At 43.8% G+C, this 286,566-nt stretch overlaps 4 protein-coding genes, 2 non-coding genes and 1 pseudogene across 14 annotated transcripts; 2 read left to right on the forward strand and 5 right to left on the reverse strand.

Moving 5' to 3' along the window:
* Nucleotides 1-23,352: 23,352 nt before the first annotated feature.
* Nucleotides 23,353-60,911, forward strand: LOC149322983 (PDZ domain-containing protein 4-like). Of its 3 annotated transcripts, none has more exons than XM_089485816.1 (8): nt 23,353-23,734; nt 42,355-42,626; nt 45,008-45,098; nt 47,258-47,356; nt 51,431-51,493; nt 51,587-51,688; nt 54,079-54,189; nt 57,116-60,911. In XM_089485816.1, the coding sequence occupies exons 1-8, from the start codon at nt 23,675-23,677 to the stop codon at nt 58,448-58,450; spliced, it is 2,133 nt and encodes a 710-aa protein (XP_089341942.1). In that variant the 5' UTR covers nt 23,353-23,674; the 3' UTR covers nt 58,451-60,911. The 3 variants fall into 3 exon arrangements, with proteins under 3 accessions (XP_089341942.1, XP_089341952.1, XP_089341957.1); XM_089485826.1 differs by having other exon boundaries at nt 47,258-47,335; XM_089485831.1 differs by lacking the exon at nt 47,258-47,356.
* A 1,561-nt stretch (nt 60,912-62,472) lies between these two features.
* On the reverse strand, nt 62,473-68,958 carry LOC149322984 (translocon-associated protein subunit delta-like). The gene is made up of 6 exons (XM_089485832.1): nt 68,871-68,958; nt 66,873-66,991; nt 66,300-66,374; nt 65,336-65,425; nt 64,276-64,341; nt 62,473-62,605 (listed from the first exon to the last, which is right to left on the reverse strand). The coding sequence occupies exons 1-6, from the start codon at nt 68,929-68,931 to the stop codon at nt 62,501-62,503; spliced, it is 516 nt and encodes a 171-aa protein (XP_089341958.1). The 5' UTR covers nt 68,932-68,958; the 3' UTR covers nt 62,473-62,500.
* Nucleotides 65,530-65,666, reverse strand: LOC149322985 (small nucleolar RNA SNORA42/SNORA80 family). The gene has a single exon (XR_016279591.1). It is a non-coding gene; the product is annotated as a small nucleolar RNA SNORA42/SNORA80 family (small nucleolar RNA).
* On the reverse strand, nt 66,616-66,752 carry LOC149322986 (small nucleolar RNA SNORA42/SNORA80 family). Its single transcript, XR_016279590.1, has one exon. It is a non-coding gene; the product is annotated as a small nucleolar RNA SNORA42/SNORA80 family (small nucleolar RNA).
* A 28,187-nt stretch (nt 68,959-97,145) lies between the features above and the next one.
* LOC149322987 (filamin-A) lies at nt 97,146-206,030 on the reverse strand. Of its 4 annotated transcripts, XM_089485800.1 has the most exons (49): nt 205,945-206,030; nt 204,009-204,110; nt 184,300-184,769; nt 170,325-170,573; nt 169,204-169,301; nt 168,547-168,694; nt 167,139-167,257; nt 166,326-166,403; nt 166,073-166,235; nt 161,402-161,602; nt 160,742-160,879; nt 157,090-157,216; nt 155,693-155,829; nt 154,510-154,703; nt 153,384-153,497; nt 152,972-153,115; nt 151,354-151,477; nt 148,460-148,620; nt 148,275-148,365; nt 146,667-146,836; nt 145,397-145,514; nt 143,708-143,970; nt 139,888-140,485; nt 137,911-138,084; nt 136,860-137,022; nt 135,468-135,628; nt 134,324-134,494; nt 134,115-134,238; nt 133,532-133,688; nt 131,974-132,163; nt 131,695-131,718; nt 127,769-128,016; nt 123,749-123,856; nt 121,519-121,609; nt 117,205-117,345; nt 116,945-117,073; nt 115,341-115,514; nt 115,090-115,251; nt 114,748-114,951; nt 112,930-113,082; nt 110,066-110,188; nt 108,246-108,512; nt 106,640-106,777; nt 104,772-104,887; nt 103,975-104,107; nt 100,899-101,075; nt 100,580-100,798; nt 99,252-99,440; nt 97,146-97,996 (listed from the first exon to the last, which is right to left on the reverse strand). In XM_089485800.1, the coding sequence occupies exons 3-49, from the start codon at nt 184,700-184,702 to the stop codon at nt 97,809-97,811; spliced, it is 7,962 nt and encodes a 2,653-aa protein (XP_089341926.1). In that variant the 5' UTR covers nt 184,703-184,769; nt 204,009-204,110; nt 205,945-206,030; the 3' UTR covers nt 97,146-97,808. The 4 variants fall into 4 exon arrangements, with proteins under 4 accessions (XP_089341926.1, XP_089341927.1, XP_089341928.1 ...); XM_089485801.1 differs by lacking the exon at nt 131,695-131,718; XM_089485802.1 differs by lacking the exon at nt 123,749-123,856.
* Nucleotides 206,031-239,223: 33,193 nt separating this feature from the next.
* Nucleotides 239,224-285,794, reverse strand: HAUS7 (HAUS augmin like complex subunit 7). Of its 4 annotated transcripts, XM_089485856.1 has the most exons (11): nt 275,864-276,261; nt 275,558-275,669; nt 261,485-261,600; nt 258,799-258,866; nt 249,288-249,349; nt 248,399-248,514; nt 246,970-247,128; nt 243,281-243,377; nt 242,000-242,227; nt 239,985-240,096; nt 239,224-239,459 (listed from the first exon to the last, which is right to left on the reverse strand). In XM_089485856.1, the coding sequence occupies exons 2-11, from the start codon at nt 275,585-275,587 to the stop codon at nt 239,392-239,394; spliced, it is 1,056 nt and encodes a 351-aa protein (XP_089341982.1). In that variant the 5' UTR covers nt 275,588-275,669; nt 275,864-276,261; the 3' UTR covers nt 239,224-239,391. The 4 variants fall into 4 exon arrangements, with proteins under 4 accessions (XP_089341982.1, XP_089341973.1, XP_089341965.1 ...); XM_089485847.1 differs by lacking the exons at nt 275,558-275,669; nt 275,864-276,261 and adding an exon at nt 285,731-285,794; XM_089485839.1 differs by lacking the exons at nt 275,558-275,669; nt 275,864-276,261 and adding an exon at nt 268,387-268,535.
* LOC149322989 (uncharacterized) lies at nt 244,363-245,362 on the forward strand (annotated as a pseudogene).
* Nucleotides 285,795-286,566: the final 772 nt, after the last annotated feature.

Genomic DNA, 286,566 nt, shown 5'->3' on the forward strand with positions numbered 1-286,566 from the left:
AGAGTTGAAACAGTTAAGTAGTTCTATGGATGGCCTGCAGGGGGCAGTTGGGTACCGCGCTGTTACTCCAGCCTTCTGCCTGGTACCAAAGCCTCTTGCTGAGATGCTGCAGACTTGAGATCAGTCAAGTCTACCGTGTGAAATTACCTGGTCCAGTTCTAGAAGCTACTGTGGTATTTCATTTTATAGCCTACCTATGTTTTGCTTGGATATCCAAAGCAGATGGCGGTGTTCATCTGTCCAAATTGAGGAACCAGTTGTTTCTTAGAGGTATGCAATTGGGTGTGTGGGTGTGTGGGTGAGAGAGAGAGGACTGTTTTAGCCAGCCTGGTTTGGGATAGGACTAAGCAGATGCTTGCCCCTTATCCATGGGACATAGTGTGGGGAAGGGGGGGGGGAGAAAGGAGGAGTATGGTGATCACCAATGGCACTCTTCTGGTGAAGGATAAGCACCTGGAACTGTCCATGCAGGTCAGGCACCCAGGGAAGTGAATAAGGGTGCTGTCCTTGGGGCTGGCCCAAGGATCTTGCCCACCACAGAAGTTGTGTGGCTTGGAGGCTGGATCCACTGCTAGGTTTTCCAGCAGTTGGTCAGCTAGGGAGCAAGCCAGCTTTTGGATTCTAATCAGGACTCAGATGTTTTGCCCATGGGAAGCTGTGGAGGAGGTCTAGGAGCGACCAGCTTCCTCAGATGGTCTTGCATTAGGTTGCTCCCCCACTTCGGTTGCATTTTTCAAGAAACAGGTTTAAATAGGTAACAGTTTAAATAAAGTTGCCCATATTTCATCCCAAGTTCTGTGTGTGTATCTTCTAGTTAGCACTGGCTTGGGATTCTGGGAGCTGTAGTCACACACTCTCAGCTTCAGAGGATGGCAATGGCAAGCCCCCTCTGAAGAAACATGCCAAGAAAACCCTGTGATATGTTCTCCTTACGGTCGCCATAAGTAAAAAATGACTTGGAGGCACACACAAACAACAGCGTCCAAAACGTAATCTTTTGAAGGGGTTACTCACACTATGAAATAACTTGGTGTGGAAACTGTAACAAAAAAGTGAGTGTGAATGACCCCGAAGATTTTGGTAGGTTGCAGTTACTCACTGATGGGGGAAAGATGGCCTGTAGGTGCTCACAGCCAGTGTGATGTAGTTTGAGAGTTGGACTACAACTCTGGAGACTAGGGCTCAGAGACACAGTCATGTTACTCTGGAATGTCAGTATGCAAAGGGATCTTCTAGCACCTTTGAGACTAACTGAGCCCAAGATGTTGTAGCATAAGCATGCAAGACCAGGGTTAAAATCCCTGCTCAATCATGGAAACCTACAGGGTGACCTTGGGCAAGTCAGACTCTTTCAGTGGCAGGGAAGGCAATGGGCAACCTCTTCTGAACAAATCTTGCCAATAACCCCCCCCCTGCCCCCAGAGGAATGGCACAAGTTAAAAATGACCTAAAAGCATACCAGAACAATGTATGCACAGAGCTATTGCTTTGTATATTCAAAAGTATTAGAGTGATTACTTCATAGGTCTTTATTTAACTTGGGTTATCAGGAATTGGTTCCCCATTGAAAAAGGGGTCAGGCAAGGCTGCATACAATCACCCTGTTTATTCAATCACAATGCAGAAAATATCAGATGGAGAGCAGGCTTAGACTCAGAGGCAGGAACCCCGAAGATTAGAGGAACATCAACAACCTAAGATACACAGATGACACAAAAATACTAGCAGAAACCAACAAAGACCTGGAGCAGCCACTGAAGAAGGTAAAGGAGGAAAGTTCCATGGCAGGCTTACCATTGAGTATGAAGAAAACAAAAATAATGACTATGGATGATTTACAAGAACTATATCCTGGATAACGAGAAAAATGAAATAATCAAAGAATTCCTATAGCCAAGATAAAATATTGACCAGGATAATGACTGTAGTCAATAAATTATAAGACTAGGATTGGGAAGGGCAACTATGAAAGAACTGGACAAGATCCTACCTAGGTCATTGTATTTCCCCATCACATGATAGGTGGACAGTGAAGAAAGCCAATAGAAAGAAAATCAACTCATCTGAAATGTAGCACTAGAGAAGAGGGCTGAGGATACCATAGACGGCCAAATAGACAAATTATTGGGTTCTAGAGCAGATCAAGCCTGAACTTTCCCTGGAAGACAGGATGACTAAACTGAGGCTGTTGTACCTTGGTCACATCATGAGAAAGCATGAATCATTATAAAAAAAAATGATGCCAATAGAATGAGTAGAAGACCACATACCAAATGGTTAGATTCAGTCAAAGAGGCCACAGGCCTGAGCCTGGAAGACCTGAGCAGAGAGGTTGAATACAGGAGGTCTTGGAGATGTCTCATCCACAAAGTCAAGGTTGACTCAAGGGCAGTTAACCACTGCAAAGCAAGAGATGGGGACATATGCCAATAAAATCAGGCCACACTCCTAAAAATTGTTACATTAGGCCTCTCCTTCAATAGCCATGAGATGCGAGAGACAAAGATAGTAAAACAAAGGCAATAAAGCTTTGCTCCTCCATTTGAAAATACAAAGCACCCCCTTGAAAACAAAGGCCTCCTTTTATCTAGTGTGGCCGTCCATCATCCATCCTGCACACAACTCAGCCTGAGCAAAACAACCAAGCATGTGAAAGGGCTAACTTTCCAGAATGTCTGCAGCTTCCTTCAGGTTCCTTCATTCTCTCAGAAGGGCTAACCCATAACATTTTGCTGCTTGAAGTAAAGGACAAGATGGAGTCCCTTCCACATTCAGAAGTGAGCTGGACTGGCAGTTCAATCTTGGTTCCACATTGGCACTACTACAGTGTGCTTTCAATAAGACCAAAGACCTTTTATCACCTTACGTACGTTCAATATAATGATGTTTGTTATTTCTAAATTGTGCTAAGACACTAATTGTCAACAACCACTTAAAGTAGGGAATGCTATTTGTACTTTTGGCATTTTAATTCTCTCCAACTCAGTTATTACATTCTCCACCCATTAACCCCTCCCCTCAAAAAACCCCACAATCATGAATACACTCATCTGCCAGCTAGTACTCAATGTGTTTGACAAAGGGACTATTAAAGTCCATTAAAGCTTATGCCAAACAAAATGTGCTAATTTTTACAGGGCCACAAAACTCTTTGTTCTTTCAGGCAGAGGCATGGCATGTGTTTGCCAGCAGAGGGAAATAGACATAATGACCAAGGCAATCAGCTAGGGGATCACTTGTGCTCTGCCTTCTCCTGCCCCACTTCTCCTAAAGGTCTCTGCCCAACAGTAGAGCCAGTCCTGGTCTCTACTGCACAAAAGACCTCGTGGTTCATTCCTCAGGTACAAATGGCACTACCCCTGGAGATTATCACACAGGGACAGAACGCTCCCATCCTTACCTTGTCCTATTGGCACGATCGCGTGAAGATTATCAGATGACGTCTGTCCTTATCCCCATCCTTCAGTCGTTCTTATCACGTGATAAGATTATCAAGTGACATCACGCTTATCCCGTCACTGAAGTGGCATGGCCCTATGACTTTGTATTAATGGAAACTCCTGTTAATACAATAACATATGCCACTGACAGGAGAAGGATAGGATGAGCGCAGACACGATAAGGACTGGGTAAGGATGGGAGTGATCCCTTCTTACCTGGTGTGATAATCTCAACTGTGGCCCATCATAAGGTGAAACAACAGATGGGTCTGATATCCTCATGGACAAAGGATGCTGGCTTAGTGCATTCAGCCCCTGGCACCCAACGTGCTCTGTCTCCTGTTGATATCACACTGTCCTTGGTCTATGTGATTTGCCTGGGACTGGCAAAAGCCTAGTGCTAGCTGGCCAATCCATCTGTCTGGCTTTGCACAGTGAACATGCTATGTGTTATGGGGTGCAGCCTAGGGCATGGAGAAAGCACCCTTCATTTTCCAGAATGCTTCCCAATACAGCAAGCCATGGCAGTCCTTTTAAAATCATTGGAATGCACCCAAATGCAGTCCAAGAAGTGAACACCACTGTCTTTTGCAGTATCAGGAAGAGAAAGGTTGTCAGCAAAGGCTGGAAAAGCTTGTCTTGTCTTGTCTTTGGTTGTTATGTGCCTTCAAGTTGACTCAACTTACAGCAGCCCTATCATAGGGTCCTCTTGTCACAACTTCTTCAGAGGAGGTTTTCCATTGCCTTCCTCTGAAGCCAAGAGAATCTGACTCAACCAGTGGGCTTCCATGGCAGAGCAGGGATCTAAACCCTGGTCTCCCAGAGTCCTTGGCTGAACTGCATCACAGAAACAATGCAGTTTGGCACCGCTTTATCTGCCATGGCCCCATGCTATGGAATTCTGAGATTTGTAGTTTGTTGTGGCATCATAGCTCTCTGACAGACAAGGTTACATATCTCACAAAACTACAAATCCTAGAATTCCATAGCATTGAGCCAGGGCAGTTAAAGTGGTGCCAAACAGCATTATTTCTGCAGTGCAGACTCAGCCTTAGGCCAACTATGCTGGCATAGAGAACCACTCAGTGCCCATATTGTTTGGTGAACTGTTTCAAAACAGTTCATAATTTTTCCATTCTCTGGATTTCTGTAGGCTGGTTAGCCAGCATCCTTAGCCAGCAGGTGCCTAAAAGACATGCCTGTAAGCTATTTCACTCCCAAGCATTCAACATAGAGCCATTACTCCCACACCCCTTATATCAGGACAGGGGAAAGAGTGGCTCTCCTTGTGCTCTTGGACTCCAGTTCCCATCTGCCCCAGCCAGCTAGGAACAGCAGTTCGTCAGCAACAGACACCATTTAAAACAGGGTTAAATTGCTTTTATTGTGCACTGTCTGAGATGCCATGATTAAAAAAACAGGAAATTATTAATACCTCTGAGTGGCCACTGACTGCCTACTATTGAAGTTTGTAGAGACTACCCTTCTGCCCTTTGTTGCTGCTCTCTGTATGATTATCTTTCCTTTAACTAAGGCTGCTGCTACACTGCAAAAATAAAGCCATGAGGTCTCTGGCAGGGAAGGCTAAATACAGTGAGCCCTTGCTATCTGCTGGGGTTTGCTTCCAAGATAACCCCCCTCCCCCCGTGGATAGCAAAATTTGTGGATGCTCAAGTCCCATTAAATACAACGGCATAGTCAAATGTTGTCCCTTATATAAAACGGCAAAATCAAAGTTTGCTTATTGGAATTTAAAAAAAAATTCCAAGCTGTGGCTGTTTGAATCTTTGGTTGAAAATTCAGTGGATATGTAGGGCCAACTGTATCCCACAAAACTACAGATCCGAGAATTCCATAGCACTGAGTCATGGTAGCTAAAGTGGTGTCAAAACTGCTTTATTTCTGCAGGGTGGCAGCAGCCATAGTGGCCAAAAATGCAAAACAAAGAAACAGGAATTGCCCATCTTCTTCTTGTATTCTGAGGCTCACCGGAAAAGGGAATGGGCATTTTCAGCTCACGAGGGAATGAGAATTACTATAACAACCCCTTACCTTACAGAGCTTAATAACAGGGCACAGCGAAGGACTCCAAGAACAAAAAAATCACCAGTCAGAGAATAAACTGACCTCTTTTTGATCTACCTAAGCACATCTGCTTTGTTTTGTAGAGATGAAGGCAATCCTGCTACTTACCCAGAGTGTGGTGGTAGGGATGGCACTCTATTCATTTATTTGCAGATTTCTAAACCACCTTCAAAGACTTAAAACTCACACAAGGGGAAGAGCAAACAAACAGAAAACACATATCCACAAAGACCTCCACAAGTAATATTACTAGCAAGACTTCAGAAAAGCAAATCATAAAATGAAAATCAACATTTTGGAAGTCCCCTAAGTATTTTTAATGGCTCGTTATATCTCTGTATGAACTCCATAGTGTGTGTTTGTGTGAATCCCACAAATAAGGATTCTACTGCTAAGAATGTTCTCCTGATACTCACCAATCTGACATGTCTTAATCAAGATGCTTCACTTCTGGTTCTGATCTATGTTTTCTAGATGTTCTAGATGTTTTAGCTATTTTATTGAATTAATAATAATGTCAGTGTTTTATTGATTGTATTTTATATTTGTACTGTGTTAATTTGTTGATGTAATCCCGCCTTGATCTGCAGGGAGAGGCAGGAAAATACAAATACAAATTATTGTTGTTGTTGTTGTTATTGTTATTAAAGACAGCAGGCCTCCCAGGCACCGTTTTCTAACAGATAATTGAAAAATTACATTTTTGGATTGCAACAGAATGTCCCACCGTGCTAGATGGGAAATTCTGTGAGGTATATCCATGCAAGCTCTGATCTCAGACAGGCTCATAAATGTGCACTTAGTCTTTTAGGTACTGCAATTCTCCTCTGAACAAATCTTGCCAAGAAAACCCCATGATAGGTTTCTTGAAAGCATGCAGCAAAAATCAAACTCTGTAGGGAAACTATGGACTGGATTATAGCTAAAATACCTCAGGGTCCAGATCTGTACTATGTGAGAATCAGTAAGAGAGGCAGGGGACCGTTAGAGTTAGCAAACATTGTAGGACTATAGTAATTGCTAGTTTGAATGTTTGGTGACTTCCTGTTTGTTTGTTTTTACATACCCACTCCTTTCCTGAATCATTCTAGCCTGCAGCCATTTTCTCTTCTTTCTCTTTCTTGTCCATGTATTTGTACTTGTAACAAGTATAAGTAAAGCTACATTACCGTATATATTTTAAATAGGAAATTGAGATTTTTCTTTTCTTTTCTGTGTTATGATTCTATGATTCTACATTATACCCTGTATGTGGATGTGTGGGCGTGAGACTGGTTGTTGTTCAGCTTCTGCTTTGCCAAATGGTTACTCTAAAATTCTAAATGGAACATCCAGCATTATCTTCCACATTTGCCAACAGTGATATGGGGTACTCCAAAGTTTATTTTGTTGTGCATGTGCATATTAACTTCAGTTTCTTACTTACATGGACACCCTATAGGCCTTGCTATTCAAGAACAGAACAATACACAACATGCAAATCACCTCCTCTCAACCAACGGTATATACACCCCACTCTCTTCCATTCCAGAATTCTCTGAAGATGCCAGCCACAGATGCTGGTGAAACGTCAGGAATAAACTCTTCTAGAACACGGACGCATAGCGTGAAAAACCCACAAAAAACTTCTGTTTCTTAGGCTACACCTACTCTGCAGAATTAATGCAGTTTTACACCACTTTAACTGCCATGGCTCAATGCTATGGAATTCTGAGAACTGTAGTTTTGTGACATATTCAGCGTTTTCTGTCCAAGAGCTTTGGTATCACACAAACTCCAAATCCTAGGATTCCATAGGGTGGAGCCATGGCTGTTAAAGCAATGTCAAACTGCATTAATTCTGCAGTGTGGCAGCAGCCTTACTCAGCTTACTTACTTGAGCTTGAATTCTTTCAATGTCTGTGTAAAATAAGGAACTGGGAACTATCAACCAATTTCAGTACGGGGTTTAGGGCAGCAAATTGTCTAGGACCCATCTAGATATCAGTTGCTATCTGTATGAATCAATACTCTCAGTTGCTGGGAAGACTGTGTGTCCATCCACATTACAAGGTTAAAATACTATAGTTGCACTTTAACTACCAGGGTTCCATACTGTGGAATCCTAGGATTTGGAGTTTAGGGAGAGTCCTTTACAATTCTCAGCCAGGAAGCTCCTCTAGTGCTTCTGACCCAACTACAAGTTCCAGGACTCCAGAGGATGAACAGTTAAATGTAAATGCAGAAAACATTGTAAAATGCAGAAAACATTGTAAAAATACCAGGTTTAATCTCAGAAGAATGAAGATAGGAGGGAGGAACATCAACAATAAGATATGCAGATGACACTGTAATACTAGTGGAAAACACCACAGACTTGGAACAACTAATAAGGAAGGTCAAAGAATAAAGTGCATGGGAAGGGTTACTGCTGAACGTAAAGAAAACAAAAATGAAAACCATGGATCTATATAAATTCAACCTAGACAACAAGGAAATCGAAATAGTCAAGGCTTTCCCATATCTTGGATTAAACACTGATCAAAACAGATACTGATGTCAAGAAATCAGAAGAAGACTAGGAATGGGAAAGGCAACCATGGAAGAACTAGAAAAGATGCTAAAGTGCAAAGATATACAACTGAGCACTAAAGTTAGAATCATCCAAGCCATTGTAATTCCCATCACCTGTACAGATGTGAGAGCTGCACAATAGAAGGAAAATCAACTTATTTGAGAGGTGATGCTTGAAAAGAGTGCTGAGGATACTGGGGATGATCAAGAAGACAAACAAATGGGTTCTAGAGCAAATCAAACATGAATTCTCACTGGAAGCCAGGATGACTAAATTGAAGCTGTTGTACATTGACTACATCATGAGGAAAAATGAGTAATTAGAAAAAAAGAGTGATGCTATGAAACAGGGGTCGGCAACCTCCGGCCCGCGGGCCGGATGCGGCCCGCGGAGGCCTGGCGGCCGGCCCCTGCCTCCCCTTGCCGCCCCCGTCGCGGCGTTTCGCCGCTCTGGGCGCCGCGATTTTGGGCGGCAAAATGGCGGCGAAGTCTCGCGCGACCTCCCTCGAGGTCGCGCGAGACTTCGCCGCCATTTTAGCTGAAAAAATGGCGGCGCCCAGAGCGGCCTCTGGGGCTATGGGCGCCGCCATTTTTTCACCCAAAATGGCGGCGAAATCTCGCGCGACCTTGGGGAGGTCGCGCGAGACTTCGCCGCCATTTTGCCGCCCAAAATGGCGGCGCCCAGAGCGGCGAAAAGCCGCGATGGGCAGCGGCGGCGGCAGCGGCGGCGGGCCTTTGAGAGGCCCGCTGCCGTCCCTGGGGCCCTCCAGCAGGGCTCCGAAGGCGGCAGTGGGCCTCTGGGAGGCCCGCTGCCGTCCCTGGGGCCCTCCAGGAGGGCTCCGAGGGCGGCAGGGGGCCTCTGGGGGACCCTTTGCCGTCCTTGGGGCCCTCCAGGAGGGCTCCGAGGGCGGCAGGGGGCCTCTGGGAGGCCCGGTGCTGTCGCTGGGGCCCTCCAGGAGGGCTCCGAGGGCGACAGGGGGCCTCTGGGGGACCCTTTGCCGTCCCTGGGGCCCTCCAGCAGGGCTCCGAGGGCGGCAGGGGGCCTCTGGGGGACCCTTTGCCGTCCCTGGGGCCATCCAGGAGGGCTCCGAGGGCAGCAGGGGGCCTCTGGGGGGCCCGCTGCCGTCCCTGGGGCCCTCCAGGAGGGCTCCGAGGGTGGCAGGGGGCCTCTGGGAGACCCTTTGCTGTCCCTGGGGCCCTCCAGGAGGGCTCCGAGGGCGGCAGGGGGCCTCTGGGGGACGCTTTGCCGTCCTCGGGGCCCTCCAGGAGGGCTCCGAGGGCGGCAGGGGGCCTCTGGGGGGCTTGCTGCCGTCCCTGGGGCCCTCCAGGAGGGCTCCGAGGGCGGCAGGGGGCCTCTGGGGGGCCCTTTGCCATCCCTGGGGCCCTCCAGTAGGGCTCCGAGGGCGGCAGGTCGCCTCTGGGGGGCCCTTTGCCATCCCTGGGGCCCTCCAGGAGGGCTCCGAGGGACGGCAGGGGGCCTCTGGGAGGCCCGGTGCTGTCGCTGGGGCCCTCCAGGAGGGCTCCGAGGGACGGCAGGGGGCCTCTGGGAGGCCCGGTGCTGTCGCTGGGGCCCTCCAGGGGGCCCTCCAGCGCTGGTGGCCCCCACCAGCTTTTTTGCTGGTCTCTGACGGGGCCTGGGGCCCCGTCAGGGGCCAGCAAAGGTGGGGAGGCCTGGCCCCTGGAGGGTGGAAGCTCCGCCCCCGGTACGCAGCCCCACCCGGAGGGTGGAAGCTCCACCCCCGGCACACGGCCCCGCCCCGGAGGGTGGAAGCTCCACCCCCCGCATGTGGCCCCGCCCCGGAGGTTTGAAGCTCCACCCCCGGCTTCGGCCCCCCAGTCGCCTGAGGGACACCAACCCGGCCCCCGGCTCAAAAAGGTTGCCTACCCCTGCTATGAAATGTAGAGGGTTGTAGAAAAAGAGGAAGACCACACATCAGATGGATGGACTCAATCAGGGAGGTCGCAAGCCTGAAAATTGCAGGACCTAAGAGAGAGGTGAAGGACAGGGAGGGCTTGGAGATGTCTCACTCACAGGGTCACCATGAGTTGGGGTTGACTCAAGGACAGTTAACAAGATCGAATGATGGGTCATGTTTGTATAGTGTGAAATGACCCTGTTTCGGCATCAGCCTGATCCTCTTCAACTCCAATTCAGCACATTTGGACAACAAGCAGGTTGGGGAAGGCTGCCTGGAATATTCAGAAGCCATGCATGGAGAGGGATGGAGTCAACCTCTAAGGCTATTGTAGAAGAGATTCAACTAATATGAGAATTAAAGTCTTTAAAATCCAAACAAAACCAAACAACATTCAAGCCAAGTGCAAGCCCCATCTCTTTCCTTACACAGCTCCGGGGCTAAACAGCAGCATAGCAGAAGTTGACAGCCCAGAGATGCTCGAAATCGCTGCTTCAGCGATTTGCTCATCATTATCCGGATCTGCTTCCAACAGCATATTTTTTCAGTTTCAAAACTTGTTTTAAAAAAAACAACACCAACACAAAACAACAGAACACAGATGCTACTAAGCAATTTTTAGGACTCAGATCCACAGCAGGGCATAATTTGAATTTCTTAGGATAACCCTGAGCCTGCATCACATCTCCCAAAGCAATCCAAAGGAAATGCATTGCTAGTCACCTTGCCCACATGGTCCTTCCTTGCCTCCTCTCAAAATGTGTAAACATTTTCTCTTTTCTGATGATGCATTTTCTTGGCTATGTTGGTGTGTGTGATGCATAGGTAGCCATAGGTTGAAAACAGCATAAACAAAACAAACTAACAATTTCTACCAGATCCAATCTCCATGCACCAGGACTTTTAAGCAGACTTTCAAGTTTTAAAACACTGACTTTGGCCTGCAGTCTTTCCCTGCTTACCCTCCTAGGTGAATCCTGGAACAAATAATTTAAATGGGTTGGTGATGATCTTTTCAAGCCAAGACTGTATAGCCATCTCTTGGATGATACTCTGGATAAGTGGTTCAGAAACTGTGGGGTATGGCAGTCACTCAAGGGGGACAGGAGATTTGGAGGTCCTCCCCTCCTCCTCTTCCCAAACTTTTTCTGTCCTGGAGAAGACAAAGGCAAGGCAGTTTTCTCATTCTGCCTCAGATACATAAATTCACACACCATCTCGCATACAAATTCTGTCTTTCTCTCTCACACATACACACACACTCTTCATCTCTTATTTACATATATACAAGAGAATGGATGTTTCTGTGTGACTTTGTGTGTGAGATAAATGAGAATATGTGACAGTGAAAGAAAGAATGAAAAAGCATGACTGTGTACATATTGGTGAGCATTGGTGTATGGGAGTGTGCCTGCGTATGAGACAATATCTGTAAACTTTACATGTTTATTGAGTTAGTTATAGAATTTATTTAAGTTAAACTGTTCTAATTTGAATGACATTTCCCTATAAAAAGTTAAAATATGAATATACATGAACGTGCAAATAAAAATATGCACACTAAACATCATATTTTTATTCATATACTACATTTGGCAGGGTGCATGTGCAACGTCCACATTAGATGTAAAGGGGGTCACAAGTAAAAATTTGAGAACCACTCTCTAGCTCCATATTTCTCACATCAAGCAAAAGAACTAGAAAGCCCACAGGGCCACCTGCAACCCTATGATGCTATGACACTGGGGCTAATTTCAGCCTTAAAGAGAGATTAAAGTGCATTTAAAGCATCATGCAAATAAAGCGAAAATGGCGAGTAATTGCTCAAATGGCTATCACACGCAATTGTGCAAATAAAGTGATATCAGAAATGCATTGTTGCTGAAATTCCAAAAGTAAAAAGATGTGTGTTAATGCTTCTTTGTCACCACTTTAATGGCGGGTTTTGTGTGAAGTTGTGTGAAATTGTTTTGCATAATTACGTGATTTTTCCAGGATATTCACGGGATAAACTCCCAATCTCCTTTGTGTGATAAATTCCCTATTAAGATTTATACCACACTTACTCAGAAGTAAGTTCCACTGATGCCATCCCCTCCCAGGTCAATGTGTTTAGGATTACAATCTCAGTTCATGGTTTCTTTGCTACGGTCAACACACATATAGCATAGGAAACCCACAAAGATCTTTCTAAGTTTTAAAATTGAAAGACTGCTTAGAAGACCCCAGTGCATGGGGTTTAGGTCTGGTGGAAATTGTTTGTGTGTTTTGTCTGTGCTGTCTCCAGGATTGCAACCTATGCATTAGCCCTGCCCAAGAAAATGGGTCTCCAAGAAAGAATTCTGAGGTTTGTAGCCTAGTGAGCTATTTAGCCTTCTCCGTCAGAGAGCTCTGGTGCCAAAACAAACTACAAATCCCAGAATTTCATAAGATGGGACTGTGACAGTTAAAGCAGTGTCAAACTGCATTAATTCTGCAATGTGGCAGCAATCTTAGTCCCCAACTAGAGTAGACCTCATGGAATCAATGGAGTTTACTTACATGTTGACTCGCCATTCAACAGTTGATGGGGAGGCAGTAGTCGAGAATAGTCAGCAGAATCCAAGTCTTAGCTGTGTATTTTACAATATCAACATGGAGTATCTAGTATTGGCTTTTCCTCATGTACTATATAAATGGTTGGTTTCCCCGTTACTGTACCTATGATGAAAAGGGCATTTGTACAGCCAAATATTAAAAAATGTTTTCTCTAACAGTGTATTCATCTTCATGCTGTAGAAATGCTGTATGTGTTCAATAAAAATGACAACCAAAGGAACAATTGCGATAGTCAATAAATATTTCTGGTATTAGATACTGTATACTTAAGAGCCTCAGGGATATATACACACATCTTTGAGAAATGGACATGGATATTTTTTTAACACAAGCGAAGATACCAGGAAAAATGGTTCTTGGGTGAACATTTATTAAACTAATGTGTGTGTAGTACCTATCACCAGTAAAATTATCTAACAGGCAGTTCTGTTTTCATGGTATTGGAGAAAAAGTGAAGGCTGGCACTTTTCTACATATATGATGGATATTTCCAGTTCAAGACTGTAAAGAAGGAACCATGAAGTTTATGGAGCAAATCATATCTACAGAGAAACCACTCAGTCATTGATGTCATGGAAATCACTTAAACATAGCCATCTCAACAGAATTATCATGGCAATACAATCTATATGCACTTACCTGTGAGTAAGTACTACTGTATTTAGGGAAACTTACTTCTGAGTGGACAGATATTGAGTTTTATCATTAAATTCTGTTGTGGTTGCAAAAACGGCAATAGCCTGATATTGGCAAACTGTCACTGGCCCTTTTGTTAAAATAGGACCATAAAACGTTTGTGGGAAGTTTCTAACATAATTAACCTGACATAATACATCTGCACAAGACAAGGGAATCAATTGATAGATAATTTTAATTGGAAATTCATTGGCTGCTACTTGTTTATCACTGGGGATAATATAATAGAGAGATGGCAAGAGACATCCTCTCAATAATTCAAGTCAAACGTGGGATGAAAATTTAAATAAAATTAGTGCATTTCAATTAACCAACAATTTATAGTTATTTGTAATTCACTCACCAAATAAATGCAGCACAATAGCATTTTTTTTTCTTGCTGGAGTGCAAAAGGTGATGTTTTTCTTGACACATTAATGCTATCTTGTTACACTTTTGTTTCTGGGAGGAAAATAATTCCACCTATTTTATCGTACGTTTATTGAATTTCTATGAAGGAACAAGAAACTGATTATGTGCAACCAGCTTCTTATAAGGTTGGGCCTGATCTGTAGCAGAATCTGAGAGAGGAAGAAGTACATTGGGCCTTTGGTATCTGCTGTGGTTTGGCTCGAGGATCCCTGAGGACACCAAAATCCATGGATGCTCAAGTCCCGTTATATACAGTCAGATCAAACATTGATCAGAATGGTGACTGCAGTCAAGAGATCAAAAGAAGACTAGGAATGGGAAGGGGAGCAATGAAAGAACTAGATAAGATCCTAAAGAGTAAAGACATACAACTGAGCACCAAAGTCAGAATTGCAGAAGCCATTATATTCATCATGTATGGATAAGAGACCAGGACAGTAAAAAAAAAAAAACCCACACAAAACACAAAAAATCAGATAAGAAAAAAAAATAAATTCATTTGAGATGGAGAAGAGTGCTGAGGATACTGTGGACAGCCAAAAAGACAAACAAATGGGTCCTTGAACAAATCAAACCAGAACTCTCCCTGGAAGCCAAGATGAAGAAACTGAGCCTGTCACACTTTGGCCAGATCATAAGAAGGCATGAATCATTGGAAAAGACGATAATGTTAAGAAAGGCTGAAAAGAGTAGAAAGAGAGGAAGACCACACACCAGACAGTTAGATTCAATTAGGGAGGTTATGAATATGAATCTACAAGATTTAAGTAGAGCACCGGAGGACAGGAGACTTGGTGTTGTCTCATCCACAGGGTCATCATGGGTTGGGACCAACTCAAGGGCTGTTAACAACAACAACAACAACAACAACAACAACAACAACAGCAGCAGCAACAGAAGCAAAGTAAAATGGGGTCCCTTATATAAAATGGCAAAATCAAGCTTTGCTTTTTGGAATTTAAAAAATAATAATAGTTGAATCCAGATGCAGAATCTGTGGGTATGGAAGGCACACTGTACTTCACTGAACAGACTGCAAGGGGAGTGGGAAATCCCTGGTATATGTATGTGTGTATGCACATATAGGGATGCATGAGTTTCACTCACCTATGCATTTCTTACCTATTCAACCACCCTTGATGGTTTAAATGCCAGCTAGTTGTGGCTGGTGGCTCTCATGTCCTTGGGGAGGTGAATCTGCTCAGGGCTTTGATGTGAACTTTAAAGGCCCTGTTTTGGGAGTAGATTTCAGCACCATGGGTACCTTCTTTAAGCTGAGGATGCAGTGACTCAGATGCTGACTCTGCTGATTGAAAGATCGGCAGGTCAGCAGTTTGAAGCCTGGGCGCTTCATGATGGGGTGAGTTTCCATCACTAGCCCCAGCTTCTGCCAACCTAGCAGTTCTAAAGCATGCAAATGCAAGTAGATAAATAGGTACCACTTCTCAGTGGGAAGGTAACAGCATTCGGTGAAGTCATGCTGACTCCATGGCCATCAGAGCAGTCCTTGGACAATGCTGGCTCTTCGGCTTAAAAAGGGAGATGAGCACCACCCTCTGCAGTCGGTTACAACTAGACATTCATGTCAAGGGACTACCTTTACCTTTTAAAGCCAGAGAGGGTACACTGCTACCCCTGATACAGCCACCCACTCTCATCCATGGCCAGCCAAAACCATTTCCTCTGCTTGAAGCACAGGTGAAGAAGGTGGTGCCTCCTGCATCCCATGTGCATAATCTGTCTAGGCTAGATATTACATGAAAGGTGGCCATGAGACTGGAACCTTCACTGAAGGCAGCTGATCTTCCAAGGCAATGGAAGATCACTGGATTCAACAAGAATAATGAGGAAGGTGATATTCTTCTCCTGCCTCCCCTCTAGCACTGCCCTTTAAGACAACTACTTCATGGACTACTTACAGCCCTACCACCAACATCCAATTTACACAGCACTGATGGGGCAGATCTTCATTAAAAGACACAAGTCTGCTGTCACCAGGTGTCCCATGGATGGGAACATGCAGTTCTCCCAGTGACGTTGGACTACAGCTCCTATCATCAGCACTGGCTAAGACGTCTGGCAATTACAGCCCAACAATACCCAATAGGCTACATGTTCCCCACACCTACTACAAATCAAGTGAGTAAACCTGGTTGCCTTGTCAACAGAGCATAGGACTGTACCCTCCCTTCTCCTCCAGACTACAGCTTCTGAATTCCCCAGGTCACTGGGGGACTCTGGAAAGTGCAGTCTAAAGGAGTAATGCTTCTCTTTTGGAAGCATTGCAAGGATATGGTCATGAGTCTTGCACAGATGGTCAGGACCTGAAGGACATTTATCTCTGGATTAGTCTTCCCTGGCTGTCTCTCCAGAAGCTCACAGTGAATAGCTCAGCAGGGAAGGAAGTTAGGTGTGTGTGTGTGTGTGTGTGTGTGTGTGAGAGAGAGAGAGAGAGAGAGAGAGAGAGAGAGAGAGAGAGAGAGAGAGAGAGAGAGAGAGAGAGATTAGCTTTGTTCTCCTGGCAGGCAAAATGTCTGCAGTAACAGCATGGAGTCTGTTTTCCATCTCTGATCTCTTGACCTAAGATTGAACATGCTCCGCACACATGCACAAACCAGCATGTTATATCCACCAAGCAGGAGGGGAAAAAACTATCCTAGCAATGGCAATCAGAGGAGATTGTTTTGATATGGCTGGAGCAAAAACTTTCCTCCTTTCTCTTCTTTTCCTCCCATTCCAATGGGGTAGGAGTTGTGAAGCCACGTAGAAGGAAGAACTTGAATGGATTTAATGACATCCATCAGAGCTGTAACAAAACAGAGAGATTTTTGGCTGGATCAGTGTCTGTTGGTGTATGTTGTGTAGACTTTAAAGTTACACAGAGCTCTTCTCCAGACAGAATGGAAAGGCTGCCAGTCCTCGGGAAGAGAAAGGACAAAGTGATTTATTGACACAAATATTTTCAGCTTTTTGCCAGAGTATAGTCCAGCCCCAAACCATTTCTCATTTTTAAAGCATGCACGTCAGTTGATTAAAGATCTGTCTGGTCTTTAGCCAATGAATTAAGTGGTTTCAGCCTGTATCATTTACATATTGAGATGTGTTAGAAGAGTTTTTAAAGGATGCGGAAATGTGACATTTCCACTTCGTTATAAACACTTAACATAAAGCAAAGATTCAGGTGTATTCAAAACAGGATTTTGTTAAGGAGAAGGCTGCAACTTTATGTGGGATACTAATGGGTGCTCAGAGTAGTCTTATAATGTGCAAAGCAGCCCAGACAGATCAGATCTGACTTCTCAAGTTGTTTTCAAAGCTAACTCCTTTCCCTCCTCTGCAAGAGATTATGGAGCCAAAATTGGGAAAGCATTACATCTTAAAAGCAGTTCAAAACAAACAACCCCCCTAAGCATTACCACTCACTGTTTAGAAAAAGATTTTTAAGACAAAGGAATCATTCAAAAAACAACATGAAGACAACATCTGTATTTCATGTTCAGCTACATCTCTGTCTTGAGGAACAGAAATTCTGCATGCAAGTCTGTGCAAGGAATGCTGTTTTGCATATACACATTAAATCTAACTGATGCATCCTGATACATGGGAGTCTCATTAATGCATTTACACCGTAGAAATAATGCAGTTTGACACCAGTTTAAGTGTTGTGGCTCCAACCTATTAAAACCTGGGGTTTATAGTTTTATAAGGTTTTTCATCTTCACTGCAAGAAAAGAGTGCTGGTGCTTCACAAAAATACAAATCCCAGGATTCTGTAGAATGGAGCCATGGAAGTTAGAGAGGTGTCAAAGTGCATCCAACACTCAAACCATCATACCATGCTGACTTTCTGGACTACAGTACAGTATATTAAATGCTCACCAAGCACCAATGACAGGCAACCTGTGCATAGATAACATACACACTGAAGGGCTCAAAAGGTGTGTGTGTTACACTTTTTCTGGGCCCTGTCTTGCATAAGGAGCCCACACATAGAAATGGTTCCCATCCCATTTTGAGAGCAGCAGTGGAGGCTGATGTCAGTAGGGTGGTGAATACGCTTTGGGTTTCAGTCCAAACTTAAAGGATCTATCTAAGGTGGGGAACCTTCTCCCACAAATAGATCCAGCACATTGATGGTTCTGCTACATTTCAAACAGAGGAGGCTCAGTCCCCACACAAACACACCTGGAAGCCACAAATTGCTGTCACATTTTCATGACAGCCATCCCCCATAACTGTCTTGCACCCAAGAGCTCTTGTCAACATACCCACAATATGAGGCAGATGCTTGCTGTCATCAACAAGTTCTCCTTCAGAGATATCTGGATTCAGCACTGGGAATGTGTCTAGGGAGACAAAAATATTCACACTGAGGTGAAAGCGCTGGGAAAAGGAATTCCCACACAAACAGCTGCATGTTTCATAACCCCATTACTTCCCTAGACTGGCTGCTCTTTCTCCTGCTGTTCATCAACCTTGGCCTGTCATAATGAATCAAAGAATCAATTTACCTCCCGACTCTCTCCATGCCTGGAATCATTTATGAGATGTCGTGGGGACCCTGAGGCAAGGACCGCCGTAACAAAAGGCCCCCCTTTCTCTTCACTTATACCCTCTAATCCCAGAACTGGGAATGTGGGATGGGTGGAGTGTGTCTCTGGTGGGGTGGGGAGAAGAATCCCAGAGCTTGTCTTTGACCCACTGGAGCACTGGATCACACAAATAGTCTGTCTGAACTCATCCACCGCTCTGCTTTAACAGTGGTCAGTCAGGTGAGAGGCAGCTCAAAAGCAAGATGAGATGATCACTGTCACCACCCTTGTTATTTGACCACCTCTTCTTTGCAATAGAAGATGCTTCTACATGTGACGCTTCTATATGGGAAAACTATTTAGTTAATAGGTGTTTTACCTATGAGGTTGCCTGTCCCTAACAGTTGCAAACATGAACACTTATGTGAAGTCAAAGGTTTTCATGGCTGGCATCCTTAGTTTTTTCTGGGTTTTTCAGACTATGTGGCCATGTTGCAGAAGAGTTTATTCCTGATGTTTTGCCAGCATCTGTGGTTGGCATCTTCATTCTCTGAAGATGCCAGCCACAGATGCTGGCAAAACATCAGGAATAAACTCTTCTACAACATGGCTACATAGCTTGAAAAACCCAGAAAAAACTATGAAGACTTACTTCCATCTCACAAAGGGTGAAGACCTATGAGATCTCAGAAGAAGTACCAATTTTGTATTTGAATGGAATTCAAATTTTATCTCATGGACTTTGGAAGGCTTTGTTCCCAGTGCCACATAGCCAGGAGAAGGTGGTACCGGCTTGCATAGATATATCTCCAAGGAACACCAAAACCACCTAAGAAAATGGAGGCCTATGACTTATATCATCATTTTATATTTTTTTCTTCTTCTGCATAATTCTTAACATCTTTTCCTGATGAAAAAGCCAGTGGAGCTTAGAAAGTTTGCAACAGGTATTTTGTGCATTTTAGTTGGTCAATTGAAGGTATCACTCTTTTGTGGATTTTGGATGTTACTGTACCTTGCTACATGACCAACACAGCTACCCCTGCATATATGCCCAGCTCTACTGTGAAGCAGAATGTAGATTCTGCTTCAGCGGAGGATGCTAGGGGGGTGGCAGAGACCTCCTTTCTTCCACTGCTTCCTAAGTTTGCCAGATGCCCTTGAGTACAGTAAAGGAAATTATTCCATCACTGGCACTGAAGTAAAACTGAAGTACCAGTCAAATTTGCTTTTGTGCATGATGTGCGTGTGTGTGTGCGCGCGCACGCACGCATGCCATTCATATCATTTTGTCCTTTCCCTCAGGCAGCAAAATATATTGGGCTGCCCATACTCAAGCTAGTGTTTAATGAATTATGAGGAAGTAATTTAACTTTGTGGCAGGTTCTTTGAAAGGACTGAGTGAAGAAAAATCACTCCTGAATCAAGGGAGAAATGAGTAAATATTGATGGACGAGAGAAGGCAGTGACAGAAGAGGAATAAAGCAAAGAGTGATTGGTAAGCAGTGGACCTCTCTGACTACTTGTTTTCTCCTGCTCTCTTTTCACTGGTTCTTGTTAATCTCTCAGCTTCCTTCCCATATTCCACTACTCACAGAATCATAGAGTTGGAAGAGACCCCAAGGGCCATCCACTCCAATGCCCTGACATGCAGGAAGACACAATCAAAGCATACCTGACAGATGGCCATCCAGCCTCTGTTTAAAGATCTCCAAAGAGGGAGGTCCACCACTCTCTGAGGCAGCATGCATCACTGTCGAACAGCTCTTACTGTCAGGAAGTTCTTCCTAACGTAGTTGGAATCCATTGCTCCGTGTCCTAGTCTCTGGAGCAGGAAACAAGCTTGCTCCCTCCTCAATATGACATCCTGTCAAATAGTTAAACATGGCTATTATATTACCTCTTGACCTTCTCTTCCACAGGCTGAACATACCCAGCTCCCCAAGTTACTCCTCATAAGGCATGGTTCCCAGCGCTTTTACGATTTTGATTGCCCTCCACTGGATACGCTCCAGAATATCAACATCCTTCTTGAACTGTGGCGACAAGAACTGGACACAATATTCTAAGTGAGGTCTCACCGAAGTAGAATAAAATGGTAGTATTCCTTCCCTTGATCTAGACCTCTGGATTTAAAACATGCCACTTTCGTGCTTTCTACAGCATCTGGAATACTACTGAAGCTGGCTGACTCTTTTCAGATAGTAGGCTGGTAGCAGTCAACACCCAGAATCCTCTGGTGTGTTTTACACTGGGAGATCTCAGCACCAGTGGTGGATGGCAGCTCTCAGGGCAATAGGGCAATGAATCAGATTTTAGAGGAGTTATCCAAGGTTCTGAATCTATATAGGACTAGGCTCCATGAAAGCCTGGTTGTAAAACCAGAGAATGGATTTGTTGTCCCACTGATGTGGTAACCATCAACTGCCATTGTCCAGTACCTCCTTGTGCAATGGCAGCAGAAGGACACCCAGGCTCAGCTTTGGCCCCCTGAGCAAAATAGCTGTTCAGTGACTTTGGGGGGGTGCACCAGGAATTTGTCTGACTTGCATCTGTCACCCTCCCAGACCTCCAGGCTAAGTACCTTGGCAGAGATTTATGCTTCAGTCTACAGCTAGATCTCAGCTGAAGTTACAGCAGTAGTAACAGGGTTAGTACATTACTATTTGTATGTTTGGTTGTTAAGAACTATCAAGTCAACTTGGACTATCGAGAGACCCCCCAAGTTATCAACAGCCTTGCTTGGGTCTTGCAAACCCAGGGCCATGGCTTCTTTGTTTGAGTCTATCCATCTGTAAGGCAGTTTTGCTCTTTTCCTAGTGCCTTCTACCTTGTTATGTGCCTTGAAGTTATTTCCAACTTATGGCGACTCTAAAGCAGGGTTTTCTGGGCAAGTTTCTTCAAATCAGGTTTTCCATGGCCATCCTCTGAGGCTGAGAGAATGTGACTTGCCCAATGTTACCCAGTTGGTTTCATTGCTGAGCTGGGGTTCAAACCCTGGTCTCTAGTGTCTTAGTCCAATGCTCAAACCCCTACACCACACTGGCTCTCTTACCTTTTACCTTACCAAGCCTAATGCTACGGAGAGCTAAAACATGTACTTATTACTAGCAGAAGCAGGAGTTGAAAAGGTGTGCTTAGCCACAGCAAATACATATTTCTGTTTTAAAAAGCTACATCAAACTAGCATGGCCTGCTACCCAGGGAGTAACAAGGCATGGGCTGAGTGGATGAAGGGAGGAGACAGAAGATAGAACCCAGGTGACAACGATTGATGCTCAGCCCTAACCTACCTGTCCGTGCCTACTTGTTACTCCTCAGTTCTTCATTTCTGTCTGTCTCATGTCCATCTAATGAGAACTAGCATGGTGTAGTGGTTTGAGTGTTGGACTGGCACACTGGGAGACCAGGTTCAAATCCCCACTGAGCCATGATGATTTAATGATGGTGATGATGGTGGGTGATCAAACTGTCTCAGCTGTAGAGGGAACTGCAAGAAACTCCAGTGAAGAAACTCCTGCCCTAGGGTTGCAGCATGGCACAGTGGTTTGAGGAAGACTCTGAAGACCAGGGTTCAAACCCAAACCCACATGGAAACCTTTGCCAAATCACATTGTCTCAGCCTCAGGGAAAGGGAATGGCAAACCTCCTTTGAACAAACCTTGTCAACACAATGCCTTAGTACCATCATATGTTGGAAATGACTTGAAGGCACACAACAACAACAACAACAACAACAACAACAACAACAAGGGTCACCATAAGTCACAAATGACAACAACAATGTTCATTGATTGTGTGAAATAATGAGAGCAATCTTGACATGACTACTGGGTGACCTTGGGCACGTCACACTCTCTCAGCCTCAGCAGATGGCAATGGCCAACCCCATCTGAAGAAACTTGCTAAGAAAACCCCATGATCGGTTCAACTTGGAGCACACAACATCAACAAGATGGGTGGCTTGGAGGAACCACGATGTCTCTAGTTGAACACAGACAGACTCCCCAGGAAGCCATGTCCTGGAATGTGGGTGGGCACTGGAAGGAAATATGGGTTCAAGGGAGAAGACACACACACACAGATGTCTAAGGTGGTCTAAGGTGGGCCAGTGTCCTTCACCTGGTGGTGGTCAGAAAGAAAACCGGACCCAGGGGCTGATCCCTCCAAGGGAAACCAAGCCAGTCATAGAATCATGGAAGAGACTCCAGGTGCCATCCATTCCAACCCCATTCTGCCATGCAGGAAGACACAATCAAAGCACTCCTGACAGATGGCCATCCAGCCTCTACTTAAAAACCTCCAAAGAAGGAGACTCCACAAAGGCAGTGTCTACAACTGTCAAACAGCTCCTACTATCAGGAAGTTCCTCCTAAAGTTGAAGTGGAATCTCTTTTCCTGTAGTTTGCATCTATTGCTCTGGGTTCTAGTCTCTGGAGCTTCAGAAAACAAGCTTACTTTATCTTTAATATGATGTCCCTTCAAAGATTTAAACATGGTTATCATATCGCCCCTTGACCTCCTCTTCTCCAGGCTAAACATACCCAGCTCCCTAAGTCTGTCCTCAGAGGGCATGGTTATCAGACCCTCCACATTTTGGTCACCCTCCTCTGGATCTGCTGATGGTGTGTGTGTGTGTGGGGAGAGCATAGATGATGATGATGATGATGATGATGATGATGATGATGATGATGGGGATGGTGGTGATGTTGATGGTGCTGTTGATGGTGCTGTTGATGATGGTAGTGGGGATGGTGGTGGTGATGCTGAGGCTGATGTTGTTGGTGGTGATGATGATGATGGTGATGCTGCCGATGGTCGTGGTCATGGTGTTGTTGTTGTTGTTGATGATGATGATGATGATAATGATGGTGGTGATGGTGATGTGGATGCTGATGCTGATGATGGTGTTGTTGTTGTTGTTGATGATGATGGTGATGATGATGGTGGTGGTGGTGGTGCTGGTGGTGGTTTTATTTACTTCTCTCCCGCCTTTCTCCCAATACAGGGACTCATGGCACCCAGAGCCCCCTTCCCGAAGTCATCCATATTGATCAAGCACCAAGCCCCCTCCTCTCCTCTCCTCCTTCCCTCCCTCCTTTTGGCGAGAAGAAGGAGGGAGTGAGCCAGACCAGACGGCAGACGAGTGAGCCTTTCTCCGCAGCCGGCCGCCCTGTCCCTCCCTCCCCCTTGAAAAGAGGGGGACCCCAACCTTGATCCCCCAAAGGCCAGGGGAGACCTCTCTACCCCCTACCATGCCCCCCGGGGGCTGAATGGGGGCCAGCGACCGGAGGGCACCGCCACCCTCCCTGCCCAGCAGGGGCCCTATGCCAGGGGGGTGGGGGGGGCCGGGAGGGCTGGCATCGACCCGCCCCCCCACCTGCCCGATCCCCATGAGTTGAGCCTTCTCCCCCAACAGAGCCTCCCAGACAGACCCCTCGCCATGGGATGTAACATGTGTGTGGTGGAGAAACCCGAAGAGCAATACCGGGTCATGCTGCAGGTAAGGGAGCGAGGGGGGGATCTATGGGGAGGGGGACCCCAAGAGGAATCTGGGGGTGGGGGCTGTTCAGGGAATTGATGGAGGTTGTGGGGATGAAAGGGGGTGGGATAGGGTGCAATAGGGTCACTTGGGGACAAGGGAGGGTTTATAGAATCCCAGTCCTTCAACTGGGGTGACTGGGAGTGAACTGGACCTCCCTGGGACCTGCAAAAGGATAGTTGGGGTGCAAAGGCAGGCTAGGAGTTGGGGGGCTGTGGAGGAAGGAAAGGGCAATCGTGACCCCCTCCAACCATCCCTGATCCCCCCATTCTTCCCCAACAGCCCCCCATCTTCCAGCCTGTTTTGCACCCCAAATATCCTTTTGCAGGTGCCAAGGACCTACTTCATTCCCAGTCACTAAAGAAACACCGTTTGCTTTGTGTCTTCCTGGAGCAGAGAGGTGTCAGGCTGTGTTTTTTTAAGGGGGGGTCACTTCGGGACAAGGAAGGGGTTAAAAGGTCCCAGTCCCTGAAATGGGATGACTGGGAGTGAATTGGATCTCTCTGGCACCTGCAAAAGGATATGTGGGGTGCAAGGAAGGCTAGAAGATGGGGGGGGGGGCAAGAATCAAGAATGATGGGAGGGGGGGCCATGACACAATGAGGGGGCACACCATTTGCTTTGTGTCTTCCTAGAGCAAAGAGGTGTGTGTGTGTGTGTGGGGGGGGGGTGATGGCACTTGGGGGGGGTGTCGATGCTGCAATGGGGGAAGGGAGCAGGTACTGGGGATGGGGAGGTTGCCTGGCAACTGGACTCCCCCCTCTTTTCCCCATAGTAATAGCCTGAAATGATGGGGAGGGGTCTTATGGAAAAGGGGGAAAATATAGTTTGGGAGAAAGAGGAATGAGCAGCCCAATTGGGGATAAGATGGGATGGAGGCAGAGGTATCTAGTGGGTCTGACCCTCACATTAGACAGGTGAATAGTCTTCCCTTTCCTTCCACACATCCAACCTCATTCAGATGCTTTTTCCCTCATTTCATTCATCTCCCTTCTTCCCTGCCTATTTAGGTGGCCCTTTTTGTCTAGATCTCCATCAATCCATCCATCCAGGGCTCATTCATTCTTGCTTTGCTCTCCTTCCCTCTCTTCTATTTTCTGTTCTAGGTCTCTTTCTACCCTTTTCTCTCAGATCACAGGTACAAAGGCACACCTAGCTTTCCTAGCAAAACCAGGCAAAAACAGCCAGGGACTGAAATAAAAGGGAGAAGAGCTCAGGGGTTTGAAATAATGATGCTGGGCAGAGGGCTTAGAGGGGGATCAGGTACAACAATTGGCTTTCCATGGCGCACAGATGTGGAAATGTGCTTCATATGTGCACAGGGAGTGTGTGTGTGTGTGTATAGGGCTGACTCTGCAATAGGATATATTTCTGGGAGCTGTCAAAGGTGCTTTATGTGGCTGTGTGATTATATACACAAGGAGGCACTAGTCTGGGGGATTTTTTTTGTCTGTGTGTACATTGCGCGGCTTACTCAGCCTCCTGCTTGTGTAGCCTTCCACAGTCTTGTTGGTGCAATAAAGGGGCTGTCCCTTTTTTCTTTTGTTTTGCTTTTGAAATCTCTGAATGGCTCTACTTCATATATATGTATAGGTACAGTCTGGATGGCAAAGAAGCCTGCCCCATAACATGAGAATCGTCCTTCATTTCTGGGGATATGCCTCCGTCAGTATGCTCTAGAGATGCTCATAATAGTTCCACATATGAATGCACCCTTCTCCCCAAACACTAAACTCTCTCTCTCTCTCACACACATATACACACTCATGCAACTGATGGTATTTGCATACTAATGCCTCCTTTCCTTGAACTCTGTGACCAGGGATTTAGCACAGAGGAGCTTGTTGCATTGACCATGAATTTGGAATTTGGAAGTGCCTCTTCTTCAGTTGGCCTTCCAACTTTCTCCTTCTTTTGTGCCATGTCAGAGAACTGCCTTCTTTCTCTTCAGCCACTCTTTTTAGATTTAGCTGGGGTATTTACAAGAAGCTGCCTTGAGGGGCTCCTTTTGTAAGCTCCCTTCCAATTGCTATTAGTGGAAACCGGCTTTCCTGCTAATAAAGCCATTATTTTGCTCTGCCAATTGTTTCATTATAAATGGATTATTTTACAGACGGGGCCAAGAGAAGTGTCTAGTAACTGGGTGTGACGAATTTAGCTCTGAAAGGTACTTATTGTCCAACTCAGATACCCCTGGGTCCTTTCCACCTTTGTTTCTTTCTAACTACAGTGGGCCCTTTGGATCCGCTGGGGTTTGGTTCCAGGACCTCCTATAGATACTAAAATCTCTGAATGCTCAAGTCTCATTATATACAATGGGGTAGTACAAGGGTATCCCTTATATAAAATGGCCAAGTCAAGGTTTGCTTTTGGAAATGTATATTTGCTTGAATATTTTCAAGCCGTGGATGGTTCATCCATGGATAATGAACCCATGGATACAGAAGACCAACTGTATCACTAGTGTCTCTGTCTGTCACTATCATAAATTGGAAGGCCTGTAAACAGCCAGGTGAGATGAGCAAAGGGGATTTTGCTTTAATCTATTTTCCCCTCCACAAGCAGAAACCCTACCTGTCAAACAGTTGTCACCTCATCCCCCACCCACCCACCATGCACTCCCACCATGTGTGGATTGAGAAGGCATGAAGAACCATGTCTATCCCTGTTGTCTTGCTTTGCCTTGCCCCATCCTATCTCTTGGTTACACTAGAAAGGGACCAAGATCAGGAGGAACTTGCTGACGGTAAGGGCTGTTTGACAGTGGAACATACTTCTTCCTTGGAGTGCAGTGGAGTCTCCTTTCTTGGAGGTCTTTAAGCAGAGGCTGGATGGCCATCTGTCTGGGATGCTTTGATTTGGATTTCCTGCATGGCAGGGGGTTGGACTGGATGGCCCTTGTAGTCTCTTCCAACTCTACAATTCTGTGATTCTAAGATGACAAGATTTTGATAAATATGCAGTGACCAGGATTGCTAGGCTTGTATAAACATGGTTCTTGTTGTGTGCCTGCAAGTCATTTCCAACATATGGTGACCGTAAGGGTCACATAGCTTGGGCTTTTCTTCACAAGATTGGTTCAGAGGTTTCTGTCATTGTGCTCCTCTGAGGCTGGGTGAGTGTGGCTTGTCCAGGGTCACCCAGTAGGTTTCCATACCCAAACTGGGATTCAAACCTTGTTCCCTGAGACTTATACCACTATACCACACTGGCTCTCAAATATATGTATGCTCTGTTTAAATGGGTTTGGAAGTATGTTAATAGTATGGTTGAGTCTCCCTTATCTGAACTGTTTGGGACCTGAGGTGTTTTGGATTTTGGGTTTTTAAAAAAATTGGAATATCTGGTTTGTGTATACATCATAATGAGATATCTTGGAGAAGGGACCCAAGTTTAATAATTAATTTTTCTTTTGTATGTATATACTTTATACACATAACCTGAAGGTAATTTTATACAATAATTTCAGTATTTTTGTGCATGAAACAAAGTTTGCTGAACCATCGGAAAGCAAAGGCGCTGCTAACTCAGCCACTCATGATAAAAAGCTTTGGCTTTTGGAGCATTTTGGATTTTGGAATTCCGGATAAGGAAGATCAATCTGTGTACATTTCATTTCTTCCAAGCTAAACATAGTCCTAAATCCATTTACTAGTTCCCACCCAGAGTAGATTGGCTGAGTCAGTAGGATTTACACAAGTTTAGGCTTACTAGTTAGTAAAGTGGTTTAACTGAACCAATTTCAATCTACAATCACAAACATTTATAGGCAGTGTCTGTGGTTTCATTATATCTTTCATATTTAATATGCTTATGTATTGGTCAAAAACAAAAAGATTATCAGAACAACCAAACTCTATGGATGGGTACATGCTTACATGTGCAGACTGAGTAAAACTTTGATTTCCACTTGGCTTCATTTCCTATAGTTTGCCCACGCTTTTGAAAACACAGGAAACCAAGAGACAAATGCAGAAATGTGCTGAGTGGACACATTTCTACTTCATTAAACAAGCACATCATAGAAAGTTGAAGAAGACATCTTTGTTTTCCCTCCTGGCCCCGACAAACGTCCAGAGACAACAAATAACATGTTTAATTAAAATCCAAGTAACAAGTTCTGAGATACAATATTGGTATTAAATTGTGAATTAATAATAGTCTGATCTTAAGGGCTGTTTTCCCTCATTATTATTTTAATGGTTCCATTCTGCCTGTAGTAGCAGATGTCATACTGGATGGCACAGTTTCTCACAGACATATTATTTATCACGCACACATTAAGAACCACTGGATGATCACCAATTAACATAGTCAAGGATAGACCCAAGAACTCAGCTGTGAAACATTTGTGTTATGAGGAAATTATAATTTGAGGTGGCATGGATCAGTTTGCACTACCCTCTCCTCTCAGTGTGTGACTAGGCAATGTTAACAATATATTGTAGTTTATATTGTGTATATAAAACACACAAATGCTTAAGAGTCATTATGTTTGCCTTGTGAGCAAAGTGTCTGTTTTACAGATGAAAGACAGATGGAAAGGTTGTGAGTGACTTATTCAGATGAATCTGAAACAGAGGTCATTCAGGTTTATACGCAAAATTCATATGCTCTGTTCTAAGGAGAAATTTTGTGTATGTGCCTTCAATTTGCCTGTTGATTTATGGCGATCACATGCATTTCGGAGGGTTTTCTTAGGCAAAGAATACTCAGGAGGTGGTTTTGCCAGTTCGTTCCTCTCTAGTATAGCCTACAGCACCTGGTATTCCTTGGCAGTCTCCTATCCCACTATGGTTGACCCTTGTTAACTTCTAACGTCAGCCACATCTGGTCCCTTTAGGGTATGTAGGTATCTGAGAGGAGGCCAGTTGTTGTTGTTGCATGCCTTTAATAAGTTGTTTCCAATTTATGGCGACCTTAAGACAAACCTACTATGGGGTTTTCTTGGCAAAATTTGGCAAAGTCACCCAGTGGGTGTTGTGGCCAAACTCAGAATTGAACCTTGGTCTCCAGGGTCACAATCCAACACTCAAACCACTATGCTATGCTAGCTCTACCACCTTCTTATTTCCCAGCCTGGGAGCTGGTAATTGTTCCTGCAAAGTTTATAGCTTGCTTACTTTTGAAGTGTAAAATAGGCATGGGGCTAGTTGCTAAGGGAGGTATGTATGTTTCTTCCTGGATTGACTCACCTTTACGCGTTTCTCACATCACCAAGTGGGGATCTGACAGGTATGGCTGACCAATCGTAGACCGAATGCTACAGACTGAGCATTCATGACTTTTTGGATGAAGTCGGTTCATATATTCAGCCAGTGAAGTCATCAAGCACTGAGTAAGGAAATGATGAAAAATCAAGGGATGGAAAAATGGCCTTGTTTTTCTCTTCTTTTTACAAAAATCATTTTGTGAATGGCCTCTGCTTTTATATTTGCATTAAAGGAGTCAAGGAATAGAATTTTGATCTCTTGTTGCTTCCCAATTGAGACAATATCCTGGCTAGCATAACTCCACATGTGCAACTGTTCATATGTAATGTGTTGTAATTTGCTGTTGACTAACTAAATGCCATTGCTGTGGCACGTTTTAGACTCCAGCTCTCATAATTCCAGACCGTTAGTCAATTTGGCTTCTAGGATCTGAAGTTTGAAACAAATGGAGGACCAAGGGTTGGGAACCACTGCTTTAGTCCAAAGACTGCCTGATACATACCTTGGGAATCTTTAAACCATACTGAAACAAGACAGTCTTTTCACATCTCCTGCCCCTAGATCAAGGCCCCGTTCACACTATACAGTTTTAGTACTTTGATACCACTTTAATTGCCCCAACTTTGTCCTATGGAATGAAGAGATTTGTATTTTTATGAGTTATTTAAAAGCTTCAGCCAGAGAGCTCTAGTAACTCACCAAACTACAAATTCCAGGATTCTGTAGGATGCAACCATAGCAGTTAAAATGGCACTAAAATGCTATATTTGTACAATGTGAAAGGGCATTACGTTTTACCAATTTACTTACATTTTCAAGGGTCCATGCTATCCTGTAGCATTAAAAAACCCCTCAGAATCTTATGACACCTTGAATACTAGCAAGTTTTATTGGGCATAAGCTTTTGTGAATGGCAACCCACTTGAGTGTGCTAAAATGGGCTGCAGTCCACAAAAGCCTATGCCAAATAGTGGGTTAATTTTTGAGGTACACTTTATTTATTTATTTATTTATTTAAGCACTCATAGCCACCAACTCCAAATTTTGTTGTTGTCGTTGATAGGCAAAACCTTTTACTTAATTCTGAAAATTAAGTAAATTTGTCTTGTCATTAGCAAATGGTTGTTCAGATCAGTGGCTGAGTTCAAACAAAACAATATGTCAGGTTGTGGTTTGTTGTGTCAAAACTTGTCCCAGTAACCCAGGGGTGAGAATTGTGTGGTCCTCCAGATGTTGTTGTACCACAACACCCACAAGGCCTAGCCAAGTCAGCCAATGGTGAGAAATGCTGGGACTTGCAGTCCAACAACATCTGGAGACCCAGATGATTCTAACTCCTGTTGGGTTTTTGGCTTACATACTCTGACATGTTTAAATCATGACTAGTAACTGTGTTGAAATCTAGAACTGTGGCTCATCCCCAGGATGTTTTCCCAGCTGCGCAACCTGAAACAGCACCTGACAAAATGGGCACAGCTAACTTAAATGGCTTAGCATGATACACATGGACATATTTATGTATGATAGAAATTGGGGACACAGGTCAAGGATGCTCCCTTCATACTTGCATGACTTTCCCAAAGGTATAACAACCAGCTGCTGTTTGAAGCAGAATGTCAGACTTGATGCACTTTTGGTCTGATCCGCAAAACAATTTTTACATTTCTTTATGGGTTTCTGCAGTAGTATGATGAAGGCTCAGATCAGTTCATCACCTCTGTCCTGATTTCAGAAAGTTCACTTGGACACATTCTGAGTACCTTTGAGGAAGAAGTGTATGTGTCGTGTAAATTTGCAACTAGATGGCTGGGGTGGTTTATTTTCCAAGGAGGATGTGTGTGGGAGTACTCATAACTTAACATATCATGAGCACTGTATTTAGAGTGTTTGATTGAGAATGTTACAGAGTGGCTCTTCAAGGTTTTTGCAAAGGAGATAATGATAGAGAAAGTGTCTGATACTTGGTTCTCTAAGAGGTACAGCTGGATGCATACCTCACACCAAAATTTGCAATGGAGAGCAACTGCACACACAAGCCAGACACTAAACTAGCTACAAAAAATATAACAACCATTCAGAATAAAAAGTTATGTATCTTATCAATGCTAGACACAATGACAGACTGACCAATTATAGAATAACCCCTTTTTTGTATCACACAAACATAGATAGGTAGATATGGCTCACACCATATAGTCGGCCCTTCCCTTATGCAGGGAACCATTCCGGACACACACACACACACACACACCGTGTAAGGGAAATACCACGTATGCTCAAGCACCATTGAAAACAATGGGGCTTGTGCATGTGGCATGCATGCCATTACCTCTTCCGGCATGGGGTTTCAGCATAAGCTGAAAGCTGCATATGGCACACCTGTGTATGATGTGGGCGCACTGTAATAACTTTTTGGACATACTATCGGTCCAGACAACAGCATGTCTACAAAGTCAGAGCTTCTACAGCTAGTAACATTTCACAGGTCTTATTTGTGTCCAAGGGTATAGTTCTACACATCAGCCACATTCACAGTTAACACACAAATAAATGTCTGCGCACATATCCTAAATGCACCAGATCCCACCTGATCTTTGAAATTAAGCAGGATCAGCCCTAATTAGTACTTGGACTGGGAACCACCAAGGAATACAGGGGCAATTGGCTATATTTGAGAGGAAGGAACTAGCAAAACCTTGCCTAAGAAAACCTAATGAAATTTATGAAGTCCAATCGACAGGCCACTTGGACACACATGGACAGACCCTGCACTATCCCCCCCCCCCTTGCCATTCTCTCTGCTGCAGTGGGACTGGGCCGTGCATTCTAACACCAGTTTCTGGACAGAGATTCTTATAGAAATGGGAGGGAGGCAGAGGTTTGGGTGAATTATATGCAGGAGAAAAGGATCTCAGGGAGGTTTATTGAATAGGGATGTAGATTGGGGTGGGAGGGGAGGGGGGCCTGGAGAGTTGCTTGGGAAAGATGAAGAAGAAAAGAAGCACAAAGGAAAGCTGTGGGGAACCATCTGCTGAAGGCCTGAGGCTGGCTCTCATTCCAGACCTGCCTGCAGGAATGTGATTAGCATTTGTTATAAATTCCTACAGGGCCTTCGCAAGGCAGAGAACATCCTCCCCATACCCACCCCCAAGCACCAGTTGAGGGGGCTACCTGCCAGCTTTTGCAATAGGCAGCCTCATTTCTCTGTTCTTTAGCTCTTCTGATAACCCCCAGCCATTCACCTACCCACAAATACCCTGCCCCTAATCTATTTGATTTTATTTTCCATCCCAGAGCTCTTCCCATTCCACCTCGGGTGGATTTCCAGCTTAGTGATCCTGCTCTCAGTTCAAATGGGCAGCCCATCCGCTGGTTGCTCCCTTTCAAAATGGAAAGGGGAATAGGAACAAATGAATGATACCCCAGACTTGGAGGAGAGGAAGTGGGGAGGAGGTTTGTTCTGCTTTTGATCCCCATTCCCCATATTTCCCTCTTGCCCAGCTGCAGATGCCTGTATCAATCACTCTAGTTTCCATGGTAACTGCAGCTGCAATGATGGGGGGGAAGAGAGAGAGACACACACACATATACACACACAAGACGCACACAAGGCTGATCAGCAAAAAGGCAAGGCAATGCACAGACTCACTCTGCGCAGGATACAGGGGTGCTCAGCACAATGACGCACCCACAGGTGCGTCAACCCATGACGCATACCAAGAACGGCTTGGTGTGTCGTTCCTTCAATAACTTTACATGTGTGTACATGTGTGTGAGAGAGTGTGTGGTGCAACACAGCGATGGCGTGCATAATGAGGGGTGTGCCATCGTGGGCTCTCTGCAAGACAGAATGGGCCCCACTCCAGCATTTAGGAAAGCTGCCATGGCTTGGATGATGGTACAGGAGAGACACAAAAGAGAAGGCCATTTCAGATACTGGCTAGCCCTTGAGCATCCTGAGTCACTTTAAATCCTCCCAGGATGACCTGATGTCATAACCGCAAAGGAGGACAAGGCGCTGCAAAATGTAAGCAAAATTTAGGACATTATTAAATAAAAACTAAAACACTCATAACAATATAAATTCATGCTTCTTAGTCATACTCAAATTGGAGGACATTTTGGAGTTCCTCCCAGACAGAAGGCTGAAATATAGGCCGTGTCCTGGAAAAGAAAGAGACCTGGTCACCCTGCCCCATCCACTTCCCAAAGAGGCTCCCATTTGCAAAGGGGACACTATAAAACAGGGATGAAATCCATTTGTGAATGAGGAGGAAAAGGCATATTTCACAGACTTTATGAACTGGGCACGCTGAGACACTGGCACAAGCGAAGGTGAATGGCACTAACAGAGTTGACATTTGGTGTATCTCACCCCACCCTGGTATTTTATTGTGCGATTGACTGTGTGACAGATAGAAATGCAACCTAAGTTTCAATTAACCCTGAACAAAATTGCTGGACCTGCTGAATTTCTTCCTGTCTCACCTCTGTTAAAGGCACAGGAATCCACCCCCCAGGAAAAGTTTAAAAATCGGCAACAGATATGGTACCTACAAGCATACTTGATCACACTTGGAATTTCTCCAATTCAGGCCACAGATATTCATGAGCTAAAAGAACTTGGGCCACATAATCAGTTTTCCTGAAAGGATAATCCTTTACTCTCTCTGGTTTCTAATTTCCTTAAGTGTTCAGTGGGGTGAATCGGCTGCTCCAGCAAGGTTAAAGGCAAGGATCGAACTGCTGAATAAAACCAAGGGCTCTAGACTACCTCTTTCCGGTGATAATCCAAACAATGGCTAGAGAAGCTATAGGGGCAGTACAGACGGATACAACTGATCAGAGAGAGAAAGGATATAAATCCACTAAAGCACCCTGGCCTTCTCTGCCTGCTTAGTAATGGAGATTGCTGCCTTGGGGGATAATAATAACCTTGCGATAACTTCTGATGCCATCCCTGTATAAACAAGCTCCTCATCTAATTTACCTTCTCTGTTGTCATGGATGTTTTAAAAACATGATCAGTTATCCTGGAACAATCTCTCTGGAGCTTCCCACAGGCCCTGGACTGGTTTACATGGTCATGAGGTGACTCAAATTTGAAGTGAAGTGGTGCTAAGAAGCTACTGATCTCCACAAGATCAGAGCCTTATGGCTCTTGGCTTTTTCATTCTGGAACACTGGGGTTATGTTTTTAAAAACCAGCGAGAGGCTCGTCCTGATTTATCTATCATGTAAACAGAGATGGGCAACTGCTAGGGCCAAATTAAACAATGCAAGGAGTGGGCAGCAAGCTATTCAAAGGAGCAGTGCTGCTCTTGGAAATTTCCAAAAGAGCCAATTCATTTGTTCTTACAGTCAGGAAAAAAAGTGGTCTGGAGAGTTTGGACTGGCCAAAGATCCCAAAAATAGCTTTGGGGAGACGCATGCAGAGCCAATGCTGGATTTTGCCAACCGCTGATATAAACCATGGACAATCAGAAAGCTTCTGGATCATTTCAGAGGTGGGTAACCAGTGGTTCTCCAGATGTTGTTGCACACCCAGCTCCCATAAGAACAGGCAGCATGGCCAGAGGTCAGGGATGATGGGAGCTGGAGTCCAAGAACATCTGGAAAGCCACAAGTTGCCCACCTGTGCTGGATGTATCCAATCAGAGTGTTCTGGACACCACGCTGGTAACTGCTGTTCCCCACATGAGCTGAGAGGACACTACTAATGGACACCCAACTCTCACTTGAAATGGCATATTGCAAGCAGGGAAAGGAAAAAGCAAGCCTAGAACACATGCTAAATGCAAAAGGCCCCAGTTTCACTCCCTGATATCTACAGGCAAGACTGGAAAAGACTGCTATCTGAAGTCTTGGAGAAACACTGGCAGTTGTATAGACAATACTAACCTCTGTAGACAAATTATCTGAGTCAGCCACTGCTGGCTTCCATGTTGGTGAAGCATTGACTCTGCTACGGGTTTCAGTTTCTGGGTTTTTGTAGGAATTGTGAAGGCACTATCCCAAGGGTTCAACACCTTGGATAACTCCTTTAAAGTCAGACTAGCAGTTGGAGTAGCCTCAGTGCCCAGCAAGCATGGCAGCTGCTGCCAGCTGCTTCCTCTGTTCTTATGAGTCATTAAACCAAATGAAATTCACAGCCCATGTATTGTGACCATTCAAATATTAAGTCCTTCTTCCTTGCTTGTCTTCTGCATTTCCAGTAGCAGTTAAATCTGTATGTTTTATTAATGGGCTATGTGTGTACAAACAAGTCAGAATAAAGCTGCTTTGGGTCACTTTGGACGTATGCTGTTTAAATGATTCATGTGTCTTTTGAGGCCAGAAGCTGCACCAAAGCCATGCTCCAGTCCTAAGGACTGGAGCACAGCTTCTGGCCTCTTAAGACGTGGGTGTCATTTAAACCACATATCTCCAAAGTGACCGAAGCAGCTTTATTTTGGCCTGTCTGTACGGGCCCTTAGCAAGTGAAGTTTAAGGGTTTGAGTGGTTAGGAGAGTTAGAAATGGTTTGAATTAGCTAGGAGATAAAGGTGTGAGAGAAGGAGAAATGTATTTAAATGTATTAAATAAGTAATTTGTTGTGTTAAATTCAAACTTAATAATAAATATTATTTTTATATTCTTGTTTTTAGCCTCTGGGAATTCTTATATAGTAGAAAACTTGGGTTCACACATGGTATCTATGGTGGCAGTAGCTAATAAAGAGAGATGGAGTCTGGTGGGAATAGTAGATGAATCCTATCTCACACAGGAACCCTGAGGGCATCTGAGAGGTCCCCCCAGTTGATGGTCATGGCAGTGGGACCAGAGAACGTCCTTACAATTGGTGGCAGAGGTGGGGAAAAGAGAAAACCCTCAAATTTGGTGGCAGTGGGTGAGACTACTGGAAGTCTTGACATTTGGTGGCAGTGGAGGTATAACTAGAACTTGAAATATGGCTACTAGGCCATATACAGCTTTGTGGTTGACTTGAGCAGGGAGGTCAACATCCAGTGACTCAGAAAAGGGGGGGGGGGGGGGTTAGGATAAAGATACATTGATCAAGTGTTTCCTAGAAGTGTGTGGAGCTATTTCAGCTGGGGGAAGACTGTGATGGGAAAGTGTGGTCATTGTTGTATGCCTTCAAGTCATTTCCGACTTATTGTGACGCTAAAGTGAACCTATCATGGGTTTGCTTGGCAAGATTTTTTCAGAGTCCATCCCTGCCAAAGCAGGACAGTTAGGATGTGACATTGAAGATCCTGATTCTGTCCCCTCTCTTCATCCAGGTGTGTAGGGGACTGTGGTGAGCAATGGAACAGGGCCAGAACAGGGGCTAAAGCAAGAGTCCATAACTGCAGAGGCTCTGTGGGCACTGGCCATGGGAGCACTATTAGTGCTCTGCACCAAATGTCCACTGAAACAGAAATGGCCAGAAATTTACTACTAGTTATGAAAAATGGAGGTGGTGGTGTTTTGTGTTGTTTTGAAGTTTAAGCACTGGGGGAGACACTGAAACCAATTTGGGCTGCTCTAGGAATGTACAGGAGATGCACTTCAATGCATTATTTTAAACTGTTTTAAGAATTACATGGTTTAGCCTTTTAAAATTACTCTTACTGTTTTAAACTGTTCTAAATTTATCTTATTCTATGCCACCCCAAGATTCTTGGATATAGGATGGGGCAGAAATATTTTAATAAATACAATAAGCAGAACTGGGCAGTGAAAGGAGTCTAGAAGGGCGAAGGGATGCATGCAAAGGCAGCTTTGGAAGGTGCATGTGGCCTAGTTCCACACTTTTCCTGCCTCCAGTCTAAAGTTGCAGACAAAAAGTAAGGCAATAATATCCTTGTTTTGTGGGAGTCAATGCTAAATTGGTTGATCCAGGGGCAAATAGACTTGGGCATACAGTACTCAATTTCACAGGGACAGTCCAATTACTCTTCTGCCATCCAACCTTTTCAGCCGCTTTTAAAACATCCTGGTTTCTCTCTCCTTCCACTTCCCCCCTTTTTCTTTTTCTTTCTTCAGTTGCTGCAAGCTGGGTCCAAACTGTGAAAGTAGTTTGCATTCAATGAACTCATCAAGGAGCAGGCAGTCTTGCTCTTCACAGTAGACTCAGGCAAAAGCAAACAGATGCAGCCTTTCCTAGCTTACTCATTAAAAACTTCCTCATTAATAACTTTGCCATTTTGCCAACACTCTGTGAAATGTTGGTGGTAGGCTCATACCCAACCCCAGCAGTCCTAGGATTGACCTGCTAATAGAATAGACAAACAGGACAAACATAACCCAAGATAATCAAGAAGAAATTATGTCCAAAAATTAAAATAGCAATCTGATTTATTAAGCAGGCAATCCATGAAAGTTTACACCAAATAAAACTCTACTGTCCATTAAAGTGACACATTGCTGTGGTTTTTACTGCAACAGTTTAGCGTGACTATTCCATTACACATTTAAAGAGGTTATTTCTGTGTTCAGGTCCAGCAAACTGGAATAATTTCATTCCTAAAATGGCAATGCTGATATCAGATCTTAAATTAGACACAGGATCTTTGCCAGAGGAAATACTGGCAGCCCTAGGCATGAGCAGTAGGGCTGTCATAATTTCTGGCAGGGCTCCTGTGCCTTTAACAACTGCATGATAGGCAAAAATCCATCAAGCTTAAAACTGACCATTGTTTGGCACAGAAATAGAGTAGCCTGGATAATAGACCCAACCATACAATAGGGAAAGAAAACAGTTGTGCCTGTTATAAATCAGCTGTGCCCAGGGTTAATTGTAGAATTGGAGTGCATGGTTTGTATCATTTATAGAGCAATAGTATAGCCATCTTGTTGACATATAAAGAGTTTCTTTCAGTTTTTGAGTTAAAGGGTATTAAACCGGATGACACCCCACTGCAGAATAAAGGCTTACCCCTTCACTAAGAACTGAGCTTTGTTGTGATGATAAAATTGGATGATTCTGCAGATACAATGCCATGCTTCTTGTTGGTGGTGGTGGTGGTGAGGAGATTAAAATGTTTATATTTCAGCTAGTCATTTGGTTCATAACATTTATGGACTGTCCACATTTTATGAGTTCTGTCCAGAATAAGTGGACATTCCCAATATGCATGTCATATTTTTGTCTTTGCTAAGTTTCAGTTCTTGGAGAAAGATGGGATATAAATGAAATGCATGCATACAGACATAGAGCGAGGAAATGACAAAACCAGGAGAGTGGCACCAAAATGTCAAAGAATGTGAAAAAGAGAAATTATTTCCCAAGAGTACCAATATGAAATTTTTTGCTACGCAATGCATTTTGGAAAGGAAAGGTCCTTCTGCAGATGGTAACCTTATATGTTCAGATTCTGAAAGCAAGCCACAATAGCTTACAGAAACATTGCATCATGTGTGCATGCAATATACCTTTTCGGGAGGTTGGTCCATTCTTATATTGCCATAAGCTAGAGAGCACTTTCATGTAATTTTGCCAGACAGGTAAATTTCTCTGGGCTCAAGCCAAAATAGTGCATAAGCCTAAATGAGGAAAGTAACTTTTTTTTTGGGGGGGGGGGGGAATCCCAAACTGGAATTTCTGATGACCTTTCCAGGAACTCGAGTTAATGCTCAGTATAAAAAGTAACATTGGAGGGGAGACAATAAAGCCACAAGGCACTTCTTCCTCCCCCTGAAAGTAAAATAATTAAGACACTGTTGTTACTATCCCTTTCGTCTCAGTGCATTTACAGTAAGCCCCATGACATCCTATCTGTTTAGCCTCACTGAAGCAGTGAATAGCTGGACCATTCATAATTTGTCATTTTAAAGAGAAGCTGAGTGGGGGCAGGCCTCCTGATAAGCTTGGATTGGCTGCTCATCAGATTTGCACGAACTGTAAAGACTACATAGATGGAATGCTGTACTGAAGTCCCATCATCACTAGCTGGAAGCAAAAGTTGCTGGAAAGCAGGGACGTAGCCAAGGGTGTGTGTGTGTGTTCTTGGGGTCCGGAACCCCCCTTCCATTAGAAAAATGAATGGTGTGTGCTGCTGCACTGCCGCACCCAAGCCCCATTATAATGGTGGCACTTAGTCTGGACCCCCCCCCCCTTCCTAAAATCCTAGCTACGTCCCTGTGGAAAGGGATGAAGTATGACTGGGATGCTTTAACTTCAGTCGAGGTTGTTTGAGGAGTTGCATTCAGCATTGGACCAACACTTTTTTTTTTTTGCCTGAGGCAGAACACCAAATGGCAGTTCCACTGCATCACCCCTTCCCAGGCACACTAATGTCCCATGCTGGTCAAGTTACAGTACTTTGGCCCATGAGATAGAAAATCCAACAGAAACCTTTCCTTGGTACAGTGGGCCCTTAGTGTACATTGGGATTTGATTCCAGGACCACCACCACCCTGTGGATACCAAAATCCGTAGATGCTCAAGTCCTGTTAAATACTATAATGGTGTCCTTTATATTAAATGGGAAAATCCAGGTTTGCTTTTTGGATTTTTTTTTATTTGGGAGGAGGGCAATATTTTCAAGCTGTGGATAGTGGCATCCATGGATGCAGAATCAATGTATACGAAGGGCCAACCGTAGTTGTAAAATAGCAACAACACATAACAATTCGCTCCTTTTTCAAGACACACATATTTATCTGTTATAGACCTTGACTTTAGCATTAGTTCTAACTAGAGAAAAACCATAGAATCGGTGGGATTTGCCAATGTGTTGATTCACCTTTCTGCAGTACAGATAGTACATTCAGTGGATGTCCTTTAGCTGGGACTAAACAATAGGATCCAGCCCCAAAGTAGCACTTGAAGACAGGGAGAGCTGTTAAAAAGGATGAGTGTGAGGTTGCTTTTTGATTGCACAGGTTTTTTGCTCATAATGACTGAAGTTGAAGTAGGGAAACAAGAGCTGTTGAAGAGGCAGAACCCAGTACATATTGGTGTTATCAACCTTTGCATGCTTATACTCACTAGCAGAGTGCATGTCACTCTCTAGAAGTTTAGGCACAGCATGTTTATGATAACTTCATGTGTGTCTCTGTGTGTGTGTGTGTGCTTGTTCAAATCCACTCTTTTCCTGCATAGGAAGTAGTAGTCTTCCTTTGTTCTCTGGGGTCTCATCTGCCCTCACATCTCTTTGTATCATCCTCTCCTTCCCTGCCTGTCTTCCATGAAGCATGTGTGATAAGAGCCTCTCTATATGAGATGCTCTAACTCTCTTGGTACCATGTAGTACTCTTTCTTTTCTTATCTTTCTTGAAGACAATGAACCTGTGTGGACTACGCACAAGTATCTATGAGTAAACACCTAAATAACCTAAATGCACCAGATCCCATCTGATCTTGGAAGTTAAACAGGGTCAGATCTGGTTAGTATTTGAATGGGAGACTGTCAATGAATACCAGGTGCTATAGAGTATATTTCAGAGGAAGGAACTGGCAAAGTCACCTCTGAATGTTCCTTGCCTAAGAAAGCACTGTGAAATGCATGGTTTCAGCACGAAGGCAACTTGAAGGCATATACACAGACCTATTAATAAAACTGCTTTTATATATCTTATAAAGAAGACTAAGTTTAGTATCTTTTTCTGCTAGATTTTGTGTGGGTGGTGGAGTGGGCTAGTGAACTATTCAGCTCCTGCCTAGCACATTAGTTACTCTGAGAGATCTATTATCATATCCCATATTCCCAAAAATATGTCCATACTTTCTCTATCTCCCTATGGCAAGGATGGGTACACTCCAGAGCAGACGTGCGTGCACATGCACACACACACACCTTTTGGGCTCTCTTGAGAGCTCTGAGGGGTTCACTGTGATGATGTGCATATCATTTGAAGTGACTGGAAGTAAAGTTGCATCACTCCCAGTTGCTTCTATGACCTCTAGGATAGAGGTGGGATCTGTGTGTTTCATACGGGGGTGGGCAAAATAGCATTTTAAATGGAGCAGAAGGTACTGCACAGTATGGTCCCTGTATCTGTGGGACTTATATCTGTGGTTCAGTGATCCATGTGTGTAACAATAAGTACTCTAAGCATTTTCTAGGTCTTCCAGCACAATTCTATGGTATGCTTCTAGTGCAGTGGTTCCCAACCTGTGGGTCGGGACCCCTTTGGGGGGGTCAAACGACCATTTCACAGGGGTCGCCTAAGACCATTGGAAAACATATTTGCATGCAGCAATGAAAATAATTGTATGGTTGGGGGTCACCACAACATGAGGAATTGTATTAAAGGGTCACAGCATTAGAAAGGTTGGGAACCACTGTTCTAGTGGAAGTTGACTATAGAGCTGTGCTGGAGGAACTAAAAATGTCAAGAGGTGTTCTCTCTCCAGGAATCTCTACGTTATCCAGCACAACTCTATGATCAACATCCATGGGAGGTCATTCATTTCATTAGAGTATGCTATTATCCATGGTTTCATGTTTCCATAGTAAGCCCAGGAACATATCCTCCCATGGATGCAGGGGTTGTACTTTCGAGTCCCAAAAGTGATTTGAGGAAGAATTTTGAAAAATTGAGTGTGGGTGGTGCTGGCAACTGTAATGGGAAATTGGGGGTCTCAAGGAACCACTAAAGAATCACATACAGCTCACAGGCTGCAGACACTTGTCTCTACAGAGATCAGGGAACCACTCAGGGCTAGATTAAGACACACTAAGGGCCTAACTTTGTTGTTCTTATTTGGCATCAAGTTGACTTTGATTTATGGTGACCCTATGAATGAAAGACCTACAGAAACCTTGGCTATCATCTGCCCTGCTCAGGTCTTGCAAACTTGGGTCATGGCTGAATCAATCTGCCTGTAGCATGGTCTCCCTCTTTTTCTACTGCCTTCCATTTTGTCAAGTGTTATCCTTTCCAACAAGTCATGTCTGATATGTCCAAAGTACAACAGCCTCTATTTAGTAATTTTAGCTTCTAGTGAGAGTTCAGGCCTGATTTATTCAAGGAACCATTCATTTGTCTTTTTAGCAGTCCATGGTATAGACTTCTCCAGCACTGCCTTTCAGAGGAGCTGATTTTCTTCCTCTCAGCTTTCACAGACATACGGAGAAATCAGAAGCCACGGTGTGTCAACCTTAAGAGGCCTTATACAGCATTGTCAGAAATGTTTATTCTGTAAAACTTTAAATTCATCATTTTGTAAAATTAGGAGCTACCTCATAATTTGAGGATTTAAGGTGGAAATTATGTAGCTTGTCTCAGCTCAAGTGTGACAATATCTGAGGAGGGTTTGGTCACTCTCAGTAGATTAAGTGAAAGAAAAAAAGTAGAGGACTGTGAATTTATAAGAAATCTTCTTCTTCTCTTTCTCTCGTTCTGTTTCCCTTCACCTGCCATCCATGGCCATCTACAGGTGAATGGTCGGGAGCTGTCCCGTCTCTCACAGGAGCAGACCCTTGAAGCCCTGAGATGTTCTAAGGAGCCTCTGGTCATCCAGGTGCTACGCCGCAGTCCCCGCAGCCGGGGTGGTGGTGGTGAAGGACCCATCCCACAAGGGGATCCCACCACTCTGGTGGACAGTGGAACACAGACAGACATCACCTTTGAACACCTACTGGGCCTAGGAAGGATGCGGCCACCAAGTCCTCCAGCTGTGACATTGGAACCCTATGGGCTGTCAGATCTGTGAGTATTCCCTTGGGGACCAATTTCTCCTCTGTCCTTTGCTCCTGGTGTCCTTTAATTCTATCCCTATAGCCCACACCCTAATACTCTATACTCTTAGATTTGCCAACTAGCCATTATTGTTGTAATTTGCCATCAAGTGGACTTCAACCTATGGTTTCCCTATGAATGAGAGGCCTCCAAGAGGTCTGCTTTGGTTTTGAAAACTCAGGGCCATGGCTTCCTTGATTGACTCTAAACACCTGTAATGTGGCCTTCCTCTTTTCCTGCTGCCTTCCATTTTACCAAATATTATTGTCTTTTCTCAATGAATCTGCTTTGATTGAGAGTTCCTGCATGGCAGGGGGTTGGACTGGATGGCCCTTGTGGTCTGTTCCAACTCTTGGAAGTTTATCGCACCGGGGATAAAACTGCCCTGATGCGTTACAATGAGCATGCGCGGAGGCACACACGGAGCATGATAGGAACCCGATGGGGCCCAGAACGCTAGTTTACCACACAGGGGATGCTGCCACTGCCGAGCATTCCCATCGCGTTCCCATTGGGCTCCAGGGGACGCTATTTCGGGGAACTGTTTCAAAGCATCCCCAGAAATGGCATCCCCTGGAGCCCAATGGGAATGCGATGGGAACGCTTGGCGGCAGCAGCAGCGTTCCCTGTATGGTAAACTAGCATTCTGGACCCCATCGGGTTTCCATCACGCTCCGTGCGCATCCCCCGCGTGCCCGTTGTAACGCATCGGGGAACGTTTTATCCCTGGTGCGATAAACTACTTGAATTCCATGATTATATGAATCATATTGTCTTGTGATATGTCCAAAGTATGACAGCCTCAGTTTAAGTCATCCTGGCTTGCAGTGGGAGTTCAGTCTTGATTTGTCATTATAGAGGTGCATTTGACAATGGTCCTCTAAGGAGCCTGCAGTGACATATATATTTTTCTTTTTTAAATTAAAAATATATTTTCAAATAATGATGTAGAAACAACAGTTAAATAAAAAGGAAAAATACACATAAGATATACACAATATACATAAAAATATACAATATAATTATACATAGTGACAAAAATGCAAATAATAAAACAAGAGGATAGAAAGGGGGAAATAGAGAAACAAGAAGGGAAAAAGGAAAAGAAATAAAGAAAAAAGGGAAACAGAAAAAAGGAAGAAAAGGAAAATAAAGAAGTACAGTATAAACAATTCAATACTTATTAACAACTCATACCCCACCACCCAAGTGTATTATAAGACGTCCCATTCATCTGTATTGCAGTTCTTATATACATACCATATTACTCTTTTTAAAAAATAATTATCCTATCCATTCTATTACTTTTTTTCTTCTAAAAAATATGAATAATATTTACAAACTAAAATTTGATATTACTATGCCTCCTCCTAAACCTTTAGCATAATCCATAAAGGTTTCCAAATTCCTAAGAAATCATTTTTGCCATTGCCTTCAACAAGATTAGCCTGTTTCGCTAATTCAGTGAAGTCCATCACTTTTCCCAGCCATTCTGAGATATTCGGAGTCTCATTGTTTTCCCAATATTTAGCACAAATTAGTGATTTATGCTAAATGGTGATTTTTCCCCCCCTGACTGGCTGTTTTATCCTGCACTGGGATACATGGCAGGGGCTGAGTAGGCAAAATGACTCCAGACACTGCAACAACAAGGAAGCAGCAGCAAAAACTGCCTTAGCCAGGAGACTCTGCCAAATCTGAAAGCTGCTCAAGATCTCTCATGGCACTTTCCCTTGACAACAGAGATGGTTTTCGCTGCCATCCCTCCCACCGCCACCATACACCGCTGCAAAAACTACTTTACCCCAGCTGTGGCAGAGTAAAGCTCCAAAAGGATTCCAGCCCCTGTGTACTCCCAAATGTCTATGCTAGTGCCTCATTTGCACTGCAGAAACAATCCAGTTTGACTCCACTTTAACTGCTCTGGCTCAATGCGATAAAATTCTGAGATCTATAGATGGTTGTGGCACCAGAGCTTTCTACAAATCCCAGGATTCCATAGCACTGAGCCCAGGCAGTTAAACTGCTTTCAAACCAAATTATTTCTGTAGTGCAGATGCAGCTTGAGTCACTTTCCTGAGTATCATGCCAGATAAATACTAATTGCTATTGCTTCCTTGAATTTGATTTTCCTAGACTAGACTAGAGAGGGTGAGGTTGTGTCAGATAAACATCTTTCACCCCCCTGAGTTCCATGACAGACCAATGGCTTAAGCTGCAGATGTGTACTTTCACTATTACACTAGTGTCTTAGTGAATTCATGAAGACAGAGCCCTGAGTGTCTCTTAAGGGCTGATTGGTAGCAAAAGCATGCTTCACCTAATAATCTTGTGTCTTCTGTTGTGCCCAGCCCCCCAATTGGACATGAATATTATGACCCTGTGGAATTCATGGAAGGAGGTGCTCCAGAGACTGAACGAGCAGAAGAGCTGGAGTATGAGGTGAGAATGTGATGGAGCTGGATCCAAACCTTTACCATTTTGCTATCCAGAGGCCAGGGAACTGGGCTAAGCCCTACTATTAGGTAAAAGAAAGAAGACAATATAGCGTGATAAAATTCTGGGTGCCATGAATGGGCAGAATGTGGCTCAGTTATTTAATAATATTGTGCTTTTGCCACACATTAAGCTATCAGGACTGAGGTGCAGAGAGCTGAAAGGTCAGGCACTGGTCAGGATACCAAAGCTGGCAACGAGCCCACTGCTCTGATGACATTTTGTTTTGCACAGAGCAACCAAACAGGTCAGAAGCCACATAAAAGAAGGTCCAATTAGCACACTTTCCGCTAAGCATACTTTGTCCCAAGGTTCTCAAAATCCGCAGCATGTAGTTGACTAAAAAGAGAGCAAGTGTGATGTAGTGGTTTGAGTATTGGACAATGCCTCTGGAGACCAAGATCCTGATTCCTGATCAGCTATGGGCAAGTCACATCCTCTCAGAGGAAGGCAAAGACATATCCCCTCTGAACAAATCTTACCAAGAAAACCCAGTGAAAGGCTTGCCTTAGGGGCACCATAAGTTGGCGATGACTTGAAGGCACACAACAACATTGGCCAAATGTCTGGAAATGACTCAGGTAGCCTTGCAAAGCAACAGCTAATGCAGTAGGTTTTTAACAAACAACATAAAGTGCATACCATCCAAATGTCTCAGTTTGATAGGGACAGTCCCAATCAATCCTCTCTTGTCTCACTTTTTCAGTTGCCCCTAAAATATCCCAGTTTTTCTCTCCTCCTTGCAGTTCCTGCAAACAGAGTTTAGAGAGCAAAAGTAGTTTGTACTCCAACAGGGAGAGAAATTGGGGAGGAATCCTTCCCAATAGTTTCAGGCAAAAAGCAAATTGCTACAGCCTCTCCTAGCTTGTGTGTTTTTCCTCATTGGTAGGTTTTGCCATCTTGACTACAGTCAGATGTTGCTTAGCCACATGTGTCCCAGTTTTTATCTGTGAAATGTTGGAGGGTATGAAAGTGTTTACACCTGCCCACCCACCACCAATAAGTCGTAAGTTAATAACCCAAACAGACAGGCCAAAATAAAGCTGCTTCGGGTCACTTTGGAGGTATGCTGTTTAAATGATGCATGCATCCTAGGAGGCCGGAAGGTGTGCCTAAGCCACACTCCAGTCCTAAAGACTGGAGTGCAGCTTTGGTGCAGCTTCTGGCCTCTTAAGATGTGTGTGTCATTTAAACAGCATACTTCCTAAAGAGTGATAAGCCAAGGAGTATCAGAACAAATAACTTTTGCACAATAACATTCCAAGCTCAGATTTTGGTCATCCATTGCAACCGTTTCCAGAAGGGTAGCTATATTAGTCTGTTGCAGCTAAACAAACAAACAAGAGATTCTGCATTAACATTTGCTGATATCTCTATGGATATTTGTTTCCTTTTAATAATACCTTACTATGTTGATGTTCCATTCCATGCTATTCTTTCTTGTCCAAATCACACTGCAGAAATAATCCAGCTTGACACTGCTTTTATTGCCTTGGCTCAAAAATAAAGCAGAGGTTCCCAACCTTTGGTCTTCTAGATGTTTTGGACTTCAGCTCCCATAATTTCTCCCTGTTAGCCAAATTGACTGGGGCTTCTGGAAGTCTAAAACAAATGGAGGACTAAAGGTTGGGAAACAGTGGTCTAAAGCAACCAGGAAAATGTTTTAGTTGTGAATTTCTCATCTGGGGTGACATGGTAAAAGCTGTTAAAACTTCCACCATATCTAAGGCACAACTTAGGGAGAAATCCCTCCTTCCAGATTCCCATGGGTTATAGTCCAAAAAGGTAACTTTAACAGGCTCCAAAGGGAGGGGGGAGGGCCAGCGTGGCATAGTGGTTTGAGTGTAGGACGACGATGAGATCAGGGTTCAAATCTTTACTCAGCCATGGAAACCCACTGGGTAGCCTCAATCAAATCACTCAGCCTCTGGATGGCAGTGGCAAAATTCCTCTGAGAAAATCTTCCCAAGAAAACCCCATGGGTCGCCTTAGGGTCCCCATAAGTTGGAAATGACTTGAAGGCATACAGCAACAAAGGGAGGGTTGGTGATGGGTCATGGTGACAGTAAGTGTGACCTTTGTCTGGTGCTTTCTCTGTCCCACAGGAGGTGGAGCTGTACAAATCCAGTCACCGGGACAAGCTGGGCCTGATGGTTTGTTACCGAACTGATGATGAGGACGATGTAGGCATCTACGTTGGAGAGGTGGGGGAGGGGGCAGCTCTTGGTGGGGTGCAATATGTGTGGCCTGGAGAGGCCAAGGTAGGCAAGTGGGGCAGGGGGGTTGGAAAGGGGAAGCTGCATGTTGGGACTCAAGCTTTACATGCCAGGGAGAACCCACTCCCTTGTTCTTCTGTTGCTTTTGGGTGGGGGGTAGTGAGTTACATACCAGCTTCATTTGCACATGTTCCTGGGATATTCTGGCCAAGCTAAAGAGTGAGCAGAGGAGACTTCTGAGATTCTGGGTGTGGGATTACCAAAAAGTAATTTTCTCAAAGGGGATGGCTGGATAGATATTACAGCCAGCCCTCCATATCCACAGATTATATATATGCCACTGTATTTGATGGGACTTGAGTGTCCACAGATTTTGGTATCTGCAGGGAGCCCCAAAACCAAACCCCAGTGGATACCAAGGGCCAACTGTACTGCAGAGGCTGTGGAACCTCAGAAAATGTCAAGAAGAAGGAAGTGTGTTCTGGTGCTTTCTTAAACTGGGGAAGTAAGACTTGAGAGAAGCATCTAGACAGAGGAAGACAGAAATGGAGGTTTCTTTAGCCATAAAAACAGCAGATTCTGGTGAGAGGAAGGATTTCCTTAGGGACCGAAATGAGTTAGGGAAAGGGAGGTTATATTAAATTCTTACTCTCACCATCCTTAATAGTCAGAATCCTCCTCAGTCTCCACTAGAGAGATGCTGTTTACATTTTCAAAATGTAAAAATTAATTGCAGTCACATAATTAACATCACTTTTAGCTTAAGAGCAAACCAGGGTTCCATAAGTATTGCCTTTGAATATAACTCCAGGAGCTACACTCATAATTCCAGTATGATGAGCTTAAAATGAATATAAAGCATGTTTCAAATGTCTTTGGAAACATTGCAGTGGCATCTCTTGTGTACCAAGCCTCCCAGCATTCTGGAATTTATAGTTATTGAGGAAAAAAGTAGGAAGCAGGGAATTCATGCACAAAGCACCAGGTCATCAGCCCAGAAAACAGAGGCAGCCTGTGAAACCTAGAGGGCTCTGTGCCTGCCTGAAGATATTAATTTAGGACTGTTTGGCCAATTATGATGCTTCCCCAGACTATTCAGTGCATTTTGGGAAGGAGCTCTTTTGTAACTGATGGAATTGTTTTTCTGGTGGTGCGACTCCAGTGAGTTTTCAAAGCAGGCATGGGATTTGCAAAGACCTCATCTTCAGGATTTGCAAGACATGCTCTTTTATCACATTTTAATCCAATGCCTCCTCCAGGAGCAGGAATTCACCATTTTATAATTACAGTAACCATGCAAGGTTGTTTACAGTGACAAAGAGTGATTCGCCAAAGAGCACCCACTGAGCATCATGGCTGTTGAGTGGGGATTTGGGACATTATCACACAAGGCTTCTATTGTGAGACTAAAGCAAAACAGTAGCATTATCGGGCGGTATTCACCGCATGACATTGTCTTCATCCCATTGCTGGTGGGCACTTCAGTCATTTCTGACACACTGATGGGGAAAACTTGTCAATGACTCCCAATAGCACTGCTATCCAGGTAGTCCCCCACATATGATAATCTCTTCCACTTCAGAAACAGAAGAGACAACAGTCACATGGCATGAGGGGCTGCCTTCTCCTTCTCTTCCCCTCTCTTTGCACTCCCCCTCGCTATTCCCAAGCAGACTGAGCAATGCCTTTCATTTCTCTTTTGCTGTCATCCACCACCGATCTCTCCTTTCCTCCCCCCATCTACCATCCCATCTCTTCTTCCCACTCATCCTCCACTGCCCAATCTCTCTTCCCCTGCCTTGCCAGATTGATCTGCACACCCTAAATAGGACAATACTGGAGAGTAAGCAGAATCAGGACAATATGGATACCGGTGCACATATGGTGTTGAAGCGAAGGTGTGATAACGATTGCTTCAATATGCTTCTGTGTGCTTCAGAAACACAATTGTTGTACTGTAGAAGTCTCGTGTGATAATCTTCCTCGACCCAGGTCTCCCTAGCCTGGTACACGAACCATTACACCAAATGACACTGAAAGCCACCCTCAGAATATATACCAACTACGTATTAGGGAGAAAACCCCAGTGACAAGGGGAAAAAAGAGGTTTCCCCTACAGTTTCAGATCTCATCTGGTGTGGCCCTGATCACACCAGATGAGATCTAGTACTACAGAGCAGGAGACACATAACAAAGAAGGTCCTTACATCATTCATCCAGATCAGCGGTTCTCAACCTTGGGTTGTGACCCCTTTGGGGCGGTCAAACGACCCTTTCACAGGGGTCACCTAGGACCATTGGAAAACACATATTTCCAATGGTCTTAGGAACCAAGATGAAAATAATTTTATGGTTGGGGGTTAGCACAACATGAGGAACTGTATTAAAGGGTCACGGCATTAGGAAGGTTGAGAGCCACTGATCATCTAGATCTTAGGACATAGTGTGCAGAGCAGAGCCCAGCTTGCCTTGAACTGATGCAGAGTTAGATTCTGGTGTGTGCTAGTATTAGGGCAGCCACACTAGTTAGTATCTAGAATGTGCCTACACTACACCGTTATAGCACTTTGATGCCAGCTTACCGGTAACTGCTGTCACTCCATGCTGTGGCATTCTAGTGCTGTAGTTTGGTGAGGTGCTTTGAATTCTCTGCTATAGGACTCAAGTTTAGGAAGGCAGGACTACAATTCTCCACACAAGGACTCTCAGTGCAGATATAGCTCAGTTAATGAAGTAAATGGGTTCCTGAGTATTACGTCTTTAACAAAAGATTCACCAGACAGAAGTGTAACATGGAAAGAATTGAGACTTTTCTGCACGACAGAAAAGAAGAGCAGTCTTAACATGTTTCAGCAAAAATATTACTCAACACTAACCATATACACCAGTGAAATGCAGCAAGCAGGTCAGATAAGCCTTGCACAAGTAATCAAAAACATTTTGAATCTTCCAAAGATCACACAAAGGACTCTTCCAGAATGGATCCATGGATGACTTTTTTTCTCAGCTGACGTTACTTTTCTTATGATTTCCATTTTGGTGGTCAAACTTCTAGAGCTATGCTTTTTTTCACATGCTGGCAAAGCAGACTTATCCGCTCTCACCTTTTCTCTGTGTTTTGTTGTTCATGCATGCTCTGTAAGGGATTCTGGAGATAACTGCTCTTTACACAGGCACACACATCACAGTAGGATCAGCCAAAGCAGTGCTATTCAAATTGGTGGTCCCTGAAGCTGGTCCCTGAACCATCAGAAAGAATTGTAGCCAATGGGCACAAATATAGTGCCAGTCCCTGACACGCTGAGGATAAAATAATTGCTAGTCCCTCACATCCGATAGCCTTAGAAGCAGTAAACTAGAGTATAAACCCACTTTGCAAGCTCAACCTTTATTGCTTTCATTGCTGCTGAAATATTTCCCAGTTTATAGATAGAGAGCCAGTGTGGTGTAGTGGTTTGAGTGTAGGACTAGGATTCTGAAGATTGGGATTCGATCCCCTGCTCTGCCATGGAAACATGCTGAGTGATCTTGGGTATGTCACACCCTCTCAGCCATAGAAAACCCTGTGAAAGGGTCGGCTTAGGGTTGCCATAAAACAGAAACAATTTGAGAAATGCAATGGCAAATATAAAGGAAGAGGAAGAAAAGGGGCTGGATGGGCAAAAAAAGACTTTGTAAAAAGGAGCTTCACTGTCAGAGGTTTTGGTAACTGAGATAGGCTTTTTCTAATCAAACAAATCCCAAGGGTCCCTTGGATGGATTCACAGCAATTCTGGTGGTATCAAACTGATATATATACTGTAGTGTAGATCCAGTCTAGATTTTATAAGAGGTTCCTGCTCTTATACTTTACAGGTCTTCATTCTATAAAGTAAACTTTGGATAGTCCTTGAAGCATAGGATTGTTCTCTGTAGAGTAGGACACACAGCCACCTAGTAAGGTGTGTGTTGGCACCTTGCCCATCATTCAAAGGTTAGGAGATTCTAACCGTAACAAGAAAAACTGCAAAACAAAATTCTTAGTCTGTTCTCCTGATGCTAATTTGACTTTTCTTACCCCAGGTTAACCCTAACAGTATTGCTGCCAAGGATGGTCGGATCAGGGAAGGAGATCGCATTGTCCAGGTAAATGATGGGTGGTCGCGGCAGTGGTTGCAGGGCAAGTTGAGGGAGGGAGGATGTTGTTTACCATGAATGTAATATTTCCCCCATTTCTAGATTAATGGCATGGAGGTACAAAACCGGGAGGAGGCTGTAGCAATTCTCACACAGGAGGAGAGGACAAACATTTCTCTGCTGCTGGCTAGACCTGAAACTGAGGTGAGAGGCATTTAGATACACCACACATGTGAAGAAGAACAGGGAAGGGCTGATGCTCAGCAGTAACATGGTTTAGTCCCTGGTCTCTCCAGTTATGTCTAACAAAGGACTCAGTCAGACAGGCCAAAATAAAGCTGCTTCAGGTCACTTTAGAGGTGTGTCATTTAAATGACACATGCATCTTAAGAGGCCAGGAGCTGCACCAAACTGCGATCCAGTCCTTAGGGCCCAAAGTCTCTTGTCAGACACCCCAGAGAGCTGCTACTGGACAGTGTGGGAAACCTGTGACCTCCAAAATGTTGCTGCCCTGTAACTTTTCCTATGGTTGCCAGTTCAGAATCATTCCAGACTCTGAGATTTCCAGCCCCAAACCTGTGACCTAGGGATGTGCCCTGGTGATGTCATTAATCATTACGCATTAAGTATCAACCACAGTTGTTCACAACTAGTCACTCAAACACACAAGTAGAACATATTTTCCTATTTGTAAATTAAGAGAGAAATCTTATCTAAAAGGGCTGCTTCCAAATCAAGGTGAAATAAGGGGATTACACCTTCTCATTGATTTAAGAAGACAGAATAAGTAAACATTTAACCTAGGCTACTTGTTTCTAGTCACACGATGGATACAAAGCAGAGTGAAGTGTGAGCCCTTCTATCCCTGAGAGGGAAGCAGCAAGCTAACTAAGTAAATACATTAAAAATCCATCAGTGATACTTTTATTGGTCAATTGAAATGCACAATATACTTGTTGCAAGATTTCAAAACTCCATGGGCTTCTTCATCAGGGAAGATGTTACAAATCGAACAGGAATCTACAGTCCTCCCTCTGTTCTTAGTCTTCAGACTCACGTCCTTTGCTTATGCGTGAGGGACAACTGAGGGAGAATGAATGGGGTACACACCTGCATGTGCCCGCTCCTATATTCAAGCCAACGGTGCTTGAATATAGGTGAAACTCTGCTTTTGCAAGGGGGTCCGGAATGAATCCCCTATGATAAAGGAGAGGTGATTGTGCAGCAACAAACGAAGCCTTGCAAATTGCAGCAAGCTGTCCTTCTACATGCTAAACTGTAGATTTGCACACAGTCCTATCCTCTTGACAAAAACAGACCCCAGCAAAATTCGAGAACTGGCACCCTTGTCTCTTACCTGAAGACGAGCCATTAACAACGAAGACTCAGGGCCAGGCCCTGAGATCTAGCAACCCCTAAACTTTTATTATCCCTTACTGTTAGCTAAAGATGTTGGGGGTTGCTGTCTAACAGCATCTCAAGGGCCACAAGTTGGCCGTCCTGTGGTGTGAACAGTATTGAGTTTGATAATGGGTGCAGAAACTGTAACTGGAGGCTTTACAGAAACCCACCCCAAACCTGTTTCTGAGACCATTCCTAATGAATAATCTGGCTATGGGTACTTCTAGTTGGAGGGCTCTTAGCAATAGACATGGAGTAACTATTCGGTCTTTCTCACTCCTTACTACATCTTCTGTGGTTAAAAAAATAAATAAATTATGGGGAAACTTTCTTCTATGTTCCAATTTTTTTTAAAAATGTGCTTGAGCCACAGTGGTACTCAATAAAATACAGAAGACTCCCCTTGTTTCCAGAGTAGCAATAGTACAATAGTACTTCTGTGATTGTGATTCATTCAATCACATAAGCGTGCTAAGTATATTGCAATATTATGTTTTGTTTCTGAAATTTTGATTTTACAAAATTGTGAATTAAGTGCGAAATTATGCAGTGCTATATCAGAGTGCTTCCATGATCCTCTATAACAAATGTACCACAGGTTATCCTCAGGTTAACACTGCAGTGTGGTAATCTCCTGGGAGGTTACACGTGTATTCCATCACAGAGGTACACCAATTTTAAATGTGAGTAAGATCTCTGTGTGATCTGGAATCCACTGATTTAATTAATGCGCGTTGATTAATAGATGGTTAGACGGGTAGGAGATAAGAATGAAAAGTTCCAGCTCAACAAAGTAACCCGTGGTGAAAATTGGAAATGCCTTTTTTAAAGAAAACCATTTGCGCTATAGTGTAAAATCGATAGCTATCCAGATGGAATAAAATGGGTCCAAGTGCTTTGGCCTACTTGAGTAATTTCCATTATTTGTATTTGGACATTTTGGGGTTTTCTGCAGCTCATGCAATTGTCCATCCAGCAGTGACCATGCTGGCTAGGGGATACTGGGTACTTTAGGGCAAAAATAACATTTTCCAGGATCTTCTATGATTTCAAGCAGCTGTCAATCAGTACAGGGTAGTGTGGGGAATACCAGGATTTGTGGAGACTGAGGTTATCTGGATGTAAACATGAAGAAATTCTAGCTTTTAGGCAGTAACATCTTTGGCCATTGCCAATTCTCTTCACTCTTCCAGTTGTCCAAGCGCTGGAAGGATAGTGACCGTGACGATCTTCTAGATGACTTTGGCTCAGACCATGAAGCTGGAACAAAACCCCAGCGGCTTCTTTCACCACCAAGCCAGCAGGTATGTGGTGTAGAGGAGAAAAGTGAGGAGTCAGTGGTACTGTTACCTGACAGGATTGATTTATGGTGGAACCATGTAACGCATAGGGCATAGAACAGCCTCACACACCGGGGTGGCTGTGAGGATCTCTCAAGCACCTGCCACCAAATTGAGAGTAATCCCATCTCTGCCACCAAATGTGGGGATCTCAGTTTATATACCACTGCTGCTTACACCAAATGTAGGGTTTCCACCCTTTATCCCACCACTGTATACAAGAAGTGTGGGGATACTCTTAAGATAATCACAGTAGTGCTATCAGCGGTACGGATTCATCTCAGACAATTCCATCACTGTGGCCAAATGTGGGGGGTCTTTCCACACAACTCACCAAACATGAAGACTTCCAGGGTTCATTCCAAACACTCAGTGGGACGGCTTTCCCTGATCCTCACCTCTGCCACATGGAAGGCCTTCTTCATGTCACCCTTATGTGACACCAATTACAGGAGAAATCTAAATGCCCTCAAGATTCATATGAGGATTTATTCTACTTTTATCCTCAACAGTACATCACCCTTCTACCTTCAATGCAGACACTTTGTCCCAAACCCACTTTTCAGATTGATAGTGATTCTGGAGGTCAAAACTGTATAAAAACTAATACAAAACTTCATTTGCAGAACTTTGCACCCAGTTCTAAGCACTACAGTTCAAAAAGGATGTTGACAACTGGACCGTGTCCAAAAGAGGGTGACCAAAATGGTGGAAGGTGTGGAAATCATGCCTTTGAGTAGTGACTTTGGGAGCTGGGAATGTTAGCCTGGAGAAAAGAAGATTAAGAGGTGATATGATAGCCCTGTTTAAATACAGTATTTGAAGAGATGTCATATTGCGGAATGAGCAAGCTTGTTTTCTGCTGCTCCAGAGAGTAGGACACAGAACAATGGATTCAAACGACAGGAAAAGAGATTCTACTTAAAATACTAGGAAGAACTTCCTGATGGTAAAAGCTGTTTGACAGTGCAAGATGTTCTCTCTGAGTGTGGTAGTGTCTCCTTCGGAGATCTTTAAAACAGAGGCTGGATGGCCATCTGCTGGGGGTGCTTTGATTGTGAGTTCCTGCATGGCAGAATGGGGTTGGACTGGTTGGCCCTTGGGGTCTCTTATGATTCTATTTATATATAAAATTTGAAATACCACACTCCCGATTCTCAAGCTAAATCAGACCTTTACCAGTCACTCAGCTCAAACTCCTCACGCTAACCCCTCTCAAATATGTTTCTTCTCAAACCACAGCGGACTCCACTCAAACTCTGCCATTCATGAACTGTCCCATGCAAGTCTCCTCAAACATTCCTCCAACCAGCATCCACTTCAACACTCCATTCTCTCCCTGCAATCAACTGCTACATCCCTCATACTCGCACAATAAATCAAGCAACATTTTAATATACAAATCCATGACACCACAGTACCCTCCAAGTATGTTAGGCATTATGATTGTATCAAACGGATAAGAACAGAGGAAACAGCCATAGCACAATCAAGGTTTGCTTTTTGGAATGTATATATATTTTTAAATATTTTTAAGCTATGGATGGCTGATTCCATGGATAAGGGCCAACTGTATTTACCACTTTCTCCCATCATGGGATCCAAATGTGTGCATTGCTCCAAGGAAGCTTGGAGCTCCAATTACCTGGCAGCAGCTCTCCACAATTTCAGATAGGTTTTTTACAGCCTTACCTGGGGATTTCAGGGACTGCACTCTGCACTGAGCTACAGTCATTTCTACTGCAGACCAGAATGGATCCAACCATTTTAGCATTTTAATGTGGATTACTGTGTTCATGGTAGTGCTAAAATTTACTTCTGACTTGCATTTCAAATGCTTACAGTGTGATACTGATCCTTGGCTTGCACTTGGGGTGAAAGCAAGCTGCTGATCAGTTCACTCCGAATTTGGTAATAATCTTCTGTGAGCAAGTGAGGCTGACAAATCCCTCTTCTTATGCATCTAAGCTGCTCACTTGCATGTCTTACCTTACATGCTACAAAAAAAGATTGCTGGATCATTAGCAGTAAATTTGCAAAGATTTCTGAACCCCTGCTATCTAACAAATGTACAAAGAACTCCAAGCCCCCATCCACCCCACCTCAATAATAGGTTGGTTAGATTATATAGTCAGGTATAGATGGGTATGTTTTGAGTCAGCCTAGTGTATGGAAATCACAGGGAACTGGCTCAGCCATTATTTTGCACTAGCAAAAAACAAAACATAGATCCGGTAAGCTTAAGGCCTGCCTGCATCTGCACTTAGCCAGTAACTGACACATTCAAGAAAAAATCTCTTCAGTTTTTCTGTTAACACAACACAAGGGGCTACAACAGGGATGACGAACTTTCTAGCATGGGTGTGTATGTGCAACTGTGGGCTTTCTGGAATGCACCAATGACCACACATCCCTTCATTTTCTTGACACTGAATCTGTAGCAACTGTAAGGCGCTACAACATCGTTGTGCCTCAGAGGCCTGAAAGACAAACATAAAAATAAAGCCCCCTTAAAGCCATAATAAAGTAAGAACTGGAAGAATGATACCATGATTTCTGCAGTAATGGGAAGCAGTGGAGGCTTGGTTAGAGGATTCTTGGGAGGGGAATGCCTAATCAGAAAAAAACTCTGACTAAGCTTCTGTAGCTGTTCATATCTTAGAAGTGGGAGCTAAATTTTTTTTGGCTCAAATCAGTCATGGAGTGGAGCCAGTGAGCACTTGTCATTCAGCCTCACCCAGTTCCAAATCGGTTCTCTGTAAAGGTTCAGTTGCCAAGCACGAGTCTTAAGGTTGGGAACCAAGGTGCAAGTAGGAAATTCCGGGCCAAAAGCCTAGGCAGAAGATGCTATTCTTTTCTCTGAAAGCTGCCTTCTTCTTCCTCTCTCTAGAATGAGCCTCAACAGGAAAAGCCTGCTGTGGATCCTGCCACTCCTTTGACTAACAGCCAGGAGTTGGATAGTGGCGTCGGCCGCACGGATGAAAGCACACGCAACGAGGAGAGCTCGGAGCATGACCTCCTAGGAGATGAAGCACCCAGTGCTGCCAACACACCAGGGACCCTGCGCAAGTTTGGGCCCAGCCTACAGCCCCGTGAGTTCCATTACAGTATGGACTCACTGCTGGCAGGGGAGCCCCCGAGCGCCATGGCTACAGACATGATGCCAGGGCTCACTGACGAAGAGTACGAACGCTACCGAGAGCTGCTAGAGCTGAAGTGCCACCTGGAGAATGGCAATGACCCAGGCTTGGTGAGCGCAGCACTGGACGTCAACCGCAACGAGGTGGCTCTGCTAGAGGAAGAGCTCCGCCACCTGGAGTTTAAGTGCCGGAACATCCTGCGGGCCCAGAAGATGCAGCAGCTCCGGGAGCGCTGCATGAAGGCCTGGCTGCTTGAAGAGGAAGGATTGTACACCTTGGAAGGGGAACCCAAGAAACATGAGCTGTCTGACATCACTGAGCTGCCAGAACGCTCCGACAAGGACAGCACCAGTGCCTACAACACTGGGGAGAGTTGCCGAAGCACCCCTTTGCTGGAGAGCCCCTTGCGTCGCTTGGCTGAGCCCCCTAACCTCAACCGGACTGCTCCTCCTTCTCCACCACAGCCCAAATTCCGTCGGGAAGAGCGGGTACGGCGCAGCCCCAAGGCAGCCGGGGAAGGCAGCCCCTATCTGAGCCGGAGGCAGCGGGAAGAACCACCGGCTCCCATCAGCCCCATGAGCCTAGCCAGCATATGTAAAGACTCTCTCGGGGGCAAAGCAGAGCCCCGCATGGAGTGGAAAGTGAAGGTGCGCAGTGATGGCACTCGCTACGTGGCCAAAAGACCAGTGAGGGACCGGCTGCTCAAAGCCAGGGCTATGAAGATCCGGGAAGAACGCAGTGGCATGACCACAGATGATGATGCTGTCAGCGAGATGAAGATGGGGCGCTACTGGAGCAAAGAGGAACGGAAGCAGCACTTGATCCGGGCCCGGGAGCAACGGAAGCGCCGCGAGTTCATGATGCAGAGCCGGCTGGACTGTTTGAGGGAACGGGAAGGCAGCGAAGCCCGGGGGGTGTCTAGCGAGGTCAACATCTTAGCCTTGAGTCACCGCAAAACCATGAAGAAACGGAGTCGGCGCATCCTGGACAACTGGATTACCATCCAAGAGATGCTGGCCCACGGCACCCGCTCGGCTGATGGACGCAGGGTTTACAACCCATTACTGTCTGTCACCACTGTTTGAGTGCACAGGAAGGGAACAGAGAACCACAGTGGGGTTTTCTCCCACACCCCATGGTGTGTGCTGGCGAATGAAAACCAAGACAGGATAAACCATTCTTCCGTTACCAGGATGGTTATTCTTATTTTTTTAAACACACCAGGGAAACATCGTATTACTACCACCTGAGCACTGTGGGGCTTAGAAGGGCCCACCTCTCTGAACCAAAAATTTAGAGTGGAACAGTAAGCCCAGCATCCCTTCCTGCCTTAAGAATTGAGGGATAAGTAGAGGGATCCCTTCCCCCAAGCTTGCAACCCTCAGGAGCTTGCTGTGGGACAAGGTCTGTTCCTCCTGATGGTCAAATAATCTGTTTGAGAGGTGATTGCGCAAGGCATCTAAGCCCACCTGTTGCTTCTGGAAAAAGCTTTTGCTGGCTTCACCCCTGCCAACCACATTCTGAAGCACAAGGAACCAGCTGTGGTCTACATAAGAATGTGCAGAGCACAAGGAAAGCAAAGAGGAGGCTCATCCCGTACAGGTCAAGAAGACTTGTGAAGATCTCTCCCCTCCCATCCAACCCAAGTTGAGATGTTGTGACCTCTTTCTTTCCTCTTTTTCTTTCTCTCTTTTTCTCCTTCTCCTTTCTCTTTTGTGGTTGTGGCTCTCAATTTCGTTTCATTTCTCTATTTCAAGCTGGAAGTCTGGGCCCTGGAGGCTCATCTCACAAGTGACCGTTCCCTTCCTGCATTTTCTACCATCTGATTGCTCCTGTCCTGACTTCAGGGGGAGGAACATTAGCTTAGACTAAGGAGCAGATAGCTTGTGTTAAAACCTGTATCCCAAGGCTGAACTTGCATTGTTAAAATAAAAAGAAAATTGTTCTTTTTAGTCATTGCAAAACATCCTCATAAAAATCAGTTTCCTGGGGCTTTATTTCTCAGGTGGAACAGTGCTGGGCATCTGAGAATAACAACCCATTGGCATAACATAGCCCTGCTATAAACACACACCTTGAGTCAATAACACGCTGAGGGTAAATTAAACAAACAATATTCCTTTGGGAAGATAGACACACAACAATGACAGTTGAAGAAACAAAATTAGTTGCACTTCATAACCATACACTGAGCAAGTCACCTTCATGAGGTCTAGCAGCATGACCTCAGGATTTCAGAAGTATCAGCTAATAAATAAGTGCATTTGCACTGTTTTCTCAACTTCCACATAAGGAAGAACCCATAATACCTAACGGTACGGTTGACAGCAAGAGCAGACTAGTTCCAGAGGTTGAGGGACTCCATTAGACCTCTGTGGAAACTCAGGGGCTGGTAATGCCCCTAGTCTAAATATTTGTGCCCAAAAATTGGCCCCAAAATCCCAGGTTGACTTATTTATAGGTCAGTATGATAATGTGATAGCAGCTCTTTCAGATTTCTCCATGCAGTGGAAGATAGTCTCTCTTGCTGCGTGGACACACACGGACACACACACACACACACACACACACACAGACTGAAGGAGCCTCCATATTTTACCCTCGACTTATCCATGGGTCATGGCAAAATCCATAATTTTGGCTCCAAAACCTGCCCTTGACTTATACATGAGGTCGACTTATAGTTGAGTATATACTGTACTTTTTTGGCCCCTAGCGGATGCAAAAGACATTTTCTGCAAATAATTTTCAGGGGTTGGTGGGAGACATAAAAAATGGGTTTGGCTACCTCCATGCAACCCACTCTCCCCAGTTGTTTTACATGCACTAATCAGTCATAACCTAGATCAGTGGTCCCCAAACTGTGCCCTTTAAGAGACTTTGGACTTCATCTCCCAGAAACCTCAGCCATGTTGGCCAATAGCCTGGGATTCTGGGAGCTGAAGTCCAAAATCCCTTAAAGAGCACAGTTTGGGGAACCAACTGGTGTAGATGAAACAAAGGTTTACAGCTCAGTGTTTTAAGGCAGTTGAAATTAGAACTTCAATGTCATTTTTAAAAGCAGCTAGTGTACATCACAATTTTCACAAATCTGAAAGTTATAATACAAACACCATGAACATCGTGGTCTGTTATTCCACTGCAGCAAGAACCAGCCAAATGATTCAGTCTTATTTTGTATGATGATCTAGTAACATATAACAAAAATATGGTTCCATTCCTGTTTTGGAGAGATTATGTATAGGCATCATTTATCCTTACTACAGCTCTATAATACATCAATCAGTTTAATTATCCTCACCCTTCCCATAAACTCTACAAGCATAAAGGGGGAAGACTCTTGCATTCGTAGCTTTCTGAAATCTCCAAGCTTTCTTGGAAAGAATCCATGCTATAGCCTACAGGAAAAGAAAAGAACTCCCCCCTCATCCCTGGTACCACAACCAATGGTATCATAGGGCAAAGGGTCCACAGTATGAATTTGCTATTTACTTTCAAGGCTTGGTAGCACATAAGTGGGAATGAATGTCCCTTCGATTGGCTACAGCAGCAATCAGATATGCATGTCAAATCTGACATCATATAGTGCAATACACACTGCTGATGGCTTGTGCTCACTGCAACCAGCAGACATGATTGCAGGCTATTTTGGCACACTTTATAAAAAGCCCATTGCTCACAAGGAGAATGAAAATGTGCTTCCTTTTTAGTACCACACACTCGCTACTTGCTTGCTTGCTTGCCCTCATCTTTACTCTAACAAGCTCATGGTGTCTCTTTTCCTCCCTGCTTTATCACCGCAACAGCCCTGTGAAGTAAATCTAAATTAGACTTCAATGATGAGGTTCAGTACTCCCTTGTAGAAACTGCAGAGGCCCAGAAACCCTACCAAATTGTAATAAAGGCAGGACCCCACTTATTTCTCCTAGATGAGGCAGGACAAAGCAACATTAGCAACCACCCATGTCCCAGAAATCTCACACATCTAGGGGAAAGCAAAGACTAATGGTGAACAGAGCAGCTGAGCAACACTAACTCCATCATGTTGAGCAGGTCATGCAGAAAACTATTCTGGGTGTCAGGGAAGGTCAAGCTCTCTTCAAGCAGAGAAACAGCACCAATGAGATAGCTCTGGCTCCTTTGCTCTAGCGAAGTGTAAACAGGAAGCCATCCCTAACTGATTCTATGGCGTCTCAGGATCACAGTGAGTGTTATATTCAAGTCAGAGATGCTTTCTCCACAGCCTTTTGTGGCTGGCTCCCCCTCTCTGTTTAATCCCGCATTAATGTGACTTTAGAGCAATGGTGTAATCTCACCCCCACTGCTCTGGCTCACACCAGGAGCCTGTCATTAGGGGGATAAGGATATTGCTGCACCCAGAGACAGGCTGCTTAACAGGATTAAGGCAAAGGAAAATGGGCCCAAAGCTCAGAAGTGGGGAAGTGGCTGCCATCATAGCCTTATCCCTACCACTAAGCTGGCCTCTGAAGACACTGTAGAGCTTCTTCCTTCAGCGCAGGAAACTCAAGTACAGAATGCTCTGGTTCAGTCCAGGAATCCACTATCATTTTATAACAGGCATTTAAACTCCCTGACATCCTCAAAAAGTTCATTTTATAGGCAAGCAAGATGGAGTTACCTAAAAACTCTAAAGGCACTAGATCCTGTCTGATTTTAGAAACTAAGCAGAGTCAAGCCTGATTAGTACTTGGATGGGAAAACGCCAAGGAACATAATTGCTGTAGACTACATTCAGAAGAAGGCAGTGGCAAACTATCTCTCAATATTCCTTGCCCAAGAAAACCCTATGAAATTCATGGTGTCACCTGAAGTCAACAGCCCACTTGGAGGCATATACTTTAAGGTACTGAACAAACACTTCCTACCTGAATTCTAACAGGCTGTTCTGAGCAGTGACACCAGTTTTCATACACATTCCTGTACTTTTTCATTGCTCTGTTCCCTACTAAAATAATGCATGGTGGACCTTCAAGACTTGCCAGCCAGCTACATTTCTGAAGTGATACCAGGAGTAGCTGGTATGGACCCAGTGTAGCCAAGAAACCTTTACCCTACCACTGAAAGAACAGACAGAGAAAACAGCAAGGTTGGCATGAAGGGTTTACTGAAATGACTTATGCTTGGATGTGGCTCTTGGCAGTGAAGGCCATGTAATATACTAGGAGACCAATGAAGGCTGCCAGCACCTCAGTGGAAACCCATGGTCCACTCCAGGCACCCTGAAATGGGAGAAGAAAGAACAGAAACAGGTTGGTCATAGAACTTTGTATGTTTAAAGAGAGGTACAAAATGCTATGTAGCTGAATTACCAACATTACTCTACTTCTGACTCTTCTCTAAATTCCAAAGGAAGAACACACTACAGCACCTACAAAGATGAGGTGTACAGCATGACCCACATATCCATGGGGGGTATATTCCTGGACGCAAAATGATGGATACTTGCAAGCCCTACTGAAATTAATGACTTTTAATGGAAGCATACTATAGAATTTTGCTCAGGAACTAGAAATGCCTAGAGAGAACTAGGAATCTTTAGGTCCTCCAGCACAACTCTACAGTCAACATCTGGCGGAAGCATACTGGACTCGTAGATACGGGGGCAATACTGTACCGAGAAACTTAAAATGATTAGCTGTGTGAGCAGATGGTTTCAAAAGAAGGCAGAAAATTGCATTAATGTTTAGCCCAAGCTCAGATGTTGTTGGAATCATCTTAGCAGTCAAGTAGTAAATCAGGGATCAGGATGATCCCTGGGAAGATGTTTGCAACCCATAATGTCCAATTAGTGACCGTTTCTGTGATTCCAGAAGTGCTGGATAACAGTGCCTCATGGGGGTAGCAATTCATCCAGCCTGGGGGAGTCATCAGCCAAGGCCAACTCCAAATTACTGCCTAATCCCTAACACCTCCATTTAGTATATGGGACAATAAAGGGAATGATAGTGAGCAGAGATGGCTGTAGAAGGGTACAATTCAGTATTCATCACAGTGCCACAGAAAACCAATTTCTCTTGGCTCATTTTCTTTTTAAAGGAATGTTTTAGCCCATGTGGGAAGGGAAACATCAGCAAACTTCAGGAGCCAGGGTTTTCCAATGTTTGAGGTTTCAGTGCTCACCACAGATCTTTACTCCTCCATCCCTTTGCTATTTCAAGATACTACAAATGATGCTACCTTATTCTTCCTGGCTTTCCCTCATTGCCATCTTTTATGAATTTCTGTATCTGAATAAAGACTGCAGAAAAAATAAATAAATAAATAGATTCCAATTTATTTGACTATGGAGGATGGATTTCTGGATAGATGAAGGCCAGATTATACACAGCCTCAGGTGTAAACTGTTACTATCCTATCCCTAAAATGTACGTGGGGTCATCCTGTTATGCCTGATGCCAAGTTGCATGCTCTCCTGCACCAAAATTCGCATGCACATGAGTTCATCCAATACCTAAATCAATCCTGGAAGAGTATAAAAATATTCTCCTTGTCCTCACAGACTGGCAACTGGAGATTAGCAATTCCAGTGGGGCAAACATCTTAAGTGTTTGGTGTATCTGGCAACTTTAAAGGAACTCATCACAGGACACTTACATACACTGTGGTAAGAAATGATAATCTACTGTAAACATGCATCTGAGGAAGTAGGCTCAATCTACAAAAGCCCATGATACCATCCTCTTTCTTTCAGTTAGTCTCAGTGGTGCTACAAGAAGCTTTTGCATACTGATTTTCCAGACTAACGTGGTTATGCTTTCGAATTCTATAAACAACATAGTTAACCCACTTTGATTAACTCTTGGAACTCCTGATGATCCACCCAATGTTATCTTGAATGCTAACTACCCTTTTCTACTGAGCAGTAGACTCCCCCTACCCCTTTACTCACTCGATGATCCACACTGACTGTAAACAAGGGCTTGATATCAGAGACGTCCTCGTTGTTGCGTTGAGCCTAGGACAAATGAAAATAATTGGTTATCTTGGTTCACACACAAATTAGGTAATTATACCAAGCTCTCCATTGTATAATGTTGGGAAGCAAATGTGGTACCATGACTATTCCCCTACAGTGAATTAAGTACAACGGTGAATACAGCAGAGGAAGAAGATAGCCAAAGGTTACACAACAGCATCAGGTTTACACAGATTTACTGCGTAAACTTGATGCAACTTGAGCTATGAGATGAAGTTGATGAGGTATGAGATCTGAAAGTCTAAGAAAGTACTGGGAGCATATTTTCAGAACAGTATCAAGAGAGGTAGGAGCAATGTTTAATCACTGAAGCTCTGATCTTTAAGGGATCCTTGCAATTTGCCATGGAAGGAAGTCTCACTTTGGCTCAGGAGTGGGCAAAGTGTAGCCCTTTGAAGGCTGTTGGATTACAACTTCCAACATTCATAAATATTGGTTATGCTGACTCGGGCTGCTGAAAGTGGCAGACTAACAACATATAACGAGATGCACTTGGTCCAGCTAACTATACCCTATATAGACAGACGGCAGCAGTTGAGCGAACAAGCACTCTATATATGCAGAAGTATATAACTTTATTCCTTTTCTAAAACCAGACAATGGTAGAAGGCAAAGTGACAACAATTATATTAACTGGTTAGAGCACAAGGCATTAAACTGCAAGGCAAACAGCACCAACTAGAGCAATTTTTATGCAACTAGAGAATTTCACCAATTTTAAAACTGCCTACAAATCCAAATGATGAAATTAACACCCACATCCTCCCCACTTCATTATTTTCTAGGAATCTGTTCCCCTTTAATCTCTGTCAGTGATAGTCAAACTTTTGATCCTTGGGACCCCCCTTTATATCTACAAGCAGACATCACCCCCCCACTCGATGTAGTAGTATACCATGTAGTAGTATACAAATAAAAGTATTTTGTTTATTTAGTAAGCCATCTCCTTCACTCTAGCAGGGGGCAGGCTCACCTTACGCAAGATACTGTAAGATTCCTCATCGAAGAATTTCACTTCATAGGTTCCAGAGCGGGCCAGCTTGTGCTCCATACTCCAAGAGACCTAGCAACAAAATAAATATTGGAGGACCACTTCTAGACTATAGCTGCACTGCACAAGCCACCGGGGAGAGATACAAACACATATGTACACAGGCACACTTGCATAGATGTACTACCCGCTTCAGTAGCCAGGGCTACACCAAGCCAAACAAGCCAATGGTTCGGGGTAGCAGCTTGCTTTAGCATGGAACACACTAAGGGGAATCTATGAAGTCAGACCCACCATAAATCTAGAACCATGCGTTTATGCCTCTTTTCCTCCCAATTCATACAGAACTATGACCAGCATGTTGCTGAGTAAAAAGGCAACATCAAATATATACCATAAACCATTTGGCAGAGCAAGTTACTGGTAAGCTGAACAGTTTTCATATCACTATAAAAAAATTATTATGGGCAAACTATACTCAATGGATAGATTACGTTATACAATAACCTTGTTCCGATACCATTATTCTTCACTATCGGTGATGTGAACCATAGCTTTTGGTAAAGGAGCTCGATGCCAAAATGCTGTAGTAATTCAATGAATTTGGCTTATTTCCACTTAATTTATTTTTTAGTAATTTTAATGTTCTTGTAATATTTTTAAACAATGAAAGTAAAAATGCAAGAAAAACAAAAAAGAAAGAAAGGGTGAGGGTGCTAGATTTTAACAAAACATCAAATTGTATCAGATCTGAAATTTTGAAATCATGGGGGGGAAATTACCCATTTTCTCCCTCCAACATGTTTTCAGAAAAACTGGCGAGGGGATGCAGTATTGGCACCCTTTATAGATTCAATGTTACTTTGTTATTTTAAGAACACAAAAAGCAATAGTAACTTGGATTAGCATTCCACTACCTCTACCAGGAGTCACTGCTTGTTCTCACCTGATAGCGACCAACATCCTGGCCCCGAGTGACAGGAAACTGTTTGCCATTGACATCTGCATAGAGTGCCACATTCTACAAAAAGAGAAATTATGACAAACAACACAACCACAGAAATCCACAGCACACGCTAATATTGAAGGCTTGCTCTGATCTGTGTTATGTTGCCTCAACAGGCCTCAAACAGCAAGAAAAGCAGACTTTCTCTGTTCTGTTGAGTAACTGGATTTGAGAGAACCCAGAAATATGGGTCTGAAGTTAAACAGGATTCTCAGATGGACCTCCAAATGTGGCTTTCTGCCCTTTCCTAAAATGTGCATGTATCACCCACTTCAGTGGCTGGGGCTACAGCAAGCCAGGCCAGCCAGTGGTTCAGGGAGACAAGCTGCTGTGGCATGGAGTACACTATGAGAAGTCCATGAAGTAGGACCTACCATAAATCCAAAGCCATGCTCAATTTGGGATGTGCACATTACACACCTGGAACACTTCCCCTCGGCTCCCAGAGCTGTACCAAGACTCCTTGACAGCAATCCCAAGAAAGTGAAATAAGCCCGCCACAGAGGCACTCACTTGAGCTCCGTTCTTACAAGTAAGGGAGATCTCAACAACAAAGACCGTCTCAGAAGAGATAACCGCGTCTGAGGTAGTGTAGTAAGATGGTGAGATGACTGGTTCTGTGCATGTTTCAGCTGATAGGAAAGAGAAACTGTCTTATGAATCAAAAACTTTCCAGCTTGAAAGCACATGTCAGTATTTGAAGCCATTCACAAAGAATAGCCTATATGGCAGAGCCCAGGACTCAGCATATCACAGGAGAAGAGGCATTTCTGGAAATCGGTCAATGCTGTCTTGAGCAGACACTGCTTGCTTAATGAACTGAATCTTTAAGGATGCTGAGAGAGAAAAGGCCCCAAGGAGAAAAGAAAACAATTTCCACTGTTTAAAAACACAATCCATATAAATGCAGAGATCAGAGCTCTGCATTCAGATTTATGAACAATGCTTGGTGTGTTGTGGTTACAGTGGGCCCTTGGTATCCACTGGGGTTTAGTTCCAGGATCTCCTGAGAATAACAAAATATATGGATACTCAAGTCCCATTATAAACAATGGCAGAGTAAATTGGCATCCCTTACATAAAATGGCAAAATCAATGTTTATTTATTGAAATGTACTGTATTTTTGAGATTGCTTTAATTGCCCTGGCTCAATGCTAGGGAATGCTGGGAGCTGTAGTTTTGTGAGACGTTTAGCCTACTCTGTCAGAGAGCTCTGAGGCCACAATAAAGTACAGTTCCCAGGATTCCCTAGCACTGAGCCAGGGCAGTTAAAGCGGACCCTGAGACCCTCATACGGACTCAGTGGGAACAAGACGTGAGTACACTTTTGAGTTCTGTTTACACAAAACTAAACACAACTTCTAATTGCCTTAAAACAATGGAGAAGGAAACACTCAACACAATACTACTCTTGTTTACCTGGAAGTAAATCCCATGAAAACTGACTTACTTCTATTAACCAAATAATGTTTGAGACAATACTGTGTTACAAGAACTTAGGTTTCATGTCAAACTGGTATAGGGACAAAAAACATGGATTGCCACCTCCCAAACCATTGGTCAGCTCTTTTCCCAGGTCACTTGTAGAGCCTTCTCTCTAGGAATAATCTCTAGGTCTTTCAGGGCAGCTTTTAATTAAAGTTGACCATAGAGTTGCACTGGAGGAGGACCTAGATATTCCTAGAGAGGACACATTAATCAAATCCGTGAATAATCAAAGCTGCAAATATCAAAGCCACAAATACGGAGGGATGAATGTACTGGACAGCAGTTCTGGATTGTGCACCAACAGTCACCCAACTAGATATTATTATTATTTTGTTATCTAGGGTGAATCTACACTGCAAAAGCAATGCAGTTTGACATCACTTTAAGTGACGCAGCTTCCTCCCATGGAACCCTGGGATTTGTAGTTTTGCAAGGTCTTTAGCCTCCTCTGCCGAAGAGTGCTGACAAAACTACAGATCCCAGGGTTCTGTAGGATAATGGACTCGTGGCTGTTAAAGTGGGGTCAACCTGGACTGTTTCTACAAGGCAGATAAGGGATTCCCTATTTTGGTCTTCCGTGTATTTTGGACTTCAAGTCCCATCAGCCCCAGCCAGCGTGGCCAACAGCCAGGAATGCTGGGCGCTGAAGTCCAAAATAGGTAGAAGACCACAGTTTGGGAACCACTGGTGTAGCTTCTTGGAAGAGACTTCTCTCCTTCCCTCTCTGGGGTTTAATCACAGTAACAACTAGAAAGCAGAACATGGAGGCTGCATCCACACTGCTGAGATAACTCGGTTTGATACCGCTTTAAGTGCCATGGCTGAAGGCTATGGAACCCTAGGAGCTGCAGTTTGTTATAACACCAGAGCAAAGCTCCCAGGATTCCACAGTTTTGAAACATGGGAGTTAACGCGCGGTCAAACCGAATTATTTCTGCAGTGCGGATGTCGCCACGGATAGTCAACTGAGCCCTGTTTTGCTTGGTAAGGAAATCTACGGAAGCTGCGCAGGGTCTGCATACCTCGCACTCCGCTCAGCAGGAGCAGAGCAGGGACGAACCACAGCGGTCCCAAGCCGGCCATGGCCGAGCAGCAAAAGAACGGCCAAAATGACCCACCTGGAGATGTATTAGCCAATCATACCGCCTCCCGCCCAGAGGATGTCGGGAAGAACTGGCCAACCAGCCAATCAGTGCCGTTCGTCCGCCGTCCTCCGTCACGTGACACAAGGAGGAGCCTCCGAAAGAAAGAGACGTGGCCTTCGCTGAAGGAGTCCTAAAATGGCCGCCCGCGACTTTTGTGGCGCTCGTGTTCAGCACTGCGCATGCGTGACGTGGAACACGTTTCCAGTCCGGAGATGGGATTATAAAGAAATAAGGAGATCAAATAGGGCGCTAAAACATGGCCGCCTGGGACTTATTTGGCGCTGACTTAGCAACTTGACAAAGGGCAATAAAAATGGGAATGGTTCGCACATGCGCAATGGGTTACCTGGCTTTGCTGGCCTTCAGTCTTTTCAAAACCATTACTTTAAAACAGTGGTCCACAAACTGTGCCCTTTAAGAGATTTTGGACTTCAGGTCCCAGAAGCCTCAGCCGTGTTGGCAAATAGTACGGGACTACGGGAGCTGAAGTCCAACATTCCTTAAAGGGCACAGTTTGGGGACCACTGCTTTAAAAAAATAAAAGCCATGTTAGTATGTCTTGTGAGAGTCAGTGTGGCGTAGTGGTTTGAGCACTGGACTGTGACTCTGGAGACCAGGGTTCAAATCCTGGCTTGGCCATGGAAACCCACTGGGTGGCCTTGGGCAAGTCACTCTCTCTCGGCCTCAGAGGAAGGCAATGCCAAACCCTCTGAACAAATCTTGCTTAGAAAACGTGGAAGGCACACAAAACAACAAGGGGCCAAGGGCCAAAATACCCTAAAAGCACCATTGCCTGCCTGATCTTGGAAGCTAAGTAGGGCCAGCCTTGGTTAGTACTTGGATGGGAGACTGCCAATGAATACCATAGAATCATAGAGTTGGAAGAGACCACAAAAGCCATCCAGTCCAACCTCCTGCCATGCAGGAAAGGACAACCAAAGTACCCCTGACAGACAAACATCCAGCCTCTTTTTAAAGACGGAAGGGTTCTTCCTTGGAAGAACCCTCTAGTACTCTCCAAGGGAGTGTGTTCCACTGTCAAACAGCTCCTACTGTCAGGAAGGTCCTCCTAAAGTTTAGGTGGAATCTCTTTTCCTGTAGCTTGCATCCATTGTTCCGTGTTCTAGTCTTATGGCAGTCTTCCCCATGCGTCTCTCTCTCACTTGAGGGGCAGAAACTGTTACTGCATAGGGTGCCTGGGTTGTTTCCCTGCCCTCTAGTTGCTAATCCTTATATTGGAGACTTGGATAAGCCTGTAGTGCCTCTTGCTGAAGAGTGCCAAAGTCTGCCATCCTGTAAACAGACACTTGCTGAAAAGTGGAGCCCATTGAAAGCTATGAGGTTTCCTCCTGAACAAATATGACTGTAAAACTTGAAAAAGCTAGACTTGATCCTATTGAAAAATACTACAGAAATGGTCTTGGTAATGAATTAGCATTTAAACTTTTGAATAATTGCCATGGTATGTACTGTGTGTGTGTCATATCTGTCTGAACTCATTGCTTATAACTTTCAAACTTAACGTGCAAACATGCTCCCAGAGGATAGAATATTATTATACATCTAAGAAAGTAGGTTTTACTTTGCAAAAGCATGTGCTGCAATAAATTTGCTTGTTTCACAGCAATAAATTATAGCAATACTGTCTTCCATTTCTATGTATGGTTGTGGAAGAAGAGAAGAAGAAAATCAATTCATTTGAAATGTGGTGCTGGAGAAGAGTTCTGTTGATACTGAATGGCTAAAAAGACAAACTGATCCAAGAGCAAATCAAGCCTGAACTTGTCCTAGAAGACAAGTCTGCATCCACACTGCAGAAACAAGCCAATTTGACACCACTTTAACTGTCATGGCTCAGTGCTATGGGATTCTAGGTACTGTAGCTTTGCGAGACATTTAGCCTTCACTGTCAAAGAGATCTAGTGTCACAGTAAATGACAGTTCCCAGAATTCCATAGTATTGAGTCATGGCAATTAAAGTGGGATCAAGCTATTTCTGCAGTGTGGATACGGCCAAGGTGACTAAACTGAGACTCCCATGCTTTGGCCATATCATGAGAAGATATGACTCACTAGAAAAGATGATAAGATGAAAAGAAGGCAGTAGGAAAAGAGGAAGAAGACAGCATTACAGATGGATAAACTCAGTCAAGGAAACCACGTCTGCCCTGAGTCTGCAAGACCTGAGCAGGGCTATTGACCATAAGCGACTTGGAGGTCTCTCATTGATAGAGTCTCAACATCAGCAGTTAACATTCCTGTCAGGCAACAAGTTTGTGAGTCCCATACAGATATGAGAAATGTTCCACTACCATATATTTTCTCCCAATATAAACGTATATGTAGAAGCGGGTGTATACCACAACAATTGATTTTCCTGATGCGTAAACTGTACCTAGGACAAGAAGGCCACTGTCAAGACAGAATATTGAGAAATTAAATGGTTTCTAATTGGGAAGGGAGTAGGCAAGGCTGCACTTTATCACTCTGTCTAATGTGTATGCTGAACAGATCATACATAAGCAAGGATTGGACTCGGAGGAATAAGGCATGAAAACTGGAGAATACCATGGTTCAGAATCTCACCAAGGGAGGTGCCCTTTCACTGGAGATCTAGTCCCATTAGCCAAAGTGACATTGTCCTTGGATGCAGTGTTCTAAGTGGCAAACACATCTCTCTGGTTGGCCAAATGTTGACTACAACCAGAATCTAATAATCAGTGACCCCATCAGATTCACCCATGACAACTGAGAAAAACTGTGAACACATTCCTTTACCATGCTGCTTGGCTCTATCAGCATTGTCCCACAAGTGAGCCATGCAAGTGCTGTGTGCATCCACACTGGTAACAGCGTTTCACTACTAAGGCTCTCTCTACCCTTCACTGCCTGCTTCTTGGGTCGTTGCTTCTCTGGAACATTCATTTCCATTCCACTTGCCATGGCTGATTCCTGCTGTACAACTTTTCCTCTACTGGAATCTATCAAGCGGTCTCTGTTCCTCTTCAAGCAGCCTCTCAGTGATATATTGCAGGGTCAGGTCAGCTTCAGGCATTGCCTCCAGGCGTGCGGGATAGCAGGGGTGATCAATCCACTTTCACTGGGTTCTTCCCCATGCACTAACAGCAGGGGTGATCAATCCACTTTCACTGGGTTCTTCCCCATGCACTAACTGTGAGGCAGGAGTCCACATTATTTTCTGTTATATTCCATTGGGACTCAACTCACCTTCTCCCTCTGTTTTATTTTACCTGCCCTGCTAACCAGACAGAGGCAACCCCTTCTCCAAAAGATGAGTTGTAGGTCATAGTATAAATGGATAGTAAAGGAGAGATAGATAGAAATAATAAGGAAAAGTGCAAAACGGAAGGTAAAAGAGATAAAGAAAGCCACAAAATGACAAAAGCTACCCAAATGACCACTGCTCAGCGGGTCTCTGGGGAGAATTGTCAAGACAGATTAAAGAAAATATTTACGTCTTCAAGTGAAAGTAAAAATGATCACATAATAATAAAAAATAAAAGAGGTAAAGAGTCCAGGTGGATGCCTGGCTCTAAAGGGTGTATAATGGTTGAAGAAAGGGGTAAAGAATCTGGGCAGGCACAAATGCATACTAAAACAACTAAAAATTTAACCAAGCAGAAAACAGACAACTTTGGTTCAGAACAAGCCGATTTATGAAAGTAGATGGAGATGAACAACAGGCAAAGAAGTGTACAAAGAAAATAAAACACATGGAAACAGTGGGATTTAGAAGAAGAAATATTAGCAAATGAATCAGTACAGGAAAAGATGGAAGATTATGATTCCACTCATGTGGAGGAAGACAAGGAGATAGTAGCTCAATGGCTATTTCCTACAGATAAATTTACAAATCTGCTTAGAAGAGTATTGCAAACTTTAGGCTTACAGTAGGAAAAAGGTATACAATCACAGGACAGCAAGGATAAGGATAGGAAGATTGCAAGAGTAATACAAAAACAGATAAGGCAAGGCCAGAGTGCCAGAGATTTTCAAGGAATTAATAGAAATGGAATGGAGTTCATCTTTGCAAACCAAATAATATGTGGGATATTGTCAAAAACTATACTCTTTTGGCAAAAATGATAAGGAAATGTTGAAAGTCCCATTGATTGATGAAGCAATTGTGGCTTTAATATCAGAAGCCATAGCCCCACATGAGGGAGACACTGCATTAAAGGAGTTGGATGAGAGACAAGTAGATTCTGCGTTGCAGAAAGTGCATGAAAGCTCAGCATCAACTGTTAGAACATCAATAGCAGCATCAATGTTCTCTAGAGCAGCTGTATTATGGATGCGAGAAATACAGTACCATGCATGGAGGTGGATAAGGAATGGCAAGACCAATGAAGTTCAGAGGACAAAGAAACAAGTGGTATCAACCAGGAACAGAATATGGGGGAAAAAGTTTCACATTCAGACCAAGCCAAAGAGGCTCATGCGAAGCATGGAAGGATGCAGTATTGACGTAAGAACATTGGCTGTAAGAGGAAGGTTGAGGAAAATTGGACACCTATGGTCAAGAATAACAACAGACCAATGGGTGCTACAGATAGTAACATCAGGATATAATTTTGACAAAAAGCCAAGATCAAGATACCTTTCTTGTCGAGTACCAAAAGACAACAGAATAATTTAGAATGAAATACACTTGATACAGACACAGGCAATAGAGGTAGTACCAGAAGATCAGAAATACACAGGAATATACTCACTATTTTTTGTTGTGCCCAAAAGCAATGGGACATACAGTCCAGTTTTGAATATAAAGTATCTCAACAATTATGTGAGATGCTTCAGGTCCAAAATGGAAATTTTGCAAACTATCAAGGAAAGTTTGAGGGAAAGGGATCTACCGATTTCAACAGACAAGAATGAAGCCTGCTTACATATTGCAATGTCAATAGAAAGCAAAAACTATCTCAGATTTGCATATCAGAGCAAGCATTACCGATTCAAAACTCTACCGTTCGGTTTAGCATCAGCACCAAGAGTATTGACAAAGGTGTTAATTCTGTTGATAGCATTTCTTAGAAAACAAGGCATTAAAATGTATCCTTATCTGGATGACATATTATTAACAGCAGATACATTGGTTCAGATTCGGAAAGACACTTGATTAATGATACAAACATTGGAGAAGTATAGGCGGGGTAGACACCGCCAGATAGAGGCACCTCCCCGGCGCCTCTCTTTGCTCCGCAGGAGTGCCGCAGCAACCAAATTGCGCGATGCTGCTGCGGAGCCAAAAAGGAGCACCCAGAAGCAGCTCCTTGTTGTGGTGCTGCTGCGATGTCGCAAAGTGCCAGAGACGTCGTAGTGACATCGCAGTTGCGTTGCCCCATTTGGAAGCGTCGCAGCTGCGACGTCACCATTATGTGCCACATCTGGTAGGTGTGCTACAGCTGCGGCAGCCTCAACCAGTGCAAGGGTTGCTGGGTGTGGGGGTGCCCCAAGATCCCCAAGGGCTCCAAGGCTTCCCTAAGGAGCCTCCTAAGACCCCAAAGGGGCCCCAAGGCACCCAAGGGGGACAAAAGGGGCCCTAAGACCCCCATGGCAGCTCCAAGGACACCCCAAGACCCCCAAAGAGACCCATAGGCCCCCAAGGGGAGCAAAAAGCCCAAGGACCCCATAGGCCGCACCCATAGGCCTCAAAGCTCCTCAAGGGCCCCAACCCCCCAGGGGCCCTAAAAGCTCCAAGGGCCCCAAGGCATCCCAAAGGGGTCTCAGGTTACCCTAAGGTACCACGAGGGGCCACAAAACCCCTCGAGCCCCTCAAGTGGCCTCCAAAAGCTCCCCCAACAGCCCCCCAATAGCCTCAAAGGAAACTCAACCCCTGAAGGGCCATAAGGGTCACAAGGATCCAAAGGCGTCCGAAGGGCCCCCAAAAGCCCCTATGTTTCCCAAGGGCTTCCAATGACTTTCCAAGGAGCTCCAAATCTCCGCAAGGGGCCTTAAGTCCCAGGAGGGTCACAAGGGCCCCTGTAGGGCCCTAAAATAAACAAGGGATTCCAAGGGGCTCCAAATCCCCCCAAGGGCCCCTAGGGGCACCAAGGCCACCAAGGGCTCCAAGGGACCACAAGGCCCCAAAATGGGCCCCAAGACCCACCCCCATAGCTCCCAAAGACCCCAAATCCCTCCCAAGCACCCCAACGGGTCCCAAGGTCCTGGTGGGCCCCAGAAGCACCCCCCCCAAAACCCAAAGCCCCCCACAAGGCTTCGCAAGGTTCCCAAGGACCCGCAAGGGCCTAAGGGTTCCAAAAACCCAAGGGCCAAGGGGTTGTTGGGGTTAAAAGTTGGGAGTCAAAGGCAGGGGGATGAAATAAGAAAAATGAAATAAAAATGTAAAGAAAAAAATAAAGAAAAGAAAAAGCATAAAAAGTGTGGGGGGTTGTTTTTCTTCATTCTGTCATTCATGACCATCCTGTGTGTAGGTTTGGCTAAGAGATGATGATGAGGTTTCTCATTTGAGCTTTATATCTGAGCTAAGATATGAACAGAGGTTTCCCTGCCTGGACCAAAGCTCACACTTCATTACATGCACCAAATAGAGCATAGATGGCTCCCTTGCTGGCCTGTTTCCTGCAAAGATGTGCACTCTCAGGTTGGAGTGTGCAGAATTCCCACAGATGGGTTTGCATCAGTTGTCCCTGCAATGAGTTTGAGGTTCACTTGCCCTAATGTTAAGAACAGATTGCCTCCAAGATTGCCACAACAGACCTAGGTTTTGATTGAGTCAGTAACCACAAACCGAAATGCAAATCAGACGACACATACCACAAACTATGACAGGAGGGAAATGAGTCCAAAACCAGTTAAATGGAGGCAAGACTGAAACAGGAACCATCCTTACTCCATTTCCGTAATATTATTGGAAGGAAATACATCAATTGTTGCTAGAGTAGCAAATATACAACAGGGAAATCCTTTCGTAATTATTGGTCTTCAATGCTGTGAGGAGCAGCACCTGTTGAATTTCTGCCTATTCAGAGGCTGCTATAGCTACATTAGTTCTGCTAGGAAAAATGTGGCAGAGCTCCTTTTATTGGCATCTGCCCTACAGAATGTCCAGTGAGCAATATAATACCATAACACAAGGGCCAGAAACACATTGTAAACATATTATTAGGTGGTATGTAGAATGAAGTGGTATCCACAATACCATGCCTTCCGAAATTAACAGGCTTTCGGCTCTTCCACATTGCAGAAATAAAGCAGTTTGACACCACTTTAATTGTCATGGCTCCATCCTAGGGGATCCTACAATTTGTAGTTTGTTGAGGTATTCAGCCGGTTTTGTCAGAGTGCGCCGATGCCTCACCAAACTACAAATCTCAAGATTCTGTAGTATATGTCACGGCAGCTAAAGTAGTATCAAACTGCTTTAATTCTGCAATGTGGTTAGACATTTTATTCCTCAAATTCCCTTCCATCCTGAAAATGGCTGAAAGTTACCCAGTGGCAGCTAGTGACTTCTATATCACTGTGCCAGTAAATCTGTCATGGGCTTTAGTCTGAATTTAAATTTTCCAAGGTACTGAAATTGTTTTGGGGGAAGGGATTCAATACTTTGGATAGTTCCCTTCACGTTAAGAACAAGCGTGAAATTACTGATCCACTGACGTGAAAGCCACCATAGATGTTACTCCTGTTGTAGTATTTCATTGGTTCTTCTTTTTCTGTGACACACACAAAATAGGTCTTGTGTTTGCATAGAACCACAATTGGAACCACAATTCTAGAGCTAAATGAATTTTGTGGGAACCCCACTCCTGCCTCTTCAGCATATACAACCTTCAGTTCTGAACTGGCTGGTAAGATTAGTGTAGATGTGCAAATGAAGGGGAAGAGTGTGGGTGGTGTGAAGCATCCTTGTAAAAAGGTGAGCAACCGACTCCTACCTGCTCAAATTCAGCACTCTGCTGAATTTTCCTTGGCTACTATTGTTGCACTCATATAAGGAATTGGTTTCTGTCAGCCTCCCTCCCATGAATGGAGGAGGTGAGTTTCATACAACCACATCCTCCCCCTCTAAAGATGCAGTGCCACCACTGAGAAGGCCCTTCCTTCACAAGTTCTTGTTAGGAAGGCAAGGAGTGATCAAGGCCTCTCCAGCTGATCTTGAAGAAGCAGGACAGGACTGGGACTTTTGTGGCCCACCAGATGATGCTGGACTGCAGCTCCCAGCAGTTCTCCCTACAACTGTGCTAGCTGGGCCTTGTGGCACTTGCAGTCGGACAACAGCTGAAGGACCATATGATTCTTATCCTTGAAAAAGGTGAGTATGAGAAGAGATGTTCCAGCAGATGCCTTCCTTTGGGAGACAGAATTGTCTTTCTTTCCAAAATTGGGCTCTTAAATCTTGATCCGTACAATCTGTCCTCTTCCTCCTGTTGTTCTGCTGTGGCTCATGAAGCCAGTTGTCCATCTCCTCTGAGAATGGACCCAAAGGATGGACTGTAGATGCGGCTCCCTGCTTCGCCATTCCTATATTCTTGGGTGAATCCTCTTATAGGCCCATCCCATGATTTCTACATGGCACTTCCTGCCATGCCTGACCATGTGCTAATGATGCTTGTTCATGGCCTTTTTTTGGTATGCATCCTTTCCTTGCATTTCTTTCACAGCAACAACATGAAGAGCCCAGGAGCAAACACCCAGAAAAAAACAGCCTGTGCAGTTCCTAATGATTGCCACAAAGTGTCTCTCTCAAACCAGAAAAGAACATAGAATGGGGCTGGGCCAGACATCTTGAGCCCCAAGATATTAAAGGGAAAATGAGCATGCCTAAGTGCAAAGGCAAGCTTCCTGTTTAACATAAAAAAACCTAAAATAATGACAATGGTGGATCCACATAAATTCAACCTAGGCAATGAGAAAATCAAAGAAGTTAAAGAGTTCCATAACTTGGATCAAACACTGAACAGAATGGCAACTGCAGTGAGGAAATCAGAAGAAGACTAGTACTAGGAAGGGCAGCTATGAAAGAGCTAGAAAAGATCCTTAAGAGTAAAGATATACAACTGAGCACTAAAATTAGAATCATCCAAGCTATCCTATTCCCTATCATCATGTACAGATGTGAGAGCTGGACAGTGAAAAAAGCAGATAATACGCCAACTCTTTTGAAATATACAAATTACGGAGTATCAGAAACTGCAGTGAGGATGTTAATGGAATAATTACTGTTCTGCTGGCCAGGTGATGGGTTCTGTAGTGATTTCAGTACTTAAAAACAAATGTGCAAAACTCAGAGGTGGGACTCCATGTGAAAACTTTTGTTGGATTTGCAAATGTGGTGCTTACAGATGTGGTGTTGCAGAAGGATACCGTGGATGACAACAAATGTGTCCCAGAACAGATCAAGCAGGAAATCTCCCTGGAAGCAAAGATGATTAAACTGAGGCTGTTGTACTTTGGCCACATCATGAGAAGGCATGGATCACTAGAAAAGACAATAATGCTAGGAAAGGTAGAGCGCAGCAGAAAGAGGAGGATTGAATGCCACATGGAAAGATTCAATTAGGGAGGTCACAGCCCTGAATTTGCAGGACATAAGCAGAGCAGCGGAGGATGGGGTCTTGGAGATGTCTCATCCACAGGGTCACCATGAATTGGAGTTGAGGACAGTTAATAGCAAAAACTTGTGTAGCTCCTCTTCATTTCAACAGTTTGTACTGTGGAGCTATGCTCCAAGGGGCCTGCCAAGATTACACCCCTCCCACAATCCACATACTGAAGCTGACAGGAGTGGCAGTGCACCACTAATGGCAGGGTAGCATCCCTTACAGCACTCCTAGTCAGAGTAGTGGTCCCTGAGCTAATGCCAACCTATAAGTGATTGATGTCTGGTCAGCAGAGAATTTCCAGGAAAGAAAAAAACACAGTTGTAGCTAGTGGTCACAAAAATGATACCAGTCATTTGCACATTAAAGGGGGGGGGGGGAACCACCAGTCCTCTTATCAGATATTCTGAGCAGCACTGCTGTGGCTGCATTTGAGCAGAAGGCCAGTTGCTTATGAGACAGTGAAGGGGCATTGTGGCATCTACAGATTAGTCCCCAGCAGAAGAGAGATGGCTGGGAAGTGTCAAAAGGAACAGTCAGTGGGCCCCCACCATTCACACACTGTCATCTGCAGAAGCCACTTCACTTGGGACTTTATCACATGAGGCTAGAAAAGCAGAAATTTAAGAGGATGAAACTGTCTTTAGTTGGTCCCTATCAGACACCTTCATGTCTGTCCTGCCTTGCATTCCATTTGTTATTGTAGTGCACATTTTTATTGACAGGCAAAACCCATCAATAGGCTCTCAGTCTCACTGCTATTCCATGACTGCCTTTGTGCAATAGGTCTCTTCTGCCACAGTTCTGTTTCTCAGGTATTCATATGGCGTGAGTGGGTGAGATTCTGCTCCTCTCCTCCTGACAGCAATACCACACTGGCAACACCTTCCTGAAGCTGCCTGCTATGTCTGTCTGCACATACACACAATATCTGGCTTTAGGAGATGGTTGGCTGCTGCAATTGCTTGTTGTCCCTGTGTTCCTCCCGAAGCACAGGGCTGCTGTGTAAATGTGCACACAGCAGCTTTGAGCTTCAGGAATAGGGTCGGAGGAGCAACCATGTACAAGATTATTAAAAAGATAAGAGTGTAAAATTACCTTCAGACTATGTGTATCAGGTGTTTATTGTTGTTGTGTGCCTTCAATTCATTTCCAACTTATGGTGATCCTAAGGCGAAGATCTCATGAGGTTTGTTGCCAAGCTTCTTCAGAGGGAGTTTGCCACTACCATCCTTAGAGGCTGAGAAAGTGTGACTTGCCCAAAGTCACCCAGTGGGTTTCCATGACCAGGTGGGGATTCAAACCCTGGTCTCCAGAGCCATAGTCTACCGCTCAAACTACTACACGACACTGGCTCTTATATGTTGTACAGTATATGAAACATAAATGAATTATGTATTTAGATTTGGGTACCATATCCAAGGTATCTCATTATGCGTATGCAAGTAGTCCAGGGTCTGCAAAACTCAGACATCCAAAACACCTTTGGTCTCAGATATTTTGGATAAGGGACACTCAAGCTGTATGTGAATTTGTACTTATTTGCAGTGCTTAATTACTAACATGAAAGCGGGAAGGAGCAACCAGAACATGGAGACTTCCCTCTCCCCAATGTGATTTTCTGCTGGCTAGAAGCAGCAGTTCAAATAAAATTTGTGTGTTGTGTGGCAGGGAATGGGTGGAATTGTTTGGATCTTCTCCTTTTTTCAGGGATGCAAATGCAGGCTTGAACATTAACTAATATGGAATCATTTCCACTCCCGGTTCTCTCCTCTCAGAGATGCTAATATAGATTAAAACTCTTTCCAACTATGAATTTTTTTAAAGGGTTGGGAGGGCAGGAGAGTAATTTAACATTGTGACACCCTTTTCATCATACAAACAGAGTGGTCCAAAGTATTTTTTTTTCTTTTAAATGCCAACTACTCTGTTTTAAATATAGGCCCCGAGTCCTGTTCTCTCTTTGGTCACCATCATCCCCAAATAGCTCTCCTTTCCCTTAATCCTTTAATTCATCCAACACTGTTATTTATGAGGAGAAGAATAAATCACAGGCCTGGTTTTCTCTCTTGAAAATGGACTTTTATGGCTTTTGACAGGGTCGGATTTTGGCTGCCCTTAGATGGAGAGGCGCGATTGCCATTAACCCATGCCTTGCAAGGGTGAGAGAGAAAAAGAGAAAGGTGGCACCCAGGAGGGTCTTTTCTGCAATTGGGGAACAATGGCTTGAAACCATCACCCCCAGTTTTGAACCTCCACAAGGCAAAGAGGGGCGAGGTTAGAAGCATAGGAAGGGATGTGGTTTCTGTGGATCTGTTGGGGAGTGAGGTTATGCTTTCTTTTCTTCAGAATTTGAAGCATGAAGCTGTTTTGGCTGGCTTTCTTTGTAGGTTAAAAATCATTCTTTTTCTTCTCAAGCATCCACATTTCTCTTTTATCTTAAAAAGCCTTGTGAGGCAAGCGAGGGGAGGGCTTTTCGTTTTTAGGAATTTAAAACTACCGACAGCAAGGGGGGAAACTCAATAACTTCCATGCATGTTTTGTCTATCCTTGCTCAGATTGAAGAAAAATGCTTCAGTTTATACCAGGGCTTAGGGCATGATAGAGGGATTTGTTTTTTTTTGGTTGCTGTGGAAGTTCATCTTACTTTTTTTTGCTACACCCACTGATTTTTAACTTGCATGGGAATCTTTGTTACTTGCGCTACAACCACCTATTTATGGCTATCTGTGCATGCATGTCAATGTGCGTGCAAGTTGTGTGTGTGCTACTTGTCTGTGGAGATATTCCCTACTTTGATAGGAAAGAAAGGCAGCTATTTTGTTATATCCTTTCAAGGTAGGAGAAGAGCATGTTGCTCATTCCAGATGCCTCCCAGTGCTAGCAACTGGGTGCCATCCAGCTGTTGATCTGCTTCCCCCCAGGATGACCAGATTTCCTAACCACAAAGGAGGATGAGGCACTGTGAAATGTAGGACATTTAAGAAAAATGTAGGGCATTACCAAATAAAAGCTGAAAACACTCAGATAAACATAAATTCATGCTTCTTAGTCATGCTCATAATGGGAGACATTTTGGAATTCCTCCTGGACAGAAGGTTGAAATGGAGGACATGTCCTGGAAAAAGAAGACATCTGGTCACCCTGGTTTCCCCGCTCTTTATAGATTCATGATTTCTGACAATTTCATGGCGATTTACTCATGGGAAGCCTCCCATGTGATAAAATCTATAGTCCAACACTGAAACCACTATGCTACACAGTCAGCTTTACTGGATTAAAATCAGGCAAAGTTATCACATTAAAGTTAAAGGCGATAATCACTGCTAACGGTAATGGATATTTTGGGTTTTTTTTGCCTTTTTATCCTTTTTGGCATGTCTGTTTTCTCAGCCTTGCATGTGCCTGGTCACTTCCACCCTACACATCACACAGCCAAGATTTATAATAGTTGCCTCCTTATCCATTCAGCTTTTAGGGTGAGCACAAACAATTATGCCTGCTGGAAGTTTGTAAGTTCTTTGGCATCGTTTTCCTTTGCTCCATCTTTTAGATCCTTCATTACATGCCCCTAAGTTTTACCCACCACTTATCCATGGATCATATCAAAATCCTTAATACGGGCCCCCAAACTTGCCCTCGATTTATACATGAGCTTGACTTATACACGAGTATATACAGTAAATAAAATAGATACCAGAGCTCAGCTTCCAGTTTAGCCACTTAATGTGCTTCAGTGACCACCCCAAAACACTGTTTTTGAGCTTCTGTTCTTCTGTAACATGGGCATCACCAGGGTTGTAGCTACAGGGAGTTGGAAAATGAGGGCATTGCCCCCAACAAGAATTCTGCTCCCCCAAATAAACTTTCCTTCAGTCCCCAATTTTCTAGCATTGCATTAAACTTAAAACGTCAGCTGGGAAGTACAGTTTTAGAAATACAGTTTAGGCATCCAAAGAAAAGGGGCAGGCACAGTTCCCAAGGGAACACAACCACAGCAAATAAAAGAGTTCCGAGTAGGAACGATTTTCAGTGTCTCACTCTCTGCAATGCTAGAAATTTGGAGACTGGTGGAAAATTTCATGGGAGGGGTGGAATTCTTATTTAGGGGTAATGACTTCTTTCCTCTTGTAGTTATGGATATCACATCAACCCAACTTCTGGATCTGTGGGGCAAAATGAGATCATTCATGTAAAGGTACTATCTCTTTCTACAACTGCGGTGGGAAACACTTTTCCAAGCTGCACAGTGGAATTAGTTCTAACCAGGCACACAGGTAGGATCCCAGCACTCTACTTCTGAGTTTGAAAAAGTGGTATTTTTTATTTTAAACAGTGGGATGTCAAGGGGGTTGAGTCCTATCTAAACAGTGAACTGCTTTTCCTGCACAAATTTAGAAGCTCAGTCCACATGACTTTTTTTAGCCCGGGGGAAGGGGGGGGGGTAATCCAGAGGGTCTGGACAAGTGAATGGTCACAAAAACTGCCTTGGAGACCACACCACTGCTTTAACACTTCAGAGACAATTAATAGGTTAGAAGAACTGTGAGCATTCTCTGCCTAAGAAAACTATTAAATTCATGGGGTTGCCCTAAGCCGACTTGAAGGCACACAGACCATAGAATAGAATCATAGAGTTGGAAGAGGCCTGTGTATTGCAAATGCTGGAATTTTTATGCTAAGCCGACCCTTTGAAGCCTTATCACCAGTGTTACATTTGTCCTTGTCTGTTTCTCGGTTCACTCTGAGGGGTATCATATTGGGATGGAGCCAGCTTGTTTTCTGCAGTTCCAGAAAATAGGACACAAGTAATGGGTTCAAAGTACAGGAAAAGAGATTCCACCTAAACATTAGGAAGAACTTCCTGATGGTAAGAGCTGTTTGACAATGGATTATACTGCCTTTGTGGAGTCTCCTTCTTTGGAGATTTTTAAACAGAGGATGGATAGCCATCTGTCAGGGGTGATTTGATTGTGTATTCCTGCATGGCAGAATGGGGTTGGAATGGATGGATCTTGACGATTCTATGATTCTTTAACTGCATCCTGTCCTTTGCCTCAAGCAGCAAAATATCTTGATTCAGCCTTACTTTTCCTCAGACTGCAGATGCTGCTGCCCTCCAAATGTATTGCACTACAACACACTGGCTGAGAATGGTGGAAGCTGTGGTCTTAACACATTTGGAAGGTGTTAGGTTGGGCGGGTCTGTCATATCCTAATAATGAATTAATTCTCCAAGCACTGATCCTTATGTAGCTAAAGCAACACCATTGCACAAGATTAGTCCTGCTCCCAGTCAGTACAGACAACACTGGATAATCCAGCCAATAGTCTGATCTGTTGGAATGTCGCTAGATACTTCAAAGATTCAGGGTGCAGGCACAGAGAGACAAATCTGCATAAAATTTACATAAGCTGATTTATGTCTGTAGGTGCACATTTGGAAACAATTACAAGGGTTTATTTAACTATCTCACAAGACAAATTAATTTCCCATCCATATCATCCCAAATAACACGGTAAAGTATTCACCTAATTTGCACTCTATCCGCAGGTCATCCCAAATACACAGTTCTTTCTTGGTTCAAATTAATTTTCAGCAGCTTTACACAGATGTCAAAAGATGCCAGAGAAGAAAAGGAGGAGAATGTCCTGTAGGCTTGTTTCAGCCACACGCCAAAAACATTTGCACCTAAATTGTTTCATAAAAATGTGACAGAGAACTAATCAGAAAGCGAGCCAAGGGCAAATCAGGGGATCGGCTCCTGATTAATTTCCCACTTCCTACGTAGATCCCACTCCACAATTTAATCAGTTCCCCTTCATTTAATTATGCCAATCATCAATCATAATTTCCTTTGCAAATTAAATTCTAAGGAAATAAAAGTGGTTTATGGTTCATGGGTTGAGAGGAGCATTCAGGAGGCTGGGTGGGTGGTGGAAAGGAACAGAGGAAGGGGTAAGAGAGAGGAGAAGAGGTGCGGTTTTGGAAGGAAGGGGCATGCCTCACCAAACTTCAAATCCCAGGGGACTAGAGAAGGTTGCCCACAGATATTGCTTAGAAAGGAAAGTTAACCATTTCTTCTCTACCTATGGAGTTTATCAAACAAGGGAAATTGGAAGTATAATGCAATGGCAATCCAAACACAATCATGGGGTTTAACGTTATTGCATGATAGACTATCACATGCAATTTCAGGCAATGAAGTCAGTCCGAACGCAATCATGGGGTTTCACGTTATTGCGTGATAGACTACCACATGCAATTTTGGGCAATGGCAAGCTATTTTCGTGCAATGGGAAGTCAGTTGGAATGCAATTCAAATTCACGTAACTTCGCTGAACTAGCGAATTTACGTGAATGCATTCTGGCCCCACTTTCTTTTCATTTGAAATTAAGAGAAATTCCTCCTGTGTGATAAACTCTTATGTCCCCACCACCACCACTAAAAACACAGACACACAATTTTAAAAAATGCCTTGGATCAAAAATGTGTTGGATCAAACACCGTTTCAGAACAGAGATTGCAGTCAAGAAATCAGAAGATGACTAGGGCCTCATTCACACTATGATTTACATCAGTTTGCAGATCGGTGTAAACTGGTTTATGAGTCATGTTCACACTTGGTTTGATTTCAGATCTGACTGTGTTTGGATCTAGGAAAGTGGGGATGAGGAAGGTGTGGTGTTTGTTTCTGACTGGATCGAACACCCATGGAACTGTGCATCCCAGGATCTCCCATGAAACTCTCAGATTCATGCATCCCATGGGAGAAACCCCCATGACACCCATGAATCCATGTTTTCCTGACTGCATCAGCTGTTGCCCCCATAGAAATAAAAGTCGCCCTGGGATGGAAGGTCAAACAAAAATCTACCAAACAGTGATATCTTTATTGGCCACCCAAAATGCACAGTATACTTGTTGCAAACTTTTGAAGCTCCACTGGCTTCATAATCAAGCAAGAGGTTACATACCAAAAAGGAAAAAAAATTGGAGATGTTAGTAAGATGCCTGCATCTTGTTGTTTCTGTCCTTAGTTAAGATGGTATGGGGAGGGCATCTTTAGCAGGCTGGCCCCTCCTCCTCTGCCCATGTGACACTGGGAGATTTTCAAAGTCCAGGAAATTTAAAGTCCATTTGCATATCAACAAGGGCTTCTCTTTTGCAATCCAATATGTCTCCATTCCTGTGAGGCCACAGGCCTCTTTCTAGGCAGAGGACAATGGATTCCTCAAGAAGTCTCTATGTTTTTGCATCAACAAACAGTTTGGTAGGTGTGGAGGTAAAACATGCCAATCCAGTCCAAATTCGAGAAGAAAAAATTATTTTATCTTGCTTTTTTGTGGGTTTTTCAGGCTATGCGGCCATGTTCTAGAAGAGTTTATTCCTGACATTTCGCCAGCAGCTGTCGCTAGCCTCTTCAGAGAAGATTTCTTTTTACAAAGTATTTTTTAATCTCTCCAGCTCCTTCTTCCTTGTCCTTTGTCTAGTTGCAATTTTTGTTTTCTATGTCATTGTATTTAATGAGATTTTTGTTTTTGTATCCACGGGAGTCCTGAAACCATACCCCAGTGGATACCAAGGACTCACTGTGTAGCTGTATGTGTTGGCTTACAACAGGCAAGGTAAAACAGCAGCTGCCTGCAGTATCCCTTACTGAACATGTGTGAACAACAAATCAGAGAAAAATAGGGGAAAGCAGATAACACATTAAAAAAAGGATAGATATACATGTCTGGCCACCACAATGGAAATCAAAAGAAAGGTAGAGAGTGGCAAGAGAGGAAAATCATCCCTGGATACATTTTGGAAAATGCATTGGACACTTAAAGGTACAACATGTTTCTGTTTACTCCTGCAAGGGCTACCACCTGACTTGCTTGTTTCATTTCACAGGTGCATATCTTTAGTCCTGAATAAAAAGTTTGCTAAAACATATTGAATGGCTCTTTTTTTTTTTTTTTGGTGGTGTTGGAACTTATCCTTACTCTTTCCATTTTATTTCCACCTCTGGTACTAAAACTTCTGCAAGATAATAATTAGTTAACTGCATTTTATTATTTGTAGGTGCTTGTTTTAAATTACTTAATTTTGTGAATAGTTAAATTCTATTTTATACAGTATGCTGACTCTTGTATGTTTTAGCTATATTGTATTTGTTTGAAACTGCAAGCCCTGAGTCCCAATTGGGGGGAGGGGAGTGGGAAATAAATAAAGATGATTGTGGTGATGATGATATGATGATGATGATGATGATATCAGATTAAATAAATGTCAGCAGGCGCAGGAGATTCGGTGCCCTTCATCCATGCTGCTATTCAAGACAAAAGAGCTTCATCTTGTACTTAATTTGGCGACATCAGGTGGGATATCCTTGGTGGTGGGAGAACAGACTGCAAACAGCTGCCTCCTGCTGCCGGTCCATTGAGAGGAAATATCTTGTTCCTTCCTTTCCCCAAGAGCCACAGTTTCAGCTGTTCAGGCTGGAAAAGACCCAGTAGCTGCATATGTTTATTTGAGAAAAAGGCAGAGAACATATGTAGGGAAGAGGCCCTGTCCAGCTGGGGACATAAGGGTACAAGAAGAAGGGTACAAGAAATTGAGGGGCACAAATGCAGTGGAACATGCACCTCTTTCCAGTGTGAAATGCAGCCGGAAAGGCAAGCGAGAGGTGCTGGTTTCTCAGCCAAGGGCCTCAGCGTGCCAGAGGGAGCCATGCCCAAAGATGGGAATGTCTGAGCAAAGAGAAGGCTTTGCTCCCTGGGATGTTCCTCAGCTGCCATCCTGCGTGCCAACATCCTTTCCGTGCCAACTTGGAGACGTACCAGGCCAGCTGAGGCGTCCCAGGAGATCGAAGGCCTAAGCTCACCTTAGCCTTTCTAAGCTTCAGCAGCCTTCATTAGCGGGCTGCCCAAATCCAGAGCATGAGAGATCTGGGACTGGCGCCATCAGCCCCCTGAGTCAGACCTACCTTTGAGAGAAAGAGCCCAGAAAGTACCAAAAGAAAGGCTTGCAGAAAAGGGCCAACCGATGCAGATTGTGGGGAAGTGTGTGTGGGTCAATCTGTTTGAGGTGGGGAGGGTATACAGTCAGCCCTTCCTAACCACAGAATACTTATCTGCAGATTCAACCATCCACAGATATATATATATATATATATATATATATATATATATATATATATATAATCTCCACACCCATACAGTCAGCCCTCTGTATCCACAGATTCAAGCATCCATGGATTCAAGCATCTACAGTTTGAAAATATTCCAAAATACATACGGTAAATTCCAAAAACCAAACCTCAATTTTTCTATTTTATATATAGAGTACCATTTTACTATGGTAATGTATCTGAATGGGACTTGAGTATCTATGGAATTTGGTATCCACAGGGGTCCTGGAACCAAACCTCAGCGGATACCAAGGCTCTACTGTACAATGTCTAGCATTCTCCTAGCAGAATGGCTACTGATAACATGGCTAGGGCATAATCAGCAAGTTCAAACACTTACCTTTCCAAGCTTTGAGTCTCTGGAAGTTTCCAACAGGCCAGCAACTTTAGTAAGCCAAACAATAATAAGTCCTGTGGCAGGCCAGTTAATGCCTCTGAAGCCACATACCTGTTGTGCAGAAGTTGGAACATGGCTGGAATTATTTAATTAAAACATACACACTCAACAGAGGCAGAGAGAATGTAACATTGATTCTTCCAACAGGCTTACTCCATCTTTCAAGCAGACTCTCCCATTCAAACAAAAACATGTGGTATATTCCTCAATCCACCCTTTACTTTCTTAAAGTGCATCAACCTTCTGAGATTTACTGTCTCTCATCAAGAATATTAGCCAGCCAGTTTGACACCACTTTTACTGCCGCAACTCAATACTATGGAAATGGTGGTATGTTGTGGCACCAGAGCAGAGCTACCAGCGTTCCCAGAATTCCACAGCACCGAGCGGTGGCAGTTAAAGTGGTGTCAAACCAGATTATTTTTGTAGTGGGGATGCAACCCAATCTGATTCAACCCAATACATTTTGTCTACCACATTTGCAGAACTTTTCTGTTGATAACTAGAGATCACCCTGGAGAAAGAAAAGTGGTCATGGATTCAACACTATCTGGGCAGTCTGAAGTTTGGCCCACCTTTGTAAAAATGTTATGTTTGCTTTTAATCTCTGATTTGTTCCTGAATCCCATTCAAACTGTATCTGGATTAGGTGAGGAATTCCGATGCTAATCTTTTGTTTGCTTTTAGTTATCCTGCTTGCTAGGTCAACAACATCTTTATTCTTCCACACTCCACCAGATCCCCTTCTCCCTCACTTTTTCCCATTATAATGAAATAATGGATCATTATACTCTGCTCTCAGACTACTTGGGGCCTGAGGTGCAAAATACAAATGGAATCACTTATTAATATGAAGTACAGTACCAGCAGTGGACTAAATCTAAACGAGAGCCAGGTAGGGACGCAGTTGGCGTATCAGCCGAAGTTGACACTAAGTACTCCTGGCTATTGCCTCCACTTGAGATGTCAACTGTAGAGACGAGTCCAGGAGTACTCCCAAACTGCGAACTTCATTCTTCAGGGGAAGTGTGACCCCATCAAGGATGGGTTGGGAAATCTCCTTCCCCGGATCAGGAAAGGCATGTACAGAGTGCCTTTCCCACACCACTAAACAGTTCCCATCCCCTCAAGTCACTTAAGCAGAAGCAAGTGGATTTATTTACAAAGTAGGTAGCAGAACCTTTCATATCTGTTGGCATTCTTCCTTCTTAAAGATTAAATGCAGACTCTGCCTCCCTTAGAAGTATTCCAAGAACACAATACAGTCTGGTGTGGTTTAAAAACATGTTTTTAAAGGCTGTAATTAGAGGGGAGTTTCCTACACAAAAGGATGGGAGTTTCCTTCTATCATTGTTACACTATTTTACTAAAGCAGCATCTGACATAAGGAATATCCTTTAGAGCAGTGGTTCCCTACCTGTGGGTCGGGACCCCTTTGGGGGTTGAATGACCCTTTCACAGGGGTCACTTAAGACCATTGGAAAACACATATTTGCATGTAGCAATGAAAATAATGTTATGGTTGGGGGTCACCACAACATGAGAAACTGTATAAAAGTGCATTGATTCCACAGTGCAGATGCATCCATAGTCCAACGCTCAACTCATGCTGGGTTTTATGTTAAACAGCTCCCTGGTCATTCCCCCCCCCCCTTTTATGTAAATGGTTAAATGGTGCTTAGAGCCTTTTACATTACACAGTTATACTGCTATGATTCTACCTTATCTGCCATGGAAATATCATATGAAATCCTGGGATTGTTAGTTTGGTCTGAGCCACCAGAGGAGGTCTCTGACCAGGAATGCTAAATACCCCTCTGTTAATTACAAATTCCAGGATTCCATAGGATGCAGCCATAGTAATTAAAGTGGAATTACTTATCTATAACTGTATACAGGTTGAATCTCCCTCATCTGAAATGCTTAGAAAAAGAATTCTTTTGGATTTTGGATTTTTGGGGGGGATTTTAGAATATTTGCATATACAGTCACCCCTACAGATATGAGATCTGCACCCTTGAAAATACGTGGAGGGGTGACCTCTGCTATTTGCAATGGCCCACACACACAGAGGGGGGAGTTTGCTCCATTCAAGCCTATGGGACTTGAATAAGCGCAAGCCTCCATTTTCCCGAGGGATGGGTGGTTCCAGAATGGATCCCCACGAAAACACAGGGGGGACAACTTTACATAATAAGATTTCTTGTAGATGGAACTCAAATTTAAATGTGAAATTAATTTATGTTTTGGAGATATCATATACACATAACCTGAAGGTAATTTTATAGACAATATTTTTAATAATTTTGTGCATGAAACAAAGTTTGGGTACACTGTACCATCAGAAAGCAAAGATATCACTATCTCAACCACCCAATGTTGGATTTTGGAGTATTTTGGATTTCACAGTTCAAGGGAGACTCAGCCTGTAGTGCTTTGGTCAGAAAAAAGGATGATCTAAGAAGTGTGACATGGTCCAAGGCTGCAAAAACAGCCACAAGTGGTCTCCAGAGCCAGACTTTCCCCTCCCCTGTTAAAACAATCCCTTCCCCAACCAGAGATATTGGACTCAAGGATTCCATGTCCCCAGCCAAGGTGTTTTTTTAAAATCCACTAGCCTTGGTCAGCTTTGAACATGGGAAAAGCTACCTCCCTCCAGCCATCTTTCTTCTTCTTTTGCTTCCTTGGCACTCAGTACTGCCAGGAAAGGGTTTGAGCTGAGACCTCCTCCCAGTCTTCCTGTCCTGTTGTGGCTTTTGGCTTCCGCTGGGCATGGGTGGGGATGGCAGGAGCCTTGCCGTGCTGGTTCTCTGTGCCAACTGGAAGGGGCCAACTTGTCTCAAGCATCTCAGCCCAATTTTGTTGCTTGAGGGAAGAGCATAGATGTTGCGCACAGTGTGGCGTTGTGGTTTGACCATTGGAACACCAACTCTGGAGACCAGGGTTTGATCCCCAACTTGTCCACAAAGCCCTGTGGGTGACCTTGGGCAAGTCACATGCTCTCGGCCTCAGAAGGAGGTAATGGCAAACCTCCTCTGAACAAACCTTGCCAAGAAAATCCCATGAGGGGTTGCCATAAATCAGAAATGACTTGATGGCACAGAACAACAACAAAAATGGTCCTACAGGGGCACACTTTCTGACATGTTTCCTGGTGTCTTTAATCTCTTGCCCAACAGGGCCCTGCATGTCTTGAAACTGACAACAAAACAGTTGCCATGAGTCTAAAAACAGGAACAGCCCAGCAGAACAATTGATTCAAGAGTGAAGAGGAACCCTTTATTGTGCAAGCAGATTGGTTTTATAATCAAACAAAAGCAACAGAGCAGCAGTTTGAACTGTGCATGTCCTAGCTGCGCAATACACAGTAAGCCTTTAAGCTCAGTTAGGCTTGCTGCATCTTTATCTTTGCCTCTGTCTTTAAGGCTTGCCCAGGCCACAGAACAAAGGGAATGCAAGTTTTCACAGACATCTGTCTACAGCTAATTACCAACATTTCTCTTTGAAAAAGAGAGAGGAAACAATGGCAGCAGTTAGCATTTTCTGGTCTTACAATGAAAGAAGCTCCATGGTTTCCTAAATGAAAATATGGTGTCGCGCAGGCTCAGCAACAATGGAATAGATTTAAAGCTTACGCCTTCAAGTCATTTTTGTCTTATGGCAACCGTAAGGCTATAATGTGGATTTTTTTTGGCACAGTATGTTCATGGCCTTCCACTGAAGTTGAGAGTGTGTGACTTGCCCAAGGTCAACCAGTGGGTTTCCATGGCCTAGCAGGTATTTGAACCCCATAGTCTTCTATGCCTGATAGGCCCCTGAAACTGAAACATAAACTAGTGCTCCTTCCCATATTTTAGGGCAGAGTAAACTTCTTGCTTTCATTGCCTCCAGCTAAGGGTTTTTTTTTTTCCTGAAAGGGTGTGAGCATACCGCAGTACTCAGATTGCTCAACTGAATACTGTATTGTGCAGTTTTGAGTTGAGTGGAATTCCTGTCTCGACATCCATCACCGTCATCATCAAAGCCAGCCCAAGCCATGTTTTTAATGGAATTAAAGCCATTTATTTATTGGATTTATATCCCACCTTTCTCCCAAAAGAGCGCTTCACATCTCCATATGGATAAACTGGAGCACCATGCAGATTCTCTTGCATAAAAGAGATGTGTACATGCAGTACTGTTATGTTCATGGGCAACTCCTGCTCATTTAAGTACAGATTATTATTGTAAACTTGATTTGCACCTTTGCTTCTTTCTCAAAATCAGAGGACAGTTTCTTAGCACACTCTCAGAGTTAGGGAACAAAAGTGCCTCTGAACACATGCTTAGTCCAGAAATTAATTTTCAGGACCAGAATTGAAATTCAAGCGTGCAAAAATCTAGTTTCCTCCTTTAAATTTCTTCCATCTCAACAGTCAGTGGGAGAATCTTTGTTGTTACAGTTGTCAAAACAATTGCAAATCATGATACCTTGGTGATTTATTGCAGATCATCCAATCTACCTTCTTTCCACCCTGATCTAAGCCAATTTGCCTCAGATGACCTTTTTACCACACCTAAATGCACGTCCATTAGAACAGTGGTTCTGTTTTTTTTGGCTCTCCCAATGTTTTGGACTTCAACTCCTGGCATCCCTGTAAATTGGTCATGCTGCCTGGGGCTTCTGGGGGATGAAGTCCAAAATACTTAGAGAGCTAAAGGCAGGGACTACTCTATGAAAAGATCCCATTCCTCCTAGTCAGAATAATCAGGGCCTCTTGGAATACTATGTATGGATTTTAGCTTTTTGCAGAAACACGCAGGCTGCATCCATTGTAGAAATAATCCAGGTTGATACTGCTTTAACTGCCATGGTGCAATGCTATGGAATTCTGGGAATTGTAATTTTGTGATACATTTTAGCCTTCTCCATCAAGAGAGCTCTGGTGCCACTACAATTCCCAGAATTCCATAGCACTGAGGAAATGCAGTTAAAGTGGCATTAATTCTGCAGTGCCGATGTAGCCACAGTTTGGATAGCCCTCACGCATAAGATGGTTACTCTGAATATCTTTGTACAAAACTTACAGGCACAAAAGATATCTGAAAACCTCAAGAGAAATGCCCATTCCTATATATAGGAATATAGTGCTGATATTTTGTATTCTTGTGGAAGAACAGGCTAGCTCAGCAGACCCGACCACAAATGTCTGAGCCAAGAACCCCACCGTATCATGTTTGTTTACTTGTTTCTCCATGGTTTTTGTGAAAAAGGAAGGGTGAGGACACTCTTGTCCCATGGCTACATTCTGGCAAAAGCTAGCCAACTCTTCTTAGCTTTCAAGCACACTTGGAATGAAACAGGTCAGATGCTGCTTTAGTATGAAAGAGGTGTTGTGACAAGGCGCCACACAACTGTCATGGGGCATCTAACCTGAAGATCAGATCCATGGTGAAAAAGGCACTTTTATGCTCCATATTTTCCTTCTGCTTTGGCTGTCTGAAATGCGAGGGAAACACATTCAGAAAGAATGTGTCACTGGTTTCTGAAGTGGCAGGTCAACCTGTACAACTGAGCTGGGTAAATCTGGCATTTCAAATGTTGGACTGCAGCTCTTCCAGCTCTTCACCATTTGTTTTGCTGGCTAGGGTTGATAGGAGCTGCAGTCCAACAATATCTTGAAGGTCATACAGTTCCCTAGCCCTGGTGTAACTAATGTAAATTTGGTGCCAACCAACATCCATCCTTTTAAAGAATCTAGCCAATACAGTGGTCCCCCGGGTTACGAAATTAATTCGTTCCGCTGCCCTTTTCGTAACCCGGAAGACTTTCGCAAGCCGAATTGCCATAGGCGCTAATAGCGAAAGCCGCTTTTTGGTGCGAAATAGCGCCGAAAAGCACCAAAAGTTTTTTCGTAACCCGAAAAAACTTTCGTAACGCGGAACAGTTTTTTTAAATTATTTTTTTTCGTAACCCGGGAATTTCGTAAGGCGGTGCTTTCGTATCCCGGGGTACCACTGTAACTGGAGGCCTGTTCCAGGGATTTGTTGCTGGGCTGCTTCCCGAGTTTGTTGTTAACTGCCCCTGAATTGGCCTATGGATGAGACTGCTCCAAGTCTCCTTCTCCTCCCTCAGTCTATCCATCTGGTGTATGGTATTCCTCTCTTTCTACATCCCTTCACTTTTCCAATGCCTTTTCCAAGGAGTCATATCTTCTCATGATGTGGCCAAAGTATGACCAGTTTGATCATTTTGGATTCCAGGGAGAGATCTGGTTTGATCTGTTCTAGGACCTGTTTGTGTGTTTTTGGCTGTCCAAGTTATCCTCAGCACTCTTCTCCAGCACATCTCAAATGAGTTGATTTTTCACCTATTTGGCTTTTTTCACTGTCTAGCTCCCACATCCATACATGGTGATGGAGAATATTATGGCTTGGAGAATTCTGACTTTGGGGCTCTGTTGCATGTCTTTGCTCTTAAGGATCTTGTCTAGTTGTTGCTCTTCCTATTCAGTCTTCTTATCTTTTGCTTATTGCTTCCTGCATGCTTGCTGTCAAAATGAGAATACTCAGTGTACAAAGAGGAGAAACCAGCCAGCTCGCACTTAGGCAGGAGGTGGTTTCCCCAGGCTCTATCTGAGTAGGGCTGTTGGTCACAAGGGACCACAGGCAGCTGGAACTCAACACCTCCACCACTAGCCACTTGCAAACAATCAGCAACCAAGTTCTCACCGTGGTGTGAACTCAACCCACTTGCACCTCTTTGTAGTAGCAGAAGCAGAGTTTTTGTATTAGGCATATCCTCTACTTACTGTAGTTCCGGGTTTGTTAAACGGAAACAGCAAAAAGCTAGTCAACATGGCCATTGAGATCCATTACATTTTGGGCCTTTTGTCAGTGGGCAGATAGCTTTGGACCTCTTGTTAGTGGGCAGATGACTCTGAATGTTCCTGTTCCTTAATAGCTGGCAATCTCTCCCCAGTCTTGGACTACACTATCTATTAAGATTCAGTGAATGTTGATTTTTGAGGGCTGGAAATTGCTTTCCTTGGACTGCAAGACCCATCAGGGCTTGAGAAAGTGACACCCTCCAACTGTGCAAATGAGTCAGTTGGCAACCTGGCAGGTTCCTTGAGAACAGCCTTGGCCTTCAAAGGTGGAGCCTCCCTAGAGACATCATTTGGAGATTTAGTTTTATGTTGCAGAATCCCCTTGTGTGCATCATCTACATATGTGTATGTGTGTGTGTGTGTATACATATGCATGAATAAAGCAGGGTTATGCATTCTTGCTACTTCTTACACAAAATATAGTAACACTTAATAATACTCCCCTTGAACAGCTGGAGTATATAACATGAATGAAGACTGCCACTTTGACAGGACTGAACTCTGTGCCAAGAATCAAATTAGAGGCACCATATAAATTACACAAACATGCAAAATCTAAGCCTCACAATTGTTTGTGGAAGCGACTGTAAAACACCATGGCCCAACTCACTAGCTCTTAAGAAACCTATTCAACTGTACATAGGTTTCTCCAGAAAAGATGTTTTAATTACAACTAACAGAATCCCCCAATAAAGTATAGCTTAACCCATCCTACCAAGTGTCTCAATTTGGCAGGAAGTCCTGATTAATCCTCTCTTAGCTTGTCTGCCCTTCCTCATTAATCACTTTTGCCATTTTGACCACACTCCGGTGTCACTTGGCTACACATCCTGGTTTTAATCTATTGAAACTTTTGAGGGGTGTATTTAAACCTCACCTAGATGGATGCCAGAGTCTTTTCTGAGGGCCTGTTCTGGTCATACCACATGCTCAACTTGGTAGCTAAACATCATGACAGGTCTCTTTATCTTGTGTTGTTGTGTGCCTTCAAATTGTTTCCGACTTATGGCGACCCTAAAGTGAGCCTATCATGGGGTTTCCTTGGCAAGTTTCTTCATATGGGGTTTGCCATTGCCATCCTCTGAGGCTGAATGTGTGACTTGCTCAAAGTCACCCAGTGGGTTTCCATGGCTGAGATAGGATTCAAACACTAGTCTCCAGTCATAGTCCAACACTTAAACCACTACACTATGCTCACTCTCTCTCTTCAGGATATCATTTTAATAGCTAATTGTTCAGCCCACTATACATTCAAGACTTCCTTCTCAGGAGTACAATTGGCCTCTGATAATTTCTACCATATTCTGCTCAAAGGCAGAGTATGCAATCTTTATACATTATTCTCCACTTCCTGTTATCCTTACTTGCACATAATGGATACAATGTGTTGCTGTAACTGCAAGAACTGAAGTTACAAAGATAGAGGAGAAACTGTTGTTTCACCTAGATGCCACTGTTGACACAAGCAAACTACATTCAGGCCAAGGTGGAAAAAGAAAGGGGTGGGGGAACAGTTAACTTAGAACGTAATTAAATACCTATTTGACAAAACTATTTGTGGGTGTTCCCCCATAAGGTTGATAAAGGCAGGAGGATTCTTGGGGTTGACTGCTTACCAGCCTTTCCCTGTGGAAGAACTGTCACTGAGGAGTGGCGGCTAGTCCTTGCTCATGAAGTTTATTGTGTGCTTTCAAGTCTTTTCTAACTTATGGCAACCCTATTATGTGCGGCTTTCTTTGGGGGGGCAAGATTTGTTCAGGGGTTTGCCATTGCCTTTCCTGAAGTGCGTGTGACTTGCCCAAGGTTACCCACTGGGTTTCGTAGCTGAGCTGAGAACTGAAATCTGGTCTCCAGAGTCATAGTCCAATATTCAAACCACTATGCCACGTAAGGTTTACCCATGTTCAAATAAGGCCTTAGTTGGAAGCCAGTAGCACCACAGGCCATGTTCCAGAAACCTTTACAACATACAGTGGATCATACCAGAAAACAATTATGGACAGTTTTCATCATGTGCCTGGGCTTTCAAACCATCGGCTACAAGCCAAAGCCAACCTAGCTCTGACAGACCGCGGCATCGCAAATCTCTGAGGCAAAAATTGACAAGCGACAATGAACAGCCATTTGAAGCAAACTTTATTCCCCTTCCCTCCTCAGAGAAAGGGCTTGGCAGTTGTGCACAATTTAAGTCTTGGAAGTACTAAACAAAGAGGGGTTTTGGTTATAAAACTGGCAAAGCAAAGAGCAGCTCTTGCCACTGGTTATCTGTTATCAATAGAGCGTCCATCTCAAGCCATAAAATGGGAAAGGAGATCTAGAGACGAAAGAAACAGGCCATCTGCAGTTCCTTTGGGAGGAGTGGTTTCTCTCAAGCAGTGAATGGCACTGATACACATATGTGGTATTTGGGTGCCAAACTTTTGCTGCTTATGGCAAATCCAGGAGGCAACATAATTTCAGTCCATGGGCACGAAGCCGGTGCTTTGGCAAGAAAAAAAAGTGTCATCAATCCTAGACCCCCAAAAGGGTGAAAAGGGAAAAAAAATCACTGACAAACTGCTTGGGAAAAGAAGTAGTTAGTGCTGCATGTAAACAGATCCACAGGATTTCCCCCTTACTCATCCCAAGGGCAACCTGCTCCTTCCCAATCCCATAAGCCAGCCTTAGTGGCACAGAAACCCTGCCTATCTAAGAGAGAGGCAGTGTCTCAAGGGGAGGGTAGTGGTATTACAGTGGGCCCTCCGAGGAGGGGCAGTGTTATGTTCAGGCGGGGAGGGGGCAGTTAAGGCACAGAGACATGGAAGGGGCTGCCGGGGATGTGCTCATCTCCCCATTTCACCACCAGCACATAATCCCCTCTGTCCTTCAGCAGGTATGTGACGTTGTACAGCCGGTTCCCCAGATGCTTCACAACAATCTCCTCACAGGGGGTCTTAGGGCCATGGACGCCCACCAGCAACATGTTGTTCCCTGAGTAAAGACCAAAGGCAGGACAATGAGACACAGTGACTGGGAATATTTGGTTACATCTCATCGATTCTCAGCCAGGCCATTCCAATTTTCCCTCCCTCCCTCCTCCCTCCCAATCCAGACTCCCAGGTTGGGCCCTCTAACATGTTGCTGAACTGCCAAGTCCCATCATCCCTCACTACCTGCTGTGCTGCCTAGGATATGATGGTAGTCAGAGTTCAACAACATCTAAAGGACCACACATTGCTGCTCAGGCAGAAAACACTCTTGCAGCAGCTTTGTCCAGCGGTATTAGCAGGGGACAGTCAGAAGTGGATATTAAGAATTACAGTGTATAAAGTCTTGAGCCCATCTAACATTTGCCTCCCCTGAAGATCCTGACTCCCAATCTTCTGTTGGGGTTAGGGAAAAGTAGTGATTTGGGCTGGGTCTGGTAGCTACCATAATCCTCCTCCTTATTCCAATTATTCCTTTTCTTAAATAAAGTAATACAGTGGGTCCTCTATATTTGTTGGGGTGAGACACAGAACTCCTGTGAAAGTGGAAAAACTGTAAATAAAAAAACAAACACCTTTTTTTACCTGAGAGAACATCTCTCTAGGAATCTCTAGGTCCTCCTGTGCAAGTCTGTGGTCAACACCTGCTGAAAACTGACCACAGAATTCCACTGGAGGACTTACAAATGCCTAAATAAATGTTCTCTCTAGGCTCTCCAGCACAGCGTCTGGTGGATGTTGACCACAGAGTGATGCTGGAGGACCTAGAGATTTCTAGAGAGAACATATTAACCAAATACATGAATAATCAAATTCACAAAGCTCAAAGCCACAAATGTGGAAGTCTGTACAATTAAGCAGGACAAAATATGACTCATTTGCCCATCACTGCCCATCTCTTCTGGAAACTAGGGAAAGCAGTCTATAGCACATGGTCTCACTGGCAGAGATTATGGAAGTAATTGTAATTCCTACAATTTTCAGACAGGATGTAGGTGCTTATAGTCCATAAAAATAATAATAACCAGAACAACCACAACCACAACAAGCATAACCACAACAACCACAACGTTTTTTTCCACTAAGCAGCTAAATCCAGAATACTGGGGCTCTTCAGACACACCCGGCTCAATTCGATGTTAAAAGCAAACCACATAATAATGTAATGAATGAAGACAAAATGCAGTAAAGTTACATCTTTAGAAAGGGCAGAAATAGCAGACCCCAACCAGTCCTTCTCAGAATTCATTGACACTCACCTGCTTTGCTGCAGTCAACAGTGAATGAGTTCTTTTGCCCCACAAAACCCTTGTTAAGGCCCAGTCCCTTGGCGACCACTTTGCTGGCATCAGAGGCAAATTTGGGTGCTGCTCCGTCAGGTTTGGCCACACCATCCATGAAGACTGAGGAAGTCTCGTGGAGGCTGTGACTGGGGACCAGGCGGGCCCCTGTCAGAGAAAGGAGATAACAGTGTGACTGCTAACAACTCTGCCCCCACTGCTGTACAAACTGTAGACAGGGACAGTTCCAGCTCATCTGGGGTCCCATTCTAGTCCCTGTAAGGGGGTGGGGGGGAAAGTTCCCAGAAAATGGTTTCCCAGCTGTTTTGCGGTCCCTCCCCACATTACAAAAGGTTGCAGTGTCTCCCATAAAGATTTGGATCCATTTCATCCCACAGTTATAGCACTGCCGTGCCACTTGAAATATCATGGTTGCATCCTATGGGTTCTGGCACTGGACATTTGGTCAGAGGAACCAGAGAAGCTCCCTGGTTGAAGATTCTAAAATCCCTGCCAATCCTAGATCACTTTAACTGCCATGGCAGTTAAAGTGGAATCATAGTGCTATAACTGAGTGTTGTGAAAGGACACTTGGTTACTAGCAGTAAGAGTTCTATGCTCAAATATATGAGTGATCATGGTCCCCATGCTTTTGCCCACTGGAGGAATGCACTTCCTCAGAACATCTGAATTTGAGGCTTCAGTTGAAAAGGATTCCTTCCTTGTATCAAAGAGTTATGGTCAAAGCATCTACTGCAATGCAAAAGAAGAGGTACTGCCCTTGCCTTCTAAGTGGTGGTGCATAGGCCTAGAACCCAGGTGGGTAACAACAGCAGATACAAGGGCTAATTTGTGCCCCTGCAGCAGGTTAAAACTGCCCTGCACCATCTTTTTCTCCTGTGGCCATGGGTTGTTTTCCAGTAAATCTACCACTCCTGGAGACCTCCAGCAATGGCTACTGACCTTCTTTTGCAATTTTTCAGCATTTTATCAGCCTTTTTTTTAATGTGGGGGAGAGGTAAGCTCAGGGCAATTCCCCACCCTGCAAAAGAGTTGCAGGCCACATACAATATGTGGGGCTAAAGTTTCCACACCTTGACCTAGAGAGATCTTTTTACTCTAGGATGAGGAAACATTGGCCCTCCAAATGTTTTGGATAATAGCTTCCATTTACCACTGGCCATGCAAGATAGAGTTGATAGGAATTTCAGGCCACAATATCTGCCAAGGCAAAGGTGCCCCGCACCTGTCATTTCCCTACCTCTGACACAGGCTTTTTACTCCTTCCTGTCTACAGGGCTGCTTACCTGTGATTTTGGCTTTGAAAGGGCTGCCAGCAATGTGGTATGGACCGCCATACTTAATGGAGATGAGGTAGCTGCCAGGCACCATGGGTGTGTAGATGACCTTGTAGCCCTCTGGGCACTCTTGGCAGTCCATCTTCACCTTTGAGGGGCCATCAATGGTGACAGCGAGTGCTCCAGGCCCAGCATTTGTGGTGTTGACTATGAATTCTGCAGGGTTTCCTGCAGGTGATCAGAAAATTCCCAGAGCAAAATGAGTGGTTTCTCCCCCAGCCTCTGGATCAGCTTCCCTATCCCCAGCCTCTCCACCATTTCACCTTACCTGTTATGCCACCTTCTAAGCCAGGGCCATAAGCAGACACCATTCCAGGGTCACCAGCTTGGCCTACCTCCCCAACACGGATCTTGAAGGGGCTGCCAGGAATGTGGCTGCCATTGAATTTGACATCGACAGAATAGATGCCATTCTCGTGGGGGATGAAGCGCACGGCGTACTTATCTGTAGAAAAACAAGGGCCAAGAAAATTAATCAGGGCAGGTTTTAAGAGGCAGCTGACAGTGGACAGGGAGATGTGTGAGGCCATGTGAATGAGTGTAGGCACAAGGTGTGTAAAGTTGGGCCTCCAAATACATGGATTCAAACATCCACAGCTTCAAAATATTAAAATATACTGTATACTCTATGTATTTGACTATAAATTGACCTCATGTATAAGTTGAAGGCAGGTTTTGGGGCCAAAATTATGGATTTTGATATGACCTGTGGTTAAGTAGAAGGTAAAGCCTAGGTGTATGGAAAAGGTATCTAAAGGATGAAGCAAAGGAAAACAATGCCAAAGAACTTACAAAAATCCAGCAGGCATAACTGTTTGTGCTGACTCTAAAGGGTGGGTGGATGAGAAAGTAGAGGGGGTCAGTGCTTCCAGGACAGACTACACTCTTGCCTTACACCAGGGAATGATTCCTCCAGTACTTATGCTGACCAGTGGATAAATCAACTCAGATTTTTGGATCATTTTTTACTAAAATTTCTACACTTATACATTAGTATATACAGTAAATATATATAAAAATCCCCAAACCTTGATATAATGGACACCATTTTACTATCCATTATATTTAATGGGACTTGAACATTCAAGGGCTTTTTAACCATGGTTCTGTTTTTTTCTGTATCTGAAGGGAAATGATCTTCCCTTGGAACATCATAAAAACAAATCCTATATGTAGATGCACAACACACAAAACAAAACCCCAAACATATCCTGTCAAGAAAGGCAGTGTAAGAGGAGACTAACAAAGGCTAGGTGGTAAGAGGATAAGTGTTCAATGGCAAGTATCCTTATGGTGGCTTATAGTGGGATAACCCATGGCTACATCAGTGCAAGTACTTTTAAAGATTTTGCACAAGGAGGCAAAATACCTTTGCTCTGTCTGTACAAGGGCAGTTGCAAGCTCCCAGGCACAGCTCTGTCCTCAGGGCACTGACTTGCTGGAGGGAGCGTTTTTTGTGGTCGGGAGGGTGCGTCTTCCTCCACATGGCCAAGCAGCACACTAAATGGCAGAGCTGGTCCCAGGACCCATTGGCTGCCCATCCCATGGGGAAGCAGCAGCAGCCATCACTCCTAACCAAGCATCAGTGCAGGACAGATCTTTCTTTGAGTCAAACAGGGTTGACAAATTTTTGCCTCTATTCTAAAGTTTGCAGTTGTTTATCAAAATGGTTTATGCCAAGCAACAGCATCTGGACAGGCATTTCAGTTCACATGTCGAAGAGCAGGAAACTGCCCAGGAAGTAATGGCAATTACTCCTCCATCAAGATACATTCTGACGCCACTACAGGAAAACCAACTGTGCAGTCCCAACAGGATTCAACCCAGCCACCCACACAATTTCACCAGCTTGGGTCTCTGTAGCAACAGGGGTGTTGTGGCCTAAAATTACTCTGCAAGATGGGAGTTTCAAACAGGCAAATGCTGACAGATTTCCTAGCTATAACTGAAATTGAGACAAAAGTGGAAGAAGGGAGTCTTGCTTTGCACATTTCTACCACAGATCCTGCTAACAAAATTGTTTTAGGGAAAGTCCCTGAGCCAGCAGGAAGTGGCTGGGAGCCCAAAATCTGCCACTCGTTTTTGGTGCTGGGCCATCCTGTGTTCCTCCCATTTCCTCTTCTGTTTTGCCTATTGAATCAGCAACCATGATTCAGATTTAAGAGGCTTTTAGAAAACATTCATAACTGTCTACAGCTGTTCATGCTGGCTGGAGGAATGTTGGGAGTTGTGGTCCATTAAAAGCAACTTTTGCAAGCTGTGCAATAACTATATATGGTTTTTGGCTTGTCACGTCTGTGGGATTTGCAAAGTATTCAGAAATAAGAGCAGCAACGTTCCACAGTCTCAAAACCACAAAACATTACATTTCTAAGAATGTACTCAAGATTTTGAAAGGCTTTCAGGCCTGCTTGTACCTCCATTGTACTATCTCCACAATGGTTTCTCATGCTTGTTTTCACTTGTATGTACTTTACTGTATTATTACAAGATACGACTTTCCATTTCTTAATGAAGATGATATATATAGTTTCGTACAATTAATATTTCTACAATCTTACGCCATCTATTTTTTTTTCCAGGGAGGACAGATGCCAACTAAATAGTCACCAAAGACATTCAATTCTGGGTCTGAAATTATATAGTTATAGCACTATGATTCCACTTTAAACTGCAGTGCTAACATCTAAATAATCCTGTAATTTTAAATTTGGTGAGGCACAGAGATTGAGAATTCTAAACAGCCTTGTCAAATTAATAAACTGTAAGCAACTCTGAGAGCTTTTTTGGCTGAAGGTACAAATACTTTAACAAACCCTCCATAAACTACAAATTCCAGGATTCTATAGGAGGGAGCCATAGCAGTTAAAGTGGAATTGTAGTGTTGTAATATCAGTAGGCACATTTGAAACCTTGGGACAGTGTCACAGGCACAAATAAAAAGCGGCTGACATGGGGATGGAGGTTATTCCCTATTCAGAAAATGGCTATCACAGATAGTACAAAATGGCTATCACAGATAGTACAATCAGTCACAAGGTACCTAGGAAAAGGAAGCTGGGGAAACTGAAGAACCTGAGTACAGCACTACAAGTGGACCTCCAGTGCTCTCCAGACCCTTTTGCTTCCCATGCTGTCACATGCCATTTTAATTCTCTAAGAATATCTCTGGGTCTACATGTCACCCAGATGTTAAGGCAGATACATCAACCTGCAGGTGGGCAAGTTCGGGGGGAAACAGTTACGTTTACAAAGAGCATACAGGAGTCACATGTTCTACTGGCTGTGCTATCAGCAGAGCAGCCCTGTTTGGCCAGGGGAGGGGCAATGCCAGAGCTCCTTACCTTCATCAATTTCTGTAACATGGCACTCTTCCAGGGCCCCTGAAGGACTGTGCACTTTGGCATCAATCACACCCTTGGCCCCATTCAAGCTGACGGCAAACGAGGCTGGCTGGTTCACTTTTAACCCTGACTCCTGGAAGCACATAGCATGTTAGACAGCAAGAAAAGACCAAGCAGGCAGTGGCATCATCCTTGGACAACCCAATTCTCCCTCCATCCCTCTGAAGATTGAAGTTTACTTACCTGAGACAGGGGGCTTAAAGAAGGAGAGCTGCTCTGGGGAATTTGGGAAGCAGCGCAAGACACAGGCAGGCAAGCGAACAAGGGTGGGGAGGCTTAGATTAGCACCCTGAAAAGAGGGAGTCTGGACAGTCTTTGAGGCTGGCAGCAAGATTGGCAGCAGTGTGCCCAGGAAAGCTCTCCATCTTTAAGCCCCCCTGGTTTGGGATGCAGGACTGTTAGCAGCCTTTAAACGAGACACGAGAAAAACCCCAAGTAGATCCCTGTGTGGCTGGCAGAGCTGACACCGTGACTGTACTGAGGCTGCCATATGAGACTTTCCTGTGTTCAAAGGCCACAATGTTTCCTCCCTTGAGAAGTTGCCCACTCCCCACGCCTCACCAGTGCAGACAGTGGCATGTCTTCCACCCAATTTTATCAGCACCCTCCAGGATCTAGCCCCTGTTTGTTCTCTTTTCTCTTTCTAGTCAAGGAATGGCCAAGCCCAGAAGAGCAACAGTGCCAACTCAATCCAACCAGCAGGGGAAGCAAATGGGCGGTTTCTCCCAGTGCCTCACCTGAAGACTAGAAACAGTAAGTCGGCGGGCATCATCTGAGGTGGAGGTGGCTGGAACCACATAGGGACTGTCTGGGATGTGCTCATCATTGAACTTTACCGAAACTTCATAGTCACCTGTCAGAGAAGAAAGACACACTCAGAAAATAACAATCACACAGTCATTCTCGGCTGAGGCCGTACATTACTGAAGATGCATTAAAAGTTAATGTTTGGTTTGGCCCTTTGTGAGGTACAGCTAGAGACAATGATCCCAATGGTTTAACAGTAAACAATAATTCTACACTGTACATGACTTTTACCTGCCATGATTACATCCTAAGGAATCCTGGGATTTCTAGTTTGTTGAGGTACCTGGACTAATTTGCTACAGAGAACTAGTACAGTACAATACTACAATATTAGAGTTCAATATTGAAGAATTCTAAGTTCTTCACCAAGCTATAAATCCCAAGATTCTCTCAGATGTAGTTATGGCAATTAACATGGTATCAAATTTAACTATGTACACTGAAGAGTAGATAAGAATCCAATGTCTGTTTTTATGACACAGTTTGAGTTCAGTTGCTTTCGATTCTAGGCAGCAAATGATTGTGGGGATGGAGGTATCTCTAAGTCACTAAGAAATATTTTAATAAAATAGAACACTGTAGATCTTGTTGAAAACAGGATGTTTGAATATTTGGCAAATTCTGCACTGAGATCTGCTCCCAGGATTTTTAGTTGCATATGCAGATGACTTTCCATATGGAACAACTATCACATAGTTAGTAGCTGACAATATTGAACCCACAACAGGCAATATCATTTAGTATCTAACCATTTGCTTGAGATTTCATATTTTGACAAATGAACTAGAGGTGTCCAACTAGTCTTTAGAGCAATTAACCAGATTTCTATACTTGAGAGCCATATTTTAAAATTCTGGTAAAACTTCACATATCCACAGCTCTAGCAGAATGTAATTTATTACATGGATCATAGATCCCTCCCTCTCAACTAAAATTCTACAAAGCTTACAGAAAGATTTTAAGGGCAGGATTTATATATAACAATTCTCCTTGTATATACATCCACTATCCCCACACTTTATCAAAAACTATTCAGGTTCTGCCATCCTTGGTTTCTTCCCCCCACCAGAAAACTGCAGGATGACAGATCACCCAGCTTGAGTTCCAGATGGCTGTTCCTAAAGACCTGCCAACCTCCTGAGCAAACAGAAAACTCTTTACAACTCTGGATCCATTCCAGGTGGGTTGGCAACATATTGCCATGTCAGATTCCATAAGCTGGCTGCCATGCAGATTCGCTAAGCAGCTTGCCAGAGCCTCTTCCAAGGGAAGGAACTAGAATAAGCCTCTGGAGCTTCCTCATCACCCACCCTTGAAACAGGTTCCAGTTTTTTTTAAAGTTACTACAGACCCCAAAATGGAAAACATGCAGTTCCTCCCCTGATGTGGCAAGTATATCAGTTTCAGTTTAGCCTGTTGAGAATATGAAACGTGAGCGTCTGTAGTAAGGAGCTGCAGGACTATCCCTCTCTGAGGCCACTGAACTCAAGACACCAAATCTTCAAGATCTGTCTCTCCCTCCTCTAGTCATACTTAGTGCGTGTGTGTATACCTTCAAGTCACCTGTCGAATTTCATAGGGTTTTCTTAGGCAAAGAATTTTCAGAGGTGGTTTTGCCAGTCCCTTCCTCTTCAACAGAGGACTTCATATTCCTTGCCAGACCCTGCTTAGCTTCCAAGATCAGAAAGAATCTGGTGCCTTCAAGGTATTTTTAGGCATAGCATACTGGAGTGTCCCCCAATTAACAAAACACCTCTTATCAGATACTGACCCCCCTCTCCCCTCCATGACCACTCACCAGGCTCTTGAACAATATAGGAAACACCACAGGAGCCATCTTTCCGGTCCTCGAAAGCAATCTCTGCCTTACTTGGGCCTTCTACAGCTATGGAGAGGCCGCCAGCCCCTGCCTCCCGTGTCCAGATGCTAAATTCAGCTGTGAAATAAAACAAACACTCTGTCAGGAACATCTGGCGCTCCATTTCCTCCTATGCCCAAGGGTGAGGTCTCACCTTGGGTGGTACAACAGCCATCTCAGAGTCTGAAGCACAAACATTACTTCCTTGGGTAATGCAGAATTCTGTTCCAGTAACTAGTTAGGTCAACTTTTCTTCTGAAAGTACTTGAGACCCTGACCATTTGCCTCTGTAAATTTATGGGCAAAGTCAGAAAAGATCTTTTGATATAAATATCCCATTCTCAACCATTTAATGGCATGATAGCAAGACTGATGAGGTTTTATTAAAATAATCACTCATATATGTAATAGGGACACCAATATAGGCATGTCCTTTGAGGAATCTTGCAAGGCAAATCTGATAGGGGAAAAGATGACAGGAGCTGGTGTGCCCACTCCATGGGGAAGAAAAAACAAATAATCAGCATCTCCTTGTAATCAGGTATCTTTTCTCCCTTATCAGTGAAATCTAATAAGGGCATGGCCTTCTTCAATCTTCTATATTAGAATGGGCAGAGCTCAAGCTCGGAGGATCTTTTTTTAAACAAGCTAGAACTCCAAGGTCCACAAATCAGTGCCCAGGTGCAAAGTAGTGGTGTAGACACTCAGGCGTACACTAGGAATTAAGGAAAAAGAGTGCCCAGGAATTTGTCTTCAGTACTGAAACTATGCTCACAAGTTCTTTTGTGCCAAGAGCCACTCTTATGTCCATCCACCTGAAACCCTACCACCTTCCAGGAAGGTAGGAAGGAAAATTTTAGTTACTCCTATTATTAGACAATTTAATGCATGCAGGTCAGTCCAGATATACCACTGTATACAAACTTTATTACAGCCATTTGGCCAGCACAGATATACCACTGTATGCATTGTACCTGCCCTATGCTGTGGAAGAACCAGTGTGATGGAGTGGTTAGATCAGTGGTCTCCAAACTTTTGTCCTCTAGGTACTTTGGACATCAGCTCCCAGAATTCTTGACAATGAGCCAGACTGGCTGGGGCTTCTGGGAATTGGAGTCCAAAACAGCCAGAGGACCAAAATCTGGGGACCACTGGGTTAGATGCTGTCCTAGCATAGGGATATCTAGGTTCTAGTCCTCAGAGCTATGAAATTCAGTGGATGACCCTGGACCAGTTATTGTCTCAACCTGACTACCTCCCAGAGTTGTTATGGCAATTGAGAACGACCCTGAACTTATTGGAGGAAAAGCTGCATATAAATATAAACGTAATAATATAAATGTATAAATGATATATATGTAACTAATAAATGAACAATTCAGTATGACATGCATTGCCAATAATAAACATTGCTTAGGAGTCCTTTGAGCCCCAGGGCAACCCATCAAGTCATAGCATTAAGTCAAATACTCTCTTCCTTGGCGCAAGTGTCCAAATTAAGCATTCTTACATTGTGCTCCCTCCTCCCTCCAGTGAACAGGCATACCTGGCACGCCAGCTTCAGCTCTTTCCAAGCCTGGGCCACCTGCCCGGACCTTGTGCGCACCACCCTCGCCAAGAGGCCCCACAGTGAACTGGAAGGGGCTTCCAGGCACATGCTGCCCTTTGTATTTGACGCTGACTGAATGGATGCCTGTCTCGGTGGGCACAAAGCGGATGCAGTAAGTGTTGTTTTCTGCTTCCAAGATCTCTGCATCGTGGGACTTTCCCGATGGGCTAGTCACCTGAGCGGTCATGTCCCTGATGTTGATCTCTGGGGAACAAGAGGCAGCAATTAGACTAGTATGGAAATACACAAGATCAAGATGTACACAAGGGCAGGAATAGTCCACCTGGTACTTGTGGGATGAGATGTGGGGGCAAAACTTAGTCTGATTCCACATTCATTCCCTGAAACCCATATTCATAGCATACTTGGATTTCAAACACAAAATTCTTTTTAAAAACCTTTTTTACATCTAGATTTTTTTAAACGACAGAGATGGGTACTGGTGGACTATCAGACATTGTTGTACTGTAGTTCCAAGAGTCTTAACCAACATAAAGGAGGACAGGGGATTATGGCTAGTAACACCACTGCTTAGTGTTTTTAATTTTCAGAAATGAAGACATTTGTATGTCCTAAACTAATGTCACCATTAAGCCATTATTGTTCCAAGGAAAGTCACGAAAAATCAAGCTACTAATACAAGGATGAGCAAAGTGAGGTCAAAGGACTGTATGTGGGAACAAAACATTAGGGGCATAGGGGAAATTATGCCATTATGTTTTAGGCCCAGGACAGACTTTTTTTTCTAACAGGAAGTGAACCAAAAGTTAACATCTGAGTCACCTCATCTTGTAATTTTTTTTAATTTTGGGGAAGGGGTGTTGTGGCCCTCCATGTCCTGGTTGTGTGTGTGTGCAACCCTGCACTAATACTAGTTATTCCAGCTATTAAGTCTGTTTTTATGATAACCTCACATTTGATCAAGGCTCATGTACCTGGAACGGTTCTCTATGCAATCCAACTCTTCCATGCCAAGGGAGATCAAGCTCTATATAACACAAAGGCTTTAAAGGCTTTTTACTATCAATTACCGAATAAACTGGAGATGCTGAAGGAACACACACATCTGATAAAAATCCCTCCCACAGGTATGATTGTAGTAGTCTTTCTACATTACTAAAACATGTATGAACTCATTTCCATACAGCTGAATAAACTCTACATGTTTGGTCCCAATGTCCTAGTATGCAGGCTTTGCAGGACCAGATGTCCACCATATGTATATAACACATTTTAAAGAAATGCTCACATTTCTTTAAAAAACTGGACTGTCCATGTGAGAATATATTACCATTAAACCCAAGTTTCTGGCTTCCAAAAATCTGCCAGGCATTGCCCATGTATGTCTTCCCAAGTTTCCCTCTTCAGAGCCATAAGGAATGGAATTTTGTTTGAAAAAACAAGGAGCAAGACCCAGCATGTGCCCTCTGTGCTGCGCTCCATATTCCCCCTTATGCTTTGTGTAAGTGCAGCTATATATAATTGACACAAAATTCTACTGGGTACCCTTTGACCACATAAGAAGGTAGGCCTACAGCAGGTTCTGGGATTATCCAATGGTTAGGAAAACTGTTATTGTTTTAGAGTATGACTTCCAAAACACACCTTCTCCCAGCCAGCTATGTGGTTGTGAACATAGTTATACAAATGTAATTTCTTCAAGTTCTGTATTCCTCCAATAGATCCTCACTACAGCAATGACTGCCAACTTAGTTTTTGAACTGCAGCTCTCAAGTTTCTTTCCCCGAGCCACTCACCTGGGATTTTCAAACTGAGGTCGCACTCACTGCCAATGTTGGCGACCGAAGGGGCTTTGCGACGCCTTGTGATCATCTGTTTCATTCGACCCTCACCTGTGACCTTCACAGAAAATGGGCTCCCTACAGTGGAAAGGGAGGGAAGGAAAAAACAGTAGTAAGAACAAGTTGACTGCACAAAGTTAAAAAATAGATAGTTTGGTAGAGGCCTTGAGGCCAAATTTGATGAAGGGCTCTCCTGCCATCCTGACTGTCATTGCCCTCGCCTCAGAGGGACAGAAGAAGAGGGAGGCATGGCTCCACCATGGCTTGGTCCAGAAGCAGATGCAAGGTCCTCCTTCCATCCCAATAGCCACTTCCCTGGCCCTGGAGGGAACGATGCAGAGGCAGGCACAACTCCACCATGTTTATGCCCAGAAAGAGATGAAAGGCCCTCCTTCCATTCCAACAGCCACTACCCTGACCTCGGAGGGAAGAAAGAAGCAGGCACAACTCCATGCCTAGGTCCAGATGAATGGCCCTCCAGCCATTCCAATGGCCACTGCCTTGGCCTCAGAGGGAGAGAAGAGGCAGGCATGGCTCCATTATGCCTGGGCTCAGAAGCAGATGAAAGGCCATTCCAACTGCCAATGCTCTGGAAACAGTAATAGCTGCTGGATTTAATCTTCTGCCCCACTGCCATTCCCTTTTCCTTGTGTGTCCTGTCTTATTTCAATCGTAAACCTGAGGGTAGGGTCAAATTTACAACTGTAAGCCACTGACGAAAAGTGCTGTTGGATCTATGCCAGAAAAAAGACTTTTCAATTCACAAAATCAAATACTGGCTATGGAACAGAGACAGCCTTGATCGCCTTGGTGGATGACCTACGCAGGGAACTAGACAGGGGGAGTATGCCTCTGTTGGTTCTCCTGGACCTCTCAGCGGCTTTCAATACCATAGATCATGGTATCCTTCTGGACTGCCTCTCTGGGATGGGGCTTGGAGGTACAGTGACTCTGCTCCTTCCTGGAGGGGCGAACCCAGAAGGTGATATTGGGGGGGGGGGGGGACTCCTCTTCGACTCCCTGGCCACTGAACTGTGGGGTCCCTCAGGGTTCTGTGTTGTCCCCTAAGTTGTTTAACATATACATGAAACCACTGGGAGAATTTGTCCAGAGTTTTGGGGTGCGGATTCATCAATATGCAGATGACATTCAACTCTACTACTGCTTCCCACCTCAATCCAAGGAGGCTGTCCTGGTCCTAAACCAGTGCTTGTCTTCAGTAATGGACTGGATGAGGGCAAACAAGTTGACACTTAATCCAGACAAGACAGAGGTGCTCCTGGTCAGTCAGAAGGCAGATCGGGAAATAATTCCTTTTTAATGTACTTATTTATTTATTTTAATTTTAATGTTTTTAATTGTACTGTTTTTAATGCTGTGAAGCCACTCTGAGTCCCAGTCCTGGGAAAAGAGCGGGATACAAATAAATATAATAAATAAATATAAATAAAATCCCAAAATATAAGAGAAAATTACTTAAAGATGATCTTTAAATGGCATTTAATGCCTGACAAAATTATTAAAATATACAAAACTGATCAGGATAAATGTTTGAAATGTAGAAAAGGTAGCAGGTTCATGGGTCCACATGTGGTAGAATTGTTTTGTAATAAAAAGATTTTGCAAAGATATTGACACAACAATCAGTGAAATGCTGAGTATCAGATTTCAAATGGAACCTGAAATATATCTACTTAACATGGTCAACAAACACCAAATCCAGCTGGAAAAGAAAACTGACAAAATATAATATTGTCTTTATAGCAAAAACATCACTTGCCCAAACATGGAAAACATCTAATAATCAAACAATAGATGACTGGTTACTAAAACTGGTGGAAACAATGGAGATGAATAAATTCACATGTTGGATAAGTGACAAATCTTCAGAAAAAAACAGAATCAGAATGGAATACCATTATGGAATACTGCAATTATAAATGGAGCAGAAAATGGACTTAAAAAGGAAAATTTGAAATAGATAAGGAAACAATAAGTCAAAAGTGTAACAAATCATAAAAAAACACTGAAATAATGAATACAGATCAGACAAATTGAACAGAAGTTGATAAAATTCAGGGAAAAGTCACACAAACCAGCAAATCACAATAGCAAGTACATTTCTATACTGCTTATCAGTGCTTTTAAGCACTCCCTAAGTGGTTTACAATGTGTAAACTAATTGCCCCCAATAAACTGGGTACTCATTTTAGTGCCCTATGGAAGGATGCAAGGCTGAGTTGACTCTAAGCCCCTGGCTGGTACTGAACTCACAATCTTATTCTAACACCATTAGAATATACAGTAGAACAAATATAAATTTAGGATCATACGGTATTAATAGATTTGCACAAAGCTTTGAGAACTCAATGAGAGAAGGTATAACTTCATTTACTACATAGATATAATTCTCGATTAATTTTGTTTTGTAATGAACATCATTTAAATTTAAATATAAGATATAAAAATAAATATAAGATTAGATATGCATTTAACATGAAATGAAAGAAATGTAACAAATACCATGTCATGGAAATGATTTTTGTTGTTATTTTTTTTATACAGAACTGTTTTTAATAAAAATAAAGTTTTAAAAAAGAAAAGCACCACATACACTGAAAACACTATATAAATAAACAATGATGATGACAATATTATCCAATTGAAATAAGGGAAGGAAGGACAAACTGCCAATCTGTTTGAGCAACATAAGCATTACAGGTATTTTCCAACTCCTCAAATGTTCATCACATTCCAGCTTCCCTCCCTGAACCTGCTTTAGCATACTTTTGTTCTCTCCCACAAGTAACTGCACTCACCTGGAACATGTTGGTCTGCAAATTTGATGTTGATGATGTAGTTGCCAGGCTCTGTAGGGCAATAGGTGACTTTGCAAGTCCCATCTTCTAAGTCCTCTGTGTTGATGTCAACTTTACTGGGTCCTTCAATAGATAAACTCAGTCCACCATAACCTAAAGGAGAGAGAAGCAGTTCGAGATTAAGAGGATGTGACTTCATCATCAAAGCTGCATATGGCAGGTAAATATACTAGGGATGATTGAGAAGCACGTTCTGTTTCTATAAAACCTGTTACATTTGCAAATTGTCAAAAACAAAAAAAATTCCAATATACCCATTAAGACAATTATTAAGCTCTTTTAATAATTTGGCTTTGAAACCCTGTTTTTTCAAGCCATCATTATAGCTTAATTAGGGTTGCAATTTTTGGGGTTGGGGGAAGACTTTGCATCTTTCACCGTTACCTATCAGGCAGGCATATCATGGTTCTCTTCATGCTAATACAGTCGGCCCTTCTTATACACGGATTTTTTTATACATGGATTCAAGCATCCACGATTTGAAAATGTTCCAAAAAAGTATAAATTTCAAATATCAAACCTTGATTTTTCCATTTTTTACAAGGGATACCGTTTTGCTATGTCATTATATTTAATGGGACTTGAGTTTCCACGAACCAAACCCCAGCATATAACAAGGGTCCACTGTAATAGCTATCCTTATTGAATCTTAATTAGTGTAGAATGGTGGGAATATTGTTTAGGTCTTGTTTAGAGTTTTAGTAATAACTTGTCAAGATTTACAAACTTGTTTAAAAAAAACTAAGAGGTCACACAACTCTGGTATAAACATGTACGGACACTAGCTGAGAGACTACAGAATCTAGGCCAGTGATGGTGAACCTTTTCGAGGCCAAGTGCCCAAACTGCAACCCCAAAACCCACTTATTTATCACAACGTGCCATATCCCTCTGGCTTTCTAGTAACAAACTCTGGCAAACTCTGTGCTGGGGCGACGGCACATGTGCCCACAGAGAAAGCTTTGTGTGCCACCTCTGGCACGCGTGCCATAGGTTTGCCATCACTGATCTAGGCAAATAAAATCTCTTTTTTGCATAATTTATTTTGCACCAGCTACTCATAAAGAGAGGCTAGGAAATAGACAGGACTCCATCTTAACCCCGGGATTACCAGGATTCTTCTTGCTTTAAACCATCAATTCTCAGTTTGTGTTACTCCAAATGTTTTGTATCTCAAGCCTCAAAAGTCTCAAACAGCATGGCCAATGGTCAAAGATTCTGGTAGTTGAAATCCAAAATATTTGGGGTCCAATGTCTGAGAAGATACTGATCTCCCTTTCATGACTGCCATCATCATTGGCTTCATGGCTCAGGTGGGCCACTGATAAAAGGAAAATGCTGAAATCTCGATTCTCAGAATGGATTTTAGCTCCTTCTTAATCCTTCCAAATTCTGAAAAGTAGGGCTAGTGAACCCTAAATGCATCAGATCCTGTCTGATCTTGCAAGCTAAGCAGGGTCAGTCCTGGTTATTAATTGGATGAGAGACCATCAAAGAATACTAGGTGCTGTAGTTTAGAGAAAGGAATTGGCAAAACCATGTCAGAGTATCTGTTGCCTAAGAAGCAACTACGAAAGTCATGGGGTCACCATAAGTTGACAGATGACGAAGGCACATGCACGCATGCACACATAAGGTACCTGACTAAAGGTCAGGCAGCAAGTTTGGGCTATTAATATCAGTTTTATAAAAGATCACACAGGATCATAGTTTAAACATTTTTAAACCCCACTTAAAATAAAACCAACATGTTCATACCAGCATCTCTTGTGTCAATGATGAACTCTGCAGGTTCAAAGGTCCGGCCCTCACTGAGCCCTGGACCAGAGACTCTGACACGGCTAGCATCGCCAATTTCTGACTGGCTGATCATCACTGTGATAGGGCTGTTGGGGATGTGTAGCCCGTTCTTCTTGATGTTCACAATGTGCTCTCCGATCTCTTTGGGCACAAAGGAAATTCCTACAGAAATAAGTGGGGTGGGAGAGAGGAAGAGAATGCTGGTCAATATACTTCAACCCCATTTACCAACTGTCTGGGGAAGGGGTAGGGGTGTGGGAGGAGATGGTATGTCAGAAATCAAGGATCATGGATACTCACCCACATGCCCATTGCGCAGCCGCTTGAGCAGACAGGGTTCCTCACGGCCAGATGGTGGGATTACTGTGGCAGTCAGCTGGCTCAGGTCTGTCTCTGTGATGTTCAAGGGGATGTCGGCAGAAGAACCCACTTTGAGGTGTGACATTCGCATCGTGTCATCTCCTGAAAGAGAAAAAGAGATTGGACATACTTTGGTATACGATAGGTAGCAATCCATTCATCCCCTTTTCCAGTATGGCCTCAGATCTCACCAGTAATCTTGGCAGTGAAGGGACTTCCTGGGATATGTTTGTCATTGTATTTCACCAGAATGTTGTAGTCACCCGGTAGGACTGGAAGATAAGACACTGTGCAAGTGCCATCCTGGTTATCGGTGCAGCCAATCTCAGCTTTAGAGGGGCCTTCAATAGCCAGGGAGAGGCCACCTGCAACAGATTCAGAAAGTGAATCAGGGAAGGCAATGAGGAGTCCATTACTATGAGTAAACAGGATAACAACTCAAAAACAGGCCTATGCATACTCTGTTAATCAAGTCAAGGATGAATTTGTTTGGCACAGACCTGAAGAACCTTTAATTATTACCATTCAGCAGCCTATCCACCAGGCTGAGGAAAAGAGCGGGGATGAAAATAAATGCCAAAGTCTCATAGCCATACTAAAACTTGTCAAAAAGATATCAATATTTTCTGAAGCCAAAAACAACAAACAAGCAAAACAGCCCACAAAGTTTACTAACATCTAGAACACATATTACTGATTTAATTTATTTATGATTATCTGAAGCTAAGGTTGTGACCTTGGTTTTTGTGAATCAATACACACACACACACCTAGCTATGGCAATGCATTACTCTTAGGGTATCTGAATTGTAGAAATACTGCAATTTGACAGCCACTTAAAATGCTGTAGCTCCATCCTACGGAATCCTGGGATTTGTAGCTTTGTGAGACACCAGCTTTCTTTTGCAGAGGAGGCTAAACACCTTGTGAAACCACAATTCCCAGGATTCCAGAGGATGGAGCTGCAGCACTTTAAAGTGGTGTCAAAGTGCAGTATTTATGCAGTAGAGATGTGTCCTTAATCAATACAAGAAGTATTTCCACTGAAATCAGAATTGCAGCCTTCCCAAGTTGCCAGCTCTGCTGGACTTTGTTCCTCCCTAGATTTCATCCTGCAGCCTTTGGTCCAGGCTTTGGAACCTCTTAACACTGAGATCTTGGGCCTCAGTTTCTTTGTTTTCTCCTCATTCTGTGTTCCTTTTTTCTTGTGCCCTTCATACTCTAAACATTTGGGCTTGGCTTACCTTCTCTATATTGATTCTTAAGCCACTTTTAGGAGGTTTTTCAGCTATAGAACAGGTTATCAAATCTTTGTTTGTTGAGGTATGCCTTCAGTTTGTTTGGTGAACCTATCAAGGGATTTTCTTGGCAAGATGTGTTCAGAGGGGGTTTGCCCTTGCCTTCCTGAGGCTGAGAGTGTGTGACTTGCTCAAGGTCATCCAGTGGGTTTCCATGGCTGAGTGGAGATTCAAATCCTGGTCTCTAGAGACATAATCCAACATACAAACCACTACACCATGCTGACTCCCTCCTAAAATGCTACAAATGAAATATGTCTCTAGGTCCTATTTTCACAATGTTAAGCCCATCTTTACAATGATAATTCTCCCTCCATCAATGAATGGAGATATCAGGCAGCCGTTTTCTGCACCTACATGAAGCTGAGAGTACCTGCAACCTTATTTAGTGTCAGAAAGATCCGAGAGCCAACTATCAATGAAATGGACTATTTCCAAAGGTATGTGAGCTTAAATAGGGCAAAGAAGGAAGTATCATGAGAACTTGTCTGACTCACCTTCTCCTGCATCTTTTGTATTGACAGTGAAGACTGCTGGCTTGTTGACCACCCCATGGATAAGTCCTGGCCCATAGGCAGTCACATGACCACTGTTGACATAGTCGACATAGAACTGAAGGGGGCTGCCTGTTGAGGGGGAAGAAAGGTATGGCGTCATTGGGTTACGTACTCTTCTCCCTCCCCATAAACACAATCCAACATCCAATCAGAACAAGTCAAGACAATAGCACAGCCCTAATATCTCTGGCAGAAGTTACCTGGGATGTGCATATTGTCATATCGGATGTCCATCTCATGCAAGCCAGCCTCTGTGGGGGCATAGCGCACTGTCACTGTGCCGTCCTTGTTGTCCGTGATGTCTGGCTTTGCTACCTTGCCAGATGGCATACGCACCTCACCTTCAAGGGAAAGAGAAAAAAGACAAGACAGTCAGCTTTAGACAGAGTAGGAAGCCAAGGAGCCAGGATTTCACATTAGAGAAGATCTCTCAATAGAATCTGAGTTCAATTCCTCAATCCAGTAGCTGAGAGCTAGATCAATTGTTTGCACAAAGCTGGAATCCCTTTTGAAACAGGGTACAAGGCAGGAGTGCCCATTGTTTCTTTTCATATTCCATCTGTGCTTGCAACTCTTAGCATGTACTATTAGAGAAAATTCCAGGATCAATGGATTTGAGCAGCATATCATTTTAGAATTTAATTTAGAATTTAAAATTAGAATTTTAAAAAATGCAGACAATTTTTGTTGTTCATTTCAAAGTACAAGCAGCCGGTCCCTCTTTTAATGCAGCTGATTAATAATTTTGATAAAATATTTGGGTATTCAATTAACTGGTCCAAGTCAGAAATATTGCCAGTGGGAGACAAGACAAACTCTAGTATATTTAAAGCATGGCAGTTTCGATATCATCCAAATTCTATTACTTATTCGAGTACAATTAACCTTAGGGATTTATTTCAGATGATTGATCTTAAATAGAAGTAAGCTGATAAAAGGTATTGCACAAGATTTAGAGAGATGGGTGAGCTTAAGGATGATTCTCTGCAGTAAGATAAACACATAAATGAATGTTATACCTAGAATTATTTATGTTATTCATGAAATTTATCTATTTATACCTTACAAGCATTTCCAAAAACTAAATGAATCATTCAGGCTTCAGAGTGGGTTACGGAGTTGAGACTGCCATGGTCGCCTTAGTCGATGATCTCCGTCTGGCCACTGACAGAGGAGATACTACTCTGTTGGTGCTCTTGGACATCTCAGCGGCCTTCGATACCATCGACCATGGTATCCTTCTGGAACGCCTGGGAGAATTAGGTATCGGAGGCACTGCGCTCCAGTGGTTCCGATCCTATCTCTCGGGTAGGTTCCAGATGGTGAGGCTGGGGGACAGTTGCTCTCGTAAAAGAGAGCTTACATCAGGCGTCCCTCAGGGAGCCATTCTGTCCCCCATGCTATTTAATATTTACATGAAGCCGCTGGGAGAGATCATCCGGAGCCATGGAGCTCAGTGTTATCAGTATGCTGATGACACCCAGATCTATCTCTCCATGTCTCCGACTGAAACAGTGACTAAGGATGGCATCTCTCCTCTGGATGCCTGCCTGGGGGCAGTAATGGGCTGGATGAGGAAAAACAAACTCAGATTGAATCCAGAGAAAACAGAGGTACTCTTGATAGGTTCCCCTAGCCCGGGCAGGGAAATTTGTCATCCTGTCCTTGATGGGATTAAACTTCCCCTGAAGGATAAAGTACGTAGTTTGGGAGTACTCCTGGATCCATCCCTACATTTATCATCTCAAATAGATGCGATGGCCAGGAGTGCTTGGTATCAGCTCCGGCTGATTCGCCAACTACGTCCCTGTCTGGACCGGAGGGACCTAGAAAAGGTAGTACATGCGCTGGTAACCTCTCGTTTGGATTTCTGCAATGCGCTCTACATGGGGCTACCTTTGTATCAGGTTTGGAAACTACAGCTGATTCAAAATGCTGCAGCCAGGTTAATTACGGGGACACCGAGGTCCGACCATATAACACCTGTTTTAAAATCCTTACACTGGCTGCCTATATGTTTCCGGTCCCAATACAAAGTGTTGGTTATTACCTTTAAAGCCCTAAATGGCTTGGGCCCGGGTTACTTGAGGGAACGCCTCTCCCTACATAATCCTCCCCGCACGCTCAGAACTACAGGAAAATGTTTACTCGACCACCCTAAGGTGAGATTGGTAACAACACAGCAACGGGCATTTTCAGCTGTAGCGCCCTCTTTATGGAATGCCCTACCTGAAGATATCCGCCACAGTGGAACGGTGGAAGCCTTCAAGAAGGCTTTAAAGACTTATCTCTTTCAACAAGCCTACCCTCCCAATTTCATCTAAGATTCTACCTCCTCTATTGTTTTTGCAGTTTGGTTTTAATAGATTGCTATGTTTTTAACAGTTTTTTATCTGATGTTTTTACTGTCGTTTGAATTTAATTCTATTTTAATATGTATTTTATGATGTAGACTCTTTTTACTGTTTTTACTGTTTGATTAATGACATGTACACCGCTTTGATCATTGGAAAAGCGGTTTATAAATAAACATAAACATTTGTGGGGTAGGGGGGCTCATCTCCTAGAATTTCAATGAAATGGATGAAAATCAATGGGGAAGGATTGTTTTAGCCTTCCATCGGGCATATTTGTTTATCTTGGACTAATTTTTGGATACAGCCACTTAAAGTAAGTAATCCACTAGGGTCGGCCTTGGTGTCGTCATTTCTGGCACTTTTTATTCAAATAGACAGGAAGTACTTCTTTCCCATTTTATTTTTTTAAAGGCAGAATTTTGCCAAAGATTTCAACAGTTAGAACTCTGTGTCTTACGATATGCTCATGCCAAATGACTTTATGTGGGAATTCACATTTGAAAATTGGTAAGGAACCATTTTTATGGAAGGTGTAAGCCAATAATGTGATTGTTACCTTAAATCAGATACTCGTCATTGAGGATGAGTTTTTGCCCTTTTCAGTCTTGCAGGACTGGTTTAAAACTACCACTATCAGCTAAATGGTAGTATTTACAGTTGGCCCTTAGAACTCGCGGGGATCCGTTCTCCCCCCCCCCCCCCGCGAGTTCCAAATATTGCACACATTCAAGCCCCATAGGTCTGAATGGGGCACATGCCCCACTGCCGTTAATGGCGATTGCCCCTCCATAGATTTCTAAGTCCGCGGACTTGGAGGGGCAACTGTACAACTGAAACATTTGTTACAATTCAGATTTTCAGATTTAACTACATTCAAGGTTCCCTTAGTATACATTAATTGAGGCTAACCAAGTATGCAAAACAACAATGTATATGTATAAATTTCTGTTTTCTATAAATAAATATGATGAGGTTTACAGTAAGTATGGAATAAAGACTTGAAATATCTAATGCTGACCAATTAAGGGCCATTGGTTTAACACTATTATTAGTATGGCTACAGGTTAACTACATCTTATATAGCAGAATTGGCTCTTTGCGGATATTGGTTGCCACAACACCTTTTCAGGAAAGGGATTTCTAAATAAGCACATTGTTGGAGATGTAATCATGATAATGCTTCCTTAAGACTATGTTTTACAATTGTCCCATAGTGGCTGTATTTTGGGAGATGTAATCACTCAAGTAAATTTGGTTTTGAAAGGTTCCTTGATATTCAGCGATATTCATATTGCTTTGAATTATTTACCTGTTTCTTGGAAATTAACAAGCAATCAATGGAAGTGGATTTTTACATCCTTCTGACTGCTAAAAGATTACTACTTTGTTACTGAAAACAAATAGTTTTTCTCCACCTAGATCCAATGGATAGAACATCTAATGTAGCTTGCAATGTTTGAAAGAAAATATATAGACAAAATTTACAAATGGACTTATATTTGGACATTTGGTCAGTTTTTATAGAAATTTAGAACCAATGTGGTGAAATTTAAAAAAAAATTTATTTCATTTTTAATTTTTTTTTTAAAAAGGCTGGAATCCCTTAGGACCCTTGCAAAGCAAGGACTTATTGAAGCAGATTACAACATTTCGAATGTTAACTGTAACACAGGGGTTAGAAAACATGCAGCCGTCAAGATGTTTTTTGGACTGCAAACTTCCTTGATTCCTTACCATTGCTTCAGATAACTAGGGCTGATGGGAGCTGCAGCGTAAAAACATCATTCTAGGGCTATCTTTTATTCCAAAATCAGAATAAATCTAGATCTTTTCCTAGTATTACTAATCTTGAGGAAGTATCAGAAGCTGAAATTCCTGTCTGAACCACCAGAAATATTATTCCACCAACACTCTGATTGCATCAGGAATTCTTATTAAAAAATCAAGAAAAAATCCAGTAGCCTAGTTCTGACCCCATGCCTTCTGTGTGCCTGAGATATTATTACACAGACACCCACACACACCAATGGTGCTTTATAAATTAACACACACTGGCCTCATATAGGCCTTAGATTTAATGCCAGGTGGGGCCAATGAAAGTCTTTTACCAGGGGCCAAAGACAATCCTTCTAGCCATACAGCATCATACAGTATTACCTGTGATTTCTCCTTTCTTGATGGTAAAAGGGATAACCAAGTCGAAAGGCCGGAGCCCAGCATCCAGCCCATTGACAGGACGATCTGTTGCCTGGAAAATAAAGGCACCCCACCACCCCAAGAGAATAGTGAGAATTAGGTTTTTGAGAGCCATGGGAGACGAGATGGTAGGAAAGAATGGCAAGAGTCCATAAACGCAGCGATGGAACACAGAGCTGACAAAGACAGATCCACAAAAGGTTACTTGGTGGTTTTTCTTCTTATACAGTAGTTCCTAAGTGCTAGTTGACCAGTGTTCAAACAAATGGTTTGGGAATCCCTCCTCCCACTTTCTTTCAGTCCTTCAGTTTCAGGATTTGTAATTAAGCAAAATGGCAGGTAATGAAGCAGAATTTAGCGTTTGCTCTAAGCTGTGATCAAGAATTTGGACACCATGAGACCCCTGGAATGGCTGACTGGGCATTCTAAGACACGGCCCCTGTTTCCAGAGCTTGCAAAAGTTGTCTCCCTCCAACAATAATTTTCAGAATCCAACAGCCAGCAATCTGGGAGTTGTATCCCAAAACACAACTTTTCCAAGCTCTACCCATTCCAAGCTGACATATTTTAGAACTCTCAATTAAGAAGCTATCTTTGGTTTGGTTCCCAACCTCAGAAGCCATTCAGCCCGATGGGATATCTCCCTCTTTCATTTGAGGGGCATTTGGATCAAATAAGAGCTGTTTCAAGGTGGTGCTTCCTGTAGTATTAAAAGCTGCTCTCCAAGGAATTGGGGCACTACTACTAGGAAGTATCACACCTTCTGTGCAGTTTGCTTTGTGTGACACCAATGTAGAAGGCACAATGACACGGGAGCCTAGAGAGTTACATATCAGAAAGATAGCTCCCAGAATCCCACAGGCCTTTGGGTGGTAGTCCCCAAAATTAACTTTTCCCCAAGTTTTGGATAAGACCTAGCAGCTCAGCTTCCCTGTCCTTATTTCTATGCTGCATTCTCCCTTTGGTCTGGGCACTAGTTACCCCAATTTGGCTGAATTCAGATGGAATCTCAAGTGGTAGAAATCCAGTGATCTGCAGGTCAGTTTCATGTTTAGCTTCAGAGACAGGGACCTTTTAGTCCTTCAGACACTGAAATTTCAATTCCCAAAAGATCCACCGAGTACAACTACTGGCAAGGGGGCTGTGGGAGCTATAGTTCAAACCATCTATATAGCTGAAGAACCTCCCTACCCATCACAACTATAACTGTCCTGGGCAACAATTAGCATGCTAAGTAGGATTCCAGTTGTAGTTGTCCTTGAATAATTGTTACTTAAGTCTCCATAAAAGCCACGAATGGGAGGATCACTGCAGAGCTACCTGTTGCATTCCTTCATATTCTGGAAAAAATGGATTTAGCACAGCCTGAGTGAGATTGGCAATCCCCTGGAGCAGAGGCATCGACAAGGACAACACACAAAGCATGGATGGCCCCCCTGCCCAGCATCAAGAAACAGAGGGATATGACCTCAGACAAAGACAACTGGGGAAAAGCCCAAATCCTGTCACATTCTGGGAGGATCTCTCCCCACCTCTGGAATTCAGGTGCAGTGAGTCAAACGCAAGGGAAAAGTGGGGAGGGGAGAGACCCTGAGGTTACTTATGGAAACAGGCTATTTACAGCAGCATTCAAGCATGCATGCACATTTGGAATGAGGGGAAGTGGAGGAAATGTGACTGCAAGGGCCATTTCTAGACCAAATACATCCAAAGCCCTTCAGTTGGGTTCTTGTGAGGTACCTACACAAGCAGTATTTTTCCCCCCTCCAACGTTAAAAGCAAGTGCATCAAGATTTATTTTCATCAGGAATTGGTGAGGGAAGAGATCATTAAATTTGAGGAGGCATCCCCTCCTCCGCATCAGGACTTAAGCAAAAGGAACTGAATTCCATCTTCTTAGCTGCAGCAGGGATTTACACTTGGAGAGTATCAGGCCTCCAATGCCACCATCAGCTTGCAGAAGCAGGGTTCCTGTACTCCAGCTAACCCAGTCTGTGCCAGAGTCATCATGGGAAGTGAGTTAGAAGGGGTCTCTGGTATTGTGACCTCCAAAGCAGCAACCCAGCCTTCCCCCACCCCCCTTCAGCCGCCAAGCAGTGCCAGACAGTGCAAAGCAGGCTACTGAATTCCATAGGGGCGCTGCCCCAAACTCAGAATGTGCTGGGCTAGCTTCTCCACCAAGAAACTGAACTGTTACTGCCGGTCCCCAGGGCTGCTGTGCACCAGGCGGATATGTGTAGGGTGGGGCACGCATCGGCTGAGCCATCTGCTGGGGGGTCGGGCGGTCACCATCCAGGGCCTGTGGCAGGAATGGGGTGCAAGAATGTTAGAATGGACCAATCAATGGAGAAGCCAAATCAAGGCTAGGGTGTCCATTATAACCTGGGGTGGGGAAAACCTGCAGCCTTCCAGATGTTAAGGACTGTCTCCACTGAAGCCTATATCACTGGCCAGGCTGCCTAAGGCTGATGGGAACTGGAGTCTAGTAACACCTGGAAAGCCCCCACATTCTCTAGTCCTGGATTAAAAAAAGAGTGCTTCTTTCCACTTCAGAACTTTGCGCAGAACAGTTTAAGAGGCCTCAAAGGCAAGTAGTTATCTTAAAAACCATCTCAGAGGATCTGCAGTGGCTACTGTCTCTGACATAAACCCAGCCATTTCCCAAAAGAAGAGACAATTTCAATGCCTACTCACAATTACACAGAAGAATCTGTGTCTCCCCTCAACCCATGCCATTCCCTGGTGGGAAGGGAAGCATCCCATATAGGCTGTACACAGAAACAAACCCATGCAGGACTCCTTATATGCCAAAAACCAGTTTGTGCAAGCCAAAAGTAACTTTTCTCAAGACCTCAGTGGCACCTGGTGGCTCTAATTTCAGTGGGGTGATATAACCACTCTAGGCTTCAGTCTGAACTCTCTGGCCAAGGTGCTGAACATAATTTTGGAGCAGCATTCAGCAATTTGAACATCTGAATGTTCAGAATAAAACCCAAAGCAGATTCACACCTCACAGACAAGGGAGTCAACCAGCCTTTACAATGAGTTGGGTCTATAAAAATACTATGGTATTCACTCGTTCTTTGTGAAAGGACTCTGGTTTTGAATTTGGCATGGTCACTAAATTTCCACAGCTACCAAAAGTCATGAGAGCTAGGAACTTATTTTTAAAGGAAACTGGGATTTAGATTCCAGTTCCTGAGAGCTATGCAAGCTGCATTTGAGGAAATAGGGTAATTAGAAGTTCAAAAGACAAAGATCATTAGGACAGCCCTGACACACTAGAAAAGGATCAACAGGTGCAGCTGGCACCCCATGTCCCTGTGCAAAATCATTTCTGCAGTCCCACAACACTGAGCTTAAGTATTAAGATGCTGTATGTTGTGAGAGTGCTGTAAGATCAGGATGGACAAGAAAGCCAGCATTGTTTACCAACCCAAAATAATGATCTCACTGCGGCATGTGCATTTTGTGCTGTGGTATGCCAACTTACATCTGGGGCAGAGGCAGTCTAGGAATGTAGCGTGTAGGTTCAGAATGGAATTTTTAAAAAATTCTTTTTTATATACATGAAGCCCACGTCATGGCAGGGCTAAAATATGTCTCTTTTTTATAGCATTGCTCCCTATATTAGAGCCTTCGTGAAGGGAGGAATGTTTTCACAATCACTGCAGTTTTCTAGCTAGAAAACATCCAATTTTAATGAGCCAGCAACAGCAGAGAGCATATAGTGGATAAGATCTATATCTGCTCTATTAGCAACATGGCACTAGAAGTCCTTTTAAGGTTAATGTGGATCATGAAAGAACAGAGGAAGAGCCTACTAGATCAGACCAAAGGCCTATCTAGTCCATTGGGGACCCAGCAGACTATGAGAGCAACTCCATGTCTAGTTTTTGGTCTCTTTAAACAACTGAGATTCAGAGGTATACATAGCCCTCTCAGACCAATAGTTATAGGTAGCCTCATCTTACATTAACTTTACTTCAGGCTGTAGTAAAGTTTTAAGCAAGTAAAATTTTATCCTGCATATAATTTTATGCAAGTAATCCCCACTGAATGCAGTTAGGGGACTTTCTTTGGAATAAACCTTCCTGGGACTGGCATTATGAATGTCATCTAGATGTTAACTAGGAAACGGAAACTGTGAGGAGGAGGAGGAGCTGGCAATGCGGCTGGGACTGAACAAAAAATGAGAGGTTTTTACAATTTAAGTTTGGCTTTGAAAGATGCTTTGCTCCTCTGGGGACATTTCAGTTTTCTCTTTTGGGGGTTGGAGGAGGAGAGAGAAGAATCAGGTTATTACTTTCCAGTGAGTCAAAACTTCCCTGGCTGAAGGATGTTATGCTTGTTGCTCTCTAAACACACAAGACAATAGCTAGAAAGGGCCGAAGCAATGCGGGGGGGGGGGGGGGACTGTCCTCCAGCACTCCCTCCCACATCTCTGTGATGAGCCAGAGGACTCCTTTTGTGCTGGAACCTGGAAAGTGTGACTAACATTTGAACAGGAAAGCTTCTTTAATAAAAGCCAAGCAATGAGTCACAAGTTCTAGGAAGACAAGGTGTGTGTGTGTAAAACATTCATGGGTTGCTAGCTTGCCTTTGGCTGTCAGATGGTATTTAACATAAATGCCATTGAGGGACTTCTCTTTCTCTCTCTCTTTCTCACACTCAGTTTCTCTCCTGAATCTATTTCAACTGTAAGACCAACGCTGACCCACAGTTTTACAAATTACGCACAATGGAAATGAAGAAGTCACACTTTCAGAGAATGAGAGAAAGACAGAGCAGTTTTGTAAAAAAAATGTTCTTCTATACTGAAACTGTATGTGCCTCTTTGCTACACACAGGGAGTTTACAGAGAAGCATTCAGAAATACAAATCTCCACCTGAAGTGAGTAACTTAGACTATAACAGTCTTCTGGCTACAAGTCAAGGAATGCTTACTGCTCTCAAAGCTTCCAAACAAGGATAGGAGACCAAAGAACTGGACATTCTCATAGTTTTAGGAACAGGTGGTTCTAGCCCTCAAAGTCACAAAGCAGTAAAATTTGAGATCAGGAGGGAATTTGAGCAAGCCTTCCAAAAGGCAGTTGTGGGTATTCTTGTTCATCTCTTCCTTCCCTTGTACAAAATACAATGTATTTTTCAAAACTGATCTTCATTTTTTAAAAAGGAGATTTAGGTCTAATCTGAACTCCCTTGTTGCAGAAATCTGGATTTTTGGCACAAAGAATTCATAATCCTGCATGAAAAACACAAATAGAGAGCTAGGTTCAAATTTTTGCCAACTAAAGAGAAATGTACATGGCCCAGATCAGAAGAACAGTCTGGCTTTATGAAAGGCAGAGCACCTGCCTCCCAAAGCAAGCAGCTAGATTTCAAGCCAGATGTTAAACCAGATTACACATATTTCAGATAACAGCAAGGAAAGGAAAGCCAATTTGACTTATAACCCAGAATCAGTCCAGGTATCTCATATTGGGGGAAGAGAGACCCTGGCCTTCCAGATGTTTTGGACTTCAGTTTGAATTATGAGACATGTAGGTTGAAAGGTTCCCCACCCTGGACAGACTCTGGGTTGCAGGTGACAAACACACAAAGGCTTACATTTCTGTTTAACACTTAGCACTGCTGTGCCCCTATATTTTGAAGGTAAGACTCCCAAGTCTCTCCCTCTCTCCCCACTGTAAACTATGCAAGTTGCTTTGTCTCCTGAGTGGAGTCATATTGTCCACATCTACCCAATAAGCTGGCTTCCCTCAACCTGGTGCCCTCCAGATGTGTTGAGCTACAGTTTTCACCATCCCCAATGGCTGTGGTGGCTGGAAAAAATTGAAGCCACAGCACAATCCATCTAGAGGGCACTAAGTTTCCATAGCCATCAAGCAGTACTCTAGCCATTTATAATCGAGATGAAAAGGTGAGACTTCTAGGATGGCTCATGCCCCAGGGAACATACCTTCCAGATGTTGGGAGACTACAACTGCCATCAGCCCAAGCCAGCACAAGCAACGGTGTGGGATGATGGAAGTTGCAATCCAACAAGATGTGGAGGCCTACTTAGTGACCATTCCTGGAAGAGAAACCCACCCCTACCCACAGCTGTCAGGTTGGCAAGTGTCCAAGCAGTAAAATCACTGCTGTACTGTCCTTCTACAGAATGCCTCAGACACATATACATTTCTCCCCAGTCACACCCAAGACTCACCGTGACCTGGAAAGGACTGTTGGGGATATGTTCTCCTCCAAAGCGCACACAGATTACATATTTGCCTGGTTGGGGTGCTGTATAGAAGATGTCAAAGGTGCCATCCTCATTTTCCACCACATCAACGTCCACCTCAGTGCCATCCGGAGTACAAACGGTGCAAGTCACCTTGCCCTTTCCAGCAGCCTTGGCATCCACAGTGATCACGGTCTCCTCGCCAATCTGGATGGTGGGGCCAATGCCAGCTCCTGGTAGAAGGGAGACCCATGGGGAATGGAGAACTTGATCCCAACCGCAACCCCTCTTCCCTGACATGCACAGGAGATCTCAGCCTAAGTTCCCAGCCTCTAACCCTAGCCAAAGAGACTGGCATTACTTTCCAACTCTCCTCATGTTCAGCCAGGGAAATTTGAGACAAAAAGGGTCAGTTTTCCAAAGGGATAAATATCTAGTAGTCAGCCAATTATGGCATGGGATAAATTGGCCGTTGTAGTTCAGACATTGCTCCTTCAAATGCAAAGCCTTTGAATGGACCCTCAACATGTTTAGCTCCTGAGTCATGCTGGAAAACTGATGGAAGGTTTTTCACAGACAACAATATCTGTATTTATCTACTCCCACAAGGATGAGTGTGTCTAAATTTGAATACCTGAGTTTGTGTTTTAACTGCATTTTGCTCCCTGTTGTTATGAGAAGCCCTGATTCTAACTTTGGGAAGAAATATCTATAGCCCCTGCAATCTGCAGACCCATAGCTGCTCCAGAATATACTTTCAGGTGTGCCACCAAAACACCTGAAGCCCTGTTCAGTAGCATTCAGATTATTCTGTTCTATTCTAAACTGGGGCTCTTGTTGTTGAGAATGAAGTAAGAACCTGTCACCCAAAGCATTTTCAACTGAGATAAAGGCTTCACTTTCATTTTCCTTTGTGCTCATGCAAGGGAAACAGAGGTTGAGATGTGAGGGAAAACCTTCCCATCTTCCAATGCTGTGGCACTAGGGTGGGCAAGAGGGAAGGGGGGCTTCAAAATCTTGCTGGCTGGTACAGGAGGCTGGGAACTAGGCCAGATCCCCCACTTCTAGGTTTCCATACAAACTCCAAGGAGCTGGCAAGACAGCATCACATTGAAAGACTAAAGCAAGACTAGAGTTAGAACAATCCAAAGCTATGATTGGACCCCAGCAGAAGCAGAACTTGTGGGAGAGGGTGCAAGAGTTGTTACAGCTTAGGGCAAGTGGGGGCATGCCAGTGCCAAAGTCCATCAGAAGAGGCCATTTCTCACTGGAAAAGAATCCAAGGCCTCCGTATTGTAAACTGCTTTGGGACCCATTTTGGGAAGAGGACAGGATATTAATCAAATAAATAAATAAATATTAAAGCAAAATAAGAACTTTGTTCTGTATACAGACAAGCCATCAGATGCCACTTGAGCATGGTTTTAATTGGTCCATCCCACTTAATGAGAAGTAACTTCAGAAAACAATGGTTATGGAAGGTCTCGAACAGCATGTTTTGAATACCTAAAAATCTATCCTTCTTTGGACACTAGTTACCAATGTAACTGACAGAGAAAAATGTCATGGACATGCTTGCCATAAGAGTTTGCTTCTTTGGGGTAGTAAATGCCTCCTTCTCTCACATCAACAAGCTATGGCAATTGTGCCTAATTTAGTAAGGGGACCCTATGGTCAATATTAGACACAATGTAGTCCAACCTGGGTCTTTTATTCTCACTGTGACACTGTTCTGGAGGGCTTGCATGCTGAGAAACCCTGTCAATTTCATTCACAAGCTCCCTAGTAAAGTAGCCAAGGGCAAGGAATAGGTGACTTCAGAATGTTTGGTGACCACATGAAACATGAAAAGTCCCCCTGAAGTGGCAAATGGAGATGTGCTTTGACTCCAGGTAGACTGGGCCGCCCATGGTAAAGAGCCATGCCCCACCAACTTGCTGCTCTCTCTTTCAGCCAATTTTAAGATGAATCAGTGGTATTTTAATACCCCCATAATATCAGCTGCTCTGAATATGAGAAATAGTGATCTGTTAAAGAACTTAGCTGTATTGGACCAAAGGTCTGTCTAGTTCAGCACTCACTCACTCACTCACTCCCCACAGTGGCGAACTGGCTCTGAAAGCTCACTGCATCTTGTGGAAGCAAACAGAACACTTTTGGTATAAACTGCATGCAGCAGTATCTGTTTTTAACTGTCCCGGATCTCCCATCAATCAATTTCATTGAATGACACCAAGATGAAGTTATTATGAGAAAAGGAAAATGAATTTGCCTGCTCAGAAGTAGCAGTTCACCATATTAAAACATGCAATCTCATGTGGCTCCAGGGTTCCACTGGCCAATTCTAAAATGTAGTCTTGAAAGGAAGATATTGCATATCTTGTGAAAAGCCAAGGCCAGATGTCTCACCAGTTCAGGTGAACCCTCCAAGCTGCTACAGTGCTTGCAACATGCCTCACCACAGAGGACAGCCTTTGCCCAAAGGTTGGAAAACATGCACTGTCCAGACTTCACCTCCCCCACCATACAATCTCATACACCTTGTTGTGCGTGCCCAGCTAGCCAGAAGACAAGATTTTGGGAATGGGGCACAGGACTAAGGATGGGAGAGGACAACCATGGGGGTGTGGGAGAGAAGCAGGGAATTCCAGGACTGCCATGCTCCTTCTCCACCTTATGCTCTTAGATCCACCCTGGGATTCACAGCCAGCAATGAACATTGGAGAGAAAGGGCATGACCCTTCTGCAAAATGACTGGCAGCCAGAAGTACAGACTAGAGAGCAGCAAGCAATCCTGCCCTACTGGCAGAAACCCAAATGATAAATTGGAACACACATTCCAAGCACAGTGAAGATTTATAAGTAAGATTTTTCCCTGCCTGTTCCCATCCCCGATTAAATTGTAAGAAAGATGCCAGCACTAAAAGAATAAAACCTCCCATTCTGAGAGGTAAAGAGAGGAACACCTTGGCTTGAGATATTCTAGAAGCTGCCACAGAACTATTTTTCCCCAACTGTTATCTTCCAGCTCTATGGCCTACATACCTCCTATAATCCCCAACCAGATTATGGGAAGATTATGGGAGTTAAGAGTTCATATATTTAGAAAGATTATTCCAAGCTTGAGGAAAACTGCAAATAATGCCATATCAGAAGGACATATCCTCTGTCTACCTTCACACGGATTACATTATCTTACTCAACAGAACTGATACTGTACCAATTCGTCTCTTATCTCACTGGAACTGAATGGTAGCAGGGATCTAAATCAGGGATCTAAATGGGGCTACTGACCATCAGGCTTTCTCTAGGATTGCAACTTTTGATACAATTGATGATCTGGGTGGAGCCACAGATTAACAGCATGCTTTGCTGTTTGAACTTAATTTGACTGTAGTATGTTTAATGCAGTAGGAAATACAAATACCTTTTTATAACCTAAGCTAAACATCAAACAGGTTTGTGCTTACTCTGCACAAAGTTTTTGCAATATCCATATTCATGCTTAAGGAATAGGCCACTTAAACTGGGCAACCCTAGTTTTAATATATATGCTCTCCTAAAAGAGCCTCTTTCCCACTATAGAAGTGGTTTGCAACTTTCTGACCCAAAGCTGTTTTTGGATTTCAACTCCCAGAAATCCCACCTATCATGGTCAACAGCGAAGGGGTGGGGAGTTGTACCCCAATTGACATCTGGAAACTTGCATGTTGGGAAACACCAAACTAGAATATGCCATTTAATCCAAATGGACTGGAAACCCTATTGCCTTCTTTCCAATTGTGATCAGAGGTGGAGTCTAAGGCAGGTATAGGGAACCATGCTAGGGAAAGGCTGCAAGGGGAAGCAGGCAGGCAGGAATATTGGAAGTGGGGTGCGGGGAGTGGGGAAGCCATTAGCAAGCTGCTTACCTAGCCCATGACCTCCAATCGACACTGAGGTGAAAGGGCAAAGAGCAAGAGTAATCAGAGTGAGACAACAATCGCAAAGAACAGTGCACAATTAAAAAAAACTACAAGAAAAACCACACACAACATGACATTTACCTTCCCCACAGTGGTAAGCAGTGTGGCCGGATGTGCCCGGCAAAAAGCAGTCAGTGTGGGGGGGCGTGGCGTTTTTTCAGCGTGGCTCACCCTATACCTCCCTCCTAATATGCCAGTGACCCTTTTGCTGGGAGGAGCTCTCACCTGTGACCGTACACTTGCTGGCATCACCAGTGGGCAGAGCACGGATACGGTATGGCGAGTAGGGAATTTCATCCCCACCATACTTGATGAGGATGGTGTAGCGGCCTGTCATGTCAGGCACATAGGATACAGTGTAGGTGCCATCTTGGTTGTCCCGAATGGTGGCTTTTTTGGGTTTGCCTTCAGGATCCTAATTGGGGTACAGCCCAGGAAGGAAAGGTTGAACAAGCAAGTAAAAATCTGAGTTAGGACCAAAAGAAGAACAGCAACAAATCAGTTGTTGCCCCAAAGCTACTATTATTGACACTTTTATTAAAATACTAATACAAACTATTCAATTAACTGTATCCTTTGAGATGAAAGGGTTTTTTTAAAAAAAAAGTTTAGAAGTTACTCATTTTATAGGGCGACAATAGCATGACCCATGTTTGAAGCATGAAAAAAATAAGGGTTGGAATCTTGTATCGACTATTTATTAAATATACTTAACTTCTGATATAATCATGGCAACAGTGTCAAAATCGTGACAAAGGAATAGTAAATCTAGGTTACTGTTTTTGTTATTTAATCATGATCACAATTTCCCCAGCAAAAATACTTTACTGGACATCAGCTGCATGGGAAAAGGGAGATCCATTTTGCCACATTGGAGCATGAGTGAATGACATTTCTGTCAAACTGGAGTTGGGACTGGACCAGGAGACGCTTCTTAGTTAAGTATGCTGATACTGAACTTAGTTAAGACTACTTAACTAAGTAGCAAACACAGCATTATGGCCATCATCTCTAATACGGAAGTCCCAATGTCATACTAGGACAGGGGTAAAAATCATGCAGCCTTCCAGATGATGTTGGACTTTATGACTGTTGTGTTCCCCAAAGCCCTAACCTGCACAGCTGTAGTCCAATAGCACCTGCAGGGCTACATAGCTTAGAATGGGGTTGAGAGGGACTATGTCAAATTCAGGAGGCCCCGTATCATCACTAGAATATATACGTTACCAGGCCAATGATGCAAAAGTAGGTAAGTATTTTCTGTTTTTGATACCACCCTCACCATAAGTTGGAAACTACTTGAAGGCACACAACAACAACAACAACAACGTTTAAAGCTGTTATCTTGCTTAGCTTGTGTGTAAATCCAGCACTGGACTCCATACATCTCCAATTTAAGTGGGCCTGTAAAGCTTAACCAACTTTCCTTCCCATTTTTTCCTGTCAAATGCTTTGGCTACCTATCTTGGAAATGACTCACGGGCCTGTTACAGACTACCAAAATAAAGCTGCTTCGGGTCTCTTTGGAGGTATGCTGTTTAAATGATGCATGCATCCTAAGAATCCAGAAGCTGCACCAAAGCTGCACTCCAGTGCTTAGGAATGGAGTGTGGCTTTGGCACGACCTCCGGACTCTTAGGACCCATGCATCATTTAAACAGCATACCTCCAAAGAGACCCGAAGCAGCTTTATTTTGGCAGTCTGTAACAGGCCACTGGCTCTAAATTAAGACTCCTCTCCCTCACAGATATCCAAGGTAAGAGCCCTTGACTTGTTCCGTACCGTGATTTGGACAGCCAACAAGCCCTCTCCAGCATCCTTGGCATCGATTGTAAACTCCACTGGCAAACTGGCTGGCACACCTGTTGTGTTCAGCCCTGGACCACTTGCCTTTACTTTGCTGGCATCATGTGTGGGTAGGACCTTCACCTTGAATGGGCTGAAGGAATAAAACAGAGAAAGATTTTGACACCATCCTGATTTTATGAGATTTAATAGAATGCCCCGAGGCTTAGTCTGCAGTTAAAAGAATGAAGACAAGTCCTGCAGCATCACTCCAGAGGCCAATCTTGTGTCTCTTTGCCCCCGAAAAATGCAAGTTGTAGGCCCACCCTGTTTCAAGTGACATGAAGCTTAAATGGCTTTAAAAGATTAGTCCTCCCCAGCCTTCCCTAAAGGAAATTCCTTCTTGCTTTATAAACTTTCAAACTGTCCTTCCTGCATTTGAGGAGAGGAGGGAGGTGTCATGAGGATAAGAACCTTGTTAATGCATGCCAAGTTTCAGTATGCCAAGTATCTGTCCCACAGAGGCTCCTGAAACTAGCGTCTGGCTTCTGGCCCACACCAGTCAATTCATAGCTCATACCTGCGTGGCACTTCATCATCTCCATAGAGCACAGCAATACTGTATGGGCCCTCTCTGCTTGGCACATAACTTGCAGTCTGGGTCCCGTCAGCATTATCCACCACATCTACTGGCTCAACCACCCCTGCAGAAAAGTTGCAAGAGGTGAGGTAAGAGGCAAGCCCCCAGAACAGCATAACTAGTCTTGGCAATTAGGGATTTCTACTTACCTTTGGGACCTTGGACTTTGACCTGGAGGGGTGCTACACCTGCCTTGCTGGTATCTATAGTGAAAGACTGTGGGACGTTGGCTCTGACGACACCTGGAGTCAGGCCAGGGCCTGAGCACTTAACCTTTGACGAATCCACCACATCATGCACTGGCACTTTGAAAGGGCTCCCTGTGGTGAAGACAGAGGGATATAAACCAAGAAGCTACACCTTCTGTTAAACAGATGCTCCCTGTATCTGTTGTTTTTTAGAAGGCCTCCTAGCCTGATGTTTCTCCCACTTTTTGCCCACTTTAGCTAGCCAGCATATCCCACCTGTAATACAACTGTCTGTTTCTTTAGTCTTTAAGTAGGATTTGAGAATATTGCGATAAACATTGACTGGCCCAAACACACTCAAGTGAGCATCATGGTTTTGTGAGAACTTAGCAGCTAGATCTCATAAACCATAATTCTGTACTCCAATCGCTGTAACACCCTGGTTCTCAAATTCTCAACCCATTTTGCAGGGACAACTAGGTTGACTATTCTTGAGCAGCCAAGCTTTTGCTTCTAGCACTTCAAACATGGAAACAATCCCTTGAAGATTAATCTCTATAATACAATACCAAACTTTCACTTATTGATTGTCTAACTTTCGCTAAGGGCGTAAGCACAGTCCAGACAGCTGCTGTCAAAGTAGTGAAAAGTCAAGAGTAGCAGACATTGATTCAGTTAGGTAGCCAAGTCTCTTCTCTTGTAAACTGAAATATGTTAAGGGACACACCTGGTTTCCATAGACCACTAGCACACCACTGCTATCACAGGGAAACTTGGTGAGGATATAGGAGAGAGCTTTCTTAGTGGCCACTGTCAGGCTTGAGAGGCTGGGATGGCTATGTCTCTGCCTGTGATACAGTAACCTTAGGGTTGCTATGTCAGGAATTACTTGAAAGCATACAGTATCAAAGGATATCAATAAAAAGAATCAAAACAAAAAACAAACCAGGTCAGCTATGTGTGAAATTGGGAAATTTTGGTCCTCCAGATATTTTGGACTATGCTGGCTGGGACTTCTGGAAGTCAAAGTGCAAAGCATCTGGAGGGCTAAAAGTCATCCACCCTGAGTTATAAACTGTGAACCCACCCCATTCCTAAGGCATACCTGGCACTTGGTGGCCACCGTAAGTGACATTAAGGTTGTAGGTGCCTGGTTCATAGGGGATGTATTCCACAGAACAGCTGCCATCTTTGTTGTCAGTGCAGGACATCTTGGCTTCCGAAGGACCTTCAACAGCTAGACCCAGCCCACCAGTACCAGCACCCCTGGAGTGGAAATAAATAAATATGTACTCTATTTTGAGCAGCCCCTTGACCTTTAGAATCCAATCCTGAGCAATAGGTAATTATTGTGAGTTTTCACAAGCCCTTGCCCCAAACAAGATTGAAGTAGGAGATTCCTTTTCAGACAGCCCCAAAGGGGGCAGGGAACATTACTGTAGTAGGAATAGCACAAGGGTGCATGACCTTCAGTCTTGTGTGATTTCATTAACTGGAAATCTTCATGGGTCAACACTTCACGGAGTAATAAAATCATTCACGGCCTCTGAAGGCACAAGCGATCAAGTCTTAACTGTTCAGCAATTCCAGAAGTGCGTACTTTATTTACTTAGAGTAAATCTGATAGGGAGGAAGCCTTATCCCTTCAGATGTTTTGGATTACAACCAGTAAGTAGAGGGAAAGCATTGTGAGAGTTGCAGTCCAAAACAACAGGAGAACCAAAGGTTCTCCACTCCTGGCTTGAAGCCAGCTGCCATGATCAGACCTAAGTCTGAAGCATCTTTCTGAGCCTAATGTTCTATTTTTTAAAAAACACATCTCCTTTTGAATTGTCTTCTTAGGGGTCATTCAGACATTGGGTTTTTTTTAGCACAGTGCTGAAAATCATCTCACTTACACATTCCAGGTTTGTTATTCACACTATGGAACAGCACTGATGCACATCTCTGCAAGTTCGGCTGCCCTCACATGCAAGCAGTTGACAATGCAAATGCATTTGGAACATGTTCAAAGCATGCCGAGTTTTATCCTGGGTCCATTCGGATTGATTGTTCACACTACTGACGATGCGGATCTTTAAAAAAAAACTTGGGGAAATACCCAATATCAATTATCTCGGATTAAATGGCTTTTTGGTAGCCCTTCCCAAAACTTAATCAGTTGCATTTGGGATGTGTGTGACCAATGGAGATTTAACCTGGATTCATCCTGCATTATTTTCACAGTGTGAATAACCCCTTGGTGATTATACTCTGCTTAATGGGCTTAGTGAATCCACACATGCTAATACTACTCCAGCATCTGCTGCAATAATCCCAGCAGGTACTCGAGTTAAGCCACCAGTGAACAGTATACAGTATGATCAATTTTCTGCCCATTCCTTTGAGTACTGGAAACCTTTGAGGGCAAGGTTGCATCTTTCTCACTGCCCTGGCTCAGTGCTAGGAAATTCACTCTCTGTAACATTCTTATCTACTATTCTTCCTTCAGTTTTACCTGGTTTCCACAGTGAATTTATTTGGCTTGTTAGTAGTCCCACTCTGGATGCCAGGGCCATGGACTCTAACCCTCGTAGGGTCACATCCTTCTGTTACTGGCACACGGAAGGGGCTGCTGGGCACGGGGCTGCCATCATAGGTTACATCAATAGAATGAACACCTGAAAAACAGGAGAAGCAGCAGAACATCTGTTAGGAAACAGGAGTCCCAACCTTGCCATTTACTTACTGCCAAAGCACACAGCAGATGTGGTAACCATACAAGAAATCTGAAGGCTGGTGGGAACTGTAGACCAATAACATCTAGAAAGCTACATGATTCCCACTTCTGTCTCAGAGACATAAGGAACAATTAAGCTCATGCTCCAGCTTTCAATGGCTGAAAGACTATTACTTGTGAAGAATGTCCTTTGCACTCTCTCTCTCTCTCTCTCTCTCTCTGGTTTGTGTCAACCAACAGTGCTTCCTCACTCCTTTGACCTCACTGAACGGGCCAGGTTTAAAACTTGACTCAAGATGCCCCAAATCCTTTGATATTTTAGTCAAGAAGTTTAAGACAAAGCACATTGCCTAGGAAAAAAAACCAGGTCAGAAAACATGATTTTTTCCTAGACTACAATTCCCCAGACCCCACAACCACATGGCCACTGGCAGGAGATTCCAGGAGTTGTAGTCCAAAAAAGCAACTTTTCTTAGCCTGGGAGGGAGGGAGCATGAACAAAACATGTGGGCACATACATATGAACCACTCCATTTTAAAATGCTAACTCTGCCATCCAAAGCAGGTCACCTGCCCAAGGACAAGGGCCATGCTAGGCTCCAGCCAGTCTTAACCACCCCCAACTTCTATGATCAGTTAAGAATCCAGCTACATTTCCAAGACTGTGACCCACACAACTTTTCATCTCTCAAACAAAGAAAACAAGGGCTACAATGAAAAAGTCTTCCTTTATGTTTCATGTCCCTTTCTACAAGTCTCTGTGCCCACCCATTCCAAGTGGAATCCCCACTTTGAGGAACTGTCACCTCCTCTCCCTCACAGCTCTCACCATCTTCATAAGGAGTGTATTCCACATGGTAGGTGCCATCTCCATTATCACGCACATAACTCTCCGTCAAATTTCCAGAGGGATTTGCCACTCTTGTTTTGATATGAGGGCCTCCAGCCTTAGTCAGGGCTCGCGCGTCCACATTGAACTCAGTGGTGGCTTCACGGAATACTCCTGCGGAGTAATAAAATATTATTGTTGTTGCTATATTTACTTATATAGTATCTTTCTCCCATAGGGACCCATAGGTCCAAAACACACTGCAGAAATAATCCAGTCTGAGACTGCTTTAACTGCCCTGGCTCAATACTAGGGAATCTTGGGAATTGTAGGACCAGAGCTCTCTGAGAGAAAAGGCTAAAGGTCTCACAAAACTACAGTTCCAAAAACTTCCTAGCACCAAGCCAGGGCAATAAAAGTGGTCTCAAACTGGATTATCTCTGCAGTGTGTTTTGGACCAAGGCGGTATGAGCTGCAAAGAGCTGCATGAAGCATACCACACAAAAGCACATCTCAGAAGAGGACATCCATTTCCCATTAATTCCAGAATTATATCTGCTGAATATGCTCAACATATTGGGTCAACCAATAGAGAGGAAATATGGTAAGCTAATATTGTATATGTGTATAGACGCTAGACTGGTTTACGCATAGAAATGGAAAAATATAGATACCAAATGTAGCAGAATGGTGTACAAAACTATTTGATATGTACAAAATGGGAGAGTTGATGACATGTTTATTAAACAAGACAACTAAACTCTTTGAAGAAAATTGGCAAACAGTTAGCAGACTATGGTTAAAATATACCTCAGTCAAGGGCTAAAACTATGCCCCGTAGAGATTAGAGAAATGGTGAGACTTCATCAGGATAAACTATTTTTGTTAAGAATAATACCATTCTTAACAATAAGCAAGTTTAGGAATCATGATTAAAAGAAGAACTAAATAATAAGGTAAAATAAATTAAGGAAATAGATTAGTAGTATCACCTCACAAACCTGAATTAAGGAAGACTTGTTTTACTATCTATGTAATGTGTTTGTATGGTTATATTAGTTAAATTTAAATTGTGTGTATGAGGAATGTTGTAATTTGTGTTTTGCTTTATTTATGGAAACCCAAATGATTTAAGCTCATGTACAACAGTCAGGCCCCTTATTCACTTGAAGGGCATCAGCCCTCATATGTTCACTACTCTCCATCTCAGCCTGCACACTTCAAGTCCTCTTATTGTGAGGTGCCAGGTTCATGCTTATAAGCTATCCTATGGTTTGGAATTTCTAGTCTTTATAGTTATAAAGACTATTTTAATGTATGAGGGCAACACCTGTTTTAAAAAATCTTAAAAGGTCAAAGGATTAAGATCTTCAGTGCTCCTTTCCTATGACTGGCAGAATCAGAATTATTCCCAGCAAGTCTCACACAGTTGGAAGGCATCTCAAAGGCTATCTAATCCAACTCCTTTCCAGAAAGCTGATCATCCAACCTCTCTGTAAACAAGTTTCAACAGAGCTTGGATGGATACCTGGCAAAAATAGTATTGCCAGGTTTTCAATACCGTCATAAGGGAAAGTCAAAATTCATGTCAGGCCTGACAGTCGGGTGGTAGCTATTAACAAATTTGTGTTCTCCTTGAATACCAACTGGAAGTACTAATTTTAATTCTTAGCCATGTATTTATCTGTAAAACACATTCATAAATTACACGATGAACTCATTTCTATCTTAATGCAGGACCCACATTCAAAATACGGGATTTTTTAGCATCTTGTTCAGTGTATATAAAAGGAAAAGCTTTTTAACCCTGAAAGAGGGGACATCCTTTACAAAATGGCACACCTGCCAGCTCTAAAAGAGACAAGCTATCCAACCTTCAAACAAGAGACATCTCTTATAAGAAGGCATACTTGGAAACCTTATTCAGGAATGAGTGAAAGGACTGCTCATAATACCTATGTTGCTTTACATCCTCACCTTTGCCTTCCACTCCAGGTCCATAGACTTTAACACCAGAGGTGTCCACAGCTGGTTCCACATTGAGCTTGCTGGGAAAGTTTGGTACAGGCTGGCCACCGTATTTGATTGTGATGGTGTAGACACCCGGACAGAGAGGGATGTATGTGATGGTGTATGTGCCATCCCCATTGTCCCGCACATGGACCTCAGCTTGCGTGCCGCTTTCTGAGATGATCTCAATGGTGAGCTCGGCGCTACCAGCACTGGAGCAATCTACACTGAATTCTCCAGCCTGTCCCACTGTGGCATGTTCCAATCCAGGGCCAGAACATTTTACCTTGGATGGGTCAAAGCCAGGCACGACCTGGGCCTTGAAAGGAGAGCCTGGCACATGGGTGTCAGCAAAGAGGATGTTGATATTGTACTCGCCAGGTTCCGTGGGCAAATAAGAGACTGAGCAAGTGCCATCTCCATTGTCCAGGCATTCAATTTTGGCTTCACAGGGGCCCTCCACAGTCAGGCCAAGACCACCATTTCCAGCTCCTTTGGTATCTATGGTAAAGGGGGCAGGAGCACCAGCCAAGCCACCCTTCAGGCCTGGACCATAGGCCTTCACCTAAGGATGAGGGAAAGGGAGGGGAGAAGAGAAACAAAAATAATCTCAGACACCCTTGATAACCATGGCCTATTAACTTAACTCCTTTAAAACTGAGTATGCTCTTCTGAAGGCAATGTTTCACCACTCCAAGATAGAGAAATCCTTTGTGAATGGTTAACTTGCCCTCATAAAACTGAAGTACAATATTGCGGAGGAAGACTGAAAACTCATTGAGGTTTGCAGATGTTCACCCACTTCCTAAACTTTCCACTACAGCAGCCACCACTCCCCCATTCCATAGACCAAAAACACATAGGAATGAGGAAGTTGTTCAATATTCTTCTCCAACCAGATATCCTCCAGATGTACTGCCCAACTGCCACCATCGCCAGCCATAATGTTTTAGAGAAACCCTTCTCCATCCCCAGCTATAAATGCTGAGGATGGAGGGACTTGTTCTCCAAAACACATAGAGGATATCAAGTTGGTAAATGGACAAGCATGCAAAGTCACCATGATGTCACAAGTTCACTCTGCCAGACTAGCTAGCATTTCTCTTCACAAAATGGGGGGGGGGGGGGAGAGGTATGCAAGTTTTTGGGGGGCTGAAGCAGTGCTCTGTCCAGGAAAGTGTATCTATGCACATTATGCGGCACATGGATACTGCAGGAAAACCATTCAGGCACACTCACTCCACACAGTGCAAGCAAAATTCCAAGTCAAATTATTTGAAAATCTAAGACTCTACTTTCCGCAAACTACCTGTTTCCTGCCTACTTCTCCTGTATGTCACATAGCAGGGAGGCCTAGCCAATGCATACCTAGAATATGGCTAGGGAACTTTGAAGTTGGGGCTCATGTCCCCTCAGGGAAATAATGTTATCATTGTATTGAACCCAGGCCACGTAGGTGCATATGCAAACTTGAACAGCCAACCATGGAGTACAGCAACCAGAGTGTCTTTCTGAATGACTGAGGGTTCAGTGATTCAGCCTTCAAGCTTGCACATTCATCTGCCAACCTCCATGTTAGGCTTCCCCATGTGTATGTGACTGTTGCATCTCACATAAGGGAATGCAGCCTTCAAATTAAAAAGTTCCCCACCAGTAGAGTAGTGGAGTTAGGACTCACAGGATCCTAAGGTCATTTCTTTTTGATTACCAGGGATGGGGATATCATCTGCCACCTCTTTTTGGATGCCTTGTTCCTTTGGAACTTTGCTGTTGTTTCTACGATAGCTGTAAGGGCTCAGCAATAACATATGGTTGGGAACTACCCTCTTGTCATTCAAAGTCTTTCACAGCACCCTGACCCTAAATGACTGAAAGCCTTTTAGCTCTATCAGAGACCTGCTGCTGGAAGAGATCAAAACTCTTACTGGTTTGTTGATTTAGATCAATCCAACCATTTGCATTTTTGAGCTGTTCTTCGTGGCCTTGCTATGAAGGCTGCCATGATGCAGACTGCCCTTTAGGATGCACCACTACACCACTGTACCCAGCTCTAACACTTCCTGAGCTTGGATTTCCCATCACAATAAATTAGAAAAGCCTACTTCCTAGAAGAGCTCTAGGGCACCAAGGGACTCACTCATAACCATGGTGAATACACGGAAAATGTAGAGCCTGATAAAATGCTCAAGGGGCATCTCCCGCCCCTAGACTAGCAGTTTGCTGGCTGGGCCTGAACATCATAGTACTGTCTAATTACTGGAGCAAGAGAAGTTATCAGGAGTGGCACTAGCTTCGATGTCAGTGAGACACTGAATCCAGTCTAGGTTTTGTCTGAATTTTAAAATTAATTGAACTCTCTCCCCAAAATACATGGGAACCACTAGCTGAATTAGTATCTAGTTAGAAAGAGATCATGGGCAGTGACTTTCTAGAAAGAAAGAAGAAAGGATACCAATCACCAATGGAACTCTGCATGTGCCTAGAAACACTACACTGAGAAGGTATATCCAGGATAGCCATGTAGCAAAGAACAATAACATTCAAAATCCACCAAACAGTGATACCTTTATTGGACCAACTAAAATGCACAGAATACATGATGTAAGCTTTCAAAGCCCCACTGGCTTCTTCATTAGGCAAAAGTGTTTAAAAATTATGAAAATGTTAGTCACATGTCTGCAGTTCATCAAGATGCTGTAGCTGTTCTCAGTTCAGGTGGAATGGGTACATTTCTTACATAGGAAATCTTTCCTAATGCAAAAGCATGGAGGCTTCTTTAGAAATTCAGTGGTCTCTGCCTAACAAAGGGGCTTGTAGCTTCACAAGGACAGAGGCAACATGGATCCCAAGAGACCTATCTTTCTGTGTTGCTAATGGAATTTAGAGTTTATTTCCTGAAGTAACCACATGGTCAGAAAGTGAAGGGCCCTGCCTGCCTGAATTCCCTCCAGTACCATCTGAACTGGGAACAGCTATATCGTCTTGACAAAACATAGATCTGTGACTAGCATTGTCACTATTTTTTTTTCTCCTGCAGAAGCCAGTGGAGCTTTGAAAGCTTGCAACATGTATGTTGTGAGTTTTGGTTGGCCCCATAAAGGTATCACTGTTTGTGGTTTTGGATGTTATTGTACTTTATACTGAGAAGGTGCATGCTCCAAGGCAACACCTGGGGTACTAGACCTTTGGAAGTAGGCAGGAGATGGCTACTACAGTTAAAAGTCTTGTACAATAAAATAAGAAGAAAAAGAAAAGAAAGAATTCAAACAAGATGGGGAAAAGAGGAAAGAAAAGAGCAAGACAGGGGGAAAAAGAAAGAAAAGAGCAAGGTGAACACAGAGAAGAAAATTCAAGATAGATTAAAACATTATATTAGATAGGTGTAATAACATTCTGATGTATGATACTGTGAATATAAGGATAACTAAGGGGGATGTAGAAAATCAAATAAATAAATTAAAAAAAAAGTCTTGTACAGGCAGCCTTCCATAGCCAGAGATTTTTATCCACAGATTCTCCATCCACAGCTTGAAAATATTCAAAAATATATAAATACCAAAAAGCAAACCTTGATTTTGCCATTTTATATGGGGTACACCATTTTAGCATCCATTGTATTTAATGGGAACTGAACATCCATTTGGTATCCATGGGGGGGGGGGGCGGTGTTCTGGAACCAAACCTCAGTGGATACCTAGGGCCCACTGTACCCTTCAAAGCCTCTCCATCAGAGCTATAAGTAAACAAGAAATCACAACCCACTTATTCTCTGACTGGGAACTCTTACCTTGGATGGGTTGGTGGGAGGAACAGCTTCTACAGGGAAGGGGCTGCCTGGAACGGGTACTCCATCATAGGTCACATCCACCTCATAGGGTCCTTCCTCCCGGGGGATGAACTTCACCACACTGTTGTCTGAGCTGAGGCCTGGTTCCACTTTACAGGGCACAGGCTTGTTGGCAGGGCCAGTGATCTTGGTAGCCACTTTGCCTTGGCCTCCAGCCCCCTTGGACTTGACTGTGAACTCCTGGTCTTTGCCCACTTCCACTTCTGCAAAAATGGGTTGGACATCAGCTCTCTCTCTGTATAGCTCTGTTCATGCCACAAACATCTCATTCTCCCCACATGGCCCACAGATCCCCATACCACCAAATCCCCTTTCCTTTACTGAGTACATTAAGAACGACCACAAAATCACCAAAGCTGCAGTAAACACTCTTATTCCTACTAGGTCACAGAGAGGAAACTTTTGAGCTTCATCTCCCAGAAGTCCCAGCCAGCATGACTAATGAGACTGGGGGGAGTTGTAGTCCAAAATTATTTGGAAGAACCAAAGTTTTCCCACTGCAGTTCTAGGTAGTGGTTTTCAGATTTGTGCCACCATATCCCAGGACCTGGAAAAGGTGATAATACTTTGGGGTTGGGATTAAGCCAAAGGGAGGGATACATTTTGGCATGACTTATGTTTCCTGAAAAACAAAAAGGTCTCTGGAGCACTTCCAGTTTTCTAGCCCTGGCATTCATCCAGGAAGGAAAGTGTTCTATTTGAGCAGCCGCTAAGAAGGCCTCTAAACAAGACTTGCCTTTTCTACATTTGTTTCCCGTCTCAGTTCTATCTTATGAAATTCAAAAACTATAGCTGGGGAGCGGGGGGAGTACAGTTGCAGATTTGACTTTTGCGGATTTGATTATTCATAGATTCTATTAATATGTTATCTCTAGGAATCTCTAGATCCTCCAGCATGGCTTTGCTGGAAGTTGACCACAGAGTGATTCTGGAGGACTTAAAGATGTATAGAGGTCCTCCAGTGCAATATATGGCCAATGCCCGCTACATGTTGACCACAGAGTTGCACTGGAGGATCTAGACATTCCTAGACAGGAGTTCTCTCAAATAAAAAAAATATAGTGGCTTTTTATTTGTGGTTTTCCCACTTTCATCACTAACCTAAACTAATATTGAATGACCACTATATTTCTTCTAACAGTGGCTTGTGAGATTGGTAAAATCTTCAATGTTCTTGTCAGGATATGAGCCATAACAATTTAAACCAATACAGATGGACACACAAGAATTTGTGTTCAATGTGAACTGTGCTGTCTGTTATGGCCACATAGCTGCAAGCAAATGATGTGACTCCAATCTGGCAGGAGGTGGGAGAGGAGAAGAAGATAAACTAATATTGAGCAAGAATTCAGTTATCACCACAAGGTTCTGAGATGTTGAGCATGTAGCTTCCAGCTAGAACTGCAATACTGTTCAGCTCCCTCTTCACAATTTGTAAGGTACTTGCTGACTCTGTTACAGCAGGCGCTTCCCTTCATTGATGAAAAGGAGGGGAGCTGGGGCAGTAAAAAGGCAGATCCACCACTACCACCACCATCATGACCCAGAACAAGTTCTAGAAGTGCATTCTCCATTTACTTTCCACAATTAGAAAAAGCAGAAATAAGCAATGCTATGCCAGATACATACTGTCTCCAAGTCCAGAGATCTTGATTTTGCTGAGATCCAGGGTGGGTGCCACTCCCACGTTGAACGGGCTTTTGGGGATGTGGTCTCCTCCATATGTTACATTCACACCAATGTTACCCTGTTAAGACAGAACCCAGTGGTGTATCAGCCATCATCCACAGCAGGCACCTTTTCTACCCAGGTCTCTGCCAGCTCCCCCCCCCCACCCCCCAAACGTGTTCTACTGTGCATTAACAGGACCCTTCACAGGAGCAAGTGGAGTGCAGAGAAGGGGCTGTGGGAACACCGCCCAGCTCTTCAGCACAGATCTGGGGCTAGGCCTCTCCTGTCCCTTTTGCTTTTATTAGCTGAACAGCAAGGAAATGAGAGGTTTAGTTTTCTCTTCCCCATAAGCCTAATGATGACACCACTCCCTTCCCCTTCTATTGAGCTTTTCCCTGAGAATAACAGGGATATAAAGGGGAAATGGCCATTGGAGAATGGGTGAAACACAGCAACACCAAATTGTTCCTCAACACTTCTGATAGAAGTGGCAAGGTACCTTGGGGTGGCAGAAGAGAGGTCTTCCCACCAAGGTTTTGCTTCCGTCTACCATCAGGCTTACTGGTATGCAGCCCCCTGCCACTTTCATGCAGAAGCAGGTCTGGGATTTCAAGATTTTCCTCACCTCTCATCTAGAGGTACAGTTTTCAGTGACAAATGATGTAATTCACAACCTCCCCTTTTCCTGCTCAGTGTGTCATGTTCATAACATGGACTGACTGAAAGCCTAGTTTTGCTAAAAATGGTAATGTGACTGCATCGGTTTCCCCTTTAACAGACTCTTCTGTTAAACTTACATTTTATATTTAGATTAGGATTAAGATCTTCAACAGTTATAGATTGTGTTCAGGCAATGACATGTTTTATGTTTGTTTTTTTGTCACTGTTTAGTTTGTAAGAAGGTTTTGAATAAAAAATAATGTAAAAACACCTCAAGACTTGAGGTAAGCAATCTCCAAGACACTCCTTTACAGAGGGAGAACCCCTGCTCTTCCAAAGTGCTCTGGAGGCAAGGAAAAGATACAAGATCAAGCTTATATGAAAGTGATGCACCACTCAACTCCTCTAAAGCTACCAAGAATCATGGGATCCCCTTAATCAAGGAGGGGGAGGAGGTCTAGGATCTAGTTTCCATTGCCTATTCCAGGCTTAAGGCCATTGCTGTCCACATCATGTTTCAAGTATGGCCAGACTCTTAAATCTACCTGTTTCTTCCCCATCTACTTACCTGCTGCACAGGGGTGTATTTGACTGTATAGGTGTTATCATGGTGATCAATTATTTCTGAATCTCTAACAGCCTCTCCCTTGGCTGGGCCAGTGAACTGGACATCCAGCTTGGCCTTGCCAGCTGCCTTGGTGTTGACGGTGAAATAGGTTGGTTTACCAATCTCTACTCCTGGGGAAGAAAGAGAAGGATGATCAAAATGTTTGCTGAAGCCCACAGACAGGGCTGGGCACCCAATGTTCTTGGATCACAATTACCATCATCCCCCATTACAGGACTTCCCCAGCTGTGAGTTTATGGCAAATACACTCCAGTAATGTTTAGAGGTCCATATGTTTCTCAGCCTGCCTCACAGGATGAGGCACCTTAATATGTTAACAACACACTGCTTGGCAGCAGCTCCACTACTCTTCTAATCATGTGGTTCAACAGAGGTTTTTCTAAGGCCTCTTTCATATTGCTTTTAACATCTTGCCAAGATTTAAGTTCTAACTACTGTTTGTTTGTTTTTTTAAAAAAGCAATGAAGTCAATTACTCATTTTAGAGGGCTTGTACTCTCTGTTCCCCACATTTTTTTCAGCTCCAACTATGGGAGTGGCAGCTTTCTACTTTCAAGGGATAGGTGATAGAGTAGGGTTAGAGATAAAACTAAAGCAGGTTACGGAAAGTAAATTACAGCAGATAATAAGATTAGAGACAAGACTACAGCCGCCATGGCATTCCCCAAGGAGACCTCTGATTCTCACCTTGGGTGAGAGGAACTGTGAGGATCATAGGGGCAGAAAACCTTCTGAAGTTTCCTTCCCACTTAATGGCATCCTGGGGAAGTCCCAGAGTATCATATATTGCCTATGAAATCCATCTATGGAGAAGGAGATGCAGAGTTCTTCAGAAACACTAAGGTAATGGGGGAAGGGAAATGCCTGTCAGTGAAAAAAGTCTCACTGCACTAAATTATGACCTTAGCACTAATAGCTTCCCACAAACTGGACCAGAGATGCTTCCTCTCTAATCCTGGGCCTTCAATGCATTCCCTGTTTGTGGAAAATAAGGAGGCATTTCAAGACATCCAGGCATTTCAAGAGCCAGGCAGAACCAATCTTTAGGCTCAGCCATATATCAACACACCACCTGAATGTGCCTGGCTTGGCTCCCCATCTGCCTGTGTTTCAGAAGGCAAGGGGGAACAGACTCCTCTTGGAGCTGAAGTGCCAGCTGTTGTTGTTTTTTTGACCAGGCAGCCAGCAACGTTAGGGGGGCAGGCAACACCCTTAATATCATACTGCGTGAAGGGGATCACTAAACTGGGAACCAAGTTTGCCATTCCAAACTGGTTCCCTAACCTGTTCTAAAAGCAATAAGTAAGGGGGCCACCCCCTCTGTAATTCAAACTCTCACTTTGAATATCAAGCTAAACAGAGGCAGATTGGAGTCACTTGTAGCAAAGCCAACCTTTCAAGATGGTAAACATCTTTTTAATGCACACACTTGAACTTCCTCTTCTGTACAGATTTCAAGGAGCCATTCCCCATCCTTGATCCTGCTTCAGTTTACCAGCCACACATCCACTTCCCAAGTCACACTGGTTTACCGTGTGTCCCAACTCACCACTTCTGTTGAGGCCAGGTCCCTCAGCCTTGACCTTGCTAGCATCATGTGAGGGATCCACTTTGATTCTGATGGGACTGGTGGGGGTAGCCTAGGGATTAAGAAAAAAAAGTAAGCAGAACTATATCTAGTTCTCACAGACATATACAAAATTTGGCACCCGCCATCTTGGAAAGAGGACTTACCTGGTCAGCAAAAAGCACCATGATGGTATAGCTGCCAGCACCACGGGGTGTGTACTTGACCGTGAAAGTGTCATTGTCATTCCGAATTATGTCAAAGTCAATGTCTGCCTCGGCTGGGCCCACAACACCTGGTGCACACTTGATCCCAATACTCACATCACCTTTAAGAAAGGACAAAGCTCAACAGCAGGAGGAAGGAGGAGGGCTATTGGTTTAAGAGCAGCAACAGGATATTTTATCACAGCCCGCCTTCAAAGTATGCTGTGGATCCCCAGTCTTTTTAAGGGAAAGTTAATTCTCAGTGTGCTGCAGCTTGTGCTACAGGTTCTGTTTCTTTTTCCCAGTGGGAAAGCATTTGTGTCCTTCTTGCACACAGACATTTGCACATATATTCTGCCTCACTCTATATAGAGTATCCCATCTAAGAGCTTGGAAAATATATTTTTAAATATTAACTTCCAGACATCTTCCAAATAGCATGGAGAGTCCAAATAAAGAGAGGATTTTGTAGAGCAAGGAAGTCACCACAGATTGGGGGTGGTGGTTCTCCAGATGTTTTGGCCTACACTTCCCACCAGCTCCACTCAATACAATGACAAGGGGATGATGGGAGTTATAGTACAGCCAGCCCTCTGTATGTGCATATTCAACCACTCATGGTTTGAAAATATTCATTGTATTTAATGGGACTTGAGCATGCACAGATTTTGGAATCCACAAGAGGTCTAGGAACCAAACCACAGTCGATACCAAGGGCCCACTGTACAAGAACATCTGGAGGAGCACACAATCCTGACTGCTGCTATAAATAAACTACAGCTCTAGATCTATAGTGGAGTGCTTGGAGAAATTCTTAGTGTTGATACTATAGTTTTGGTTGGTGACCACATCCCCCACTTGCCATGAAGTTTCATTTCTTTTGGTAAAAGTATGACAAGAGAGCCCCATTTCCACACTCTAGCTTGAAGAAGGTAGAGGGACAGGATTTCATTCCCTGGAGTTGTCCTGGCTTTGGAGAGTTTTAGATATACATACACCCCCCACTCTCCAAGCTAGAGAAGAAGTGTTTAAGCAATAGGTGGAGGACAGAGGTCTCCATCTGGGAAGTGGCACTGTAAGACCCTCTTTCCTCCCAGCAGTTATTTGGAATGGATATTTGTACTTATAAAACCAGAGTTTTGGCTACAGTCCTACATCACTGGAGTGCCAAGCAGATAGGCACCTGGTCTACTTTCATGTTCAGAAGCATAAAGCCACATAAATTCTTTAGATGTTGTGAGAAGACAATCACCATCATCCTCGGTGACTGGCCAGGCTAACTGGGACTGACAGAACATTTAGACACAACTATACATTTCCTGCCCTTACCCCATGGTTGAGGGTGGTCTGAGTTCAAGTGAATGGTGTGTGTACAAACATTTCTCATTCTGCTGCTTGTATTCTTCCTCATCTCCCACCCCCTGCATTGTGAAACATGCAGCCCTAGGGCTCCAAAGCTCTGGTTGGACAACCTTCTAAATACAAACCAGCCTATGATCAACAGCCATTAGGATACAAAATTGATCAGTACTGAAGGTGTGTGGGACTCCTCCAAACAGCAGAACCAGAAAGAGCTTCATCTATTGTTTATATAGCGCAAGAGACTAGAGAATAAGCAGTCTTTTCCTGCCCGGATCTTCAATCTAATTATTTCCAGGGCAGTCTCCTTCAGCTTCCTGCCCAGTTGTTACTGCAGCTAGACTGGAGACCAAGGCATGTGTATCACAGCATCCCAGCATCAAAACACACCAATGTGTATTAAGGCACACATCATTCCCCCCGCCTCACACTGCCCTTTATGGAGCTGAAATATAATGATTCTGAACACCACAGGATTCATGTTAGCTTTCATGTCTAGAACTAATGTTACACAATATGGAGCCATCTGAAAAGATAAAAGCTTTAATAAAGCAAGAATCAGAAACCACATGAACTTTAGTATTTCTATCAGAATGAGGAGACTTTGTCCTTCTAGGACACTCTCACCAGCCCCAACCTATGTATGACCGAAAGTAAAGGGCAGTGGGAACGGTAGGCCTGAAATTTGGATGACCCAAGTGGGCTCACTTAGATGTATGCCGCCTCTAACCTAGTCCATTGGGGCAGAGCCTCCTGCCACTTCCCCAGTAGCATCCAGGATCTTCCTTCATATCAGGCACTCCCAATAAATTTACCTGACTTCCTTCAGCTCTGCTTCCAACTTGACAGTAGCAGAGGAGCCAGGCAACAGCAACCAGTCTATCTGAGCTTATTTATTTATTTCATTTGTATGCTGCCTTTTCCCCAGAGTGGGACCCTGGGTGGCTCCCAAAGAAAACAACAACTAGGACGCAGTAACATTTTAAAAACAATTAAAAATTACCACATTAAAGGGTATAAAATCTTTAAAAAGACATACCAAAGTTTTTTTTAAAAAAACAAACACACATTCCAATAAGCAGCCTCCCTGCTTACACATTAAAAGCCTGCTTAAACAAATAGGTCTTTGCCTGCAGGCAACATGAGAGCAGGGAAGGAACCAGCCTAACCTCCCACAGAAGGAAATTCCAGAGGGTGGGAGCAGCCACTGAGAAAGGCTCACCAAGCAGGCCTGTGATGGTGATAGACTGCGAGAAAGCCCTCCCGTATAGATTTTAAAACCCTGCCAGGTTTGTATGGGGAGCTGCAATTTCTCCCCATCCCATGAACCAGCACTGCATTCAGGTTGTTTAAAGGGGAGTGGGAGAAGCAAAGGAACTGGGGTGGCTTGTAGACCTCTGTTGCAGCAATGCAACATGCAGCTTTCCAAGATAAAGCATTCATGTCTAAAAATATTGGTAGACAATATGGAGCTATGAAAACCCTTCTAGGCTCACCTTGCCCAGCTTCTGTGCAGTCGACTGTGAAGTAGGTTGGCTCGTGAGCCTTCAAGCCAGTCTTGGCCACACCAGGGCCATAAACTTTCACTTTGTTGGGGTGAGTGCCAGCGCCAACATTCACCTAGGAGGCATGTATAAAAACAGTTATTGTTGTCTCTTAAATTGGCTGGATTGACAGAGGAGGGCTATGGAGTGGGGTGGACAGGCTCCACAACTGAAACACATAGCTGTCACAAAGTTGTGGCATTTCTTGCTGGGATATTAGAGAAACCCTTGCTGATTCATCCCTAGGGCTCTTTCCCTAATGTTTTTAAAAAGGAGTTTAAGTAAAGTTCCATTGCTGTTGTTATAGATGAGTGTGCTAAACCTTCAAGACTGAGAAAAGATAACCCAGCCTTAGGACAGAGGGTCTTACAGTATCTTTAGAGACTACACACACACACACACACACACACACACACACACACAATTAGGCTACATATTTAAATCGACTAGAGTAAGGGAGATTAGAGCAGGAATTATGTGGCCTTCAAATACCTTTTTTAACGCCTGCCAGGGTCTTTCTGGACCATATGTCAAAAACATTTGTTGGCCAAAATGGGAGAACATGGAAGCCTCCAGGAGCAGCTATTGGCCAAAGTCAAGTTGCTAGTTCTAACTAAAGTAGACCAACTGAATCAGTTGCTGAATAGTAAGCCAACACTTACGTCTTGTTGATTTAATGGACCTACTCTATTTGGGATTAGTAACTGGATTTAGTGCTCTACCACAAAGCATATGGCTATGTTTTAGTGTGTGCAAGTGCCAATGTTGGCATTTTTTAATCCGTAAGTGAATTCTGGCTTTGGAGAGGGTGAAAACCCTAAACCAAGAGGGCTCAAGGGAGTGGAATGAATCCCAAGACCTCAGTAACTTGATCACCACTAGGCCAGAAGGCAAAACTGCAGGCAGGGCAGTCTGGGGACAATAAGACAGAAAAGAGAATTTCAGAATGGTATTGGCATGGAATCTATCAGGAACAGGAATGTCACAAGTTTACAGCATATTCTAAGGGTATATGATGCAGCCAATCTGTTGAAGCTAAGGAGGGCTGGGTCTGGATGAGATGCCATGAAGAAACCCTTGCAAGATGCCACTTTGACTTTCATGACAGAAAAAAGGTGGGCATCACAAGAGCAGCAGGATCAATTTATTTGCAGTGGAAAGACACTCTGGGTCATATAGGGAAAACATATTTTCACCATAAGCTGGAACCACCTGCTAATGCAAGGGAAAGCAAAGTGCAACCTTCCATATTTTGTTGGACTGCAGCTCCCATCAATTCTAGTCAGCACTCCAACAATGCCTGGAAGGCCTTATGCTAAGGGGAATACGCATCTCAGCCCAAATCTCTTTCAGTCCAGACTAGAGTAGACCCACTGAATCCATTACATTTACCTCCAAGTTGGCTCACCAATCAACAATTGATTGAATGGGTCGAACTGAGTTGGGACTAACTCATAGGATGCCAGCCCTTGATTCTGATCCCTTTGTAAAATTTTTATTCTCTAGGAGTGAAGATAATGGAGTCCCATACTCTGCCCACCTCCACTGATGCAAGAGAGACAAAACTGACCCTGTAAGGACTGTTGGGAATGTTGACTCCTCCCCAGGATACCATGGCTGTGTGCTTCACAGGCTTCTTGGGCAAGTAGGAGCAGCTGTAGGTGCCGTTGCCATTGTCCTTCACAGACACATCCACAGGAGATCCATCAGAATCCTGAGATGGAGGAAATTGGAAATGAGTTTCTGACATGTTATCCTAGAAGTTCTTTGTCACATCCCCTCCTACCCCTCTCCAACCACTCTCCACAACATCTTTTCCCACCTGCTTTCTCCCTTCACCCAACTGGGACCTCTACAACCCTCATAATCTCCAGCATAGCTGCCATGCTTACTAGGTTCCTGGATGTTGTAGTCATACATATCTGGAGAACCTCAAGTCGAGGAAGCCCTATTTGGACTTTGCCAGTGCAAATGAGCCTCACCTGTACTTGCACTTTGAGAGGTGCCTTTCCACCATTCTTAGCATCCACTGTAAATTCTGCAGGTTTGTTGACTGCAACGCCAGTCTTCTCTAGTCCTGGGCCATGGGCTTTTACCTGGAAATGGATAAAAGAAGATGTGAGATAAAGCAGCTTCCACCATAGTGTGAGAGTCCCACACTGGCCTTTGTAAAGCATGTAAGGGCAGTCAGAAGTGACAGTCAAAACACTGCTACTCTAAACAACCTGGTAGCCAAAGGAAGTGCACATTAACTCTCACAGGCAGAGGAGACACCTTTGGCTGCAGTCTTAACATTTGCGTATTACAACATTCAAGGTGTTATGGTGTAAAGATTTATCAGCAGACACACAAGCTCATAGCATAGTTTGTGGGTGGTTGCTCTTGTTTTGAGCTAGTTGTGCCCTATTGTTATTAATGGAGAACACAAATGGGAGTAAGTAGACATGAAATCAGAATTAAAACAGGGCAGCCCACAGGACTGTGGCAGCCTGTATTAGAACTTTGCTTAGCATTGGCAATCTCATCCAGAACCTCTAGTGAACTTTCCCTTCACGCCTCCAAATTCTTCTACTGCAGGACACCATGTAGACCTTCACATGTTGAACTGCAATTCCCATCAGCCCAAGCCAGTACAGCCAGTGGAGAGGAATGCTGGGAATTGCAGTCCGACCACATCCAGAAGACCACATGAATCCCATCCCTGTTCTACAACTGCTAGAACCAGGACTCAGTTTTCCAAGGAAGCAAATGTTCATCAGATAAGAGCAGTTAATTTAACCCAGGGGTGGGAATCATGCAGCTCACCAGATGTTGTTGGATTGTAACTTCCAGCAGCCCTAGTCAGGATAACAAATGCTGAGGCACATTGGGAGCTGCAGTCCAACACTACAATGCGCCACATGATTCCCACTCTGGATTTAAATGCTGCATACAGACACAGCCTTGAAAAGGCAATCTAGAAGACATGGCTGCAGTACCCATTCTCCATCCACCAATGAGCCTCACAGTTACTACCTTCTCAAGTTCTGCTCTCCACTCCAGAAGTATGTCTATCCATGCTGGTACACACAAAGTCCAGGGTGTGGCACAAAGGAAAACCCTACTTACCTTCTCAGGGTGGAAGTCCTTGGGAGCAGCTTTGATTTCTGCCATAAAGGGACTGAGCTTGATGTCTTCATTGTTACAGAGCACATGGACTGCATACTCGCCAGGTTCCTGGGGCCAGTAGCGCACATCACACGAGCCGTCACCCTTATCGTCACACTCTATCTTTGCCTGCGAAGGGCCCTCTACCGAGAAACCTGTAGGGCATAGTTGTCAAGAGTATGGAGATACATGATCAGAACTGGGCCAGGGGTGGGTGCACTGACTTGGAGACATGTCCACTCAGCCTCTGGATGTGGGATACTAGGCAAAATTTTAGTTTATTCATCTACATTCTACTTTTCAACCACAAAACGGGCACTTGTGGGAGCTGATGAAAATTTAAACAAAACTAATACAAACAAACAAGAGCATTCGGTATTTTCAGTCCCTCTTCAACAACAGCCCAGCTTGGATGCCAAAGGCCTGTTAGAACAAAAAATAATATTTTTGCCTGCAAGTAGAAAGACAAGAGAGGGATACCTTCCTCCATAAGGACTCCCAAAGTCTGAGTGGCTACCAAGAAACTACCTCACAAACACTCAAATCATGGCAGGAGGAGCAAGAGAAAGTCTTCCCATGAAAATATCAAAACTGTGGTAAGCTCCCCTTGGGAGAAAGATCTGCTCTTGTATAGCAGTTTATAGGCCATCATCAGCACTTTGAATTGTACCCAGGAAGAAACTGGTAGTCACTTATAAGAAGGCAGCTACATGTTCCTTGCAATCCACCCCAGATTCAACACTCTGGACCAACTGAACTTCTCAAACATTTTTCGAAGGCAAATCCATGTGTGAAAGAAATTTAAATAGGATGTACCGAAGGTATACATCACCAGGGCCAGATCCATTATCCACAGAAATATCTGTAGTTGGAACACTAATCCAATCCTGGTATTTCAAAAAAACTAGGTAGCCAATCAGGGTTGAATCTAGATATATACCCATATTGCAAATCTGAGTCTCTAAATGGTATGTGAAAGCAGGGTGAGGCCCTACTGCCTGATTAGTTCTTTTTCATTGGACCAGAATAACTGTCCTGTCTGGATCAAGCTTCAGTGTTTTTTCCTGCATGGTATGAAAAATCAAGACGCCTGCACCCATGAACCCTGTACCACATCAGGTTATCGTCTGGCTCTCCAAGTTACCTAGTGTGCCAACATCATCTCCGATAGCCTCCACCACGAAATCAGCTGACTTGCCAACGACACCTCCTTCCAAGCCAGGTCCCCAAGCTCTCACCTTCTGGTTTGTGCATTCTGTTCCCACTTTCACCTCAAATGGGCTAGTGGTGAAAAAATAATGCTTATGTTTAGTCTCAGGCATAAAAACTTCAGAGCAGTCCAGTTCTGCACTATAACAAGCTTTTCTTCATGAATTTTAGTTGTGTACATTCGTAAATTACAATTTGGTTAGGACCCTGTTTTGTTATAAACTTGCTCTGGCCAGAGAGAAGCAACCTGATGCTATCCTGAAGTTTTATACTGTGACTCCCACAATTGCTGAAAATAGTCAAATGGAAAACATGCAGGGGTAGCTGTGTTGGCCATTTATTAAATTCAAACAAAAACCCACCAAACAGTGATACCTTTATTGGCCAACCGAAATGCACAATATACTTGTTGCAAGCTTTGGAACTCCACTGGCTTCTTCATCAGGAAAAAGATTACATACCAAACTGGAGAAAAATTTGAGATGTTAGTAAGATACCTGCATTTTGTTGTTTCTGTCCTTAGTTAAGATGGTATTGGGAGCATATCTTTAGCTGGGTTGGCCCCTCTTCTGGCCAGGCAGCATTTGGACAAAGCCCAGGAAATTTAAAATCCATTTGCATATCAACAAAGGACTGCAAAGGGGAGTCCTTGTTGGTATGAAAAAGGACTTTAAATTTCCTGGATTTTGCCCAATTATTGCATGGCCAGAGGAAGAGGGGCCAGCCTGCTAAAGATACCCTCCCCATACCATCTTAAGTAAGGACAGAAACAACACAATGCAGGCATCTTACTAATATCTCTAATTTTTTCCCTGTTTGGTATGTAATATCTTTCCTAATAAAGAAACCAATGGAGCTTTGAAAGCTTACAAGTATATTGTGCATTTCGGTTGGGCAATAAAGCTATCACTGTTGGGTGGATAGCCAAGTGGAGTGAGGGTTGTATAGAAAAGTTGTAATCCCTGAAGTAACAAATCCACCAGGTTGCTTATCCCTGGCTAAGGCCTTCACACAGCACCTCACGAAAACTGTTGACATTACAACCCATAAGGGAACTGAGATATAAAATATAGTTAATTAAAATGAAATGAACATTCTGTAACCAAGACCATCACTTTGAATGCTAGAGCATTCAAATAAAGGAGAATCGGAAGGGATCCAAAGCATCCACATAGACTATATATTACCATAATAATAATACTAATACTAATAATAATAATAATAGGATTTGACCCAAAGCATGTGCTCTTCCCTACCTCTTTCATAGTAGAGGACCCCTCCAATCATGCCTTCCCTCAACATTGCCCCCTACTAATATCACCTCTGTCTCACCTGCGGGGGATGTGCTGCCCGCCCCAAGTAATTGTGACTGTGTAGTTGCCAGGCACAGTGGGGTAGTACTCAAAGCCATACACGCCATCACCCAAGTCCTTCTGCTTGACACGTTCCTCCAGTCCTTCTGTGGAGAGAGAAAGAGTAGGAGAACAGATGAGCAGGGCCAATCCACATAGAATGACCAAATTGGTGCCTACTGCACCTAATTCTGGGTATTACTGGAATGGCAGCAAACTGCTATTTCATTTATAATTGTATTTTTCCTGCTAGGAAAAGAGAGGTGCTTGTATTCTATCTCTGGCAGCAAAGTAACTCAGTTAGCGTTGGACAAAATATATTTTGAGTCAGAGAGGTGGGGCAACATTTGATGCTTTGCTCCAAACAGCAAAATCTGTTGGGCCCAGGCTGCCTTGCAAACAGAAGTACTCCGGGCCCTTGGTATATGTTTTGGTTCTAGGATTCACCATGAATAACAAAATCCATAGATGCTCAAGTCCCATTATATAAAATGGCATAGTAAAATGGTGTCCCTTATATAAAATAGACAAATCAAGGTTTGCTTTTTGACATTTATATTTATATTTTGAATATTTTCAAGCCATGGATGGTTGAATGTGTGGATATAGGAGGGTGACTGTAGTAAAAACCACACACAAAGGGAAAAAAACAATAATCCTACAATCCTGCTAACAAACGGCCTCATATTTCTCATGTTCAAGTGAAACAAGGCGTAACGTATCCCTAAAAAGCCACGTGTTTCTCTTCCATCTTGTGAACAATACTGTGCAGCCATGTTGGAAAAAATCCAATATGGCAGGCCTTTGGTGAAGGAACCTCTTCTGTTTCCAGTGTAGCAGTCAGATTCAACCACCAGTTCAGTCAGCATCTGTTAATGGACTGGGACTGCCTGCTTGTTCAATGTGCTTAGGCAGCAAAATGCCCCATACCAGTCCTGTTTGGCAAAGAGGCTGGACCAAGGGACATAACCCCAATCTCCCCTTCAACACCCAGAAGGTATTTTGCCTGAACATGTCTATTGTGTTTGCGCAAGGACTGCAGCCTGTTACTTGCACCTCAGCCCTATGAAGGAGTGTTTCCTATTTCAAGAATTCCGGATATCATAACATTCTTCTCCCCCAGCTGCCAAGGGTAACATAGTCTGCATTTGGGATCTTCATAGGACGGCACCTCAAGGGGATAAAATGCTGCCACATTCTCAAGATGGTTATCTTCCAAATGGGAGCAATCAGCAGGCTTCTTAAGTCCACCCCAAGGCCTAGTTGCCCAACCCTGCTTTGAAGGCTTGTGGTTTGAACCCAGGGTTATGATTGTCAAAGCCAGCCTCTTTCCATCATTCATATGCCTTTGTATTGCAGCAGCTTCCCTTCTAGCCTAGACAGGACCCCATTATGACCCCTCTACCATCAACTTGTTTCCTGCTATTCTGACACACACACACATTCCACTGCACACAAACACACACATACACACACGCACATCAACCACTACCATTGCTCTACCACAATAGTGTAATTTATGGCTTTGCTTCCTTGGCTGGGCAACGTTTCCTTGTTTAAAGTAGGCATACCAAGATGAGCCCTTCCCACAAGGCCCATTTCATTGGCATTTCCTGCCAGGAGACCCAGGAATTCTCACAGCCCCCCAGCCAAGCAATGGGGCTTGACAGCAACTGCACTTAGGGAGACTTTCTAGAATTGAACACTTGCAGCAATGCAACAGAGGAGAGTTAAGATTTTCCACAGCAGGTAATTGCCACATTTAAGCAAATTTCAGCTCATTTCTCCAAAAGCTGAATGAGACTGAGCTCTAATTCTCGACCTCCTGCCCTCCAGGAATTTTGGACTTCTGCTCCCAGATACTCAGCCTTTATGGCCAAGGATCAGGAGTTCTGGGAGCAGAAGTCTGATCATCTCAAGCATTCAAAGGCTACACTACAACAGATCCTCCTTCCCATCTTGTCTCCCCCCTATGCAGGCAATGACCAGATCCAAACTTGTTTAGTTTTTACAGTGCAAACAAGATCACATGGTCTTCCCTTTGTTTCTTGGGTCTGGGCAGCCTCTGTATTTTCAGAGTGATAAGCTAGCTGAGCACAGCTATGGTTTAAAGCCTTAGGCAGAAGAGAGAGAGAGATGTTGTGGCCATTCATCTACAAGTTTGCTGTCACTTGCCTAGTCCTCGCATGAGACGGAGTGAGATCCTGCAGTGTGAGGAATGGTGCCAAGGTGTCAGGAGAAGACTTATCTTTCCCATGCAATCTGCCTTGCACCTTCAAAGCAATCCTACTGCCCCCCAGGTGGGGTGTAGGACACTTTTTAGTCTCCACTACTGAGATAAAATTCAACTGCTACATCTTATTACCTTCTGTACAAGGAACAGACAAAAACACCATCTTTTTAGCCTCAAGCAACAAAATGTCTTGGCCCAGCTATGGGGGCTGGCAAGCCAACTCACCCTTGTGATCAGGCTCTGTGAGCAAAGCCTATGAGTACATAAGCAAATCAACCAGCAAGGAGTCAGAACTGCTGCACCCTCAAACAAAAGCCACTGGCATAGCAGAATGAAGATCTCAATATCATATTAATGCTTTGTTAGGGCACTATCTACTCACTGCTCTTTGTAACAGAAACCTAGCAGTGTGTTATGTTTCCCGTTAGATGTGGGTATACATACTCTCTGGTTGAGGTTTACAGCATACTGTGTGCCTCCCATAGGAGCAACCCCACATGAGACATGGCTCTAACTTTGAACAAGAGAAGCAACAGCAATATCCCTGAACATGTCAATTAGACACAAACAGCAGCCAGAGGCAGAAACTGAAAAGTAGTGCTTCTACATTTTTTTCCCTATTGGATAACTTAATTCCAGTCTAAATATCACCTAAGGTAACATTTTCTTCATCAATTGGAAGATCAAAGTAAGTTGGTGATGGCATGAGTATGTGAAGAGAAGGTATGTGCAGGTGTAGTGAGGATGCAAAGGAAATACGAGGAATAAACATGAAGAACTGAGAGGAGTTAGAAAATCAGATACAAGGAAGTACGAGAAGTACAAGAAGAAAGGCAAGGCAAGAATTTTTTAGGTAGGAAGGTTAAAGGAAGGATGAGGAATGAATAATAGAAGGAAGAGGAGGAGGAAAGATGAAGAAAAGAAAAGAATGGTAACTGGGATGCTAAATGGGTAAAAGTGAGAACGATGTATACATATTAAAATTATACATTATATACAAGGTAAGAGTTGTATTATGCTAGAGGATATATAATATTAGGAAATTTTGAAATTTGGGTATTGTAGTAACATAAGTCATCATGTATAAGTGCATATATATATATTATATTGTAATTATTGCATCTGAATAATTAATAAAATATTACAAAAAGTAAAGTAGTGTTTATACATTAAAGCACAAAGATCCTGTACAAGTCCTATCAGTCCCAGAAGTTCAAAAAGTTACTTTTTTGGAGTACAGCTCCAAGAATCCCTCAGCCAGTGTGGCCACACTAGATTGTGGGAACTAGCTCAAAAAAAGTAACATCTCCAAGCAGTGCCACCCCAACCATCCCATCTTTTAAATTCTGTCACTGGTAGTGAACAGTGCATGTATGCAGATAGAGACACACAAACTTACTTGGGCCTTTTACTGTAACTTTGAGCTCGCCACTACCAGCGCCTTTTGTGTAGACCTTGAAGTCTGCTGTTTCCTTCACCCGGACTCCTTTGGGTTGTAGACCTCGGCCCACTGCTCTGCAGGCATTGGGGTTGCAGGCTACAGCAGCACAGAGAAAGGAAAAAGAGTGACTAGAATCTTTCCTCAAAAAAGTGAGAGAGAAGAGGAAGAAAAGATTCCATAACTTTGTGACTGGGCAGATTTTATCCCGTATTAACATGCCAGGCACCTTATTAACTTCCCCACCACCAAAAGGCAGACAGGTATGATTTTAAGCCAACAAGTTGTCCTTGTAGAGAACACTGTCATAAACCCTCACCACAGGATCACCCCACCCATGCCCCAAGAGTGAAATACCATTGGCCCTGGGTCCGGGCGCCGAGCAGCTGGGAGGAGATGAGTGCCAACAGAGATCCAGGGAGGTGGCTCTTCAGAGAAGAAAGAAGAGAGCAGAGGAGAGCTGGCCCAGGACAGGAGGAGGCAGGCAGAGAGGAGATAAGTTAGCACAGAAGAGAGCATCCTCCCACACACTTTCTGGAGAGAAAAAACCCCAAGCAGAAGCAACAGTGTGAAAGAAAAAGATGTCCCACTAGCAAGCCCAGTGCATGATGGTAAACTCACCTTGCCCCACGGTGACTGTATATGGACTGCGTGGGATAGGGATTCCACCAAAAGTGATATAGATCGTATATGTGCCCTCCAGAGTGGGCTTATAGGTGCAGCGGTAGGTGCTGTTGCCTTTGTCCTCCAGGTGCTGCTCCACTGTCCCCTTCTTGCCAGTTGGGTCTTGGATGATGACTTCAATTTCCCCAACCCCAGCACCTAGAAAGGGAAATGGTAATATTAAAATGGAGATACAGACACAAAATACATTGTCCCTTTTGCTTAACCTTCAGATTGCCATTACACCAAGATTTTTACCACAGTTAAAAATACTTTCTAATGGTTTTAATCATAAAATGACAGCTCCTGTTGTCTGTAAGGCATTCACTCCATTCCAGGTTTTGCTAGTTTTAAAAGAACAATCCATGGTGTCAGATCTATTTTAGAGCTATGGTTCAGAAAGACTCCTTTACAGGCTGGATGAACCTGAAGTGGATTCACTGCCCAACTGAAATGGGAGCCATCATCTTCTTGGTGGTTATTCTTGCAGACTTCCTTAGTCTTCTGACTGCCCGAAGTTTCAAGACCATAACTTCTCTCTTGGAAAGCAAAGTGAAAGCCATACTCAAAGTAACTGGGAAAAATAAATCACTAGGAACAGATGATATGCCAATAGAACTGGAATAATCCACAGAGACAGAATCAAGTTCAATTCTAACTAAAATATGTCAACAAATATGGAAAAAAAGCAGTAGCCCCCAAATTGAAAACAATCAATATACATTCTTGTATATACAATATACAAGAAAAGAGACACAAAAGACTGCAGCAACTACAGGACCATTGTGCTAATTTCCCATGCAAGCAGTCATTCTCAAAATTCTGCAGCAAAGACTCCTACAATACAAGGAGTGAGAAAAGCCAGAGATGCAAGCTGAATTCAGGAAAGGAAAAGACACTAGGGATCACATTGCAAACATATGATGGATAATGGCATGTACCAGGGAATTTCAAAAGAAAATCTACACAGACTTTATTGAGTACTGCAAAGCTTTTACCAGTATAGACCATGAAAAGCTATGAAATACACTCAAAGAAATGGAAGTGCCAATACATTTGATTGTCCAGATGCGTAACCTGTACTCAGGACAAGAAGCTGCCATCAGAATTGGATATGGAGAAAAAGAATGGTTCCCAATCAACAAAGGGGCCAGGCAAGGCTGCATACTATCACCCTATTTATTCCACATATATGCAAAAAATATATTACACAGGCCAGGATTAGACTCAAGAAGTAGAAGTGAAGACCAGAGAAAGAAACGCTAGCAACCTAAAAAATGTAGATGACACGACACTACTAGCAGAAACCAACAAAGATCTGGAGCAATTACTGAAAAGGCTAAGAAGGAAAGTGCCAAAGTAAGCTTAATGTTGAACATTAAGAAAACAAAAAATAATGACTGTGCAAGATCTACAAGAATCTATCCTAGATAAGGAGAAGACTGAAGTAATCAAAACAGTTTCCATACTTTGGATCAAACATTGATTAGAACAGAGACTGCAGTCAAGAAATTAGAAGATGACTAGGATTGGGAAAGGCAGCTATGAAAGAACAGGATAAAATCTGAAAATGTAAAGATATAACTCTGAACACTAAAATGAGGATTGCCCAAGCCATTGTATTTCCCATCGCCATGTATGAATGTGAGAGCTGGACAGTGGAGGAGGAGGACAGGAAGAAAATAAACTTAAAATGTGGTGCTGGAGAAGAGTGCTGAGGATAGATACCATGGATGTCTTCCTCTGAGGCTGTGAGAGTGTGACTCGCTCAGGATCACTCTTAAGCAGGGATTCAAACCTTGGTCTCTAGAGTTGTAGTCCAATACACAAACCACTACACCACACCCTCTAAATGAATCCAAAGGCAAACTGATGCCTTAGGAGATATTCTAGTGAGGTTAAAATTCCTGGGAACAACAGCTTTTCAGAAATAAACTTCCTAGGTTTCCATTCACAAATAGCTGCAGTTGAAACCAAAAGATAAGAAGGATAGAAGTTTCCTGCTTCTGGGAATCAGAGCTTCTCCATTAATGGCTGACTGACCTTCTGCTTGCCATACCTGTTCCAAGCCTGCAATATTTCAAGGCACTGTTTATAATACCCCTCTTTTTTTTGTTTTGCGCTGATCATTCCAAGTTTCAATCCTTTAGATCCACCCTGCTGTCCTGAATGCAAGACCTGAGACATGTAAGAGCTCATAAAATGGGAATAATTTTGGTCCACTTGCTTACAAATGAGTAGGACTGGTCTAGAACATTTCAAAAACTGTACCCTGAAGAAAAAATCTTCTGATCAGACAAAGAGCAGTCACAAATCTTTACATGGCTGACATGGAGAGAAGGGAAGAAGCTGGAACTGCTGCTGAACAAGGCCTTCCACATCACAATATGTGTTTGATGCTGGTGACAGAACAATCAACCGACATGAAATGTGGAAAATCTTCACCACAATTAATTCCATCCCAAGCAAAAAGCATGGGAAGGCAAATGCATTTTAAACCAATGGTTCTCAAACTCTATTGTATTCTCAGTATTTTGGACTTTTGGAAGCCCTAGTCAGATTGCACCATAGTAATGGATTGTGAGAGCTCAAATGCAACAAAATTCTGAAGGACCTTAAGAACTATGGTGTCAGACAATCACATGCAAAATGCAGAGCATGATAACCTGCTTAAATTTTGGGTTACCATAATACGTTTCTGTGTTTTCAGGCATAACTATGTATTCAAATCATAGCATGAGCCACCTTCAGTCTTAGTAGGAGGAGTAAAGTCGGATATAAACACAATAAATAGTGGACTGCAGTTCACAAACGCTTATATCCACTAAAAGCTGTTAGGCTTTTAGATACAATATTCTTTGTTGTTATCTTTCCAACAGAGACAACATGGGCTACCCTTCTACCAAACTAAATAAAACCATGTTGTGTGCCAATATTCAGCTTCTTGGGCAAGTCTGAGTTCCCACCCCTAAGACATGTCTAATCCATATGATAGCACAGATAAACTGGACTGCATCAGCAGTTCCTGGTGAGATTCTCAAGGTAAGTTTTCAGTGTACAGTGGGTCAGGTGGAGAGAAAATGCCTCCACCACATCTCTTGGCCCTTCTTCATGACTAGCACAATTACATATGAGACACATTCAGCTGGTTTTTGCTTGTGACCTACATAACTTATGTAGGGAATAGAATAGTTTTTGGATAGGATTTTCTCTCTTTAAATCAGAAATAAGGAGGACTGAACATACTGTTTTATACTATATCACTATGCTCAGCATTTACTGCAGTCTTCAGACATGCGAAATCACCAAATATAGGCACACATCAAGTAATTTAAATTCCTCTTTATAGCAACCTCATTTCACTTTGCAGTTGCTTTTAACTAACAACATACTGTGAAGACCGTTCTCCACTCTCTATAGTTTCTTTCAAACTTTCATCTGGCTCATGGTCATGTAAACTCATTTCTGAAAGCAATTTTAAACACACACATACATGCAGGGAAGACTCCTCTGATACAGAAACTGTGGAATGCCAAGTTATGCTCTACTTAGCACCAGGCCAGTTTTCAGCTTGGATTTAGCGAAAGACTTTCATGCTTGGAAAGATGCTGCAGCCAGAAAATCAGGCAAACTGCTTAGGCAGCAGATTGTAATTTTAAGGCACTGTTGTCTTCAGACTCTGACTCAAAAGGAGGCTGTTCAACTTCCAGTCATGCATACAAAAGGCAAGATCTGAGACAACAAGAGATCAGTTGTTTGCCAAGGGCTGTTGGGACAAGGAAACAGCCTGCTGCCAGAAAGGAGATGAGCAGACATTCAAGGGAACTTTAGAGTTAGAGAACTGGTTCCTAGAGGAAGCCAATATTCTTGGATGAGCTGGAACTCACAGAACTTTAGAAGAGTTACTTTTTTTTTTACTATGATCCCCAGAATCACCCACCACCATGGGAAATTCTGAGAACTATACCCCTGCAAAGTCATCTTTTCCAGAGTCTGATTGATAGTCATAGAGATGACTGATCTTGTCCAAGTACCATTGTGTACTTTGTGGTATTGTTTAGATACATATCCTGCCAAGTTAAATAACAAGCTCACAGGCAGTCAGTTTTGAATCACCAATCGCTTCTGCCTATGAACGATTTGCCTGTGTGGCTGGAAGGAGCTATGTTAAGGGGCCTATCTTGAATGACAAGCCTGGATCCTTAACATACAGGAAGCTAGATAGAGAAGGGATAAAATTAGCTACAGGTTGTCTCACTATGGTAAAAGGTGCATGGGGGTGACCTCCAAACATCTTTTGTACTGTAGATTTCATAATCGCTCACTGTCAACTACACCAGATAGGGGCTGATGAGAGCTGCTATCCTGAACGGATACATATTTTCCTATTATTATTCACTACCTTAGGTCTTCAAATTCCAGGGAAATGCAGGGGAACTAGATATTGCTGGATCACATCTTCCATCAGTCCAATTATGGGGGACATGGGACTTATACTCCCTAGTCTAGGAAAACCAAGCTTTTCCAACAGATGCTTGGTTTTATGCAGATGCTACATTTGGGATTGGCAGTGCCTGTCATTCTTCCACCCACCCTTCTGGACAGAGAATCCCTGCCCCTTCCACTGACCAGCAGTGAAGATCTCAAAGTAGGTCGTCTTGTTGGCAATGTTGCCTGTAGGCTCCAAGCCAGGGCCCTGGGCAGTGACTTTGCTGGCATCTCCATGTGATTTGTCCACATTCACCTCAAAGGGGCTTTTTGCGATATGCTGCCCAGCAAAGAGTACCGTCACCTGAAAGAGAAAAAGGGGGAAGGAATCAGAGGATGACACAAAGAAAAGGCCCAGTATTTCCGCTTACTTACATTATTTGAAAGTTCCTACCTTGTGGACACCTGTCACCTTTGGCACATACCACACTGAAAAGGTCCGATTCTTGTCATTGTTGGCAATCACCTTAGCCTAGATAACACAAGAAATTTAATAATTTTCTATTAAGAACAATATATTGTTTTATTATTAGCTACATTTATATCCCACCTTTGCTCCAAAGAACTTCAAGACAACTTGCATGATCTCTTCCTCCCCACAATTCTCATTACATAGATCAATAGAGAGTGAGTGACTGATCCATTAAATTTTATGGCTCATTGGGAAATAGAACCAGCAATTCCCAAATACCAGTCTGATACTCTACCCATTAAATCACTTAGAGCAGTGATCATTATGCCCTAATATGTCTGTCTAATTCAGAGGTGGGGAAGCGCATGGGGGGGCTAGGGGTCCATTTTTCCAACTTGATTCCGCATGGGCTACACCCTGCAACGAGCCCAAATACAATTTTCCTCTGCAATCTTTCTTAACCGCCCCCCCCCCCCGAAAAAACAGCTAACATTCTATCATTTTCTGTTGCAGCACTCCCTGCAAAGGAAAACATTAGTATTGGGGGTAGCAAAGGATTTTCGGGTGCTTGTGGGAGTCAGGTGAGGATAATTTTTTAATGTGTTTCCACACACTTGGGAGCGATTTTCATGGTTTATGGGCAAAAACTGTGCTGAATTTTTTTTTTAAATGGGAGGCTGGGGCTGCTGGGAGTCTTCAGGGAGCACAAAAAAGAGGCCCATTCCACCCAAATCCCTCCAACCTTAAACTCTCACCTAACCTAAACTCGCACAGCATGCTGCCTACAGTACTCACTTCTTCACGGTGCCCAGCAGGATCTTCTACATAGACCAGCACTTCTCCTTGGCCAGCACTGATGGTTTCTACAGTGAACTCAGCCTTCTTCTTCACCATGTTCCCTGTTGGTTCAATACCTGAAATACAAGAGGCAACAGTCAAAAATTTAGAACAATCATAACAGTGGGTCATCAAAAAGTAGGGGGTGCCTGCTATGTATTCACAACTGTGGGAATATTGTTACCTACCTTAACAGCCAGCAGCTGCACTAAGCGATTAAAGTCTATTCCCCTGGTGACTGCTCAGTGCAGTAATATGACATTTCCAGCTTCCTCTCACAAATGAACTGCAGTGCATCAAGGAACTGTAACAAGGGTCCTGTTTTGGACTGTCACAGCCTCACTTGCCAGTGAGGGGGGGGGGGCTTGAAACTTATCCTGTCGCACCCCAGACAGCAGTAGAACAGACCTTCATTGCTCAGTGTGGTTGCTAGCTTCTAAGGTATGTTGTGTGTGTGGGGGGGAGCAGATTAGGAGGCACTACTTTTGTTGTGTATTCTTAATTACATAAGATGTTGGCCATGATCTATATAAGGGGCAGGAATTCTATTGCACTCTAATGATTGCTGAACTGCAATTTCCAGCATTCCTCACTATTGCTTATGCTGCTCAGGCTGCTGGAACTTGTGGGTCAACAAACATCTGGAGGGCTACAAGATTTTCATTCTTCATCTAGATGAAGAACATAGAAGTGCTAAAGAATACATCAAGTGCTATTCAGTTCATAACTACAAGCTTGTTATCCCAACACTATCTCATCTAAGGTCATATGGCTAGACAGTGCCATTAGCACAGCCTTCCCTTCACCCCACAAATTTGGCACTTTCTAGATGTGCAGGACTAGAATCCCATCATTCCCACTCAGCAGCAGTCTGTTGCCATGACAGCTGGGTGTGAAATGAGTCAAAGTCCAAAACAACTGATTGACATGCTGGGGAAGATTAAGTTAAGATACACAGAACAGTACAGAATGATTGACCATCACAAGTTAATCACAGGATATTTTCAACAAAAAGGTCTGAAAATATCATGACGATTCTCATTAGAATCTAGATCCATGAGGCTGCTGTTTTATTTATCAACAATCCCTTCCACAGTTCTCATCCCTTTCCTAACTAAAGTGCCTTACGAACAAATTATTTGCCTTCTCACTATAGTAGGCCTTTGAATTCAAGGGTGGAGATCATACAGGCTTCCAGATATTGTTAGACTGTAACTCCTAGCAGCTCTAGCCAGTAGAACCAGTGCTGATGAATGCTGGGAGTTGTAATCCAATACTACCTGGAAAGCCATATGAAGTCAATTTTCTGTCCCACCTGGCCCACACTGTACATCAAACTTTTTCCATCTCCTGTTACTGGACTCACCTGGTCCGTAAGCCCTGGCCTTCTTGGGGTTCAGCTTGGGCCTGAGTGGGGCTCCGGGTTTTAGCTTGGCTTTGGGGAACTGAGAGAGGTATGTCATAACGGAATGTTCATCTACATTGGGATCCACAATCTCTTCAGGTGTAATCACCTACAAATAAGAAAAGATGAAGAGTTATAGGGAACAAAGACAGATCCATAGCACAATTTTAGTGACAGCCATCAAGTCTGGAAACAGCACAGACTGAAATCCATTTGAGTAACCTAGGTTCTTTTTCTTTTTTTTAGCTACTCTAGTTTGTAGCCCTTAAGATGCAGAGAAGTCCCTGAGAATCTCTGCTGGAAAAACGCCAGGGAGTGGGAGGCAGGAGCTGAGCATTCTTCTCAGGTGTTAAGTATTACAGCCAAAACTCAGTAAGTTTACTGTGTTGGAGTATGACACCTAGAATCCCCAGTTTGAATTATAGTAAAAAACAAACAAACCTATAGTTATCTTCAATAACATGCACCACATACTAGTACTGAACTGCAGTGAAACTAGAACACAAAAAAAAAAATACTGTACCCTAACATGCCTTAACTGTACCTTTTGTAGCAAGGTTTAGTTCAGTGCAAATGTCTATGTTGTAGACACACACCATGTGTGCATATGCTTCTTACCTGAGGGATGCCCAACCAATCATCAGCTTGCTGCATAGCTTCCCGGGCATTGTTGACAGGTTTGCTGGCATCCCATGAATCCCAGTCAGGACACAGACCTGTTTGGACAGAGTTCACATTCCCCCACATCAATTACAGGCAGTAGGAACATTTCCTCATAGGCAGAAACTCTAGGAAGGCTACTAGAACAGACTGGAAGATCCCCGTACCTCCTCCTATATCCACCTATTTCCCTCCCTTTAAACGTACAGAGCCTTGCCATATACTTTCAGTGCCTACCATGCTCCTCCTTAATTTCATGGTAGCAGACTCTAAAGCAAGGGCAGGAATCATGTACCACATCTGATGTCACTGGACTGCAGAGCCAAAGATGAAGACTAGTGAGAGTTGCAGTCTAACCATCTCTGGAGGAATACACAATTCCAAGCCCACTTTAAACCAGGGAGATCAAAGACTCATTGGCTGATCTGTGGAACTTTTGCAACATACCAGCAAGGATTTCTCTGACTCCCAATTGTTTAACAACAACTATGGCCCCAAACAGACAGGCCAAAATAAAGCTGCTTCAGGTCACTTTGGAGGTATGCTGTTTCAATGATGCATGCATACTAAGAGTCCAGAAGCCGCACCAAAGCCAAGATCCAGTTCTAAGGACTAGAGTGCAGCTTTGGCGCAGCTTCCGGACTCTTAGGACGCATGCATCATTTAAACAGTGTACCTCCAAAGTGACTCAAAGCAGCTTTATTTTGGCCTGTCTGTATGGGGCCAAAGTGACTTTCCCATCCTCAAATTAAATAAGGCTGCTGAAAAGGAGAGCTCAAGTTTAGCCAGCAGCAGATTTTCACGTGAAAGGCAGAGTTCACTTCTGGTACAGAAAAGAAAATTCCTGATCTCAGCACATTATGAGGCATGGTTTTTAAATTCTAAGTCTTCTATACTTGGTTGGTAGGTCAAGGAAAGATTAGAATATATATGACTGAAATCTCCTCCCTGAGGTCTCCTCCCTATTGCTCTACCTTGCTAGCGTTCCTATATGCAGAACAGCTGTGACTTTATCACGACATGCCAGCCAAGTCCTCCTCACAGGCAGGACTGCTACACGCCCACCCACCCCTCTGTACCTGGAGCACAGCTGTCAACAAGAGCTCCCAGTGCCCGACCGCTCTGCCAGTCTTTGCTGAAGTTTGTGATGGGCAACTGGGGCAGTTTGTTTTGGATCCAGCCCAGCAGTCGCTGTTTAGGAGTTTGTTTCTTGGCCTCTTCGTCATCCTCCTCATCCCAAATGGGCATAGAGATGGAGTAGTGCAGGATCAGTGTCCATATCAGGCCCAGGATCAACTTCAGGTTCCCATCTACAATAGCTTTGCTGTCTGAGGGTAGAGAAGACAGAGAAACAGGTCAGGATTTACCGAGGAGAAGAGGTCCCCTGGACTCCCCTCTCAGGGTTGTAACTACAGACTATGGCCTGTTACAGACTGCCAAAATAAAGCTGCTTCAGGTCTCTTTGGAGGTATGCTATTTAAATGATGCATGCATCCTAAGAATCCGGAAGCTGCACCAAAGCTGCCCTCCAGTGCTTAGGAATGGAGTGTGGTTTTGGCGTGACCTCCGGACTCTTAGGACCCATGCATCATTTAAACAGCATACCTCCAAAGAGACCCGAAGCAGCTTTATTTTGGCAGTCTGTAACAGGCCTTAGTTACCCTATCACCACCCTCAGCAAGACAGGTGGCACTCTTCCTCTCTTGCCCATTACTGAGCCTGGCAACCTGCTACTTTCTTCCTCCACCAAGACCAGCAATCAGGCCCTTGCATCTCCTCCCCCAGTGACACTGGTCCTTCACCCCCACTTTCCTCTGGACAACCTAGTCCCCCTCCTCAGGAAGACAAGCTTCTGGGCTTTCTATGGTCCCTCCTCAGCAAGATGGGCAGCCTAGCCTTTCCCTCATGCATACCTCAGAAAAACTGGTGGCTGGGTTTTTGGTCTCCTTTTCCACAAAGAAACCACAGGTTGTCTGCCCTAGACAGGCTTCACAGTCCTCTTCAACCCTTTTCCTTGGTGAGATAGGCAGCCCAGCTCTTCACACACACACCCATAAGACAGGTGACCTAGGCTGTTGCTACACTGCAGAATTAATGCAGTTTGGCAGCATTTTATCTGTCCTGCCTCCATTCTATGGCATCATGGGATTTACAGTTTGTTACAACACCAGAGCTGACAGAGAGGGCTAAACATATAACAAAACTACAAATCCCAGAATCCCATAGCATTGAGCCACAGCAGACGATCTTAATTCTGCAATGGAGTTGCAATGCTGGTTTGTTCTCTTCCTTCCATCAGGGAAATGAGTAGCTCAGTGAGACAAGTTGCCCAGCGCTTGATCTGAACCTCTACCATTTCAGCCAGCTATGAGACTCCTCTTTTGAATGTGGAGCTCTTATTTAGCAGGAAGGCAACAATCTAATGCTTTCTTTTAGGAAAATACAAGGAGAAGCACATAGGTACTGTGCTACCCAACTGCTCAGTAAGCTGGAACCCTGTTTTTATTTTCCAGCAAGAATAGTCAATGAGCTAAAAAAATAACCTAACCTAGTAGGTATATTATTTATTTATTTCATTTATTTATATGCCGTTTTTCTCCTGGATCTTATTTTCCAGCAATGATAGTCAATAAGCTGAAAATACCCCTAAACTAGTAGGTATATCATTTATTTGCCACCTTTCTCCTGGATTAGGACCCAAGGTGTGGCTCACAAAGAATAGGCTAAAAACAATACAATTTTAAAACACACTTAAAATCATCAAATGGTCTGTGTAATTGCAAGAGAACCACTGGAACTCCCCTGGAGAAGAAAAGCCTACAAACACAGGATCAAGAATACATTTTTCTATCCCTGAGTGATATAAAGTGCAGCCCTGTAACAAAATGTGTCTTCCAAAGCAACACAGTCCCTCTAGTTTTGCCTTTTTCCTAGCCAAAAAAGAGATGAACAGCCTCTCCTTAAAGGCTCCGGGAGTAGTGTTTTACATCAAAAAGATGCCTGCTTTTCAAATGCGGAGGTGGACCAGATACCTCTGCTTTGGGTTAGGGACTAATATTTTTGGTGGATAATTTTTGGCACATCCAGTATGATACAGTGGTTTGAGCATTGGGACTAGGACACTGAAGACCAAGATTTGCCCTACTCAGCTGTGGAGATACACTGGGTGACCATGGGCAAGTCACACCCTCTTCACCTCAGAGGAGGGAAAAATTACCCCCCCCCCCTTGAATAAACCTTGTCAAGAAAACCCCATGATAGACTTACTTTGAAAGCTTTGGGAAACCAGAAACTGATTTTTCTACAGAAGAACCCTAAAACCAAGTTAGTATCGATAGTCGTTATGTGACTTCGAGTACACCACAACTTACTACCATAGGGTCTTCTTGGCAAGATTTATTCAGAATAGGTTTGCAATTGCCTTCTTCTAAGGCTGAGAGAATGTGATTTGCTTAAGGCAGGGGTGAGTGGGGATTTGAACCCCAATCTTCCAGTTTTAGTCCAACAATTAAACCATATCACATTCTGTCTTTCCAGTTATGATAACCAGGAAAAAAATCCCTCAATTCAAAATTCTTTGTTTCTGTTTCTAAGCATAGATCCTCTGCACCAGTTTCTGCCTAATGAATCACAGATTTCTTGAGGGTGTGTGTGTTATATGTTGCAAATCTGAAAGCAGCTCATGGCTGCCTTAATATCAGATTACACATGCTTGCCTACCATTTGAAGATGGATAACAAAAGGTTAGGATTCACTGAGACCTAGGAAATGTTATCAACTGGGGATTCTATGAGATTGTAGTGCAAAAAAGATTAATACTTCCCAAGTTCTCCTTGTAAAGGAGTTAGCAAGACATCAGAAAGTACTTTTCCTGACCTGGGCAAGACGTCCTAAGAGCTACTGGTGTCCATACTAACCTACTGGTGGACCAAAGACATACAAACCATTTGCAACAAGCCCTTTCCAGTCCAGGGAATTAAGGCTCAGCTTTTAAAGAACAAGCATGCAAGTGGTAGTTTTATCTGTGGTTGTTGCAGGGTTTTGTTATCTGATTATGTGATGTCTTTTTTAATTGCTACTGTATTACTGGGGCAGGAGGTTGACCCTCACTTGGAGTAAGACTGAACATTTAAATGCATTTTATGTGCGATATGAATCTGTTCACATGTTCAGGCTATGATGTCACTTGGCACTGCACAGCCCAGTACTGCATGCACACATGGGCCATATCTGCACAAAAAGCTCTGCCAAAACCTTTCAGACACCCAGGTTGTTGTTCATAAGCATGCTTGCATACATAGGTTAATCCCTCCTTGTTGGCTCTTCATGCAGTTCTGAGCAGCTAATCCAGATTTCTCTAAACTGTTGCCTTCCAGATGTTTTGGACTAAAGCTTCCATCATCAGCAGCCCTGTTAGCTAGGCTGGTAAAAACTGCAGCCCATAACCCCAGCTCCAAGTTTGGGGGAGGGAATAATGCATTTATATCTGCACTACACAGTTATAGTTGTTTGATGCCAATTTAAGTGCTGTGGCTAAATGTGATACAATCCTGAGATTTGCAGTTCACTGAGAATTCGGTTTGCGAGAGCTCTAGTATACTCCCCCTGAACTACAACGGCCAATTCTGAGTGCTTCACCTCACAACTACAAGTCCCAAGATTTGACACCACAGAGCCACTGCAATTAAAGTGGTATCAAGCTGCTATAACTGCATAGTATGGATACATCCAAGACTAAATCACCAGGAAACATCCCAGGGCATACATGTTAATTGTTATTCCTGGTTTGTTGCTCCTCTAGTAAGCCAGGATGTGAAATTACTGTATATACTGATGTATAAGTCTAGAAATTTTAGTCAAAAAATTGACCCCCCCCCAAAAAAAAATAAAAAACTATCAGCATGTCCATGAGTCAATATAGATACTGTACTTTAATTCTTATTTTTAAAAAGGAACCATTCCCTGTGAAAGGTGAGAGTGTAATATATCTTAGAAGCATTGTCCCCTCTCTATTCTCTCATCCTTTAGTCTGACCACAGTTATGCCTTTAGCCTTTAGTCTGACCACAGTTATGCCTGTTGGAATTTTCTAAGTTCTTTGGCATTGTTCTCTTTTCCTTCTTCATCCTTTAGATCAGTGGTTCCCAAACAGTGCCCTTTAGGAGATTTTGGACTTCAGCTCCCAGAAGCCACAGCTGTGTTGGCCAATAGTCTGGGATTCTGGGAGCTGAAGTCCAAAATCCCTTAAAAAGTACAGTCTTGGGACCACTGCGATAGATCCTTTGTTGCATGCCCCTAAGTTTTCCCTCGACTTGCCCATGGGTCATATCAAAATCCATCATTTTGGCCCCAAATCTGCCCTCGATTTACACATGAGGCCGACTTATAGTCGAATATATACATTAGTTTCTATATTCAGGTTTCTCAGAGACACACAACTCCAGTTGGGCTGTAATGCTAAACCAGGGGTAGGTAACCTGCGGCCCGCGGGCCGGATGCGGCCCGGCGAGGCCTTGGGACCGGCCCCAGCCCGGTCCTGCCGCCGGGGCCTTTGGCGTCTCACGCGAGGGGCATGGTGGGGCAATTGTCTATAGAAGCCTCAGAAACATGTATTTATCTTAACATTTTTTTAAAAAAATCAGCAAATTTTTTCACGTGTCCTCCATTTTTTATTTAAAAAGTGCCCTCCATTTGAAAATTTTGTCCTACATTTGTCCCAGTTTATTTATTTATTTAATTTTTTTAAAAATTATTTAATTATTTATTTTTTGGCTTCGGCCCCCCAGTTGTCTGAGGGACAGCAACCTGGCCCCCGGCTCAAAAGGGTTGCCTACCCCTGTGCTAAACTTTACCCTCCCTTTTAGGTTCCTGTTCATACAGGAACTGTTCATACTTCCAGAACAAAAAAGCAGTTAGGATTAGAATCAAGCAGTGTGCACCAGCTTGCTTATTCATGAACTACAAAGCCAGAAATGTGGCTTGGCATTTTTGTGTGAACATGGCCATGCAGTATGAGCAACAGGCCCTCTGAGTCAAGCTCAATTTCACTATGCAATTACAGAGTTAGAAATGAGGCCAACAAAAGGGGGGGATTGAAATTCTCCTTTTTGCTTCTCGCAAGCACACACCCCTTTGTTGGCCTCACTTCTACTTTCATCTCAATATTAATCCCATGCCTGAATTTGTGTAAACTTTATTCAGATTTGCTCTATGATGTTGTTTACTTATGCTGTCATGGATCCTCCAATACGGACTTGTCAGCTTCAGTATTTTTGAAAGAATTTGGCACGAATGCATGCAAACCACAGTGTAAAATCATTTTGGTTTTGCTACAGAAGTGCCTTTAATTCAGGTATCTGGGAAGAGTCCTGTTCAAACTCCCAAACATTTAGGAGAGGCAAATCTCTGCAAGAGATTAGAAGCAGGGCTACTTCCCTGGTGACTTAGGAGGTGAATCCTGTACCCTTATTTAGAAACCTCCACATTGTGGGCAGAGGTCTCGCCAGGAATAAGCAGAATAGTACTGGTGTAAACCAGGGTTAAGATATCATAAACTGCTCTAAATGTCAGACTGCAACTCCCAACATCCCCTAACAAGCCTATGTGTGCATAGTCCAACAGCATCCAAAGATCAACATGATTCCCCAACATGAGTATAAACATACAGGAATTCTGAGAAACAAAAAAGTAATTCAGTACCCTAGCCATTTCACAAGATGGGTTTCTCCAGGAACTAGACAGTGCAGCCAAACCGTTGTTCTCCCTCCTCCCAAGCTCTGACCAGAACTCAAAAAAACAAAGCTATAAATAACATAGTTAACTGAAACTAGTTACTGGAGGTTGTTGCAAATATGTAACAAAGCTTTATTTCAGAAGCAGCAGAATGAGCAAGAGGCAAAGTTACTTTATTGGTGTACAGTAATAACAGTTTTTAATTACTTTAAGATAGCACTGTTTCAGGTACTAACTTTCAACCAGTCTCTTAAATCCTAAGGTTTATCTTTCAAAGCAAGTAAGAGAAAGTAAGGGAAAAATAACCAGCAGCACAAACTGACCTGAAAGTTGCCTTTCTCAACAGTGTAGTGAACAATAGGGTACTTATCCAATACCGCAATCAGTAATGGGAATACATTACTTTAAAGAAGTTAACTTCCAAGTTCTGGCCCAGAGAAACCTTAACCAACCTTCCTCAAATCCCAGTATAATTGGATTCCTGTATGTATACCTCATTCACTGTAGTCAACAGTTGAGGCCTGGCTCCACAGTTCCATGGCCTCAGCAGTGAGGCAAGCAACCACAAAAGATAATGCCTTCCAATCTGTAGTGCCAACGTTTTGTAATTTCCTCTAGAAAAGGCCCACCTAGCCTTAAATGCTGTTTGCCTTTCAATAACCTCAATGTGTACAGAAGCTTTTTGAGCAGCCTTTCCTAACCCAGAGCCTTCCACAGCTGTTGACCACAACATCATGCATCCATGGACATACTGGCCAGTGATGAAGAGTTGTAACCAAACAGATCCAGAGAAATCTGGTTTGAGGAACAGTTCTGCAGAGGAAAGGAGAGGAACATGCTGAGCCTCCAGATGTGGTTGGCTTTCCAATCATCCCACTCCCTTACCATTGGCTATGCTGGCCAAGACATCTAAATAAATAAATAAATAAATCTAGGACTGGCACTCTGACAACATCTGAAAAAGACATGTTTCCCACTGCCTGACCAAAAACTTCTTAGTGCGCATGCATCTGCTTATGTATACAGACACAGGGTTAATTGCATTTGCTTATGAATACAGACATGGAGTTAAATGCATTTGCATTTGAAGGGGCCCCCTCCAAGTAGTACCAGCAAACCAGCCTCCCAACAATCTGGCATTCTCCTGATGTTACCGGACTGCAACTCCCATCATACCCCTCCAGAACAACCACAGACTAAGTTAGCTGACTGCAGCCCAACACAGCTGGAGGGCACCTGGTTAAGGGGAAAGCCTGCAGTTAGCACCATGTTTTGCAACTCTCACTGTTCTGGATCAGCAGGGGATCCCACTATTTGAATTTTGCCCCCTTAAACACACATACACACACTGCTGCCACTGAACAAATGGCCTTCGGGGCCCTGCCTCCTCCTTCTCAGTTAGGAAGCTAGAGAGGAGCACTCAGCACTATTGGAGCTGAATGAGCTGAACAGCCAAATAAGCATTATCCCAAAGAGGGCACGGGACACACGAGAGGCATCTATATCCAGAGGCCAGCACCACCCAAAGGGAGTGGCAGGTGAGGCTGACCAGTACCAGGCCACCCAGGGAAGCAAAACCAGGCAACACATCCTGCCCAGAGGATGCTGGAAGAGCCTGGATGAGAATCTTATCAACTCTCATGCATGCACATGGGCAAGGAACATAAGAGGCATATATGCAACACAGTTGTTTTAGGAGATGCAGGAGGCCTTTGGGCAAGGTGAAGCACTCTATGCTTCTCTCTCACCACTTCTTTTCCTGGGGGTAGCTGGGGTGGGGGTTTGGAATGGGAGAAGAAAAGAAGGCAAGCCATCCCAGACGCCTCCCCAAACTAGTAGTGCGCCGCCCACCCAGCCACACAGCCCCACTCCAGCATTTTTTAGCCTTATATGGAGTGGCCGGCAGGCAGGCAAGCAGGCAGGAGGCTCTTCCATTTAACAGGATCCTCCTTCCAAGGGGAGGGGAGAGAGGACAGAACAGTCCCCTCCATATGCAAGGAGGATCAGCCTCCCCCCCTCACTACTCCCCTACATCCTGCTGCCCTGAGGAAGGGAAAAAAAAGAGGGATTGGCCTTCCCAACCCATCCAAAACTCCAAAGGAGGCGGCAGAGGAAGCAACAAGGCAGCCAAGCTAACATCTCAACAAGGCCGGAATGAGGGAAACCCTCTTCCATTCTCATTCACTGCTTGTTTGCAACACTGGTTACTTTCACATGCATGCAGACCCACATCGTGGAGACAGCTTTGGTCAACCTATCCCTCAACCATGGCTTTGGGGTGAAGTGATGCACTTCTTGGCATCAGCTGCCAGGCCTGGTCTGGTCTGAGTCAGTGTCTGAGGCCCAGTGACTCACAGCCTGAAACAGTTAAAAAGAAAAAAAGGCTAGATTCCTCTCTTCTTGTTATCTTCTTTGACTCAGCAGGTCAGGAAAGCTTCTGTACCCAAAAACTGCAAAGAGGAAGGACACCATTTTGCTAGGAGGATTCCTCTTTCTCAATCCCAAATCTCTTTCAATCTGGTGCTCCTGACCAGAGCATTGCATCAGCCCATAGTCCAGATTGCCTTCTCAATGAATCCCCTATGCCATGGAGCCCATTGAGCTGAGTACAGAGTGTTTGTGGGTAATCCACCTACACTGGACAGGGCACTCAAGTTTTGCAAATTTTGCAGAAAGGAAAGTCTGGTTTTACCAACCATTGCCAGCTAGCCATTTCTGAACAAGCTGAGAACTCAAAATCTTTTGCAACACAAGGAGCTAGTTTAGGAGTGGGGGAAAGTGTGGCCCCCTGGAAGTTGCTGGACTGCTGCTCCTACTATCCTATAGAACGTTCATAAACACTCCGGTGGGCTACATTCAACATAGGGACACAAGCTATGCAGACCAGACCCACATGTTGCTAGCTAAGGCTGATGGGAACCTTAGTATCCCGTAATACTTGGTGGACTACAGGTTGTTCATGCTTTAACTTGCTACTTCCATGCCCCTTTCTAACGAGCAATGTAATTTGGATTTCAAGGCAGTTAGCATCCAAGTTTATTATCTAAATATGCATTACAAAAAAGCCTCTTGTTTATCCATAGCCATGCAGACCATGAGCATGTAAAGGGTTTCCCTGATCTTGAAACATAGCAGAGACTGTACAACCTATCCTCAGATACTAATATTGCAACCTTATAGATGCGTTTCTCACATACAACCTGCAGGAGGTTGATCAACACTCTGGTTGGCTGCATCTATCCTGCAGCGATAGAAGCTGTGCAGCCTAGAGCCTAGTACAGGGGTGCATAATTGTGGCCCTTCAGAGGTCTAAGAGCCTAAATATCACAGTAACTCTAAGCAAGCATAGCCATGAATAAGGGATTCTGGGAGGGACAGTTACCCATCACTAGTCTAGCTGATCAAAGACCTCCCCACATTGTATCTATGCATCCCATATATAGTCACAACGTCTCGTCTCAACTATGAAAGGGTGTGTACAGTACTCAAACTGCATCTATGAGTGTTGAGACTGGTGCTATGAGTCAGGAGACAGCAAATGGCCATGGTGGATTTCCCAAGCTCTCAGTGGTCATCTTGGTGCCTTTCTTTTATTCTAGTTTAGGCAGTAGTTGAGGGATGAAGAAAACATATGGACCTCCCACTCATACCAGCCCCTGCCTGCACCATCTGGAAGGCCATACTTTCTCTGTCCTTCCCCTAGACTACCAGGATAGGCAAAGTGCTGGAGTACAACTCCCATACGCCATAACATAATTAATGGTGTGGATACTGGGAGCTGCAGTCCAACCACATCTGCATGGCCACAGTTTGCCTGCTGTTGGGCTAGATTCCCTTCTGTATTGTTCTATGGGTGATGTGGATAGCTCCATCTCATCTGCTCTCTTCTGGGACTGTAAGGATGATGCCTGCTCATTTACACAGAGGAAACCTCTACAAGCACAGCAGGGTCATTATGTGCCAAGTCATCCTCAGAATAAGGTATCTGTGGCCCCACACTGAGGATGCTGAAGGTGAGCAGGCAAGGACAGGACCAGTAATCTGGATGAGACACCACAAAACAGCATAGGCAGCTCATGCAAATAAACAGTTTGTCTGTTTAAGAGATCCAGCGAGAACACCCAGGTGCATCCACAACTGAAGTTGGACATTTTGGGAGGACTGTGTGCCTTCAAGTCATTTCCGACTTATAGTGACCCTAAGGCAAACCTATCATGGGGTTTTCTTGACAAGATTTGTCCAGAGGTTTGCCTTTGCCCTTCTCTGAAGCGGAGAGCATGTGACTTGCCCAAGATCACCCAGTGGGTTTACATGGCTGAGCTAGGAATCGAACCCTAGTTTCCAGAGTCCAGCTTTCAAACCATTATGCCATGCTGGTTCTCAGTGTTTTAATTCCCAGAATTTCCTAGTCGGCACAGCTGTTGACCATTCTGACTGAGGGTTTCTGGGATTTGAAATACAATAAAGGAAAGCTCCCATGGCTACACAGTGTAGCTCTAGTCATACCCAGGCTACAGTCTTAGTTTCCCTTCCACCATCAGGCCATGCAAGAGACAGACCACTTGCAGGTTAATGCTGCATTCCTATGGGACACACCCCTCCTCTTAAGACTGCAGCCTTTCCCAACCATGTGCACCCACCATTCTGTGCTGGCTCACAAAGCCTACCATCCCCAGCCACTCAGTCAATAGCCATGCAGTTGGGTATGATGAAAATAACAATCCAATACACTTCAGTGGTGCCAAGTTGGCAAAGGCTGTTTTAGAAACAGAGGGAGGGATTTTTCTGTCTATCTTGTGTAAAAACGTTAGAACACCTGGAATGCAAGCAGCTAAAAATTTAGACCTGTCGTTTCTCCTTAGGTACTTCCAAGACAAATATACAAGGCTGCTGGCTACCATAGAAAGGTGGCGGAAACGTAAGGATTTGTATTGCTGGGATGGAGGATATGGTGCTCCAGGTGTTGCCTGCTTGCATCTCCCATTATCGATCCTTGGGTAAAAATAATGGGAACTGCAGTCCAGCATCTTCTGGAAGGCCTTCCTACAGGCTGGATCACTCAATTTTTATGTGATTTTTATATTGTATGTAGATGATTTTAATTGTTTTGAAATTTACTGAGATTTAAAATGTTTTTATCTGTGAGCCACCTCGGGTCCCTACTGAGAGAAAGGTGACGAACAAATGAAATGCAATAAATACATAGCTGAAGATCCATTTTGAGCTGCAGCTTTCTCGCTTTCCCCAAAAGGCAAGCTTGGGAAATGTCATTTTTGGTACTGTAACTCCCACAATCCTCCAGGAAACATGGCTATGCTGGTCAAAGGGGGTATAATGGGTCTTTTCGTTTCCCCCACCGAATAACCTCTACAAGCTTAAGAGTAGGGGAAGAAGAAACAGTGTCTCCAAACTACAGCTCCAATCCTCCTCAGTCAAGGACTGGTATGGGAGCTGCAGTCCAACACCAACTAGGGACAACCACCCTCTTGGAAACAGTCAAGGAGAAGTATCCAGAGCAATGAGGACAGGCATGCTCTTCATGTGAAGTGGTTTGAGCATTGGAGTAGGACTTTGAAGACCAGGGTTCAAATCCCAGCTTGGCCATCTGGTGACCTTGGGGCAAGTCCCACTCTCTCAGCCTCAGAGGATGGCAATGGCAAGCCTCCCAAAGAAACCTGCCAAGAAAATTCCTCGATAGGATTCCCCCTTAGGGTCGCAGTAAGTTGGAAACGACTTGAAGGCACACAGCCACAATGCTCTGCATCCACACAGGGCCCAGAACATAAAGGCTAGAATTTCTGAGTGGTTGAGAAGGAATGGGAGACATGGCTTAAATGGCACAGGCCAGAAAGCCAGTGGCTGAACCGCATCTCTTCCCCACTCCTCCCTCCCTCGTGGCCACAAGTTTGTGGCCGCTTCTGCTCAAAATTTGGGCAAGAGGCCCACTTCTGTGGGGAAGAGAAGGAAGAAGAGAAGAGGCTAAGGAGAAAAGAAATATGAGGGGCTTGGCTTTAGCAGGACTATGAGGGTCTCCAATGCATCTGAGGAAGTAGACCTAAGTCTATGAAAGCTCATGCTGCCAATTTCTTTCTTTGTTAGTCTCAAAGGGGCTACAAGATCTCTCTATGAGGGTCTCCAGTTAGTGGGTGGGCGTTTTGGGGGGACAACTGGGAAACCCCAAGAGAGAGCCTGTGAAATTTGGGGTTGTTGCTGCTGCTGTTGTTGTTGTGTGCCTTCAAGTTGTCCCCAACTTATGGTGACGTTAAGGTGGCAAACCTATCCCTGGGGTTTTCTTGGCAAGTTTCTTCAAAGGGGGCTTGCTACTGCCATCCTCTGAGGCTGAGAGAGTGTGAAAAGGGGGAGCCAACCCCAGAAAGGAAAGGAGAAAAGAAAAAAGAGATGAAGCTGGAGAGAAAATGTTTGAGGAGGGGGAGCTGACCTCTGCAAAATGGAGGACCTTCCAGAAAAATGGAGGAGGGGGGCAAGATGGACTAAGAAAAGTTCACAAAACAATAAGAGAAATGTGTGTTTTTTAAAACTGCATGCAGGCTGAAAATGGAGGGCGTGTTGGAATGCCTCCTGGACAAGACTAGGGGCGAGGGGATGGAGGACCGTGTCCGGGAAAAGGAGGACCCTCTGGTCACCCTGGGAGGCAACAGAGCCAAAAGCAAAGGGATGGAGGGTGGCGAAAGGGGAGACTATGGGGCCTTTTTTTGGGTCTTGCAGACACAAAAGCTTGCATCCGCCCCGCCCAGCCGCCTCTATGGGCCGCCCCACCGAAAAACACTCTTCTAAGGCCCCTTTTTCGACTCTCAGGGCTGAGGCTCGTCCCAGGCCACCATGGAGAGGAAAAAGCCCTTCCCGACCCCAGCCAGGAGCTGAGGATCCTCCTCCAAAGCACACTGCGTCCTCCTTTCCCCGGACGTGCCCTCCTTTTCCCGCCTTCTGTCCCTGAGGGGGTTCCACAATAGTCCTCCATGAGGAGCAGGGCTACTTTCTTGGGAGTGTCTGGAGCGTTGCTCCCTGAGGGTCCTCCATTTTAGGGCGCCTTGTCCTCCCTCCTGGGCTGTGACTGCTATTTGGGTCGGGGCCTTCAAGGCGACCCTCTCCTGGAGCTTTCTTCAGAGAGAAGGAGGGGAGGCAGGCCTTTGCCATATTATTGGGAAGGGGCTTGACTCTGGAGTCCAGGGTTTCAGCATTTAAAAAACAACAACAACAAAACCCACTGGGAGAAACTTTGGGCAAGTCACACTCTCTCAGCCTCAGAGGCGGCTGGCAAAGGCAGACCTCCCTCTGAGTCTGAACCAACCTTGCCAAAGAAACCCTAAGTCAAAAGAAATCAGTGGCTTGGAGGCACCCAACAACAACAACCAAGGCTTTCCAACCTCCCCCCTTTTCCACCTCAGCCTCCATTTCAGGGGATCCCCACCCCTTATTTGGTACCATAAAAAAGTCCCTCCTCCAAAGAAAGAGAAAGAAAGAAAGAAAGAAAGAAAGAAAGATCAACCCATCCCTCCTCTTCCTTCTCATCCTTGCCAAGAAAACCCCAAGTCAAAAGAATGACTTGGAGGCACAAAAACAAGACTTCCCACCTCCCCTTTTCCTCTTCAGTCCCTATTTCGGGGGATCCCCACCCTCTATTTCATCCCATTAAAAAGAGCCCCCTCGAAAGAAAGAAAGAAAGAAAGAAAGAAAGAAAGAAAGAAAGAAAGAAATCAACCCATCCCTCTTCAACCTTGCCAATAGAACCCCAAGTCGAAAGAAATGACTTGGAGGCACAAAACAACCATCAAAGCCTTTCCCACCTCAGCTTCCATTTCGGGGGACCCCCACCCCCTATTTCATCCCATAAAAAAGCCCCCCTTCAAAGAAAGCGAAAGAAAGACAGAAAGAATGAAAGAAAGAAAGAGATAAAAAGAAAGACAAAAAGAAAGAAACAAAGATAAAAAGGTAAACAGATATAGATAGAAAGATAAAAGATAGAAAAAAGATAAAAAGAAAGGTAAAAGATAGGAAGATAGGACTAAAGATAAAAATAAAAAGATAGAAAGTAAGATAGGAAGATAGAAAAAGAAAAGAAAGAAAGAAAGCAACCATCCCTCCTCTTCCTCCCCAGCCTTGCCAAGAAAACCCTAAGTCAAAATAATGACTTTTGGAGGCACAAAACCCCCACCAAAGCCTTTGCCCCTCACCCCCCATTTCGGGGGTGGTCCCCGCCCCATAAAACAAAAAGCTCCCCCCCCCCCCTTCCATAGAAGTAATATAATCAAAGCTAAAGCCCTGCTATGCTCCCCGGAGGAGGAGGAGGAGGAGGAGGACCCACCGATGGAGACGAGCTTGATGCTCTCCCTCTCGAGGAACTCGAGGGCCACGGAGACGTTCTCCAGCTGCATCTGGCGGAAGGTGGGCCTGGCGTTGTACTTGCGCCCCATCTTCTTCTGGCTGAGGACCTCCAGGAGGGCGATCAGCCGCAGCCCGTCGCCCAGGTCCGTCTGCAGGTTGGCGATCCGCTTGTTGACGCACTTCAGGTGCTCGTTGCACCAGCGAGTGAAGGTGTTCTGCTGGATCTTCTTCCAGGGGGCATCCTCTGCCAGGTCCTTCTCGGTGGCAGGCATCTCTGCAGCTTCCTCGGGGTTGTTGCTCAGGCCACCTCCTCCTCCTCCTGGTGCTCCTCTGCCTCCAGCTCCTGCAGCTGCTTGGTGGAGCCTTGCTTGGGAGGAGCTCATTATAACTGCGATGGGTGGGATCCCAAAAGGCTGGGTGGGCTGGACCACTGGTTAAAGGCACAGGGCCCTGCAAGGGAGAAGGAGGAGGACCACAGAGGAGAGAGGTCAGCCAAGCAATCATCAACACCAGCTATTAGGATCAATAGATCCAATAGAAAACTCAAGCAATCCTGGGAACACAAAGGCTGCAAAGGTGTTGTAGCCACACCTGGACCAGGCACTGTGAAAAGGAGGCCAGGTGCCCTGATTTCCTCCTTTTCCAGGACGCATCCTCCATTCCAGCCTCCGGTCCAGGAGGGTGCCCAATCTGAGCATGGCTAAGAAGCCTGCCTTTACTATTTGCTTTGTCCTTGCAGCACCTTTTGAGACTCACTGAAAAGAAAGAATTCAAAGATATAGCCCTGTTAGTCTGTGGATTCAGTACGGAGAGAGATCTTGCAGTGCCTCTGAGACTACTTTGAGAAAGCCATGAGCTTTCGTAGACTTCAGTCTATTTCCAACTTCTGTCTTTAGTTAGTCTCAGCAAGATCTCTCTACATACTGACAGAAAGAGGTTGGCAGCATGAGCTTTCATAGACTTAAAAGTCTGCTTCCTCAGATGCATTTGGTCCAAATGGACCTGAGGAAGCAGACTTAAGTCTGCAAAAGCTCATGCTGCCAACCTTTTTCTTTCAATTTGTCTCAAAGGTGCTGCAAGATCCCCCTACTTACTGTATATAAACTATAAGTTGAGAAATTTTGTACACAAAACTTGACCCAAAAAACACAGAATAGACTTATTGACGGGTCAATTGGGGACAGCTGAGCTGAGGAGGAGGAGGAGGAGGAGAAAGGTGGAATGTCACCCCTCAAACCTCCCCTTCAGCCCAGCTGTCCTCCATGAGAGAGCTGAGTTGTGGAGGAGGAGAAAGAGCACAGTGGGTCATGGCAGAGTACATAATTTTGACTCCAAAATCTGACCTCACCTTATATATGAGGTCAACTTGTACTCAAGAATATACGGTACTGATTCTACAAAGTAACACAGCTATACCTTTGAATTCAATTTACTTTGTTTTTTGTTAACTCATGGTGATCCTGTGGATGAGATATCTCCAAGACCGCCTGTCCTCCACTGCTCTGCTTAGCTTTTGTAAACTCACATTCGTGACCTCTTTAGTAGAGTCCCCTTTTTATTTCCCTCCACTTTTCCTAGCATTATTGTTTTTTTCCAATGAGTCCTCCCTTCTCATAATGTGACCAAAGTAGGACAGCCTCAGGAGTTTATCAGACAAGGAGAATTGGAAGTATAATCCAATGGCAATCTCAATGCAATCATAGGGTTTCATGTTATTGCGTGATAGACTACTACATGCAATTTCGGGCAATGGGAAGTCAGTCCGAATGCAATCATGGGGTTTCATGTTATTGCGTGATAGACTACCACACGCAATTTCAGGCAATGGCAAGCTATTTTCAGGCAATGGGAAGTCAGTTCGAATGCAATTCAAACTCACATAAAGTCACTGAACTAGTGAATTCACGTGAATGAGTTCTGGCCCCACTTTCTTTTCATTCAAAATTAAGAGAAATTCCTCCCGTATGATAAACACCACAGTTTTGGCTTCCAGGGAGGTTTCCAACTTGATCTGTTGTACAACCCATTTGCTTCTCTTTTTGGCTGTCCATGATATCCTCTGCACTCTTCTCCAGCACCACATCTCAAATCAGTTGTTTCTTCCTATCTGCTTTCTTAACTGTCCACCTCTCATATCCATACATGATAATAGGGAATACAATGGCTTGTATGATTCTGACTTGCTAAACTTTATATGTTTGCTCTTCAGGATTTCTAGCTCTTTCATAGCTGCCCTCCCCATTCTTAGTCTTCTTCTGATTTCTTGACTGCGGTCCCCAATTTGTTTTCCACAAATTGTATGGTGTCCTCTGCATCTTAGATCCAAAAAAATCCAATTCAAGACCACTTGGACTGCTCTGGCTCAATGCTATGGAATTCTGGGAATTGTAGTTTTATGAGACATCTAGTCTCTGTCAAATAACTCTAGTGCCACAATAAACTGCAGTTCCCAGGATTCCCTGGCATTGAGCCAGGGCAGTTCAAATGGTCTCAAACAGGATTATTTCTGCAGTATGTTTTGGACCTTAGATTGTTGATATTTACTATTTGCAATAAGCTGCCAAGTAGACAGATTTCTGAAAGGGCAACAGCAAATGTGGTTATCCAATGTGTTTCTTAGGCATGTTCAAAATGGATGACCTTTTAGAATTCCTCCTGGAAAGGTTGAAATTTAGGACATATCAGGGAAAAGAAGGGTGTTTGGTCACCCGGGGCATGGTTACAGCTACACACACACACACACACATCCCATAAGAATTTTGCTCCCTCCAACGAAATTTTCCTTCATTCCCCAAATTTGTAGCTTTGCAAAGAGGAGCTGTGGAAAATGGTGCAGGCTTGCAGCTCTTGTATTTACTCTGCTAGCTTTCCCTGAGGAATTCTGCCTGCCCCTTTTCTTTGGCTACCTAAACTGTATTTTTAAATACTTGAGCAGAGTTTAATAATACAGTGGGCCCTTGGTATCTGCTGGGGTTTGGTTCCAGGACTCCCCCTCTCCGCAGATACCAAAATCCGTCAATGCAGAAGTCCCATTAAATACAATGACATAATAAAATGGTGTCCTTTACATAAAATGGCAAAATCAATTATTTTTGTGAGGGGGCAATGTCCTCCTTTTACCACCCAGCCACCCCAGTGACCGACCTGGAAACAAACAAACAAACAACAAAAAGGCTTTTTCATGGTGAGGAAAGGTTTGGAGACACTCTCCTCCACAGCACACCCAGACCTCACAAGTAGCAGGAGCTAGGGGAGGAAACCAGAATGCAATTGATGAGCACCCAGCCAGAAGCGAAATGAATACTCCATCTTGTGCACTATAAACAACACCCCACCTTGGCTGCCATCACCACCATCACAGCAAGAGTGCAATTCACATTGGTGGTACCTCCAAGCTGCTGCCTCTTGAAAGTAATGATTTGCATTTTTTTTTAATCCTATTACATCCCATCCCACTCCCACAACTATGTAAACTGTGCGCCTTCAAGTCATTTCCTAGGTATGGCAACCCTAAAGCGAATATCATGGGATTTTCTTGGCAAGATTTGCCACTGCCATCCTTTGAGGCTGAGAGAGTGTGGCTTGCCCAAGGTCACCCAGTGGGTTTCATGGCCAAGTAGGAATTGAACTCTGGACTCCAGGGTCATAGTTAAATGCTCAAATACTATGCCACTCCTATGGCTCCTGGGCATTTATTATTATTATTATTATTATTATTATTATTATTATTATTGAACATTTATGATCACTTTGTACTGCACCTGAAGGTTTATATCCACCAAAGGTCATGCAAAAATAAAAATGAGTTAGTCTTAATGGTGCTGCCACATTTCTCCCCCCGCCCCCTCTTTCCCCCCCTCTCCCCTTTACTTCCGCCTTTTCATGCCTCTTGAGCTGGTTAGCATTCCTGGAGAGAAGACGGAAAGCAGGCTAACTTGAGAGGAATTCCCACTGGACTCAAGGCAGGATGTACTTTTTTTGCAAAACACTCTAAATACCTTAAAGACACCAGAGCCCATCTGATCTTGAAAACTAGACAGGGTCAGCCCTGGTTAGTACCTGGATGGGAGACTGCCAATGCTGTAGGACATATTTCAGAGCAAAACCACCTCTGAGTATTCCTTACCTAACAAAACCCTATGAAATTCATGGGGTTATTGTAAATTGACAGGCAAATTGAAGGTGCGCACACACACACACACACATGCAACAGTGTGAGTGCCAGGGTGGTGCAGTTTGAATCCTGGGCCTCAACTCTGGGAGACCATGGTTCAAATCCCTTCTCAGTCATTGGTGCACTTGGGCAAGTCACGCACAATCAGCCTCAAAGGAAAGCAACAGCAAGCCTCTTTGGAATAACTCTTGCCAAGAAAACCCTGGGATATGGTAGTCATCAGTCAGTATTGCCTTGAAGGCACATAGCACAAAACACTTTGGTAATCATCCATGGAAAGCGGTGTGGGAATTGTGTGGTTGCTAACTGGAACTTTCAGCATCCTTTTGTATTGGCTGCTCTAGCTAGATCTGCTGGGATCTGCAGTTCAAAAACATGGAGAGGCATAAAATTCCGACCCCGCCCAAAAAAGAAAAAGCCAGCAGGGAGAGCCAGTGTGGTGTATTGCTTTGAGTGTTGGACTATGACTCTGGAGACCAGGGTTTGATTCCCAGCTAGGCTATGAAACCCATTGGGTGCCCTTGGGCGAGTCACACTTTCTCAGCCTCAAGAAAGCAATGGAAACCTCCCCCCCTCTGAACAAATCTTGCCAAAGAAACACTTTGATAGGGTTGCCTTAGTGTTGCCGTAAGTCAGAAATGACTTGAAGGGACACAACAACAACAACGTTGTCTTTTAGTGAATCTCAATTTTTGTAATGTTCAATATTTAAATTAAATTCTTCTGAAGCATGGACCGATTTTAACTTCAAAACACCAATGACATCCATTTTGAGACAGGGTTTGATTTCCTGCTCAGCCATGGAAACCCACTGGGTGACTGTGGGCAAATCACACTCTCTCAGCCTTAGGGGAAGGCAATGGCAAACCCCCTAGGAACAAATATTGCCAAAGAAACCCCATGAGAGAGCCACCATAAATCGGAAATGACTTGAAGGCACACAATACACAATTGCACTCCAGAGGCCTAAGAGACTGTGGGATTCTGAACCTTTCTATGGGTGTTGAGGGGGAGTGGAGCTAAGCCTTTGGAGAGCCATAGAGAGCTATGAGAGAGATGGATTGAGCCATGGAGAGATGGTGTGCGTGTATGAGAGAAAGAGAGTGAGAGAGAGGACAGAAAGAGTCTGGGAATTCCAGCCTGAGCCAGACAAGCTGACTCACGCGGGCCAGACACTATTCCTGCCATTGCTTCCCCTCCTCTGCACAGCCCCGATTCTTCAAAGGGTGTGAGGTATGGAGTCTGGAGGAGGCAAAACTTCCCCCATCGCTCCCTGGACATTCTTTCTCTTCTTACTTATATCGCCACTCATGTAGGGTTGAAGCCACCACCCGCCCCTCTAAAACAAGGCACTTTGTGGCCCTCTTATTGGACTACAACTCCCAGCACTCTTTAGCCAGGGCAAACAAGGATGGGGAAGAATGGAGCTGTAGATCCAAAACACACTGCAGAAATAATCTGTCTTGAGAGTGTTGTAACTGCCCTGTTTTAGGGTTAGGGAATTCTGGGGACTGTAGTTTTGTGAGGCACTTGTCCTTCTCTGTCAGAGAGCTCTGGTGCCACAATAAACTACAATTCCCAGGATTCCCTAGCACTGAACCAGGGTGGTTAAGGTGGTCTCATACTGGATTATTTCTGCAGTGTGTTATGGACTGTAGTCTCCCATCCAGTTTGAGAGCCAGTGTGGTGTAGTGGTTTGATGTTGGAGCAGGATCCGCGCTGGGCCTTGAAACCCCCCTTGGGTGAGTCACACTCTCTCAGCCTCAGAAGCAAGCAATGGCAAACCACCTCTGAAGAAACATGTCAAGAAAACTCCCATAATAGGTTCGCCTTTAGGTCACCATAAATTGGAAATGACTTGAAGGCACACAACTCCCATCAACTGCCTGCTTGTGCCTATAGGATGGAGCTGCAGTATTTGAAGTGGTATCAAAGTGCATTATTCCCACAGTATAGATGCACCCAAAATGTCTTCCAAGGTGGCAACCTTGGAAGAAATCTTGGTGCATCTACACTGAAGAAATAACTCACTTTGATACCACTTCAAATACTGCAGCTCCATCCTATGGAATCCTCGGATTCGTGGTTTTACAGGGGCTTGAGCCTCCTCTGCCAGAGAGTGCTGGTGCCTCACAAAACTACAAATCTCAGGATTCTGTAGGACAGAGCCACTGCAACTAAAGTGGTGTCAAACTGCTTTGTTTCTACAATGTAGATGCACCCCTTGAGGCGTGCCACAGTTTGGCATGCAAAGAAGCAAAGTACCTTCGGCCACGATGAGTGCAAATGTATGCATGTGTGTGTGCTCTCAGGCTGCATCCGCATTGCAGAAAGAATCCAGTTTCACACCACTTTAACTGCCCTGGTTCAATGCTGTGGGATTCTGAGGATGGTAGTTTGTTGTGGCACCAGACGGATGCAGCCTTAGCCGCAAGGCACCCAGCTCTGGAGGAAAGAAAGCAACATTACCCCCAACAGGGGAAGGGGGCTGAGAATGGGGATGCAGCTCTGAACAAGGGGGTGAGGGGCCTCAGGAGTGTGTGAGGTGGGCTGAGGGCAATTAGGGTGTCCCTCACCCTCCACCACAAGTGCCTGGAACTAGGCGCCAGAGGAACACTGCTGGGCCAGTAGGCGCATGTCTCCCAAATTCCTGCACAATGAGGCCCCTCTGAATGGGAGCTTCCTCCTTGCCCTCGTCACCTTCCTTCCCCTCCCCTCCCCTCCAACTTCCACACCCGGCCCAGCCCTGCGCCTGTGCAAGAAATAAAAAATTGAAAAACCCTGCCTGTAGGCAATGGAAAGTCTGTGCGTGCATTTCTACCTAGCTGATATTGTCCTGGCCAGCCCGCTTTTTCCTCACCCTCCCTTTCCTTCTCTGCTGCAGGACCACCCTGAGGCCAGTCTTCTCATGTTTTGTTGTGGTGTACCTTCAAGTGATCTCTTGGCAAAGAGCTCTGGTGCCACACCAAACTACATATCCCAGAATTTCCGTCAAACAGCTTTATTACTGCTATGTGGCAGCAGCCTGACTTAAAGTGTCCTTTCTCAAGCAAAAGAACTGAAATACAGTTTATAAAATGGCTCAGCTCCATCTCCTGTGCTTTGAAAAAAGGGCAAATGATTTTTATTTTTTTGTCAATTACACAGTTCATCAAATGGTTCAGCTCCATCTCCTGTAGCTTGAACAGGGACAAAGGTTTTATTTTTGATCACTCGCCATGCATTGCCAACTCACCATTGAACAGCTGATTTGCAAAGGGCCTCAACCTGTTTTTATTTCCTAACATCTTGGCTGAGAAAAGTTCCCGAAGTCTTAAACATTTGCACAGCTTTTAGTGCAAGTCTAGATATTGAGTTGGCTCAATAAATCTATTAACACAGCAAGGATTTGGGCCAACACAGCTATCCATCCATTGTGTGATAATAAAGTAGTGATCAATGTACTTTTTGCACTTCCATTCCATCTCACCCCACCCCAAAAAACACAAATACACTATACCACAGTTCACAAAGCCTCTGATTTGTACATCCACCAGCCTCTGGGTGCATTTTTGAAGAAACCTTCAAGTGGTATCTAGAAAGTTCAATTTTTCTTTCTTTTTATTCCTCATGCTGCATTTCACTTGTGCATACAGTTAATTTTGAACAAAAAGTTTGCTGGGAAAAGGTTGAATTATTTTTCTTTTTTTGAGGTGCAGGAACCTATCCCTATTCTTTCCATGCTATTTTTGTGTCTGGCACCAACGTTTCTGCTAAAGTCATGCCCAGGAAAAACATCTACTTTACTAGCTGAGGTATGCCTGCATATACCTCCATAAGAGCAGAAGCATTACTCTTTTTTTTGGACTGCAACTAGTTAAGGGATCCTGGACCGTGTGATCTTGGGAATATGTAGCTAAAGCTGCCCTCTGCTGGCTGATCAACTGGTACACAAAAGGCAATGTAGCTCCTTGCCTATCCAACTCAGTCCCCAGATGTCCATGATTCAGCACAGCTGCTGCAGACCAACTGCTTTGCAGAAGCAACATCAGCTCCACCCAAACTTCCTGAGACCAGTTTTGAAATTTCTCATTTCTGCACAATTTTGAAATTTCTCATTTCTGCTCCTGCAAACCCCACCCTAGGACTTCCTCATCGGAAAGAACGTGGGGCTGCTAGAGAATACTGGTAGAAGAGCTAACATTTAATATACTTGGATTTAATATATTTGGATGATGCATGCTGCAGCTCAAAAAGGGGCAAGAAATTTGCGACTCTCCAAACTTTGTTGGACTATGATGCCCATTATATCTAGCTGCATGAGTCCAACAATTCAAACTTCTTATGCCTCCTCTGAATGTTGACCTTTTCCCTCCTAATCCTAGAATGTGGCAGGGTTGTTATTGTTGTATGTCTTCAAGTTGTTTCCAATTTATGGAGACCCTAATGGGTTTTTTTTTTGGACAAGATTTGTTCAGAGGTGGTTTACCATTGCCTTCCTCTGAGGCTGTGAGAGTGCGACTCTTCCATGGTCACTCAGTGGGTTTCATGGTTGAGCTGAGAATTGAACCCTGGTCTCCAGAGTTGTAGTCCAACACTCTGCCACAGGGTTGATGAGTGGTTAATCATGAGTCCCAATGGTAGTGAACATGGGTCAAGGTACCCAACATATGCTCAGTGGCACCCTTCTTACTTCTCATTTTATGTAATAAAAAACAGAGCCTTGGTTTTGCAATACAAATTAGCTCTAAATCTGGGCCCTTCTGAACCCTACTTTCAGTTATGTTCTGGATTGACAGTAGATTTAAGCAAGGAGGCAGTGGGGAAGGACTGCACCGGGTGGAATAGCTGAGCCTAAGACGAGAAGGTGTTTGCCCATCTTCCCCCCTGGTGTGGCATTGCACTGCTGACCAATAGGCTGGGAGGAGTGTAACTGCATCATATGAGTAGAAAAGGCTGGGATGCTGCAGCCTTAAGAGCTGTATAAAAGAGAGAACTTCAGCAGGTGCATGTTCTCCATGCAAGCTACACCTGTTGGGATTCCTTGTTCTACATAGCTATTCAAGGTACAGGAGTCCTGTAATGGCTACGAAGAGCCTTATGACTCAAGACATCTGTGCTTCAAGTGGCCCAGGACTAGCCACAAATTCACTAGCTGACCTTAGGCTAGTGCAGTGATGGTGAACCTTTTAGAGGCTGAGTGCCCAAACTGCAACCCAAAACCCACTTATTTATTGCAAAGTGCCATGTCCCTCTGGCTTTCTAGTAACAAACTCTGGCAAACTCTGTGCTAGGGCGACAGACAGCACATGTGCCCACAGAGAGTGCTCTGAGTGCCACCTCTGGTACACATGCCATAGTTCACCATCACTGGGCTAGTGGGTCTTTCTCAGCCTCTTGCTTTTGGCTTGCTTTTGGGGGCTGCTGTCAAGATGACCGAGGCAATGTATGGAATGCTTTAAAGCAGGGGTGGATAACTTATGGCCCTTTTAGATGTTCTTGGACTGCATCCCTCACCACTGGTCATGCTGGCTAGGGCTGATGGAAGTTGCAGTCCAGCTACATTTGGAATGCCACAGATTGCCAGACTCTGCTTTATAGACTTCCATGGACATTGTATTTCTTGTTTCTCTGTGAAAGCTAGACAGTGAAGAAAGCTAATAGGAAGAAAATCAACTAATTCGATATTCTACATTTACTGTGGACTGCTATAAATACAAATACATGGGTCCTAAAGCAAATCAAGCCTGAACTTTCCCTAGATGTTAAGATGATCAAACTCAGACTGTTGAAGTTTGGCTGATCTCATGAAAAGAGATGACTCAGTACAAAGGACAATGATGCTTGGTAAATCAGAAGGCAGTAGGAAAAGAGGAAGAATGAATGACAGATGGATGGACTCAGGCTGCTGCCACACTGCAGAACTAATGCAGTTTGACATGCCTTTAACTGCCATGGCACCATGCTATGGAGTCCTGAGTTTATAGTTTGTTTTCACAGAGAATAGTCAAAGAGCTCTCTGACCAAAAAGGCTAAATATCTCACAAAACTACAAATACCAGCATTCCCTAGCATTGTGCTACAGCAGTTAAAGTGGAATTAAGAAAGCCATGGCCCCAAACCTGAGGTCCTGAGCAGTGCTTGACTGCCTTGATGACAGGGTGACTTGAAAGTCTCTCATTCATTGTTGTTGCTGTTGTTGACTGCCCTAAGTCGACCCCGAATCATGGTGATCCTGTGGGTGAGACATCTCCAAGCCCCCCTGTCCTCCACAGCTCTGCTCAGGTCCTGCAGATTCAGGCCCATGGCCTCTCTTACTGACTCCAGCCATCTGGCATGTGGTCTCCCTCTCTTTCTGCTGCCTTCTACCTTTCCTAGCATTATTGTCTTTTCTAATAATTCATGCCTTCTCATGATGTGGCCAAAATACAATAGCCTCGAATCAGTCATCTTGGCTTCCAGGGAGAGTTTAGGCTTGATCTGTTCAAGAACCCATTTGTTTGCCTTCTCAGCTATCCATAGTATTCTCAGCACTCTTCTCCAGCACCCCATCTCAAATGAGTGGACTTTCTTCTTATCCTCCTTCTTCACTGTCCAGCTGTCACACCCTTACATGGTGATAGGGAATACGACCACTTGGATGATCCTTGCTTGATAGTTTCTGCATACACGTGGAATAAATAGGGTAATAGTATGCAGCATTGCCTGGCCCTTTTGTTGGCTGGGAACAATTCTGTTTCTCTGTACTCAGTTCTGATGGCAGGTTACAGTACAGGTTACTCTCATTTATAGAGTTGTCATAAATCGACTTGATTGTAGTTAACAAAAACAACAATGCTTAAATATCTCTCTCTCTACACTACCATCATTGGCTATGAGGCAGCAGAACAAATGAAAGGGATTCTAGGAAGGCCAGGAGCTGGTTTGGTGAAAGCATATGAAGCTGCCCCCTGCTGGTCTGGCCAGAAACATCCCTGTTTTTGCCTTTCTTCTTCAGCTCTCTCTGGTCACTTGTCTCCCTATAAAGCCCTTTAAAAGCCCCGTTGGACACAAGTAGCATTTTTGCAGAGAAATATGTTTCAGAGTGGCAAGCTTCCAGCCACTCTGAAAGTCACTGTCTTAATACTTAATATTACGTGTGTGTGTGTGTTGTGCGCCTTCAAGCAGTTTCTGACTTATGGCAACTGTAAGGTGATCATATCATGGAGTTTTCCTGGCACAATTTGTTCAGAGGAGGTTTGCCATTGCCTTCCCCTGAAGCTGAGAGAGCGTGACTTGCCCAAGGTCACACAGTGGGTTTCATGGCTGAACTGGGAATCGAACCCTGGTCTCCATAGTCATAGTCCTACGTTCAAACCATTATGCCAAGATGGCTTGTAATTGTAAATGAGTTTATGATGACATTGCTTCCTAACAGGATGCCAGTCATTGCTGGAGCACAGCTCCCAATGTTCCTCATAATTGGCTATGCTGACTAGGGTGCTGATAGGACTTGCAGCCAAACAATATCTTGAAGACTAAATGATTCCTGCTCCTCTATCAGGTTAAGGCCAGGCTTGTACAGCTGCCATCCCACTCACACTTAAATGTTTTGATCAATTTGCAGGAAACTGACTCTCTGTCTTGTTTGCAGATGAGGCAGAGCTTTTGAAAAATTTCATCAGCTCTGCTGGTTGGGGGATTCTGAGAGTTGCAGTCCAATAAGTGACTTCTCCAAGCTCTGGTTCCTGGTATGCACTACCATAATACCCAAAAGCATTATGTATACACCTTTGCTATTCAGAAATATTTTATTTATTTATATTCATCAGAGAGAAGCTGTTTGAATCCCTTCACAGTTCACAGAGCAGCCCATCCTGAACAACGTCTAAGTATTGTACGTTGGTCTACAATTCCCATCATCCGTAGACAGTACAGCCATTGTTTTGCTAGGTATGATGGAAGGTGTACCCTGACACATGCTGGGGAAGGCTACCTCAGAATGCTGCAAATGGTTCCCTCTTTGAGACCCTTGAAAATATTCTCGCCATCAACAAGCAAGGACTGAGGTTGCCTATGCTGTTGAAGGGACTGCAAGATGTCCCCCTGTAGTCCAAGGAGGGTGTTACTGTGAAGCAGGGCAGTGGCATTACCAAGCTTGGTGACCTTGGTGTAGGGGGGTGCAACTGGGGAGGGCAGTAGCAGTGGCCACTGGAAGGGTGCAGGAGGTTCAGACCACACCAGGTGACACCATACACGAGGGGTGACAAGCTGCTGGGGTCTTGCTGCTGCTGTGGCAGAGGACTGCAAGCATCCTCATGGCTTCACTGGGGTGGGAGCCAAGGCAGTAGTGGAGGGGCAAGCACGCCCCTCATGCCTTTGTTGACTGCCTGGATTTCTCACCAAGGAAAGAGCTATGCTGGGGCTGAAGCCATCAGGGGAGCAGCAAGGGGGGGGCAGGCCACTGCTACACCTCCTTGGACCAGGTGTCACCAAGCCTGGTGATGCCACTGGCTTGGCCCTCATGGCTTCGACACCAGGTGAGCTCCCTAACCTGGTAGGAAGCCAGATGGGCAACAAAGCCAAATGGTCATGCTTCCCCTTCTGCAGCCCTGACCACTGCCTCGGATCCCTTCCTGGGAAAGGAGCCAAGCTGCGGTGAATCCACAAGAGGTGTCACAGCAGGAGGAGACCCTAGCAGGGTCTGTATGGCGTCACCTTGTGCGATCTACACCCCCTGCACCTACCCAGTGACACCACTGAAGTCAGGAGTGCTCTTGTCTAAACAGAGCCATCCATGGAGCAGACGAGAAAGTATCAGCCTGGAACAGCTCTATGGGTGAAATCCTGTTAGCTGAAAACAGGGGACAACAACCTTGGGACTATTCACAGGACAGAATTACAGCACTATGGTTCCACTTTAACTCCTCTGGTTTTGGCCTGTGGGATCTTGCAACTGACACTTTAGGGCCAAACATATTGAATACTCAGTCAGGGAGGTCCTTTGGCATCTCCGAACAAACTACAGATCCCAGGCACCCATAGGATGGAATAATGTCAATTGATGTGGGATCATACCAGTGTATGTAGTGTGAATGTGCCCTTTGCTTCTCTTCTCCCTGGCTGTATGACTGCAGCCAGAGTGGGTGATGCCTGGTCATGTCTCCCCACCAGTGAATCGCCATGGCAGTGCTCCGATGCCTGCGAGCTGCCTTGGGGAAAGGAAGGGCACGGAGGTGCATGTGCAGAGCATTACTTTGGTCTGGGGACATGGCCAGGATAATTATATTTTTTACTGCCAGGGAGAAGAATATGCATTATTTTCTGCTTTAGGTGGTGACTAAAATAAGTTGTCCAGCATAGGGTGTGATATGCCAAGACAAAGTGGTGTGTGGGTGTGGGTGTGGGTGTGTTTGTGTGTGTGGCAACTACTTATTGCTTTGCCTCAGGCAGCAATGTTTCTTGGGCTGAGCTAGCAAATAAGATTCAAGACAGAGAGCAAAAAATTCAGGGTAAGTATTAAAAGGGGCAGTAAGGGAATGTGAAGGCCTGTGGGAAAAATAGGGGGGGGGGATTGTCCATGTTTTTCCTGAATCATGCTAAAATAAAATATTCCATAATTGATTTTCTCCCTTTTTTTCATTTTTTCTTGTTTTTCCCCCCATTTCCCCCCTGATTTTTTTGGGGGGGAAATGGAAAACAAGAACAAGAACAAAATGAAAAAAGGAAGAACTTCAATTATGGAATATTTTATTTTAGCATGATTCAGGAAAAACACGAACAAAAATGTTTTTCCCCCTAATTTTTCCATGGGCCTTCACATCTCTAAGCATGATATAGTAGTTGGAGCCGGGTGTGAATCATATGACCCTCCAGAAGTTGTCAGGACTGCAAGTCTCATCAGCCCTAGCTAGCATAGACAACGGCGAAGTATGCTGGGAGCTTGAGGGCTCCATAATTCCCAAGAGTGTTGAGCTAGGACTGTGGCGATTCAGACTGCTGCCACACTGTAAAAATAAAACAGTTTGATACCACTTTAACTTGAATGGCTCAGTGCTATAGAATTACGGGATTTGTAGTTTGTGGTGGCACCAGAACACTCTGACAGGGAAGGCTAAATATCTCACAAGGCTATAAATCTCAGAATTCTGTAGCATTGAATCATGGCAGTTAAAGTGGTGTCACACTGCTTTATTTCTACAGTGTAGATACATCCCCAGGTTCATATCCCCACCCATGAAGCTCATAGGGTTACCTTGGGCCAGTCACTATCTCTCACTGTATCCTAGCTCATAGGGTGGTTGTTAAGATAAAAGTGGGAAGACCAGGTATGTCTCCTTGAGCTTCTTGGTGGAAAGACAGCCTATATATCACAATTAACTTAATAAAAATATACCAGTGCATGCATACCTACTTATTCACTGAGGCATCTGTTCATCAGTCCTGCTCCCACAGACATTGGCTTGAGAAAGGTTGCCTATTGCTGCTGAAAACCGTGGAGACCATATGACAGTGATGGGAAAACCTTTGTCCCTCCAGTTGTTTTGGCCTATGGTGTACATCATTTCCACTCACTAGGACTGTTGGTAAGAGATGCTGGGAGATGTAGTGCAAACTGCAGGGAGGGCCAAAACTTCCCTGCCTGTACCTTACAGTAGGAGAGCCAGAGTGGCGGTTTGAGTGTTGGACTATGATTCTGGAGACGAGGGTTCAGTTGCCCACTCAAGTATAAAAACTCACTGGTTGTCCTTGGGCAAGTCACACTCTCTCAGCCCCTGAGGACAGCAATAGCAAATTCCCCACTCAACCTTTGATAGGTTCGCCCTAGGGTCGCCATAAGTCATAAATGACTTGGAGGCACAACAAGAACACCCTTACAGTGAATCAGATCGCTCTATGGAAAAGGCTATGGGAAGTGGGGAGGGTTGTGTGTGTGTGTGTTTCTATGTGCATAAAAGATGCTCGCAATTCCATGGGTTTATCATTAGGTGGTGCTCTTGCTCCCCTTCCCACCACCCCCTCCTGCCATTCCTTCTTCCAGAAGAACTCCCAGCCTAGAGACCTGGCTTCATATTTTCCCCATATTTGGAGAGCTTCTTTTCTTTGGGTTTTTAAAATAACCAGACAGACCCTCCCCAGGGCCCAAGTGTGTGTGTGTGTGTGTGTGTGTGTGTGTGTCCGGGGGGGGGGGGGATGAGGACTGCGCCTTGGGCTAGGAGGCACGGCCAAGAAGACTTAAAAGAAGGAAGGAGCCCAGAGAGGAGGCAATAGAGTGGGGTGTGCCTTACTGAATTAGGGTGCTAGTGCTGGTTTTGGGGAGAGAGAAGTGGGCCAAGAGGGCAGGGGTTCATATGTAGGTTAGAGCAGAGGGCAACAGAGCTGTATGAAGTCATGCAATTCTTGGATACGGGATTAGGAAAAAACAACTCCTTGGATGCTGGGGCACCTAACTTAGCATAATTCTCTCTCTCTCACACACACACAAATATGCACATAGTGCACCAATTCTGAACTTCTTCCCAGGTTTAAGAATCCCCACTTTCCTTAGAGAATCAGCCCTGCCTATCTTTAGATTCTTTATCCATGGATTCAAGCATCCATGGCTTGAAAATATTCAAAACAATATATACATTCCAAAAAAGCAAACTTTGATTTTGCCATTTTACATAAGGGATACTCTCTTACTAGGCCATTGTATTTAATGGGACTTGAGCATCCACGGATTTTGGAATGCACGGGGGACCTGGAACCAAACCCCAGTGGATGCCAAGGGACCAGTGTATTTATGTAAGAAGGGAAGTAGGTGCTACAAGATCTCTGTACATCTTGTGCAGGAGGCAGCTTCTTTTGTTGTTGTTGGGTGCCTTCAAGTTGTTTCTGACTTACGGCGACCCTAAGGTAAACCTGTTGTGGGGTTTTCTTGGCAAGATTTGATCAGAGAAAGCTTTGCCATTGCCTTCCCTCTGAGGTTGAGAGTGTGTGACTCAGCCAAGGTCACCCAGTGGATTTCATGGCCAAATGGGGAATCAAACCCTGTTCTCCAGAGTCGTAGTCCAATGCTCATTTCAGCTTATTTTATTACTACTTGAATACCCTATTTCCAAATATATGTAGCATGAGATGAGGAAAGTTTCCCTCCTCCAGATGTTGCTGAACCTCAGTGCCCATTGTCCATCACCATTGGCTATATTGGTTAGGGCTAAATGAGATCTGTCATTCAAAGACATCTGTGGGATCTTCAGGACCTTTTCTTTCCTCACATCTTCCTCACCCTTCACCTCAGTGCTCTGCAGTGTGGTCTGGAGAGATGCAGTACTGGGGTGGAAAAGCTAGAAGAGGGTCTGTGTGTTTTCACAGAGCAAAAGGCCCATTAACACAACCATTTTCAGCCTATGGCTGCCATCACTTCTAGCCTGACTTTCTCCCATATTGCAGAAGGCTGTGAAAACTAACGGTTATCTGTCTTCCCTGTCACGATAAACAGAAGTAAACTTAAACTAGATTTCTGAGTTATTCTCTGACAGCATACAGAGAGCCAGTCCAAGCTCAGTGGCAACAGTTTCCCTTTCATTCATGCTGCATCTGCACTGAATAAATAAGAAATTTGACACCCCTTTAACTGTCATGGCTCAATGCTATGCAATTCTGGGGATTGTAGTTTTGTGAGAAGTTTAGCCTTCTCTGTCAGAGAGCTATGATGCTGCAAGAAACTACAAAACCCAGGAATCCATAGGATGGAGCCATGACAGTTAAAGCAGTGTCAGACTGCAATATTTCTGCAGTGCAGATGCAGCCTGAGTGAAAGCTAAACTATTTCTACTTGCCATGTATGGACTAAGCTGAGTCTGAGCTGTGTCAAACTGTGTTATTTCTGCAGTGCAGATGCAGCTTCAGTCATCATAGCCATGAGGCCATGAGATAACTTCGGGGAGTTGCCTCAAGTATCACATTTTGGTGGGTGAGGAATGTGGTTCCAATTAAACAACCCAAAAACAACTATTTTGGTGGGTTATATTTTTAGCATAATGTGGGTATTATTTGGGTTTCCTGCCTCAGGCACCAGAATGTCATCAGCTATCTCTGCAGATGGTAGCTTCAACATGACACACAATGTTTGCCTCAGATAGTAAAGCTGAGATTCCAGCTAATCATTAGGAAGAATTTCCTGACAGTAATAGCTGTTCGATGGAGAAACAAAGTGCCTCAGAGTGTGGTGGAGACTCCTTCTTTGGAAGTTTTTAAACAGAGATGGGATGGCCATCTGTCAGGGATGTTTTCATTGTGAGTTCCTGCACGGCAGCAGGTTGGACTGGATGGCCCTTGTGGTCTCTTCCAACTCTATCATTCTGTGAAGGCAGGGCCATCCCTTCTATTTGGGCAAAGTGAGGTGATCCTCTCCGGCAACAGAATTAAGGCATCACAAGGCGGCAACAAATTGTTAGTTGGCTGTTATCTTTGTGTATTTATTGCCAAGAAGACAGAAGCCTTTCATAGGATTTTCTGCTTCGCATGGCAGTATGACTCTTTGGGGACTATGAATCTTGACTTGGAGGGGTAGCTGCCATTTTATGCTATGCCTCAGGCAGCAAATTTTTGGGGGCCAGATCTGCATGAAGTACAAGAGAATAGGCTTATGTTCACTTCAGTGAGGGTAATACAGTACAGTCTCCACATGAATTATGTTTGTTGCAGGTGGGAGGATGTGGCAAGGGCATGTGTTATTGGTATCCTTTACCTCAGACACATAAAAAGAAGTGGGGTACTCCTCCACATATCTGTATAATTCCCCATGGGGATTTTGCCACAGAAAAGCACCCCTTCAGCTTCTTTACTACTGTATTTTAATCTGACTCTTCATCCAAGGAAACATATCTGGGGTAGCTGTGTTGGCCATATAGCAAAGTACATTATCATCCAAAATACACACACACACACAAATCCACTTTCCATGGAATCCAGAGGGACCAAGAACTACAATAATTGCCTTAGGGGGGCATGTAGCCCCCATATTTTGCTCATCTGTGTGTTAAGGAATGTAGGTAGATTAGGTTGAGAGGCAGCAACTGTCTCACAGACTTAATCTCTGCTGTGAGTGGCCTTGGGAGAAAGGCACAACCAGTTGTTCATTAACTAATTTCTTCCTAAACCTGGATTTAATCCTAAATCCTAAATCCTCAATCCTAAATCTCATTAGTCCTAGCCTGACACTTCCTTCACTCTTCCTCTTTCTTCATCTGCACAGAACAAGCAAAGGGCAGGAAAGCAACCGGGAAAAGATGAGACAGAATTTACTAACTGGGTTACAGAGGTATCTGCAGGGTCTCTCTCTAGGCTCAGTGATGCTTTGACACACAGCCCAAAGAGATAACCCTGAAGATGTACCTCTTTGACAACTCTAATCTGCAAAACCTTCTTATTTTTTAAAAAGTTCACACAGAGTAGATTGCATGTTCTTTAAGGAATCCCTCCAAACCCATCTTTTGCAATCCCTCTGGGGACGATATTTGCGGCCCTTGCTAGGGTTGACCCAAAGTCAGGTGGGAGACATGTGGCCCTCCATATGTTGTGGGACCATCACTCCTTTTGTCCTAGCCAGCATAGGTGGGAGGATGATGGGACTTGCTATCCAGCAATCTCCATGCCTGACATCAGTCAAACATGGCCTTGCTCATGTTCCTTACGTGTTATGGCCTCACCACCAGTACTATCAGCCACACCTCTTCCCCTGCCTACTCACACTCCTCTCCTCTCCTCTCCTTGACCCAATGCACTTCTAGAATGTATGTGTGCATACTCACCCACCACTGCACCCTTATTCCATCCAGTTTCATTTAAAATAACTACCCTTCTTTCGGTATTGTACTAAAACATATCTGAGTTACTGGGAGGGCTTACACACAAGACCACAGTCTTTTATACCTGACCAAGGAAATTACATCTGATTCTGTAGTCATGACCAGCTGTGCAAATCCCACCCCTTTACTTCTATGTCATGGTGAACATGTCTATAGAAAGGGATGGATAACATCCCAGATCTATCACTAGGGCCTGTTACAGACTGCCAAAATAAAGCTGCTTCAGGTCTCTTTGGAGGTCTGCTATTTAAATGATGCATGGGTCCTAAGAGTCCGGAGGTCGCACCAAAGCCACACTCCATTCCTAAGCACCGGAGCGCAGCTTTGGTGCAGCTTCCGGATTCTTAGGACGCATGCATCATTTAAACAGCATACCTCCAAAGAGACCCCAAGCAGCTTTATTTTGGCAGTCTGTAACAGGCCTATGTCATGTTTAGGCCAGGAGGAAAGATTGTGCACAGCCATCCAGATGTAGTTAGGCTACAGCTCCCAGTATTTCTTACCATTGGCTGTGTTGGCATGGGCTGCTAGACAATATCTAGAGGGCTCTGTAGTTCCCATCCTTATGTAGAACATAATGGGTTCTGAGACCTCTCACACAGAGCAATCCCATTCATGTCTACTCAGAAGCAGGTCCCACTGAGTAAAATGGGGCTTACTTTCCCATGAGTAAAGGAAGACTGCAAAGTAGTGCACACTTACCTGTGGGTAATCCGGATTGAGCGCGGCAGGATGTTTTTACTGGTGACTAAGCATGCACAGGATCACACTGAATGTCTTGACTATGAGTTTGCAGATTGAAAACTGTGGGGAAAAGTACTTGTTACTGCCAGAATTCTCTGTATAAGAGGATGGTTAAGAAGCAGCCATCTGCACTAAGTGATGCTGCATTCATACCAGACGGCATCCACACCCAGTTATGCCCTCACACTTTCTGCTATTTAACCTGGAATAATGCCACAGAAATATTCTAAGTACCCTCACCATTGAGAGCTAGCGTGGTTTGAGCATTGGACTATGACTCTAGAGATCAGGGTTTGAATCCCTGCTTGACTGTGGAAACCCACTGGGTGACCCTGAGCAAGACACACTCTCTCAGCCTCAGAGGTAGTGGGGGAAAAACCCCTACGAACAAAGAAAACTCCATGATAGTGTCACCTTAGGGCCAGCCATAAATACCGGTGAAATGTCAGGAATAAACTCTTCTAGAACATGGCCACATAGCTCGAAAAACCCACAAAAAACTATGGGATTTTTGCTCGAAGGTTTGAACCTGCATTACACTGGGCAGTGTGTAAAGTCCTAATCTAGTGACTGCTAATGTCAAGGCAGTGGTCAATGTCATTTTCAATGGCAAGCCTAGATGAAGAACTGATCATGTGTTGCAAAAACCACATGCTCATGAGCTTTCAACTTGCCCTCCTCTCTAAACATGCACAGGAACAATCTCTGCACGGCCCCAAACATGAGCTTTTAGCTAGTAGGGTGCGTATACACCTTGTTTTAAGTGGCTGGTCTGTAATACCCAGCCAGACAAAGTGTTGTGTTGTGTGTGTGTGTACGAAAGAGAGAAAGAGAGAGAATGGTTTTGTCAAGGGCACATCTGTACCACTTTGCCACAAGGCTGCACCTGATGCATTTCAACATAAATGAATAGAAATATACTCCTTTGCCCCTTGGTAGGAGGAGAATACTGGAGATGTGGCTTGCCCAGTGCCAGCATCTCTAGAGGACCAGAGCCTGCCAGGGCTGGGCGATTTGGTATTGCCCTCCAGGTATTGCTGGGCATAGGCAGCGCTGAGGGGGAGCATGGGAGCTGCAACCCAGAGGGCTACCCCTATTGTCAATGGCGGTACTCTGCGTCTCCCTTTGCCTTCCCTCCTCGCCCAGGGGATCCCCCAAAAGTGGGATGGGAAGGAGCCCAGAGAATGGAACAGCCACCCGACCCCTCTCTCTCCCCCTCCGCTGGGACTGGACCCCTGACATCCCAGGTCCCCCTTTCCAGGAGCCCCCTTCCCCACATTCACTCCCCTGCTGCCCCCATTCACCTTGTCTGACCCCCCCCCCAGACTCCGGGGCCCTTCCTCTGCCCCACACACCCCTCCAAACCCCCCATTTCTCTCTTTCTTTCTTTCTTCCTTCTTTCCTTTAGCACCCGCTCTCTTCTTTCTCTCCCTTCCTTCCTTCCTTCCTCTCTGCCGATCCCTCCTTTCCCTCTTTCTATCCCTCCTCTCCTCCTGTCGCGCTCCCTCCTTCTCTCTTCCTGCTCTCCGCGTATCTTCCTCCCTCTCTTCCCTCCAGCTCTTTGCTGTCTCTCCCGACCCGTCCTTTCCCTCTTTCTGTGCCTCCTCTCCTCTCCTGTCGGACTCCCTCCTTCTCTCTTCTTGCTCTCCCCAGATATCCATCCCAGCCCTTGCGGCGATCCTTCCTTCCTTCCTTCCTTCCTTCCTTCCTTCCTTCCTTCCTTCCTTCCGCGCTGGTTCTTTGCTTCCTCTCTTTTCCTCTCTCCCGATGCCTCCTTTCCCTCCTTCCATCCCTCCTCTTCTCCTGCCCCGTTCTCTCATTCCCTTTTCTTGCGCTCTCTATATCTCCATCCCAAGCTTTTCGGCGATCCTTCCTTCCTTCCTTCCCTGCTCACCTCTCCGGAGGGACGCGGCGTCGTGTGCCTCCTCGGGTGGGCTCCGGGCCGGGACTGGCGGGGCTCCGGGGGGCGCAGGAGGAGAGGGTGCCGGGCGGGCGGGCGGGCGGGCGGGCGGCGGAGCAAGCCTTAATTGGTAAAGAGCGGAGCCAGGGAAGGAGGAAGGAGGGAGGGAGAGAAAGCCGGTGGCAGCGGAGGGAGGGAAGGAGGGCGCATCCAGACGCCGCCCCCGGGGCAGAAGGTCCCCCGCTTCTACTCCGCAGGAGCAGGAGGGGCTTTGCCCTCTAGGGGGCGCCAAGGACAAAATGGGGTTGGACAGCTCCTCCTGGGAAGGAAGGAAGGAAGGAAAGGAGGGGAGGGAAGTGAAAGAGAAAGAAGGGAGGCAGGGAAGGAGGGAAAGAAGAGGAAGGGAGGAAGAAGGGAAGGAAGGAAGGAGGGAAAGAGGAGGGAGGGAGGGGGCATCTTCCCTCCCTCCCTCCCTCCCTCCCTGTAGGGGGCATCGGGCAGGACGGCAGGGACTCCCCAACTTTGGTCCCCCAGATATTTTGGACTTCAGCCCCCAGATTTCCTGACAGTTGGACATCCTGGCTGAGGTGCTGAAGTCCAAAAACATCCGGAGGACCCAAGTGTGGGCACCCCTGGCCACGGGGATGCTGGGCAGGAGGAATGCCAGGCTAGGGTCTAGAGCAGGCCTGGACAATATACGGCCCGGGGGCCACATACGGCCCCCCAAAGGATTTTGGACAGCCTGCAAGGATGCAGAAGGACTTCAAGGCTCCTCTGCCACTTGGCCTCCTTCTGAGGAGAGGATGGGCAAACACTCGCCTTGCATTGCTTGGCTTTCTCCTGAGAAGGAAGACGAGGAGCAAACGAGAAGCCTTCCCCCCTGAAGGCTTCTCTGCCGCTCAGCTTTCTCCTGAGGAGAGGGCTGGGCAGAGGAGGGGAGGACAGAATTAATATTAATAATATTTATTATTCTTAATTAATTGATTAATATTTATTAAAACTGATTTGTGGCCAAAGAAGTTCAACCTATTTTAGTTTTGGCCCCTACCTACTGCCAAGTTGTGCAGGTCTGGTCTAGAGAGAAAGAGAAGTTGTAAATCAAAGGCTTTCGTGGCTGGCATCCATGGTTTTTTGTGGTTTTTTCGGGCTATGTGGCCATGTTCTAGAAGAGTTTATTCCTGATGTTTTGCCACCATCTGTGGCTGGCATCTTCTAGATGCTATAGAAGTTGTAAGCTCCTAAGACTTCCAGGTTCCCCATTTGGAGCGACCTCTGGAAGGGCCTTGAAGGTGGAAGGTCCAGCACTGGCCTCTGGGGGCAAGGTGCAAGGAATTGGAGGGCTGCCCCCAAACTCTTGATTCATTTCAAGCAGATTGACTGGGTGACCCTGGGCAAGACACACACTCTCAGCCTCAGAGGATGGCAATGGCAGGCCCCCTCTGAAGAAACTTAGCAAGAAAACCCCATGATAGGGTCGCCATAATTCAGAAATGACTTGTAGGCAAACAAGAACAACAAGATTAAGGGCAAGAGCCAGTGCGGTGCTTTGGTTTAAGTGTTGGACTATGACTCTGAAAACCAGGGTTCAGTTCCCTGCTCAGCCATGGAAACCCACAAGGCAAGTCACACACTCTCAGCCCCAGAAAACCCCATGATAGGTTTACCTTACAGTCGCCATACATCCAAAACAACTTGAAGGCACACAACAACAACAAATGAAGAGCACAGTAAGAGAGCCTTTGGATCTCTTACAATCCCTTGCTGGATTGCAACCCTCACTGGGTGAGGCTGATGGGACTTGTGGGGAAAACCATCCAGCAGGCCCCAAATCCCCCATTGTGCCTCATGTTCCTAAAAACAGGTTGGAGGAGATGTAGTATGGGTTTTCCACCTTGAGCCCCAACATGATTTGGGGAAGACAACTCAGCTCTCTTTCCCTGTGCCAACCTTTGGCTAGAGCTTAGCCAATGTTTTGTTGTATTACGTTGATCTTTTTTTTTCTTTAAGACTCAATGTAGCTTTTTCCAAATCCTGTCTTTGGGGGAAGTTCTCTCAAGCCACTTGGTCACAGGGACAAAGATGGGGGTGAAAAGCTGTTTAATTGACTCGTTTTGTGCAGACATGGGCAATGGGAGCTTCCAGCTTAGTCATGACAATGTTTCATGCCCCATCGGTCTTGCATGGAGATGAATCATGAAGGAGGAAGACGCTTGGCATGTGAGGGGCTATGGGCATGAAGGATAGGGAACAGAAGTGGCAGCCCAGGAAGTGGCAGGAAACGGGGAACAGGGTTTTGGAAGGTGATAAGTGACTGATGCATATTGCCACAGCAGGAGCTGCAGAGCGACTGTCTTGTTTGATAAGGAGAGAAAGCTGTCGCCATTGTGTTAAAAACCCATCACATAATTCCTTATTCCAGAGATGAAACACTTGGGGCCTTCCAGATCTCAGCCAGCAGTGGCAAAGGACTGTAGTCCAAGACATCAGACAAACTAAAGGGTTCCCATCTCTGGCTTGCTCACAGGGCTGGCCCTATGTTTGGGCAAAGCAAGGTGGTTGCCTCCCAAGGGAAATGATGGGGAGCAGGCTGTGGCGATGACCTACTGAGGGGCAAAGTTGAGTGTGCATGGGCCCCATGCCCTGCCCCTTATGCCCGCTGCCCTCAGGAGTGGTGGAAGACACTCATCTATCACTAGTGTCAGTGCAAAATTCAACTGTTTTTTGTGGGGTTTTCGGGCTCTGTGGCCATGTTCTAGAAGAGTTTATTCTTGACGTTTCGCCAGCATCTGTGGCTGCCATCTTTGCCAGCATCTGTGGCTGGCATGTTCTGTTTCTCTGAAGATGCCAGCCACAGCTGCTGGCAAAAGGTCAGGAATAAACTCTTCTAGAACATGGCCACAGAGCCCGAAAAACCCACAAAAAACTATGGATGCCGGCCATGAAAGCCTTCAGCTTCACAAAATCCAACTGCCAGTCACCTTTTGTCCATGGAGTAGGAGGAGTGCTATCTTGTCTTTCACCTCAGCCAGTGAAATGTTTTGGACCAGCCCTGACTATTTGTGGTACATATATAGAACCATAGAGTTGGGAAAGAGCCCAAGGGTCATCCAGTTCAACCCCTTGCCATGCAGGAAGACACAATCAAAGCACCCCCAACAGATAGGCACCCAGTCTATTTAAAAACCTCTAAAGAAGGAGACTCAACTATAAGGGAGTGTGTTCCACTGTTGAACAGCTCTTTACTGTCTGGATGTTCTTCCTAATGTTGAGGTGGAATCTCTTTTCCTGTAGTTTGAATCCATTGCTCCATGTCCTATTCTCTGGAGAAACAGAAAACAAGCTTGCTCCATCCTCAATATGACACCCCTTCAAATATTTAGCCACTGCTATCATGTCGCCTCTTAACTTTCTCTTCTCCAGGCTAAATACCCTTTCCTCTTTCTGAGGCTGAGAGAGTGCAACTTGAGACCCAGTCCTGGGAAAAGAGCAGGATACAAACAACAACAACAACAACAATAATAATTGAATTTCCATGGCCAAGAGAGGATTCAAAGCCTGGTCTCCAGAGTCATAGCCTATCGCACAAACCACTACACTGTTATTTGATAAAAGTAATGAAACTACTAATAATGTTGCTGCTATTGTCTATATTACAAGTAACAGTTACTTGTTATTCTTTTTGGATGAATGCTTGGGGAAGAAGGTTGTCCATTTTTGTATTTAAGTGCTCAGACAGTTAAAAATAACTGCAAAGGAAATTTTTTTCACATCTGGTGGACATGTGCGAAAGCTAAAGAATATTGGCAAAAAATTCATGGAATTATGCAAAGTAATTTTGATAGAGACACCTCCCTCGACCCAAAGCTGTTTTTATTAAACATGACCCATAGTATAAAAATATCAAAGTACAGGAGAATTGCTTTGTATATGGTCACATGTGCAAGAATCTTATTTGCCCAAACTTGGAGAACCACGATCATCCCCTCTGTTGAAGACTGGCTGATTAAATTATATGAAGCCAGAAATATGGATATATTATCTGCATCCTTGAGAGGGAAGTCAAAGGAAAATTTAGAAGCAGAATGGAGTTCTTGGAAAAATTTGAACTTAAATTACTGTTAAAATTATATTATATTATAGATATTTGCTATCAAACTTGTTTAAAATATGTTATAGATATTAGAATTGCTTTTTAATAGAAATAGTTCCATGGAAATCACAAATGATTTATATTAGGTAATAGGAGTAAACAACTAAACTACAAATTGCGGGAATGTCTGATTGTTAAGGAAGTAGAACTAGAAGGATATTGATATCTATTATCTTATGTATATATATTTGCTTTATTTGTTAATTTGTAATTGTGATATTTGTGAGATGTTATGAGGATGTTTTTTTGTCTTAAATGTGTGTATATTTCTAAATAAAAATGCAAAAAAAAAATAACTGCAAGGTAAGTTGAGTAATAAGTAAATGTTTCAATAAAGTATTAAGGTGAATGGGTTATTTCTTATAAAATAAAAGGGGGTGGGAGAAAAAGTAATAATTAATGAATTATTTTTTAAAAGCAACATCCCTAACTGTATGCAAAGAGATCTTGCAGCACCTTAGATACTAACCAAAAGAGAGAAGTTGGTATCATGAGCTTTCATAGACTTGAGCCCGGTTCCTCAGCTGCATCGGGTGGAGTGGAAAGCCCAGGACTCAAGTCTAAGAAAGCTCATGCTACCAGCTTCTTTCTTTCAGTTAGTCTCAAAGGTGTTCCAAGATCACTTTGCATAGTGATTTTACAGATTGACATGGCTATGTCTTTGAATTCTGTTCCAAACTCTGTTCAAGAAAGTGATAACCATGTTTGTCTATCACAGCATGAAAGAGCATAACAGAATCCAGCAACATGTTTGAGGCTGCTAATAATAATAATAATAATAATAATAATAATAATAATTTATTTATTTATATTCTGCTTATGGCCTCTCTGTAACTGCTAAAATATAACAAAATATAGCAAAATATTTATACTCCAAAACAATGCAAGCTATGCAGGGTGTAGTAACACTACCTCACAGGGGTGTTGTTGGCAAGAGGATCATAGGGTGGGAGGACAGCCATGGAAGCCACTTTGAAATCAGTGGAAGAAAGACTGGATAGAAATGTAATTTGTAAATAATATTATATGTGTGCTTGTAATAAGCTAACCTTTAGTAATGACAATTGAAGCCTCTGTTAGGTTTGCAGAATGCAATCTCTCTCTGTTCTGCAGAGCATCCTTAATCTCATCCATTTTAAAAGCCTTTTTCACAGCCTGGATCTATGTGTGATTACTCAGGAATTAATCCAGTGGATTTCAAAGAGTCTAGTTTAGGAGGGCGGCAGTGTCAAACACTTCATCTGAATTGTCACAACGTGCCTAAGCAGTCGGTTGGAGAATGTATACAACAGAAGTGGAGAACATGAGGCCTTCCAGATGTTTTCTGACTGCCAAGTCCTACCAGCCCTAGCCAGCAAAGCCTGTGGCAAGAAATGAAGGAAACCGCAGTCCAATACCAGAAGGACTACATGTTTAACATCATTAATTCATGTGAACTTCACACATGCTGAACAGGGAGGAGGGAAAGGAACATATGAGGTTGTGTTTTACAGAGCTGGACCATTGGTCCATGTAGTTGAAGATAGTTCCAGGAACGGGAAGAAGAATTGGGATCCACCAATATTTCTTGAGGTGATTATACTAGGTCAGCAAGTTTCTGACCCTCAGTTGTCTAACAATATCCACAACTACAATGCTTCTCCTGCCCTATTTAAATGGCCTGGTGAAAAAAATGAACACAGGGCAAAGGCAGGCATGGAGCTTTGTGTGAAAAGAGTGGGCAGATTGATTCCACTGCTGATCACATATTCCTGGGCTAAGGGTATGCTCAGAGGCACTCTTATTTCTTAATTTTTCACACACACACACCTGAGCCACTTTTTCTTTCCTTTTAACCTCAGATTGATGGACGTCAGGGTTCTTATAAGGCACAGAATAGATCCTGCAAGTCTAAAGACTGCCTGATCTTGGTCTCATGCAGTTAATACAAGGTTTCCAGTGGCCATGTTGGCTGGTAGATTCTGGGTATTTTCATCCAAAAAAGTAATTTTCCAGGGTGAAGATGACTACTACTACTACCACCACCACTACTACTACTACCACCACCATTACTCTTCTTCTTCTTCTTCTTCTTCAAAGTTATAGCCGTGTTAGTCTGTAGAAGCAGTAGGTAGAGAGATCTTGTAGCACTTTTGAAACTAACTGAAAGAAAGAAATTGGCATCATGAGCTTTCTTCTTCTTCTTCTTCTTCTTCTTCTTCTTCTTCTTCTTCCTTCTTCCTTCTCCTTCTTCATTTATTCCTATCCCATCTTTTCACAGATTGGGACTTGGGTTATTCAGATGGTAAAAATAATCCAGGATGAGTCCAGGCTGAATCTCTGTTGTTCACATGCATCCTCAATGCACCCAATTAAGTTTTTTTGGGGGGCTGCCAAAAACCACACTTAAACCGGAATAATCAATACCAGTTTTTTTCTTATTGTTGACAGTGTGAATAACTAATGTGAATAGACCTGAGATTAAACTCTGCGTGCCTTGAATGTGTTTAGAATAAGTTCACATTTTTGACTCCATATTTATTCAAGTGCTGGCACGTGTGAGCAACCAAACTCATAGAGATGCCATTCAATAGTGTGAATAACAAACCCGGAATGTGTGAGTGAGGTTATTCACATCGTTCTGCTAAAAATAAGAGGTCTGAATGACCCTGAGGCTTATAACAAATTAAATTATCCACAAAATACAGAATTTAAAATGAGATTAACAACTAAACTGGCCCTGCTATGCAGGCTCCTTTTCAAAGTGTATGTGAAATTTTCAAAGGTGGGGGTTATTGGGTGGAAATGACTGGGGAAGCAGATCTGGAGCATGGAAATGATGAGTGTAGGCTGGAGGACTTGTGGGCCTCCAGATGTGGCTAGATTGCTGCTGCCACCAGCCCTAGGCCACAGAGCCAATGGTGAGCAATGAGGGGAGACACAGTCTAACAATTTCTGGAGCCCTTTCACACTTCACAAATATAGGCCTATATAGCACTATATCCCACTCATGGCAATTTCCTATGTAATCCTGGGTTTTGTATTTTGAGGAGGCAGTAGAGCTCTCTAGCTATGAATTCTAAAAAAACCAAAAAACCCTCCCTATGATGCAAATCCCCAGATTCCAAAATATGTTCCCAAGACATTTAAAGTGGTATGTTTGTGTGTACACATGCCTTCAAATCGCTTGTCGACTTATGGTGACCCCATGAATTTCATAGGGTTTCCTCAGGCAAGAAATACTCAGAGCTGGTTTTGCCATTTCCTTCCTCCAAAATATAGCCTGCATCATCTAGCATTCATTGGCATTCTCCCATCCATGTACTAACCAGGGATTACCCTGCCTAGCTTCCAAGATCAGTCAGGAGCTGGTGCCTTTAGGGCATTTGGGTCAATTAAAATGGTATCAATTGTATAATCTGAATGCAGACTGGCTTGTGCCCATCTCTGCTGCAAAGACAACTGAATCAGTTGCTTCTCTTAAGTGTACATTGGCCCAATCTTGAAAAGGAAACAGTATTGAAGTGCTAATTCAGTCTCTCTCTTTCTCTCTCTGCATGTGTAAAACTATCCTTAAAGCTATGTGATCAAGCTGAATGGAATACGTAAACACATTATTACTAATAATGCCCGTGTCACAAAAGAGGCATGTGAATTAGAGTTAGGAAGAATTTGAATCCAAGACTATGGGCTGCACACACAACAATGGTGTTTAGAGCTTGCCCTAGCAGACAGTGAAATGGGGAGTGTGTGTGTGTGTGTGTGTGTGTGTGTGTGTGTGTGAAAAAGCACAAGTGATAGGAAGTGTGATGGGAGCATTCCTGCAACTTCCAGCATGACTGTATTTACATACCTGGAATGAATCTGTGTGACAAGAGAAAATACTTTAGGCTTGCACTGGAGGGTTTTATCGTTGGAGACATTACAAAGCAACAAACAGGGAATAAGTCTCAGATCAGTGGAATGTCTCCACCCCCCACATGCAATACTAGAAATGGGCATGGGGTGTCATTCAGCGGAGCTGAGGAGTTAGACATTCAGGACAAATGAAGTACATTTCTACAATTGTGCATACTAGAGTCATTATGGAATTGGTTTTCTCAAGCAGCAGTGATGGCTACCAACTTAGATAGCTTGGAAAGCTGACTAAAGAAATTCACAGAGGATGGCTACAAGTCCTGGAATCATAGAGCTGGAAGGGACTAGCCCAAAGGCTATCTAGTTCAATCCCCTGCCATACAAGAATCCAAAACTAAAGCACTTCTGGAAAATGAACATCCAACTTGTTGCCACCCTCTGAGGCACTCTATTCCACTGTTTATGTGGAATCCTTTTTCTCATCAGTTGAATCCACTGGGTAATGCTCTAGTCTCTGAACAAGCAGAAAACAAGCTTGCTCTATCATGATGTCCATTCAGGTACAGTATTTAAATATGGCTTTCCTATCATGTCTCTTCTCCAAGGTCAACATACCCGGCCCCATGGCTAGTAGTCATGATGGGTGTGTGTGTGTGTGTGATTTTGTGGCATCCTTTAGCAAGCCCTTCCAAACTATTTGATGGGGAACACAACTGGGGACTGTGGGTGGGGTGGGATTGTGCTCACCTGTCTTTTTTGTGGGAATTCCTCTGGATGTCCACTGTAGAAACAGGATTCTGGACTAGGTGCATCAGTACTGTGGGACCTGTAGCCCTATAGATGTGGTTTGACTCCTGTTCCCATCAGACGATGCCAGCCTAGCCAATGGCAAAGCATCAGGGGAATGATAGTTCATCTGCACCTAGATAGACAAAGATAGACAAATGTCTTTTCCCTGAGACAGACCTCTGCTTGTGGCTTCTCTTAATGTCCTCAGCACAATATGGGCATAGTTCACATCTATATTTCATTTTAAGCTGCAGTAGCTCCATTTTGTTCCATGCTCATGCTGAGGGGGGAAGGCATGGCTGTCCTATATTCCTTTGCAGGAAGGAAGAAAGGATTGGTGTGTGGCATAGTGGATCGAGTATTGGCCTACGACTCTGGAGAATAGGGTTCAATTCTCCTCTTGGCCATGAAATCCACTGGGTGACCGTTGACTAGTCAGATGCTGGTAGCCCCAGGGAAAGGCAAGGGCAAACCTGCTCTGAACAAATTTTGCCAAGGTTTGTCTTAGGTCGCCATGTTAGAAATGACTTGAAAGTACACAACAACAAGTTCCATTTTGTTCCACACTCTTACTGAGGAGGGAAGGCTGTCACATATTCCTTTGCAGTAAGGACGAAAGGATTAGTAGGCTGGGTGGAAAGGAGTAATGCATCTGCCTTTGAAAGTAAGTCTTTTTCTGCCCATAAATGATATTCTGCTCTGGAACCATCTCTTCTTTGAGAGATCCCTTGGGGAACAATTTCACTGCTGGATCTTCCAGCATTCAGTAAAAACAGCACATTCTTTTGGCACTGTTCAGACTTAACAGATTTCTTGTGACATTGTTTTCCTGAACAGTTAATCAACAACCAAAAGTGGTTGATCAGTTGTGAACCCTACAATATGCTCCTGCATGGCTCTGGTTTACATAGATCACACATGAAGAGGGGTAAAATGCTAGCAAATTCCTGCCAAATCTAAATTTCTGAATCAGGATTTGGAGAGTCCATATCCTGATGGCCTGTGAGTGTTTTAGGGTTTTCGGACCTGTGCAAAATGACTACCCAGCTTTGTCAGGGCCTGCAAATCCTATTGTGCAGCAAAAACATCACATACACACACAAGGCTTGGAGATATTTGTGATGTTTACATCCATGAATGGGACTCTTCCGTACCTCACATTCCATGTTATTTACTAGACATGAGAGCGGGGGGAACACCCAAGAGGTCTCCATTTGTGGCGCTGAAGACCAAAGCCAAAATTCTTACACAAGCATTGGAATATGCCAAACACATGTAGTATGTGTCCAGAAAAACACTGGCCTTTACAGCTGTGAAAAGAGCCAGGATTTCCTCACCTCCGTGTGTGCGCGCACGCACACATAACACACACACACAGAGGGAGGGAGGGAGGGAAGAGAAGATCTATTTCATACCTTAACACCACATAATAAAAGTTGAGGTATCAATCCAAAGTCCTTATATGTTTTCTACATGATTCAGAAAATTTCTGGGATCATACACCAGCTTCCTTGGATCTGTTACCCAAAAATGCCAGGGTCCTGAGAGGGGTTAGCATAACTACATTTTTATAAAATTTTGGAGTGTGTGGAGTTCACTCTGACCTCAAACTAACCTCCTAGTAGACCCACCATTTCTCCGAAGAGAGGAGACCAGGTAGGCAACTTGCAAGGGAGGAGGCAGGATCCGTAGAAACAATACATGCGGAAATTCCCCAAAGGTAGCTGGAGAGTTGCTAATGAGGGAGCCATCACCTCCAAAACTAACACAATGCTGACTGTTCTTAGTCTCACACTTGATGGGCCAGTGATCAAATCAACGACCTACCCATCTACTTGTTTGTTCCCCCCCCTCAATTGTGTCAGACCCAACTGCATTGACCAGGCCACTATACACCTCGGCTTAACAAAGCCCAGGCAATCAAACATCTTTGTCCAGGTTTTGGCCAAACAATTAAGCTTATCGCCAGAGGCTAGATTTCACCTATAAGAACCTTTGGATTTGCCCACTCAGGTATGCTACTTTCAGAATACAGCTTGGCTCCACACTAGACTGAACTCTGATTTTAGCTCCCTCGGCCATAACCCCTGTTCTGGCGGCTGTGTCTCATCCATCTTTTCCACCCTTATTCTTGGAGAAGCCTTCAGAAGTAAGTATCACCCGTAGTTCTGCCTTGCAATCTTTTCCATTTTCCCCTCCTTTACTTCCATTGAGTCTCTAGTGTGGGTGTGTGTGCATGCCTATTGCAGTATGTGTTGTCCCCTTTTCAATAAATATTTGAACTTTAATTGGAGAAGCCTGTCTCTGCGTCCTCTCTTAAGGGATTATTTGATCCTTTGGTGTACACTAAGGGACACAGTCTCGCAAGGGTATTGTTACCCCTTCCTCTCGGCAATTTGATCTAACTAAAAATTCCCCTAATTAGAAACTTCCTAACAGAGGGCAACCACAATTAATATTCAATAGGGGACTTTTTGGTAGCTCAGTTAAAAACAGCTGAGGGGCCTCAGGCAACACAAAGCAGGGATCAGGCCTCTATATACCAGTTCTGACAAACAGACCTCTAGAGTGCAAGTTCTAAAATGGCTTTTAATAAATAGTTATTTATGAGTCAAAGATACTCACCATCTGTGCAAAGACATTCAGTCATGCTCACATTCAAGGACTGATGAAATGAAAGGTGGTAGAAGATAGTGACTTAAGGTGTTGCAGAGTGTGATATTGTACCAATTAGATGCGGAGCTTCAGTCAGGGGATTCCAGGAAGAGAAATGGTTCAGTATGCTTACCTGTGGCTTATGGCATGCCCAGCAATGCTGGGGAGTCAAGAGAGATATGGACAGAGTGTCTGTCTAACCTCAAGCAAGACCAAATTGTTGCTGTCTAAGCAGGCATATTTACAGTGCAAAACCTGTCCCAGGGCAGAATTTGGGATTAAGAGCTAGCTTCTAAGAGAGAAGAATGGGAAAGAAGTTGTGAATAGCCAGACAGTCCTTGAAGTCCTTAAACAGAGGAGCATTGCTCTCAGAGGGAAATGTACTTGGATTTCTGTTCACTTTTAAACACAAGGTTTGTCACCAACAATCACTCCTTTGGTGAAGGGATTATGCAAATTCCTATCTTGATCAATCCATCCTTGGCTATGTGCTCTTGCGCTCCCCCATGCTGAACCTCCTGGATCCTCAAATATGGTACCAGATCTCCTTATATGGCATGACTACACTCCCACACCAGGGCACCTTTGTGGCTACATGCCTTAGACATCCCTTTTAAACACCAATTTGATATCAGAAAAGAGAGGGATGAAGGGAGACTATACTTTGGGGTAACAGACCATGTGCCCAGTACTAATTATAGGTCAGTGGTCCCCAAATTGTGGTCTTTAAGGGATTTTGGACTTCAGCTCCCAGAATTCCAGCCTATTGGCCAACTTGATTGAGGCTTCTGGGAGCTGAAGTCCAAAATATCTTAAAGGGCACAGATTGGGGACCACTGTCATAGATGATCCAGCACACTTGTTGCCTGAAGCAAAGCAACATAGTCACCCCACAAGTCAAGGGGTCATAGATACTGTCTTGAGGCCAGACAAGTTATTTTGGTACCCGAGTCAGAAAATCTATCAAACACCTCTCTCTGTTCCTGGCAGCAAAAATACAAGAAAAAGGAGTAACTGTTTGCTGTCCTGTTCTGACACCAAAATTTTGCTGCCTGAGATGGCTACTTCTTTGTCCCTCAGAGCCAAAAGAGAGTCTAACACAGGACCTCAGTCCACTCTGCTCATCTATACCCAGAGAGGTGGGGAAAGCTGCTAATCTGCCTGGATGACTTTCTCCTTTCTGGGTGGGGTGCTGGGGAGGGACTCTCTGGGTGAAGGAAAGATCTTCTTAGAGCACCCTATTTTGAGCTGCACCATGTGGCTGTTTTGTATATTTAGTTCTTTAGAATATGGAAGGAAGCATCTCATAGTAGAGCTGTGTATGCTGGCCACAATTTGACATCCTGATATACGCTTATACATGACACACCCAGGTGAGGATAAAGCCACACAGTTTAGAAGTTGTGGCACCAGGCAGAGGGAGGAGGGAACCGCTAAACCTGAGAGCAGGGAATAAATCAGATAATGGGGTGATATAGGTCCAGACATTTTGTTGGCTGAGGCTGAGCATAAATACATGCCTCTCCTCCTGTCAAGGTAGGTAGTACCCAATGCCAGTCGGGTTTTTGGCACCAGAGGCAACACCTGTTGAGTTTTTGGCACCGGAGGCATGCCTCTCCCCATCCCTGGTAGTAAAAAATGGAAAATAATATATTTCATAATATAACTATCAATTTGCAACCTTTTCATGACACCCAAAGCCAGCTGCCTAATTCTGCCTAACAGTATGGCTGGTTCTGTTAAAAGGTTTTTGGAGACAGGCCAAGTGACACAGACCTCTTCGGGACCCTGGCTTACATGCAAAGCAGCATAATCCAGCTTTAATGCTTATTATTATTATTATTCATTAACAAGTGTTTAGCTATTTTTCTTTTTCAAGCATCTGTAGGCTCCCTTAGGTGCCACAGCAGGAAAAAGGTGGGTCATAAATTTAATAAAATAATTTTTAAAAAATGTACCGAACCACCGTATCAAATTTCAAAATTAGTTGTGTTTGTATTGTGCTTTCCCTCCAGTGAGATGAAGATAGTCTACACAGCTCTTCTCTTCCCCACTTTATCCCCATAACAAACCTGTGAGATAGACAAGGTGGTGTGTGTGCAACTATTCCAAGGATACCGAGAGAACTTCATTGTAGTGAAGAAAACCAACAGAAAGAAAATGCACTCATTTGAGATCTGGTACTGGAGAAGAGTGCTGAGGATACCATGGGCAGCCAAAAAGACAAAGAAATGGGTGTTAGAACAGATCAAACCTGAACTCTCCCTGGAAGCCAAGATGACTAAACTGAAGCTATTGTATTTTGGCCACATAATGAGAAGGCAGGACTCACTAGAAAAGTCAATAATGCTAGGAAAGGTGGAAGGCAGTAGAAAGAGAGGAAGACAGCACACCAGATGGATAGATTCAATCAAAGGGGCCACGGACATGAACTGCAGGACCTGAGCAGAACAGTTGAGGACAAAGGGACTTGGAGGTATCTCATTTATGGTGTTGCCATGAGTCTAAAGTTGAGTTGAAGGCAGCTAACAACAGGGACTTGAACCGTCTATCTCCAAACCCCAGTCCAACACTGTAAAACACTGTACCACCCTAACCATTTCAGTGCCCAGGACCAGTTTGGCTACTGCTTCCCAGGGAACTACCATCAGTCCTGGTCTGAAACACAAAGCCCTTTAAAGTGTTAGTGAGATCTTGTAGCACCTTTGAGACTAACTGAAAGAAATTGGCAGCATGAGCTTTCGTAGACTAACACGGCTATGTCTTTGAATTCTACCCTTTAAAGTGTTGGATGGTGATGGAGGAGAAATGTGCAAAGGCTACCTAGTACACAGTTCTCTATGATTGGGAAAAACTTTAAGGAGAGGCAACCAAAAGGCACAAAACTGTGGTCAAGATCAGTAGCAGAGCCCTTGGTACAGCTGTTTGTTGCACAGCAGAAGGGAATGGAGACCTTAGCTTGATATTCTTTTGCTCTGACCTTGTTTTGCTTAATTACAGATAAATTACAGCTAAATTTCAAAGTATGGTGGGAAATGTTAAAGAGGAACTGAAAGAAGTGATATAACTGCCACAATGAAAACAGAAGTCTCTAGTCACTGAATTGTTAGATGTATTGTGGGGCTGTTGTGTGCTTTACTCATTATCAGCTTATATGAACCCTAAGGTGACACTATCATAGGATTTTCTTGATAAAAATTTCTTCATTGTTTGCAATTGGGTGTTACGTCCTCTGAGGCTGAGAGAGCGTGAATTGCCCAAAGTCATCCTGTAGTTTTCTCTAGCTGAGTAGGGATTCAAAACCTGGACCTCCAGAGTCTTAACTGAGGAGTAGACTAGACTAGAAAGCTGGACCAAAGCTAACAAAATGAACTTCAACAGGGAGAAATGTAAGGTACTGCACTTAGTGCAGAGAAATGAAATGTACAGATATAGGATGGGGGACACCTGGCTGAACAAGACTATGTGTGAAAGGGATCTGGCGGTAGACCACAAGTTGAACATGAGTCAACGGTGTGATGCAGCAGCTAAAAAGGCCAATGCAATTTTAGGCTGCATCAATAAAGGTATAGTGTCTAGATTAAGTGAAATAATAGTGCCACTCTATTCTGCTTTAATCAGACCCCACCTGGAATATTGTGTCCAGTTCTGGGCACCACAATTCAAAAGGGACATTGAGAAACTAGACGTGTCCAAAGGAGGACAACTAAAATGGTGAAGGGTCTGGAAACCATGCCCTATGAGGAACGACTTAGGGAGCTGGTCATGTTTAGCCTGGAGAAAAGGTTAAGAGGTGATATGATAGCCCTATTTAAGTACTTGAAAGGATGTCATATTGAGGAGGGAGCAAGCTTGTTTTCTGCTGCTCCAGAGAACAGGACCTGGAGAAATGGATGCAAACTACAGGAAAAAAGATTCCACCTCAACATCAGGATGAACTTCCTGACAGTTAGGGCTGTTCGACAGTGGAACAAACTCCTTCCTCAGAGTGCAGTGGAGTCTCCCTCCTTGGAGGTCTTTAAACAGAGGCTGGATGGCCATCTGTCAGGGATGCTTTGATGGAGAGTTCCTGCATGGCAGAATGGGGTTGGACTGGATGGCCCTTGCGGTCTCTTCCAACTCTATGATTCTATTATTCTGTTCTATGACTCAAACAACTACACCATGCTAGATCTCCAGGCAAGAGGTTAGGTGAGAATACAATCCCTTTATGTGGTGTAACAATCCATGTGTAGACAGATGTGAAGCTTCCAGGAGAATATGCTTTGTTTTGGGGTTTTTTAGAATGTAAAAATGGACACACATGCTGAATCAAATAATTCCAGTTGTACCTGTCCAGAAATGTACCTGTGCCACAGTCTTTCCACACAAAGCCTCACCCTTTATCATTCTTTTTTGGTCTTTATCTTCTTTTCAGCATTATGAGTGGAGGAATAGTGTGTGTGTGTCTAGTCATTTTGTATCTGTGATTGTTAAATAATTGAGAGTTAGAAACCTTCCTCCCTCTATTTCAAATCACAGAGAAAACTGTCTCTGGATTCTGATCTAACCTTCTGCCTATCCCCTTGCTGACTTTTAAAAGGTATTTCAAAATCCAAAGCTAGGAAAAAGACATATTTATTAGGATCTTATCAACAAAAACCAACTTCGCCAGTTAACAAAGCTTTTGATGGTGAAGCTGTCATTTCATAAAGTCTTTTTCAGCCACCAGTACTTTCTTTTTTCATCCTCTGTCTAGCTGTAAGTTGTTTTAAAAACACAGCAACAGCATTGTGAGAGAGGGCTCAAGAAACAAAATGGAAATCATAAGCAAAGTGGAGGCTGGTGAAAGAAAAAGTCATCCCTTTATGCATTTTGGAAGAAGCTTACAAGTGGTTTCTTTATGGTTCAAGATGTTTTGTTTACTTATGCGAGGCTTACTGGACTTGGTTGTTTAGTTTCACATGAGCAGATTGTTAGTTTTGAATAAAAGGTTTGCTGAAACATGTTGAACTGCTCTTCTCTTTTGTGCTGTAGGAGCCTATCCCTATCCTGTCTATGTGATTTCTGCATCTGTTACCAAGATTTTCTCTTGAAGAAGTAATATCCAGGAATACACTTACTTTGGGAACTCAGGGAGACCTGTTCTAGGCAAGTTTTTTAGTTTTCTGTGACTATTCATCAGGCTGGATGTTAAATAAATTATGGTGGCAATGGAGTAGAGGGGAGATTGCTTTGATATTCATGGACAAAATCTGCTTTTAGTCAGCCCTATAAAGAGGAGCAGTGTTTTTTTTCCCTCATCCCTTAATTTTTTGGCACTATTCTGTGCGATGAAACATTCTGTAGAACGCCAAAGTTTGCAAATATTTGTGACATTTTGATTGGTCACTATAAAAGTAACACCCGATTTTGTTAATTGACTAGGATCTTCTAAATAATGTGTAGGTGAGAGATTAAATTTAGGAAATATTTAGGGGAAAATTCAAAATGCAGAGTTTTGCATTTTTCAAAATATAAAATTTATCATTTACCCAGTTGTGTCGTCATTCTTAAGCAAAATACAGGAGTTCCTTGCTAGATAAGCTCCTTCTACACAACTTGTGGCCTTCTCTCTTAATAGCAGGCCACTAATTTCTGTTTTTTCTTTTATAAATGACATTGTCTTCCCTGCTGGATTCATTCTGTATTGTCTCCACAGAACTGATCACTTCCAGCTACTTTTGTCAGGTGAAGCCATAGGGCAGGTGAAACTGTTTTCCTTTTGTTATCTGCATTTGTGATTGCAGGGATGTGGGGAGAACTGATTTGCTTTGGTCAAGGGACAAAATTACATACTAACAAAGATAGATAAGAGGAATAGTTAGGTTCTCTTCAGAAGCATGATCAGGGTTGGGGTCAGGAGATGGGATTCTGAGATGTTGCAGCTACTTGGTCTCTTTGCACCAATGTGAATGTGCTGAAATCAAAGATCCACAGCTAGTGTCACTAAACTGTCAGTGTGGTGACCAGAAATAAAATTCGAGGTTGTGTCTTCAAGTCTCCTGTTGACTTATGGTGACCCCATGAATTTCAGAGGGTTCTCTTAGGCAAGGAATGCTCAGAAGTGTTTTTCCTAATTCTTTCTTCTGACATCTAGCCTGGTATTCATTGGTGGTCTCCCATCCAAGTACTAACCAAGGCTCACCCCTGCTTAGCTTCCAAGATCAGTCAGAATCTGATGCCTTTAGGATACTGGATTACCAGCAAGTGAAGCCTCTATTGTGCTTGTTAAAAATTCTATGAGAAACAGAGTCACATCGTTCTTTTCTTACTCAAATATTATATCTATATCTTCATTTCATTTCTACCATTATAACTGAACTTTATTTTTTATTCACAGACCTCTTACTATATGATGGAGGACATGGCACGTAATATAAATGCTTTACACCTTTCCACCACGTGGATCCGTAAACTGGCTTACAAAAATTAATGACTAAGGATTAAAATCAGTCTTAAAGACCTCTTTTCTTCTCCAATATCTATAAGCCTGCTGAGCCATGAAACCCACTGGGTGACCTTGGCCAAGTCACATGCTCTCAGCCTCAGGGGACTGCAATGGCAAACCTCTTCTGAACAAATCTTGCTAAGAAATTCCCATGAGAGGGTCACCATAAGTCTGAAATGACTTGAAGGGACACAACAACAACAACAACAAATCCTAGGTATAGACCTGACACCTATCCTTTGTCTACTGGATGTAACACTGGAGTTGCTATGATGTGAAGAACTACTTTTCTCTTTGTTGATGTGTCTAATCATCCTTCCCAAACTGTCACCCTTGGAATGTGCTAGGACTATAAACCCTCTCTTCAACAACTATATTGCATCTATTGGAGGGAAGTTTGGTTTGATGCGACAGGACTCTGCAGTACAACTCCAAGAAAAGGATAGTCATCATGTCATTTAATAACCACATACACACAATCAAGGTTTAATAATCACATACACACAATTAAGACCAGCAAATATGAGTAAATGACAAACACCAGCAAGGCTCCCCCAAAAGTGGACATTTTTGCAATCCCTTGTTTTGGTGTGCTTCTTTGGAAGCTATGCATTCTCCCACTATAACCGCAGGGCTGGGAGTGAGCAGTGAGTTTGCCTTCCATGTCCGGACAGGATATCAGGCTGTTGACAGTACTATTAAGGGACTCATGGAAGTTAATCGCACAAAGGCTGACAATGTGGTTGGGAAGGTGGGGCTGAGTTTCAATGACTGTATTGAAAGGCAGAAGCTCATTGCCTGCTGGGGATGGGGCGTATTCCAGGAAAAGAGGTGCAATGGGGTAGAGGGGCAGGATGCATGGTATGCTCCACAATGGGAGTTTCAGATGAAAACAGGACACTTTTGTGTTCTCCTGTTGTCACACTGAGGAGCTTTTAATCATCCCTCTCCTCCCTCTTCCATAACTGCAAAATGCCCACAGCAATAGTCCAGTGATAAATTCAGAAACAAAGGCACTCACTTTGACAGTCCCCATAAGTCTTCCAGGGATAGTCCAAAAAATCCTGTCACTTTTGCTGATCCATGATAAACAAACCAGTTTTCATCAGCCCTTTCACATTAGCCAATTATAATGCTATCATTCCACTCTCCATGAAACAGCTACATCCTAGGGTCTGTACAGTCAGCCCTCTATATCCACATATTCAATCATCCATTGTGTGAAAATATTCTCTCTCTCTCTCTCTCTCATCATCATCATCTCTCAGAAAAACAAACCTTCATTTTGCCATTTTATATAAAGGGACAGCATTTTGCTATAGCACTGCATTTACTGGGACTTGAACATCCACGGATTTTGGTATTCACTGGAGGGTCCTGGACCAAAACCCCAGCGGATACCAAGAGCCCACTTTGATTGGGACACAAGAGGAGCTCTCTGGCTGAGAATTTCAAATGCTCCTCTCTCAACTGCAAATCCCAGGATTTCTTAGGATGCAGTGATGGCAGTTAAAGTGGGATCACAGTGCTATAATTGTGTGTTGTGAAAGTACAAGATATGGGAATTATGTCTCCGCTAGGGAGAGGTATTTTGAAACGTGAACATATCTTAAGTGCCTATTCAAGAAATCCCAAAATATTAATCACCATCTTAGGGCAGCTGCCAACAATCCCCCTTTTTTTTTTTGCTGGGAAAAATCTCTTTTCCTTTCAGCTACAATTTCACCCAACCTTCAGAAGGAACAGAGGAGGGGGCAGATGATATCATTGTCCATACTATGAAACCTGCTCCTGGTCTGACTCCGTGAGCCTTGATTGCACTCCACCACAATTCTTTGCCTAGTGTTGTTGTTGGTGATGTGTGCCCTCAAGTCCCTTTCCCACTTATGGTGACCTGCAGGAGATCCTATCATGGGGTTTTCTTGGCAAGTATAGGCATGGGAATTTTTGAGCTGTATCTCTATAACCACAGCTTGATCAGTAGCACTTAAGAGGTTAAGAGTTTTGTTTTCATGACATGGAGATAAACATAACTGCAATGGAGAGAACCACAGTGAAACTGCCCAGGCAGGTGGGTTGGATGGGAGAGTTGAAAAGGTGTGTCAGTGTTGGCTAATATTCATTTACTTTCTCTACTGCACTCGGCCTGGCTTCCAAAGCAGGATGTGATAATACGCCGACCATGAGAATTTCCTTTTTATGGTCAGCAGTTCGCTAGCACAGTGGAAGGAAAGTGAGTTCACCATAAAAATGTTTAAAAAGAATCCCTCTGCAGTGTCTTTTTTTAAAGGAGAAATGATTTACAGGGAAGGAAAAAAGCAATCTTGTGGCACCTTTAACACGAAATCACAAATTTATTTTAGCATCAGTTTTCGGGGACTAGGATGATCAGTGATAGCCCAAGACATCTTGCTGCAAGATATCCAAATATAAATAAGTTGACTGGACTGCCAGCTGTATTGCACTTCTATACTGGTGACAGCCATCAGGGGTTTGAGTGTTGGCCTACAACTCTAGAGATCAGGGTTCGATTCCTTGCTTGGCCATGGAAATCCACTGGGTGATCTTGGGCAAGTCACACATTCTTAGTCCCAGAAAACCCCATGATAAGTTTGCCTTAGGGTCACTGTCGGAAATTAAAAGGCACACAATATGATAGGACATCATGTAGTGGGCAACAGACTAGCAGATGGGGTCAGGAGGACACAAGCCACGGGCCACCCATAGCTCACTCAGAAGGACAGCCAGTGGATTGCCACCACTCCCCCTCGCCCCCTGCACCTGTCATTCAAGACAGTTGCTTCAGTCTGCCTAAAGGTAGGGCTGGCCTGGTGGCTTCTGAAGCAGGATGCCTTGATTAGGTCACCACTAGTGTTTCCTTTCATTGGTCAGTAGTTTTCCAGCACAGTGGAAGGAAAGCGCTTGCACTATAAAAATGTTTAAAAGGCACCCTTTTTTAAGGACAAGGATTTATCACATGGGTGGGCAATGTGCAGGTCCCAAGATGTTCTGGGACTGCAACTCTCATCAACCCTGGCCAGCAGAACCAATGGTGAAGGAGGCTAGGAATTGCACTCTGCTGGACATCCCCCACATTATTTTTGGGGCTTCCATATTTTCTTATTTTTATATCTTGAGACAGGCATATTCTTAAGAGGTCATGATGACTTTTGTAACACCAGTAGACTTTCCCATGGAAAGGACACACAGACCCAAAAACATGTGAAGGACCCAAATAATACCAAGATAATAGCTGAATAAATTGTCTGATTGCTCTGTCCTCCCCACAGAGTTTTCTCATATCTTCTCGTATACAGAGACAAAAAATGAATATGCCAACATTTCCTATCTACCCCGCCATGTTCCCAGCCAACTTACCTATCCATCTATTTGGGGGTTGTCCTAAATCCAATCAAAGTTTTTGTAACTCCAAACTTAAAGTTGTCAGTCCAGTCTGGAATCTCATTGTCGATTCCCTGAGAAGACCATCTGGTCTTTGTTATATTGCAAGATAGCACCTAGCACCCCTGAAGGCTAGGATCTCAGGTATAAAACCTAGCCCCCTCGTGCACAGTGTGTCTTCCACTTACTGCATCTCCCTCAGACACCATCTGAGCCACACTCCACTTTTCATGGTCTGCTCTTCAGAACAGGTAAATATCACTCCTTTAAAACTCTAAATCTCCTGTATCCAATTTCCATATCTCTATTTTGGTTAGCTCTGAATGATATGTCGGTTTGAACTATTATCGTGTGTTTGGTTGCACTCCTGCATACTTCTAAAAATCGTCTTTATTCCTCCTCAGTTAGTACTGTTATAAATAGGTGGAAACAATCCTCACTATTACCCAGCCTCTCATAAGCTTCCTTGAGCTAAGCAGTTCCTTCAACATTTAAAAGAGAAGCTGACATTGTTGTTGGGGACCCTCCAGTCCCCCCCACCTTTTGGGGTAACACTTTCCATGGCCTGTGTTGATCAGGTTGACAGTCAACCCTTGCAATCAGAGCTGAGAAAAGAAAACATTGTGGGGGTGTGTGTGTGTCTACAATGGCTCCCAGAATCCCCCAATGCCCATGGCCAGTAGTTGTGCTGGCTAGGGATTCTGGGAGTTCCTGTAGTTCAAAAAAGGAAGTTTTCTGACTGCTATATATCCACACTAGTGTCGGCACAACATCCTGCATTCATTGCACCCAGGAGATACAGACCTGCTTTGCAGAGAGGATGGGAAGAAAGAAAGGGAGGCTGAGTGGCACACACAATTCCTAGCACTATCCTACCAGTTGTGGCCTCTTGTCAAATCAGGAGCAGCCTGATAGCTGTCTTAGTCTGACTCACAATAGGAATGGCCTTTGAGATGAGGACCAAAACTATGAACTGGGGATGTACCTAATGTAGGAAACAGTGGAAGACATAGCATGATTGGTTCCCAAGAGCAGCTTAGTAAGGGAGCTACTAGGGCCCTGGGGGTAATATTGGAGGAAGAGGAAAGCACTGAAAAAGTGAGATGACGCTAATGCAGGGATGGGGAACATTTGGCACTCAAACTAGTTGGCCTGCATTTCCCAGAATCTCTTTCTACAGGGTATTCTGGATGCTCAGCCGCTTAGAAGGTGAAGTCTAAAACCACTGGAGAGCCCCACATGTTTCCAACCCCAGAGTTATATTCCTGAGCAGCACACTGTTAACATAGAATGATGAAGCTAGATCACCAGAACTGGAAGATGGAGCTGTTCACAAAACCAAGACAGTGCAGGAATTTGGCATTTGGTCCAACTTGGCTAGTTTACACGATTCATCTAGACAGAAGCCTCTGGAGCATCTTCTTTTCAGATACACACCTAACTGGTTAAGGAGGCTGGGGATGGCCTGTCGCCCCATAGGCACTCAGAGCCCCAAAGTCAGTCCCAGTCTAGGGACAGGTAAGGACTGTGGCAGAAACAACACTGACAACAAACTGCCTTTTAAAAATCCATTTCAAACAGGGAGGGAGGCTGGTTTCTTCTTGGCAGCTAAAGGGATTTGCACAGAGATGGACAGATTGCGGTGCCCATGGGCCTTTCCTCCTGCCTGCCTTTCATTCTGCCCCATTGCTGGCCTGCTCAGCAGCAAGGTTTTCAGCAGGCCTTGGGCGTTGGCCCCAGCCCAGAGGAACTGAGAGCCGGATGCTCAAGACCAAGCTTGGCCTCTTGCCGGATGATGATAGCAAGAACGGGGTGAGCGGGGCAGCCAGTCCCTCCTCCTCCTCCGCCTCCCACCCAGCCCCATTACCTCAGCCCCTTAGGAATCTGGCCTTGCAAGGATGGATGAAAAAAAGAGGAGGGGGGGGGAGACAGAGATAGACCCAAGCGTCATTGAGAAATACCAGCTGGGTGGCAGGTCATGTCTCCAGGGCTTACAATGGAAGTGGGAGCACTGCAAGCCAGGACTCCTGGGTTCCTTCTCTTGGCAAGCAGAGAGGGAACCTACCATAAGGGCCATAATGGGGTGGTTTTACTGGATTAAAGGAGGATTGCTGGCAGGGCGAGAACTCTTGGATTATCTTCTTTAGCTCCTGAGGGAGATGATGTTATCAGAGACACCAGAAGCAATACTCTTGGCTCTAAAAAAGGAAGACAGGCCGAACACATTCAGAGAGAGAAGGGATTGACACATAGTCTGGACTCCTAAAAGTAACATCTTAATGCTGTATGACTTCCTCTCCAACTCAGAGAAGCCCAGCATGGATGGAAATAGAATGAACAGCATTTGATGCCTAAACCTCCCTAGTGGACTGTGCTGCATGGGGAGAGGAAAAAACACTTGCACAATGGGTGGCTGGAGGAAGAAAGGCAGAGCAGCTATAGTTGTGTTGTGTGTTGTTTGCCTTCAAATCACATACAACCTACGGCAACCCTAAGGCAAACCTATCACAGGGTTTTCTTGGCAAGTTTCTTCAGTGGGGGGTTGCTATTGCCATTCTCTGAGCCTGAGAGAGTGTGACTCACCCAAGGTTACTCAGTGGATTTCCATGGCCGAGCAGGGATTCAAACCCTGCTCTCCAGAGCCATAGTCCAATAGTCAAACCACTACAACATGCTGGCTCTCACAGTTAGTTAGGGCTAATGGTTATATGTGGACGTTATATGGTAGCATAGGGAAGGAATAAAACCTGCACATGATGTGGGCTGCCGCTCATCTGATGACTTTTGGGTGCACTTACACTGTAGACATAATGCAGTTTGACACTGCTTTAATAGCCATGGCTCCATCCTGCAGAATTCTGGAGTTGTCGTTTCTGTGAAGCACCATCACTCTTTGGCAGAGAAGGCCAGAGACCCTGTGAAACTACTGCCTTCTATAGGATGGAGCTACAGCAGTTTAAGTGGGGTCAACTGTGTTGTTTCTATGTTGTAGAGGCACCCTGAACCTTAAGGGAACCATGGGAAACAAGGGAAGACTGGTACAAAACATTTTTCTGCCTGGGATGAAGCAACAGTGTTACCCACCCCCATCCACCCAACCCAATGTGCGTAGTCCTCGAAAGGCCAGCCAAGTCACTTTGTCACCCAAGGCGGTAAAAACTGCAATGACAAAAAGAATCAACAGTAACTCTTTGCCCTTTTCTAACACCCCACCTCTACTGCTTGAAGCAGCCATCTCACTCACTATGCCTAAAAAGAAACCATCTGCCCACCCAAGGGTGTTAAAAGCCCCCACCTCATCAAAACCCTGTGATGTAAAAACACACTTCATCACACGCATAGAAAGAGAAGAGCACTGCTGGATTTCCAGGATTATAACCCTGCTGGAGAAGGGCTGTAAGGAAGCCAGGCTCCGTCTCTTGGATTGAATTAGGGTAGAGTGTGAGAGCATGGGGGTGGGAGGTGGGCTGAGAGCCAGGGCTATTGAGGCCTGTTCCTGGCTGGTGGTGGGGAGGCTGAGGGAGGGCACTGGAATCTCTCCCCTATAAGGCAGCCACTCCACTTTGGGGCTGTGTTTACACTGAGCCAAGGTGACTCAGCTCCAGGCCTGCATTCCTCAGCTCCCTGAGTGGTGGGGCGAGTGGGATGGGCATGTCTTGCAGAGATGAAGAGCTCAAGAAAGAGGGGAAGAGGGCCTTTGCTTTAAGAAGCATTGGGTGCTCAGACCCCTCAAATGTTGAGGGTGGGTGGGGGGTTAAGAAGAGGAAAGGGAGCTTAGAAGCGTCTTGTTGAACCCAAGGGAATGGCTGGGACACAGCGTAGGACATTTAAACTGGGCAGACTCAATGGGGAAACCAGTTCTTATGATCTTTCAGTGCCCCCTGCCGTCCCAGTCAGAGCACTGAAATTCCTACTGTGCTGTCAAGTCGCCTGTCAACTTACAGAGATCCTATACCTTTCAATACAGAGTTTTCTTAGGCATAGAATAATCCAGAGGTGGTTTTGCCAGTCCCTTCCTCTGAAATATGACCCACAGCACCTGGAATCCATTGGTGATCTGCCATCCAAGAATTAACCAGGGCTCACCCTGTTTAGCTTCCAAGATCAAATGGGATCTAGTGGAGTGAGGACATCAAGGTCCTACTACTTATGTTTTGGGTGCCAATGTGGTGTAGTGGTTTGAGTCTTGGACTATGATTCTGGAGGCCAGGGTTTGAAACCCCAGTGAGCCACTGAAACCCACTGGGTGATCTTGGGCAGGCTGCACTCTCGCAGCCTCAGAAGACGGCAATGGCAAACCCCCTTTGAAGAAATTTGCCAAGAAAACCCCATGATAGGGTCACTTTAGTGTTGCCATAAGTTGGAAATTACTTGAAGGCACAACAACAGCAATAAACCTACGTTTTGGAGAGTGTTGGAGTATTAGACCAGGACTCCAAGTTTGAATCCTTGCTCAGTCATGGAAACCCACTGGTTGACCTTAGGTAGATCATGCTCTCAGCTTGAGAGGAAGGCAAACGTAAACTGGCTCTGAAGAAATCTTGCTAAGAAAACCCTAGGAGAGGATCACTGTAAAGTAGAGTTTCCCTGAAGAGCCTTAAGACATGTTTTAAAATAAAGGTCTCCGGGATCAGTTTTTCCATAAAAGCTCACTATCCTAATTTGATGTGTGAGAACTCTGAAATGGAGGTTCTCTTGACCTTGTTGGACTGCAGCTCTCATCAGCCCTAGGCAGCAACCACAGACAGTGGAAGGGGGCCATAGAAGCTGTAGACAAACATCTGGTGGGCTACATGTTCCTCAACCCAAATGAAAGACCATGGGCCTCTACCCCAAGGGACTCACATTATTAATTGCATCTGATTTTCCCCCTTGACTTCCAAGTTTTATCCAGAAACAATTGTACATTTGTATGTGTATTGGTGGATTAGACTATGAATTGTGTGTAGCATTCAAAACAACCACTTGAAAGTACAGTATTGGGTTTAGGGGAATGTCACCTCTATTTTGTTTGGTTTATTCTATGAGAAAACAACCAAATCAGTTGCAGAACCAAAAGCATGAAATACACCAGGCTTTTTGAGCCTCACTATTCAAGAGATCACTAAATAATAAAGGCATTAATTGCTTCGGATCCCTTCTTCCACAAACTAACAACCACCCACTCAGGAGAAGGCACACACTTCAGAATTTTAATGTAAGTGCAGATCTTGCAGCCCTTCCCTTTAGGGACTGGCAAAACTATCCCTTCTCCACTGTGTGTGCTGCCAAAATAGGTAATCCAGTAAAGTGCACTTGTTTCCACTACACTCTGCAGCCAAAACCACTTGTCAGTGTTGCAGGAATAATGGAAAGAAGGAAGGATGGACAGAGTTGTACTGTTTCTGGCAAGAGGTGTGTGTGTGAGAGAGAGTAAGAGAGATCTATAATTTACACACACAAGGAAATTAGATTTGTACTCTGCAGGCACTGATATATATCATATTACATTGGGATGTCTTCCTCCCAAAAATCCAATCCAGAAGAAGCAATCCTTACAATCTTAAACCTGGCTCTCAAAACACACCCTTCCATGAGTCTTGGCTTGCTGTGCTGAAATGTTAGTCTCTGTTATAAGATAAAATTCATGTTCTATATGTCTCAACTATTAAGAGTCTTTTAGAAGGCCACATTGTCTGCCTATTCTACTAGGACCAGGACCATCTAAGGCTGCACTCTGGGATCTCCAGTTTAAGAGAGAATATCCGATTATCAGATTTTGCCGGTAATAAGACTGTCTTTTGCAAGAATGTACCTCAGTTCTGCGGTTTGTGATTCTGGTGAAATAAATTAGTTTCAACACTCCTGTGAGTGATTTAAGTCAAGTGCAATATTCCCCCCCCCCCCCCGATGTATTCTTTCTGGCTGCATCTGCACTGCAGAAATAATCTGGTTTGACACCACTTTTAACTGCCATGGCTCCATGCTATGGAATCCTGGGATTTGTAGTTTGTTGTAGCACTTGTGCTCAGGCAGAGAAGGCTAAATATCTCACAGAAGTACAAATCCTAGAATTCCATATCACTGAGCCATGGCAGTTGAAGTGGTATCAACTGCATTAATTCTGCAGGGTAGATGCAAGCCTTAGTCTTGTGGCCTTTATTTCCTCAGGTAGACACGAGGCTCTCCCTTGTTTCACTACCTTCAACTCTTATCTCAGAGGAGCTATTTCATGTTCCACTTTGTGTGCATCACATTTATTTTCCCAAGCCATTTTATAAGTCCTTATCACACTACACTATTATACCACTGTATTCCACTTTAACTGCCATGGCAACATCCTGTGAAATTCTGGTGTTTATAGTTTAGTGAGGCCCAACAGCTCTCTGGATGAGAATTCCAAATATCCCTCCCTCAACAGCAAATAAGATCCAGCATGGTATAGTGGTTTAAATGACTCTAGAAACCAGGGTTTGATTCTTCCCCACGTTGCCATGAAACCCACTGGGTGACCTCTCTCAGTCTCTGATGGAGGCACAGACAAACCCCTTCTGAACAAATCTTGCCAAGAAAAACCCATGATAGGTTTGCCTTAGGGTTGCCATAAGTCAGAAATGACTTAAAGGCACATAACAACAACAAACTGCAAATCCCAGGATTCCACAGGATGTTGCCATAGCACTTAAAATGGAATATAATGTATTAACAGTGTAGTGTGATAAGGATCTGACTGTGGATATTCCAAGAACAAAGCATATTATCATGATACTTTTCTGTGACCGGTCCATTTTGCCTCCCCGCTGTCACTCCTTTTCTTCCGCCCCAATTTATGTTCAGGTTCAGACAATTATTTTCACAAAAACATGAACTAAACAGTATTGCTCACCATGGCCACCACTAAATGTTTTGGCCACTTTAGTTTGGGAGGGGTACGGATACTACAAGATTCCTAGCTACTGCCACCCAAATCCCCTTCACATAGCTATGCCTAGGAGAACACACAAGCACTAAAGCACGAAGCTACCCACTGAGTGACTTTGAACAAGTCACATGCTCTCAGCCTCAAGGGAAGGCATTGGCAAATGTCCTCTGAACAAATCCTGCCAAGAAAACCCAATGACAGGTTTGCCTTTGTTATTGTGTGCCTTCAAGTTGTTTCTGACTTATGGTGACCCTAAGGCCATATCATGGGGTTTTCTTGACAAGTTTCTTCAGAGGAGGTTTACCATTGCCATCCCCTGAAGCGGAGAGAGTATGACTTGCATACGGTCACCCAGTGGGTTTCAAGGCTAAATTTGGATTCAAACCCTGCTCTCTAGAGTCAGGTTGCCCTAAGTCAGAAACTACTTGAAAGCAGAGAACACACATACAGAGCAGAGATTAGAAGAGAGAGAAAGGTAGAGTGTGGTCTGCCAATATCCCCATCATAAGCAATGCAGACAATAACTCTCTGCCCATTAGACCTAATTGGAATAGCCAAATGCTTTGGGTTCAAGACAGCTGCTTTGCCAGGTGCTCAAGTCTGTCAACTCTGTCTCTTAGTCTAAAACACTTTTCAGAAGTGCAGTGGTGTGGCAAGATCTATGCATGTGTGTAGAAGTTGTGATTATTACCCTAACCCTGACACTTCAACTTATTAGTTTTGGACCTAAAAAGGAGCTGAATTCTTTCTTCTAATTTTACAGATGAAGAACGCAAACCAAAGTAATGAGATATACCTGGGGGCTTCTGTCAAGTAGGATTTCAACCCAGCTCAAGAATTCAGCATTTCTGTAACTCTTCTTGTGTCCACCTCTAGGGCCTGATTAAATAAGCAGGAGTGGTTTCTTTGAAAAGCAGTACAATTCTCATTAGCAGATCTTGGGCAGAGGAGAAAGCCTGTGTGGTGTAGCGGATAATTTGTCAAGACTAGTGGAAAAAGGAAGATCACATAATAATAATAATAATAATAATAATAATAATAATATTTCCCCGCCTCTCCCAGGTGGATTGAGGTGGGATTACAGCCACTAAAATGCATACAAACATATCGATAAAATACAATACAATAATAATTACATCAAAACATTAAATTATAGATAGAATGATTCAATCAAGCCATGACATTGAGTTTGTAAGACCCGAGTAGGGCTGTTGCTGATCAGGTCTCCCATACATATATGGGAGATACTTATAAGATGACTTGACAAGCAAAAAGGACAACAAAGAGCTTGAGGAGACCCAGATTCAAATCCCAACTCAGCTAAAAAACTGAGTTACTTTGGGCAGGTTACTCTCACCTAAGCTGGCTTCCTGGACAGCTGTGAGAATAAAATGGGATAAACCCACTGATGCCTCTTTGGCCTTCTTAGGAGAAGAGCAGCATATAAATGTGATAAACATTTTGTCAGAGGTATGCAAAAAAAGGATGATGGGGAAATATTGGGCTTTTCATAGCTGTGTGTATTTTAAAGCAATACATTTTTAGAACAAGCTAGTACAGCACGCACTTACTAAGTTCGTAAAATCATACTGCAGTAGGGGGGAGGACAGGGAGAGAAAAGAGCAAGACATACACATTTAGGAATTTGGCTAGGAGAATGTAATAACATACATCAAAAGCTGTGATGTGAAGCTGGTCAGTTTGTCCAGCTTTGGAGTCAATGCAGGGGAAGAGAGATGTGCAAGGGCCAATTAATATGTTACATTTTCCATTCTCAACACTCCTCCCAGGCGAGATTTCTGTGCTTAGTTACATACACAAATTTAGAGCAGAAAAGTTCTATTGACCATAACAAATCCCTCTGCAAAAGGGGAGATGGATAATTGAATTTGGATTGGAACATGATTGTATGTTTATCTGTACATATTGTGGGGAAAAGAAATGGAAAATGTACAATCAATGTAAAAGAAAAAGAAAAAGCTGTTATACTTTTAAAATATATAATAATAATAATAATAAAGAATTTGGGACTGGGGTAAATTGTGGAAGAAAGCTTGACAAAAAAGATGACCAGTCCAGCAATTCTGTTTTTATAGAGAGAACTTGTCTTTTACATTTTACCAGTGAGGTAATGGTCTGAGCAGACTAGGACACTGGGAGAGAATCCTAGCTAAGCCATGGAAGCTCACTGGGTGACTTTAGGCAAGTCACACCCTCTCAGCCTCAGGTACAAGCCAGTACAGTATAAGCCACAGGTAGAATCAATTAATAGTTTACTTACTACACAGAGATGTTTAAAGAATGTAACAAAAAATCTAGAGGCAAAGATAGCACACACCCCTTCTACAATTTCAATCAGGTCTTCATAATGAATCAGATTTCATGCCACAGATCGAGTTCCTAGGTTGGATTATGGCTGTATGCACCCCCTCAGGAACAAACCATTGACCTGACTTTCTTCTGATCTTTAAATATTTCTCCCCATGGGAAGTGCTGACACGTTCATAGGCCAAGGGAGGAATCGTCTCACTCTACATACGAATTCTTTTCTAAGCACGCCAAGACAGAATATTCTTATCTCTGTCTATAGTATGAACTTGATTTTGCACAATCTAGTTTAACTGCTGGAGAAGCTGCCTCATTAACATTTTTGCTGTAGACCTGCTTAATGACTTAACAAATGCTGTAGACCTGCTTAATGACTTAACAAATGTCAATTTATTAAACTATACCTCTTAATCCACACATAGCTTGCCTATCAGAGTTTTTGTTGTTGTGTGCCTTCAAGTCGTTTCTGACTTACAGTGAACTTACCCTGCCATTCTTCTGGAAATCTAGTGCAAGAACCAAACCCTCATTTTCAGTCAGTTGGAACCTACTAATTTCACCTCTCCTCTCTTTGATGTTAAAAAAGTGAGCACTCTTGCTAAAAGGGCTCTTGGCAGAATTACAATATTACAGATTACTGCTAGGATTGGTCAGGGTGTCCATGTTCTTCATGTGTTCTATCCTGAACTCAGTGAAGAATCTGGTGACCTTGTACACACCATTGGCATGTCAGACCTGGCCAGCAGTTTCAAACTGAATATTTGTAACTTATGATCCTTTCTGACAGACATCCTGACAGCACAGCCCATTCATGTATTTTAGTCCCAACTCCTGTTCCAATTTAGTGTACTGATAGCAATGTTTGGAAGTAAGATATGTAATCTGTAATGTGGTTGCTTTAAAATTGCATAGCTTTATTGGTGCAACATTTAACATTTAATGCAAGTAACATTTTCTCATTACTTTTCTCTGTTATTTTGAAGGGCATTTTTAGAAACATTCTGTCAGGGATTTTTTTCCATGTTTTATCCCATTTTTTGATCAATTCTACATTCCTCCTGCCTCAGTACAAGAAAACCAACAAGTACTGCAATGAATAATGAAACATTTTGCTTTCTAAAAACATTGTAGAGAATGAATTACTTTCAGAAAGCAACTTCTCAAGAGCTGATTGACTGGAGTTTGGGATTGAGTTTTGCCCAATCTGGAGTTTGGGACTGGAATCTGGGACTGAGTTTTGCCCAATCTGGGCAGCTACCTGCTTCTTCCATTAGTGAACATGAATTATGTGCCTCCCACTGTCCCTGGTGACTGATAACTCACCTTGGATGCTATATGTTCCTCTGTACCAAGATCACCTAATGATGACTCTGATGCTGGAAGGATTACAAAGCTGGATGGGACAAAATTCTAACCAATTTTATATTGTGCATGGTTCTACTGAGTGCTGACAGATCACACACAACCCCAAATGAATCTTCCCCTCCACTTGAGGCTAGCCAGTGAGATTACTTGCAGCATGAAAAACTCCCCACAAAGCCTGTACTTGACTTAGCAAGAATGCTTTTAGACACTGCTTTATAACCAAAGCACAGCAAGTTATAATTAAGCTTTATTAATATATTTAATTAATTAAATTTAATTCTTCTAATTTTGACTAGCTTGGTCAATGTTCAGGAATTATGAGGGTCATCGTCTAACATGCAGAGAGTGCTGGGTCCCTTGTTGTTGCTATGTGCCTTCAAGTCATTTCCAACTTATAGTTATCCTTAGGCACTATATAGTGATCCTTAGGCACCCTCTATCACAGGGTTTTCTTGGCAAGATTTGTTTAAAGGGGGTTTGCCTTTGCCTCCCTTTGAGGCTGAGAGAATGTGGCTTTCCCAAGGTCACCCAGTGGGTTTCCTTGCCTGAACAGGGATTTTAAATCTGGTTTCCAGAGTCCTAGTCCGATGCTCAGAACACTACACCTCACTGTCTCCTACAGGATCAACTTAACCTGGATCTTTTAAGCATTATTAAAACAAACTGTATATGAGATGTCTCTAGAATGGCAACTTTGCAGGCAAACCATGCGTCACTATTTTTGTGATTGACAGCAGGTACAAATTCTAAGATGTTCTCCTGCAAAAAAAACCTTTATAAAGGTTTCTGCATAGCCACCCCACAACCTTTCCCTTAAGAACATATTCACCCAGAAAAAAGAGGAGATACCTATGAACAGAGCATATTTAATGTTATACTGAAGTAATTTTGCTTTAGTGTTTGTTTATAGTTCATTGTAAGCAAATAAAACTAGACAGCAGCTCCCACGATCCTTCAATATTGGCTATGTTGGCTAAGACTGATAAAAGTTGCAGTCTAACAGCAGCAAGAGGGCCATACTTTCCTCATCCCTGCCTTTTGCAGATGGGTTTTCCTGCTTGCTTTACTGAGAACAATGGAGGTAATTAAGTAAGAAGGTGCCATCTATATGTGCCCATACATGAGTGTAGACAGGTGTAGAAAGGGGAAATTTGCTCATTTTTATCAACAAGAGCTGCACCAAAATTGAGAGGATGTTGATAGTAAACCAGCAGGAGATTTCAAGCTTGATCTTAAAAACAACAAAACAAAACACCCCACAAAACAACACACACATACACAGTTATCACAGGTAGTGAAAACTATACCAGGATAACAGACCAGAAAACTTGGTAGGGATGGAGGGAGTTCCTTTTAATTACCACAATATGAACAATGTTCAAAGAAGACACCTTTTATTTTTAACTCTTTATTTACATTGGGGACTATAACAACCACTGCTTCCCAGGCTGCCTGCTGTGTTGTGTCTAATCTCTTTCATCCCAATTACAGTCCATTTCTTTTCCTCAAATTTCCCAATAATTTGTAGTCTGTTCAAGTCCAGGGTCATGGGCAGTCCTTCAATGTGGCATGGATAGTCTTGTACTTCTGTTTCAGTTCTTCAAGCTTTGAAGCTGAAAAAGTGAAACATCAGCTAGCATTGGAAACGATGGAGGAAAGTGTTGGGGGTATTCTGGAGCCATGGGCCCTATTTCACTTAGAGCTTGGTAGCTTTCCCCATCCTCTTTTGTCCCCTGCCTGCGACAATGGAAAAGGGGACCCCGGAAACTTGATTGCTCCAACTTCCAGGTGCCACTTCTGAGGCTAACCTCTGATTTATGCTTAACAATCTCTCCCTCTTTTTGGTTTTGAAAATAGATTCCTTTATATCTTCCCCCAAATTGTCCTCCCCTGAAAAACAGGAATTTCCTATAAGGGCAGGGAAGGTGAGAACTAGGAGAGAATCACTTCCACAAGCCACATCATGACTGCTCCTTGCAATCTTGAGTGAGAAAGGGAAATTAGTCATTAGTACTTCAGGAAAGGGAGTTTGGCAGCTATTCCAATCACAAGAGGAAAGTGAAATGCTAGAGACAAAGCTCCATACCAGAGGTGCAGCCACGCACACAGTATAAACACTATTTGGGCACAGAACTTACATAATGAGTATTTGGCACTGCCGCTCCAAACCACCTTTTCTTCATGCCTCCGTTTCACTGTCTCCATAAGGCACTTAGAGGTTTCTGTAACCTGGGCCAGAGCTTGCAACTCCTGGTGGCAAGAGTACATAAAACGAAGGAGCCTCATTAGCCACACTATCCCACTAATTAATAATGACTCAAACTAAAAGTAACTAACAACCACCTTTGCAGAGCCAAGGGAAACAGCCTCCTCAGTTCTGGGTGGGGAGGATATTTCCAGCTACATCACTGAAAATGAACATCTCACAGGTAAGAACCAATGTTCCTTTTTGCATCCTCAGCACTACTAGCCCTTTAGTTCCTCATGCGCTGGACTTCTGAATTTGAAAAAAGTTAAAGTAGGGAAAAGAGAGGAGACCCACATTCAAACCCATGTCACAGCAATTTTGATCACATTTCAAGGCGTGGTGGTGGTGGTGGTGATATGTTAATCTATTTAACAAGTACACTAGATTCTTGTTGCACCATGATAGATTTTACTGTGGCATAAACTTAAAGGACTAGAGGCCCATACAGACAGGCCAAAATAAAGCTGCTTTGGGTCACTTTGGAGGTATGCTGTTTAAATGATTCATGCATCCTAAGAGGCCAGAAGCTGAGCCAGAGTTATGCTGCAGTCCTTAGGATTGGAGCATGGCTTTGGCGTGGCTTCCGGCTTCTTAGGACACATGCAGCATTTAAATAGCACACCTCCAAAGTGACCCGAAGCAGCTTTAGTTTGGCCTGTCTGTATGGGACCAAAGTTAGCCTTTAAGATGCCACAAGATCAAGATGCCCTTTCTTGGTCTTATATGCTGGCACGCACACCCACATATCTATCACTATGAGCACCAAATGCATCGGAGGAAGTATACTTAGGTCTAGAAAATGCTGCCAACTTCTTTCTTTCAGTTAGTCCCAAAGGTGCTACAAGCTCTACATAAGCATTACAGCTACATTACTATTTCACCTTGGGTGTTACATGCTTATAGCCACCACGGTCCTATTTTGGGAGACTGGCAAAATAAAAACCAAATTAACAAACACACATACAGAGATATTCACTTTGTGCCCTAGGTTCTAATGAGTTGGCAAACCTATGTCTGGGCTTTGCCACTTCAGATACCAGGTAGGATATTGCATGACAAAATACTCTTCCAGGTAAAACAGTCACTCTATCTAGAAACCTCCACATCAGGAAGAAGGGTTCTATAGAGCCTCCTTCCTCCCTTGATACTTTCCTATGTGCAAGGATTATTGTGTATGGAAACCAGATTGCACTATGAAGTGGCACAGCCCAGACACATGTTGAATGACAGAAAGCATTAGAGCTAGGGCTCTTACAACTAGACATATAGCACTATGATTTCATTTTAACTGCCATGGCTCCATCCTATAGAATCATGGGACTAGCAGTCTGTTTAGTCAGAGGCGCAACAGCAATTCTCTGGCTGTGAATTCTGAATGCCCCTCCTTAAACTGCAAATCCCAGGATTCCATAGTATGGCAGCTGAAGTGGAATCACAGTGCTATAATTATGCAGTATGAATAGTTCACTGGGGGAAAAAATAAAATAAATAAAAATAAAACTTTTATTTCTACCCCACTTTTTGTTAAAACAATCAAAGTGGCTGACAATATACAAAAGAGTGCAGAGCCAACTGGATGGCTGCCAGGAGACCAAATGGTGGCTTGTTTTAGCATAGGAATAGTGAACCTTTTGTCCTCCAGACATTTTGACTTGCAACTTCCATTAGCCCTATCCTATCCAAGATGGCCACTGATAAAGGATTCTGGGAATTAGTTCTAAACATCAAAAAGGGTACAGAATTCCCATACATGCACTAGCACTTCCTGCATCTACTGCCATACTCATGAATTCCCCAAATATGGAGCCAGCCAGCATCCTTTAATGAGCTAAAGGGCATTTCCTAATCTTATGGCACTGGTTCTGGACTCTTAAACCTGAACATCTTCCTTGATTCCAGTCTCACCTGCATGCAGAGTGTCAAGCTTTCATGCACTGCTTGGAAGAGGGGCCCGCAGGGGCTCAGCATGGGAGTCAGACGCTCACAATGCTGCTGCAGCTCATTCTCGTACACTTGTTCGAAGGCCAGCAATAGCTGGCTGAAGTCAGAAGCAATCAGCTTGAGGGTCTGTAGAGCTGTGACACTGTCAATGGATGTATCTGCAACATCCAGGTCTTCCTGCAGGAAGGGACACTGAAAAAGACCCCAGTTTTGTGACTCTTAAAAATATTAGTTGCACCCGTGGAGCCAAGGCAATGTTGTGCCTAAGCCTCCTTACCCCATTCTTCCACCAGGAAAGAAAACAGTCACTGTTTAAAACTCACCCCTTTGCCTAACAGCAAACATCAACTATCTTGTTATGACTCAGAAAACAGGTCTGAACTTAACTTGGATTTCTCTCACATTCTTTGTAAAGGAAATTCTATGGCAGGATAGGGGCATGGGGGTCAAGTGTTAAGGTCCTTGCTTTGACAAGTCAAGTAGTCGTGTGACGGAAGATGTGGCCCAGTTCTGTTCTTTTCCCCCCTCTAGATTCAGGTCCCAGATTTGCTAAAAGCTAGAACATCCTTTTAAAAAAGGAGCACAACCTTAAGAAGGCAGTAGGAAGCACAAGTGAGGAAAAGGACAAAGCCAATAAAGAAGGGAAGCCAGGGGTCTGGGACTCAATGCACTCACAGAGACAGGATAGGGCAAGTTACGAGTAGCAATAGCAGGAAGCAGAGGCCTCCTGAACATCTGGAGAACATCTAATAAGGTCTAAGCTAATAGACAGGCATCATGGGAAACATAAATGTGGCAAAAACTCCTGGAGAAGTAGGCAACCCTTCTAGCTATCTTTACAATGACTTTTCATGTTCACCACTTGGTGGCTCTTTCACTAGTAAAGTGTAATCAATCACTGAATTACAGAACCATGATATACTGTAAGACATTATTATTATTATTATTATTATTATTATTATTATTATTAACCTTTATTTATAAAGCGCTGTAAATTTACACAGCGCTGTACATACAATCTTTTTAATCCAGACAATTGCTCAGTCAACAAATCAGGTATACTACCCATCAATATCCCATGGTGAATTTGCAGTCTAAAACACGAGGTGCCATAGTCAGTTGTTGCCAATGCAATATACCAGCAGGGTAAGGAATTTCCAATTGACCCTGGGAATATCTACCAGCCTAAACTGCAGACTGCAAAATCCTCCCTTTGCTTGATAAACCTGTCTGAGGATTACTTACCTGAGTTTTCAGGTCTGTCAAGGATGCCACTGTGTCTTCCAGCTCTTTCAGTGCATCCATAAGGGTCTTCTCATGGGAAGTTGCTGATAGGGGAAGCCTTAATACATGGACAGGAAGGTTATATATTAGGCTCTTGGATTCTGCCATTGCTTTTATAAGAAAGGAAGAGGTGGGACTACACTGTTTTCTATACAGAATTGAGTTCCACCTTCCAGCTCAGGCTGGCATTATTTGAGTTCTTCCTGCTCCAGGTTTCTGCCCTTGACTGAGCACACAGGGCTGCTACATCTTCAATCTAGCTCTAGAAACAGCTCTGTCCAAGGACCTCTGGGCTCTTTTCCTTTTCTTCTGGCAGAAACAACATTCAGATTTATTAGATACCTGCCCTTTTTCTTTTCCTGTTCATGTCAATTTAATAGGAAGGATGTATTTCCTGAGGGAGGGGATATACAGGGTCAGGGAGCAGCCATTGGCGTCATTCAAAGCAGAGGGAGATACGGAGGGAGGAGACAATTAAAACATCAAAGAAAAGGGGAGCTCAAGAGGGTGCTTGTGGTTCCCAAGCTGTCTCCCAATCCAAAGAGTATGGATAGCTTTGGTGACAGTCCCCCTGAGTTGAAGCTACTGCTGTTGAATGCCAGGTCAGTGAATGGTGAAACAGCTGCCATCCAGGACCTGATCCTGGAAGAACAAGCTGACCTGCCATGGATAAGAGAGACCTGGTTGGATGAGGCTGGAGGAGTTAATCTCTCTCAGCTTTGCCCACCAGGTTTCTCTGTACAGCAGCATGCAAGATCTGGGGGGCAGGGAGATGGAGTTGCAGTGGTATATCGTGATCCCATCCCCCTGACCAGATGCCCCCTCACACAATCTGCAGGTTTTGAATGTGTTTATTTAAAGGTGGGTAGCCGGGACAGAATAGGGAGTCTGATGGTACACCACCCACCCCGCTGCACTACAGTCTTCCTTCCTGAGCTAGCCAGGGTGGTCTCAGGGTTGGTGTTGGAGTCTACATGTCTATTAGTGCTGGGGACTTCAACATCCATGCTGGGACTGCCCTTTCAGGAGTGGCTCAAGACTTCATGGCCTCCATGACAACTATGTCCCAAGTAGTATCTGGCCCTATTCATGCTGCTGGGCACTCTGGACCTTGTTTTCTGTGCTGAGTGGGATGATGATGATCTCTCCACAGTTCCACTGTCATGGACAGATTATTATCTGGTCAGGTTTAGACTCACTGGGACTCAGAACCTCTGCAGGGGCGGGGGACCGATTAGGATGGTCTGCCCCAGGAGACTGATGAATCCGGAAGGATTCCTGAGGGCTCTTGGGGAGTTTCCTGTCACCTCAGCAGGTGATTCTGCTGAAGTGCTGGCTAACCTTTGGAATGAGGAAATGGCCAGGGCAGTGGACACAATCACTCCTGAGCATCCCCTCTCACGGAGTGGAGCCAAACCAGCCCCCTGGTTCTTCAAGGAGTTGATGGTGATGAAGAGAATGAGACGGAGACTAGAACGACGTTGGCGGAAGACTCGGAATGAATCTGATCAAACATGAGCTAGAGCCTATTTAAAAGCCTACTCTGTGGCAATGCGGGCAGCCAAGAAATCAGGGTTACCAGCAGTGCATCTGCAAGGAGCTGGCCAGCAGAACCGTTCCAAGTGGTCAGGGGTCTTTTACACACTCACCCTCAAGTAGAAAATGCAGACCACTCGGAGGCTCGCTGTGAAGAATTTGCACAGTGCTTTGCAGATAAAATCGCTCAGATTCGCTCCGAATTGGATGCTACAGTTGATAAAGTGTCAGTGGATGTAACCTTGGCTCCTGCCGGTCCAGTGTTAATGGATACTTTTCAACTTGTGCAGCCTGACGATGTGGACAGGATCCTTGGAGAAGTAAGAGCCACCACATGTGTCTTGGACCCTTGTCCTTCTTGGCTTATTAGACAGGCCAGAGGGGGACTGGCTGAGTGGGTAAAAGAGGTAATCAATGCCTCCCTAAAACAAGGCAGAATTCCATCCTGCCTAAAGGAGGTTGTTGTGAGGCCTCTGTTAAAAAAATCATCCTTAGATCCCAGAATAATGAATAACGAACATCCACTTTCTAACCTACCATTTCTGGGCAAGGTTTTGGAATGTGTGGTGGCTTCCTAACTCCAGGGGTTTCTGGATGAAACGGATTATCTAGATCCATTTCAATCTGGTTTCAGGCCTGGCTATGGAATAGAGACAGCCTTGATGGATGGCCTACGCTGGGAACTAGACAGGGGGAGTGTGTCCTTGTTGGTTCTCCTGGACCTCTCAGTGACTTTTGACACCATAGATCATGGTATCCTTCTGGACTGCCTCTCTGGGATGGGGCTTGGAGGTACTGTTCTACAGGGGCTCCGTTCCTTCCTGGAGGGGCGAACCCAGAAAGTGATACTGGGGGACCCCTCTTCGACTCCGGGGCCATTGACCTATGGGGTCCCTCAGGGTTCTGTGTTGTCCCCTATGCTGTTTAACATATACATGAAACAACTGGGAGAGGTTGTCCGGAGTTTGGGGGTGCGGTGTCATCAATATGCAGATGACATTCAACTCTACCACTCCTTCCCACCACAATCCAAAGAGGCTGTCCTGGTCCTAAACCAGTGTCTGTCTTCTGTAATGGACTGGATGAGGGCAAACAAGTTGAAACTTAATCTAGACAAGACAGAGGTGCTCCTGGTAATTTGGAAGGCAGATCAGGGAATAGGGATCCAGCCTGTGTTAGATGCGGTCATACTCCTCCTGAAGACACAGGTTTGCAGTTTGGGTGTACTCTTGGACTCAGCTTTGAACCTGGAGGCCCAGGTCTCTGCTGTGACCAGGAGTGCTTTCACACATTTAAAACTTGTGCACCAGCTGCACCCGTTCCTTGAGGAACCAGATCTGGCCACGGTAGTACATGCCTTGGTTACATCACGTTTGGACTACTGTAATGGGCTCTACATGGGGCTGCCTTTGAAAAGTGTTCAGAAAATTCAGCTGGTTCAAAAAGCTGCTGCCAGATTGTTAACAGGGGCAGATTACATACAATGCCTCTGTTGAAACAGTTTCCACACAGGCGTAAAGTACGTCCCTAGGACATATTAGGGTTAGGAAAGGGCGTGCTTTACGCACACCCCTAACCCTACCACATCCTGGGGACATACAAAATGGCGGCACCCGTTCTACATGGGTGCTGCCATCTTGACGTTGCGGACACTTAGTGTCCGCACGTTGCATGGCGCTAATGACATCGCGAGTGTGCCATTGGCGCCTTGCGGCGTGATTAGCGCGCCACAACAAGAAGCGCCATTTTGGGGCTTCTTTTTTGCGGCGACGAGGAGCCGCGTGGTTTGGCCACTGGGGCTCCTCGGTGCAGCAAATGACGGCGCCGGCAGACCACTGATTTTAGGCGGTCTGTAACGCGCCTATCTGTTTTAATATTGTAATAATTTAATTCCTTTTTAATGTACCTATTATTATTGTTATTATTATTATTTATTTTTTAATTTAATTTAATTTTTTTATGTTTTTAATTGTACTGTTTTTAATGTTGTGAAGCCATTCTGAGTCCCAGTTCTGGGAAAAGAGTGAGATACAAATAAATATAATAAATAAATAAATAAATAAATAAATAAATAAATAAATAAAGAAGCTGGGCACAAAACCCAAGGAGTTCACCTTTTATGCAATACTTCTTCATCTTTCAGGAGGAACTTGATGTCTGAGCTCCAGGGGTAACACTCTGGGCTCAACACAGCCTGCAGATCAGAGCTGGTGAAAACCTGTTTAATGAATTCTTCATTCTTCTTGGCGATCTCCTCGAAAGATTCCTCAGTGCTGGAAGACAGAGAAAAGGAGGTTAGATGACTATGTGCAGATAAGGGGCAGCATGATCCAATGGTGTCTAGGTAACTTAACAAGTGCTTTGCAATCCTGGTTAAGCAGAACTATCCGAAGTCTACAACAGGAATGGGCAAAGTGCACCCTGGGGGCCACATGTTCCCTTCAGGGCCAGCCACAGATGTAGGCAAAACGTCAGTAATAATTTCTTCCAGAACATGGCCACATAGCCCAAAAAACCCACAAAAACTATGGATGCCAGCCATGAAAGCCTTTGACTTCACAATGTTTCATTGTTTTTGCAGGACTATCTCAAGGACATGAATTCCTGCTTCTTTTCATCCCACATGGCAGGGGCAGCACACTTTAGTTGCTCCTGAAGAATCCCTTGATTCAGAATTGATTTCTATACACCAGGCAGGGGCAACTGTATGGGGAATAGGTGCCAATCCCCCTAGCCCCATATGGGCAGCTAATACCTGTTTCCTTCTGCAGTCTTTCTCAAAATGGCAATAAGAAGTGACAATGTTACATCGTTTTGCCATTTTGAGAGGAAATGCAGAGAACAGAGGTATTTGGGGGGGTTGGAAGCAGTCTAAGGTGCTTATGGGTGTTAGGGTATATTCATGCGTTTTCACACATTTTGGGGGTGGGGGGTTCTGTGTGCCTTGGGGGCAAAATTTCCCAGAAAACTGCACACCTTTTTAAAAGGGGGTGCTTGGGGCATTCCTTTCAAGCAATACAAAACCCTGAGAAGAGGCATGTCTGTGTGCATTTTAGTTCAACCACCAGAAGAAGTGCTCTTTTCTTCATGTGGTTAAATAGAAAGGCCCATGAAAGACATGGCTTGTTTTTATAAAAGATTTGAGAACTTTGCTGGGCTGTTATTACTATCTACAAAGTAACGTGTTTCTGACCATTACTACGGACACCCACATATTATCTAAGTGCCTCCCAACATACTCCAAATATTTCACTCCTCTTTCCTTCCAAAAAAGAAGGACATATTTCTGAATTCTAGACCCCTAAGCATCCGGGACCAATTTGCTCAGGACACTAATCTAATTTGTGCATTTAATTCAAATTTTATAACCAGCTGGCATTTGAGAAGCATAATTCCAGACCTTGTGCCAACTAGACCAATTTAATCTTGCTCAGCATGGTGGACAATAAAGCCAAGAACTCAGCAGAAAGGCTATTAAGTCCATCTAGCACAATTGCTGGAAGAGCCAGCTAGTGATCTTCTTGTTTGAATAAACCTCCTCACCTGGAATAAATGCTGGAGTCAGATACTGAGCCAGATACGGCAAAATCACCCTGAGGCAGAATCACAGCCACTAGTTTTTCCAGGAAATAGAGCTGCTTCTGGGCAGAGGCCTTTCCCTGTGGAGAAAGATAAAAGTACAGGACAAGCTACACTGTGACAGGCAGAGAGTCCATCTAAGCCAGCATCCTTTTCCTGACAGGGTTCAGTAATCAGTATTTAGAAGAACACTGCCTCTCAACTTAAAACATGTTAAAGGGGTGTTCAGAAGAACCCTTTGAAAGTAAAAGGTACTAGAAATGAAATCCTTTGTAGGAAGACTGAAAGAAGAGGGGTTTTTTTTCATGCTACAACCACATTTTTTAAAATAGTTAAAACTTGATACAGGTTGTGTCTCCCTTACCCAAAATGCTTGGGACTAAAAGTATTTTTGGATTTTAAATTTCTTTGCATTTTGGAATACCTGTATTTGCATGTAAGTGTGTGTGTGTATATTTCCATAATGTATAATGTATTTACATAATGAACTATCTTGGAGATGAGACCCAAGTCTAAGCACAAAATTCAATTATGTTTCCTATACATCTTATACACATAGCCTGAAGGGTAAGGGAGACTCAACTTGTAGTATGAAAAGAGTATGTTTTCATGCTATAACCTCAAGTTTTTAAATAGTTAAAACTTATCTTGGGAGGGAGAGAAGAGGAGCTGCTAACCATAGCCATGCCAGGTAAGTCACACAGGTGAAATTCCAAGATGGTATCTTTAGATTAAATGTGGTCCAGAAAGGAGGAACACTCCCAGGATACAGTCTGGCAATGGAATAAGTTGTCTTGGGAGGTGATGAGAGCTCCATTCCACTGACATCCCCACTTTCACTCCCAGTACATACCTTGATAAGATCCAGGTCATCAGCTTGGCAAAGCATCAGCTCATAGCCCAGCTTCGCCATCTCTGTCAGGACAGAAGGCAATTTTAGCCACATACACTTTCCACTCATGTTCACAGCAATGTGAACATATACCTACTTTCCTCCTCCAAACCAAAATCTGCTCCACAGCACCAGTTTAAACACCATCCCACGCCTAGTAGTGAAATGCAGGCTTTGTTTGCATTGCCACTCTTGAGGACCTTGCACAATTCAGCCCAATTCTAGTCTGGTTCTATTTCATCACAACTAGGGCCAGTCCTCCAGAGCTCTAGGTGGGAGATTTGTCTTCCCTAAACCAACTAGTGGAGATCCTTTTCTACAGAAGATGCTAGGGACTGGGCCCAGCCTTTGTGCATGCTAAACAATTATTGGTATTTCACCTCAGGCCACCAGGGCAGCAAATGTAAAAGACCAAACAGGAGCATGGGTTTTGCAGCTGAGATACAGATCCCATCCTCTATAAGAGCCCCACAGCAGATGCCATGGGAAATACCAATACCAGCTGAACAGGCCGTAGTGTGTAAATAATGGGAGCTTGCGTTATTTATTTATTTATGTAATATAGTACTTGGAACATATCATGAGACAATGGGACTCCTTGGAAAAGATGGTAAATCATGGTAAAGTTGAAGGCAACCTTTATGGATTTACTTAATCATGGAAACCACAGCAAGATTTGTGCAGGGCTGTTAATAACAGGGTCTCTTAAAGATCTCTCATTTACAGGATTGCCATAAGTCAAAGTTGACTGAACAGCACAAACAACAGCAAAAACAAAGAATTCTAGACTGTTGTGCACTACCTTATTTGCAGACTTCCCAGGTCCTGGTGCCCTCTAGTCATGTTGGACTACAGCTCCTACCATTTCCAGCTAGCTGGATCAATGGCCATGCTGACAGGGAATGAGGGGTGGTGTAGTTCATCACATCCAGAGGGTGCCAGACCAAGGAAATTATCACACGAGAGGAATGTCTCTCAATTTCGAAGAAAAGAAAGTAGGGCCAAGGTTTTGCCTTATTTCACATTATTTGTTCATTCAATACCCTTTATTTCACGTTATGTAGGCAATTCGCGTTATTTGTGTGTTCATTACCCCTTATTTCACATTATTTAGGCAATTCACCAATTCAAAACCAGTCCAAAACAACCTTGTACTTGGTTTGAGCATTGGACTCTGACTCTAGAAGGCAGTGATCGAATCCCACTGGGTGACCTGGTGCAAGTCACATTCTCTCAGCCTCCCCAGAAAATGGCAATGGCAAACCCCCATCTGAATAAACCTGCCAAGAAAACCCTGCGACAGGGTCGCCCAAGAGAAAGAGAGAGCCAATCCCTTCCCTCCAGTTGGCGAGGATGAGTTTGCAAAGAAAGAGACAGAAAGGGCTGAGAGGAGGATGGAGGGAGGCAGTGTGTGTGTCTGTGCTGGGAGGGCTGCTTCATCCCCAAAACAGCTCCAGAAGTACTCTGAGGAGAGAAAAGCCCCCACACCCGGAGGGAGGGAGGGAGGAAAAAACTGCAGCCAACTAAGGAGCTTGGGAATTGTAGTCTGATTCGAAGGCAATCCAAGGGTGACCGAGACATGCGTTCCATACTTGCCAAATTCGAATTGAATGCAACTTTGGAATGGAACAGGATTTGTAAATTCTGTATTTCCCCAAATTTACACATCTCTCGGTTGACCCTGGATTGGGTTCGAATTGACCTAGCATTGAATTCAATTACGTGTGATAACTTCTCATGCAATAACGTGAATCTACATGATTGCATCCGGGATCACACTGCATTGACCTTCCAATTTCCCCCGTGTGATAATGACCCCTGAGAAGGCTGCTTTGTTGTATTATGGCAGTGAAGCCTCACCACTGAGGTGTTCCCAAGGGAAATGACACACAACTACTGTTTGGGGAGCAGATAGATTGATGGGCGAAACCTTTGGAGACTAGAGTACTCGCCTTCTCTCTTTGACAAAACTCACCCACATTTTACATTAGTTGTACTTTTTTAAAAAAGTATGTTTTAAGCACTTTCAAGTCATTTCCGATTTATGGTAACCCTAAGGCAAATCTATGACAGGGTTTTCTTGGCAAGTATTTTCAGAGGGGTTTGTCATTGCCATCCTCTGAGGCTGAAAGAATGTGACTTGCCAACAAACCTACGTTGAAATACTGTAATTCAGTTCACAAAGTCATATATCATCTCCATAAATCCCATGATTAGAATTGTAGCTGCCCAGGCACTTGCCAGCTTTCTAGTATTTCATTTACCCATTCCATCCTTCTGTCCAATGAACTGTAGCATTTTATTTATAAAAGAATAGGAGACGCATCCTACTATGCTGAAATGACCAACTACTCTGTACAGTTTAGATCTGAATTTCTCCAGTCTTACATAACTTTAAAAAAAACACCAATTTAATTGCTTCAATACACTTCCACGTCTGTTATAATGACCTCACTAAGGCTGGCTCCATCAAGTGCCAAGGTGGATCAGGCGCTAGAGCTGCAGAGCAGGAGGTCCAACCATCTAGCCAGCTCCACTGAGGACACTGAACCAAAACATCAAAACAAGAGTACCACATGGTCTTCTAGAGGACTAGAGTCTGGAAAAGTTCCCCTTTCTAAAGTACTTTTCTAAAGTACTATTGTCCGAATACCCTGATCAGTACAGCTAGTAGATGACTAGGGGATTCTGTGAGTTGTTCTCCAAAAAAGGGAGCCCTTCCAAGCTCTACAGAATAGTATTGGAAGCAGTTTCATTGTGTCCTATTCCTGCAGTCCCCCATTAAGCTGTTGCACTGAAATATTTGTTTTAAACTTGACGGTACCAATAGACATTACATCAAAGTCTATGCATTCAAGTTTTTAAACTCCAGTATCCCCACCCACTCACCCCGAGCCAGTACAATGTAGTGGTTTAAAAACTGGACTATGACTGTGGAGACCAGGATTCAAATTCCTGCTCAGCCATAGAAACCCACTGTGTATCCTTGAGCAAGTCACACACTCTCAGCCTCAGAGAAAGGCAAGGGCAAACCCCATCTGAACAAGAAAACCCTGTGACAGGGTTGCTATAAGTTGTGAAGGCACACAACAGGAATTAATTTTCCCAAGGAAAGAGAGGCAATTTCTTTCTAGAGGAAGTATCAATAGTAGGTTCCTCTTTATTTAAAATTAATTAATTAATTAAAAATGTATTAGAGGCTAAAAACCATATGCTCTTTTTGCATATCTGCTGCAATTCTTGATTAAGCATAACAACTTACCAGAAGCCACTTACTTAGTTCATGGCTGGTTAGAACTGAACCATGGACTTTCCAGTTCAAAGTGCTATATACTCCATTATGGATCTTACAATACTATGGTCCATCATTTGATTTTAAATGGCTGCTTCTCCCATTATTAGATCACTACTTTGAAGAAAAATCTTGACTACTGGCAAAAAGAATGCATCTACACTGTAGAAATAATGCATTTTGGCACCACCTTAAATGCTATAGCTCCATCTTATGAAATCCCGGAGTTTATAGTTTTACAAGATCTTTAGCCTTCTCTGACAAAGAGTGCTGGTGCCTCACAAACCTGCAAATCCTAGGATTCTGTAGGATGGAGCCATGGCAGTTAAAGTGGTGTCAAACTTCATTATTCCTGCAGTACAGATACATCCTTTGTCCTGTTAACCAGAATGTAATGGAGGATCACTAAGGCAACATTAGATTCTGTCATCATTTGTGAACAAGCATGACCAATGTGCATCCCAAAATTCTAAACAAGCACTAAATGTGGTTCTGCATATGCAAATCTTGCAACCTGAGACTGAGTTTAATTTTTTCCCCTAGCTTTGACAAGTGCAGTGGCCAAAGACAGACCACAGCTCAGTGATGGAGCGAGCACTTGCTTTGCTTGCAAAGAGTCTCTGATTCAGCCCCTACTTTAAAAAGGGATCAGATGGGCACAAGTGATGGGAAAGGCTCTGGAGAAAACAAACATTACTAGGCTAAATGGTACAATATTTTGATCTATAAAGTAGCTCTGCCCTCAATGCTTGCACTGAAGAAAACAATACCTAGCTAGAGAAATAAGAGAAACAGATAGGTAACCTCTAGCTCTCCAGATGCTTTACAGAACAACGCTCACATTCCTATCTGTCATGCTGGGTAAGGGCTGACAGAATCTGTAGGTAAAACATCCAGAGGGCCAAAATGTTTCCCACTTTTGACCAAAACGTCTGACTAAGAAAAAGGCAATTTAGTATTCAGAGACAGAGGGCTGGTACAGACGGCCCTAAAGGGATGGCGTCACGCCACCCCTTTGATCACAGAATCGGGGCCACAGCAACCACACGCCATGGCCCTGATCTGGCATTTTTCCGGCCCAAAAGGGAGCAGCAAAATGCCGCTGCTTTCTGGGGTGAAGAAAGGGTGACTTTTAATAAATAAATAAATAAATAAACCTTTTATTTCTACCCCGCTTTTGTGTGACAAGACAATCAAAGCGGCTAACAATTAAGATATCCTTACATATAATTATACTGATAATATAACATCCCCCTCTTAAAAAAGAATTAAATCTATTACAATTAAAATCAAAGTTTTAAAATATCACATTAAAATAAACAGAACATTGACAACCCGACAGTATAGTATCTGATGTGAGGGGGTGATTGTACTTTCTTTGGCCAGGCAATTTTATTCAGGAAAGGCCTGCTGGAAGAGATCCGTCTTGACAGCTTTTTTGAAGCTGTCTAAGCTGGTCATTTGACGGCTCTTGTCTGGTAGGCTGTTCCAAAGTTTTGGGGCAGTAGCAGAGAGGCCCTCTGGGAGGTTGCAGTTAGTTTAGTCTTTAAAGGCTGCAACAAAGGACCTAAGTGCGTGGGGGGGGGGGGTGGATTATAAGGAAATAGGCGATCCCTCAAATAGGTTGGACCCAGGCCATGTAGGGCTTTAAAGGTAATAACCAACATCTTGTACTGTGCCCAGAAACTAATAGGCAGCCAGTGAAGTGATTTTAAAATAGGTGTTATTTGGTCACTCCTAGGTTTACCGGTGACCAACCTGGCTGCCATGTTTTGTACTAATTCAAGATTCTGGACTAGGAACAAGGGTAGCCCCATGTAGTGGCACTGGCTTTTTGGCACTCCTGCAGCAAATAAACACGCTGCTGGAGTGTTGCAATGCTGCCCGCCATCTGGGCGGGCAGGCAGTGTGACACCGGCTTGGGGGTGGTCGAGGCATGTGTCATCTAAATGCCATGCCCCCACATCACCCCCAAGCCAGCATATTGTGCTGGTCTGTTTTGCCCCATACTCTCTCACACATGCAAAGGGATCTTGTAGCACCATTGAGACTGCCAGAGCAAAGAGATTATAGCATAAGCTTTCATAGAGGAACTTATTTTGCTCATTTACTCTCAAAGGTACTACAAGATCCTTTTTAATGCTGCAATTCAGTAGGTTTATTAAGCCAAGTTATCACTTCCTTGCTATAAACTTTACCCCTTTCTTTTACATTTCCATTTATCTCAGGGTGAGCAACAGTGGCAGGGACAGAAGTAATTTTTGCCTCATGACTCTCCTAGCGCCAACATGTGGAAAACATGTGGAAAAAGGGAATTCAGCTAAGCCTTTGCAGTTTGGTTGGTTTTGGCAGTGGTTCGGAACGAATCTTTCACATGACTTATTTTTGTTTATGTTGGGGGTGTCTGGGAGAGAACTGTGGGTCATATCTCTCTCTCTCCCAATTTACATCTTTTTTGAATTGCATCAGTGCCTTCAAGACACCCATTTAGGAAACCAATTCTGTTTTAGGCCTCTTACTCTAATATGTATAAACTCAGCATACATTATATTCAACTCATACAATCATGAGAAGAGCCTTGGAGGAAGGGATATTTCAAACATTCTTTAAAAAAGGTTCCAAAAGTATGTGGCACAGGAAAGCTTGTCGACAAAAAAGGGTTTTATGCATCTTATCAAATTATAAAGATTTAGGCATAATCTGAGTTCCATGCTATGCATACATACACCAATCTAAAATTGGTTTTCCAGAAGGGAAATCAGCACTTCATCTTGAAAATCTAAATTACACAGATTTGTTCATATCCCAAAGCTTAACTCAAGACTGCACCGAGGTCAAGACTTTAGATTAATCAAGAATCTGGCAGTAGACACCAGATTCAGCATGGAATATGACAAGTTCAGTGCACAGAAACATGGACTGATGAAGTGCCAACTGGCTTACAAGCCATTCCCTTGAAGCTGAGCAATTGCTTTGCAATGAATCTATATACACTGTGGCAGAACTGCAAAAACAAAACCCTGAAAAATCTCCCTAAATTTAAGCAAAAGCAGAATGTAAGGATGCCTTTTATATACACTAATGATGTGGGGTGGGGTTATCCAAATCTTTTTGTAAGCAGCCTCAAGTCCCAGCTTTGGGTAAAAGAATTGGTATAACATCAACACCATATATAGCACTTCAGGATTAGATTCCCCAGTTGGTCATGGAAACCCACTACATGACCTTGGCTGAAACACACACTCTTATCCCCAGAAAACTCTGCAATAGGTTCACCTTTGAGTTGCCATAAGTTAGAAATTACCTACAGGCAATGCTGCACTACTGCTCCATTGCCCATCTATAGTGTGCAAATCAGCTTGTGAATTCTAGGCTCACTCTGGAGAAAGTAAACTCAGTGATTCTTCTTGGTTGCTGTGGGAATCATATGACTTTTCAGATGTTGTTAAATTGCAACTACCAACAGCTTTAGCTAATAGAGCCAGTGGAGAGGAATGATGGGAACCAGAGTTCAACAACATCTGCTGGGCCACATCATTCTCACTTTTATTCTAGCCAGTGTAATCTAAAGTTCATAAAAGACACCTCTGTAGCAGACCTAAATGCTTAAACATGGGACTGGTCCAAACAGTAATAAAGCAGACAGAAAGCCAGCATGGTGTAATAGTTAAGGGTTTTGGACTGGGACTTGTACGTCCCAAATTCAGGTTCTTAGCCATTAGAGGGTGTCTGTGGGTCAGTTATCTTCTCTTGGGGCTGGAACAGACTAGCAGCTTCAGATAGCTTCAAGCCAGATGGAGTGCATGGTATTTACATGCACCACGCTCCCAAGTTGCCTGGAAGTCATGCTGGCGACTTTGGGGCAACTTGGAGGCACGGTGTTTAGATGCCACACCACCCCCAAGCCAGCTGGAAGCCGAATGAAGTTGCAATAGGGCAGCTTCACTCTGCCCCAATCTGCTCTTTGCTGCTCCTATTTGAGCTGGATTCTGGGCAGACTAGGGCCACAGCATGTGGTTGCTGCAGCCCCAACCAGGCTCTCTCAGGGGCAGCTTTGGGGCAGTCTGTTTCTCCAGTTAGCCTGATTTCTGAGGGTGCTGAAGAGTACCTTGGTCTTGTATTTTTATGTATGCAACTCCTCCACTTTTTAAAAAAACTTTGCTTTCTCAAGAAAAAGATAGGCCACCTTAAAGTCCAAGCATGGACATCAGTGATCTAATAGATACTTCCTATTTATACTTCAAATGTTTCCTAAGCACGAAGTGCTATTTAATATAATCACAAAACATGTTGATTCACAGCTGAAGTCTTTTTACTAGCAAGCAAGTAATACTTAATCAGTACAATATATGCAAAAATATAAAGCAAGGTTTTCTGTAATTTCTTGAAAACTCTTGAGGCAACTTTACCAAGAAGAGTTCACAAAGCCACAGAGGAAGATACACTCATCTAACCTCAAAATGCCATCACCCAGTTAGAAGATGAGATGAAACCTAGTTCAGGTCAACCAGCTTTATCTATCCATCTGGGTATAAAGCCAGTTCAACATTCCTTTGCAAGAGTCTTAGCATGACCATACACGGAAAATTGGAGGAGGTTATGCAGAGAGATATGTGAAGAAATATCAGAGCTTGAAAAGTTACTTTTAGGGGCTATAACTCTCAGGATCCCAGGAGATTCTAGTAGCCCAAAAAGCATTACAACCTCTGTTCAGCTTTTTCCTTGGAGCTCTATGGAACAAGCTAAGAAAGATACAATTGAAGATCAGAGCTTTCAAATGTTATCATCTGTGCTTACATATTAACAGCATTTACAGTTCAACAGCATTTGCAAGGCCATAAGGTTAATGCCATGAAAGAAATTTCATTGGCTGACAATACAATGTTAAAAACATATAATTTGTTAAATGTATTAATTTGTCAAATTGTTACCTTTTATAAAACCATTAACTTTTATAAAATCACAAAACGTAGTCATTACAATGGACCCTTGTTATACAATGGGGTTTGGTTCCAAGATCCCCCGTGTATAACAAAATCCGTGTATGCTCAAGTCCCATTACATATGACATAGCAAAATGGTGTCCCTTATAAAAAATGGAAAATCAAGGTAAATTTATACTTTTTTGGAACATTTTCAATCCGTGTATGCTTAAATCCGTGTATAAAAAAATCCGTGTATAAGAAGGGCCGACTGTACTAAATTAAAATAAAAAAAGCTGATTACCAATAAAAATGCCAATGTTCTTTAATTATTACATAATGGCTTTCTAAATAGTTGCTGAAATTTTAAATAAATTAAGATACAAATTAATTTTAAGAAATTATTTCCATGCTCTGTCTAGGATACAACTGACTGAAGGTCACTATCTTTCTCATCTGTGGTCAACAGAGTTAAGATTAGCCCCAACCTCAACAGGGTTCCCAAAGACATCTCTATATGTTTTTCCATACGGTAGTAAACAGCATCATTCATTTATATAAGAGAAATTGCAGAGTTCTGGCTGAAACAAACTATCCTCACCACAATTACCATGTGGTGTAGGTCAGCCTGGCCCACTGACAGGGATATAAAAGCTAAGGATACAATCTTAGTGTGTGTGCAGAGCACACATTTTTATGTATGGTTGCAAAAACTGTGGACAGTGAAGAAAGCTGAAAGGAAAAGAATCAATCCATTTGCAATGTGGTCCTGAAGACAGTTCTATGGGTACCACGGACTGCCAAAAAGACACATGAATGGGTTATAAAGCCAATCAAGCTTCAACTCTCAGTAGAAGTGAAGAAGACTAAATCCAGGGAGTTATATTTTGGACACATCCTGAGAAGATGCAACTCACTGGAAAATGCTTGGAAAAGTAGAAAGTGGTAGGAAAAGATGGAGACCACACTACAGGTGGATTGATTCAACCAAGGAAACCACAGTCCAGTGCTTGCAAGACCTGAGCAGCTGATGACTGAGGCTCTTTGAGGCTTCTACTTCATAGGATTTGCCAAACATCAAAGTCAACTTGACAGCATATAACAAAAACAGAGACCCATTGCAATCTCCATCCCCATCCCCATCCCCATCCACAGAGCCCTCTAAATGTAGACAGAAACATTTCAAGTGTTTCCCAAGAAATCACAGTGAATTACACTGATTATGTATTTGTCTGGTCAACCTGAGTACAAAACATACCTCTTATTTTTAAATCTGACTCTGATTCCTTGAGAGATGAGAATTGCTCCTGGAGGGGTGGATACACACTGCAAGGGAGAACAAAATGGGGGTCATTGCCTTGCTGCAGCATTCTTCCTCATATCAGAACAGAGATTCACTCCAAATATTTGCTGCAGCAATACACCCAGAACAAGAGAGCCAGACAATTCTTCCCTACAGCCCACAAGTCAGAATTAACCATAATAACTGGTGATGCAGTACAGGAGAAAATATCTGCCTGAGCTTGGGAATAGCCAACATTATGTAGGATAACATTCCCAAACTTGGGCCCCTATGATTGTCTTGCAACAGCTCTACTGGTTGCCAATAGAGTTTTTGAGTACTGTTCAAAGTGTGGGTTATACCTATAATACCCTTTTACAGCCTGGATTCAGATATCTAAAGGACCATATGTTCCTATATCAGCCTATCTGAGCTCTGAGATCTTCAAGGGAGGCACTTTGCTTGATCACACCACCTTCACAGGCACATTTAGTGGGGAAGCAAGAGACAGCCTTCCCTGGGGCTGCTTCCATATTATAGAACTCTTTCCCAAAGATGCTAAGCTGGCTACTTTGCTGCTATTTTGTTAGCAGGGAAAGACCTTGCTATTCCAGTGGTTTTGAGGACTGATTGTTTTACACATGAAATGGTTTTGTGTGTGTGTGCTGTACAACTTTCATTCTTGGTTTTACTTCTACAGACAGTTCAATACGATTTTTCTACATGTACTTTAACTTTTATTTCTTATTATCTTGTAAACCACCTTGAGTCCCACCTCAGGGGGAAAGGAAAGATACAGGCAATAAGACAGATAGAGAAATAGGTAGCAGTTCTCACCATGCCAGCCAATAGCACCACTGGCCATGGTGGCTAGAGATGATGGGCACTGAAGTCCAACATATCTAGAAAGTATCATGCTGATGTAACAGATTACAGTAGGCCCTCGATATCTTCCGGGGCTTGGTTTCAGGAACCCCATGGATACCAAAATCCATGGATACTCAAGTCTCATTAAATACAATGGCATAATAAAATGGTGTTGCTTATATGGATTTGTAGTCTAATTCTTTAAAAAACAAACAAAATAGGAAATGGGAATGGGGGACAAAAGGGAGGTAACAGTGAAGAGAAAAATGCCAACAGCAGAAAGACAAGGAAAACTGCTTTTGTTCAAGAGCTCAGAGCCTATTTCCTTAGAAAAACCACTACTGGGCTGTTAAGTGTGCTGTGCTCCACCTTGTGACTAGTCCTGAGGTCAGAACTTGAGGAGAAAGAAATTCAAAGGGCTGAATTTGGCAATTACAAATGTGTTCCCAACAACATGGAATTTATTTGTCGTTGATCAGACTTATCTGTCCATCTGCGTATAAAATTTGTTCTGGACTTCTTCAAACCAATGTGACTGAAAACAGAATCCAGGGAGAAGCTACACAGAGAGGGGCTGCCTGAGCTCTCTGTACTTTTCATATAATTCTGCGGTACACAATAAATGAGCTGTCACTTTCTATCCCTCATGACTCTTCAATATCCCTTTTTGTTTTCATTCTCACTTAAACCTCATGTATCTCTCTATCTCCTCTCATTCCTTCTAGGGATGGAAAGAATATTCAAAACTTGTTGAAAAACATGTTTTAGTGGTGAGAAAATGGATGAAAAGAATCTTGGACTAGTGAGAATCTTTGCCGTTTGGGAGAAAAACTGTGCAAAATTTCCATGTGACAAAGAAATCATATTTTTATGCAGCAATATTGTTTCCTGCACAGAAAATGCTGTAATTGGGGACTTATCCTGTGTAAAATCTGCACTTGTGTGATTTGCACAGAAAACAGCATTTTCTGCACAAAAAGCAGCTTCTTCTGCACAAGAAATCATATTACAGGAAATAATATTTCTGCACAGAAACATAATCTTCCTGTGCAGAGAATTCTGTTTTATGTGTAAAACAACCACATGCAAATTTTGCGCAGAGTCAGTCTTGTATCATAAATATGCTTCAAAAGCAGCATTGTTTTCAAAGACTTTTCACAGAAAATTCTTTAAATTACTTGTAGCATCCTTTGTGAAGTAACTTAATGAAGAATTACCCCCCCCCCCCAATACCTTCTTGATGCTTAATGTCCCTACTTCATTTTGCAAGTCCATAAGTGTCTCTAGATGCCCAGTTACCCACAAAATATGAAACAGGGCTGAAAGACAATCTGGACTACCCATGCTCTCTCCCACATTCCCAACACATCGACCATGACACAGAACATTTCCTGCTGGATTTCATCTGCAAGGGCCAGTTCAAATGTTAACATCAGTACATGGAGTTCACAACTCTTTTCTGCTTCCTGCATGGCTTGATCTGTATGGCAGATCTCCAAAGCAAGGCCACACAATCCTGAGAGATAATGAGACTCAAGGAATGTGATTTATATGTTTTCAAATTGCAGATCTGCTTTGTGCCTCAACCCACCTCTAGCTTTAAAATGCATGAAATGAAAATAAGATATAAAAATAAGGTTTAAAACAAGTCAAAGAGCAGCTATAGATTCAAGCTATATTTTTTCAGTAGGAACAGGAGGCATAGTATTGGTATGCTAGTTCTGTCTGTACTGGAAACAGAGAGAGAGAAAGGAGGTCACAATGGCAGGAAGGATCTAATGGTGAAGGATGTTACCAGGTGCAAATCCATTCCAATATGTCCAGGCGATGGGATGAAGGAGTACACAGCAACTTCTGCATGTCTTTAGCCTCTGACAAGTAGACACCCTCAAGGGCAGGGCAGCCCAGCTCCTATAGGATGATGGAAAGAATGAACAAATAAATTTTCCATTCACTGAAGCCATTATTTCCAAATTATCTGTGTGTCTTATACTGCAGACCCTCCATAACCAGATACCTGTTTTCTCATGGCACAGTCTCACATACCTGTTCAGGGAAAGAACACTACTTCCAGCTCCTGGTGGTAATATCCTTAGCAGATATCACCCCAGCATAGAGGTGGGAACATGTCAAAGATCTTCAGACCCAAATTCCTCAGCTGAGGTACTATCCTGTTCAGTTTTTAACCTAACCCTATTCAAGTCCTTTTAACTCCTACCATATTTACCCCCGACTCAGATTATCTTAATGTTGTGGCAGTCTGTTTACTTTTTATGGGATAAGCCATTCTCTAGACACAACTGGAGACATCTGCAGCCAGGATCAGCCTTGTACAGTAAATATTTTCAAAACTTTTCAGCTACTTCATCATTTTTCGTAACTCAGAATTTTGCATTACTGAAAGCCAACATGTTCCACATAACAACTATAAATCAAGCAGTCCATTGGAGGAAATGTGCGCCACACACTAGATGGGTCATCATTTTAGAAAGTACTTATAGCCAAAAAAAGAAAAAGAAAAAGAAGAAAAGCCTATCATATAACTGTCTTCAAGGACACAATTCTTCAAGGCATCCTGCATGTATTTCATTGAGAGAAACAGCTCTCCTGCAAAGCTTCTGTTTCTTACAAAGGAGCTTGGGCAAGAGATCTTTCCATTGGATGGTGACCCAACTTTACAAGGAAAGGAAAAATAGAAGGAATAATGTAATTCTGAAGAAAAGTATCATATGGACGTTAACTGCTTTGGAGTTCAGGCATTTACTAAAGGGCCCAGTGGAACAGATGAATTAGATCCATTCAGCTGGATTGTGGAGTTGAGAACATCAGCAACCAGACAGCAAGATCAGATTTGCATCCAAGAGGGCTCTGAAATATCAGATTAGTTACCTTTAGTCCATTAATACTGACCTGAGGGAGTTTTCTTTAGCATGCTAATTGCTAAAGGCAACAGAAATATGGAAGTAATTTATACTTCTCTATATATTTGCTTGGGGGAAAAGAAACACGGTTTTGTTTAAATGTATTTAGAATGGGAGGGTGGATTTGTTATATGGAGTTCACTTTCAGGAAATGCATTGCTGGTACTGTAGTACTGATATGTCTCCAGAGAAAGTTATTGTATTTCAAAGAGTTAGCTGTGTGGGTCTGTTTCAGAACAAAAAGAGGAAGGGAAAAAGGATTTTGTGATACATTTTAGATTAATGTCAGATAAAACTAAACATTAGAATGTTAACTGAGAGTGTGAAAGTCATGGAAAGGATGCTAAGAGAAAAAATACAACCCTTTCCTTTGTGTAGTGAACCGATTAACCTGGGAGTCTCCTAATTTCATCTCTGCCATAGGCTATATCTACACTGAAGAATTAATGCTGTTTGACACTGCTTTAACTATCATGGCTCAATGCTATGAAATTCTGGGATTTGTAGTTTTGTGAGCTATTTAGCCTACTCTGTCAAAGAGCTCTGAATGGACAACAAACTACAAATCCCAGGATTCCATAGGAAGGAGCTATGACAATTACAGCAGTGTCAAATTGCTGCAGTGTGGCAGCAGCCAAAGACTTGCTAATAATGCAACTCTATGAAGGCAGTCTTGTTGAGTCTTGCTGCTAGCCTATGCACACTTTTTTTGAATTAAAATACTTTTTATAGTACAGTCATCCCCCCACATTTACGGCTCTGCCTTTTACGGATTTGATTATTCATGGATTTGACAAATATGTTCTCTCTAGGAATCTCTAGGTCTTCCAATGTGAGTCTATGGCGGGGTACAGACGGGCAGGGGAAGACGTCTTGGAGGTGTATTCTGCTGAATACGGAGCCTCCAGACCGCCCGCCCCGGGGGCGTGGCTCAGGTGTATGGGGCTTCCACATGGGGGGCAGTGAAGACGCCTCACCTGGGGCTGTTTCTGACCTGCAGTTTCCATACCGCCGCCTCGGAGGACGCTGCAAAGAGAGAGGCAGCTTCTGCACGGGCGGCCAAAAACGGGGCTTTTTTTTTCTTTTGCCGGCTGGCGGATGCGCAGCTGCGCGCCCAGGCCCCTTTAACCTTTTTCCCTCACCCTGCCCAAGAACAATGGTGGTCTCCTGCCAGCTGGTGATCAGCTGGTGTTGGCATCCTTGTCCGCTTGCACGTTGGTAGTGTCACCAGCATCATGGATGCCCTCTCTCCTTTGGTCCCCACGCTCTTGCTGAATCTGCAATGCACAGCCACAGCTGTCGCCGCTGCCATCGCTGTCCCCCTGCCATCCCCCCCTTGTACATATGTAAATATTTAAAGTTTTAAGGGTTTTTTATTGTTAGGTGAAAATGGCACAGGAATGTGTGTAGGGGTTCACTTTAAATTCCAAACTTTCCCCAATTCTAGCAGCGCATGCGTACATGTTGCTCTAGGGTTAGGGTTAGGGTTAGGGTTACGAGCATTAAAATAGAGTGCAGCTGTGCTGCAGCTTCCACATCTGCATGGCATCTGATGCTCTAATTAGAGCCTCGGTGCAAACTGCGCATGTTCCAGGACCCCGACTCATTATGCGACGCAGCAGACACGGAGCTTTTAAATGGGCAACTTAAATTAGCTGCGTAACAATTCTGGCGTACCGGTGCAGCAGCTTACAGACGGAGATGCGCAGCTGCGCAGTATATAGAAAAGAAGCGGGGAAAAGCGGCACCTTTTTAATGCCGCTTCTTCCCGCTTGGGGCGGGCGGGCGGCGTGTTCATGGTGGCATTCAGGTAAGGGCCGTCTGAAGGCTCTACCTTCATGACGTCATGAACACACCCCTTTTTGCCTGTCTGTAACCCGCCTATGTTCAACTTCCTCCAGACGGCACGCTGGAGGACCTAGAGATTCCCAGAGAAAACACTTCCCTAGACATTTGTAGGTCCTCTAGCACAATTCTGTGGTCAGCTTCCAGCAGATGTTGCCAACAGATATGTCCCGGAGGACCTCCTAGATATTCCTAGAGAGGTGTACTCTAAGGTTAAAAAAAAACAACCCACGGTTGTTTTAATTTACAGTTTTTCCACTTCCATGGGGGGTCCTGCACCCCTAACTCAAGTGAATGTGGAGGACACACTGTAAACAAATGTAGTATTTGGATGTTATACTTCGGAAGCAAAGAGAAGATAAAAACCGCTTCCTGGACTAGCAGGTAGATCTTACCTCAGTACCAGTGACAGAAAAAGAGCCAGTGTGGCATAGTGGTTTGAGTGTTGGACTATGGCTTTGGAGACCAGGGTTCAACTGCTCGCTGAGCCATGAAGCCCACTGGGTGACCTTGGGCAAGTCACACTCTCTCAGCCTCAGAGAAAGCCAATGGCAAACCTCCTCTGAACAAATCTTGCCAAGAAAACCCTGTGATAGGTTCACATTAGGATTGCCATAAGTCGGAAATGACTTGAAGGCACACAAGACAGTGATGGGAAAGCATCTGTGTAACAGAGAAGCAAACCAGTCTAGAGGATGCAGGAGAGGCAGAGTGTCATAAGTCCAAAACACACTGCTGAAATAATCCACTTCGAGACCGCTGAAACTGCCCTGGATCAATGCTAGGGAATTCTGGTCACTGTCGTTTTGGAAGACGTTTAGCCTTCTCTGTCAGAGAGCTCTGGTGTCACAACAAACTACAATTCCCAGGATTCCCTAGCATTGAACCATGGCAGTTAGAGCGGTCTCGAAGTGGATTATTTCAGCAGTGTGTTTTGGACCATAAACACTTCTGTCTTTCAACAAAAGGGAATGACCAGGAAGAACAACAGGGAGCTGGTTCAGCTCTTCCCATCCACCTGTTACTTAATGGTGGGCCCAGCCCTAAACACTTACAAAGCATGATTGAAGTGCTTATTAGACGGTCTCCTTCATTACATAGGCACACCCTTGTCTTTGAGTCCAGAATCAGTCTCCCTTGAGCTTGTTATCTAGGCATCAAGACAGTAGCCCTTCCTTTCATGTGTGTTCAGCATGAAATATTCAAAATGCAGTACTGCCTTTGCAAGCTTCTATAATATTTTGTTTAGCACTACTGAGAGTAGAGTGGGCCCTTGGAGGGAGTGAGGGGGTGGGTAGGGGCTAATTTTGTATTGCAATTTTTACTGTACACCACTATCACCCTTGCGGAATAGCAGTCTATAAATAAAACTTATTATTATTATTGGTATCCGCTGCGGTTCAGTTCCAGGACCCTCTGTGGATACCAAAGTCCATGGATGCTCAGGTCCCATTAAATATATAAGGTGGCATACAAAATAATAAATAAATAAATAATATTCCCTTCTCCCTTACCCACTACATTAAGTCTATTAAGTGTTCCAGCAAAGAATAACTACATCCCGAGGCACCTTAAAAATGAACAAACTTCTAACATTATGATCTCCTGTGGTCTACTGCATGCAATGAAGGAGCCTGTTATAGACCGCAAAAGCCTCTGTTATAATAAACACGATAATCTTTATATTGCCACAGGACTTGAGGTAGTTCTTCTTGCTTTTCAAAGGTAAATAGAGGCTCCAATTTGAAAGGCACCACTGAACCCCTGGTAAGGCTTTAAAAATAAAAATTGGGGCTGTTTGCCTGTTTTGAATTGTTTTGCAACCCAATGCTGGAAAGAAGAAACCGATTTTCCAGTGGTTTGTTTTTTCCACAAACAAACAAAACAAAAAGCTAAGGAAGGGAGCAGAGAGGAGACTTGAAAGAGTATTAAGGCAAAGTAGTTTATTTTAGCATTCCTGGGGTTCATCTACACTGTAGACATAATGCAGTTTGACACCACTTTAACTCCCAAGTCTCCATCCTACACAATCCTGGGATCTGTAATTTTGCGAGGTACCAGCCCTCTTTGGAAGAGGACACTAAGGAACTTACAAAACTACAAATCCCAGGATTGCACAGGATGGAGTGAGAGCACTTGAAGTGGTGTCAAACACCTTCTTAGGAGTAAACTCCACAGAATAAATTAGGGGTGCATCATGTCATGTTGTTGTTGTTCTTGTATACCTTCAAGTTGTTTCCAATTTATGGCAACCCTATCACAGGTTTTCTTGGCAAGTTTCTTCAAAGGGGCTTTTCCATTGTCATCCTTTGAGGCCGAGAGAGTGTGACTCGCCTAAGGTCACCGAGCCAGGATTCAAAGCCTGGTATCCAGAGTCACAGTGCCGCACTCAAACTGTATGTACACTATAGAAACAATGCAATTTGACGTAGAAATAATGAAGTTTGGCATCACTTTAACTCTCATGGCTCCATCGTCCTACAGGACTTTGGGATTTGTAATTTTGTGAGACACCAGCCCTCTTTGGAAGAGAAGACCTAGCAAAACTACAAACCACGGGATATTATTATTCTACAATAATTATTCCAGGATTCCATAGGATATTATTATTTATTTCATTTGCATGTTATCCAAAAAGGATGGATTTACAAGGCTTAATGTTGTGTCAAACTGCATTACTTCTCCAGTGACTCTAGTATTATTATCAGTGACTTCATTTACATGCCGGCTTTCCCCCCAAGAAAGGATCCAAGGCAGTTTCCATAAAGGATGGAGATACAGGGCTTACAGTGGTATCAAAATGCATTATTTCTACAGTGATTCTATTATTATTATTACTATTATAATCATTAACTTCATTTATATGCAATACAGTGATGTCAATTATTTGTACAGTGATATTATTATTATTATTATTATTATTATCATCATCATCGACTTCTCCCAAGATGGGACTCAAGGCAGTTTCCAAAAAGTATGGAGCTACAACCCTTACAGTGGTGTCAAGCTGCATTATTTCTACAGTGATTCAATTATTATTGTTATTGTTATTATTATATTAATCATTATCATCGACTTCATTTATATGCGCCTTTCTCCCAAGATGGGACTCAAATTGCATCTTCCAAAGAGGATGGAGCTGCAAGGCTTTAAAGTGGTGTCAAATGGCATTATTTCTACAGTGCAGATGCAGCCCTGGGCTGAAATAACCCAGTTTGACACCTCTTTAACCACCATTGCCCCATGCTATGGAATTCTGGGAATTGTAGTTTTGAGAGGCAGTTAGCCTTCTCTAGCTGCATCCACACTGCAGAAACAATCTGATTTGAGACCACTTTAATAGTTATGGCTTAATGCTATCTATGTTTGACCCAGTTTGACACCTCTTTAACTGCCATGGCCCAATGCTATGGAATTCTGGGAATTGTAGTTTTGAGAGGCAGTTAGCCTTCTCTGGCTGCACCCACACTGAGGGAACAATCCGATTCGACACCACTTTAACGGCTACGACTGAGTGCTGTGGAATTCTGGGAATGGTAGTTTGCTTCTATTGTCGTGGCGCCAGAGCAGAGCTCTGGAATCCCAAAATTCCATAGCATTCGAGCCATGGCAGTTAAAGTGGTATCAAATCGGATTATTATTATTATTATTGCAATGTGGATGCAGCCGGAGAAGGCTGTCTCCCAAAACTGCAATTCCCCAGAATCCCACAGCACTTAAAGTGGCGCCAAACTGGATAACTCCAACTCCCAGAATTCCATAGCCTTGAGCCAGACAAGAGAGTTAAAGCGGTGCCGAACCGGGTTATTATTTCTCCAATGTGTCTGCAGCCCTGGATGCCAATCCATTTCTTCAGTTGCACTATATAGCCCAAACCTTTCCAGCCTGGAAGCTTCCCTTTAATAATAAGCTCCTCCAGGAGGGAATATACCTTCAGCCGCCGATAAAGAACAGAGAAAGAATCCGCCGCCATTTTCCCGCCGGAGGTTGAGCTTGAGCCGCTCTTATTCATTGGCTGGCTCAAGGGAGGAGAGTACAAGACGTTTCCCCCCCTCTGCGCCCAAATGGTATGGGCGAGTCCTGAGGATGGATTAGGCTCTGCTATGCCCTCGAATTTCAGTTGGGCTGTACCAAGTGTGCGGGAGGGGGGTGTTCCCTGGTGACGTATTGTGCTCTCTTTAAATGCTCATTCAAAATAGCAGGAGAAACCAATTCCAGGAAGAAAACAAATAGTCCCTCTCATAAATGAGATTTTGTAGCACTTTTGAGACTAAGGGCCAAAAAGGCAGACTGCAGAAATAATAATTATCCATTTTGAGACTGCCCTGGCTCAATGCTAGGGAATCCTGGGAACTAGTTTTGTGTGACATTAGCCTTCTCTGTCAGAGAGCTCTGGTGGTGCCACGATGAACTACAAAACACACTGCAGAAAAATAATCCAGTTTGAGACCACTTTAACTGCCCAGGCTCAGTGGTAGGGAATCCTGGGAACTGTAGTTTTGTGTGACATTGGGCCTTCTCTATCAGAGAGAGAGAGAGAGAGAGAGAGAGAGCGAGCTCTGGTGCCACAACAAACTACAGTTCCCAGAATTGCTTACCATTGAGCCAGTTAAAGTGGTGTCAAACTGGATTATTATTTCTGCAGTTTGTTTGTGTTTGGCCTTAACGAAAGAAAAAAAAAGTTGGCAGCATGACCTTTCTAGGCTAAAGTCTGCTTCTTCCAAATGCATTTGGAAGTAGGCTCAAGTCTTATATGATATGAAAGCTCATGCTGCCATGAGAAAGGCCCAAAAGACGTGGCAGAAATAGTCCAGTTTGACACCCCTTTAACTGCCCTGGCTCAGTTCTCATGGGAATTGTAGTTAAATGTGGCACCAGAGATCTCTGACAGTCTGACAGACAAGGCTAAATGCCTGACAAAACTGCAGTTCCCAGAATTCCATAGCACTGAGCCAGAGCAGTTAAAGCGGTCTCAAACCAGATGATTTCTGCAGTGTGTTTTGGGTTTAAGTCTCAGAAGTGCTACAAGATCTCTATATATACTGATTTTGCAGACTTAATACGGCTATATCTTTGGATTCTCCTTCATAATCTCTGACTTGTCTTATTCTTTTTAAAAAAACCCTATAACTTTTATTCATGTTTTCATAGAATATAAAAAAAGCAAACATAACTCAGTTGACAATCTTTATTTGATTGTTGCGCTTTGTACAACTTCCATTCTATATTACCTTCTATATAGAAATATTTTCTACTAGTTTATTTATCCCAGATATATTACATTACATATCTTGCCTTTTTGACAGACCTTTATTTCTTTATCTATTTCCAAAGTCGCAAATGTGGAGGAACGAGTGTATATAATATTAATAGTAATATTAATAATATACTAATACACCTGTGTAGGTGAACAATGATAATGATAATAAAATAATTACACCCCCCATACACATATATTCATTAAAACACACTGGCTTTACTCTTGTTCTGTTAACAGCAGCAGCACAAAGTAAATTGCTTTCTCGTCTCTTTTAATCTGTTATGTATTTTAATCTATCATGGGATGTGGTGGCTTAGTGGTTAAGGTGCCAGTTCTGATGATCAGAAGATCGGAAGGTTGGCAGTTCAAGGCTCAAGTGCTGCATGATGGGGTGAGCTGCTGTCACTTGTCCCAGTTTCTGCCAGTCTAGCAGTTTGAAAGCATGCAAATGCAAGTAGATAAAAGGTACCACTTTGGTGGGAAGGTAACAGCGTTTGGTGCAGTCATGCTGACTACTTGACCACCAGAGCAGTCCTCGGACAACACTGACTCTTCGGCTTGGTAACAAAGATGAGCACCACCCCCTACAATCAGGGGGAGGAATTTGTTACGACCTAAAAAAACTATATTGTCTACAACCGCTCAGAGGACCTTCTCGGCTACCGCTCCTAGATGGCCTGCCGGATGAGATCCATCACATTGCCATCTTAAACAACTTTTAAAAAGCTGTTAAGACAGATGTCTTCCGGCAGGCCTTTCCTGAATAGACTACCGGCCATCAAAAAAGTTGAACCAGTTATACCTCTGACTTCTGCCACAGCCACTCTTGATTTCTTTGTTATTTTAAAGTATGTTTTAAATTTTTGAGTTGTTTAATTGTATTTTTTGGGTTGGGGTGGGGTGGGATATTGGGATACGGGATTGTATGTTTTAACTTGTAAGCAGTTCCAGTTGTGTTACACAGAGAAGCAGGATACAAATAATTTTTATTGTTGTTGTTGTTGTTGTTGTGTGCCTTCAAATTGTTTCCGACTTTTGGCAACACTACCGTGAGATTTTCAAGGACTGAGAGTGTCAGTCAAGGTCAGCCAGTGGGTTTAAAGACCGAGGGGAAATTGAACCTTGGTCTCCAGATTAGTTGTCCAGTGCTCAAACCATTATGGGACGAAACATTAGGAGGAGGAATTATTGATGATCTCCCACTGCAGATAGGCCTGAGAAACACTGCACTATACCAGGCCCTTTGCAGCATGCAGTTGCAGCATTATGCACTTTAACTGCTGTGACTACATCTGATGGAATTCTGTGATCTTCTGAGTTATCTTTGAATGACAAAACAATAAATTATTGTTAATCTACAATTGCAGCCTGTAATAACCCTCATTTGTAGTCCAGGGCACATAATGTTCACTATTCCCCAGCAGAGGGTGCCCCAGATTCATCACACCTGCAGTTCCGACACTTCGGTTTTCTGCTTGCTCTGTTATATGGAGGAATTAAGGATACAGCTCAGTACTGTATGAAGTTGCAGGACTCTTATCAGCAAAGCCTCCATAGTAATTTACTTGGCTTGTCTATATTTGGAACCAGAGAGAAGCTGCTGTGACACGTATCTTGAAAATTAAAAGCATTATGCAGGGGGGAGACCAGATTCTGAGAAACAATATTGCAGGGTTTGGGACAAGAGGAGGCAGAGGCTTGAATCAGTTTCTCCAGGAACTTCTGCTCCAAGAAGTGATTGATGCTATCACCCAAACTTGATATGAGTTACCATGAGTTCATCACCAGCTCTCCAGCAAGGACTTGGCACATGAGGAAATGCATATGTAACTGATGGTCATGCCTTCTCTAGTAACTAGGTGTAATTGGTTTGGAAAGTTTGCTTTAAGGGAGAAGACAGATATCCAAGCAATGCAGTGTGTCATACAACTTTCAGAATCCATACTAGAATAAAATCAGGTCATTATTATTACTATTCAGCTAAAATGCTTGAAATCTTTCACATTTTTTTAAAGTCTTAAGTTTTAAAAAATCAGGTATAAATAAACGTATGATCTCAATATGCATTGTAGAATCTTGTTATGGCCAACACAAGTTGTTGTTGTGTGCCTTCAAGTCATTTTCAGCCTATGGAGACCCTGTTATAAGGTTGTGCGTTTTTTGGGGTTTTTTGCAAGATTTATTCAGAGGGTTTTGTTTTTTGTTTTTGTTTTTGCCTTTGCCTTCCTCTGAAGCTGTGAGACTGTAACTTTTCCATGGTTAACCCGGTAGATTTCCATGGCTGAGCAGGGATTCAAACCCTGGTCCAACACTCAAACCATGCTGGCTGTCTGGACAACACAAAACTAAATAGTTTATTTTATCTTTCCTGGGGTTCTAATCCATTTCTCCAGTTACATCCCAAAGTTATATCTCAGTATCCCAATATCCCAAATCTTCCCTGCCTGGAAACTTCACCTGAACTTGAACTTCAGCAAAAACCTGACAGAGAAGGCTAACTATCTCACAAAACTACAAATCTCAGAATTCCAAAGTATTGAGCCATGGCAGTTAAAATTGCTGTCAAACTGCATTATTTCAGCAGCAGAGATGCAGCTTGTGCTGCTGTTTAAACCTTTTTCTTCTTAATAGATCTTCTGCACTCAGCAAGAAGGGGAAAAAAAAACAGAGGAAGTGGTTGGGTAAACAAGGGAGAACAGTAAAATGCCTGCATCTGAAGCCCCCCCTAAAATTCAGTGAATGTGGCAGCATGATGACATGCTATATGTATGCCTCCTCCTCTGTGTGAAAAGACAGCATGGGGATTATAAATTTATCTCTACACTCATACCGTGGAAAGTCTTGCTTATTCCTTTCTATAGAACAAGCTCCTATTAAAAATACAAGAGCTGAAGCCAGGTAAACATTTGGCCACCCTATCCTGCCAGCCCTCCACAGATTCAACCACCCATGGCTTGAAAATATTCCGAAAATATTAAAAATAAAATAAAATGCAAGCCTTGATTTTGCTATTTTAGATAAGGAACACCATTTTATGATACCATTGTATATAAAGGGACTTGAGCATCCACAGATTTTGGAATCCACAGGGGCTCCTGAAAACAAACCCAAGTGGATACCAAGGGCCCACTATACCTATTTTCATGGAGATTCTTCACTTGATCATGTGTCATATGGCCTGGTTCATTAAGATCTTCCTCTCTCTGCAACTGAGGCAACTTTCCTGGCTAATGTAACCATCTTTATCTCACATATTCCAGGTCAAGCTTTTGTTGCTGCGCAACTTGTAAAATGTAGGCCCAGACCAGCATTATGGAGAGGTGAAAGTGTAATGGACAAAGCTGGAAAGGAAGGGAGGGGAGTTTTCTCCAAGTGCCTGTACTAGAGAGGAAATGAAAAGGCTGAATAGCTTGGGAATGACTCTCAGTCTAGACGGGCTGCTTGGCAAGGGTCACCTGTGACTCAAAAAGTGTCTGGGATACATAAGGAATGGCAAAGAATATTAATGGGGGGAGGGAGTAGTGCCACTCAATAACTCTCTCCCTGTTTCATGAAGAGCGAGAAGCTGAAGAACCCAGAGGAGGTTATTTGTGCCAAGAGTGGTCGCCATTTGGCATAGGGTGCTGTGCCCTTGCACTAACAGCAGCCCTTCATACAATTACATTGTGCTCAGCATTGTGAGATGTTCTGTAAAAGACCTTTCACCTCACTGAGCTTCTCATCTGAGGGAACATGCTACAGGTTGTCCAGTAACCTGGTCTTGGAGTATTTGAGATGGAGGTGGCCAGAATAACCAGCAGAGTTGGATGAGAGTGAACAGAGAGAGAGGAGACTAAGGATTTTATCACATGAGGCTGGAAAAGTAGGATTTTAACAGGATAAAATCATCTTTGGCTAGTACTTATCACACAACATTGTGCCCATCCTGCTCCTGTCTTGCATTTTATTTTTTTGCTTTACTGTATTTTTTCATTGATGGGCAAAACCCATCAATAGGCTCTCCATCTCGCTACTATTCCATGACTGCTTTGTGTGATAGGTCTTGAAATGGCTCGAAGGTACACAACGACAACAACAAATGTTCTAGGATAATACTTGAAATATTAAATTCACTTCATGTCAGCACAAATACATGTATATTGGCTGTCTTGAGTCTTGCTACATTTTCCACAAGCAGTAGTTCATTAATGGAGAATGCTGCAGAGTAAGATTACCACGTTCAGTTTTACTACAGTTAATACCCCATTTTTTCAGGCAGTAGTGGTTGCTGGTGCGTCATCTCAAGGATACAGGAAGAGTTCAGCCTCAAAGATAGACTGAGATATGTGTTTTGTTATTGTATTCCAACAGTGTATTCCCTTCCCTCCCGAATTTTCCAGACAGTTTGTAATAATAAATAGTTCCTGGTCAAGCACCAGAAAGTCTCTGGTTTTTCTGCTGTTCCCATAACACTATAGGCTAAAAGTCATGGCTGTCATAGATTGAAAGAGACGTGTATATTGGCCTTAGATATATTGCTTTCAGCACAGTTTACTTCCAAGTAAACTGGCTTAGGGGGTTACATGTCTTAAGCTTTATACGTGTTTTCTCAGAGGTCCCACAGAGTTCAAGATGAATTAAATCAGAGTAAGACTGGTTAACGTTTTGTATTTATTATTCATACTTATATCCTGCCACACAGCTTTTTAACAAATCCCATAGGGTGGCTTATGCTATATAGAATCAATAAAATATGAAAAAGAAGAGGAGGAAGAAGAAAACCATGACAGCCACAGAATTCAACATGAAATAGTCTGAAGGAATGTAATGGAGAAGAGTTAAATTGTATATGGCCAGTAAAGTAAAGCAGTTTTACTAATATCCTCCTCCTGTTCTCCTCCTCCTTCTTTGGCTTCTTGATTTATATATATATTAACAAACCATCAACTTCACTTACAACATACAAAACAGGGGGGGAAAGAAGAAAAGAGAGAGAAAGAAAAATATCAGTATACCCATATGCAAATACACACACACACATCTAAAATTAAAACTAGACTAGATTAAACATCATATTAAACAGTATACCAAAAGTGTAAACAAGACCAGTAAACACAAATTAAATAATATCCTAAATGCTAACTAAGGCCCAGTACAGACTGCCGGTTTGCGGCAGCCTGGGGCCAATTCTAGGGATCCAGAGTGCACAGCATCTGCACGCTCCGGAACCCTAGCATATCACGGCGGCGCCATTGTTTCGCAGTGCTGTCCACATGACACACGTGTTGATGACATCATGCACATGCCACATCTAAACAGCGTGGCACGCACATGATGTCACCACAACGCTTCAGGGAGCTTACAGTGCCTTGGCAGCATCGCCAGAGGGAGCTAAATACTGGCACAGTGGTATTTAGCCAGATGTTATTGTTGGCTACCAGGCATTTGTTATAATTTCCTCCTTCTGCACTTTTTTGAGTAGGAGACCCAAGTCTTTGCACCTCTTCTCCAAAGCAGTTGTGCAGTTGCCAGAGAAAGCCTGTAGCATGCCCAGCGTCTCCTAGTCAAGACACACCAGGATGTGCTGGAAGTCAAGAAAGTCAGGTTGTGAGCAAGGAGGACCCTTGTGTGCCCCATCACCTCCCATCATCCAAGCCCCCCCCCCCGCCCGTACCAAGTTGTGACTAGGAATGGGGCCCTTCCTAGCCACAGGGTTTCAGGCAACGAGGTCTACCTCCAGACAGCTGGGTTTGCCACATTTCTCAATGCTGTTCCCAATGGGAGGAAGTACAGAATCTCAACACTGAGACTGACTGAAGAAGTGTCAGGCTTTGGGTAGGGAAGCCAGTGAGGGAGGTTGTACCTGATCTCTCTTGTTGATTTTGATTATCATCCCTGCAATTGTTCTTAAATTCAGGGCAGATTCCTTTTTGACCGGAGAGTTGGACGTGGCCAGGAAGATCCCTCAGCCTCTGCTGATAAATGAAGAAAAGAAAGACAATGTGAGCCTGGCCCCCTTCCTTTCCAAGTGATATTGCTGCTGCTCCTTCCCCCTGGATCCTTCTAGAATTTGGGAGCTGGAACTCCAGGCACTGCATCCTTTCCACCCAGTACACAGACCCTTGGTTGCCTCCCCACAGATCCTCCAGACCCCTGTATATCTTCTCACCGAAAGCACTGGCTCTCTCCTCAAGGATCCCCTTCATCTTGTCAGACAGGTAACTGGGGTTCACATAGTGATGGCTGACTGGTTGCCTGCCCAGCAGATGTTACCGCTGGTATCCCCTGCAGAACCACCAGCAATGTTGGGCTGGGATCCTGTTACTTTCAGCCCCAGGAGGCTTTACAGGACTGATAGGGATGCCCACTGAAACTGGCGTAACATTTCTGCTCTTCCTGTGGGAGAAACACAGCAGCCTTCACAGCCTAGAAGGGGAGAGGAGAAGAAGATGTTGAGAAATGGGGTCTCCAACTCTGGATGGCCTCTTTAAATTTCTGTGGAGTTTAGGATCCATCCAGAATGGCCCTGGATGGGTAGCAATGAGCTTATGGGGCAGGGGGCTTGAACTCCTAGATGGGTGGCCAGTACCCTTCTATGATGATCCCTGTGCTATAAGCAACCCAAACAGTGGCCCTGTCTTGGCACTTAGTAGATCCTTTATCTCTCCCCCCCCCCCCCCACCCCGAATCTCCTGTTGTCGGTTCACACTCTCTGCAAAGTTGAATGAGACTCTTGGAGAACTTCGAATCACGCTGTCACCACCCAGTGAATTTGTAATAACCTTTCCTTAACACACACTGGGACTTGTTAAGGATTTGTAGTTCCCTTTCCTTTCTACTCTAAGCAAGCGATAACCGAACTAAGGCACGTGTAAAGAAGTGTAGGAAGAGCAGATACTTTTAAAGAAAAATATTTATTCTATTAATAAAAATAATAGAAATCATACAAGGTCTTTTGACCTTGCAGGTACAAAACGTATAGTTATCAGATATTCATTTCAAGCAAGCCAACAGAATTTTTTTTAAAATAAGGCCTAACTGTTCTAACTGACACATTCCTAAGTAACTGATACAGAGATGGAATCTTCCAGCCTGGATGGTTTTGAGATGTAGTTACTAGCCTTGGCCTGGCACAAACTACCTTCCTGAAATAGGCTTTCTGGAGACTCAACACTGCAGTTTTTCCCAACCGGCAAGACCCACATCAAGGGAGATACTCTCACTCCAGGCTCCCCACTGCAGAAGCTCCACCAACTGATCTCAGAGGCCTTTTATAGCCCTCTGTTGGAAGCTTCCGGAAGAAACTCTCACTCCTGCTCACTGATTGACCAAGTGAGCCTTCCGTCAGTTGTGATGTAATTACTCATTTGCATGTACCTCCCTCTCAGCCTGACTCTTTATTGCCTGACAGAAGTCTTCAAATGACTGGAGGTCCAGTCATTACAGTTAGGTAGCATTGATAGCATTTGACAGGAGTGGGAAGATCCAGTTCCAGTTCCCTCTAAGTGATGTGAATCTCTAATCCAGGAGAGACCTGGGCCCTTAATCAAAGGCCCCATTCACACTACAAAAATAATCTGGGATGAACTGGGGTTGAATCCTTGGTGCTCACACACATCCCGAATGCATTTGATGCACCGGGGGAAGGGGGTCTGGTACCCCCCCCCCATCTGCGATATTCAATACCGTTTTTCCCCAAGGTTTTACTGAAAGATCGACATTGATCTGCATCATTGGCAGTGTGAATATGCTTCCAAATCGATTCCAATCATTCTGTATCATTAAAGAAGGGAGGTGGCTCCATTTTAACCTGAAACAATGGCATGTCTGAATAACACAAGGGTTAAAATGACTAGAAGAGATTTGCAAACCCAAAATGTAATGGGAACAACAAACTAAATATGCATCAGCATATTTGCAGCAATCTCCATAGCCTTGGGACAAAAAAAAATGAGAGTGAATGCCTTCAAAGAAAGTCCAAAAGAAGTGAGCTCTGCACCAAAGTTGGTGGCAGAATCAAACCCTCAAGATCACTGACAATTGAAGAGAAATCCAAGAGTACAGGACAAAATCTTCATGCCCTGTGGAAGCTTCCAGCTGAAGCAGACATTAGGAACAGTGAAAGAACCAAACAAAATCCTAAAGTGTAAAGGTATATGTGAACTGAACACTAAAGTGAGGATAGTCCAAGCCCTTGTATTCACCATCAACATGTGTGGATGGAGAGTGAGAAAAGCGGGTAAGGAAGGAAATCAACTAATTTGAGATGTAGTGTTGGAGAAGAGTGCGGAGGATACCATGGTTGGCCAAGAAGACAAACAAATGGGTTTTTGAACAGAACAAGCCTAAACTCTCCCTGGAAGCCACACTTTCATTTTTTGCATGAAGAGATTTACATCTGTGAATCAATTCAAAATCAATTCATTGTTCTCACTATGTTTTAAGGCAGCAAATCTTTCTGTGGCATTTAAATCCGATTTATAAGTTCCCATTCACCACTCTTCTGGATCAAAACAGAGGCACCTCCATTTTGTGAATGGTGACTGTGCGATCTGAATTGATCTGATAGCGCATTCATGCTATCGGAGACACAGGACGTTGTGGCTCTTAAAAAAAAAACGCTAAGAGATCCGGTGCCAAATGCACTGGCTTAAATGGGCTTTTCTGTGCCCCCTCCCCCAAAAAAACAAACACTGCACCACGTACAATCAGTGCAAGTCTGAATGGCAGGGAAATAACATGGTTTCCAAACCGGGTTATTTTATTGTGATCAAATTGAGGCTGTCGTACTTTGGCCGTGTCATAAGAAGGCATGACTCATTAGAAAAGACAGTAATGCTATGGAAGGTAGAAGGTAGCAGAAAACATGGAAGACTGACGCTAGGTTACTGGCCTGAGCCTGTAGGACCTGAGCAGAGAGGTTGAGAAGAGTGGGTCTTGGATAAGTCTCATTCATTGGGTCACAACAACGAAAGAGCAAACACCTCACAAGTACAGGACTCTTCATACGCAGAGGCCTCCTCATGAGGAGAACTTCTCCTAGAAGCCTTGCTTTAGCTGTCCTGGCTCAATGCTAGGGAATTCTGGGAATTGTAGTTTTGTGAGACATTTTGCTTTCTCTGTCAGAGAGAGCTCTGGTGCCACAATCTGGTGCCCAGGATTCCCTAGCACTGAGCCAGGACAGTTAAAGCAGTCTCAAACTGGATTAATTCTGCAGTGTGTTTTGGATGTAACTCACTAATTCTGAGGTTATAGAACAACTGTGATAAATTAGTTTCTTGGAATTACTTTCTACACTCTGATTTCTCTATATTAAGACCAAAAGTAGTAATCCCACAAAGAAATGCTGGCTGCTTATAGCCATAAGCAGGGATAGGTCCTGGAGCAGATATCTCCATCTATTTATACACCAACTATAAAATTGTCTAAGCATTTATCCTGCTCTATCCTGACTTTATTTTACTTCATTTTTAAACCGTGTCACTGTATTTTACACTACATAGTTATACCCCTTTGATTCCACTTAGCTGCTAGGGCAACAGCCTAAGGATTCCTGGAATCTGCAGTTTTGGTGGGACTCACTCATCGCTTTGCCTCAGGAAAGACCACAATTTCGCTTTCACATGTGATAATTAATCATGTCAATTGGCTTGGGTTCGAATTGAATCTACTTCCCTTTCCTTTCGGAATGGCTTTGGACTGGAGTTCCAAATTCCAGGTGTGATAAACTTCTTAGAATCCTCAGCCAGAGAATCCCTTTATGCCTCTGATTCCACAGAATGCAACCAAGGCGGTTAAAGTGAAATTATAGTGCTATAACTGTGTAGAGTGAATGGGTCTTAATAACCTTTTTTCAGAGCCCAGCAGTCTCTTGCTCTGATCTGTTCTGTTTTTGGTGGAGGCGAGATCCCCTTTGTCTTCTGAGGTCTTATTTCTCCATCCCAGCATGAGAAGAAGTCTAAGCTAGGAGTCCAGACTGTCCCATGCTGAGCCTGGGGCGGTGCCTTGTGTGCCATGAATTTATTTGGACAAAATTACATAAAATATTTTCTAAGCAGCTTTTGCAAGGGGTGTCGTAATGGGAACCAGCCGCCCGTGCTGAGAGAAAGATGGTTTCTATCAGAAGAATGGGGCCAGGTTGAATGAAAAACAGGAAGGCAGGAGGAAGGGAACTGGCTTGGAAGAAGAAATGATAATAAACTTAAGCTCTTTATTAATCTCTCTCTAGCTTTCTGTGGCGGTGTCACCATATTTAAGAGAGACATTCCTCTAAAGGACTAGGAGCTGCTGACACTAGGGATCAAGTGTTCTTTATGGACAGAAGGTTGTCTTTCAGAAAAAATAGGAGAAAATCTCAGCAGATTGAGAGAGAGAGAGAGAGAGAGAGAGAGAGACACTGGGTTGGTCAGAGAAATAGATCCTATTATGGCAGGGGCTTATACAAAATGTTGCAGTGTTGTGCTTCACCCTCATGAGAATTTTTCAGATCAGAGGAAAAGTTCTGGAACCAGGAAAGGCACTCTGAGAAGCCTAATCCAACCATTCCTTTTCAAAATACTGACTGTGAACTGCCAGATGCTTGAACAGGTCAATTCCCTCTGCCCTCTGCTTTTCTTTTTTGGATTTGATATCAGCTAGTGCACAAATATCCCTAAACTCGGGCTGTTCTCAGCTATAGCCTTGGTTGATAGATGCATAGAATCTGCATGACGTCTGGATTTTGTTAGATCGCTTTCTTAATGACCCACCATGCCATCCAGATTTTATAAACTGAGAAATTCTTACCAAGCAGAATTAATTTTTTATTTTAATTCAATTCACAAACCTGTGCACTTCTTCGGGCCCAATGTGTCTCTGAAGTATGTAAAAGCCAGTACCTTGTGCCTTTCCCCTCCAGACTGGCAAACAGCCACGTGAATATACTACTAGAGGAAACGATAGTCATGAACTGATACATTCTTAATAACACTTTAGTTTGGTAGACTGCCAGTTAATAGACTGAAATTGTACCTGCTTATTAACAGCACAGGCTGGCACTGGAAGCATGAGAGTGGCTCCAAACAAATCAGATGTTTTAAAAACAGCAAGTTTTGAGAAGGGCTGCAAATTATGGCACGCATGAAAAAGCCTCCACTAAAAGCAGTAAAACTTACTTCTGGGTAAACATCCATAGGACTGTACTCCACATACGGGCTTTAATGTAAAATTCTGCTTCTAGGAAAATCTTTTTTTTGAAAAGAAAAGGAAACCTGGCTTGTGTGACAAAATGTGCATAATTTATTTTGCCTTGCGTAATGTATTACTTAATTTTTAAAATAATTTACTTAAGAATTAGCAATAGCCAACTAATTTGACTTTTAAAAAGTTTCTTCTAGCCATAGGGAGACACAAGGACCTTTAAAAAAAGTTTATTTTTCCAACTCAATGAGAATCTTATTCAGCTCTCCTGTTTCTGAAAATCAGCAAATACCGAAACAGAAAGACTAGAAACTTGCTCTTGGTTTTTAAAAGATGAACAAAGTTATAACTTCTCAGTACTTGCCTTTTGGAAGCTGGACTAAAGACATGCACTCTGCAGACATGATCTGAAGTTTACTCTTTAACTAAAGGGTTAGGACTGGATGATTACTCTTTAATGTATGTATTTTAACCCACATTTCCTTATTGCAGCACCATGATTTTAATGGTTTGTGCCAATGAAGCAGCTTTAACCACTTAAATACAATGATTTGCATTATTGTTAATTCAAGATCAATCTTAAACCTGGTTGATAGTCCAGACTCTGTGCCTTCCTGATAATGAGAAGAAACACTCTGGAAATTATACAAGGTCCTGTGGCCCTCTCCTCCATGGATCTATTAATTGGCTCTCTCAACCCGAAGCCTTGTTCTGCTCTAAACGAAGCCAACAAAATTGTGTGTGTATATACACATGCCTATATATGCAAGGACTAGCTCTGTCAATGTGCTGCTGGCTCATTTTGAGTAAAATTTCTGAAGTTATCAGAGGAATGAGAATCACAGGGATGAAGGTGCTGTTTTTTATTTCCCAGTATAAAATGTTCGTGTCCAGTAGGGGATACTCACCTATGTGCAAGAGGGATGTGTAATTTGGGGCACTCCATAGGATATTTTGACAGTCCCGAGCCCTAGTTCATTGTCATTTTTGTCACAGGTTTTGTTATTACTGGCTTGATATGCCACACTTCACAGCATCCCACATTAGGCAATACAAAAACGTTTTGAATGGCATAGCACTTGATGTCATTCCATAGAGGATGTTTTCCTTGATGAGATAATGTAAGATTTGGCACAGTTGACAACTTATTTTGGAGCACAGAGCCCTAGTTTCTTATTGTTTTAGATGTGCATGTGCATGCATACACACACATTCACACTATTAGAATGATGTACCATGTTGTACAGTTGTTAACTGCCTCCAAGTCAGCCCCAACTCATGGCAATCCTGCAGATGAGACATCTCCAAGACCTCTTGTTCTCCATTGCTCTGCTCAGGTTTCGAGATGTACACCTGTGACCTCCCTGACTGAGTCTAGTTATCTAGCATGTGGTCTTCCTCTCTTTCTATTGCTCCCACCTTTAGTAGCATTATTGTCTTGTCCAATGATTCATGCCTTCTCATGATGTGACCAAAATACAACAGCCTCAGTTTTGTTGTCTTGACTTCCAGTGACAGTTCAGGTTTGGTCTGTTGAAGGACCCATTTGTTTGTCTTTTTGGCAACTATGGTGTTCTCTACACTCTTGTCCAGCACCACAACTTAAATGAGTTGATTTTCTTCCTATCTGCTTTTTTCATTGTCCAGCTCTCACGTCTGTACATGGAGATGGGGAATACAGTGGCCTGGACCATTTTAACTTCAGTGCTCATTTGTATGTCTTTGCACTTTAGATGCAGTTGGACAGTAACCTCTGGGTATAAAAAGCTTCAGGTGAAATGGTATTCATTACTATTGTGTAGAGCACTGCTTCTCAGGTTATCTGATGTAGGGGACTGACAATTACTATTTTTCCCAACATGCCATGGATTGGTACCATATTTGTGCCCATTGGCCACAACTGTTTCCTTCTTTCCTGCAAACTTTCCATGCACCCAGAGGCTCAGGGACCAGCACCAGCTTATGGACCACCACTTTGAGTGGCATCAGTATAGCAAATACTTTCTCTGGAGAGGTGAGTGCATCCCTTTAGGTGACCCAAAGTTTATCTTGGGAGAACAAAGGCCTGGTATTATGTCTGTGATTGCCATCGGGGAGTCATCATACATTCATGCACATTGTTTTAAAGTTATGATAATGAATTGGAAAACTAATTAATTATTTTAATTGAATTTAATTTAATGGGAGCCCTGGTGGCGCAGTGGTTAAATGCCTGTACTGCAGCCATTCACTCAAAACCAGAAGGTTGTGAGTTCAAGACCAGCAAAAGGGCCCAAGCTCGACTTAGGCTTGCATCCTTCCGAGGTCGCTAAAATGAGTACCCAGACTGTTGGGGGCAAATTAGCTTACTTGCTAATTAGCTTACTTGCTGTTCACCACTATGATCTTTGGAATAGCGTTATATAAATTAAACAAATTAAATTAATTATTTTGAAAGAGATAGTTCATTGGTCATCCAGATAAGTGATAGAAGTTAGTTCTAAGCTTAGTGTCTTAGGGTATATAAATATTAGGTCCTTATTTAGCTGAGTGACTAAGCCCTGTTTTAAAGCTTTGTGCAAGAAAGGAACTGTGAATGTGGAGGCTACTTGAGCATTACATTGGCAGCTAGGGCTGGAGAGAGATGAAGATTCTCAGGAGCCAAACCAGACAGTGTCTTCGATTTATAAAGAGCAATAATTATCTCCTGGCGTATTGGTGGTAGGAAAGGGAATGACATAGAAATGCCCTTGAATGTAGAAATGTTCTTGTTTGACCCCGGTGTCATGCCATCATGGCCAATACGGCACTGAAAAGGCTACTTTCTCTTCCCAACTGTGTGCATAGCTTTTTCTGGACATAACCACGTCAGGGTGCAGGGAACGTGTTTACCAATTTGAATGCCACAGTTATGAACCGTGGAAGATTTCTCCTATTATTTGCCCTGAGTCAACACTGACTGGAAACACATGTTACTTCAGCCTAGTTGTGGCAAAGCTAAAGGAGACAGGTTTATTAAAGGAAAAGTGAAGGTGTCATGGTTAGGGTGAGACAGAAAGAAACCAATATTAGTTAAAACAAAACAAAACAAAACTGATATATTTAACCTGTCTGGAGAATTTGCATCAATGCTGCATCCTGCTGTGCCCCATAAACCTGTGGCACATAATTAGAAACGTAGGGAAGGTATCCACACTTTACTACATCTGGCTTTGGAGGAACATAATATAAATATTGACTGGCATTTTGTTGGTTACTTCCCATTAGAGTAGGCCTATTCAATCAATTGTAGAATGGTGAGTCAGCCATTCAGCAGATAAGTGCCATTGGCTCAATGGATCTACTTTAGTCAAGACTAACAACAGGATTAAGGCCAGCATTTTTAACGAGTTATTTATACATCCCCTTTTTTGGATCATGAAGGTATAGATAAGTCACATTTGATAACTTCACTCTTTTTTGCTGTTGTGGTTGTAACTTTTTAGTTACTTTGCTGTTCCAAGGGTGTGGCGTCAATAACTGCTGAAGAAGGGATGCACCTACACTGTAGAGATAATGCAGTTTGATACCACTTTAAGTGCACCATCGTATGGAATCCTGGGGTCCATAGTTTTACAAGGTCTTTAGCCTTCTCTGCCAAAGAGAGCTGGTGTCTCACAATGTCAAACTACAAATCCCAGGATTCTGTAGGAGGGAGCCTTGACAGTTAAAGTGGTGTCAAACTGCATTATTTCTTCACTCTAGATACACCTGAGGAATCTCATGTGGTTCAACTGTTGTCTAATGCTGTGTCTTCTGCTGCTGCCTCATTTTCTACCATAAGGCTTGAGGTGTTGATGGATTAAAGAATACAGTAGTGTGTTTTGCATTAAAGGCCAACACCTGGTTGCATCCAGGTATGGTTTTTAAAATGTTACTATAAGTAACTCAATCCTGTAGCACCTTTAACGGTACTGTAATTAACAAAAAACAGTTTCTAGCATAAGCTTTCGTGGACTGTATTCTTCTTGATTAGATGCTGTCTCCAAGGTGCTACGGGATTCCCTTGTATCTTTTCTATGCTGAAATAGACTAAGACAGCTATGACTTTAAAAGGAATTAATTCATCCAGCATGGGCAAGACCTTGGGCAAGTCACAATCTCTCAGACTCAAGAGGAGAGCAATGGCAAACTCCCTCTGAAGAAACATGCGAAGAAAACTCTATCATAGGTTCACCTTAGGCTCACCATAAGTTAAAAATGATTTGGAGGCAAACAACAAAATTCATTTACCAATGGAAACTGGAATGCCAGGAGTTACCCTTACAAAATTCCTCCTAAATATTTAAGTGGAAAAGAGATTCTACCTAAACTTTAGGCAGAATTTCCTGAAAGTAACAGCTGTTCAACTGTAGAAGATGCTGCCTCAGAGAGCGGTGGGGGTCTTCTTTGGAGTTTCTAAAATAGAGATTAGATGGCTATCTGTAGGTAGTGCTTTGACTGTGTATTCCTGCATGGCAGGGGCTTGGACTGGATAGTCCTTGGGGTCTCTTCCAACTCTAGGCCTGTATGATTCTAGCATTGTGACTATAATGGTAACTATTGGGAAGAGTCTTCCTGAAATGATAACTCTAACTTATTACTTTTAAAAGGAGGTTACAAATGGCCCATTTCCACTGGTGGAATAACCTGTGTTCCAATTTCGCTCTGCCTCACTATAGAAGTCGATTCCAAAAGGTCCCTCATTCTTATTATGAAAAGGGATCCTTTTGGAATCGATTTTTATCCGTTGGAACCCTTGTCGTTCCCATTGGGGCTGGGGGAGGCGGAGCAGCCCTTTGGCTGGTTACCCCCCCAGCCCCTTTGCACCAGTGAGCTTTGCCAGGACACCACGCCTCACCTTGCCTCGCCACTCTGGAGGCCGCTCCAATTGCGGGCCCTGCATATCAGGCCGTGATGGCTAGCCTTCATCCTGGGCCCCCTCAGGCGAACTGGACCCAACGGACCCGGATGGCAGGATGGGGGAAGGACATGAGTGACTCATGGACCAAAGGGTGGCCCTTCGATGCGCCCTCTCGCGGGGGGGTTGGAGGAGTGGTGCACCCCAGAGGGTTTCCAACACCTGAGGAGTGTGTGTGTGTGGTGAGTGCCTTTTCTGGAGCGTCTGGGGTGGCGGTGGAGCAGGCGGGAAAGAGGAGGGAGCACAGAGGCTGGGGAAGGTAGCAGAGAGGAGGAGGTAGAAGTGGAGAAGGAGGCGGTGGACCAGAAGGAGGCCGAGACTGGAGGAGATGAAGGCAAGGCCAGGGGACCCGAGAGGAGGAGGAGGAGGTGGATGGACCCCCTGTGGTGCACAGAACACCCGGCTGACCAATCAGAAGGCAGCTGAGGTCCAGCCAATAGAATGTGGGCTGGGACTTCTGGACATTCCGGGTGTCCATTGGTTTTGGCAGTTGGAATGTTGACAGTTGGGATTTGACAGTTGAGGGAACAGCTGAGTCCAAGAGAAGTCTGGGTTCCATGAGTTCCTGAAGGAAGAGTCAGTTAGGGCTTGGGATCCTGAGAGTGAGGGTTCCAGGGATAGAGAAGGACGGTTAGGGGTAGAGTCTGAGTGGGAAAGGGCTCCCTACTGTTACACTTCCAGGACTCTAGGAAAGGGAGTGGCTGGAGTGTGATATCCTGCGGGATACTGTTAACCTTGGTGACTGTTAGGTCTAATTTTAAGAGAGGAACTTAATA

This window comes from Sceloporus occidentalis, unplaced genomic scaffold (assembly GCF_023333645.1).
Source record: "Sceloporus occidentalis isolate IW3139 unplaced genomic scaffold, rSceOcc1.0.p SCAF_1, whole genome shotgun sequence".
In the NCBI taxonomy this organism is placed as follows: Eukaryota; Metazoa; Chordata; class Lepidosauria; order Squamata; family Phrynosomatidae; genus Sceloporus; species Sceloporus occidentalis.

Excerpts from the sequence above, each read along its gene's own strand:
- LOC149322984 (XM_089485832.1), bottom strand. The coding sequence starts at position 68,931 with ATGGCCGGCTTGGGACCGCTGTGGTTCGTCCCTGCTCTGCTCCTGCTG. Across the intron at positions 66,992-68,870 it reads CCTGCTGAGCGGAGTGCGAG|CTGAAACATGCACAGAACCA; the intron begins GTATGCAGACCC and ends CTTTCCTATCAG. Across the intron at positions 65,426-66,299 it reads AGGATGTTGGTCGCTATCAG|GTCTCTTGGAGTATGGAGCA; the intron begins GTGAGAACAAGC and ends TTTTGTTGCTAG.
- LOC149322983 (XM_089485816.1), top strand. The coding sequence starts at position 23,675 with ATGGGATGTAACATGTGTGTGGTGGAGAAACCCGAAGAGCAATACCGG. Across the intron at positions 42,627-45,007 it reads CCCTATGGGCTGTCAGATCT|CCCCCCAATTGGACATGAAT; the intron begins GTGAGTATTCCC and ends TGTTGTGCCCAG. Across the intron at positions 47,357-51,430 it reads TAGGCATCTACGTTGGAGAG|GTTAACCCTAACAGTATTGC; the intron begins GTGGGGGAGGGG and ends TTCTTACCCCAG.
- LOC149322987 (XM_089485800.1), bottom strand. The coding sequence starts at position 184,702 with ATGAGCTCCTCCCAAGCAAGGCTCCACCAAGCAGCTGCAGGAGCTGGA. Across the intron at positions 134,495-135,467 it reads CGGTGGCCACCAAGTGCCAG|GGAGCCCTTTCAAAGTGCCA; the intron begins GTATGCCTTAGG and ends TCTTCACCACAG. Across the intron at positions 99,441-100,579 it reads TTTCAAAGCCAAAATCACAG|GGGCCCGCCTGGTCCCCAGT; the intron begins GTAAGCAGCCCT and ends TTTCTCTGACAG.
- HAUS7 (XM_089485839.1), bottom strand. The coding sequence starts at position 268,467 with ATGAATAAGAGCGGCTCAAGCTCAACCTCCGGCGGGAAAATGGCGGCG. Across the intron at positions 249,350-258,798 it reads GTCAGATTTAAAAATAAGAG|AGATGGCGAAGCTGGGCTAT; the intron begins GTATGTTTTGTA and ends CTGTCCTGACAG. Across the intron at positions 239,460-239,984 it reads CAGTGCCAAATACTCATTAT|CTTCAAAGCTTGAAGAACTG; the intron begins GTAAGTTCTGTG and ends TCACTTTTTCAG.